This window comes from Petromyzon marinus, chromosome 33 (assembly GCF_048934315.1).
Source record: "Petromyzon marinus isolate PM22_M1 ecotype Great Lakes invasive population chromosome 33, UKy_Petmar_22M1.pri1.0, whole genome shotgun sequence".
Lineage (NCBI taxonomy): Eukaryota > Metazoa > Chordata > Hyperoartia > Petromyzontiformes > Petromyzontidae > Petromyzon > Petromyzon marinus.
This window is the reverse complement of record NC_133699.1, coordinates 2,813,742-3,046,362: the sequence shown is the minus strand read 5'-3', so window position 1 is coordinate 3,046,362 and position 232,621 is coordinate 2,813,742. Positions and strand designations below refer to the sequence as shown.

The 232,621-nt window shown below is 44.1% G+C and overlaps 4 protein-coding genes and 1 long non-coding RNA gene across 17 annotated transcripts; 2 read left to right on the top strand and 3 right to left on the bottom strand.

The window, feature by feature from the left end:
* Positions 1 to 19,326: 19,326 nt before the first annotated feature.
* LOC116948317 (uncharacterized) lies at positions 19,327 to 26,686 on the bottom strand. 2 transcript variants are annotated; one of them, XR_012945867.1, is made up of 4 exons: positions 25,680 to 26,686; positions 23,478 to 23,492; positions 22,786 to 22,817; positions 19,327 to 21,476 (listed from the first exon to the last, which is right to left on the bottom strand). It is a non-coding gene; the product is annotated as an uncharacterized LOC116948317 (long non-coding RNA). The 2 variants fall into 2 exon arrangements; XR_004403791.2 differs by having other exon boundaries at positions 19,327 to 22,817.
* Positions 26,687 to 53,999: 27,313 nt separating this feature from the next.
* LOC116948316 (gremlin-2-like) lies at positions 54,000 to 62,108 on the top strand. The gene is made up of 2 exons (XM_032964868.2): positions 54,000 to 55,917; positions 59,310 to 62,108. The coding sequence occupies exons 1-2, from the start codon at positions 55,714 to 55,716 to the stop codon at positions 59,853 to 59,855; spliced, it is 750 nt and encodes a 249-aa protein (XP_032820759.1). The 5' UTR covers positions 54,000 to 55,713; the 3' UTR covers positions 59,856 to 62,108.
* A 619-nt stretch (positions 62,109 to 62,727) lies between these two features.
* LOC116948314 (uncharacterized) lies at positions 62,728 to 142,562 on the bottom strand. 6 transcript variants are annotated; one of them, XM_032964861.2, is made up of 21 exons: positions 142,284 to 142,557; positions 141,723 to 141,821; positions 129,677 to 132,049; positions 114,168 to 114,430; positions 105,939 to 106,071; positions 105,573 to 105,590; positions 99,232 to 99,293; positions 97,097 to 98,010; positions 94,963 to 95,110; positions 93,190 to 93,277; positions 91,394 to 91,455; positions 89,407 to 89,498; positions 86,980 to 87,109; positions 86,243 to 86,389; positions 80,797 to 80,856; positions 79,365 to 79,485; positions 74,306 to 74,398; positions 69,881 to 69,932; positions 69,081 to 69,230; positions 64,946 to 65,027; positions 62,728 to 63,624 (listed from the first exon to the last, which is right to left on the bottom strand). In XM_032964861.2, the coding sequence occupies exons 3-21, from the start codon at positions 131,745 to 131,747 to the stop codon at positions 63,589 to 63,591; spliced, it is 4,722 nt and encodes a 1,573-aa protein (XP_032820752.2). In that variant the 5' UTR covers positions 131,748 to 132,049; positions 141,723 to 141,821; positions 142,284 to 142,557; the 3' UTR covers positions 62,728 to 63,588. The 6 variants fall into 6 exon arrangements, 5 of the variants coding, with proteins under 5 accessions (XP_032820752.2, XP_032820754.2, XP_032820753.2 ...); XM_032964863.2 differs by lacking the exon at positions 142,284 to 142,557 and adding an exon at positions 142,164 to 142,237; XM_032964862.2 differs by lacking the exon at positions 142,284 to 142,557 and adding an exon at positions 141,996 to 142,154.
* A 4,228-nt stretch (positions 142,563 to 146,790) lies between these two features.
* Positions 146,791 to 180,461, top strand: TXNDC16 (thioredoxin domain containing 16). 7 transcript variants are annotated; one of them, XM_076071451.1, is made up of 21 exons: positions 146,791 to 146,866; positions 148,325 to 148,398; positions 149,622 to 149,773; positions 150,891 to 150,973; positions 151,089 to 151,162; positions 151,291 to 151,365; positions 151,788 to 151,909; positions 152,409 to 152,499; positions 153,224 to 153,380; positions 153,639 to 153,805; positions 153,944 to 154,004; positions 154,308 to 154,476; positions 154,992 to 155,141; positions 155,403 to 155,462; positions 155,906 to 156,092; positions 163,185 to 163,321; positions 164,833 to 164,920; positions 165,240 to 165,381; positions 167,018 to 167,184; positions 168,422 to 168,618; positions 172,054 to 180,461. In XM_076071451.1, the coding sequence occupies exons 2-21, from the start codon at positions 148,385 to 148,387 to the stop codon at positions 172,422 to 172,424; spliced, it is 2,664 nt and encodes an 887-aa protein (XP_075927566.1). In that variant the 5' UTR covers positions 146,791 to 146,866; positions 148,325 to 148,384; the 3' UTR covers positions 172,425 to 180,461. The 7 variants fall into 7 exon arrangements, 6 of the variants coding, with proteins under 6 accessions (XP_075927566.1, XP_075927567.1, XP_032820750.2 ...); XM_076071452.1 differs by lacking the exon at positions 146,791 to 146,866 and having other exon boundaries at positions 148,271 to 148,398; XM_032964859.2 differs by lacking the exons at positions 146,791 to 146,866; positions 148,325 to 148,398 and adding an exon at positions 148,515 to 148,668.
* A 29,045-nt stretch (positions 180,462 to 209,506) lies between these two features.
* Positions 209,507 to 221,281, bottom strand: LOC116948312 (prostaglandin E2 receptor EP2 subtype-like). The gene is made up of 2 exons (XM_032964858.2): positions 219,604 to 221,281; positions 209,507 to 214,823 (listed from the first exon to the last, which is right to left on the bottom strand). Exons 1-2 carry the CDS (start codon positions 220,609 to 220,611, stop codon positions 214,347 to 214,349), a joined length of 1,485 nt encoding a protein of 494 aa, XP_032820749.2. The 5' UTR covers positions 220,612 to 221,281; the 3' UTR covers positions 209,507 to 214,346.
* Positions 221,282 to 232,621: the final 11,340 nt, after the last annotated feature.

The following is a 232,621-nucleotide window of genomic DNA, read 5'->3' as shown; positions in this document are numbered from 1 at the left end:
CAGGAGAAGGCAGTACAGCAAGTGGGCACTAATTTTCATCTGTGTGTGTGTGTGGACAGAGGCGTTGGCCGCCGAAAAATTAGTGGGGTTATCTCTGGGTGCGCCTGTGTCATGAAACTTGTATGAACACTCGTTACATTGGCCGGATATATCTGCGTGAATTTTGCAGCTCAGTGCCCGCGGATTGTGCGACGTTGAGATATGCAGTTTGAACGATGCGACGCCCTTCAAAAAAGGCTTGTTATTATAATTGTCATCAAAGTTTCTCACGGGATACTGGATCGTGGCCGTGGCGGTTAAGGCACCTCGTGTATATATATGTATTGCACGATCAAATTGAGGCGACTGGAACATTGCAGGCATACTCGCACGCTTCCTATTAAGCAAGATCGCACGGGGCACGCCGCACGGATTAGTGGCAGCAATCTGCCCCTGGAGGGACACATCACTCCGCCCCACCCCAGCTCATTCCCTCCTGATCACATGTTCCAGGCTCATTATGACTTCGCGCACACGGCCTAATTTGCTTCCTCGCACACGATCACCGCACAAGCTCAGACCGACCGTCTTCTCTCAAGGCCTCCAGTCGACCTCCACTCAATGGGAGGTCGCCGCTTCCCCTGGCTGCCTCCTCTGGGATTCAACTCCGTCCACCTGGTGGGGCCACCTCGTGGACCCCCCTGCCCTTATCCGTCACCATTAAATGCGCATGTACGTTTGTTTGTGTGCCCAACGTGGTACACCATGCTTTATTTCGTTCACTGCCCCCTGTAATAATAGCTCATTTTACGCAAGCAAAGTGTCATTCACGGTCCTATTGTGCACAATCTTCTATCCGTAACCCATGCAACCTGCGCTGGATATGACCAGTTGACCACCCTCCCCAACCTCCGTTTGAAGGGACCTGTCCACACACTCCCTCGATCGCACAGTGCCACGAGATACATTTCTATTCGGCTGCCGAGCGAATCCACATTTGTACGATATGTGTTTAACGTGGTGCTTATTCTACACGTGGTGTGAGATTTTGGGGGGGGGGGGGGGGGTGTGCAAGGCGGGGGCTCCCTCTGAACGCAACGCGTCAACGCGGACGAGGCGTGCAGCTCGACGCACGTGCACCGGCTCCGGCACACCGTAATCACGTTCCATTGTCAACGCTCTTCAATTGTCAACGCTCGTCCCAAAGAACGCATAACGTCGTGAGATAATTATTGCAATTTGATGTCCACATCACAAACCCATCGACAGTACATTCTAACAGAACAAAACTCAGATTCAAACATGGTTTTGGCAGTCAACCCGCGTCAGTATTAATCACCACCATAGCCATCATTGGTCATGTTTGATTAACTGCTGGATGAAGGACTCCACAAGCTGCGTCGATCCGTCATGGCCCTGCACACAAGCTGATTTCATCACTCCATCTCCTCGGTTGGACTTGCTCTCAGACGCTGATGGCTAACATCAGTGGCGAGTGATATATGTCACCTCACACTCTCGAGCATGGCGCAGCATCATCAAACATCTCCCATGACCAACAAAGCCCCCTTCCCAACAGCGGGTTGACAAAACAGGTTCGAGTGATTTCCTACTCAAACGAGCATTGAGGCGGTGCTCATCGCGTGTCTACAAACCCGAGCCAGTGGTGGAAATTACAGATTCCTATGGGGGTGATAGGTTGATCCAGAAAAAAAAACAACCCAACACTCTTTTCTTCTCCGCAGTGGAACAAATTTTATCGACCCAAGGGACGATGGGCTGTCTCAACTCCCCAACCAGGGAATTCAACTCCTGACCGTCACATTGCGAGCACCGGGGGCGGACGCTTCCGCTGCATTGCATATCCTAGGAGAAACAGAGATACACGGCGAGTATATATATATACACACATTACTTTTAATACCATAAATACAACGCAATTGGCACGAGTGAGCTGCTATTCATCACGTTATGTCCCTTGCGGGGGGAGAGGGTGGCCTTATAACCATAATACAGCCGCAGTGCTGCCGAGTCAAATTGCGGAGATCAGTGCGGCCAAGAGGTGTCCAGCGATATCGACCGCGCGGATGGTTAATGTGCGACTCCATCCACACAATTTCTGACTCGGAACATGAGCCGGGCTGCTTAATGCGTCGCCACGCACCCCGGGAGTTATTTATTTATCCATCCACCCACCTCCTTATTTATTCTTCGCGGGGAAAGGGGAACATATTGACCCCCGCGCGACGAATGTGCAGCACGCGATGATGTATGTTAAGCTCCACGTTTTCCCGAATGTGTTTTTATTTCTTTGGTTACTTTGGCATGTCTATGGGACAATTCGGCCGGAGGCTTCAAGCAGCTTGTCCACGGCCCTTTCGAATGCACTGGGCAGGGGCCATTCATGGCAGATGCTCTAAATAACGATGCTGCCTCGGTGTAATAGTAATTACACCGGACTTGCAATAGAGAGGTTGCCAATTCAATTTGATGGCTTGTATGACATTGGAAATAATGGTGCACATTTCTTAAATATTCCCCCCCCCCCACCACCAGCCTCTGTCCACCCAGCAGCATAATTAGGTACACCACAGTTCGTCGTTCGGCTGGTCACGTGCAGTGGCGTGAAGTTGGGGTACTCCGGCATCTTCCAAGACGTGTGGCCAGTGTGGAAGAGCAGGCCAGATGCCCTCTAAAGGGGCCCTCTAGAGCTCCCGCGAGTGGAGGCCTTTACACCAGTAGCGCTTGCGCAAGCAATAGCTCTCAAGTTTCGAGATTACGACGTACATCGCATGTGACCCGCCCCTACTGGACATCTGTGAAATAGAGCTTCATAGCTCATTGAATATCTGCAGGATAAATACAGATTCTGATTCTGATACCCTCACAACAGCAGCAGCACAAATTCTCATGCATTTCACACGTGTAAGAAATTGGTCACTTGTTAAAGTAAAACCTCATCCGGCATGCAAGGATGCTCACGATAGACGTGTCAGAATCGTGCCCACGAATATATGAGAATCAATTATTTCTGAGCTATGCAAATTATTCAGGCTAATGGAGCTAATAAAAAAATACGTGAAAGAGACAGAGAAAGAAAAAAATAGTGACAGTAAAAATTAAGGGAGTAATAAAAAAAGAGAGAATTGTGAAGCTGAAACAATAAATGATCAAATCGCTGAAAAGACCAGTCACAGCCACACCAATTCAGCTCCCCCCCCACATCCCAACTAATGTTGGTCTCATGTCGTCATGAGTTCCGACAATCGGTCGATTGAGTTAAAAGTAAAGAAAATTGTAATCGGCTACTTTTTGTGGTCAATTACTCGGGCCCCTTTAAAAACGGAAGCTCCTGAAGGCAGGAAACCCCCTACAAGCCACGCCCATCGTGACCCGGCTGCGGACAATGTCGACATCACTAGGGCCTGCCCATCACCCTCAGTTCGACGACACAAGTGGGATGGGACACGAGCCTTTTTCCACTCAACTATTTTATGATTTATCAATTTGACAAAAAAAATTCTGAGCTGCAAGGTGATCATAAGGTGCCAGCACAGCAAGTGGTTTTGTAAAAACCCATCTGTGCAGAGCCTTGTGTTATCGGTCACTGCATCACACACTTGCAGATGCGCTTCTGCGGCCGTCTGGAACGCTCTTCCTTCCGATATTAGGAAGCCGCTGGGACCTATGCACTTTTAAATTTAGATTGAAAACTCATTTCTTTAGAACTGCTTTTTATGTTTAGTTTGTTGTCCTTCCCCCTGCACCTCCGATTAGCGCGGTTGGCTAAAGTAAGGTGCAAAAGAAGTTCAACATACATTCTTGATATAGTAATAGGTTTTACCCTTTTAACTGGCACAAAAACTGACACCTTTATTCAAGGTATCATGTTTGCAATAACCACAACACAAGCAGTCAAAATGCAAACAAAAGAGACAACTGATAATATGCACTGTCCTTGAATTTGATTGGTCCACTCCCGAGACGGCTTTTCTTAGAGCCTAGTCTCCACTGGTGTTGGACCAGATGACGCCAAAAGGCGTAAATACATACTTGACTTTGTGTGCGTGCATTTGCTATGGGTACACACTACGGTTTCCTCGCCACGTGCCAAACACTCAGTTATGGGATTGGCTAAACATCATAAATCAAGACCCTCCAAATAAGTGTCATGAGACATCCAGAGGCTTTCCAGGACTAATAATCTAAAATAATCATTAGTTTGGTGCGTATTACCGCTAATATGGATTTCATCGGTGGTGCAATGGTTTGCGCATTGTACTATGAACCCAGTGGTCTTAGTATGGTCAATGATATAACATTTACATTTACTTATTTATCCAAGAAAGCCACGCCGAGTCGTCATACTCATTTTCAGGACCGTCCTGCTACATTGGGTTTTTGTTTTGAGATGTTTTCAGCCAAGTCATGAGTGTTCATACAAGTAAGTGGAACCCAGAGGACCAGGAGAAAACCCCACGCCTTGCACCAGAGGACATCGAGATCCCCACACAGATGGCAACAGATGGAGATGAGTCCACTTGCCGTACTCCTTCCCCTTAGCGAGCCCGGGGATGGTACCTCCTCCAACGGCCACAGGAAGGGAATTCCATAACGTCTGTGTGTGATCCACCAACCCTTGCTGCCTCTGCAGTGCTGGATTGCAGGTCACGTGCAGAATAGCCACCACCGCCCGGCTATCCACCGGTGAACTGACAAAGGGCCGGGTTGTTCACCGTGCAGCAACCGATTTTAATTAAGAGAAGGGTAACAACTGTAATGAAGGTGGAAAAAGAGCGGCCGCAATCGTCGATAGCGTTGGCTGTGGACACATTGCCAGGAGCACAGCGAGGGAGAATGAAACTTGATAATTCGCTGATAAATATAGACGTCGCAGTGGCGTGCGCGGTACCCCATTTGAGATTAGACACGAATAGCTCTGTCGGAGTTTGCTCATCACATTCGCATCCGTATTATCGGATATCTCATTGCCCTAAAAAAGTCTCCCTATAATGTTTTCACGCACAACTGTATTGCGATTAAGTAACAATATGTTCGTGTTAAAATAAGTAAGTCTGTTAAATCAGCATATTAACGGGGATAACGCTGTGGTGTATTCGTGACAGCACAGCACCGAGTTGCAATGCAGAGGTTGCCGATGCGAGTCGATATCCCGGTGTGGTTCTCAGATCCTCTCTGCCTCTGTCTACCCAGCCAGCAGTACACACGTGTACAGCCTCCATAGTTAGCCTGTGTACCCAGCCAGTAGTACACACGTGTACAGCCACTACAGTGTCTACCCAGCCAGTAGTACACACGTGTACAGCCTCCACAGTTAGCCTGTGTACCCAGCCAGTAGTACACAAGGGGACAGCCACCACAGTTAGTCTGTCTACCCAGCCAGTAGTACACACGTGTACAGCCTCCACAGTTAGTCTGTGTACCCAGCCAGTAGTACACAAGGGGACAGCCACCACAGTTAGTCTGTCTACCCAGCCAATAGTACACACGTGTACAGCCTCCACAGTTAGTCTGTGTATGTACCCAGCCAGTAGTACACAAGGGGACAGCCACCACAGGTAGTCTGTCTACCCAGCCAGTAGTACACACGTGTACAGCCACCACAGTTAGTCTGTGTACCCAGCCAGTAGTACACACGTGTACAGCCACCACAGTTAGTCTGTGTACCCAGCCAGTAGTACACACGTGTACAGCCATTACAGTTAGTCTGTGTACCCAGCCAGCAGTACACACGTGTACAGCCACCACAGTTAGTCTGTGTACCCAGCCAGTAGTACACACGTGTACAGCCACCACAGTGTCTACCCAGCCAGTAGTACACACGTGTACAGCCACTACAGTTAGTCTGTCTACCCAGCCAGTAGTACACACGTGTACAGCCACTACAGTGTCTACCCACCCAGTAGTACACACGTGTACAGCCACTACAGTGTCTACCCAGCCAGCAGTACACACGTGTACAGCCACCACAGTCTGTGTACCCAGCCAGTAGTACACACGTGTACAGCCACTACAGTGTCTACCCAGCCAGCAGTACACACGTGTACAGCCACCTCTTCCAAGACGTGTGGCCAGTGTGTAAAAGTCGCCTAAATATCCTCTAAAGGGGCTCTCTAGAGCTCCCACTAGATGAGGCCTTTACACCAGCAGCGCATGAGCAAGCAATTGCAGGGCTGCACCTTTAACTTTAAGTCTCAATAACTACAAAGTCTTTGGAAATACTGTATATCTTTTTCAAACTGCACGTAATTGTCATTGTAAATTTGTTTAGACGCATATGTTCTTTATATGGGTATCCAAAGTGTCCTTAAATCGTTTCACAGCTTTACAAGTGCTGTACACAGCTAAATCTTAAATGCCCCAATTTATTCCCCTTCAAATTAATCTTTAAAAGCATTAGATTACTCGCCAAAAAACTCCATGAGCTCTGAGCATAGTGAATTCAGCATCGCTTTCCAAGGCAAACATTAATGTACGTGGCACCAGCTCGTCTGACGTGCACACCCAGTCCTTCCCTCCCCACGCTTCAGCCAACCCACGCTGACTACCAGCAAGGTGAAGTATGGTTATAACAAAAAAAATAAACCCATGATGACATGGCATGGGAAGGCCTTCATCCAATGCGTGGATTAACAACAGCAAGAATGCATGTTGTTGACAGAAAACGTAAACTATGCCTCGATCTCAATCAATGAAACATGTAACTAAACTATTTTACGAGAGTAGTAATTTAAATATAATGGGACCTCCTTTGTCACGCCTTTTGGCCTCCTCTGGTCTAACACCGTTTTGAGACGAGGCTCAAAAGAAAGCTGTCTCTGGTGTGGACCAATCAGTTTCAAAGACAATGCATAAATTTCGATTTAAAGCTTTCGTGACTGCAAGGATTCATCTTCTTTGGTTCTTTCGGTAAAGTCACGTAGAATGAGAATAAAATAATAAATTAATAAAATTAAATAACACAATAAAATTCTCACGACGTTTCGGCCACAACACTTGTGTTGTGAGAATTTTATTGTGTTATTTTATTTTATTAATTTATTATTTTATTCTCATTCTACGTGACTTTACCGAAAGAACCAAAGACAATGCATATATTATCAGAATACTTTTTTTTTCATTCTGACCACAAACATTGTGGTGGATGCAGACATGATTCCTTGTAAAAGGTTTCAGTTTGGTGTTTTAACATCTTCACACAGCTGTTTTGCCAGAAAAAAAGGTGAAAACCTATTCTCATAGTATTTAAATAGTCTATTTTTTTTTCCTCTCTCGATGCGGCACACATTGTATTCAAGCGAATCGATTTTACATGAGCACACGATGACACATACAGCGCACAGGGCGATTCATTATTCACGACGTAGAAAGGTTGTAAAAGTTTAAAAAACACTGAATGTCAAAGCCGGCCGAAGAAAAAGGCCCCCCCCCCCCACGTTAGCACGGTCACGGTTACCGGTACCGACAGCCCGGTCGCTTCGCCTGAGGCCCTCTGTTCATATCGCTCTGTGAGTTAAATGTCAAGTGTCAAGCCATTTGATATTTACTGCATGAAAAACACCAACCGAGTTTTGAGTACATTTCTCAGCAAATGGTAGGCGAATGAATCTTCTTCGTATATATATTAAATACATAATAATAATACAAAACCCAGAATGCTTGCTCTCGATCGCATAGCTCAGGGCGCCCATATGGGCACGTGTCACTTTGCGTGGGGCTGGCCACGCACGTGCCGTGTCACCAGGCGGATAGGAGGGCACCGCGCCGCCGCTCGCCTGCCACGAGGTTTGCTGTGGCCGTTCGCCAGCCGCCTACACGCACGCCACGAGTAGGCGGACGACAGAGACGAAAACCGCAAGCGGTTGTGACACGACTGTCGCTTCAACGACAGCCGTCCCCGACGGACGTGGCCTCGCACGTGGAATAAGCGTACGAGGTGTATGCGCGGTGTCGTCCACGGTGGCTAACATCCATTCATTAAAGCGTCGTAAAACGAGAACGCTCGGGCGAGAGCCGGATCGATAAACGATGCGAACGCACGGAGCCGTTTTGAAGACTTTACCGTGAATCTCATCCCTCCACCCAGTGCTGGATTACTACTGGGATAATCTGGCACTGTCGCGGTGTTTTCGTGACTGTGGTCGTGTCTAGGTGTGGGTGAGGCCCAGGTGTTTGCTCACATCTCGGCTGTGATTGCATTACACGCTTTTGTTAAGCGCTGTCGAAGATCACCGAAGCGTTTAGGTCTTTAACAGCAACAGAAAGTGTATCAGGGGGTACGTTGCCAAACATTTCAACTTGCACAGATTCAATAGCCGTCGAATTACAATTACGGGTATCCCTCGATTTACGAAACGGATGCGTTCTTAAAAAAACACACACACAAAACGAAATTTCGTAAATCGGAACGACTTTGCCCATTAATTTGATACTAAATGATAGGGATGTGTTTCACACAGTCATTCCAGCTCATCTCCTAGCCTAAATCACTGTTCACCTAAATCACTGTTCACCTAAATCACTGTTCACCTAAATCACTGTTCACCTAAATCACTGTTCACAATACAAAAATAGTAATAAAGAACACTATTTAAACGATTGAATAATCAATTCAAATATCTTTTCAGAGAACTCACCAACATACCTGCTGCATGTTGGAATGACCAGAAAGGTGACTTGGGGCTGTCGCTGTCGCACTGCAGGGACACCGTGACGCTTCACGGATGGATGACGACTCAGCCTCCCGGGAGCTGCTTTTTGATGATGTCATGGGGCGTTCCGTCGTGAAATTTTGTTAACCTGGAGATTCGATTTCGTTAATCGAAAAGTGTCCATAATTTGGCAATTGCTTGAACGCCAAATTTTACAAACCGAACGTTCGTAAATCGAGGGATGCCTTGATTTAACAATGGATGATGCATTAGAGACACATTGTATCAGGAATATTTGGGGTGGAGGAGTTATATAATTATTCCTGATCTCCGCTATTAGCCCAGTAACCTCGGGCACTGACAACATTTGTGGCAAGTGACATCTGAAGGGTCCTGGTACCCGTCATCACCTCTCCCGACTGACCAATACACACTGACCAGCATGGTGAAATATGGTCAATCCCACCACCTCCCCTCCATTCATGAATGATAAAGCTTATGGAGGCCTTCCTCTAGCGGTAGATTGACAAAAGGCTGAAATTTATTATTTAATATATCAAATACTTATAGGCCGATAATATTTTTATGACCATCATTATTTATTAACGCTGCCTTATAAATGGAAGGAAAATGCATGCATGCTAAGAAAATTATGTTCTGCTCAAAGGCCATTCTTGGAAACAGAGAAGTCAGAATTTTGTTGCCCATGACGTCACTCGCAACTGTTGTTAGCTGTGGCTGGGAATTGAACCCTAGTAGTCCAGGTTCATAGCGCAGCACGTTAACCATTGCGCCACGGCTCCTCCCAGAGCGGCGTCACGAGTCACGATTAAAACAAGCACGAGTTAAACGAGCGCGGACACAAGCAGAGATAGCACATCTTTTATGTTCCAATAACCAGACGCAGACAAGTAGATTTCACTTTGAGAGGTTCAATTTGCCAGCATGCTGCGATAATAAAACAAGGCAGCTCTAATCTTCATCAGCGCCCGTATCAGGTACAGCCTGTATGCGTTTCACGTGCACGCCATTGAGCACTATCACTCGAAGCACAAATTCGCTCCTATTCCTGGATTCACCGGCCGTTTGACAACACCGAGATGACTGACTAGTCTATACAAAACAAAAACAAAATCTAAATTGTAGGCATTTTATTCTTTTTTGTGCTCCACTGGACACACATGACATTCGCGGGCATTCGTGGAATTGTAGTGAAAAAAAAACATTTTTGGTTCGCATGTGGCAATAACATTGAAAGCTGCTGGAAATGCGTCATGCATAAAATATTAGGGAATCGGAAATATTGCGCGTGACAGCAGAATAACCCCCTCGGTGCTGCGGGTCTCGCACGAAATATATGGAAAATGTTTAATGCAATTATTTGGATATAAATGATTTAAGGGAGGGCAGGCAGGCAGGCAGCTGGGCAAAAATGTAAGCACAGTAGCCGTACAGAGCCGGAGAGTCTGACGTGAATTTAGAGGTGCAGACGCAAACGCTGCTGAAACGTGTTCAACTGGCACCGTTCACAATAACACATTCATCACGAGTATCATCATCATCAGCCACGGTCTATCGACTGCTGGATGAAGGCCTGCCTAAAACCATCACATTCTTCATGATCCAATACCGCTACCATCCATTTCACTGCTGCACATAATCAGATCCCATCGCTTAATCTCCACGGAGGTCAAAATCTTGGGCACGTCTCTGTCGGCTGCCATTCCATCACCAGTTCCATCCATCGGCCATCATCATCATCACATCTCTAGCTATGTGTCCTGCTGAAGTCCATTTCACTTTGATGAATTGTCAATATGATGCCTCTGATTTGTGTAATTTCCCTGGTCTGCTATTTTTTGTCTCAGTGTCTCATTTCACATGACGTGTATATATGTATGTATGTTGAACTTCTTTCGCACCGTACGTAGCCAACCGTGCTAATTGGGGGTGGGTTAGAGCAGAGCCAATGAGCCATATTGGGGGTGGAAGATTTCCAAAGAGAATGGGTGCAAACGCCTGCAGATATTATTGGCCGCCGCATCACTACTCTTCGGAAAAATAATGGCCATTTAAAAATATATAACTGGGGAAATTCCACATTTTTTTATTCACACGGGACTCATCTTGTACAACAAGCAAACCCATCCATGCCGCTACGACTTAGAGTGGAACAATTGCAAAATGTCTCAAAGTGGGCAGGGTTCGGGTGGGGGTGAGGGGTGAGGCCAACAATGACAGACGAATGCCAGACGAGTTTCTGCAAATACAGGGTGCTTCACATTTTGTGTTGAACAATTCTAAGAATTTGCAACAACACTACAATAAATGTGCCTCCGGGCTTTGGAGACCACCTGGAGAAGATTCCAGCCATGTGCTGACGATGATTGCGAAGAAATGGAGCCTCTTTGACTTGTTTAAGCTATTAACAAACATTTATTATCATGCTACAGTGTATTATTATCCGTTCTTTCGTCCATCAAAAACGATAGTCCCATATGAGTGTAGAGGTGTTAACTACTCACTGTTCGGTAACCTGCATTGCCACCAGGTATCAAAGGGGCAGTGCAGCGTTACCTCTGTGTACATAATGGTTGGGGTCAGACGAGGTGAAGTGGATCGTAGCCACAGTTTGGTAAGAACCAATCAGACAGTTCCACGTGGGAATGTGGGATTGGTTACACCTGGCCACAAACGGGTATGAGAAGGGTGACCGCGTAGAGTGTGGGGAGTTCTCTCCCTACACGAAGGCCGAAGCCTGGGCTGAAGACTAGCTAGGACCCTGGACCCAGTCTTCCAGCCCTTCTGAGAGCTAAGGCTCGGCGTATCCAGTGGTCAAGACCCGCCGGGCCAGTGGTGGGTCAGATAGCCTCCCCTAGGTCCCAGCTGGAGGACTCTAGGATAGCGGTAGACGTGTGAGTAAGTCCCACCAAGACAGGAGGCTGTACCTCCTTAGGTTAGCAAGAGACCTGTGTGTAGGTCCCGCTAAGTCCGGAGGCTGTACCTTCTTAGGGTATCGGGTGAGGGGACCGTATACCCCTCTGTGTGTTAAGGACTGTGTAAAGAGAAGTATTACAATAAACAGAGTGTGCCTCATAGGAAGTTTATTCGTCATTATAAACACTACACGAGTGTTAAACATTTTTGACGCACCCTGTACATGTGGGATCTCTCCTCCATTGAGCAGGGAGTAGAGAGCACTGTGGCAGCCCATTCAATATCAAATCGCGCGCACGTCTGGAGCCTCCAATCCAACGTTTTAGAGCAGGTTTTTGTTTATCAACACTTCGTGACAATGTGCAGAATGACAATTTGCATGCACAACAAGAAGACTGGTAGCGATGATGAATAAAGACGAGGATCATTAATAGACGAGAGAGTAATGTCAAGTTGTCATGCGCTGCACAGCATTCGCTCAGTCTCGCAAAGAGAGATAATGACGGGAAAGGCAGCCAGTCGACGAGCAGGGTGCCAAATTTCCCTCCAAGCTCTGCGGTCCTCTATATATAAAGGTGTTATAGAACAATTAATGAGCGTTTACAGCATAATAATGATGATGCTCTTGATAAAGATAACGATGTTGATGATTGTTATGATGATTATGTTGACAATGATGATGTGGATGCTGTTACTGTCGATGCGGTCACTGATATTGCTGCTGCCATCGCTGATAATAATGAAGAAGATTATGCAGAAGCGGAGAGGCTCTAGGGAATGCCCCATTGTGCTGTTTCCTAAGGCTCGTTTCGAAGAGTGTGTGGCGAGCGGAATGGACCTGGATTTGACAGAGAAACCCATAACAACAGACAGAAATACAATTTCAGGACAAATATGAAAAATAAATCACTGTAGGTTGCTCTCCTCATCTGAATGACAATTTGATACTAAACTGTTGATTCCTTAGGATAATTTCACTCGTGATTCCATTTAATACATACAGTATATATTTGTTTACACAGTAGTACTATAGTCACCCTACATCTGTTTAATGTTTCTGGGTGGGCTTAGCTTTGTAATTTGCGCTATTCAATTTGGACATAATCTTCCCCGAGCAGATTTGCACTACGGGGAATAATATTTGTTGCAATATTTATAATTCCTCACGTGATGCAGTTATCTTTTTTGTTCGTTTATTTGAATACTTTTTTGTTGTTGTGACCCGTGGTCATCTTTTGCAAATGCAACTACCTCTGGTCTCTTGAATTTTTAACCTGGTGAAAAAAAAATTAAGAAATAAATGAAACTTGCCGTAACTGCCTTCGCGGGCCTCTCGCAGCCACGTGGGATTGGGAATCTCATGAATCCTCAAGTAATCCACCGATCCCACGCCTCCAGATTGATGAGATAGCGAGCATCACACGCACGTGGCACGAGGCGCCCATTTAAGGCGGAAGAGAGGCGAGGAATAAGCTCTCATAACCACCTGCCACTCACGCGTGCTGTGACCAGTAATCAAACTTGAGTCACTGGGTCCTCCAGACCACACACGTACTTGCAAAAGCACACGTACGCAGATGCCTATGCACACACAAACAAACAAACTAAAAAAGATCCCCCACCCCGTGGTGTTAGTGAGCACCTATTAAGGCCGGCACAGCGTGTGAGTGGATTGTGGCCAGAACCACGCGCGGACGCCTTCATCTCCCCAGTGTCAATGCATACACACATACTCATGTTTAGGCTGAGTCAACCCCGTGGAGGCCCAAAACCGGTTCAGATATGTACTCTTCACCGATGTGGGACGTTGGCCCAGGAATCGAACTCGGAGAAAAATCCGGGTTCGTAGTGCAGTGTGCGGACCACAACGCTTACACGCTCCACCAACACGTATTGACGCGAGCGTTCACACACGGCCACACACACACACGTGCATAAGGGCAACGATTCCCTGTGGAGCCTCATAGGCTATTGACACAAGTCACGGGCTAGTGGTGGGGAGGAGGAGAGGTGGGGAGAGGGACTGGTGGTGGGAGTGGATGCGATATGAACAGGTTAACCTCGGCTCGGCCACGGCTAACGTTAGTCAGTATCAAGGCCGTAATTATAATATATATCGGGGGGACACACATCCTCCCAATATTCAAATATGCTCAAAATGTCCCCTCCAATATATTGCTATAAACAATATATTTTTAAAAATAATAATTGCTATGCTATGTAAATAAAAACAATAATGTGCTTAACCTTGGCCACAATATCTGGATTTTAGGCAGTAAATGGCAGGAAATTAGTTTTCACATTTTGATTTTTTTCTGGGGGAGGGACCCCTAGACCTCCTGAAAGATTTGGTCCTCACCAATGTTGACTCCATGGCTACGGCCTTGGTCAGTACAGACTGTCTGTATCATCTACATTTTAGCACTGCATTCATGTTCGATTTTCATAAGTAGCACAATCAAACACTGTCGTTATTTTTATTTCCATTAACAGCATATTCTTCATCATCATCACGATCTTCAACAACAACATCTTCGTCATCATCATCATTAAAATGGACCACAGAAGAGATTTTTGACAGGACTTCTGACAAATCCGTCAAGTGGTCTTTTTGTCCCTTGCACAGCATGGTGGGGGGGGGGATATTTTGTTTTGCACTCTGCAACCAATTTCTTGTCGTACGACACTCAAACCAATGGCTGTCTCCGCAGAATTCTCTTAATCTCTTTCATTCTCTCGACATGCAGTTATGTTTATTTTATATTGCGTTTGTTACGGGTGCACAGCCCATTGTCAATCCACTGCAGTCAACGATGTGTGGGTTCTTGGGAATTGTTGAACCACACTTCACGATTCCAGTCAGAGTGGGTTGGTGAACCTGCCATGTAGCATTAGACAGGTGGAGGTTAAAGTAAAATACAATAAATAAAACATTCCTTCGGACACCACTTTAAAATTGGACGTGTTGATCGATCAACTCTAATTAATTTCCAGCAAATGTGGAGAGCACGAGTTAAATTTACACCGGTTGGGGACAGCCGTGGTGTGTGCTGCGGAAGGCAATCTTCGTAGGGATTAGCAAAATAGGAGCGAGCATCATCTCCACGACATACACCACAAACCTGCTCAGAATAGTAAATTAATCCAACTCCCAAGCATCGCTAAGTCCATTAATGAACTATTCTTTAAAAGTGCCTGAATGTGAATCCTGATGAATGTCAGTTCCACTGAGAATTCTCAAAGTAATTTCACTCTGCATAATTTGACTTCCAATCACATTCAATATATCAAGGGTTTTTTATGCTTCTCTTGGAATGTATTAATGTATTTACCCACCCATGCAGACGAGCTCTGCAAGGAAATCTTTAATGCCATAGATGATGTATACCTTGTGGTGTCTGGGCAATCTAATCCTTGCATTCGATACACAAACATAACTTTGAAGTCAAGTGCATTGTGTTTAGCATTTGAAGGATTAACTTAAACTACAAATCCATAAGCCAAATTGATCTGACCTGTTCTTCAATATGTTTCGCACGTGAGATATAAAAGACACTGAATGGTGGATCATTCACATGGGCATATAATACTTGTGATATTGATATTGTTAGTACTGCCTGTGGCCAATTCACCACTGCCTACAACCAAATAATTAATAAATGTTCCCGATCCCGTAAGATCTCAGGGCTGAGATATACTTGCAGACATATACAAAGATCGCATGCACACAGAGCACCAGTACTTGTGCGAGACATAAAGCTTGTGTGCATGGACAAACATATACGCATAGATGACATATGCACATATAAATGGACACAGTATACAATTAAAACTATTTTTTATTAACACTTATCGCATATAATTGCAACCACATATTTGAAACACTGTACAAATGAAACTGGTAAAAAGGAGGCTTTTTTATTACATGCATAACTAACTGTACACGTTTTTTTTATTCAGTCAAATCATAAGCATAGAATATGAGGAAGGTCTTGAGGCTGGACTCTAAGACGAGTTTCAAACAAGACACCAAATCATATGAAAAGCATTCGGCCTTTACGTGCTGTGAAAAAAAAGTCGACAGCAGTTCCTGAAGTGCCTTGTGGTTCTCTTTTCTGAGATGCCAGCATTGATACCGAGACAACTGTAAACCGGCGTCGTCTTCATTAAGATTAATCAGCAACAGCATAATCACGAATGCTCACTGCTGCAAGTTCAGCAGCATCACAGATACCTGGTGATAGAGGAGTTCCAGATGATCAGAGCAACAGTGAAGGAGCAACCACTCACAAAGCAGAGGCTGACTTGGGGCTTCCACGGAAGAACTTGTTTGCTGGTGTGGGGAGCACGCATGCAAAGGGCTGCGGAGTGATATTGGAGGGGGAGAGGTGACAGGAGCCGAGTTCATGGATGATGTTGAAGATGGGGAGGACAAGCGCGTCGTTGTTCCAAGACTATATTTGAGCATTCGGGTGATGTGGTCTTGTTTACATGTCTGAGCAAGAAAAAGCTACCACTGTGGTTTAGAATATTTGGCTGCTATAAATGCCCACGTGATAAGCCACTTCGTTCAGCTATCAATCGTGGCCAGGTGGCTTCTGAAAAAGTTCTATATAGCTCAGTGTGCCTTATGTGGCAAAATAAAAAAAAATGTATACAGTGAGGGAAAAAAGTATTTGATCCCCTGCTGATTTTGTACGTTTGCCCATTGACAAAGAAATGATCAGTCTATAATTTTAATGGTAGGTTTATTTGAACAGTGAGAGACAGAATAACAACAAAAAAATCCAGAAAAACGCATGTCAAAAATGTTATAAATTGATTTGCATTTTAATGAGGGAAATAAGTATTTGACCCCCTCTCAATCAGAAAGATTTCTGGCTCCCAGGTGTCTCTTATACAGGTAACGAGCTGAGATTAGGAGCATACTTTTAAAGGGAGTGCTCCTAATCTCAGCTTGTTACCTGTATAAAAGACACCTGTTCACAGAAGCAACCAATAAATCAGATTCCAAACTCACCACCATGGCCAAGACCAAAGAGCTCTCCAAGGATGGCAGGGGCAAGATTGTAGACCTACACAAGGCTGGAATGGGCTACAAGACCATTGCCAAGTAGCTTGGTGAGAAGGTGACAACAGTTGGTGCGATTATTCGCAAATGAAAGAAACACAAAAGAACGATCAATCTCCCTCGGCCTGGGGCTCCATGCAAGATCTCACCTCGTGGAGTTGCAATGATCATGAGAACGGTGAGGAATCAGCCCAGAACTACACGGGAGGATCTTGTCAATGATCTCAAGGCAGCTGGGACGATAGTCACCAAGAAAACAATTGGTAACACACTACGCCGTTAAGGACTGAAATCCTGCAGCGCCTGCAAGGTCCCCCTGCTCAAGAAAGCACATATACATGCTCGTCTGAAGTTTGTCAATGAACATCTGAATGATTCAGAGAACAACTGGGTGAAAGTGTTGTGGTCAGATGAGACCAAAATGGAGCTCTTTGGCATCAACTGAACTCGCCGTGTTTGGAGGAGGAGAAATGCTGCCTATGACCCCAAGAACACCATCCCCACCGTCAAACATGGAGGTGGAAACATTATGCTTTGGGGGTGTTTTTCTGCTAAGGGGACAGGACAACTTCACCGCATCAAAGGGACAATGAACGGGGCCATGTACCGTCAAATCTTGGGTGAGAACCTCCTTCCCTCAGCCAGGGCATTGAAAATGGGTCGTGGATGGGTATTCCAGCATGACAATGACCCAAAATACACGGCCAAGGCAACAAAGGAGTGGCTCAAGAAGAAGCACATTGAGGTCCTGGAGTGGCCTAGCCAGTCTCCAGACCTTAATCCCATAGAAAATCTGTGGAGGGAGCTGAAGGTTCAAGTTGCCAAACGTCAGCCTCAAAACCTTAGTGACTTGGAGAAGATCTGCAAAGAGGAGTGGGACAAAATCCCTCCTGAGATGTGTGCAAACCTGGTGGCCAACTACAAGAAACGTCTGACCTCTGTGATTGCCAACAAGGGTTTTGCCACCAAGTACTAAGTCATGTTTTGCAGAGGGGTCAAATACTTATTTCCCTCATTAAAATGCAGATCAATTCATAACATTTTTGACATGCGTTTTTTCTGGATTTTGTTGTTGTTATTCTGTCCCTCACTGTTCAAATAAACCTACCATTAAAATTAAAGACTGATCATTTCTTTGTCAATGGGCAAACGTACAAAATCAGCAGGGGATCAAATACTTGTTTCCCTCACTGTATATAGTATCCGCCATTTGGAGATGAGAGATGTGGGGAGAGTGTGGAGGAGTAGTTGTAGTGGTCACCGTCGAGATGTGACGAAGGGCGTGGATGGGGATCACAGCGATCACTGTGCCGAGAGGTGTACAGATGAGAGGTGTGAGGTCCTGCAGAGTTGACATGAGAACCAGGATCAGTGATGACTCCAAGGTTACGCAACACTCCTTGCCAAGGAGATGCATCATCAAACTGGGGACAGCAATGAACGTGGACTTTTTGGCAAAGAGGGAAGAACTTCAATTTGACAACAATTATTTGGAGGAAATTATAACCATTCTAAGATGAGACGGCATGAAGCCAGGATACGAGAGGGGACAGTGAGGTGGAGGTCATGGAATCAGTGGAAGTGTGGAGCTGGGTAGCATCCAAGCCTCTTCAAGCCCAGTAAAACAACGTCCGCAACAATGGAGAAACTCCAACTGTGTTTTTCACAACACGAGCAAAGTTGTAAAACTTTTGCGACATTAGAAAACTCTTGCCATGACTCCCATCACAACCGCAGAATTCTAACGCCACTCTAGAGCACCACCTCCACAACCATAATCCTCCACGCACTCTCTCACCAGTCCTCTCACTCCACTCGAACTCTGGTCCATCCTCGCAGTGGTTTTTGGCTCGCCATCGTACAAAGATCCGCTTTTGCAGCCGCCTGGAATGCTCTTCCTTCTGATGTTCGGAAGCTGTGCACTTCTAAATCTAGATTGAAAACTCATTTCTTATTTTAGAACTGCTTTTTGTGTTTAGTTTTGTTGTCCTTTCCCCACACCTCCGATGAGCACAGTTGGCTACGTACGGTGCGAAATAAGTTCAACATACACACGTACATTACAAACGTCACCATCCCCACCCTCTCTCAGAAGGTTCCAATGTTTCCGGGTCTCCTCTTCCCAGATCTCCTAAAAAAACACTCAACCAATTCCTTGGTTTTTAGTAAATGTATCCCATTCAACCCTCCTGTCCATCCTGTCAAAATTCATCATTCATTTCTGATTACTCAGCCTGTCATTCAGATACCTCTCCAATGTGTTCTCAGTTGCATCGAGCTGTTGTTTAGCACGATGTCTGACGTTTCGCTCCAGATGCTAGGAGTTTCCTCAGCAACTTAGCAGAGCTCCCAGGGTGCAGCACAGTTCCTGAATAATCTCACACCACGTAGAGCGAGACGTCTGGCATCCCGAACAACCAGCAGCATAATCCGTCAACACGACAGAGCGACGCAGCAGCAACAACAGCCGACATTTGCCCCTAAGGGGATGGTGATGTCACCACCGTTGCTTGTGCCAGGCTAGGTGCATTTTTCGGCCACGTGAAGTGTTGAAGGCTCGCTGGCAGGAGGTCACGGGACAGACCCAGGCGCCATGCGGTTGAGTGGCCGAGATGACTGGCAACACAACCGTGAAAACCTACGCTTTGCTCTCATTCAGATGTTTGCTCAATTGTATTTAACATTTGTTTCCTAGATGATGCCTGCTGTTTACCATACTGATAAGATGCTTTTTTATTAAACAACCTTCACCACACATACAAGATATCCGAGTCATCCAGAACCAAACACACCAGAGACGTTACCTATTTGTACATAAGATTTGTGGTATGTATGTTTACCAAATATGAATGCAGCTTCGTCTACAAATCAAACTACTTTTCATTTACCTGTCTTTTTTACAAAATGTGTTGAGGTTTTCCACACTTCGACTCAAAGCAGAAGATCCCTGAGTTTGTTCTTCCACGAAGCTCATGTTCCAACATGAACCGCATCCACTACACACACCATGACAGTAGATGCGGACAGCCGATGCACATCACCGCGCTGATGCACTCCTCCGCTAGCTTCTGAAGCAGTTGTCTCGCTTGACCACCTGAATGTTAAATCACAGTTGTTGCTCTGCATCTACATGAGCAGCCGTACGACAAGAATACGAAGGAGACGTCGGTACCTTCAAGCAATTGAAGTGACGCTCGACATGAATGCTGGAGATGAATTTCACCACGTGGTATGTATGTTGAACTTATTTTGCAACGTGCTCATGAGACGTGCGTGGCAAGGACAATAAACTAAAGACAAAAAGCAGTTCTAAAGACATGAGAGCTATGAGGGAGAGACATTGAGAAGAGCAAAGGGCCCAGCATGAAAGTTTGTGGGACACCGTAGCACAGGGGGTTTCTGAGAAGAAGAAGAAGAAGAGGAAGAAGAAGAAGAAGAAGAAGAGGAAGAAGAAGAAGACGAAGAAGAAGAAGAAGAACGTCGGAGGAGACCATAAGCGGCAAGAGCAGAGCCGGCGACGCTTACTGCCCTGAAGCATCACCTCGTTTAAAGGAGAGGGCAATTCAACAACGAGAGGGGGCACGGCGCAGGCGATGTTTCACAGACTTTAAACTATTTAGCGGAGGGGGTGGGGACTGAGCTTTTATCAGGGGGGGGGGGGGCATGGCCCCTTGCAGCCTTCCTGCCGCTCAGGGGCAAGATGCCTGCGTAGGATGGAGATGTTTAAGGAGGGTACCGTATCGTGGTCGTTGGTGTCCAAAGCAGTGGGAGTGGTCACGGAGATCTAGGACGGAGAGAGATCCACGGTCAAAGTGAGGAGTGGCGTGCCACAGAGAAGTTTCATATTCAGAAAGATACGTCAACAAACATTTGCAGATGCAGCACGTTCATTGCATCAGGCATGTCAAGTCATGCAAAATTCTGTAAAATATACACAGGATTGTATAAATCCATGTAAAATTATGATGAAAGAGGGCAATTATGGCCTTAGGGCAGACATTTGAAAGGCTCTGGTGTATGCACTGTTGTGTATCCTCTAGCTCGGCCATGATCGGCATGATTAACCTCATGTTGTAAATTGGCAAGGGACACCCATTTATCAATTATCATACAAGCACTGACTTAATGGCTTCATTTCAGCCTTTGACTTCTTGGAATTTCACCCCACGTGGGGTCTGCCTTCTTGGTCCTCCTCTTCCACTCATTCCTGTCCTGGGTCATCATCTCCAAATCCACTCCACAGTCCTTCACATCTTGGCTTACCGCTTGAAACCACCTCTCTCAAGGCATGCCTCCTGCCTCTCGATCTCTGCCCTGGCGCGTCCATGTCCATCACCTCTCCACTTCCGATGTGGTTCTTTAGAACTGATTTTTGTGTGTGTAGTTTGTTGTCCTTCCCCGAACCTCCGATTTGCACGGTTAGCTACATACATCGGAGTCAACTTTTCCTCAGCCAGACTGAGACGGGCACCACTAACACCTAAGAACTTAAGTACCAGCCATTCGTCTGATTTGCTTCTTTTGTACTGTGGCATTAAACTTGTTTACGAAACAATAACAAACGTTAACGTCAACTTGTTAAAGACTGCATGTAATGCAAGGGGCCAAGATAGTAAGAACGTGTTCCTGATTTTTTTTATTAATCTTAAAAAGCGGACAAACGGGCCTATATAGATGCATGGTATGTATGCAGAACTTCTTTTCCACCGCACGTAGCCAACCGTGCTAATCGGAGGTTGCAGGGGAAGGGCAACTATTGGGCCTATATATGAAATGTCGGATGATCTGAAAAAATATATTCATAGATATGGATTGACCTGAAAATGTGACGTCAGAGAAAACAACATCACATTATGGCAACATCTCTGCTTTACCCACCAAGAGCAGTGTCAAGTGGCACTGGGTGGCATCATTTCTTGTTAAGTTATTTAATTACGTAAACAATCCAGATATCTGAAGATATCCTAAAACTGTCCTTAGAAATACAAAATCTGAAACATTTAAATCCGAAACTCTTCCCTATAACATAGCATAGCGATCACAATCTAGAATAACAATTATACACTCTTTGCCTCGTTTACAAGATGCAATATGATTCAAGCATCACACGAGAACAATTACATTAACATACATTCACAAGCTGGAGTTTGCCAATACATTTTTATGATGAGGAATAAAAATTAAGCAAGGTCGGCACAGCACATTTCATTTTGCTTCGATGATAAATCAAACGCAACTGACAGATGCTCCCTCGAGAAGCTCATACCACTCACAGGAGCACACTCTCTTAATAGAGTGTTGGCCCCAGAGTGATTATATCTAAAGCACCCTTCAATTATCTCTGTTTCGGTAGCCTTCTGATTAGCCACGCTCTCCAAATAAAATCATAGTCCCTTTGTCAATCCACTGCTGGATGAAAGCATCCCCATATCTTGTCAACGAGGGTTGTTTAACCATATAGTATCACACTGGGCAGTGCATTTTGGTGAATAGATGCTCAGGACTGGTTCAGATACTGTATCACTTGCCAGTGATGAGTGCCCCTGGCTGGGAATTAAACTCAGATCGCCTGGGTTCATAATGCAGTGAGCTTTGTAACAGTGCCCAATGTGTATGCTTTAACATATTATAAAGTGGATATCCATGTTTATTTTTCGGTTTATAGCTACTAACGAGCGTCCAAATGTCAGAGTTGCAAAATAATATTGCACTGCATTATTTACCACGGCCGTGGCTTCACACACAATGGATTATGCGTGTGTAATCATAATCATCAGGCACGGTCAAACGTTGATGGATGAAGTCCTACCCCCCGAGGAGGCCGCAATCTCTGTCCCGTGATTCTGCGATGTAATAATCCACGTAGTGGCTCCCCGCAAGCCGATTTCATCGCTCTATCTCTCGGCGGTTGACGTAACGTTTGAATTTGGTGTTCAACCCCGGCGTATGATCTCCAATCCACGTATCTCAGTGTAATCCCAAGCGTGCATCTCTCTCAGTGCATCTTTGCACACTTTTCAATCGCAGCGTGGCACAGTGGTGACCACTCGTGCCTCGCACCAGAAATGCCCTGAGTTTGATTCTCTACACGAGCGCCTTTTTCCGTGGAGTTTGTACGTTTCTCACCCTGTTCTGCGTGGGCTTCCACCGAGTTCTTCCTAAAGTAAAACAAAACACACACACACAATGTAACTGGTATTGGCCAAACATATCATTCCTCCAAAAAATAACGACAAAATTACTCAATTGGGATGACAACATCGGAGCAGCAACATCACCCACTCATGAAAAGTACAAAACAATTGACAGGACCCTCGTGAACAAGAGACTCGGTGAGGTTTTTCTTGGGTAAGTGTACAAATAATAATAATTAACATACCAATTCTCCCGCAGGAAAAAAAAAAACATTTAATCGGTATGTACGACCTGTGATGATACGTAGCTTAGAAACGTGGCCAGTAACAAACATTAAAAAAAAAATATTGGCGAAATCTATATTTTTAAATAAATTTGTTTGTAAAAACAAAAGTACCTGCGAGGGGAAGGCATAAACCATACAACAAAAATCCACGTGCTCTGACCTTAATCGGATTTGTTGGGAACAAACTGAACCCAAAGAAAGCCGCGGTACAATCGGTGTCCCATTGAAAATGCAGCCCCACAAAAGGCACCTTTGACCTTATTGCGACTAGCTCGGACCATGATGAATGCCTGGGATTTGGCATATCGATCCTCATTTTACAAAAACCAATTAGGAGCTTTAAAAGAATTACCCGGGGGGAAGGGAGGGAGGGGGGGTGAAAAAAATCTCACCTGACCTTTGTTGAATGCTCCTTGATACCATCAGCAATGTGTGATGCAACAAAAACACACCCGCAGAGAAAGAGAAATAGAGAAATTAGGGGTGCTCAAACATTTACAGGTGGCCACTAGGTGCGTTTCATTGGAATTTTGCATCACAGGTACAGCAATGATAAGAACCCAGGTGGCAGTTGGCGATGTGCCACGCAGTAATTGTGATATTCTCCATTTACTCGCGCAGATTATGTTAAAGATCATTAATATATGGATTCATATATATATTGATTTATATATCAATGCATAATCTAAATGCCTTTACTTATCTGCACATAAAAAAAATGAATGGATATAAAAGGTAAAGGCGCGGCCCTGCAAGTGCTTGATTACGCCACTGCGAGCAGAAGGGTCTCCACTAGAGGGAGCTCTGCAGAGCCCCTCGAGAAAAGGTTTCGGCCTCCTCTTCTACGCTGCCCAGTCGTCTCAGAAGGGGTGGACACACCTAAACTTGACTCCACCACCCACAACCTGCCATCCACAAACGGGCGGTGCATCCATTTATACCGTGGGTGCCAACAGAGGCGGGTGCATTTAAGAACTTGCCCCACAGTTTCAACTGCCGCACAGGTTGATCAAACCTGTGACCTCTGGATTGCAAGTCAAGTGCGACCACCATTATATCACAGGAGCATTCCCACCCCCCCCCCCTCCCTGAATGGATGAACAATATGTATATACCGCATGCAGGGTGGCCCAAAAGTCAGGCATTTATTTTAACAAATGTTTAAAGCGACTTCCGTGAGTATTAATGCACGCACGAATTAATTATCTGAATTTAGGAATACAAAAAAACGGTTTCATCGGTGAACGTTCATGAATTACGTTTTGTCTCAATCTACTCAGGGTTCTTGGTTGAGTTTTGTACATGACGGATTTGAGGTGACCCCAGAGGAATAATTTATATATATTATTATTATTAATAATAATAGATACAATATTAACTTGAAGAATAAGCAATACAAATGTTTTACTGACAATGTAACAAAAAAATTAAATAACCCTATATGTCCTGTTTTTCGGGCCATTATTCTGTATAGCTTGATTAGGAGGTATAATAAATCTTGAGAAAAGCCCTTCTAAGCAAAACTATAATCTTTTCCCCATATTGAAAAAAAGGATCCGTTCCTGTGGTCTTATATATATTATGACATTTGCTATCATAACCTGGTAGACTGCTGAATGTACCAGTGAGAAAAGCTTATTTAAATACATTTAAAATCCCAAGTCAATTTGCTCTGATGAAATGCAATTCTTTCTATTGTTTGCTTATTGAAAAGAAAAAGGCAAAATAATTTAGGTTCAGTGAATAGATTAACTGTAATAGCTGGCAAAGACTGAAGAATTATAGTGTGTTCACTCAAACGTATTGAAATAAATTAAAATGTTACAAAGGGCTCATTGTAAAGTCTGATATGAAATTGGACAGGGTCAAATGTGGTCACTAAACAATAATTTTAATCAACAGAAGCTTGTTCAACTTCGTAGCAAATCATATTGCAGTACATCATATTTTTCTTCTACTGTTTGTATCGGAACTAGACACAAAATACAAATGACACTTGAAATGAATTGTTCAAAATCACATTCAATAGTTTGTAATAAAAAAAATTCAATCAATCGGTCCATTAAAATAATTCCGAGCGAGTTACCTGTTGTCTTGTTTATTTATGTAAACATTCGAAGACTCAATTCCATACTTGGCAAGAGAATATTATTGTGTTATTTTATTTTATCAATTTATTATTTTATTCTCATTCTACGTGACTTTACCGAAAGAACCAAAGAAGATAACTACATTGTTAAAGCAACGGTGTACTACAACCACTCATTCGGATCACACAGCAAAAATGTGCGTTTAAGCTTCAAATGTAGTTTGTTTAACCAGGTGAGGAACTCAAGAGACCAGGACGAGTCCCGTTTGCAAGAGTGGCCTGGGGCAGTAGTCTGCCAGTAGGGGGCTATGATTACTGCTGTGTGTATAATCCCAACTATGTAATTTGCAGGTCATTTTGTTTTTTTACATTGACAAATATGGCCTACTCCTGCGGCTGATGTCAAGAGATCTTGCACATCCACCGTGCATCAGACTGCGCGTATCGTTATGGTCACTACACCCCACATTAATAACCAGGGCGGTCGCTGGATTTGGAAAAAACACGTACCTCTCCAACAAGGGGCGAACGCTGTACGGCTGGGCCACGTCGCCACCATGAGCCGTGGACCCGGTTTGGGTGGTCTCTTCTCATTTACAATCACAACGTCTGCACAGCTGAACCCTTGCGCAAGAATGTTTTCGGCTGAAAGACAAAGAAAACGAAATTCCTGGAGAAAAATCTACACGAATTAAAAAAAGTATTGGGCCAGCAACCGACTTTCTGTACTGTTCCATGCATATACTCGGTGCACATGGCAAATAGGTGGCTCATTTCCATGTGATCCACCCACACTGCCTCCAATCGGTAGATTGGAGGTGGTGCCATCACGATACCTGGCCACAATGCCATTCCATTAGTGTTGAGTGTTTTTTGTGTTAGTTTCCAGAAATGTTAATGTGTTATCGGCATCATGTCACGAGACTATCACATATCTGTTTGAAACTCTTTCAGCTTCCAGTGCAATTCAATCAGGCCTCTTTATTCAGACGCACCTTGAATAGGCCCTGCAGAGAGTGTTCGTCGCATTTTTATCAGAGATAATTTTTTTCTTCACACAGCTGGAAAAAAGCCAGATTGACTGACAAATCAAATTCAGCGCGCGGCTTTTTGTAGCGCTATTGGTGACCAGGCTGAGACCATTAACTCGCTTTCCTTGAAAACCTGGATGAATAATGGTTGGCTGAAATTTGTAACTTTGACCATTACCTGTATATCGATAGTTCAATGTTAACGTGCCATTTTATTGAGGGACCGCTGCTGTGTGGCGTTATCTTGGTGTGGTCTGGGATTGTTTATTATCCTTTTTGCTGCATTTCTCAAGCTTGATAAATCGGATGTATATAATCATTATTTGATTTTATGTATACATATTTTTTGTATTTAGTGACTTACTTACCTTTTCCTATATGTTGCGCTCCTATGGGGTTGTATTGCATTCTTTGTTGCTGTAACTTGCTGGCCCACCCATGCTAGACATCTTGAAAAAAGAGCTTCACAGCTCATCGGATTCTTCCTGCAGGATAAATAAAGATTCTGATGATTATGCTGGGATTGAACCCTGGCAATAATCAGAGCCTCCCTTGTACTCTGAGCCCTCAGCCACCTCTCCATTTCTAATAATTATTGAAGCAACATAATCAAACATTCAATTATTTAATTATCCACAACTGTCCCGCGCAACACATTAAACAATGAAACACATAACAGCCTCAGGTTAATGATATAAAAATCACATGTCACTTTTCCATTCATGACATTACATTCCGTACAGATTTAGGATAATGGAAAAGTTGTGTTCGATATGCAGTGCACGTTATTACAAGATGGCGAATCTAATGCGAGCCACGTGCTTTGGTATCGCCCAGTATCTGCATCAAATGGTGAGCATGTTCATTGTTATTCTTTTAATTCGAGAATGAATCCGCCGATGCGTGAGAAGGATGTGCAAAGTGCAAGACTGTGACCAAGAATCACAGCGAAGTGGCAGCCAAGGAATGGGCACGGTGGCTGCCGAGGACACGCACAGGCGAGAGGTGGATTGTCGCACGCCACGTGGATTGTCGCACGCCACGTGGATTGTTGCACGCCACGTGGATTGTCGCACGCCACGTGGATTGTCGCACGCCACGTGGATTGTCGCACGCCACGTGGATTGTCGCACGCCACGCGGATTGTCGCACGCCACGTGGATTGTCGCACGCCACGTGGATTGTCGCACGCCACGTGGATTGTCGCACGCCACGTGGATTGTCGCACGCCACGCGGATTGTCGCACGCCACGTGGATTGTCGCACGCCACGTGGATTGTCGCACGCCACGTGGATTGTCGCACGCCACGCGGATTGTCGCACGCCACGTGGATTGTCGCACGCCACGTGGATTGTCGCACGCCACGTGGATTGTCGCACGCCAGGATCGTGAGGGATGGCGGCGGCTTTGGGAGGACTTCATCCAGCAGTGGATTGACCATGGCTGATGATATATATGTCGCATGTAATAAATTATGGAACGAGAAGTTGGTCCTTTCGAAGATGTAACATTCCGGGAATTGTTGCATTGTTTCCCCTGTGACCTCTTGCACATTCGGTTATCGACCAGCTTCTCTTTAAATTATATGGCAGCTTATTAAAAAAAAGTTAAAGTTCGTACAATACGCAGTTGCGAGAGTGATTCACAAGTGTTAAATTTTGTGTTTATTAATTCCCACTATTTTTTATCATGGAAATTACACTGGTTGCCAGTAGGGTTAAGTTTAAAATGTAATTGTTTCACACAAAGCAGTGAACATGTTAGTACCTGCTGCTCATGAGTGCAATCTGTTCAGGTCGTACAGGTTACCAAGAGATCTCCTCTCAAACAATGAGTTAAGCGAGTCTGATCACTTGTCATTGCGCGCTCTAATCAGTCCAGTCGAGTCCATTACGAATGCGTGCTGCTCACACATAGTAGCCAGCTCTTTGGAAGAACACTGCTTTAATACTGCTGGAAAACTGGCTCAGACTCAAGGATGGATACTGATCCTTTGCTGTCGGTAACTGGGCCCGGTGTGTCTGGGCCAGAGACCCCCGTGTCGCCGCAGGAGGTGTGACACGGTTAGAGCAGCAGCAGCAGGGTCACTCTGGACTGCTCATCATGGACGGCGTCGATCGGGGTCCATTGAGGCTCGTACTGCACACTGCTCAGTGAGATGGGACGGTGCAGATCGGTGAAGACTCTTTTAGACGAGTAGACATAGTTGATCAATTATCCCATATGCGATGAGTAGCCGATGTAACTCGTCCGCTATCGAGGTCGTGATGGGATCAAGTTGAGCCGTAGCATTCAACACCGACTGCAACGGATGTGTAGTGACACTACATCGCCTGGCGCCATCTACCAACAGAGAGAGGGGAATTGCGTGTGTAGTAGCCCTCTCTGCTAGCAGAGTACACGATGTTATGGAAGAGGTCTCTAGTGGAGCATGGTTCTGGGGGCTGGCAGAGTAGAGGGCATTTGAGGACATAGTCGCCCGATTGGCTGGCAAAGGCACGTGATAGGGCAAGGTGAGCATGTAGGCCAAAGGTGACAGTGGGGACACGTGTTGTAGGGCCCAGAGCCTTCTAGTGAGTTCCAGAAGTGGGTGTGACTGAGGGCGGAGCCAGGCAGGGGACATGTTGAAGGTGACCAAGAACCTTCTAGTAGGTTCCAGAAGGGGGCGTGTCCGAGGGCAGAGCGGGGCCATGCTGAGGGGCATAAAAGGGAGGTCCCGGGGTCACATTGGGCTGTCTGCTGGAATGGAACCCGCTGTGCTGCGTCTTCTCCTCGGTTTCCAATCTTCGTGCTCTCCATCATGGGTCAGGCGGTGTGCCGACTGACCTGACCCGTTTATATAGTTACCCCGTGGTGGTTACCGGTTATGTAGTTATCCTGTTGTGGTTACTGGTTATGTAGTTACCTCGTTATGGTCGTACAATAAACGTATTGCCTCCTGAATTGGTGTGTCTCTCAAGTGAACCCACTACAGATGCACTCAATGCTGGCACAGCCAAAGATACTGCTGCAATAGTCGGCGTGGCTGATGACAGATGCATGGACAAGCACCGTAGCTGTCTCGACAGTCAACGCACGACGGACGGCGCGCAGTTGTCCAAGCCGATAGAATCACCATCGAGCCAAACGCCTGATGTGAGCAGCGGTCAACGGCAAGTCGGTGGTGCCACGGTCAAGGAGGGTTGGTCGCACATTTGCCTGTGCTGCACTGAAAATTAGGAATGGATTGGCCCGTGCAACAATCAGCCCAGCACCTCCACATAGTTAACCCTCTTATGGGATTATGTCTGCAGCGGTGGACTGCAATGACATTGGCATTTCAGGCATGTGCACACGCCTCAAGGCTACCCCCTCCATAAGATGTCATCGATTCAATGCAACAACCGAGTGGTGGGCCATATGGCAACGATGGCAGCATCATGGGTAAATTAGAGCTTAGCTTTAAAGACGGTGACTGCGAGAATCTCAGTGTGCATTGTCATTTCTGCTTCTGACCTATTGGGTGAGCCGCAAGCATTCGACACTGGACACTGAGATTCTCTACCAGCCACCATCTTGGCCCATTATAATGTCCATTGTAATGGACCCGGAGATTCTACCAGAAACATTAGTTCAATGTTTCTACACAAATCACGAGACTAATTTTGTCATTCCATAAAACGCCACGAGACTTGGTTAAAGTGTTTTAGATATTAATAACATTTTTATTATTTTAGATAAAAGCTTGGTTATGAAAGGTAAAAAGTCAGAATAAGATTAAACGTGAAATATTTCATTATTATGATCATTGTTATCACCTCATTATGATCATCACAATCATAACCGTGGTCTGTGATCAAATTCACTGCTGGTTTACGGCTTCAACAAGCCTTTGACATTCCTCAGAATCCCTCAATGCAAAAATCATCCCAGAGCCTGCACATATTATAAGAGTCAAAATATATTCCTTTTGGCAATTTTCTCCATTACTGTGGCCATTATTATTGCCGTCTTCATCATAATCATCAACTTAACTGCCACTCATTGTGAGGTAAAAATTTGCTCTGCAGCCTTGAGGAAAACTTTCGTTTAATTCAAGAATAATTATGAAAATTTATGGTTTTCATATCACCATTAAATAAAGGCAAATTTTTACAAGAAAGGACTAACTTTCCGCACAGTTAAACTGCACGCCACGAATGATACATGTAAATTGCAGGAAATACTCATAACTTGAGTATAACCTCCTGTATCATCGCAATCATCATTCAACATTAACCATAGCCACTTCAACTTATATATAAAGAGAGATTTTCAACAGCCATGGGCAACACCATCATCACCATAGTGATCATTGCCAAGAGGGTATTATAGTCTATCATGCAGAGGCCCTACCTTCCACCCATTACTAAATAAAATACTCTTATTCCTCTTCACCAACATCAGTCATCATTTGCATGAATTAATTATAATTCATCATGTGCTGTTTTTTGTTTGTTACACAAGATAAACTAATAGAAATTGCACATGCCCAATTACGTGGCTGAAAACACATTTGTATTAAACAGAAGTGTGCAAACCTCCTTACATTAATCCGTCAAAGAAAGGCGCTGTAATTATTGTCCAAATCAGTGAGACACCATCACCTAAACTGTGTGCCTGCATAGGAGATATAATACACACAAATCTGTCTCATCTTGGTTATGCAGACACACACTCAATTTCGCCTTCCTCCTCCTCCCCTTCCCGTCACAAAAGCTCACCAGAAATTGCCTGCCCACATGCTCCTTCTCAGTATCCTGCCGCTTGCATACATGCAACACAGCGTGGGGTTTTATAGCCTTGTGCGTGCCTCTTTAAATGTCAAATTCACGCCCACACGGTGACGGGCCAGACTTCTTTTTTGTCCTTCCCCAAAACATTTTACACAGGAGCAGAGAGAATCACTAACTCAAGTCAAATATTGTTTTCCTTTTCCATAAAAGTATGTGATGATTTTATGGTCTTTTTTTAATAAGGGCCCTGTTATGAACAATTCTTCTACAATTTCACGTCTTTCAATTTTTTATGTATTTCCAACAGCAGCCCGCGGTGCTATATAACCATGGGCGAAAGCTCGCTGTTCAATGCAATTCTATGTGGAAGGTTCCAGCATACGCAGCGAGATTTCTGGACATGACGCCGAACAACACGACGGTAAGAACCCAAAAACACATCAGAGAGCTGTACAGCACAACGGCCAAAAAACCCACGCAACGCCATTCCGAATTTACATCTCCTGTGGATGTTTCATGAAAAATAAAAGCTACGAGGCTTGAATGGTTTTTTTATTAGTAACATTCATAATTTAATCTTTGTATTTTTCAACAATGTTTTTTTTTTTTGCGGTGAAATGCAAGCTATCCGTCAGGCTATGGCCTGGAGCAACACATCAAGCAACAGCCTTTAGCACGCCACGAATGATTAATGCATTTCACGCGGGAATGCGGCCATTTAAAAGTATTATAATTTTCCCAGCCTTATTAAACCAAATATTTCTCAAATAATACTCTAGACACCTTGCACATATGAACGTATATATGTGTATTAATATCAGAGCAAATGAGCGCTGGCCCATGTTAAACACGATTATAAATTCAAGTCTTTACGAAGAAGACAAAAGCACCGCGTCGAAGGGCTGCGTGGTAATGTCCTTACCAAGGACTTTAATGCATAATGTGTTTGTAATGAAGCTAGGTTAGAGGTTTGCCTCTCAGCCCGGCGTCCACGACGTCGGAATTGCCAAATTATACGTTTTCCTATGAATATATTTAACTATTATTTCAGTTCGGAAATATGTAATAGCTGTTACAGTTTTTGGATAATTTTTTTTAATCTGTTCCCTGTGTGCTAGCTATTCTCTTTATACCAATCAGCATTGCAATCCATTATGCATAATACTTTTTTTGCCCATATTAAAGGTATAAACATCTTCAAGACAGGTGTATGTTAAATATATAATTTAGTGATTACACTCATAATTAGCACTGCCTTTTAACATAAACATATGCAACAGGGACCAATTTTTGGGAAGAATTAAGATTTTTTAATCCACAATGTCAGCCTCTTATGTTGTCATGAAGTAGTGTTAATGATTCATGTGATATTTTTTATGGTATTCTTGTGCAGAACTCTTTTTAACGCAGTGATTTTAAGGCATGCATATAGTGTATGACAAAAATTCAAGATAAAATAACAACAAATTTCGGAAAAGTTGAATTAGAAAAAAAGTATAGATACAAAACACGTTGCAGCGCATGAACAACCGTTCTCAATAAGAAGATCATGCTACGGACTACACCTCATTCCAGCTCCAAGTTCCTCAAAATGGCTTAATGCATCAGCTATAAGTGCATAACGTCAATTGCGTTCTGCAAAAGAGCGTTTCAAGTACGCCGGCCATGAACAGCGTCTTTCCCTCGCTGCACATTTGTCATACGATTATGCCGCACAAGATTGATGAACAATTATCCCTTGTGAAGGCGGTAAAAAAAATGCACGCACATTGCCAGGGATTGGTGTCAAATTAATTTACCTGAGTCGTGCTTGTTTCACAAGCAGCCGGCCACGTCGCTGGGCATTCGCGCAGAATGAGTGAAGACACAAACGGGTGTTCCGCACAAACGAATGTAAATGTATACAACAACACAAAAAAAGCATAACACTCCCGAGGGAAAAGTAATCCATTCCGTTTTTGTGTAACGGCTATCGGCAGCATTTTAATGAGGTAGATTGGTCACCTCGTGGGAGACAGGCTCCTATTATTCACACAGACAACGTACACGCAAAAGTAAATAATTATACCCTTTTACCCATTCATTTATTTAGTGTTAAATAATGCTTTCTCCGGACACTGGGAAAGAAAATTTTAAAAAACAACTTGGATATGCCATTCAAATTGCACATTCGCACAAACCTTTACGAGTACATTGGAATGCTCAATGTGACTGCAATGTGTATAACAGTCCTGCGGCTACGGTCAAACGCAAACATGTCACATCTCAATGTCAGCATCGCACCTAGAATACAGAATTGGGGTTGCCAGTGAACATGGAAGAACAGCTATTGGAAGAGAGCCAACAGAACTCACAACAGCTTTGACAAATTTGCTTGCACAGTCTAGCAAGTACATTCGATCAAAATGTTCCTTTGTTACATCGCTTGGTGGAGCGAAGGCGCAGTTTGTTATGCCCATCGTCGTACGAACCCAGCGACATGAGTTCAATTCCGAGCCGCCGCCCCCTGCCGAACTTCAGCCCACGCTCACGAATAGGAAACCGTGGTAAACCATGATAAAACACACACACACAAATACACACACAAAAACACACAAACACACACAAAAACACAAACTCACGCACACAAAAACACACACAAACACAAAAACACACAAACATACATAAAACACACACAAAACACACAAACACAAACATACACACAACACACACACACAAAACAAACACAAACATACACACAAAAACACACACATAAACACACAAAAACACACGCAAAAATACACACAAAAACACACTAAAACACTTACGCATAAACACACAAAACACACGCAAAAACACACACACACAAACACACACACAAAAACACAAACATACACACAAAAACACTCACATAAACACACACATAAACACGCAAAAACACACAAAAACACTCACGCATAAACACACAAAACACACGCAAAAACACACACGCACAAATACACACACAAAAACACACACAAACACACACACAAAAACACACACAAACACACACACACACACAAAACATGCACACAAGAACACACACAAAAACAAACAAACATACACACAAAACACACGCAAAAACACACAAAAACACACAAACATACACACAAAAACACTCACACAAACACACACACATAAACACACACAAAAAAACACGCAAAAACACACACAAAACCACACAAACGTACACACAAACACACACACAAAAATACACACACACAAAAACACTCACACATAAACACACACAAAAACACTCACACATAAACACACACACATAAACACACAAAAACAAACACACACAAAAACACACCCACAAAAACACACATAAACACACACATAAACGCACACAAGCACACGCAAAAACAGTCACCAGTGGATTTACAAAAAGGTCATCAAAAGTATGACTAATTTACGAGATTAATTTCCACCTCTTATTAATGTCAGCAAAATTGAGTACCGATTGATGACAAGAAGGGCGCAAATGCTCTGCTTTCTCGGAGTAGCTGGGGCGAAGCACAGAAGTCAATATTCACACATTTCTCCCAGCAGACATGCTTGCCATCCACACATCCTTCCGAGCCTACAGCTCTCATTTGTGTGTGTGTGTACGCGCATGCGTTTGAGTGCATTATATTAAATACATATTTATTAGCTGCCGAGCCTGGAGCTAATCATTTTATCTTGAATGTGCTAAGACAAGCAAAAGGAATGAATCAATGATGGCAAGATTACGTTTGTTTTCTGGTTATAAACATTGGAATAATCAGATCTTCTTCCACACAGCGAGCGTATCGAGCCAAACCCAGCAGGCAAAATTAGCACGCGCGCATCGCATTTGCATCGTATGACGCGTTTCTCAGGTGTGCCACTAATTGCAATTCAGTTGTGAGCTGACTTCATCATTCATAGTTGATAGTTGTCCGTGTCGAAGCGAAGAATGTTTCTTCGAGCGGGGGCTGCGATGGCGTTGTGAAGTCGCCAGCGGTGTCGACCGTGCAGGCAGCCCCAAAAATATGATTTGCTTCGTTTATTCGGCAGAGACGTCAAGCAAAATATTCAGAAGGTTCCTCGAGTCTGTAAGAAGTTCCACGGAACCTTATTTTTTTTTTACGATTACGTAATTATCATGCTTATTTAGCCGGGAAAGCTTCGCTGAGTCTCAGGGCTCTTTTTGAGGAGCGTCCTGCCAAGTTTGCGTGGTTGGGCACGACTTTGCTGCTCGAGTCACTCGCAGGTTAATTTTTTTTCAGAATCGGGACGTTTGCCCAATACCAGGTACGTTGTATGGGGATTGTCTGAGCTTAGGGAGGAAACTGCACAGCCCAGATCAGGGGGAGAACTCCACACAGAAAGGCGCCTGAGTCGGTGAAAAAGACCCAGCCCCCCACCCCCCCTTCTTGCTGTGAGACACAAGTGGTACCATTGCATCACCTTGGCGCCCAGGGTTAGCTGTGAAATGTTTTGCATTCACAATGATTTTGAATTTTACGATACTGCGATAATTTTCATACCAGTTGCCCTCAACTTTGTCAAGTATCTAACATCTTTGTCGTCCTGTTTTTATCCTCATCTATATTTCACTAGCTTTACTACCACGGCTTCGCCCGGGACTTGGTTTCACCACGCCCGGCCGCCTTTGTCTCCCCCCCAGTGGCGATATTCACACACCACACCAGTTACTCGTTTGAGGCTGAGTCGACCTAGGGGAGGCCCAGGACCGGTTAAAATAATCGTCACCGGTGGTGGCCGTGAGCAGGAATCGAACTCGGGTCGCCGGGTTCATAGCGCAGCGCGCTAACCGCTACACTACAATGCGTTACGCTTCCACATGCGTGGGTCACGTGACAGATTTGACGTTACAGCTCACTTGCCGTGCAAAAAAATATCTGCATTATTGAGCTCCCCCCCCCCTCCAAAAAAAACCCCACAAAAGTGTATTTTTATAATTTTTGCATGGTGTACAGTCTGGAAAGTACCCACATGGCAAATTTCAAGTGTGTTGCATGTCGGGAAGTACGCTAAACATTTTGAACAGACACATATTCACAACTTTGCCTTTTATATATATGGAGACAAGCACATAGCACAACATACACAGCTCATGGATGTACAAATAAACATTACTTAAAAGTTCTTAAACTGCAGTCCACTCAACACAAGCCTGCCTTAAGTCTTCTCATCATTGCCGATTTTCAAACTATGATGCCTATGCATGGACGTTGAACTTCTTTCGCACCGAACGTAGCCAACCGTGCTAATCAGGATAGCAACGCACACGCTATCCGAAGCGATGACGTGCCATTAATTACTCCGGAAAACGCTTGACATAGCAATGATTTCATTGGTAATAAATATTTGTTTTCGAACTATAATTGCTATTGTCAACTTTAAGTACTATTATTATTTGAGAAATGTATTTTTTAAAGGAAATTAAATACTTAAGAGAAATGAAACGAGCGAAGATAACCAGGATAAAACAACTGGTCTATTTGTAACGCTGATGGGAAAGGCGTGAAGTCAATGCCATTTACCTAAGAAAGCCACACTGGATCTCACAACTCTTTTTTGGGAAGGCCCTGCGTTTTGGGGTGTTTCGCCAATCCATGAAGCACCTGAATAAAACCCCGCGGAAAATAAAACCCCGCGGAAAATAAAACCCCGCGGAAAATTAAACCCCGCGGAAAATTAAACCCGCGCAAAATAAAACCCTGCACTAAACTCAAAGCTCCGCACAGATGCAAGCGGCCCACAGACTCAATCCAAAGATGGGATCAAATGTATCCATGGACCACACTCCTTACTGTACTGCCACCTACTGGCACCTCGCAGCCCATACGCTTTAGCACAGTGCAGTGTTGGTATCCCGAGAGAGAGAGAGCGATGTTTAATTTGTTGTCCTTCCTCCGCACCTCCGATTATCACGGTTGGCGACGTACGGTGCGAAAGAAGTTCAACATACAGCACATACATACATTTTTTCTTGGTGTGAACACCGCGCAAAGCCAGTGGCGTAGCTGTCGCGCGTGCAGGTGGTGCAACTGCACCGGGACTCTCAGCTCAGAGGGGTCGCAGGTACTGGACTACGAAGAGGTGGGGGGAGGTGCAGGAGGGGGGGGGAGGTGCAGGAGGGGGGGGGGTGAAGGAGGAGGGGGGGTTCATTAATTGCACCAGGACCCGTGCCAACAACACTATGCTACACTACTGGTGCAGACACCACACCTCTACCCTTCTGCTCAACCAGAAGAGGTCAACTTGACGAAGGTGAATTTAAGCAGTCTACATATAATCCTCCATTACATCAATTTGCCACGTCTGCCGCGGAAAATGCGATAAAAGCCAGGCTGAACATTACGGAAGCTTGCACCGGTATGCAATTCCGTCCTCAGCTGATGACAACACCATCTAAGTGGGAGCACACATTGTAATTAATTCATTGCTGTCAAACAGCATTTTTGGCCCGATAGTAAATGGGAAATATATTCTCTACGCATTTCAAAGGGCTACAATAGATATTTTATTTCTGAAGGAAGAGGCATGCAAATGTGACTGACCTTCGTGGTATTTTGCAAATGTGTTGTTCATGGCATGGAAAATGACCTCAATAGTGACGCACAAAACAAATATTTGCCCCAGATACTTAAGGCATTTTCAATGGGTTTTTCATAATGATTTTGATTACATTGAATAGATTTTTGTTGCGTATTATTCCCAACAATATGTAACAGAAACATGCAGAGGTAATCTTCAGAGGGCATGTTTCTGTTATATCCTGTTCTTCTACCTTCACTAAATATATAGCACGTAATACACACAATGCAAAGGTAAGTGTGGCCTGCGAATTCCATGGACAGCAGGCTATTCGCTTCACAAGGGTGATGTATATAACAAATAAAGGTGCAGCCCTGCAATTTATTACTCACGCCACTGCCCTCACAAGGGGAGATCTAGAGAGGGCATTTTTGGCCTACTCTTTCCACACATCTTGGAAGAAGTGAGAGCCATCATCATCATCGTCACGATCCATTGGGCAGATAGCCCCGTAGTTGTCCACGGCAGCATTTCATCATTTGTTTCCACTTTCCTCTGTCCTGTACCAATATACTCAAGTAGTGGACATCTTTCTGCCACAAATCTACATTGTCAAACCATTCTCTGTTAGGTCTTCCTCTGTTTCCATTCTTTCATTTTCAAAAAAACACACTTTTAATTTCCCTGCTGTTGTCCATCCTATAATTGTGCCCATCCGACATATGTGTCCAAGAAATGAGAGTATCCACTCTTTACCACACCAAATTCTGCCGATCGACTAACAGTGGTGTATTCATTATACTGATGGGTGGACAGAGGTGGGAGTATTTGAGACACTCTCACCGTTGTTACAACTGGGAGATCGATCTTGCAACCTCTCTGGAGTGTCCAGTGTCCAGAATTTGGAGTTATTTGTCTGCTATACCTGTATGATGTAGCCTATCTAGAGAACAGATAGTGTGACTAGGCTGGTGCTTAGCTTGCTTGCCATTGAGCAGGTTAGACAGCATTGGTATTCTTATTCCTTCAGCCATCCAGCCATCGCAAAAGCACACTCTCGGACACTGAAAGTGAAATAGCCATTGAGTGAACTTTCAAATAACCCATATTCTTAGCTCTATCGGTAAATTCACGTTGATGGGAAACAATAAAATAATAAAATATATATAAAACAATAAAAATTCTCACGACGTTTCGACCATAACACAAACGGTCGTCATCAGGTGTGAAAAAAACAACGGCAAGAAATATTTGAAAGAAGTGTCGGTTAGCATTTATTTATTTATTTTAAACGGTGTACTTACTTATAAAAAACGTCAGCGCCACGCGCAGCGATTTGACAGTTTATTTAGAAGGACTAGTCCATCTATGTTCTGAAAAGAGGAGGGGGGAGACGAAAAATTAATGTATGCTGTCTGAAAGCCACCGTAAGCGTGAACAATCAATTAAGACCTGAAATAGTTTATCAAATCCTTCCAATGATTGCTAAGCCAGAATCCATCTTCTCGGTTGAAATTGTCTCTGTGCTTGTATATGTGGATAGCCTCATGAACGAATCTCTCATGGTAGCCAGATGGCTTACAAAGAACCTCTGTCTTGGAGAAGTCAATGTCATGTGAGCCTACTGAATTATAACAATGATCTGCCACGGCCGAGGTGTTGGTCCTACCGTGTTTAAGGTCTGCTTTGTGTTCACGAATGCGGTCCGAGACATGGTGTTTGGTTTCTCCAATGTAATTACTACCACAGAGGCAACTTAGTTTGTAGACACCAGGGTACTGTATGTCCGGAATCACATATTTTACAGACGGAACCAGATCACGGATTTTATGTAATGTGTTGAAACGGACCTGGATCTTGTGTTTATTCAAGATTTTGGAGATATTATTTGCGATCCCCGCAATGTAGGGTAAAGTGATGGTTTTGAAAGGCTCCTCAAGAGGGTCCTTCTTCATGGTTTGAGTGATAGCTTTGCGGATTGTATAGTCGGAGTAACCATTAGCCTTAAGAGCTTGGTGTACGTGCTTGAGTTCACTGCCTATGTGTTCCTGGTCGGATATGCATTGGGCTCTATGGTACAGAGTCTTGATGAGAGAATTATTCTGTGATGGATGGTGGTGGGAATCCGGTTTCAGATAAACATCCGTATGGATAGCTTTCCTGTAGACAGAGTGGCTCATTGAACCATCAGGTCTCTTTTTATTAGGACATTCAAAAAAGGTAGCTTGCCATCTTTTTCGACTTCCATGGTAAATCTGATGACTGTCTCGGACCGCATTCGTGAACACAAAGCAGACCTTAAACACGGTAGGACCAAAACCTCGGCCGTAGCAGATCATTGTTATAATTCAGTAAGCTCACATGACATTGACTTCTCCAAGACAGAGGTTCTTTGTAAGCCATCTGGCTACCATGAGAGATTCGTTCATGAGGCTATCCACATGTACAAGCACAGAGACAATTTCAACCGAGAAGATGGATTCTGGCTTAGCAATCATTGGAAGGATTTGATAAACCATTTCAGGTCTTAATTGATTATTCACGCTTACGGTGGATTTCAGACAGCATACATTAATTTTTCGTCTCCCCCCTCCTCTTTTCAAAACATAGATGGACTCGTCCTTCTAAACAAACTGTCAAATCGCTGCGCGTGGCGCTGACGGTTTTTTAAATAAATAAATGCACCGCTTAAAATAAATAAATAAATGCGGACCGACACTTCTTTCAAATGTTTCTTGCCGTTGGTTTTTCACACCTGATGACGACCGTTTGTGTTATGGTCGAAACGTCGTGAGAATTTTTTTTATTGTTTTATATATATTTTATTATTTTATTGTTTCCCTTCAACGTGACTTTACCGAAAGAGCTAAGAATATGAATTACTGCAGTCACGAAAGCTTTAAATCAAAATTTAAAATAACCGTTCAGTGTAGCCAACATTACAAGAGTAAAGATTTCCCACAACTTAAATGTCTCGGCATCTCACAACTTACCCTCCCAGCAACGCAATGCACTTGTCACCAACCGGAGTCACGATTCGAATTAAGCACGTGTATTTTTTCGTCTTCATTTTAGCCACCTATTGGAGACGTCTGTCGGAGGAACAAAACAGGAAAACACAGCAGTGTGAGCGTGTGTGTGAACGTGGGACAGCTGGTGAAGGTGGTCTGAAAGGGAGATGAAGATTAAGTAAAGAGGCGGATGAGAAGAGGTGACATTGCTTTTGGAGAGCTGAACTTACCAAAGAGCCTAAAGAACAACGTTTCCAAACATTGCATAGCACCTGCCACGACATGTGGCTAAGAAACAAGAACGGTAATGAAACATGAAAAACAAAACTAAACAGTGCACGAGAGAAGCGGGGAGAGATGATACGCGCTTGGAATTACATTGGGGGACAACGATAAACACGCGGATGAGAGAGCATACACGGGTCAAACACATCCAAACTATTAATAAGAGTGAGTTGGCTTGGGCAGGAGACGCTGCTGGCAGATATGATGGCGATTGTCAAGAAGAGTAATGGAGTGACAGCCAAGGAATGGAATGTGTTTCAGAGGATGCCTACCGCGGAGACAGAGTGATGAAATCGGCTCCTGCGCTGGGACCGGGTGGATGATTATACGGCAGGATCGGGAGAGGTTTCTGTGGCTTGGGGAGGTCTTCATCCAGCAGTGGATTGACCATGACTTGTCAGGATGTCGATTTTGGTTCACTCACATTTTTTTAAAGTAAACATTAGAATGTACTTTTCACGAATTGTAAACAGCTAATACACATGAATCGATGCATATGTCGTGAAGGTTAGACAATATATATAAGTGTAAAGTATGCATCGATGCATCTCTAAAGGGCCATACATTTCCTCTACATTCGTGAAGTCACGTTTACACTTGACACTCGGAGACATTTGGTCTCTGTACTGTTACTATGCTATTTTCAATGGACACCAACAAAAGAACATTCTCAGCACCGCGATGCATATGAATACAACAACGGTCTTGAATTTACAAATTGTGTTTTAATGGGAATACATGCAACATTATTCATTACCATTTAATTGTTATTGCCAGTTTTGTCTTGTACGCACAGACTTAGTGCTAATGGGAGTTGCGATGATTAAGGAGACTAATGTTTCAACCGTATTATAATGTGCATGCACATACACAAGGTATTTAATCGATCTGCACTAATTACAGAGCACCGTATAAAAAGGATGCATTTTAGCTTCGAGACAGAAGCTATGTCTGAAAATGTATCTCATAAATATTAGGAAATAAATGTGCATACTTGTACATATAAAAATAGCACGTTTGAAGGAAAGCTTTTTCGCTGACATGATAATATTACAAGCAACATGTAACCTTTTTTCACAATTATTTTTCTCACAATTGCTTGGACTGATGACACTGTGTAACAATTTGTTTTTTGTTCATGGGTATTAAGTGTTATTTTCTAATTTCTTATGCCTAGAAAGTACAGAAAATGGCTATTATTCCCCACAAACTTTTATTTTGTGACCAGGCCAGTGATTTACCTACAGTATTTTCCAGAACATTCCAAATATATTCAGTGCTAAGTAAACTTGGAGTAACTTCTAGAACATTCTAGAACTTTCCAGTAATATAAATAGTAGAATAAATACAGGGGCCTTAAGCCCACCAGTTCAATATTTGTATTATTTTATTGCTTCCCTTCTACGTGACTTTACCGAAAGAACCAATAATATGTACCCACCAGTTCAGTTTAGTTCCAGCCGCCTAAGTGGATACATATCTGCATTTTTCTGAGATGGCATCAAGAGGCTGCAAGCATCCGGCAGACGCATTTTGCGGCCAATTTATAAAGACAAGAGCGAAAAAGTACTCTGTAGAAGCATCTGCTAAGATGTGTGAGGCCTACAAGGAATATTTCTGCATGTCTGTCGGGGATCAAGACAAACCCTGGGCACCTCATTTCACCTGCGAGCAATGCAAAAAACTCTGGAAGGTAAGATGAACAATTGTTGCTCGGAATGTTATAAATTTTAAAAAAAATTAAGTTTTTAATTTTAAAATGTTTTACAATTTTCAATGTTATTGAAAAAATCAATCATTTCTGTAAAATGTTGTGATAATCTCTTACACATTAGTCATGGGTGAAATAAAGGTATTTTTGTAGGATGGTACAGAGGGGAAAAGAGAGCCATGAAGTTCGCTATCCCAATAATTTGGCGGGAACCCACTGACCACTCAAGCAACTGCTACTTCTGCATGGTGGACCCTTCCAAACGTTGGACTGGCAAGAATGCACCTGCTATCACGTATCCTGACCTTCCTTCATCCATCGCCCTGGTGCCACACTGCCATGAGCTCCCCGTACCCACTCCGCCAGAGAGAGAGCAGCCGTCTTTAGAAGAGAGCAGCAAGTCAGAGAGCGAGGAAGAAGTTGTAGATCCAGACGACAATTTCAGAGGTGGAGCTGAGGAGAGAAACCCATACTACCCACACCAAAAAGACCTCAACGACTTGATCAGAGATCTTGGTCTCACCAAGTCCAATGCCGAGCTTTTGATGTCTAGGCTCAAGCAGTGGAACTTGTTGGATGAAAGTGTGCAAGTCGCAGATCAGAGGAAGCGTCACCAACCTTTTTGCAGCTTCTTCACCCGTCAAGATGGGCTCTGCTTCTGCCACAATGTGACCAGTCTGTTCGAGGCAATTGGAATAGCCTGTAACCAGAATGAGTGGCGCCTCTTCATTGACAGCTCATCCAGGAGCCTCAAAGCCGTACTGCTCCATAATGGTAACAAGTACCCGTCTCTTCCCCTGGCTCGCTCGGTATACCTCAAAGAGGATTACAATGGCATCAAGACCTTGCTGGACACCTTTAAGTATGATGAGTATGGCTGGGAGGTCATCGGAGACTTCAAAATGGTAGCATTCATGATGGGTCTCCAATGCGGTTTTACCAAGTTTCCCTGCTATCTTTGCCTTTGGGACAGCAGGGACACCAAGGCGCACTACCACAGACGGGACTGGCCACAGCGGACCGAATCCTCTGTGGGGAGAAACAACGTCAAGTGGGAGTCACTGGTGGAACCCCGGAAGGTGCTGATGCCACCCACTGCACATCAAATTGGGCCTTATGAAACAATTTCTCAGAGCTGTAGATAAGGAGTCGGCGGCCTTGAAGCACCTTCAAGACTTCTTCCCTAAGCTGTCTGAGGCAAAGGTCAAAGCCGGTGTCTTCGTCGGGCCACAGATAAAGAAGATCCTGGAGTGCAATGAATTCCCCAAGAAGCTCACTCGTAAGGAGAACGCGGCTTGGAACAGCTTTGTCGCAGTGGTTCGTGACTTCCTGGGAAATCACAAGGTTGAAACACTATGTGGAGCTGGTTGAGACTCTGGTGAAGAACTACGGCACAATGGGCTGTAGGATGTCCCTCAAAGTCCATATCCTTGATGCTCATCTTGATAAATTCAATGAGATCATGGGAGCGTACTCGGAGGAGCAAGGGGAGCGCTTCCACCAGGATATACTGGACTTTGAATGCTGCTACCAAAGACAGTATAACGAGACCATGATGGGAGACTACATTTGCAGGCTGATTCGTGAAAGTGATTACAGTATAATCGTAAATCTAGAAAAACTACTCACTTCTAAATCTTTTGTAGTCATGTTTGTATTACTTTAGATAAATACTGTCTTAAGTTACGTAAAAAAAATTAACAGCCTTCCTAACTAACGGATTCAATATTTAAAAAAAACTTTTGATAATGGCGCGATGAAAATGTGGGGCAACTTTTATAGGGAAAGGTTCAATGCGTTGGGAGCAAAACTCGACACACTTGGGTTGGAAGGGAGAACGGTGAATTCAATTAAGAATGGCCTGCCACTGAAATTGCATCGGGTGTATCACACGGAAGAACAAAACGTTGAATGTATGTCCAATACAATATATAAATTGGATAAAGGCTAAGGAAACACGCCGCTAAAAGACAGCGTGAAAGAGTCGAAGTAAATAATTCAAAAGGCACATGTTTTGTCACAGATGGGACGCAACATGACAAGTGAACAATGATCAACTGCACAGGGGTGAGGCTGTGCGAGACAGCTGCTCCAGTTAATATTGCTTGTGTGGGCACTGCATGTGCAGTCGATAATTTAAAAAAAAAACCGCACACGTGGGCAGCAGGGAGCCTGGAATCGGAGTGTCATCTGGGTTCCGATATGCTGAAAACGCTCGGCACTCGCCATGTTTTTGCGCATCTTGCAAACGCACATATCCTATTTTCTCCCTCTTAAATGAACGTTCTAAACGTGTAGAGGACACACACGCAGGCACAGGGACAAGTGGTCAAACTGTGATGATGGCCGCTTGTGGAAAAATTACATGGCAAGAAGTTGACATATATTATATACTTCCACAGGCGCTGTAGAAAATCTGCACAGAAGGGTTGTGTCACTATTTTGAGATACGGTCCCATCTTCCTGTCAAAGAGCTGCTGTTTGCGAATTACTAATCATCAGCTTTCTTTTTAGCCAATCTCACGTTTACATCGTTTTTTGTTACAACCATCATTTTTGCACGATGGACTGTGGTATCACAGGACCACGAAAGATGTTGTCACAGTGGGGAGGACTTCATCCAGCTGTGGATAGCTCATGGCCGATGATGATGCTGCTTGCTTGCTGCTGCTGTATCGGCATTGAGCTGTATCAACGCCAAGATGCTTCATAACGTACATTACATCACAAGTGGAGCCTGGTCTTTGTTCTTGCAACGATTTTCATTTTACTCTTTGGTTCTATTCGGTAAAGTCACGTAGGTACAGAATAGAACCAAAGAGTATGGATCCTTGCAGTCACGAAAGCTTTAAATCTAGGATTTTCATTTTGTTATAGCCACACCTTTCTGTTATAGACTTGCGTCAATAAGAAAAGGTTAATTAAATTGCGGTGCCACGGGATCTCTGCAACAACAAGAAATACATCTTGAAGATTACATTTTTATTGCAACAATTAATTAGGCATGTATAAAAGCACTCGACTGTTATGTTACTGTTATGACATGTAAAAAAAAAGTACATTGATGAATTTTAATGCAATGTACTTTTGCGGTACACTTTTAAATAAAGTATGCAGTTTGTAAGCGGACCGTGAATGAGCACCAGCTTTTTTCACTAGTAATGCAATTGCAATAAAAAAAATGTACTACAGTCGGAGACATTCCATGTTTGTACATTAACTTTCCTGTGCAATAGCAGCTGGGGAATCTGTCAGGGTTTACAGGGTTAGCACGCTGGTGTGTAATCTAGAGTTGACAGTTGAAACAAGGGGCCGTCCATAAATGACGTCACGCGATTTTGGACGATTTTTGACCCCCCCACACCCCCCCTAGTCATACGGCGACACAAAAAGTCAGACCCCCTCCCTCAAATATGACGTCACAAAGCTCTGCCCCCCCCCCCAAAAATACTTCAAATCGCTTTAAACTATTGTCATTGTAGTGCGTATTTAATGTGGCGTTGCAGTCTGATGTTGTAGGAGAAAACATTTATTAAAAAGTCTATTTAATTAAGTAGAACGTGTTGTCTATATTTATTTAAAGTTGCGAATTTTGATGTGACGTCACATTTCTCAACCCCCCCCCCCTTCGTCATACATCGTCACAAATGTCTGACCCCCCCCCCCCCCCAGGTGCGTGACGTCATTTATGGACGGCCTCCAATGCGGTACGGTTATTAAATCCTGCACTCCCTCAGCCACACTGTGTCCACACGGCAGTGTACAATAAAATAGCGCAGTGAGGTCGATCGACAGGCCTTGTGCGGCGGGGTAGAGCGTGGGTAACGAGATGTCTCGCAAACGTGAAAGAGTCGGCCTAGATAGATATATAATCTATTTCTTGAAATGTTTCAACCAGATCTATAATAAAGGTTCGATTTAGCATTTTTTCCCTTCTAAATATGCATAGGCAGGCATAAGCCAGCGCGTGTAGCGAGTGGCAAACGGCAGTCATTTAGCCATGAAGATACAAAAACAAGCCTCTGTATGTGTTCGAACCTGGTGCCCTATGTGTGCACGAAAATAACAGAATAGCCATTAATGCATTCTGAAAAAACCCAAACGAATTTACGTGACCTCAAACGGGTGGAATAAACCTGCACACTAAGCCTATGTAAGCCTTCCACATAGGAATGGTTTCTTGGGATTAAGTGAGAATGCCCAAGGCTGGGAAAGCTAAAATAATTAAATAAGCCACCTGAACTATATAAGAATGAACGGCATTATAAGGTATTGGTGGCAAAAATATCAGACCCATCGCAAATGCTATAATTATGCAGTGACTGCGATATGCAACATTTATTATGATATCCAGTACTTTACAAATGTTTGGTAATATATGGATGCTCTTGTGAAGTGAGCGACTGATATCCCATAATTTAATTCCACAGCGCACTTTTGAGCTTGCTCGATCTTCGCTGCAGTCCAAACCAAGAAAATCAGTCCTTAAAAGTAAAACTACCACACGGTACCGCAAACACTCATCGAACTCGCCACACACACACGAAAGCATCCTGAATCTTATACACAGTCACATCTAACGCATTTCGAATTCACAAGATCCATAAAGAAAGTACCCCACTACGACCCATCGTGTCCACGATCAACTCCCCTACCTACAAGCTAGCCCGTTTTTTTATCGGATACTCTGCTTCCCTTCACTGACAAGACCACTTCAGCAGTACTTAACTCAACCCATTTGGTTTCTATGGTCAAGGACATTGTACTATCTCCTGACGATATCCTCGTCAGCTTTGATGTGGTCTCTCTGTTCACCAAGGTCCGAGTGCCTGACTCCATAACAATAATTGAAGATTTGGTCCAACATAGATTGAACCCTGATGTACCTGCGCTGGTTAGGCACTGCCTCACCAACACTTACTTTACCTGGAATGGTACCTTCTACAAACAAAATGAGGGTACCCCTATGGGTTCCCCCTTGTCACCAGTGATAGCCAATGTTTTCATGGAGAAATTTGAATCAGACGCCATCCAGACATCCACCCTTCGTCCTTCCCTGTGGAAGAGATATGTGGATGACACTTTCGACATTTGGCCACATGGCCTCCCAGCTTTGAACCATTTCCTAGACCACATCAATTTCAGACACCCATCCATCAAATTCACCATGGAAGTAGAGAAAGATGGCAAGCTGCCATTCTTGGATGTTCTGTTTGAGAGGAAGACTGATGGCTCTTTGGGACATTCTGTTTACAGGAAGTCCACCCACACAGATTCCTACTTGAAGCCTGATTCCCACCACCACCCGGCTCAAAATAATTATCTCATCAAAACATTATACCATAGGGCTTATTGCATTTCTGACCAACACCACCTGGCCAGTGAATTAAAACATGTACATCTGGCCCTCAAGATGAACGGATACTCTGACCGTACTATCCGCCAAGCTGTTTCTCCCACAATACAGAAACAACCACCTGATACTCCGATCAAAATCATCACACTGCCATACATAGCAGGCGTTACCAAAAAGATTTCCAAAACTCTAAACAAACACAAGATCCAGGTCCGGTTCAATACAGTACACAAAATCCGTGATCTGAATCCATCCGTAAAGGATGTCATTCCTGACTTACAGTACCCCGGTGTTTACAAATTTAGTTGTACCTGTGGTGACTGCTATATCAGGGAGACGAAACGACATTTCTGACCGAATTCGCGAGCACAAATCAGATTTGAAACACGGCAGAAGGAATTCTTCGGCCGTGGCTGATCATTGTTTCAACACAGCGGGTTCTCATGACATTGTCTTCTCTGATACCAAAGTACTTTGCAAGCCTCTCGGTTATTACCAAAGATTTGTCCATGAAGCCATCCAGATATACTAACATATATACAACTTCAACCGAGAGGATGGTTTTAAATTGAGTAACCATTGGAAAGATGTCATCAACCAAGTGAAACTTTAGCTGCCTTATAATTGTACAGCCATTTCCATTTCTGCCAGTGGGTTGTACTCGCTTGCTTTCAGTGCACCACCGCTTCCCCCAAACCCCCTGCAGCATAACAAAAGGCGGCTTAACTTAGCCCTCCCCCCCACCCACGTCACTTCCTGGCTCCTCCCCCCCCCCCTTAACCTGTATATACTCTCGGGTGTCTCAGAGCTCTTCACTTGATACAGCTATTTTGCTGTGACTGTTCCACCTGAAGAACGGAAGCTTGTGTTGCCTCCGAAACGTCGTGATTTCATTTAGTTGTTTTCATTTATTTTATTTTACCTACGTAACTTTACCGAAAAAAAACCAAAGAGAATACATTTCCCAATTGTTTGAACCAATTTTTTGTTCGCTCATCGGACCCTGTTCACTTATCCGACGCCGCTCCACACGCCACACGTTGTTTTCTCGTCTGTACGCGGCTGCGAACGCGTTTCGAATTCACTTGACACTCATGCCATCCAGCGGCTTTGCCCAGTATAACATAATTAACGCCTCTAGATTTAAAGCTTTCGTGACTGCAAGGATCCATACTCTTTGGTTCTATTCGGTAAAGTCACGTAGGTAAAAAAAATAAAACAACAAAAATCACGACGTTTCGGCCACAACGCAAGCGGCCTTCCTCGAGACAGCCTGATCCCTTCACCTGACGAAGGCCGCTTGTGTTGTGGCCGAAACGTCGTGATTTTTGTTGTTTTATTTTTTTACCTACGTGACTTTACCGAATAGAACCAAAGAGTATAATTAACACCCCCCACCCCCAACACTGCCTTCTCAGATAAAATAGGTTTCAAGCAATGCACCACCGCCAAAGCATCGAAATTATTTGCTCTACGCGCCTACAAGCGGCAAGGGAAATTCACACTGATGGACACAACGGCGCTACGATCCAATTATCGATACGCTACTAAAGTCACGAGGATTTTGGGTTTATACAGCAGCCAGAGTCGTTGTATCGCGAGGCCTCGCCACGTCTCCCGCCAATCTCCAGAGGCGAATTGACTCGAGAAAAACGCTCATCTGTACGATATATGGAGTCGTCGCTTCCCATCGTACAATGTTAGCATTCATTTAGCGAACAACCAGCGGGGTATCTATTGATGGACCGCCCCTGTACGTGCATACTATTCAAATACACAATATAATATTCTGTACTCTACAATGTGGCATAGTCTACATTCTATAACAATGTGAAGCCGTATTAATGTTTGACCCTGGCCGCTGCAAGTGAAGGAATTCCAGTTGGCCTCCAATGAATCGAAACGTGTTGGGTTCGCGGCTACGCGTTGACATTTTGGCGAACCCGAGTTCGCTTCGGAGGCAACAGGCAACAACAACAAAAACAATCACACGAGGGGGCATGTTACAGAACTCTTAACAGGGTCGTTCTCCTTCGCACGCATAGCGGCAAACATCAAGCGTGCTGTCCACGGATGGCCCCGACAGCTCCGTGAGATACACAGGGCGTGCGAAAGTCGTCATCTAGCAGTGGACTGACAAAGACACGTGGCTGAACGATGCCCGACAACACCCCATGCGTCCAATATCGAGCAAGCAATCATCGAGCTTAAGAGGCCATCCATTGAGTACGTACGCATGGAGGGGGAAGGGGGGTTAACCCAAATGCGTACGCTTACGTATGGGGGGTCTACTGACATTGTACTCATAGGAAACGGTGGGGGGAGGGGGGGTGTCAAGCCTCGATAATAATTTGTCTGCATTGGCCTTCAAATGAGTTAGAGAGTCCGGCGGTGGACTATCTGTTTGCTTAAACACGTTAATGTTATTAATCCTTAAATCTAGAATGGATTAAATATTGGCCGTCAAGTTTTGACAGATTTTTGCTACCTACTGAATGGATGGCCCCGAAGGAGGCATTTCTTGAGCAGAGCGTGTGAGAGAGATTCAGACTCATTTAGTGGGTGACCAGCGTCGGATAAGTGAACAGGGTTGGGATAAGTGGACATATTGAAAACTATCCATGATGCAGGTTTTGTTTGGTTAGATCGCCTAAATATATAAATGTGTCGTTAAAGCCGCCACCACCCGACACAGCCAATTAGTAAAGGTTTGTCACGTAGACAGAACGTGCCAAATCGATACTGGTACAGCACACCCGTGTGTTACGCGATCTAACCCCAAAACAGCTGTATTATGGATGATATTGGTCGCTAAAACCTACTACGTATTATATTGAAAATTAGTTACACCGTAAACATAAATAGGTTTAAACAATCTGGGCATACTTCAGAATATTATTGTACAAGAGATTCGGAATATTTGAGTGTGTGTGAGTGTCGGATAATTATTGAACAGGGTTGGATAAGTGAACATTTTGTAAACGTGTTACACCATGAACACAAAAATGTTATGTAACTCATAGACATTCGCGACTGACTAGCTTATGTAAAATCTGAAAATGTTCTAGAACGACTAGCAACCTGAAATGGTATACATACCTATAGTCGACGCATTGTTTATAACTACACAACTCTGAGAAGCTAGGTCAATCTACGTACGTAACTTTACCAAAAGACCCAATAATCTGAGAAGCAAGAGCTTGGGCCTGGAAGTTGCTTGGTCTCACTCATACGACAGGGTCAAGCCTGAAATTCCACATTAGCTATACTGAACATTGTTTTAACCTTCACGGCTGTCACCATCCCTGTCATAAGTGAATCAAGTAATTCGCCTCCCGTGGCGCATAAGCGGATAAACGGGCAAAATGCCGCTACAAATTGCTTGCTAATTTACCATACTGCTCACAACGTGATTGCTAAAACACAAAGACCCTTTGCAGCTCTCTGAATAAAGCACGCAACACGACCAGTCGTTCTACAGCAATATCCCATAATTGGATTTAAGGTCTATTGTTCGAAGCTATTATACATTTAATTCCGTCCAAGTGTGTTACTGACTGTGGCGTTCAATTTGAATCTCCGTGAGAGACTCACATACAGAGAGCGCCAGAGGGTCGTGCTTTCACTTAGCTTGGTTCTCCCCGAACTTCCGACGATCGAGTTCATGGATGGAGTTGGTTGAAAAAGAAGAAAAACATAGTATTGTGATAAAGGTCACTTGACATTTCACATCTGGTGCCTGGGCTAAATAATAATGGAATTTAATAATAGGGGTTTTCCCCTTTTTTCTGGCAGCAAAACTGAAACCTTCTTTTTACAAGGATTCATGTCTGCATTAACCACAATACCTGCAGTCAAAATGCAAACAAAAAACATACTATGATAATATATGCATTGTCCTTGAAACTGATTGGTCCACACCAAGGGACGGCTTTCTTTTGAGCCTCGACCCAATTGGTGTTCGACCAGTGAGCTATAAAGCTCTTTTTCACAGATGTCTAGTAAAGGCGGGTCAGAACGTTACAACAAACAATATAAACAACACGATAGGATATTCATATCCTTGATTCTTTCTGTAAAGTCACGTAGAAGAAAAATAATAAAATAATACAAATAAAACATCATTAAATAATAAAATTAATATTTCATTTTATTATGTTTTAATTTTAATCTTTTATTATTTCCCTTTTATGTGACTTTACCGAAAGACCGAGAATATGAATCCCTGCAGTCACGAAAGCTTTACATCGAAACACGATAGGAGTGCAAAGTATAGGAAAGGTAAACACATCACTTAAAATTATACAAATAAAAGTAAACGATTGGAAACCTCATTTGCCAGTAACAATATATGATAATTGGTTTTTTACCCTTTTATCTGGCAACAAAACTGACACCTTTTTTTTACAAGGAATCATGTTTACATTGACCACAATACCTGCGGTCGGAACGCAAACAAAAAATAACAACTCTGATAATGTATGCACTGTCCTTGAAATTGCAATCACATGCTTTCCGACCGCAGGTATTGTGGTCAATGTAAACACGACTCCTTGTAAAAAAAAGTGTCAGTTTTGTTGCCAGATAAAAGGGTAAAAAACCAATTATCATATTTTGTTACTGGCAAATGAGGTTTCCAATGGTGTAAATGCTTACCCCGAGCTCTCATACTCTGATGGTGCATTGTCTTTGAGTTGTGCGCCTTTTGGCGTCTTCTGGTCCAACACCATGTGAGACGAGGCTCTAAAGAAAGCTGTCTCGGGTGTGGACCAATCAATTTCAAGGACAGTGCATACATTATCAGAGTTGTTATTTTTTGTTTGCGTTCCGACCGCAGGTATTGTGGTCAATGTAAACATGACTCCTTGTAAAAAGGTGTCAGTTTTGTTGCCAGATAAAAGGGTAAAAAACCAATGATCATATTTTGTTACTGGCAAATGAGGTTTCCAATGGTGTAAATGCTTACCCCGAGCTCTCATACTCTGATTGTGCATTGTCTTTGAGTTGTGCGCCTTTTGGCGTCTTCTGGTCCAACTCCATGTGAGACGAGGCTCTAAAGAAAGCTGTCTCGGGTGTGGACCAATCAATGTCAAGGACAGTGCATACATTATTAGAGTTGTTATTTTGTGTTTGCGTTCCGACCCACCGCAGGTATTGTGGTCAATGTAAACATGATTCCTTGTAAAAAAAAGTGTCAGTTTTGTTGCCAGATAAAAGGGTAAAAAAACAATTATCAAAAGTAAACGATTTATGGTATTTTACCAGTTAAAGCACTCTGAGCTATGTAGCTTCTTTTTCAGAAGGGACCTGGCCTCAAATGATAGCGCAACAAAGTGGCTTATCACGTGGAAATGTATAGCTGCCAAGTGCTCTACAATACATGCACCGTGTATGATGTCCATTCGATTCATGTTCTCAAAGTCCCAGCGAAGGCTGACGTTTGGTATGGCCGAGGTCATGTTTATAACTAACACAAACTCAAAACACTTGTCAACGAAACCGCCTGTAAAATTACAATATGTATAATCGGCGGACGTTTCGGCTAATATGGCCCTTAAACATGTACACAATATTTATAAGTAGCGATGTAACGATTTACACCCTTACACGCAACGGTGAGCCTAGAGACCAACCTTGTTTTAAGTCTCGTGCTAAACGCTTCCCAATCTACTGTCCCTATCATCAATTAAGGAAGTAATTGTTCACCTTCCGTAGAGTGTGATGCTAAAAGCCGAGAAGCAGGCAATGATTATATTGCCGTGGTCAATGATCGTGGACAGAAAATCCTGAAAAGCCACCTTCCGAGACGACAAACAACTCACCCGGAGCCACAAGGGGGCGAACGGAGGTCAGGAACCCGCCCTTCAACTTTCTCCTCCGCTGTATTTGAGACGTGCTGCTGCATTAAGTCATTGCGGTCACTGGGGAGACACTGGAAGTGGCCATGAAGAGGCGACCACGACCTCTGGCCCATTGATATGATCACACCTCGCCATCGCTTCTTTCCTTCTGAACTTTAATTTTTTTTAATTTCTCCAAAATGTGATCTTTAATTCCTATTCCATGCTCGATCACACTCAAACCCGCAACATCTTATACTCATGGCCGATCCCATGCTGTAACCCGTGGTCATGGATACAGTGTAACTTGTGGTTGAGCATGAGGTCAACCACTCCGTATAGGTGTTATAGAATTGAGCACGGAATAGAGCACGATGTCGACCAGAATCACAATATGTATTTATACTGGAGGAATCCGATGAGCTGTAAAGCTCTTTTCCTACAGATGCCCAGTAATTCCTTATATGGACAAGCATACGCCCAGGATAACCATATTTGGCCATCACACACCTACTTCATCATAATGTAGCCCTCCATGTCCGTGTGTGTTAATTTCTACGTATGTGCATTTGCCAGTTTTTTTTTTCAACCAATAGCTCGTCATTCAATAAAGAACACTTAATAAACTTAAATGAATACAGGGATGGTGAAAATGTTGTCACATGAAAGGATTATTTCACAAAAAGTATTTTCCAGATTGTAAGAACATTTATACAACATTTTCTCAGTTATTTTTTTAATTTTATTTGGCTTTTAGATTTATGCTCGCATGCCGTTTATTTATCTTAGCTACAGTATGCCCAAATGACATACGAATGATACATTAGTTTCCTTCTTTTTTTAAATGTAAACTTCATGTGAAACTGATATATCGTTACCATCTTGCCAGGCCCGACTTGAAATAGAGATGTTTTTTTTAATTATCACTCTATTTTGTTGTTCTAAGTAAATAGCTGATTATGGCCGTGTTTTTCCAGATAATAAGATGCATTTTTCCCCATATGTCAAATCAGTATTGTGGGTGTTTGTTTTACCAGATTATAACTTTATTGACACTGGCACAAGTATGGGGTGCATCTTATTTTACGGAGCGTCTTATAATCCCGAGAATACGATTTTGATTAAACGTATAAGCAATTATCCGTTTTAAATTTAATTGCACATTAAAGTGCATATATATACCTACAAAACTATGTCCAAATATACTTGTCTAAATGTCAGGATTTTTTTATCCTATATCAGACCTTCAACAAAATGTTAAACCGTAATCATTCTTTTGTAAAAAAATAATTAAATTGTGCTATGCGGTCAATTTAGCAATTTGCCATACCCACGTGTAGAATTCAAATATTTCCAATTTAGCTCCTATGGCATTAATTTTCATAAAGCACGCTCCAAATATTTGCGCAATTACTTTGCACGCAATTATCCCATTTGAGAAGGCACATTTGGAACATCGATTGAAAAAGTGGAATTGGGTCAGGGCACGTCGTAAGAAGAGTTGATGATGGCCGATAATCAATAATAGTGACCGATTACCGGCCAAGAAATATAAAGCTGGCAAGGATCGAAACAACTTTGAAGACTTCATCAACCCAGGAGTTGGGGATGATGAAATCAGCACATGCGCAGGTCCCGTGTGGATCTTTACATCATCTTCATCCAGCAGTGGAACGAACATGGCTGATGTAGATTTTGATGGAGCACGTGGAATTTATTACTGTACAATGTTCAACACGCGTACTGTCTTCATTTATTTACTACATTTACATGTTTGGCAATTGAGCCTTTAAATTGCTGACCTGAGGATGATGGGTGGGTGAATCTTTTTGAATAATTAAACTCGATTTTATATTTTGCCACAGCCAATCGCCGGCAACCCCCGACGACCCCACGCGTGTTCGTGGCACGGAACTGTGCTGAGTATAAAGAGCGACTTGGGCTCGTACGCCGCCCCCCCCGCCCGCCCCAACTTCACGAGCTTCAAGGACTCTAAAAGGGGGGAGATGGGGGGTGAACAACAGAGGGTAGGGCGAGAGGCGGCGTCGCGGAGCTCTAATCAACGACTCTCATGGAATATTGCTCAGTGCAAAAAACCGAGCGCACGGGTTACGCAACTGACGACTCGCCCTCCCGTCGAGATGCCTCTCGTCGTTGTCACGGGCAGCACGCGGCCTCCGGCAGGAACGACACCGCGGTCTACGCTTCAGGTAACCGGCTAACGTCGGAGCTCAGATTTAAAGCGCACGCGGAGCTCAAAGCACGTGCGGGGGGCCCACGCATTTGTTGCTCGTGTGCGACGATTGTAGAACAAACCCGCCCGCGGTGTGGCGAGCAAATTCGGGTGAACGGCTGGCCCCCGTCAGGTGATCGACGGCAGACCGGGCACCCGCCGTACTGTGGTCAACATGAAATGCAACGCTGCTCGCTGGTTACTTGAGCTCAGTACTGGGGTTGTGTTGGCTACCGTGTACTTTTTTTTAAAGCCTCCGTTGTCAACGTAATCGGCATTTATCACCTTATTGTGCAACTCAAACAGCAGCATATTGGTCCAGCGTGCTGTGGGTTAGCTGAGGTCGTCACTGAAGCTTATGCGCTTTAAAATCTCGGGTGAAAACCCCACGTCTTTCGAACCGCTTGCTTGTGTTTAGTTTGTCCTCCGTCCCTCCGAGCCTCCGAGAAGCACTATCGGTCACTACGCACGGTGCCCAAAGAAGTTCAACTTAACAGCACAGACAAAGAGGGGTGTTTGGGACGCCCAATTCTCTGGGTGCGTTCCCCCCCCGCATGCGATAGCCATCGCCGTAACCGTTGCCACGAACCAAATCAATCTGGGTTACGTGAGACGGTCACATTTAGCGACGGTGGGATTTGGGCCAAACACCGACAAGACGACAACCATGACAATCCTTCCCGTGACACCTTCCAGCGTTACAGTACCATAACACTGGTGTGTGGCCGAACATGTGTGTTGGTATTCAATGGACATTAAATAACATGTTAATTTATGAAAATTGTGTGTTTTTTAGAACAGTCAACGAGATTAACGGACGCTGTTCACGCTTAAAACATTCCTGTGGGTTTATTCAATCCATCATGTTACGAAAACTGAACGCATTTGTGAATAACGCTGCCCTCAAGAGGAATATCTTTGTTATGAAGGGACATTGCCCGAAACGTCACGTATTGTTTTTTTCTCTATCTCTAAGGCAGTGTTATTGAAAAATGTGATATTTTATTATTTGCGGATCCAGTATCGCAACAAAAAATAATTTTCCGTGGAATGTCACTGCAGCGGAAACGTGATAGCTCATTTAATACACAAGCTTGAGGTGTGTGCCCTATCAGTGACAGATGAACAGGTTCGAATCAATGAGGACCTAAAGGGCGCGTCTAATGTGACAAGTTAAATGGAACATTGGCCGCAGGTTCAGTGCAGCGTTAACAGGAATAATATAGGGGATGGTTGTGACCTCCGTGATTTCTTATCGGGACATTCAATAGAACCGCTCTCAGCTGAGGTGCTTTCAGTCGCAATTACAATTCGCCGGGCTACTTGGCCCACAGATTCATACTAACACAATATGTGGGTACTATTGTCCATAATAACCAACGATAACTACTCAACCATAATCTCTCAACCGCTGAACCTAAACAGAAACTCCTAAGCTTAAGCCCTAACCCCTGATGTCCAAACACTAACCGTGAACGTTTGAGCGGTAACCATAGACCCCGCCCATAAACAGCGCATATAAAACTAAACTCACTTGACCCTGACGCCTGTGATCAGATGAAAATATGGTCAATGATTGAATAAACATCTGTGGGGACAGTAGCCACAATAAATAACACATGCATGGTTTGTGTTATAGGTGTAGGGCCGATGCATTTCTTGAGAAGTAATGCGTATTTTACGATTTTTATTTTACCAGGTAAGGTCCACTGAGCTGTATAGCTCTTTTTCAGAAGTGACCTGGCCACAAATGATAGCTCGACAAAGTGGCCTATCACGTGGACATTTATGGCAGCCAAAAACTGTTCACGCACGATTCAAAATGTGGAGGGAAACAGTGGAGAACCCGGACCAAAAATCCACGCGACCACGGGGAGAGAGACATGCAAACTCAAAACACACGGGCGTCAGATCTGTCGACCCAGCTGAAACGCCCAAATTTCACTTTTTGCATGTACTGCTCAATGTATAACGTGAGTGTATTAGTTACATAATTTGCATTCATAAGTCCTGTGTGCTCACTTCATACTCAAGATCCCAGTTTGAAATTGACCTGCAACTGTTTAATCATGCAGGCGTGAGTACTTGCATAGGCTTCCGCATTTTTCTTGCGAAAGATAATGTATCTATTCTTGGTTCTTTCGGTAAAGTCACGTAGAATGAGAATAAAACAATAAAACAAAATTAGACAATAAAATTCTCACGACGTTTCGGCCACAACACAAGTAGCCTTCTTCAGGTGAAGGAACAGAACTTGAGTGTCGTCCCGTAGGCCAGATTCCTTCCAAAATGACTCTTCATTGAAGCGCTGTCGTCCCGACAGTTCTGTTCCTTCACCTGAAGAAGGCTACTTGTGTTGTGGCCGAAACGTCGTGAGAATTTTATTGTCTTATTTTGTTTTATTCTCATTCTACGTGACTTTACCGAAAAAACCAAGAAGATGGATCCTTGCAGTCACGAAAGCTTTAAATCGAAAAAGAATGTATCTCGATATGCTTCCACAAGAAAACAATATCCAGCTGTTCTAGATTTAAAGCTTTCGTGACTGCTAGGATCCATACTCTTTGGTTCTATTGGGTAAAGTCACGTAGGTGAAAATAAAATAACAAAAAATCACGACGTTTCGGCCACAACACAAGCGGCCTTCATCAGGTGAAGCGCTGTCCTCCAGACAGTCTCGTCCCTTCACCTGATGAAGGCCGCTTGTGTTGTGGCCGAAACGTCGTGATTTTTTGTTATTTTATTTTCACCTACGTGACTTTACCCAATAGAACCAAAGAGTAATATCCAGCTGTTTACAAACAGCGTGTTTAAATACAGTTGTATCTAGACGCACTAAACAGTCCAAAATATTTTGCAATGACATCGGTGGCAAGTGCTATCTGAACAAGCACTGGTCACTCTTTCAATAACCAGCACTGTCCAGGGGCCTATCATCCAGCAAAGTGCTGCACATTCAACAGACAGATTGTGTGTTGTTTGGCAATGTGTGTGGATATTCCCACCTCTTCCAGGACAGACTGGCCAGTGAAGGAGTAGGCCAGATTCCTTCCAAAATGACTCTTCAGAGACCCCCCCCCCCCCACCCCTCGAGTGGAGGTGTTCCCACCAGCGGTGGTTGTGAGCAAGAAATTGCAGTGCAGCACCTTTTCCGAGCATTTTATTGCGTTGAATTGAATATAATAATGTACAATATATATACATTTCCTCTTAATGAATTTGAGCCAAATGCAGTAAATAATTGAAAACAAAGTGCGGAAATGCTGTAAACAGATGAAGTGCAGTGGTCAATTATTCACAAAGGGCTGTGAATTATTATTGAACATGTGAGATAATGCCACTTATGCTTTTGATCTTGCGTGCAAGCAGGTGGCCTCCAGGCACAGAGGGAGAACGGGCCTTTCCCTGCACGTCGCCACCATCCTGCTGCTGTCGCTGTGCTGTGCGCAATCGCTGACCCAGGGCCCCAAGCGGCAAGCGGCGGCTGCGGCCAGACCCCCGGGGGACCTGCCCTCGCCGCGCAAAGAGCGTCTCAACAGCTCGGCGGGACGCGCGCCCAAGGACGAGGTGCTGGCCTCCAGCCAGGACGCCCTCGTGGTGACGGAGCGCCGCTACCTCAAGAGCGACTGGTGCAAGACGCAGCCGCTGCGGCAGACCGTGAGCGAGGAGGGCTGCACGAGCCGCACGGTCATCAACCGCTTCTGCTACGGCCAGTGCAACTCGTTCTACATCCCGCGGGGTGCGGGAGGCCCCCTCGGCGTGCACGCCTTCCAGTCGTGCGCCTTCTGCAAGCCGCAGCAGGTCGGCACCTTCGCCGTGTCGCTGGACTGCCCTGGCCGCCAGCCGGCCGTGACGCGCAAGCTGGTGCCGCGCATCAAGCGGTGCCGCTGCATGTCCGTAAGCGTCGGAGACTGAGCGCTGTTGCGTTTCGTTTCGCCGCCGCCGCCGCCGCCGCTCGGCCCAGTCTTGCTTGCGAGGGATGCTGGGAGGAGGCGACGATGGACTTTCGTGGTTGTCGGGCAGCGGGAGTGGAGGCAGTGGAATGGCCAGTGTTACGTTTTCTTTAAAAAAATAGTCAGCCGTTTTTATTTCAGTTAATCATGGCTGTGAGCGGATGAAAATGACTGCGACCGCCCACCGAGATTTAAAGCGTGGCTGATTATTACGAGAATCTTAACGAATTCTGAATGAAAATAGAGTCTAAGATGATTTAGTTAAGTTCTTAGAGACAGCAGTGTACTGAGGAAGATCAAAATCAGTAATTTTCTATACCTTAAATGTATATACAAGATGTTACCCAGTTCACCGATTGGCTGACCTGATAGTATTAAGGGAAGGGGGTCAGATTGCTTGCCCCTTACATCAACATTTAGCAACTTAGGATAGACTAGGCTAAGATTATAATACAAAAAACTGACTAAACGAACACTAGTTTCGGCTGTGTTTTTTGATGTTCCAAAATTGCTTCATGTTCAGGTGAAAGTCACCCAGTTAAATATGAAACTTTTTTTCATTTTACCAGGTAAGGCCCACTGAGCTACAGCTCAACGAAGTGGCTTATCACGTGGACATTTAATGCAGCCAATAAACGCGCGTTAATTCTAAATACGGAGGGAATCACTGGAGGACCCGAGGTCATGTCACAGTCGGAATCAAACCCGCGACATGCTGTATACCAGGCGAGGTAATTAACATCTCATCACCATGGCGCCCCAGTTGTTGTTGTCTGGAGTAATAAAAAAGAGAAATGTTGCCCGCGCGTGCACGGTGGAAGAATTACCGACGGCCGCGTGTAAACAATGAACAAGCCTAGGCTATTTATCTCGCCTACTCCTGGGGTTTTTTTTTTAAAGTATGTTGCTACAATTAAAACACTTAAACCTGCAAAATATCGGATCAATAGTGCATCAAAGAGGGGCATGCGGTTGGAATAATAAACACGACCCTCTTGGGAGTGATCCCTTCTTTGGACCACTTCAGGTCCGTGCGATCGGCTCCACTCAACACGACTGCCGTTGAATACCCCTCCAGGACTTAATCATTTCCGATTGGTTTTCATCCGATGGGTAGCGTTCGAGACGTTTTGTCAAGCCAAGGGGTCTTAGTGTGTTGTGTGTCAAATGCTTAAAACTGATACGAAAGAGGTTGAATGATTGTTTCCGAGGTTCCTTGTGGTCACAGAGGTGGTTCTCAATCACAATATAACCCAAGGTTTTTTGCAAAATCAATAAGTAACTCAAATGTTCAGATTTTTTTTTAAGCAAAAGTGTGACATTGGCTATTTTCCGTGTTTTACCGAACACAGCAGTGAACTTTAATAAAACAAGTTTATGCAATTTCAAGATATTATTTCACGTAGAACTAACCTATTCTCCGGAACATTACGCACCCCCAACTTTTGCTGAAAAATACTGGGGGGGGGGAGGTGGGGGGAGGAAATCAATTATCTTTTAATACGTCACAATAGAAATTGCTTTAATTGTGCCATTATCGGATACATCTGATTTTGCACGGTAGATATGAAAAAAGTATATTATTAAGAAGAATAAGCAAAGCCTATTGTGTGTTAAGCAATGTGCATTGCATATTATGAGTCTTCATATGGCAATTGGGTTAAGTTCATTAATTTAAACCTGGGGGGAAAAAAATAGATCTGGCCCATGTTTCTGCAGTCCTCGCACAGGCGATGCCTTGCATGAAAAGCGAAATCCTTTTAAGCGTCCAGTGCAACAGCACTTTAGAGATTATTACACCACATGCATATTTAAAATTGGATTTAAAATCGTTTTTACGGCATTACGTTCAGGTAACTGGATACGTAAAATACTGTTGGTCATAAAGAGACTTTCGTAACGATGTGCATAGTTGTAAAGATAGCATCCGAGATTTACAGAGCTGAGGTTATTTACAATTACATGAGAAGATTTCGCCTGGGTTTAATTTTTTATATATATAAACTGTAGCATTTTGCCCACTTTCACTATCTTCAATAAAATAGCCAAACTCGAGGACTTTGGACCCAACATCGATAACTACTTTGAATAGTTATTTTGTTAAATATTGTCATAAAAATGCTTGGAAATATATTTTTGTATTTGTAAACTATAATCATACTTGCTTATTTGTGCATTGCAGTCATTTTTGTGAAATTAATAAAAGAAAGGTACGTGGGAAAAATGACGCTTTTTAAATGACGTGTTGTCTTTTATAAAAAAAAAATATTGAACTACAGCTTATCTTGATGAAGATTTCAAGATGTGCACGTGACGTGTGCGCTTGTTGGCACGTGGCGATTAAAGGGCTTCGGCCTGGATAAATGGCACATGAGCAATTTGCTTCACGGTATCATTAACCACGAGCAGCAACGAGCGATCCACTGCTGGATGAAGGCCTCCCCTCTAGCCATCGCCAGCTCTCCACGCCAATAAAACGAGCACCTAATACACGGGAGCCGATTTGACCGCTCCGTCTCCACAATGGTCGTCCGTGCTCTCAGACGCGTCACATTCCTTGGCTATCGCTCAGTCACAATCCTCGACTATCGGCCATCTCTCGCCACGTTTCGTGCCCACTCCCCAGTTTCTTTTCTTGCTGTCGACAGTTTAAAGTACGTCATTTAACCACCTTATTCTACTTTGGGAATGAAGCGGAGGATGCCCACTGCAACTTGAACCCCGGCTACCCGAGTTCAGATTCCTGGCCGCTGCTAACATCGGTGGCGATTTGTGTCTGAGCTGCGCCTGGACACCCCATTCAGCAACTCCCACTGACCAGCATGGTGAAAAAATATGGTCAAGTCACTCATTTATTTCTCAAATTTCCAGATAGCTGCGAGAGTAGTTCAGTAGGGTAAGTGTACAGTGTAGACTTAAAAACAAAAATACTGCAGAGTTCATAATGGCAATTATTCACGCAAAAAGGCCAATGTCTGATAAAATATGGCAAGCTATGCTATAACGGCACGTACACATACACACATTGGGGCAAAGAAATAAAATTGCAAGTACACATTTGATACATTCAAATTTGAGAGACAACTACTTCACCTATACATTGCTATTGTAGGTGTAAATTATGTACAATTATTTACAATGTGCAAACTATTGCTTTTCTTGATTTCTATTTTTTTGGGAATCCTAAGCTGGATAATCATTCTCTTCGAGTTAAGAGCCGAATGGCTCACAGGGCTATACCAAAATAAATAAACTGAAACTAAAACAAAAAGTGCATCCACCTCAATTTCATCCTCCACAAGTCACCTCTGCACAAAATGCATTTTTCCATTCTCTTGGCGATATTTGCTTCCATCACGTGGATTTTCCTTCATATATTTTTGCAATCACTCCAGCTTTCATCATATGACTGCAACACTGGCGGATGTGTGGCATTACAATTTGGAATGTTCGAATGCACACACACTGGGGTGACACAGTGATGGCAAACCACCGTATAGTGCCACCAGTTTATGGCCTTCCTGCTATACCTTTGTAAACAACGATGCGGTAAACGGTATCACGCAGACTTGCAGACAGTCTTCAGGGCCCACTTTTAAACTTCAGTGAAATACCATTGGCCACAAAATGTGCGTGGTGAATATGCAGGGGGCTTGACACTGGAAGTTTCCACGTCGGTCAACGTTTGCAGAGAACTAGGGTTTGGCCTCCTTCTGATGTAGTTTGGCTTTCTGCAAGGGAAAAAAAATACAAATGTAGACACGTGTCTCAGACGAGTCACAGGCAAAAAAATCGACACATTCGTCAATAATACTACGGCCTTCAAATGAAATAAATAAAAACCAATCCAAGGTGACGTTTCAGGAAATGGCGTTTCTATCATCGCGCATAACGAGTACGCAACTTTGACGCGTCAATATCTGCACCAGTGCCAACATAGCATCAGCAAATACATATTTTTGTTTCTCAGACGAGTAGCTGCTCGCCACAATTCAACATGTAACGAAGCTCTATTTGATAACAAGTGCTCCACAGCAGCGCATGATGGGTTTGCGTACAGGATTGCTTCTTGCATCGAGTGCGAGGCCTTTCTTTTATACGGAGCGTTCTTGCCGCGAACATCCCAGAGCATTTTTTTTCCAAGTTTTATTGCCGGCGACACCCAGAATGGTTGAAACCAGTCCAGAGTTTGCTTGGTTAAAAATGTTGCTTGGTAATATTGGTCTGGACTGATGGACGAAAATATATTATTTTATTCTAATGTAGAGACACGGGACAGTGTTCTGCCCATACTTATTTTACAACAAAGTAGAGGAACATAAATTTTGATTTGAAGCTTTCGTGGCTGCAGTGATTCATATTCTTGGTTCTTTCGGTAAAGTCACGTTGAAGGGAAACAATAAAACAATAAAATATATATAAAACAATAAAATTCTCACGACGTTTCGACTGTAACACAGTCATCACCTGAAACGTCGTGAGAAATGTATTGTTTTATATGTATTTTATTGTTTTATTGTTTCCCTTCAACGTGACTTTACCGAAAGAACCAAGAATATATAGAGGAACATAGTTTGAAAATTGAAAAAAACATTGCGTCGCATTTAAGGTCTTAAATCTTGTCATTGAACACTGCTGTGAATTATGAAGAAACTGTGTAAAACATTGAGGCATAGCTGGGTAAAATAATGAATTATGATGCAGTGTTAGTAGACACATTGGGATGATTAAAAAAATAAATTCGTGCTGCAAAAAACCCGAGCATCACAATTTTTACGACCAACAAAGTGATTCAAATCATTAAACATAACACATTCTCATACAATGAATTACAAACTGTTACATTGCAACTAAAAGGTAGTCAGTATTTGTCAGTCACCCGATGACACTACTGAACATATGCACACGACTACACATCATACACAATGATACATTAAAGCTCTCGACATTGCCTTAATGTGTTTGTACTCGTGTTTGCAATATTTCAGAAGACTTTTTTTTTATTACAGTTAGGTTCACAATTGCTGTGGTGAGCAGCTGGTATGACCTTACCAGTCCTGTTGATTTTTTGGCAGTAGTCGGTGCCTTCTTTTCTTCCATCTTCTGCTGGACATTCTGCTGTGCTTGTTTGAGTCTAAAATCAAAAACAAAACGACGCATATATGCACAGGCATGTTCTATTCCTGTCAGCTTAAAGTTAGCCGTAATTTAATTGTGATAGGAATGTCTGGAGTGCTGGGGCAGCAGTAGACACACTGCGCTATGAACCCCGCCACCTTAATTTGAATCTCATCAATGGCTAACTTTAGTGTCGAGTGATATCTGATACTGGTAATGGGGTCACAGCTACTTTGCCAATCCGCATTGACTAGTGTGGCGAAGTATAGTCAAACCCCAATGGCCTTCAACATTGAACTGACCAAGGGCTGTAAATTAGGCAAAGATGCAGCCCTGCAATTTTTGCTGACATCACTGCTGAAGAAAGGGCCTCTATTAAAGGGAGGTCTTGAGAGTATTTGGCCTACTCTTCCACGACTGCAATATGCTGTCAATATTTTGTATAAAAAAGCGTATATTTTAAACACACAAGAGTACATTAAAGAGTAATGATCCCGTTCGTACAATGTTATTTGGGGGGTGGTTGCCAAATAAGTATGGAAAGGTCTGTGTGCCTGGGTTTGCGTGCCACTGAAAGCCACGCTAATAGCCAACGTGCAGAGGCGATGCAAGCGAGGGAAAACTCACTCATGCCAACCGCCTCGTGGAGCAGCAAGTAAAAATAAATAGATGATGCGGGAAAGCAAAGTAAAATAAATTCCCCTCCATCATATTAAACCGAAAATTAATACATTAAAACTTATATAGTGTAAATTATAAACTATGACAGCACGTGTGTGTGTGAATTTTTTCAAAAGTGATCTACAGTGTGTATTTGCTTTTATTTATTTGGGCGAATGTGGAAAAAAATTGCGAGATTCTTCAGCAACGTGGAAACCCAAACGGAGAGTTTGCCTCTCCAAATTTGTAGGGGAACTTTTTAGGCAACCACAGCACTAGAATTGTACAGTGAGGCAAAAAAAGTATTTGATCCCCTGCTGATTTTGTACGTTTGCCCACTGACAAAGAAATGATCAGTCTATAATTTTAATGGTCGGTTTATTTGAACAGTGAGAGACAGAATAACAACAAAAAAATCCAGAAAAACGCATGTCAAAAATGTTATGAATTGATTTGCATTTTAATGAGGGAAATAAGTATTTGACCCCCTCTCAATCAGAAAGATTTCTGGCTCACAGGTGTCTTTTATACAGGTAATGAGCTGAGATTAGGAACACACTCTTAAAGGGAGTGCTCCTAATCTCAGCTTGTTACCTGTATAAAAGACACCTGTCCACAGAAGCAATTAATCAGATTCCAAACTGTCCACCATGGCCAAGACCAAAGAGCTCTCCAAGGATGTCAGGGGCAAGATTGTAGACCTACACAAGGCTGGAATGGGCTGCAAGACCATTGCCAAGCAGCTTGGTGAGAAGGTGACAACAGTTGGTGCGATTATTCGCAAATGGAAGAAACACAAAAGAACTGCCAATCCCCCTTGGCCTGGGGCTCCATGCAAGATCTCACCTCGTGGAGTTGCAATGATCATGAGAACGGTGAGGAATCAGCTCAGAACTACACAGGAGGATCTTGTCCATGATCTCAAGGCAGCTGGGACCATAGTCACCAAGAAAACAATTGGTAACATACTACGCCATGAAGTACTGAAATCCTGCAGCGCCCGCAAGGTCCCCCTGCTCAAGAAAGCACATATACATGCCCGTCTGAAGTTTGCCAATGAACATCTGAATGATTCAGGGGACAACTGGGTGAAAGTGTTGTGGTCAGATGAGACCAAAATGGAGCACTTTGGCATCAACTCAACTCGCCGTGTTTAGAGGAGGAGGAATGCTGCCTATGACCCCAAGAACGCCATCCCCACCGTCAAACATGGAGGTGGAAACATTATGCTTTGGGGGTGTTTTTCTGCTAAGGGGACAGGACAACTTCACCGCATCGAAGGGACGATGGACGGGGCCATGTACCATCAAATCTTGGGTGAGAACCTCCTTCCCTCAGCCAGGGCATTGAAAATAGGTCGTGGATGGGTTTTCCAGCATGACAATGACCCAAAACACACGGCCAAGGCAACACAGGAGTGGCTCAAGAAGAAGCACATTAAGGTCCTGGAGTGGCCTAGCCAGTCTCCAGACCTTAATTCCATAGAAAATCTGTGGAGGGAGCTGAAGGTTCGAGTTGCCAAACGTCAGCCTCGAAACCTTAATGACTTGGAGAAGATCTGCAAAAAGTGGGACAAAATCCCTCCTGAGATGTGTGCAAACCTGGTGGCCAACTACAAGAAACGTCTGACCTCTGTGATTGCCAACAAGGGTTTTGCCAGCAAGTACTAAGTCATGTTTTGCAGAGGGGTCAAATACTTATTTCCCTCATTAAAATGCAAATCAATTCATAAAAATGTTTACATGCGTTTTTCTGGAATTTTTTGTTGTTATTCTGTCTCTCACTGTTCAAATAAACATACCATTAAAATAATAGACTGATCATTTCTTTGTCAGTGGGCAAACGTACAAAATCAGCAGGGGATCAACTACTTTTTTCCCTCACTGTATTTCAGGCAGATTTTTATTTTACATATGTATAAAAAAATTAAAACGACTCAAATTAAATTTCCCCAACTTTGTATTGGACCGTACATTATTTTACACATACTTGCCCACCCTATTGATGGTTAAAGCGGTAGGCTGGTTATCTTTAAACCTTTTTCCTGTACACCGATTTTCCAAGTAAATCATTATCGCTTTATAACATTTCCAAACATAAATATCACGTCTTGGATGCAACACTTGTGCTGAAAGTCGGGAAGCAGTAAAAGGGTTAGCAAATCGTCAGCCTATGACTTTCAGATATGCTTCTGCGGCCGTCTGGAACGCTCTTCCTTCCGATATTCGGAAGCCACTAAAGCTACGCAATTTTAAATCTCGAATAAAAAGTCATTAATTTATAATTGCTTTTGTGTTGAGTTCGTCGTCCTTCCCCCGCACCTTCGATTATTACTGTTGGCTACGTACTGTGCAAAACAAGTTCAACATACATACATACATGGGCAAGCACGTGACACGCATGTATCTGAACTTCAGAAAGACTCCGAGTGTCTCAGCATGGCCATATACTTTCCAGGCCTCCCCTAATCAGCATTAGGGTAGAAGCATTAGTCGTCAGCGTAGGGGTTTTAATTTACATCATGTGATGACGGGAGTCGGTAATGTGACTAAGATTGGCACGAAATTAACAGCGGGAGTGGAAATCTCACGATGCGCGCATGTTAGCTCTAAAAGCGCAGAAGGTGGGTGACATTGCTGTGGCAATTTGTGCTGTTCATAGCACAACCTGAATACTTGCCTCACCTCCAAGCTCCAACGCGCCTTGTTAGCCGTCTCGTACGTAACTTATTAAATGTTACGTCAATCGCAGTGGCCGTCGCTGTTATTTTACATCTGCAATTGTTTTTAATTTTTTCCCACAAAGTTAGTTCCGTAAAGAAACGCTTAAAAACTCACGTGTGAACTAAGCAAAATGAACATTTTACAATGTTTATTACTTAAATTGAAGCGCTTTGGTATAGTAACACTGAAAGTGAACCACAAGAGTCAGTGTAATTAAAGGGGATGGGAATACATCTACAGTGGATGGCTAATGTCAGCAGCTGGCTCATCGGTAGAGCAAGCGGCTCGCCTTCTGGAGGTCACATCAATCCTTCCTGGGGTCATTAAAACGAGTACCACTTTGTGGTTGCCCTGTGGAAAAACCTGCCACCACCATATAAGTGCGTAATATGCATCACTGGCTCAGGACTGTAAAAATAGCAGATGACCAACACTTCAATGCTCATTTAAGCAATAACTTACTTTGAAATTCAGCAGACCGATGGCATGTTATATAAAGGTAGAGTGGATCATATCGACAGTACAAGCAAAAGCTAACAAATATCACATAGCGCCGCATGATTGTTTAACCATCAATCAGAGACAGGGCCAAGGGTGGCCAATGAGCTGTCAGCCACGGAAGCCACAGGGCCGTGTGGGACACTGCCTCGCCGTGCCATAGCATACTAGAAATATCAGGATCTTACAGCTCTGCAGCGATGAGCTTGCTGTCTTTCTTCCAGCAGTCCTTGAAGTGTGAGCAGAACTCGTGCCACAGCGAAAAGAAATGATTTGGAGAGACCTCCTTCTCTCCTGACCGGGGCTTTATACCAAAGAAGCGAGCCGTCTCGAGAAAACTGACCCGATAAACAATTGCAAACACACATCGCCATCATCATCATCATCGTTATCATCATCATTATCGTTATCATTCTCATCATTATCATCGTTATCATCATCATTATCATCGTTATCATCATCATCGTTATCATCATCATTATCATCGTCATCATCATTATCATCGTTATCATCATTATCATCGTCATCATCATCACTCACACAATCGCCTCCATCAACATAATAAAACACAGTACACACCGTCAAATATCCGACTTGCAGGGAACTGCTGTAGTATATAGGTGGATATGTGAAAAGGGCCAGATTTTTTAACGTATAGATAAGCATGAACGCATCCGCCAATGCCACACAGTGTGGGCAGTCAATTGGACAAGGGACAGTCGGATATGTGTCATTGTGCTGTACGATCGTTCTCATGAGCATTGCCTTGTAACCTTAAATTTTAGAGTTAAATATGCACAAAAATAATCGAGAAAACTATCAAATGCTACTTTTAGTAAAAGCTACGAAAAATAAAATAATTAACACTGCTGGCTTATTTTTCTGCAAAGTTAAAACATTTGCTTCGAGCCATTGAATATTTATTTTGGCGCCATAAAAAAGTTCATTAGATCATGCCTGGTCTTTCATCCTGTTCCTATGGGCTTACCTTGCGTGCGATTCTTCCAGAAACCTCTCCTCTGCATCTTGTTCAACTTTTGCTGAAAATACACAGACACGATAACACAAGGAGAACTCTTTATAATTAATGTTTATTGCGCCAACTCGAATAGCTCAGCTGAACTCTGGAAACAATATATTCCAGCAACAACACCAATGGTGCATTACAAATGTGGGGGGCTATTCATATTTACTTGAGCGCAAGGTTCATTTGTTTAGTCGATAACTGTGTTAATAAGTTGTCTGCTATTGGCATTTCTCACAGCAGGCTGCAAATGTGAAACACTATATCATTCATTTATGCATCAAACCAATGTTTGGCAATAGCCAAGTAACAAACACAAGTTCATATTTTTTTGTGTTGTTTACTAACTCAAATCACCAACAACTATCATGGACATATAATGTGAACGTTTACTATTTATTCAATTGATATTCGGTTGAATCTAGATGCAAGATAAATCAAAATAGTAATTGTTGTTGTAATGTATGCTACATTAAAAAAATAACGGAACAAGGCAGAACACATTAACAAATACATTGCAAATGAGATCATACAATTGAGACGCAGTGGATTCTTGAATAGAATTGTGACCTCAAATTGTGACACCTGGAAACCAGGCATGCACATTTAGAGCGCCGACAACAGCATTTCGATTTCTCAAAGTTCTGTACATCTTTGAAGTACAAGCACACAAGTAGTTCGCAATAATTTGTTGTGCGAATGGATCTAATTGTTGCTATTTAGCAAAGGCGAGGAATTGTACTCCTGCCAACACCGTTAAACTTTTTTTTTTGTTAGTCACCGTAAAAGGTTGGGAGTTTATTTTTCCCCCACGCGTATATATTTTTTGGCTCCAGAAGTCCTCGCGAGCGAGCTGGGATGCCTGACGCAGGGATGAATGTTGTCGCTGGCCAAGCCCACAGAAGCCGCGTCCAAAAACAACCGCGTAAAGACAAATCTGCTCGGTTCACTTGTTACAAAAAGCCACTGCCGTTATGAACCGTGATGTTTTCTGCTGGCACCGGCTTATGTTACACATTTTAAGTGAATAATTTCTGATTAATATCCATATATTTTGAACTGTTAAAAAGACTGAACAGAAATGTATTGCACTTTAGCGAAGTAAATCGCAAAGATTGTTTCAAACGTTAACGCAGTATACTGTGAGAAGGCTTAATTGGCTGAGGCTCAATGTAGGAAACATTCTGGCCTTCTTACAGACTGTTCAAAACGAAATCAAAGCAATCGTCAAATAAATTATAGGCAACATTTTTGCTACCTGAACCTTAACTCATCAGTCTGTTCAAGCTTTTGCACCTTAAAAAAACAAACTAAGTCTTAATAATTTCAGGATATATGCAAAGATGTGTTTTAAGGTGGCATCAAACACTCCTGACTTCTCGATTTGAACGGGAAAAGAATAATACGAAGGAGAAAAAAAAACAACGGTATAAATTTTCCAGTGAAAGAAGTTCTTTCTTGTTAAAAAATAAACAAGCAACTCATTAGACAAACAAATACGCTTGCAAGCAAAACTGCCAGTCATGACATCGCCGGGGTCTTTAAGGGGTTAAGCCCCCAGAAAGAGGGATAGTGTCCCTACACAAACCTCTCCCACTTGCACGGCAAGAAAAAGACCGCTTAAGTCTCGGTTTTTTCCCCCTCCGCCACTCTCTCACGCGTTTGCCATTCCGTTGGGAAGTCGGACAGGATGAACTATGTGTCACTTGGTGCCTCGGCAGGGTGCAGTAGCACACAGCAGGGGGGGTGGGGAGGGGAGAGGCAAGGAGGCCGCTGCTTGGCCGTAGCCCCCCTGACCTCTGCCCTTTCTCTCCGCCCTCTCGCTCCGCTGCGCCTTTCATCAGGCGCCTTGTGACTAATGCATTGGTCTCAGGCCGTGACTTTTCCCCGCGCGCAGGCAGGCAGGCAACTCGCCGGCCCTCTCTCCCGCTCAAATTGTGAGGCCACCTTTCATCTCGCGCGTGTTGTTTCTTCGCTACTGTTACAACGTCCACCTCCTCTCTGTCGCCGGCTCCAGCGCCGCACTCACAGCACGCCGGATGGGGGTCAGGCCATGTTGTTCTAGCAATTACATCGGCGACGCTCGAAAACTTTTCGGAAAGTTGCTCTCAATTGTAATTAAGATCAGCAATTGCACCCGTTATGTCACTACGCCGAAAATGCCACAGAAGATACAGCAATTAGTGAAATGTCACGCAGTCATGTTACTAGAATTTCAATGTAGAATTTACAGAGCTGTATATGCATGGATTAATGCCTCCACCCACACTGTTGTTGGTCATGGCGGTTGATTGACCATACTTCACCATGCTGTTCAGTGCCCAGGGCTCCTTCATAGATCACTCGCCACCGATGTTGGTCACGGCCGGGGAACAAACCCAAGTGGCTCGGCTCACCACGCAGTGGGCTAACCACTGTGCCACCACTGTCCCCAAAGCTGTGCTATTCCGCTGCAGATTATGAACAATCAGGATTGACAAAGTATCGAAGTTGGAGTTGCGAATCAATCACTCGTTACAAGAAAGCCTTGCAAGCTTTGGAAGCGGCTTTGCGAATGGGGCGATGTGTTCCTGCACACGCGATACACCAATATTCTGACACGTGAGCTCTTTACCTCCGCAAAGTTGCCTTCATCTCTACGCGACATCAACTGCTCACCTTACTAAGCTTTTTGGATCAATGCGGCTGAAAAAAAAAATCAATTTTGAGTGGCACTGACGGAACCCGCTGTGAAGCATTTAATAGGTTGTTTTTGTAAACAAGTCACCCGATATATTGTTTCAGCACTACCCTACGGGCAGCACCGGCCCACTGCAACTGGAGGAGGGCCTAGGGATTACTGATCTGAGGGCACGCGATGAGGCTTCACTTCGTCAGCCACCGCGACGACCCGCAGAGAGATACATTTCATCAACTGAAGACCTACACATATGTGAATAGATATTATTTCAATCGCCACGTATTGTATGAAGACAGGTTGCAGGCATAACGTTCTTGTTGTTGTAAAAGTAAACGTGGATTGGTGGACACTGCCGTGGTGTAAAGGTCAGCATACTAGACTCCAGAGGTCGCCGGTTCCATCTCCCGGCGTGGCGGTAGACAATCGGATGTTTGCTCAGTGTGGAAGAGTAGGCCAAACTTCCCTCCAAGGGGGCTCTCAAGAGCTCCTCTAGACCCCTCTTGTGTAGGCCCTGTTGCTAGCAGTGGAGTGAAAAATAAATTGCAGGACTGCACATTAACCCTTTCTATATCCATAAATCAAACATTTTATCGTAATAATTTCTACACGAAGCAATTTAATATTTCTGCAATTGATAACGCTTTTGTTGTTATTTTAATGAGACCATTATTGCTCAAAATTGCAATTGCTCTTGCTGGCAGTGTGTTAATTTTTAAGAGCAGATTAATTAAGTGGTATTTGGCTTGCTAACAAAGAACCCTTTATTGCAATTTGAGAATCGCACTTTGGTTCACAATTAGCCACTGTGACCCTACACTTGCACATCATGACTGTGAGATCAATTACAGTAATTAACTTAGCTGAGGCCAATTCACTGGCTAACCAGTGGAAGGTGTGATGATGTGTAATTCCTTTCCTGCTCTGCCCTTCATACTAAACCAAGGTCTAAGAGCCTGGGCTAAAAGCCAATGAGCTGGCGGACTCTAAGAGGGTTAAGCGAAGACACCATGCTGCGCTTCCACGGCCATTGGTAACCAGACCCGAGTAACGCTTGAACGTTCTTGTCTTAGCCCAGCAGAGCTCATTTCTTGCCTCAAAGTTTCATTTTCGCACGGCTCCATGGGCTCGGGACTGGACATCTGTGAAAAAGAGCTTCACAGCTCAACGGATTTGTCCAGGATGAAGAAATATTCTGATTCCGACTCCTCCTCCATCCCTCGCCACCTCTCCCTTTGCCCAGAGGTGGGCATGAGTAATTCATAATAAGGTTTAATAGGTGCTTGCGTTAACACATACTATCCAAAGCTAAAATATCTCCATATATAATTTTACCTATGCATCACTATTTTATGCAGATATTAAAATTTTTACTGGGGGTTTTTTCTTTCTTTCTTTACAAGTGCTATTTATCTTTTTAGCTAAATAAGGCACTTAGCAGCCTCCACGTAAAAGGTGCTTTAAGAGAGTACATTATTATTATTATCCGATGGCATTATAACTACTTCCGAAGAGCAGCTCCAATTACCGGCCCACTTGCAGGCTTCTGAAATCGAGCAAGCGGGCCTCCTCGGCCCAGTTCGGCCGACGTGGGAAATCCGGGCCGGCTCGCCTCGCAGCTACCGCAGGGAACGTGGCACGAGAATCCGAAACTCCGAGCGCGCGATGGGCCACCGGCCACCGTCATCCGTCGCCTTACGGCGGCCGCGCACCTTTCTCGACGAATTCTTCCATTTCGGACTTGAACGGCTCCAGATTTTCCTCGCTGGAAAGTCGGCAAACCTTCGCCATCTCAGTCTCGCACACTGCACGGGAGAGATGCGAGAAGGGGCCCCGGTGGTTAAGTCACAGACTGGTAAGGCAAGTAACGACACGTTGAGTGAGCAATCGGATGTAGATTTTTTTTTTTTGCTGACAATAAATGCGATAAATCACGCGCGAATGTTAAGCTTCTGTTACACGGAGCCTGATCAGAGCAAACGAGGAAGGCGGGACTCATCGGAGGCAGGCAATACAAACGAGACAGGACATGGGAAACGGAGGGTAAAATGAGACTGCACAAACGAGGCAGTACGAATGAATTTTGAAAAGACAAACGGAACATATGAGACCTGACAATTAATCAAATCACTTGGAGGGTGAACTGTCATTCGCTTACTAATCTAACAAGCATTGCAACTCGGTGGATAATAGAGCCATTAGGAATTTAAATTTGTTGACAAGTTTAAATAGTAAGTGCCAACACCAGGGGATTTCGTCAATGAAATTATATTGCTTGGTGTAAAAAATGTTGCACTTTTTGTGTTCATACCAGATGCTATTACCCACATTTACATAAGTGGTACCACGTTAAGTAACAAACTTAAAACACGCTTGGCTGACATAATCATTTGAGCCTTTCTCCAGACCTGTTTTCACACCATTTGAGGCCCGGATTTATTTTGCAAAAGGAAAATATGCGGCAAGCAAAACACAGGGTGCCCAGCACGGACACCTTTCAACGGGCAAACACTCACGCACACACATGGAGATTTCTTTAAAAGCTCGCAGACATTCAAAAATGCCACGTCGCACGCCACCGACCCCAATTCAATACATTCACCAAATTCTCTCCTGGACGACAAACACAACAACCCACGACACCTGAACGTGTCATCGTCTGCTCAGTTTACGCGCTGCAGAGAACAATAAGTTGTTATTTCACAGTCTCACGCCTCCTGCATTGTTTCCCATTACTGCACCTTTCCTTGCTTCAGGAGTGAAGGGAGGTGCGAAGGTGGTGCTCGATTTCAGGACAATAGGTGTCAGTAACACGTGTCCCAAGGCCTCCAAAAATAAAAGCAGAAAGTGGAAGAACTGAAGCGGGTTTTTATTTTGTTATGGGACATATATACCCATTTGCCAATCCACGGCTGGATTAGGGCCTAGCCACTCCACGCAGGCCATTGCGGTTATTTAATAATTCTTCACCACGCTGGTCAGTGCGGGTCGGTGAAGATGGGAGGACACATTGTCATGAGGGCATGTTACTGTACAACAATTCATTTTGCTGCATTGGTGACAATGTAACCCCCCCCCCCCCCGCCCAGCGACAGCAGACTATAAATGCATCTTGCGTGCACGGTGATCGCCAACGATCGAGGCTCAACTTGGATAGTGCTTGGAGATGATTGGGTGAATTTTGGGTAATTTGGCCATAGGGTGTGGGGGTTTATGGGTTTTTAATGTGTTTTTTATTAATGCAGCTTGTGCTGGAAAATGCAGACTCTAAATTACGACACTCACGTAATAAGAACTATTTTTTTATTTTACCAGGTATGGCCCACTGAGCTATATAGCTCTTTTTCAGAAGAAACCTGGCCTAAAATGATAGCTCAACGATGTGGCCTTATCACGTGGAAATTTATAGCAGCGAAATACTCTAAACGCGTGTTTCTAAATGTGGAGGGGGAAACCGGAGGACCCAGAGAAACATTCATGCGACCACGGGGAGAGAGACATGCAAACTCCAAATATACAACAAAAATCAGGGTAGGGATCGAACCCACGACCTCCTGTATACCAAGCGAGGTAATTCACATCTCTCCACCGTGGCGCCCATGCACCAAGGAAACCCTCTCTGAGTGCCACAGACACCTTTTTAGAAGGGTCGTGCATTTTGATGTTTGTTCAATTCCAATAATGGGTATTTTGCATGTGGGAACAACAGTATAATAAATGGGAGTAACCCCATTCATACGAGGTAACGGTCTCAAAGTTCCCCACAGACAGTTTCAAAAATCCATTGGCCACATTACCCAAGCCTACATTCATATATTCCCATCAGCCTCCCATTCAAATACCAAGTTCAAAGCGTGCTTAGCTCCAGAGATCAAACCAGATCAGGCGCAGAGTGATTTATGAGGTTCATTGGGTCGACTACAGCATTCATATAAAGGTGCGCACAAAAGGCCTTGAAGCATTGTAGGCCAAGTTTCCATGGTTGTCACCCATCACTACAGTTTACCCAAGATTATTCCGGCTTTAATTTGCAGCTCTGCGTGTGAAATATATCCTTCATGTCAAAACAAAGACAAAGATCCCCCGTATAGCCTGTAACAGACTTTTGGGGCAAGTGCTGTTCACGAGCACAGCACACGAACGGGCCAATACCACGCTTGGCTGCCTTTGTATCCCTATTAGTGATGTTTACACACCGCACCAGGTACTAGTTTGAGGCCGAGTCGACCTAGGGGAGGCCCAGGAACTGTTCAGATAATCGTCACTGGCGTTGGTCGTGAGCGGGAATCGGACTCGGTTTGCCTGATTCGTAGCACAGCGTAGCGCTAACCGCTACACCACCGCTCGCCCACACGCACACAGGTGAGCTCACGTCCAACCAGAACGTTCAAGAACGCCAACCGAAACAGACGGCAGCGTGTATTTTGACCCTCATTACGATGGTCTGTCTGTAATTCTCTTTGTTTTATTATTATTAGCTGTGCATTATTGGGAGGGGGGGGGGGGGTGCTTCCAGTGACGCAGTACGGTAGCAGGGGCTCCCACTGACACTTTTACACTTGGGGTCTCCCCGTTTATCACCGGCTGTAAATTGTTTTTATAGACGCGCTGATTACCAGCCAGCGCCAGACACCGCTTCCTGGGGTCCAACAACCAAGGACCCCCTCTGCACTGGGCTAAAGTTTCCTCTAATCCCAGCCCGCTCTCTCTTTCATCCCATTTATTGCCGAAAACAAATTATTTTTACAACCTACAGCGATCGAACGCCAGATTCACCTTGTAACCGAGAACCTCTCTCGCCGTCGACCCGTACGTCGCAACCGTTGCGGTAACGGCACGTACACCGTGCTAAAGGGGGCAGCAGTGTCCATCAATTGTGAGGTCCATATCCCAGTCCGGATAACACACCCCACCCCCCAACCCTCCCCCCCCCCCCGCTCCACTGACCATCTTTGTCTTCCCAATGTGATGCCTCAACATTTTCCCAGCCTCCCCGGGCTTTCCGTTACCCTGCCAGCTACGAGCAGGCCTACCGCCACCACGACCGCTCCTTAACACTCGCGCCTGTTCTCCCGTGACGAAAACTACACCGACACTTTCAATGACCCCATTGGTCGTCTCAAAACCAGTATCGTCTTATGTACAATTTTAGAATCTCCGTAAAAGCGTCTTTTCCAAGGCCCTTTTGCAAATTTCGATTTGATGCGATCTCAAGTGGAGCTGTTCGACAAGGAAAAAGCAGCAACAGCTTTTAATGCTTGCGTTCATATTGATATACGAAGGGCGTTTCAGTCGGTGCACCATTTTCTCCTTCATTGTTTCTCAACCGTAAAGGTTCTGAAGCAAGCACTTCATGTCTGTATGATTTTGGGAAGGGGCACAGCCACCTGTGAGTATTGTGGGGGTCCGGGCACCCCGCTAAATGTTTTGACATGGCTGAGAGGCACATTTTTGGGGGAAAAACTCACGGTATATTCTTGAGTCCAGGGAACAAACTCACGGTATATTATTGAGTCCAGGGGAACAACTCACGGTATATTATTGAGTCCAGGCTTTTTTCTCTCTTCCACAAGGTGATATAATCGCTAATCTTTATGCCGATAAAACATTGAATACACAGCAGGGCACACAAACAGTCGGACTCAGCACCGAGCCAGTAGCCAGTAGTGGCATAGATTTAATGTAATTGTAGTTAGAGAAGGACTCCTCTTATCCGCGATGATGTTGGGGGGGGAGGGGGGTGTGAACTTTGGGGATCCTATCTATAATCTACCTAAGAACCACCATGAACCAACCATTCACTTGTTGGGGATATTATCTATAATCTACCCAATAGCCACCAGGAACCAACCATTCCAGCGTCGGACAGCTCCCAACCTCCATAGTGTGGCCGTACCCCCCACCCCCCCCTTGCTTGCAGGTCCCGATGCCGCTCGAAGCCCGAAACGGTCCTCGTCATCATCGGCGCTTCGACAAAAACGCAGCGGACCCCTCCGTCAACCGCTGATGCGGCAAACTGCTGACGCGATGCAAACCTGGCCGTTTCGGCAACGCGTGGAGCTCGCGGCCACAACGTGGCGCTCGCAAGGTAAACGGGGCGCCAGGGTAAAGTCAGGGAATCGTTAGCCGCCTAGATATTTCTCCTTTGGTCACGATCCATCGAGCACGTCCGCTCGATTACATCGCCGTGCAGCGCCATTACCGCTTTCACGGGTTTCTTCAAAAACGAAAACACATTGTAGATATTCTTGGTTCTTTCGGTAAAGTCATGTAGAAGGGAAACAATAAAATAATAAAAATATAAAACATTGTAGATACCACACTTTCACTCTGTGCACGGTCAGAAAAAACATCATTTACATTTCTCTCACGGGTGCCGATCAAAATGTTTTTTTTACCTTAAGGTTATGAGTCAGCTTATGACAGAATCACCCACAATTCACCTGACCTCAGTAGACCTGGAAAGCTAAGCAGGTTCGAGTCTGGATAGCACTTGGATGGGTGACCACCTTGCATAGACCAGATGAGTAGGCCACTGTGGGTTATGTTGTCAGCACAGACCGGTGCAGAAAAATTCACTGTTGTACTGTACTGTCCTAGAACGTCTATGCTGTCCGCATTCACGAACCCGCATTGATCAGCATGTGGTCAAGTATGGTCAAACATCCCCCATCACCAGCATGGCATTGGCGAGAGCCTGACCCAGAAGCGGGCTGACAAACGTGGATGTACATGTACAAAGTTACCGAATTAGAAAATGTAAGCAGACACCTTGTAGATCTTTCCTCAATTTCCGCAGATCTTTTTGAAAATCATCAAACTTGAGCTGCGAGACTTGGAACAGATCCTGCGGCTCTGGCAAGGGGAACACACTGTGGTCCGTGCCAGCGTTCTGAGATAAGGAGACAAAAACAACCCAAAGCAGCATAAACAATTACAACTCTACGCAATTTTTTTTTTCAAATAAAATACATCAGCTGCATCATTTAAGATGCAAGCGCTGCTGCAGCATTTTAGGATTGTTCAAAACAGTGCGTCCACGTGAAAAATCACGATTCATAAGAAGGGATTGTATTGCCAGATGTGTAGCCGATAACATCTATCTTCCTCAGCTCTGAGTTAAGAGCTGTTAAGAGCCAGCAGAGCTTTCAAGCAGTGGTGCATTAGGTAGGCTAGTGTCAGAGCTTGGTGTGAGCAGATCAGTGGGTGAGCAGTGCTGATATTTAACGTGAGATAGTGGGCGTTGTATAATTGTTCATGCGCTTACCTTCGAGACAAGGGCAATCGGACGAGACACATTTGCGTGGACAGGTGACGGACTGATGCACAGAATGTATTACGGTGTGGTAGCGAAGATGCTGAAATAATACAATCATGGCACTACAGGATGGGATTTGGTGATAATGTCAACACAAGACAGATGGTGATACATAGGTGAGTTGAGAATGAATGATGATTATAATGATGGTGATAATATTTATTTTTGGTTTCATTATTTAGTTTTGTATGCATTATTTGTTGGTGAAGTATGACATCTCACGGTTTTGGCTTGCATACACTACTATGTAGTGCTCGTACATGAATTCAGCAATGTGCTACATTTCCATGTCACTGTACACCAGCATACTTTTTGTCAATTGAAGACACAAACACATTTATCTTAAAAAGAAGCAACCTAACGCAGACAAGTTGCATTTAAAACAACACAACAAATAACAAAGAAAGACGAGGCATGCAAGACAAGACAAATGGGACCGCCTTTATAGGCACACACGCACATAGCTCTACATATACAAGACGCGCATACACACGCGCGCACGCACGCACGCACGTAGAAGCATATCAGGGCGAGCAAGAAAGACAGAGGAGCATCCTACACAGACAGATAGGTAAACTCCCTAGGGAGGCAAGTGGCATACACGGCCCAGCCCAGCAATGACAAGCGACAAGCCTGCGCAACTAATTATCCGGCTCACTAAAAAGGGACCCACGCCACGTTCGAACAACATGTGGAGCCGATCAAGCGAGAGCCCAAAGAATGCAAACGAAGATGGTGACGACTTTGAAACTCGCGGGGGGCTTTGATGCCGCAAGCAGCGCTGCTTGTAACGTCGCCCGAGCGTGGGGGAGGTCCCCATCGCGTTGATTAATGCAGACAGGGGCGACCCCCGCCCAACCCACAACCACCACCACCATCCGCTACCTTGTCGATGTTCCTCAGATAAAACGTCACGATGTAGCTGACCAGGCTGATTCGATTGTCCTAATGGGAGAGGGGGGAAAAAAAAAAACAAGAGATCAGATGTACTCAATTATTCCGAGCTCTTGCCAAAGGTGAAGTGGGCAAAACAAAAAAATAATAGTAAAAGGCATGTGAATACATCACCGGTGAATGAAATAGCTCCGCGATGCGTTCTCAGGTTGCACGGCATGTTTGTTTGGCACGATTTAATGTTGTGGATTTATTTTGTGATTTATATACGTGCCGTGATGATTTTGCTTCGTTCAAACGATCGTTCCAACTTCACAATTGAAAGAGCTTGGTAACTGAAGAAGCTTCCCAGCACGTGGATCGAAACATCGGACATCGCGCCGCGCAACATTTGGCACAAACCCGTCGGCGTACCGGAGAGTTAAGCAGCGCAATGGTGACACCCCATGCAGTAGATGCGTGTGAAATATTCATTTGCTGTGGCCTTTTTTTTTAACTCTGGCTATAACGTTTGTCAATCGTGTCTCTCTCTCTTGCTCGCCAGTTTTACACAAGTATTTCCAGGAAAGCGCTTGCAGTCGAGATCCGAGCTCCTGGTAACAATGTGCCGATGCCGATGTAATCTCGGTGAAATGTCGCGTCCGTTTAAATGTTGGGAGTTTGCCCTCTAAAAACACCGGTGGTGCTGACAAAGCCGTAATAAACTTGGCACGTTTGATTCACGTGACACTTTTATTAATTGGGTTTGTCGGGTGGAGGAGGGTTTACGACAAACATTATTGAAGACCAAACCCAAAATAAACCAATTATGAATATAGCTTTTGTTGGTTTAGAAATCAGCTTGAAATGTTTAAAATAAGTATTTACTAAACCTGTGGAATAGTTAAATTGAGTTTTACGTAGAAAGCACGCTGTTTGATTGCAAGTAAAGCTAATGTTAATCTGCTGGTAAAGATAAAACATATTTTTTAAATATCTTTTTAAAAAATGACCAGTTATTTCTTGATTTGACCAGTTATTGGTTTATGATAGTTGTTTTCTGGCCAGTATATTTTATAAAGTACAATTGTTTTTGGTCTTTACAGAATTAACACATGCAAATACCATGGAGTCTCTAGTGGCGAAAGATTGGGGTCGCATTAATAAAACATGACATACATATGACAGCACACAAAGTGAACACGGTAATTCTGCATAGCCATTTGGAAACTTAAAAATAAAAAAACGTGCTGTAAATACCTTGAAGTAACCACAGCATCTGCTTTTAGTAAGAATTGTTGATGTATAAAATATCATAAATACATATTAAATTATTTTGCAAAATAAGAACCTAGTCTATTGCTCACCTATACGAATGAGTTGCCAAATGTTTATAAATCACAGCAACATAAATAAAGTTAAACAATTCTTCTTTACGAAAAAAACATTCAAGCCACTCAATAAACCGATGGATGAAGGCTTCATTACATCTTGTCAGTTATGAGGGTTTGTTTTGACCATACTTCATCACATTGATCAATGTGGGTTGGTGAATGGGGATGGTTTTGATATCACTTGCCATGTCAGTCGCCACAGTTGGGAATCGAACTCGGGTCGCTGGTTTCGTAGCACTGCGCTCTAACCGGGGTACTATCCTTATGCCCACAGCCTCTCCATTCCACCTTTCTTTCCACATAAGTGTCAATCCAAACCCAAGGAGGTCCCACGTGAGTTCCATCTGGTGACTCTGGGTGCCATGGTGGTGAAATGTTAACTGCCTCGCCTGGTATACAGGAGGTTGTGGGTTCGATCCCGACCCTGACGCCTGCTGTATATTTGGAGTTTGCATGTACTCCCCGTAGTCACGGGGATTTTTCTCCGGGTCCTCCGGTTTTTCCCTCCACATTTTGAAACATGCGTTTCGAGTATTTGGCGGCTATACATTTCCACACGGTAAGCCACTTCTCGTTGGGATATCATTTGATGCCAGGTTGCTTCTCAAAATGAGCTATATAACTCAATGGGCCTCATCTGGTAAAATAAAAAAAAATTGCTTAGTTTATAAATATTCGGTTGGTTTGAAAATATTAAGAAAAGACTGAAACCTCTGTACCATCTACAAAACTTCAAAAAAAATACTCCGACTGATTCCTGTTCGCTTTTTCACGTCCTCTGGTCCAACACCATTTGAGACTAGGCTCTTGAAGAAAGCTGTCTGGTGTGGACCAATCAGTTTCAAAGACAATGCATCATATACTATCAGACCATGTCTTTTTTTTTTTGCATGTTCACCACAAGTATATGTGGTTAATGCAGACATGATTCCTTGCAAAATATTTCTGTTTGGTCTTTTAACATCTAAACACAACTGTTTTATTGCCAGAAAGAGTAAAACCTATTCTTATGTTTTGATATTGGCAAGGGAGGTCCCATGATGATTCCTATTGAGCTCGCTTCTAGGTGCTTTTTGCATCTCGCATGGCCATGAGCAATAAGCCAGTCTCAGGATGGGAAAAAGTCAGCTGTAACGCAAACCGAGTAGTTAACGGAAAAGAAATGTCCATCAATTAGAATTAGAATCGTTATTCCAGGGTGCATAAAATACATCGTTTCCATCTATGAAGTTGGTTACCCCCACACGCCCCCGTACATATTTACTACTCGGAGGTCTAAGGTTAACCAACCAATTTCATTGTCCCATTACCTCCCGACAGTCATTCTGGTTTCACTTAGACCACATTTGTCAACGTTCGGCCATTTCTTATGGCGAGTATAAGCTTCGAGGCACACGCACAGAAAGAATAGATACCTGATGCTAAACACTCCACGTATACACTTGGCATGTCATTATTGATTTAAAATATGCTTAAGCACAGAGTCAAAACTTTGCGTGTAAATTGAATATCTACAATTAAATGCAAATTATATTCAAACGATGGGCTAATTGTGCCTTTTGGCTTCCTTGGGGGAACATAACCGCATATAAATGACAAAAAATAAAGATCACATAAATTGAGACTTTAAAAAATTATGCAAGTAAGAATATCCCTGGTTATTGAATAATCATCCTAAAAGAGAATCATCACCATTCTAAAACTACTGAGGGCCGAATTGTTTAATGTCTAACAAAAACAACAATCTAGAGCCCTTTGGTAATCCACTGCTGGTTGAATGCTTCCCCATGCGATCTCAGTTATGGAGGTTGTTTGTACATACTTCGCTATGCTGGTCAGTGTGAATTGGTGAAGGAGGTGCCCAGCATAAGTTCAGATATATCACTCTCCACTGATGTCAGCCATGGCCAATAACCTAACCTAGGTTACCAGGTTCATAGTGTAGTGCATGGATCACTGTCTCACTCTTCCTCCCCCATGTCTCCTTTATACCTGCAAGTATATCAGCATCATCATCATCATCATCATCCGTCTCTTCTATCAGCTCATCAGCAAAGATATGGCCGGATGAATTTCCACCATGGTATTCTTTCTTTATCCAGTATCACTGCTCGTCTCAATCTCATTCCTCATTCTTCTAGATCTCTTACCACTGCATCTACAGTGAGTGAAAAAAAGTATTTGATCTCCTGCTGATTTTGTACGTTTGCCCACTGACAAAGAAATGATCAGTCTATAATTTTATTGGTAGATTTATTTGAACAGTGAGAGACAGAATAACAACAAAAAAATCCAGAAAAACGCATGTCAAAAATGTTATAAATTGATTTGCATTTTAATGAGGGAAATAAGTATTTGACCCCCTCTCAATCAGAAAGATTTCGGGCTCCCAGGTGTCTTTGATACAGGTAATGAGCTGAAATTAGGAGCACACTCTTAAAGGGAGTGCTCCTAATCTCAGCTTGTTACCTGTATAAAAGACACCTATCCACAAAAGCAATCAATCAATCAGATTCGAAACTCTCCACCATGGCCAAGACCAAAGAGCTCTCCAAGAATGTCAGGGACAAGATTGTAGACCTACACAAGGCTGGAATGGGCTACAATACCATTGACAAGCAGCTTGGTGAGAAGGTGATAATAGTTGGTGCGATTATTCGCAAATGGAAGAAACACAAAAGAACTGTCAATCTCCCTCGGCCTGGGGCTCCATGCAAGATCTCACCTCGTGGAGTTGCAATGATCATGAGAACAGTGGGGAATCAGCCCAGAACTACATGGGAGGATCTTGTCAATGATCTCAAGGCAGCTGGGACCATAGTCATCAATAAAACAATTGGTAACACACTACACCGTGAAGGACTGAAATCCTGCAGCGCCCGCAAGGTCCCCCTGCTCAAGAAAGCACATATACATGCCCGTCTGAAGTTTGCCAATGAACATCTGAATGATTCAGAGGACAACTGGGTGAAAGTGTTGTGGTCAGATGAGACCAAAATCTAGCTCTTTGGCATCAACTCAACTCGCCGTGTTTGGAGGAGAAGGAATGCTGCCTATGACCCCAAGAACACCATCCCCACCGTCAAACATGGAGGTGGAAACATTATGCTTTTGGGGTGTTTTTCTGCTAAGGCGACAGGAAAACTTCACCACATCAAAGGGACGATGGACGGGGCCATGTACCGTCAAATCTTGGGTGAGAACCTCCTTCCCTCAGCCAGGGCATTGAAAATGGGTCGTGGATGGGTATTCCAGCATGACAATGACCCAAAACACACGGCCAAGGCAACAAAGGAGTGGCTCAAGAAGAAGCACATTAAGGTCCTGGAGTGGCCTAGCCAGTCTCCAGACCTTAATCCCATAGAAAATCTGTGGAGGGAGCTGAAGGTTTGAGTTGCATAACGTCAACCTCGAAACCTTAATGACTTGGAGAAGATCTGCAAAGAGGAGTGGGACAAAATCCCTCCTGAGATGTGTGCAAACCTGGTGGCCAACTACAAGAAACGTCTGACCTCTGTGATTGCTAACAAGGGTTTTGCCACCAAGTACTAAGTCATGTTTTGCAGAGGGGTCAAATACTTATTTCCCTCATCAAAATGCAAATAAATTTATAACATTTTTGACACGCGTTTTTCTGGATTTTTTGTTGTTATTCCGTCTCTTACTGTTCAAATAAACCTACCATTAAAATTATAGACTGATCATTTATTTGTCAGTGGTCAAACATACAAAATCAGCAGGGGGTCAAATACTTTTTTCCCTCACTGTATCTACCTGGTGTTCTGTCTCCCCCTACTCCTCTTTACTTCCACTCCTGTCTGCATCACCAACGACGGGATCCACTCCTGGTTCATTTTCGTAGCGTGTCCGAACACAAATGTCGTCTTCTCTCCTCGACTTTGTCCGCGAAGGTTGTTTTCACCTCCAACCGTTTCCTTATGTCATCATTTTTCAGTCTCTCTGCAGCCTCGATCCACTCTCGCGTACTTCACTCGTAGAGTGAGTAAATCCACCGATCCCTTGACCCTCGCGTGACAAGGGAGGAGAGGGGCAAAGGGGCGTACGCTGCTCTTGACGTCGCTGAGCTTGGGAAGGATCTCGAGGCCGAATCCGTCCGCCTGGCCCCGAGTGCGGTTTCCGCCGTTCATGTAGTTCCCCAGCGCCAGGATGAGACCCAGCACCTGCTGCACTCCCTCGCTGCTGCGCAGGCTCTGATGGGGGCGCCGCCGGCCGCACCAACAGCAGCAGCGAGGTCGAGTAGACGCAGAGGGAGGACGAGGCGCACACGCAAACGATGATCAATTAAGAGATCAGAGGGAGATGAAGCATGAGAGGGATACGCACGCCGTGGTGTTATGGTCCGAGGCAGTGAAAATGCCCAGCGTAAAAATTCGCGCCATCTGCTTCGCAGGAGACGGGGAAGGTGCCCCCCGGCTTATTATTGGGCCATTGTGTGCCGGCGTCATGGCCCAAAAATACCAAATTAAATTACCTGCAAATCACTCAATTATTATTACACGCAGCAGCAGCAGTAGCTTTAGTAATCATCGCCTCCCTCCCGCTACTGGCAGAGTAACGCCCCGCTGGCAGGCCGGTGCCGAGTCACCCTGTGCCACACGGGAACAGCTGCCACTGGGGGTGCCCTTTCAAACGTTTGAGATGAGAAGTGACGTTAAGTTGCTCATTGTGTGTAAAGCGCTCTGAGACGGCCCGGCATGAAGGGTGATGTATATAAAAAAACTAATTATAATTATGACGACGATGATGATGATGATGAGTAAGTGGTGAGGTGGTGTCGCACCTTGCACACGCGCTGCAGGATGAGCATCTTGCGGCGAATCGTGGTGATGCCCTCGGTGAACGTGGCCTGGAAGATGACGCAGAACACGCGTTCCGCGAAGCACGGGATCCGTGACAGCTCGTACAGGAACCTTGGCACACGAGCGCGCACACACACACACACAAAGAGCCACCATTACCAATGAAAAGTAAGAGGGCCCGGCGCCAGACTCCAGTCCCCATGGTCAGGGCTGAAATTGTTATAGAATGTTTTCTGGACTGCTGATTAGACTGGAGTAGGCCCGAGAGGTATCGTGTATTTAATAGCCAGAGCCCGAGTGAGAGGTAAACTGGATGTGGTGTGCTGCGTTTGGAAATATTTTACAAGCCGCTGAGCCGAACAGAAACAGCTGAAATTAAGCCGCACGTAAAGTCCCTGTTACCATTTAAAACTCGCCAGGGCTTCCAAAAAACCGGTCCTCACGGCACACCGCGGTCTTCTCCGTGAAAATGCAAAGTTCATTACATGCTGAATGCGCCTGAAGCTCACTAAACATGTGCCACGTGGCATAAGATATTCAAATAGCACTCTACATCACGCGAGGCATGTGCGAACACATACACACAAAAGAGCGCCATTTAATGCGAATTGGTGTCACGTGACTTGGGGGCAATTTCTGAGCACACGCAGCATGCAATGACTTCATTTGAATTTGAAAGGCGATTGCAGGTAGGTGAGGAACCGTAGACTCTACTCACTGTAGGGGGCTGAGGGCTGGAGTTTGGTATACTGGCAGTATAACGGTTGTGAATTTACTTAACATTTTTTTCTTTTTCTTTGGTTCTTTCGGTAAAGTCACATAGAATGAGAATAAAATAATAAATTGATAAAATAAAATAACACAATAATATTCTCACGACGTTTCGGCCACAACACAAGCGGCCTTCATCAGGTGAAGGGGGCGAGACTGTCTGGTAGGACAGCGTTTTTTATATACATCCAGCGCTGTCCTACCAGACAGTCTCGCCCCCTTCACCTGATGAAGGCCGCTTGTGTTGTGGCCGAAACGTCGTGAGAATATTATTGTGTTATTTTATTTTATCAATTTATTATTTTATTCTCATTCTACGTGACTTTACCGAAAGAACCAAAGAAGATGAATCATTGCAGTCACGAAAGCTTTAAATCGAAATTTTTTTCTTTTCTTTTTTAAATAATTATTAGGCTACAGGTTTTTGATTATTACAACTTTTGAGGTCAACCATCATGCATTGCTTAACTAAGACGCGTCATTTTGTTCCTTGCATTAAAAACGGGTGCGCTTGAAACACGTCCGCTTTTAATGTTAACGAAGTCAAATGCTCGTTGGCATTGCATCACCATTGTAGCATGCAAACCAACCCATCGAGAGTAACAAGAAAAAGGCAATCACGGAGGGCAGCCAACATTTACCACTGCCATTCGACAATCACTGTCAGCGTGAGAGGCAATGTGATGAGGGAGTCTGTGTTTCGCTGTAATGAGAGAGGCACATTGCCTCTCATCACAGCGAAAGACAGACGAGCAGAGTGAGACCGCCACCTTGTGGTTATCAACGCGAAATGCAACGTCGCTAAGCACACCGCCATTTAAACAGCGGAAACACGTGAAAATTAAACGTGGATATAGTACCGAGATCCCCAGGAGTGGGGTAGGATTTTTTTTTGTGACGCCATCGGTTGCTTTCAAAAGCAACGCTGGCTCGGGGTTTAATTGTTGTTATCGATAACAGCGATGTACGTTCAGTGAGTTGGGCCACCGGGAACAATAATTGACATTTGTAAGGCGTACATTTAGCGCCTTGGAGGTCAGTAACATGTTCTTATAGTCCACTCACATTGAGTGAAGTTTGGGACACCGGTGGGTGAATTTAGCGAACAAAAAATTGAGTCAAGTGGCAAAGAGAGGTTGGGTGGGTGAGCAACGTGGAGGGTAGCCGAGATGCTGTCGCTGTTTGCATGGCAATGTCCATGAGACAGCAAACAAGCTCAATGGGAGTTTAACAATTCACCACTTCTCCTCAATCAAATATTTTGTTGGCAGGAAGATTTCAGTTCAAGTTCAATGTATACATGTGTCAGCAATGTGGTCTTCAACCTATTCTATTATTTTCGGAAAAGTCTTGCTTATAAGAATATCTGAGAAAGATCTGCCCGGCTCACAGAATGACTGGAGCAATTCGACACATCATGCAAACGCCGTTATTTTCGTTGAAAATTTACAAACTCGACTCGTCATTCAACTTGAGTTCTGGGAGAAGCCAGGCCAACTCGGGCCCGCCAGAGTCGCGACTCAAGTTGGGCGTCCAATGGAAACAAAGCATTCGTGACAATTGCTGAGTACAATGATGAACTGCAGACGCGAACGTGAATGAAACACCGTGACGTAGGTCAACAACGTTGGGCTTACTGCTCGGGTTTGTCCAGTGGCTTGTGGTCGCTCTTGTCTTTGCTCGGCTTCACGTGCTTCTCTATTTTCTCAAGTTCTTCCTTCTGGGCTCTCTGCAAAAGCATTTCCGTATGAAAGCAACAAACAAGCACACGGCTAAGCAGCACCCTCTGGCGGACGGGAATGATGGACTTATTAAACCGCACGCTGTTCGGCATGGTGTTCCGATGATTTGCTCCGCATCGTGCAAGCTTCCTTTGGAGCCAAACAGCGTTGCTGGCATTCTACCGCGATGATCCAGAGCGTTGCAGACCGCTGCTGGTGTTACCGATTGGCTCGGCTCAACATCGGTGCCGGTCTATGCAAGCAACACCAGCGGCAAGCAGCAGCAGCAGCAGCAGCCAACGCTTAGTTTTTTTAGGGATAAATTCAGCAGCTCGATTGGGTGCCTGTAGGAACTCGTAGTGTATGCAGAGAAACGTCGGACATGACGCTGAACAACACATTGGAGAGCTACACAGCACAAGCGTGAAAACCTACGCAGCGATGCCGGAATGCTCTCCATGGAATGACTGCTGGTCTTTTTTGTCTTTTCCCCAAAAATGCTGTCCCATTTGTGATGTCAGTGTCATGAGGTAAGTGTCAATTGGATCTATCGCAAGGGCAGCGAAATCCTTCATGTTAGAGAACGGCCCACGGAAGTGGGTATCAACGAGAGCAACCTCTGAAACCTCCTTCAAGTGACCTCTGCTCCACACCACAGAGGACACCGCTCTGTCACTCTGCCACAGACAGCATCGTTCGCTGCATGACAATCAAACTGATATTTTCCATTCCCATAGTTGGAGATTAGCCAAATTCAGTGCGGAAGTAAACTTAATGAGACGTTTTTGTGCAGTCAGTGGTGACTGGACTGAGAGACCATCAACTCACGGCACTTTAGATTCCGGTTTAATGACAGCATTCACACTGAGGATCTCATTCGTGCCCCGACCTCTGGGCTAACCAACCACCTCAACAATACTGGCTCTAAACTAACGTGTAATTTCAAATACACGTATTCTTATAACATTATAATTGCAAATTAGTTGTATTATATCTCCATATATATAAAAGGCAAAGTTGTGATAATGTGTGTCTGTTCAAAATGTTTAGCGTACTTCCCGACATGCAACAAACTTGAAATTTGCCATGTGGGTACTTTCCAGACACCATGGGGGGAGGGGGAGCTCAATAATGCATGTATTTTTTTCACGGCAAGTGAGCTGTGACGTCAAATCTGTCACGTGGAAGCGTAACGCATTGTAGTGTAGTGCTTAGTGCGCTGCGCTATGAACCCGGCGACCCGAGTTCGATTCCCGCTCACGGCCACCACCGTTGACGATTATTTGAACCGGTCCTTGGCCTCCCCTAGGTCGACTCAGCCTCAAACAATTAACTGGTGTGGTGTGTGAACATCGCCACTGGGGAGACGTAGGCGGCCGGGCGTGGTGAATCCAAGTCCCGGGCGAAGCCGTGGTAGTAAAGCTAGTAGGGATATATGATGCAAATGTTTATTGAAAAAATGTATCATAATAATGTACATCTCTTTGTCGATACACTGTTGGATGATATCAACACCTTATAGTGTGTCAGTCACGAGGGTAGTGTGACCATACTTCATGATGCTCGTTAATGCAGGTTTGGTGAAGGGGAGATCAGAACTCGTTCAAATGATCACTTGCCACCGATTCTGGCTGTGGCCGGGAATTGAACTCAGAGCGTCGGATTGATTGCGAAGTGTGCCATTAACTTTTGTTTACGGACTATGTCAATGGGAATGAATACTAATGGAGACTTGGAAATGTACCTACATATGCGGAAAAATATATTTCTGTTCATTTTATCGTAATTGACTTTTTTTTATCAGGCGAAAAACACAGAGCATCCGTTGCTAAACTTATTCCATTAAAAGTTCCCCCCCCCCCCTCCAAGTAATCTGGCATGAAGCTTTGTGTGTGACACTCACATTTTCATAAAGCGCCTGCAGTGTCTCCAAATCGACCACGGAATTATCCAAGTATAAGACAGCTGTCAGAGACAACAAAACGCAAATGCTTCACATTAATTGCTCCAGAGTAAAGAGATAACGTTTATGTTTTCAGACATTAAAAGCACAGTGTTTACCAAGAGTTATTTGGAGGCGCACCGTAAAATCATTAACATGAAGACTATTTAATTATTCAGAAGTCGTTTAAAATTACTTGCATAACATGGGCTAATTTCAGATGCGAACTGTATGAGAAATTTACAAATAAATTGCATTTTTTTTCTTTCTCACAGGATTATATGCGATCGCTAACAAAAGCTTTAGGGGGTTGCCCTGCCACACTCCACAAATGAGTTATGTTGGACGTTGGACGTAACTCTGACAAAGGGCAATTTGCCAGAATCACTGCTCACAAATGCTGACCCTACACGGACTATAACAGAGAGCGTTTGGTGACAATAGCAGACAACCAGGGCGCGTTCTCTGTCAGCCGAAGGCCATGGCACATGGGGTGCTCTGACATGACAAAGCACGCTATTTACTATCAATTTGCGCATTATTTTCATCATATTTTATACGTATAAAACAATCGAGCATCTTACATACGTAGCAGCCGCGTACAGGATATAATTCAGGGAACAATACAGCACCCTATGAGACAGACGTACTAATAATTGTATTTATTTACTGAAGAATACCTCATTGAGTCTCAAGACTCTCTCTTAAGAGGGTTCTGCATTTGGTTGTTTGGTAAAATCTCTCAGTTGCTTTTCTTAAAAAATGTTTTATCCCAGTTGTGTCATCGGTGTAATATCTATGTTTCACCGCTATTCCTCGGGGTTCATGTGAATGCCTGAGGCTCAGTGTTGATGCCCGAGTCTCACAGAGAGAGTTTTGAGGGCAGCAACGCAATGTGGACCAGCTAGGGCATGTACAAGCCCTTGGTCAATCCACTACTGTGCGAGGGCCTCCCTGCACCGTGCCAGCCTTAAAATGTTATCTGACCATACTGCATCCCACTGGTTAGTGTGGGTCAGTGAAGTTGGGGATCAAAGACTTTGAAGTACAGTATCATGTACAGTACAACGATAATTATTTTTTGCCCTTTCCCCTCCTGTCCACCAAATAGCCAAATAGCCCCAGAGCCGATAACAGCCTGTCTCGCATGGTCGTCAGCCATCTATGCCACATGAAAGTGCCATCCTGCTTAGCTTCCGAGATGTGTCGGGATCAGACGCATTCTAAACTATAAACTGAAACAGTTTTTTTTTTATTTTACCAGGTAGGGCCCACGGAGCTTTATATCACTCTCCACTGGTGGCCAACACAAGTGGAGAGTGATATTTTTAAGTTATCTGGCCTTCCAGTTACTAACCTGCACTAACCATGGAGGTAATGTATGGTCAAACACTAAACTAAAACTAAACTATGTTTTAACATACAAGGCAAGGCCCACTGAGCTATGTAGCACTTTTTCAGAAGCGACCTGGCCACCAATGAGAACGCAACTAAGTGGCGTATCAAGTACAAATTAATCGCAGCCAAATACTTCAAACGCACGTTTCTAAATTTGGGAGGGAAAAACTGGAGGACCCGGTGAAAAATCTACGCGACCATGGGGAGAACATGCAACTCCAAATATACAGGCATCAGGGTCGGAATCGAACCCACGACCTCCTGTATACCAGGCGAGGTAGTTAACGTCTCGCCACCGATGATGCGATATAAGACGCACCATCCAGTGTGCGTGTCAAATGAAGTGAGAGATGGCACACCTTGCTGAATGTCCTTCATCTCCAGGTGGAGGCTGGACATGAGGATACCGACGGCTTGCGACCGCTTGCTGTCCAGTACCTTCACGACCTGTGTCAGGAAAATATGAGCACTGCAACAAAGCAGCCGTGGACAGCACCTGCATGCGCCCAACAGCACCTGCATGTGCCCAACAGCACCTGCATGCGCCCAACAGCAATCCACCGATTTCCTAGAGAACACTGTTATGGAAACAAAAATATCCATCCACAGCATAAAATAGATTGATGCCTTTTGTCACAGAAAATATAAAAGATAGAGACCGCCTCTGCCATTGCTTGCTCATGGCCATTCTAATGAATGGGTCTACACTCGGGGGGACACTAGAGAGCCCTTATTTCGGCGTGCTCTTCCACACTGACCAGACGCCTTGGAAGAGGCGGCAGTAAACCGCACCTTACACCCAGGACACCCGACCCCACCGATCGTGGTGCACCCATTTATTCTGATAGGTGGGCAGAGGCAAAGGCAATTTAAGAAACGTGCCCATAGTTTCAACCACTGCGCTGGGAGATCGACCCAACGACCTTCGGATCGCATGTCCAGTTACACCATGCCAGCATCCTATACCAAACAAAAATATTATATGTTCACAAAGAAGAGCCAACACTGGCTCTTTCCAATAACATCTGGCAGCCCAGCATTATGGATTTAACAGGCCACACTCTTGATGATAATTGTTGTTGCAAAACAATCATCCGGAAGGCCCCTCGCGGTTGATGGAGTAAAACAAATACTTTAGTTGTAGGCACAGGGCATGTGACTGATAATGGCCACCTTAGAGGACAGCGAACTAATGAACATAAGCGTCTAAGTTATCAATCAAATTCAAGGTCAATTCAGCACCTCATTCCTATGGAACCAGCAAACAGAGTATCATCTGTCATGTACCAATGCGTAAAGTAAAAGAAGGCAAGGCCTTTAAAAGCCTTCATTTTTATTTGCGTTCACTGCTCTATATGATGTTTCCTGCAGCGTTAAATGACATGGCGAGGCATAAGGCCTGGGATCGTGCTGTAACAAAAACATTATTTGAGGTGACATTATAAAGTTAAACGTCCTGTGGTTCCAGGCGTAAGATTAAACCCTGTATATAATTTACGTGACTCTTTTGAACTATATCCCAGGCAGTGGGAAGTAAACTTTGGTTTTCCAATAGAGAAACGCATCGCTACTAATCGGAATATGGAATTTCAACAGCTGGCTGAATGCTACAAAAATATACAGTAATGACTATAAATATATTTGTTCATCCAGTAAGGCCTCAAGTGTTGTTTGGCTAAATCCTTTAAGGAGAGTTTCGATTCACGTGCGAGGAGATCGGCGAATCCAGGGAAAAAACACGTCCATCAGTGGGTAACAATCAAAGCTCTGCATAGATATATTTAAAATACTTTGGGGGTACTAGCACCTACTGCCATTTCACAGCTAAAACCTACAACACAAAGTATTTCCAGATAATCTCCCATCCAAATAAGACACCAGGCTAAAACCTGCAGAGGTTACAATATATAGCAAGATCAAGTATATTCAGTGATCAGGCACATTCGGTGGTCAGGGTAAGTTGATCAATAAATGAGCGATTCCCTAGGCTAGAGAGAGTAGTATCGTGACACTTAAAGTTTTAATAGTCAACACAAGAGGCTGTGTGGAAGTGAGCGATGATGACAGTACTAATTAACACTGCAGAGACAGCACTTTCTTAATCTTCTTCATCGATCCGTTGGTGTACTCACCTGCTTGACTTTAGACTTCTTAATGAAAGTGTCCGCCAGTGGTTTCTTCTTCTCCTTGACGCTCTTCTTCGAGAAGAGCTCTTCAAACTCCTTGGGGTTGATCACCAGCTCCTCCAGGCTGTCCCAGAATGTATCGCTGCTATCGTCCCTTCACGATTCACAAACCAAAACGCACAAGAGCCCAGCTGTCACGCAAGAGCTCATGTGGAATACGCTCAAAACGAAATACTAAAATATACAACAGGCTACACTATATTCTTGGTTCTTTCGGTATAGTCACGTATAAGGGAAACAATAAAATAATAAAAATATAAAACAATAATATTCTCACGACGTTTCGACTGCAACACAAGCAATCATCATCAGGTGTGAAAACCACAGCAAGAAATTTTGAAAAAATAACCGGCACTTTTTTCAAAATTTCTTGCTGTGGTTTTCACACCTGATGATGATTGCTTGTGTTGCAGTCGAAACGTCGTGAGAATTTTATTGTTTTATATTTGTATTATCTTATTGTTTCCCTTATACGTTACTTTACCGAAAGAACCAAGAATATGAATCCCTGCAGTAACGAAAGCTTTAAATCAAAGGCTACACTATTTTGAAGGTAATACAAATATTGCCACAGGGGTGGAACCTGGTTTGTTAAAAAATAAAAAAAACAACCCACGAAAAGTGGTTCAGCCTCAATGCTCATTTTAGTAGGAGCTGCCTTGAGTCACTGTTGACCTCCAATGGTGGTGTAATCGCGTTTTCTTTTGAACCCATGTCAAAGGTCATAAGGCATAGATGGCTCATAATTTATACCAAAGGTACCGGGTTCCTTCTCGTTAGAATGGCTCCTTAATCGACGCTCCATGATGACATTTACTCAAGTGCTGTGACAGGTTCAGTTTCGTCAGAGTATTCAAGAATGTAAGCCCGTACATCTTAGAGAAGAAGTAGAAGGACCTTTTATAAATATATAATTTAAATATCTACTGTATCTACAGCCTTCAGTCAATTGTACAATCATCAACATTAGGGGTGCAAACTTGATTTGAAGCTTTCGTGACTGCAGGAATCCATACTTTTTGGTTCTTTCGTCATCAGGTGCTTCCCCACCTGATGACGGACGCTTGTGTTGCGCCCGAAACGTCATGATTCATTTTATTTCATACCTACGTGACTTTATCGAAAGAACCAAAGAGTATTGTGGGTGCAAATAATGTTCTGGGCATCTGAGTAATTCAACCACTCATTTTGACAAATAATACGAGTTAAAAAAAATTAACAGGAGTTAGAATACAACATAACTTGGAAGTCAAGACAAACACTGGACAATCTTGCATGATAACTAATGATGTATGCATTAACTTAGAGCGTTACTCTGAACAACTGTGCAGAAAGTCTGTCTGACGGAGGATGGGAAAAAAGAAGAAGTTTCTCATTGTTAATCTGTAAAAAATATATATTTTAAAAATGATTTCTTTCCAACAGAAATGAAAACTTATTACATTGGTCCCGTGGTGCCCATTACTGAACGCCCCCTCATGGGCCCCGAGGATCTAGCTGCAGTTTTTTTTTTCGGTACGGTCATGTGAACTCAAGCTGCGCTTAAAAAATTGTGCATTACGCAAACGTCGCTGTCATAAATAATATTCTCAATGCCCATAGAATGCCCGGTACACAGCTTTATCCGCAGCTCTGACCTCGCCTCTCCGCTGCCCGCCAGCAGAGCTGCACCGAGACAAACCTCGGAGGAAAATTGCTGCTTCGGTCTTCACGGTCATGCCGCTACGTAGCTCTCCGATGTGTTTTCGGATTGTTACCGCGCTTTGTTCGGCACAATGCCTGCTTCACTTTCTCTCTCAAGTAAGTAGCGTTGCTTGCTGCTGCTGCTGCTGGTGCTGCTGGTGGTGCTGATGTAGACTGGCCTACATTGATCTAAGCCAATCAGCAAACACCAGCAGCAGGCCTGCAACGTTACACAATTGAGCAAGAATCTTCCAGCAAGAGCAGCTGAACGTCCTCACCATGCCGGACAAATTGCAGACCAACCCGAAAACACATCTGAGAGCAATACAGCTCAGAGGATTACACACCCAACCACGTATTGCTTTACCGTGACGATTGTCCACCCATCAGTCGGTACCTCTTTACTTTGAGCTGAATGCGGGTCCAATAAAGTGGCTTCATGGGGCAGCTCGGCTCCACGGGCGGCTTCCTGCTCTGCTTGTCAACGATCGACGTCAGTGGGGCCAACGCGAGGCCTCCCCCGGGTAGCATCATCTGCGTGCTCAGACCGTGCCCTGGCGGCGCCGGCGGGGGCATTGGAGGAGCACCTGAGGCCCCCGGTAGAGGTGGAGGAGGGGGAGGACACATTGGGCCTCCTGGCAGAGGAGGCGGAGGAGGTGGACACATTGGGCCTCCAGGCAGAGGTGGTGGAGGAGGGATGAATGCTGATGCCCCTGGCAGAGGAGGTGGCGGGGGTGGCGGGGGTGGCGGGGGTGGCGGAGGAGGCGGAGGAGGAGGCGGAGGAGGCGGGCACACAAAACCTCCTGGAAGCGGAGGAGGAATAGGGATGTATCCTTCGGGAAGAGGTGGAAGCGGCGGTGGTGGAGGAGGTGGTGGAGGTGGTGGAGGTGGTGGAGGTGGAGGCACAGAAGAGTCTGGACCTCCTGGGAGGGGAGGAGGTAGAGGTATCAAGCTGCTCAGCTCTGCAGAGCCACCGGGCTGCAGTTGTGATGAAGGCACTTCTTTGGAAAAAATACCGCTCGGCGGAGAATGCCTCGGTTTCTCCGGCGACGTCTGCACTCCCTTGGCCTGCTGGTTGCGCTCCTCCAGGGCGAGCAGGAGGTTTAGTTTCTCAGTCTGGACCGCAGCATGCTGCAGCATGGTGGTGTACACATCGCCTTGCGTGTCCACCCCCGCCTCCCTCGTGTCGGCCGGCGGGCGCCCGCTCAGCTCGCTCAGCCTCTGCTGGAGTTCCGCGATGATCCTCTCCAGGTCCGAGACACGGCGCGCATGCTCGCCGCTCGTCTGAGTCACCGCCCGCTCGTTCTCGCCCTGAAAGGGTTCGGGCGTGCAGATCAAACCTCCACGATGAATCTGATACGCAAATTTAAAAAAGCTATGTTTTCAAATGTGCGGATTTTCTCATGGCCTTTCACGATGATTATAACTAATGTTTAAAAGTGCATCTGTAGGGATATTCAAATTATTCAAGTAATTTCTAAGCTGAAAGTGAACACTCCTTTGTATTATCAATAACATGTGGCGGGCTCGGAATGTTGGGGCCTCTGGAATAATGCAATGGCTTGATCAAAATCTATGAAAACTAGAGGCGTATGCTAGCAATTGACTTTAGCACAGCACACCATCAGAGGTGAATGACTTAGTTTGGTGACGATGGGGACCACGTATTTGTGAGTGTTTTGCGTGAAATGTAACGGATTTACAACTTGAGGGTGACTGCCTTATGAGTTGAACCACCCGATGGCAGAATTTCTGGGGGCCCAAATTCAAACATTTCTAGACTCGACTCAAATGTGCACCAAAGTTCAGCACTCCAGCCGTTCCGGAAAATAATTATAAATGTTCACCAGTGACTTGGTCACAGTTATCTATATATGTATTATATATAATATTGATTTGAAGCTTTTGTGACTGCAGGAATCCATACTCTTTGGTTCTTTCGGTAAAGTAACGTAGGTGACTTTACCTACGTGACTTTACCGAAAGAACCAAAGAGTATTATATTTTATTTCTGCTTATTAAAACTAAAACTTGGCGAACTGGGTCAGTCTGTCTGAGTGCACAACTCAAAGATTAATTTGTGCACGTACGGGAGGCCCCGTTGAACCGAAAATTGTCTCTGAAGAATGATATTACTCATGGAATCTAAACTAAAAAAAATAAACTTTTTTTTTACCAGGTAAGGCTCACTGAGCTATATAGCCCTTTTTCAGAAGAGAACTGGTCACAAATGACAGCTCAAGTATGTATGCATGTTTAACTTCTTTCGCACCGTAGTATGTAGGTGCTAATCGGACTGGCTTATGTGGAAACTTATAGCAGCCAAATACTTCAATGCATGATTCTAAATGTGGAGGGAAAAACCGAATGGCCCGGAGAAAAATCCAAGTGACCATGGGGAGAAACAGCAAAACTCCAAATATAAAGGCGTCAGGGTTGGGATAGAGCACACGACCTCCTGTTAACCACGCGAAGTAGTTAACATCGCATCCCCGTGAATCTGCTTCGCAAGATCCCCCGGTGTAGCAGTACCTGAAGCTTCTGTAGTTCTTCTTCATGCTGGTGCTGCACGCGGATGAGTGAAGCCTGGAGCTCTGTAGATGGGCAGATGGGCACAAGGCAGATGAACAAGGTCACCTTTGGGAAAGCACAGCACTGTCTCCGAAAGCTATTTTTTTTCTCTTAAAATAATACATAACACCTCCTACCCATATTTGTCTCTGCACACTTTCAAAATAAATATTGTTTACACAACCCATTGGTTGCACGGCCTTCTGGGTATGCATCTTATCAGTTTGCTTGTATTATTCAATGCAAGCAAAGTCTGGATGGGTTTTGAAATTCGGTGTTTCATAAGCGGGGTCAGGCTTGCTCGAACTGATGCTGGTGAGCTGGCCAATGTTAATAGACAAGGACTGTGATAAATAGGTCCTAATTTGATACATCATTATATAATACATAACACAATTTATTCATTAAGTGCCACTGTTACAAATGTTAATCATGACACAAATAACACCTCCTTCAGATTCACCAGGACTCTGATGCATGCAAAAAGATCTCCAAAATTCTAAACAAACACAAGATCCTGGTCCGGTTCAATACAGTACACAAAATCCATGACCTGATCCCTTCCGTGAAGGATGTCATTCCTAACTTACAGTACCCCGGGGTTTACAAATTGATCTGCACCTGTGGTGACTGCTATATCGGGGAGACGAAACGACATGTCTCTGACCGAATTCGCGAACACAAATCAGATTTGAAACACGGCAGAACGAATTATTCTGCCGTAGCTGATCACTGTTACAAAACTGTGGGTGATCACGATATAGTTTTCTCCGATACCAAGGTCCTCTGCAAACCCACGGGTTTTTATCAGAGATTTGTACACGAGGCAATTCAGATTTACAAACACAGACACAATTTCAACCGAGAAGATGGTTTCAAATTAAGTAACCATTGGAAAGATGTTCTAAATCGAACCAAACATTAATCTAATTTTCAATGGTGCAGTATATTTATTAAATTAGTGGCATCCCAAACTCTCACGGTGGTGTAATGTCATTTTATGCTAATTCCAAGCTTTCACAGTAGTACATTTTATGCTAATTCCTTTGTCAAGGCGTTTTCTGTTTACCCCCTCAGCTTAAAGGAGGCGACCTGCGCTTGACTTTCTTCACTCCAACGCTGTCCTCTGGACAGTTTGGTCCCTTCACCTGATGAAGGCCACTTGTGTTGTGGCCAAAACGTCGTGATTTTTTGTTGTTTTGTTTTTTATTATTTTTTACCTATGTGACTTTACCGAATAGAACCAAAGACTATGGTCCCAGCTGCAGTGAGATCATTGACAAGATCCTCCCGTGTAGTTCTGGGCTGATTCCTCACCGTTCTCATGATCATTGCAACTCCACGAGGTGAGATCTTGCATGGAGCCCCAGGCCGAGGGAGATTGACAGTTCTTTTGTGTTTCTTCCATTTGCGAATAATCGCACCAACTGTTGTCACCTTCTCACCAAGCTGCTTGGCAATGGTCTTGTAGCCCATTCCAGCCTTGTGTATGTCTACAATATTGTCCCTGACATCCTTGAAGAGCTCTTTGGTCTTGACAATGGTGGAGAGTTTGGAATATGATTGATTGCTTCTGTGGACAGGTGCCTTTTATACAGGTAACAAGCTGAGATTAGGAGCACTCCCTTTAAGAGTGTGCTCCTAATCTCAGCTCGTTAACTGTATAAAAGACACCTGGGAGCCAAAAATCTTTCCGATTGAGAGGGGGTCAAATACTCATTTCCCTCATTAAAATGCAAATCAATTTATAACACTTTCGACATGCGTTTTTCTAGATTTTTTTTGTTGTTATTCTGTCTCTCACTGTTTCAAATAAACCTACCATTAAAATTATAGACTGATAATTTCTTTGTCAGTGGGAAAACGTACAAAATCAGCAGGGGATCAAATACTTTATTCCCTCACTGTAAAACACAAAGGGATGCCCTTTTATATCCCCTGCAAAGAACACTTACCAAAGAGAAACGTTTTAATTCTCAGACGCGGAATAAGGGAAGCTACTTCTGGGTTCTTTCGGTAAAATCACGTAGAAGGGGAATAAAATAACAAAAATAATAACAGAATAAAATTCTCACGACGTTTTGGCCACAACACAAGTAGCCTTTCTCAGGTGAAGAAACAGGACTGTCCGGAAGACAGCGCTTGAGTGAACACTGCCAAGCATGGACGGCGTCTTTTAAGCAGTGTGGGAGGAACAGAGCGCCTTGACAAAGGAGTTAACATATAAATTAGCATGCAACTGGGGGATTAGCATGATGTTGAAAAAAATAATTTCTGATTCAACAGCATTAATTGATCAAACCAAACAGTTCTCATTGAAACCTTCTGCGGCCAGGCCACCAAGATTATATGGCCTTCCAAAGATACGTAAAGAAGATACACCTCTACGTACCATCGTCTCTACTATCAACTACCCCACCTACAAACTGGCTCGTTTTCTGTCTGAAATCCTACGGCCTTTTACTGGAAAAACCACCTCTGCGGTTCAAAACCCTACTCACCTGGTTTCGACAATCACGGGTATTTCCCTGTCCCCAGACGACCTGCTTGCCAGCTTTGATGTGGTTTCCTTATTTACCAAAGTTCCGGTACCTGATACCATCGCAATCATTGAAGAATTGGTTCATCAAGGACTGCATACTGATGTACCCCCCCTGGTGAGACACTGCTTAACCAACACATACTTCACCTGGAATGGAACTTTCTACAAACAAACTGAGGGCACCCCAATGGGCTCCCCCCTATCGCCGGGTGTAGTCAACGTTTTCATGGAAAATTTTGAGACTGACGCCATCCAGACTGCCACTCTATGCCCGACCTTATGGAAGAGGTACGTGGATGACACTTTTGTCATCTGGCCACATGACCAGCCTGCTCTAGACCAATTCCTCGACCACATCAATTCCATACACCCAGCCATAAGATTCACCATGGAAGTCGAAAAAGATGGCAAGCAATCCTTTTTGGATGTCCTAATTCAAAGGAAACCTGATGGTTCAATGAGCCACTGTCTACAGGAAAGCTACCCATACAGGTGCTTACTTAAAACCGGATTCCCACCACCATCCATCCCAGAAGAATTCCCTCATCAAGACTCTATACCATAGAGCCCAGTGCATTTCCGACCAGGAACACATTGCTAGTGAACTCAAGCACGTACACCAAGCTCTCAAGGCTAATGGTTACTCTGACTACACAATCCGCAAAGCTATCACTCCAACCATGAAGAAGGATCCTCTTGAGGAGTCATTCAAAACCATCACTTTACCCTACATTACGGGGATCACAAAAAGATCTCCAAAATCTTGAATGAACACAAGATCCAGGTCCGATTCAACACAGTACATAAAATCCGTGATCTGGTTCCGTCTGTAAAAGATCTGGTTCCAGACATACAGTACCCGGGCGTCTACAAACTAAGTTGCCTCTGTGGTAGCAGCTACATTGGAGAAACCAAACGACATATTTCGGACCGCATCCGTGAACACAAAGCAGACTTGAAACACGGTAGGACGAACACCTCAGCTGTGGCAGATCACTGTTGTAATTCAGTGGGCCAACATGACATTGACTTCTCCAAGACGGAGGTTCTCTGCAAGCCATCCGGCTACCATGAGAGATTCGTTCATGAGGCTATCCACATATACAAACACTGAGACAATTTCAACCGGGAAGATGGATTCTGGCTTAGTAACCATTGGAAAGACGTTATAAACCATTTCGGTTATTGATTGATTGTATTTTACGGTGACTTTGAGACCGCAGTCCATTCGTTGGCACTGCCTCTTAATACCGTTCACACGACGGTCAATGGTCAGGTTTATAGCATTTGTATAATAATAAATAGTATAACAGTGTAATGTTTAACATAATTCATAAGGCAATATATAGTATCGTAATTGCATAGTGAATATACAGCAGTGTGGTATACAGTAGGGTTAATAGAATAATACATAGTGTAATACTACAAGTCTAATATTTTATAGTCTAAAGTATAGGGTAGTGTATAGTAACGCATTGTATAATTGAAGGGTGGGATTGGTCTATGGATATGATATTATACCATGTAGTTTAGATTGGAAGGTATAATATTGTATTGTATAGTAGTCCAGTTTATAGCATAGTTGTAACGCAACACAGGACAGAGCAGCGCACCGTGGCTGTTTCCTCCTCTTCCCCCCCCTGCCTCCTCCGTTCCTAACATAGATGGACTCGTCCGTCTGAACACAAGCTTGTCCCTCATACTAACATGCTAATTTATATGTTAACTCCTTTGTCAAGGCGCTCTGTTCCTCCCACACTGCTTAAAAGACGCCGTCCATGCTTGGCAGTGTTCACTCAAGCGCTGTCTTCCGGACAGTCCTGTTTCTTCACCTGAGGAAGGCTACTTGTGTTGTGGCCGAAACGTCGTGAGAATTTTATTCTGTTATTATTATTTTAATTATTTTATTCCCATTCTACGTGACTTTACCGAAAGAACCCAGAAGATGAATCCCTGCATTCACGAAAGCTTTAAATCGAAATTTAAGGGAAGCTACGTCAAGAAAAACAACAACAAATTTAACTGTCGCTAGTGTGTGCAGTCATTGGTAACTGGGCTGACACCATCATCACGATTTTAATTACAAGTGGCCATCAGAAGTTGGCCCCAGCGGTACTAGCGCAGTGCTCTAATGCAGCATTAGCCTACTGAACTACTGAGGGAGACTTTCGTTTTGCCCAACTACCATCATTCCTTAAGCCAATTCATTACACCATGCCTCCGATAACATTGCCATCCCCACAGTGTTTCTGTCACTAATGTGAGCTAATAAACTGAGCCGTAGGTTTCATCAGCTGCCGTGCGTTAATTCACTCAGGAAACCCACGTGGCCACAAATTCCTGGCCCGTGAAATCGGTGCTCTGGCAGTGTTACTGCGCTGTGCTATAGACACACCGAACAGAGTTACATTCCTGGCCGTGGCCAACGCCAGTGGAGAGTGATATTTATAATTCCTCGGCCTTCCAGTCACAAACCTGCACTAACCATGGAGGCAAAGTATGGTCAAACACTAAACTAAGGCCCACTGAGCTATGTAGCTCTTTTTCAGCAACGACCTGGCCACAAATGATAGCTAAACAAAGTGATTCATCACGTGGAAATGTATAGCAGCCAAATACTCTAAATGCATGACGATTCTAAATGTGGAGGGAAAAACCGGAAGTCCTGAAAAAACAATCCACGCGCCCGAGGGGAGAGAGAGGAAGACGCAAACTCTAAATATACAGGTGTCTAGATCGGGATCAGGATCGAATCCACGACCTTATTTATACCTGGCGAGATAGTTAATATCTCGCCACCATGGCACCACAACAACTTGTATGACTGACATGACATGGGGAGGTCACCATCCAGCAGGGGATGGACAAGGTTGTAAATCAATATTATTGTAAGTGGTTGCATGCAGTCTCGTCAATTGCGTTCTATGGTTCACTCGTACTATATAATTGGACAGAAATTTAATAAATCGCCTTTCACATAAAAAAATAAGATAGCCATTGTCGCTCGGTTTATTGGAATTGCCGTTACGGCAGGCCAAAGGACATTAAGGCCAATTGGTCTTCCGATTATAGAAAATGTTCTTACAGTTGGTACATTATTATGCATTTCAAGCACTGCTACTGCCCATCACCGATTCATAGAAACGTAATGGTGAATATCCGCAATTTTACAAAAGCTTTTAAGAAACTTCCAGTTATGGAAGGCCAATAAGCTGAGAGATTGAAGACATTTTCAATTTTATTCTGAGAGTTGACATGGAACAAAGTGATTTATTGAACTTACTACCCAGCTGTATCCACTGCAGCACTTTGTGAGGTTGTATGCGGTCTGTCACGGGATGAATTATTTTAATGCCACGCCTCTCATGAATTCTCCGGATTGTACCACGTGTTGTTTGTTTAGTATGATGTCTGTCGTTTCATCCCACGTGCCGAGAGAGCTTCTTCTGGAACTGAGGAAGCCGAAGTTGAAAAATCTGCTTCAGTTCCTGAAGAAGTCCCTCAGCACTTGCAGCGAAACGTTGGACACCGTGCCGAACAATACGCGGCGCAACCCGAAAAACATCATCGGAGGGCTGTACGGCACAACCACACAAACCCACAAAATCGTATGCCTTGCGCGCTCTCACAGAATGGATCACGGATGCGCATTTTGTCAGAATGTCACCAAGTTTAATTTCAAAGTGCACCGATGGTTGATGCATTAGGACATTGCTTTTCGTATCACAGTTAAAAGTTACGATAAAATAATGTCACCTACGTTTAATGTCATCCACACCTGAAAACAACAAATAATTCAATTAGTCTCAAGGTTTAATTATTTTTCTTTATTATTTGTTTCTGTCAAACAGTGACTCTTAAAAGTATGGCAACATAATAAAACGATATTCTAGGGCGGCATAGGTGACTAAATAGTCATACTGAAATGTTAAACATTTCACGGTTGGAAAATTATAATTATGCACAGTCAATCCAGTAATTATTTAATTCTTAGAGCTGGAATGTAGCCAAACTAATTGCAGGGGGCTGCTAGTATTTGAACTCAGGGTCTCGGCAGTGACAGCTCATCACTCTGACCTCGAAGCGACCTAGCCACCTCCGAGCGAGCTGAATTCAAGCGTATTACCTGACAAGGAGCTGTCCAGCGTTGGGTGGCCCTCTGCGTCTTGAGGCAGTGCCGGCGGAGGCCACACGGCCTGTAGTCTCTTCCACGACGTTCTCTGCTGCCCCAGGGCTACCCACGTGTACTCCTGCTCCATCTGTGGATGCACACAAATACAAAGACAAAGATTCCCCCCGTGTAACCTTAAACAGACGTATGGGGGCAAGTGCCGTTAGCGAGCAGCGCCTATGAAGACCAGCATGGCACACGAGGGGGGGGTATGGATGGCCAGCACTATGCCTGACCGGCTTTGTCTCCCCAGTAGCGATGTTTGCACACCGCACCAGGTACTCATTTGAGGCGGATTCGACCTAGGGGAGTCTAGGGACCGATGCAGATAATAGTCACTGGTGTTGGCTATGAGCAGGAATTGAACACGGAATCCCAGGTTTGTAGTGCTATGCGCTAAACGCTACCCTACGTACGCACACATATTCACTCATGCCTCATGCAACACCAGTCACGCTCTGCTTATTTATTTGTGGTAACCATAAGAGCACTTCAATGCACTTCTCATCCTCTTTAGCTACAAGACTAGGAGCCAAATTACTTTCTTGACCGGTGGATGGGGACTGCGTATGTTTAATTGTTTAGCGTGATACTTAAAGTATTTTTTTAACTTTTATCCTAGAGATAAAATTATCAGCATCCATGGTGTGATTTTCGCGGGGGTCCAAAACGAAAATTTATGTTTTTTTAATTGTTATCGTTATAAGCAAAGACTCAACTATATGCATGCCTATCTTTTAGATCCAACCTTGACAACAATTACGATTTACAGCATGTACTCTGTGAGTCAAGGTTGTATTTTGTACATGTGTTAGATGTCCACCACCAAGCAGACATTTTCTTTATGCAATGAGGTATTTTGCTGTAGGTGGATAACAAACACCCAACAAAATTACCAAATAGTTTAAATGCTAAGCACTTGACTTATCTACAATATATTCGATCTCTTAGCTTAGATTATACAAAAAAAAACACACAAGCTCAGTGGCTGCTTGTACTGAAGCAAAAAAAAAGTGATAATGTGATGCAGGTCACTACTGCCAAGTAATACCCTACAACAAAGTTTCGATTTAAAGCTTTCGTGACTGCAATGATTCATCTTCTTTGGTTCTTTCGGTAAAGTCACGTAGAATGAGAATAAAATAATAAATTTATAAAATAAAATAACACAATAATATTCTCACGACGTTTCGGCCACAACACAAGCGGCCTTCATCAGGTGAACAACAACACAAGCGGCCTTCATCAGGTGAAGGCCGCTTGTGTTGTGGCCGAAACGTCGTGAGAATATTATTGTGTTATTTTATCAATTTATTATTTTATTCTCATTCTACGTGACTTTACCGAAAGAACCAAAGAAGATAAAACAAAGTTGAGAACAGGGACAATTTGTACTGAGATGTAATTATTCACCAGCATTCGCCTCCACTTGCTGGATCGGTGACTTGCAGCGCAGCCAAGGCTGGATTGAAAAACTCAAAGGTGATGTCTTTTTGTGTGGAGCGTCAAGGTCAGCGTCAAGGTCAGCACGGCGCGGGTCTCACAGAAGTCTGCTTCGCCGCTGCTCTCCAAGTTGAAGGCTCAGACAGCTAGGGGGCCGTCCATAAATGACGTCACGCGATTTTGGACGATTTTTTACCCCCCTTCGTCACACGGCGTCACAAAAAGTCAGACCCCCCCCCCTCAAATATGACGTCACAAAGCTCTGCCCCCCCCCCCAAAAAAAAATAAACATGCTTCAAATCGCTTTAAACAATTGTCACTGTAGTGCGTATTTAATGTGGCGCTGCACTCTGATGTCTATTTAATTAAGTAGAACGTGTTGTCTATATTTATTTAAAGTTGTGCATTTTGATGTGACGTCACATTTCTCAAACCCCCCCTCTCGTCACACATCGTCACAAATGTCTGACCCCCCCCCCCCCCCCAGGTGCGTGACGTCATTTACGGACGGCCCCGAGGCGGCGTGGTGGGCATTCCGTCCAAACAATCCCGCGAGCTCAAAACTATTTGAGATGAAGTAACTAACCACGGGTAATTATTCACCGAACACACGGCAGAGCCAGCCGCTCTGCAGGTTTTTCCCAGGGCTTTGCCCAACCCAACACAGGCAACGCTGCACTTGAACGTGCGCCTATTTTGGAAATCGCACTCGCTTCAATTAAGCCGTGGCTGGCGTGCAAGTGGCAGGTTTTGTGGCGTTGAATAATTGAATGGAGCCTGCACAAAAAAGAAATTGGGCCTACCCTCAGAGCTCGCGACCGGCTGCCAGCAGGTAATCATACCACTACACGTGTGCAGCGTGCATGAATAATTGACCTACTGTGGTCTGCATCATTTGGTACTCATTGCTTACTGGCATGTTTGACAGAATTCTTACGATGACCTTCATAAAATACCACTGTCCCTGATGTTTAATGAATTGTAACTGCGTGCGTATCGGAGATTAAAGGGGGTTTTTGATGCCTTGCGCATTTCATCTCCCGCGTTTAAAGGTTGAATACTGCCAGGTAAATTCTCCACTTTCAAGATGTCAAGCGTAAATAAATTAAACCTTGGACGTCCATGCCATGTTATTTCATATTTCCCAAATGACAAAACTGCACAGCGACTGCTATTGCGAAAAAACGTTTCTTTCCATCGCACACCGGCGACAGTGACAGTTCCAAAACCAAACAAAGACATTTATACCATCCAGTTCCGGCCCAAAACATCTAAGCAAATCCTCGAGTGCTCAACCATAAAGAGATGAAATAGAAAATCACATAAAACATGACAAGCACTTACATGTGCAACATGACACAGTCAGGGGTATATCAAAGCAAAAAACAGAACGTCTTTGGTTGTGGCTTTATCAAGTCCTCTATTCAACCTCCTTGTAACCTTATGCAGTTTTACTTCAGAAGCTGACGTATTAACCACATTGTTAATTATGCATTTCCCGTCTCGCCTACTTGTGAGTGAAGTTCAGGGAGAAGTGGATTAGAAAGCAACCCATCGAATTGGCTCCTCCATATTCCTTTGTGTAACTTTCCACCACTCTGCATCGCGTCGTTTCTATGCTCTCTGAAGCAGCCCCCCCCTCCCCCCTCGCTTGTAATGCATTAGAATGATTTCATCTTCGGCAAATGGTCTCGTCATGGATCATGAACGGTTGCCTAGCTTTGGTTATAGAATGTTGATCGCAATTTTTAAAAAAACTGTTTTTAAATAACATATTACTACACGAGCATTGGCTGGGAGGCCTGATAGGTACACACTGTATATGCATTAGCAAAACAATAATTTACTTTAAGTGAAAGATTGCTCCGTTCTGTAAAGAAGTTTAAGAATGTCTTACATATTAAGTGAGCGGGGTGGAGTGGTGGTGTCGCAGTGGAACCTACACTGCTGTATGAACTCAGTGACCAGAGTTTGATTTCAGACAGCGGTTAACATCAGGGGCGAACGATATTTGAACCAGTCCTGGGCCCCTGCCTTCACCCAACTGCACTAAATCATCGTGCTGAAGTATGGCCAAACAATCTCTAGAACTCGTACAACCACTTCATAAAGCACTCGATTGCCAAAGGGCTATAAATAATAATGATCATTATAACGTTTGCACATGTGAGACTAATATAAAGTGGAATAATGGATCCCTCCTTATCTGATTTACCGGGTGTCACAGTGGTTAGAGGTCATGACCCACGATGGCAGGGTTGAAAGTTCAAACTCCAAATGAGGGTCTGCTCAACGCATCACTCCCCAAGTCAGTGACACGAGAATCACTTTTGTGGAGAGACAATGGTGGCCCGTTGCATGGAAAAACTGTCCCCTGTCATGGAAATGTGGAATTTCCACCACTGGCTCAGGGTCAGGAAAAGAGCACATCAAACCATTGGTGGTCTGTGCAGATGTACAGTACTTCTATACTTTACTCATTAACTTGTTATATATGTATGCTACTTTTTACTTTTACTCCACTCATTTACTTGTTATAGGCAAGCCAGCTGATGTACCGAGTTTACAATTAACTTTCAATCCAATCAAAGTATGTTTATTTCAATAAAAGTAACTTGAAAGATCGATACAGTGGATACAAATGTATGTTTCTCCCCAAAAAAGTATTCTACTTGTGAATTGGATAGATATTTATATTCTCCTCCCTTCAGTTTATTTTTCTACAGATGAATTTAGCAAGTGAGATTTAAGTTGAAATAAGCTACACGTGCCAGATTCTATACAATCACAGACGGTAATGGTCAGGGTGCTACTTGAAAAACAATGCATCAATCAGAGCACAAGATACCAAAGGTGACTGTGAAAGAGAAACAATTCAATATTACACAAACAAATTACTTGTCACGATGAGCTGGCAGTGGCTCACAAACAAATCTAATTTTTATTTTTTTATTTAATAACACTGTGGCCTTAAAAAAAAAGAAAACACAGTAGGTGAATATTCTTAGTTTTTTCGGCAAAGTCACGTTGAAGAGAAACAACAAAATAACAAAATATATATAAAACAATAAAAAATTCTCACGACGTTTCGACCATAACTCAAACGGTCATCATCAGGTGTGTCGGTTTGCATAAATTTATTTTGAAAACGGCATATTTATTTATATATATAAAAATAACGTTTGCGTCACGCGCAACGATTGGCAGTTTGCCAGGACTAGTCCATCTATTTTTTGAAAAGAGGAGGGGGGAGACGAAATTTGTTTTTATGTATGCTGTCTGAAAGGCACTGTAAGCGTGAACAATCAATCAAGAACTGAAATGATTTATCAAATCTTTCCAATGATTGCTAAGATAGAATCCATCTTCTCGGTTGAAATTGTCTCTGTGTTTGTATATGTGGATAGCCTCATGAACGAATCTCTCATGGAAGCCAGATGGCTTACAAAGAACCTCCGTCTTGGAAAAGTCAATGGCATGTGAGCCTACTGAATTAGAACAATGATCTGCTACGGCCGAGGTGTTGGTCCTACCGTGTTTAAGGTCTGCTTTATGTTCACGAATGCGGTCCGAGATATGGCGTTTGGTTTCTCCAATGTAACTACTACCACAGAGGCAACTTAGTTTGTAGACACCAGGGTATTGTATGTCCGGAATCACATCTTTTACAGACGGAACCAGATCACGGATTTTATGTAATGTGTTGAAACGGACCTGGATCTTGTGTTTATTCAAGATTTTGGAGATCTTTTTTTTGTGATCCCAGCAATGTAGGGTAAAGTGATGGTTTTGAAAGGCTCCTCAAGAGGGTTCTTCTTCATGGTTTGAGTGATAGCTTTGCGGATTGTATAGTCGGAGTAACCATTAGCCCTAAGAGCCTGGTGTACGTGCTTGAGTTCACTGCTTATGTGTTCCTGGTCGGATATGCATTGGGCTCTATGATACAGAGTCTTGATGAGAGAATTCTTCTGTGATGGATGGTGGTGGGAATCCGGTTTCAGATAAGCATCCGTATGGGTAGCTTTCCTGTAGACAGAGTGGCTCATTGAACCATCAGGTCTCTTTTTAATTAGGACATCCAAAAAAGGTATCTTGCCATCTATTTCGACTTCCATGGTAAATCTGATGGCTGGGTGTATGGAATTGATGTGGTCGAAGAATTGGTCTAGAGCAGGCCGGCCATGTGGCCAGATGACAAAAGTGTCATCCACGTACCTCTTCCACAAGGTTGGGCGTAGAGTGGCAGTCTGGATGGCGTCAGTCTCAAATTTCTCCATGAAAATGTTAGCTATAACTGGAGAAAGGGGGGAGCCCATTGGGGTGCCCTCAGTTTGTTTGTAGAAAGTTCCATTCCAAGTGAAGTATGTATTGGTTAAACAGTGTCTCACCAGGGGGGGTACCTCAGCGTTTAGTCCTTGATGAACCAAGTCTTCAATGATTGCAATGGTGTCAGGTACAGGAACCTTGGTGAACAAGGAAACTACATCAAAACTGACAAGCAGGTCGTCTGGGGACAGGGAAATACCCTTGATTGTTGATACCAGGTGAGTAGAATTTTGTACCGCAGAGGTGGTCTTTCCAGTGAAAGGACGCAGGATTTCAGACAAAAAACGAGCTAGTTTGTAGGTGGGGGAGCTGATAGTAGAGACTATGGGACGAAGAGGTGTATCAACTTTATGTATTTTTGGTAAGCCGTATAATCTTGGTGGCCTGGCAGCAGAAGGTTTCAACGAAAACCGTTTAGATTGATCAATTAATGCGGTTGAATCAGAAATTATTTTGTTGGTTTGTGTGACGAGGCTGTTGGTGGGATCTCTTTTTATTTTTGTATAACTACCATCGTCGAGTAATTCTTTAATTTTGTTGTTGTATTCTATTTTATCCATAATAACAGTAGCATTGCCTTTGTCAGCTGAGAGAACTACAATATCATTCCTCTTTTTTAATTTATATAATTCAAAACGCTCATCTTTGCTGAGGTTGCTAGCTGGCATCTTAGCGTTTTTGAGGGTTGCAGCGATTTCAGATCTTGCTACGTCTGCAGCGATGTGACCCAGGCCCCTGAGAGCAACGTCTACTTGGGCAATTATATCATTAACTGGTATGTGTTTAGGTGTGACTGCAAAGTTTAGACCTTTAGCTAAAACGGATTTCAGACCATCGGAAATAGAACTGTTACTGCGATTAATTACGACTTTATTAACGTCTAACTTTTTGGTGTGTGGGTCCGGTCTTTTGTTGAAAAGGAGGTTAAATTTGGAAATCAGGTTTTCCTTACATTTGGTCGACATAGTAGCAGCTGAAGAGGCAGTCATATTGTCTACATGTTCCCAATCCGATGTGGACATTATTGCCGTCAATGATAAGTGTGATTTGTAGAGTGTCTTGTCTAACTGATCTAGTTCTGTGCGTATAAGTCTGATTTTTTCTGAGATAAGAGCTAAGCTAGTTTTGAAAAGAATTCGTTTCGCATTAGAAGAAGTTACAGTAGCAGAGGTGAGTGTAAATGCGATTGGTATTACCCCAGAGTCGCGGCATCTCTTCAGGAAGGTGAGAGACTCGATCAGCTGAGCTTTCTTATCCCGGAGTTTGTTGAAGGATCTTAAAGTTATGTGAAAACCCTCCCCGTAGAGGCGATTAAATTTTGATTTAAAGCTTTCGTGACTGCAGTAATCCATATTCTTAGTTTTTTCGGCAAAGTCACGTTGAAGAGAAACAACAAAATAACAAAATATATATAAAACAATAAAAAATTCTCACGACGTTTCGACCATAACTCAAACGGTCATCATCAGGTGTGTCGGTTTGCATAAATTTATTTTGAAAACGGCATATTTATTTATATATATAAAAATAACGTTTGCGTCACGCGCAACGATTGGCTGTTTGCCAGGACTAGTCCATCTATTTTTTGAAAAGAGGAGGGGGGAGACGAAATTTGTTTTTATGTATGCTGTCTGAAAGGCACTGTAAGCGTGAACAATCAATCAAGAACTGAAATGATTTATCAAATCTTTCCAATGATTGCTAAGATAGAATCCATCTTCTCGGTTGAAATTGTCTCTGTGTTTGTATATGTGGATAGCCTCATGAACGAATCTCTCATGGAAGCCAGATGGCTTACAAAGAACCTCCGTCTTGGAAAAGTCAATGGCATGTGAGCCTACTGAATTAGAACAATGATCTGCTACGGCCGAGGTGTTGGTTCTACCGTGTTTAAGGTCTGCTTTATGTTCACGAATGCGGTCCGAGATATGGGGTTTGGTTTCTCCAATGTAACTACTACCACAGAGGCAACTTAGTTTGTAGACACCAGGGTATTGTATGTCCGGAATCACAGTAGGTGAAGTTTTGGGAAATATTGCTCTGCGACAAAGCGAATACATTTTCCCTTCTTCAAAAGACATAGATGCATGTGCTATGAAGAAGAGCCATTGCACGAAACATCACCTCTTATATTTTTTTACCCCTTTTAAGCCACAGTGTTACTGATGAAAATCAGAAGTGATACTACTACAACACAGGTTTTGGCGGTGATGCTCTTAAACCCCCCCTGATACCCTGCTGTCGGCTTATACTGTGACATCATGGGAATAACACGCGATAAAACCCCAAAAAACCTGTTAGATAAATTGCATTTTGGGAAACATGACTGAAATAAGCCATGCTATCACCCCCCCCCCCCCCCCCCGCCTTAACATTGTTTCTCCCACTCCAGCGGAGCCATCCAGTTCATCTCACCCTGAATGTTGGCTTGTCGGCATGAGAGTCATCAGCCACAGCCAGGTGGTCCAAAGAGTCCCCGACAGCTCGAAGCAGCCCCACTTCCAGCAAGTGGCAGCAGAGGCCCACCGCGTCGCCGGGCATGGCCTCACTTTGGATGCCTGGCCCGCCTGGTCCGCCTGGACCAGCTGGGCCACCCAGCTCCGTGGAGCCCGTCACAGCGAAGGTGAGAGCCCCCTCTCCGAACGGGGCATGGGACAGCCAGTCCAGCAACGTTTTACCTGTATGCACACGCAAAAAACAAAGATCCCCCGCATATCCTTACAACAGACTGTTTGGGGGCAAATGCTGTTGGCGAGTAGTGCCTATGAAGGCCGGCAAGGCCGACGTTGTGTCTCCCCAGTGTTGGTGTTTACTCACCATACCAGGTATTCATTTGAGGCCGAGTCGACCCAGTGGAAATCCAGGAGCAGTTCAAATATACAGCACTGTTATTGGTCGTGAGTGGAAATGAAGCTCAAGTGAACAAGTTTGTAGTGCAGTATGCTAATCACTGCACTGCTATGCTCAAAACAGCAGAAACCACAGCCACCATTCTCACACAGTGGTGGTGACATCATCACGGCGCCAGTGCCAGGCCAGATGCACTTTGAGGCCGCGTGAAGCATCGAAGGCAGGCGGTTACGGGACACACCCAGGTACCATGGGTTGACTGAGATGACTGGCAGATGCACCGGCTCTACCCCCCTATGGTGCACGCAAAGACAAAGCTCCTGCAGTAACGCCTTAACGGAGTGTTGGGGCAATTGCTATTAGCGAGCACCTATTAAGCCGACGTGGCACGCGAGGTAGCCAGAACCACGCCCGGCCGCCTGTCTCCCAAGTGGCGATGTTTACACACCGCACCAGGTACTCATTTGAGGCTTAGTCGACCTAGGGGATGCCCAGGGCTGGTTTAGATAATCGTCACAGGTGTTGGCCGTGAGCAGGAATTGAACCCGGGTCGCCAGGTTCGTAGCGCGGCGTAGTGCTAACCGTTACACTGCGGTGCACACAGGCACACGCACGCACACACGTGCGTGCACACGCACACACACACACATGTGCACGCACACGCACACACGCGCACGCGCACACGCGCACGCACGCGCACACACACACACACACGTGCACACGCGCACGCGCACACACGTGCGCGCGCCCACACGTGCGCGCGCCCACACACATAAAGAACCCATGGCTTGAACAGTCGACTGGACAAAGCACAGCACGGGGCCCTGGTGTGTACACGTGCAAGCGACGTTCATGGCAAAGTAATGTGTGTACCCCCTGCTATCGACATGCGCGTGTCATACATGTTTGTGTGTGCGTGCGTTCAAGCAGAGTGTACGCCACTTCCGGTAACTCCTAGTTTGAATGTGCACATACAAATGATTTGACACAGACAAGTGTGTATAATAGAAAAACTGCTACCACCTCCGTGGAATTCACCTCATCCGTAGATAAAGTCAAATCATAGGATGAATCCAAGTTGCGGATTAAATAATTTTCTGCAGATCGATTCAGGAGCATGGGTAATGAAAAAGTGTAATCTTCTATTGTTATGACTTAAAGCAGACATACATAATTCAAGGCCTAATGTGTAGTTCGTGCCATAGTTAACATAAATACATGACGTATTCTCTCCAAACGTGTTTCCAGGTTGGAAAAGTTCTGAAGAATCTCCCAGCACGTGGAGGAAAACGTCGAACACCACGGGGGTACACCCCCAAAACGTCGAACAACACGGGGGTACACCCCCAAAACGTCGAACACCATGGGGGTACACCCTCAAAACGTCGAACAACACAGGGGGTACACCCCCAAAACGTCGAACAACACGGGGGTACACCCCCAAAACGTCGAACAACACAGGGGTAGACCCCCAAAACGTCGAACAACACGGGGGTACACCCCCAAAACGTCGAACACAGGGGTACACCCCCAAAACGTCGAACAACACGGGGGTACACCCCGAAAACGCATCACGAAAACCTCCATAATGTGCAGGATTCTAGATTTGAAGCTTTCGTGACTGCAAGGATCCATACTCTTTGGTTCTATTTGGTAAAGTCACGTAGGTGACTTTTTTGTTGTTTTACTTTTTACCTACGTGACTTTATCGAATAGAACCAAAGAGTAATATACAGGATACTTTATGAGCCGTTATACATGGCTAATTTGTTTGTGAATATCCTTTCATCAAAGTACACCTGATATTAGACGTGTTTTAGATTTGTTTTAAACCTTAAATGCTTGCATAGCCACATAATTGCATCTCTCTGACATCTGGAATCACGGGGGTGAACTTGATACATTTCTATATTCAGGAATGATATTATGGATTGTTTCTAAATAGCATGCAACATGAAACATCTTGGGCACCACTCAGGCCTTACAAATTATTTACGAATGCATCCTCTGGTGTATCCGAATGCGTGTTCTATTTATGTGATTACATATATACATAGCATGTATGGTGGAGTTGTAAGCACAGTGGTTATTTAGTGCACTGCTATATGTACCCAGTGAGATGACTTCGTTTCCCAGTCACGGCTAACATCCGTAGCGAGTGATGCGTGAACAGGTTCTGGATATCTCCTTCACCAACTTGCAATGACCAACGTGGAAAAAGTACTGCATGTGGGCCTTCATCTAGCAGTGGATTAAGGCGCGTAAATTCGTAATATTATAACGGTAAAAAAAAGGTTCAGTTGCTGACAAAGGGTGGCAAATTATTTCTGTTATTTATGACAGTATTATGAATAATGTGAACGTTGGTATATCCTATATATTGAAGTGAGTCGGCTGGGTCAGCTAGCCAGAATGTTTAAATTTGTCGACGATCTATGAGAGAACAGATCAATGCACAAAGTGCGGAGTGCATCAATAACCACATAGAAAAATAAATACATCTGAAAGACAGCTCTCAGTTATGAGGAGGGACGTTTTTTTACGGAGCAGCCAAACCTTTGAAACATCGACATTCCTCCTCAAGTTCTGCGGCACGGCATGTAACGATGACGAGATACCGAACAACGCTCGACTCAATAGACAACTTTGTCCATTGACGCGCATCATGCCTTCTCCCTCTGAAAGCCGTGAAAACCAATTATCGCTCCGCATGACGTTACTGCCACAGAATCGCACAACCTTGACTCCAATCCCACGCTCTCTCTCTCTCTCTTGGGCGTCAGCTGAGCGAGGCTCTCTGTGTCTCTTCGCGTGACTCACCCGGGTGCTGTCCTCCTCCCCCACCCCCCGTGGCTCGTGTGGACAAAAAACACCACGCGCTTTTGCCCGCGCATTTTACTGAAATTGCGTTCGCCGAGCGCCAACGCAAAGGCCCCAAGATGCAAAGCTCCCAGCAACAAACAGCGATATTGAAGGGTATAGTAGACAGAGAGCAAGTATAGTTCACAGTTGTAAGACGTGGAGAAAAGATGATGGGAGGAAGGGACCATTAACTCAAGATACTTATAAACGTGATCTAATAATGGGAAGCTTAAACTCAGATTCAAACCTACCACCTCATAGGTGGCAGCTCACCCCGGGGAATCCTCGAAGTGTTATTTCTTTACACAAAACTCCCGTAATTTTTTTTGCAATTAATGTACCCACATGTGCTTAAATGACACACAAAAACCAATAAAAATTGTTAATTAACGGGGTAAATGCAATTGGAATAAACGAATTACGACAAAACCTCCAATACGATGGGACCATGCAGAACGTGAACGGAAACATTTAAATCATATCTGGTTACATGAAACCTAAGTTAAAAATCTATTGTCCTTCCTGCTTTTAGAGACATCCTGTGGCTTATAGAGCACTATTGATTGCACACTGACGAACACAATTAATTGAGAAGGCTTCATCCCACTGTAGAAATGTGTAATTTAAAAACAAAAGCAGCAAACCACAACATTAAATAAATCACGTCATTTTTGCATATTCTTCAATAAATGCATTTTGTTGAATATATGCTGTTTTTATACAAGTATTGGCAGCACTTAATAAATAAATCTGATCATTTGCATTCAAACTTCATGCTGATTCATAAACATTGTCAACACCTCGTCTGGACATTTGAGGTCTTTGTGTAATTTGAGCTTTTCGTGTTGTTGATCATTAGCTCTGTCAAGATTCTAAGCAGATTTGATTCATTTTCACAATTTCAGGAGTAGTTATTAGGAGTAAAGAATGTGTTATTTTGTGTCTAATTCTGCCGTCTCAATGGTATTCGTGGGTTTGTGTGTGTGTGTTCTATTTTTAGAGTTTGTTTTATTATTCCATAAAAGACGGGCATATCTTTCGATTTAAAGATTTCGTGACTGCAAGGATTCATCTTCTTTGGTTCTTTCGGTAAAGTCACGTAGAATGAGAATAAAATAATAAATTGATAAAATAAAATAACACAATAATATTCTCACGACGTTTCGGCCACAACACAAGCAGCCTTCATCAGGTGAAGGGACGAGACTGAAGGCCGCTTGTGTTGTGGCCGAAACGTCGTGAGAATATTATTGTGTTATTTTATTTTATCAATTTATTATTTTATTCTCATTCTACGTGACTTTACCGAAAGAACCAAAGAAGACGGGCATATCGTTGCCACATAACGTGCCCAAATTGTAAATGATAAATTCTAATATGCACAAATGTTACGCATCATTTGCATGACATTATATTTGATGATAGTTCATTACACGTCACCTTTAAAGTGAAATTTAGTCAACTTCACGCATACATTCGTGCCCTTCGGACTGTTAAATTGTCTTAACCAAATGAGTGATTAAGTGTTTGTCAACAAATATTTTTGTTTAAGGCAACGAATACTACTACTACCTTCCCTAAGACCAAAAAGCGTGACATACTAGAACAAGACGATATTAACTCGTCTGATCGAAGATGCAGGCTAAGTTAATTTAGTAAGGCTATTAGAGGCTGAGGTGCACTTAGGAATATGCCACAATGGTCATTAGTTTTACTGCATATGTACATTACAAATATTACTAATTTCAACAATTAGCCGACCACGTAATATCCAGAAACTGAAAAAGTGCAAACCCATCACACCAAGATGAAACGAATAATAGTGGCCTAAATGTGAATGCTTTAGTCGATGAGACAAAGACTGACTAAAATATGAGATTCTGTGGAAATGTTCTACAGAACAATGCTCATGATGACAATGACGCTGCTACTGCTGTTGTCGTTTAAATACCTCTGGTGAAATATATGCTGCAACTTCAGCCCCTGCTGCGCTGCCATCAGCCAAGTGAGTGGAACATAAAATTGGTTGCAAACACTGTTCCGATTTGGGAAATGGATGATGTTCAATTAAAAAAAAACTGCCATGCCACACGTGACACAATGACATATCGTATCGGCTCGTTGAACACTCACGGCTCACAGTCGTGATGTTGCGAGGTCGAATGCTGGCGTATGGAGTTTATTCAGCCCATCATCCCTCTGGGGCGACAAAATGGCTATCACCTCCTGGGAAAGTCAACAGTGGTTGTCCTATTAATGTATTATTTTGAACTTATTTCGCAGCGAACGTAGCTAACCGTGCTAATCGGAGGTGCGGGGGAAGGACAACTAAGCACAAAAAAGCAGTTCTAAAGAAATTAGTTTTAAATCTAGATATAAAAATACATAGCTCCAGTGGGTTCATAATATCGGAAGAGAGTTCCAGACTGCCGCAGAAGCGCATCTGAAAGCGCGTGATGCGGTGAGCGTCCTTCATCGATTGATGAGCCCAAAGCCACTGCGAGGGTGACTGGAGTTCGCGTGATGTTTATGCTTCTTGACAAAATCAGCAAGGTATTGTGGTTCATTTGTGGCAAGCACTTTGTGTGTACTGAGTGCGACCTTATAAGAGCGACTTGCCCCTGCCATAGGAATGTGCAATTTCCACCACTGTCTCTGGGCTGAAAGCAGGAGAGGAGCACAGCCTCAATTCTGATTTGAGCAGCACGTAACTTTTTTTTTAAATGGAAGAAGGTGTATGCAGTTAAAAAAAGATAGAACAAAATACTTTTCTATAAAAACACGCAACAGAAAGTTACTTTTAGCAGCAATGATATTGTCGGACGAATAATTTTCCAATATCTTACGAATCGCAGAGATCATCTATGAATGGTTTGTTAATTACATGCATTGGCTACACTGATTCTCATTAACTGAATCCAAATGTGCTGCTTAAATGCGCTGACTTTTGAAAGTGTGCAGTTACGCACACTTTGGAGTGTTTGTTTGCAAAATAAAGCAATGCACTGAAAGTTATGTATTACCCTACTACTACCGCTGGAAAATAAATTATAATGAAAAAAAACCCCCGTCCGTTGGAGTTTTAATATCCACTGTTACATTCATAAGGGGGGGGGGGGGGATTTGACAGGTTTGAATATATAGACTAGCCTGCACACCTAATTCTGCATCCATACACAAGGCTATAAATATTATACTGCATACCTATCACGGCAGCCAAGTGAAAAACGTGCACAGCCGTAGATTAATAAAAAAAAAAACCTAACATGACAGAGCGCACAAAAAAACGTGCATTAACCCTGCAGCGCAGTTTTTTTGCTACAAGGACGGCATAACACTTGAAGGCGATGGTGGCGGTTAAACTGCCAAAACGATGTAAACCTCAATCGTGGCCACACCAGGCCTGGAGGGGCCAGCTCATGAGGAAGCTGAGGTCCTCTGCTCCGATCGCCATGGCCACACGCAGCCTCCATGCCTCCCGCAGAGCTCGCCAGCCGGGATTACAGGAAGAGTGGGCAGCGATGGTCGCGGGACTGTCTTGCGGGCCCACGTAAAATACACTCCGTGCAACAGCTGTCAGCTTTGCGCACGCATCCATGATGCCAATTCCGAAGCGCTTTCCAATTTATACGCACTGTATTGTAAATATACCAATAATTGTACAATACAGACAGGGCATTGAGCACCATCTTCCCGCAATGCGGATGATGTATTGTGTTATACAGTAAAAAATACAATTAACATACATGTCCCATAACATATGTACAGCAGTGTTATCATATACAGTAGAAGAAGGATATAGGCACACATGTAAAGTAAGCAATGCATCCTCAAATTACACTGGTGGTGGGAGGCCAAATGGAAGCTGGTGATATAATCTCACATGGATTTACGCTCACTGGGTCTGTTTATATCCTGCTTAAGCTGTATATATTAACACACAATATTACAAAAAATAATTGTTAACATTCACTTTTGGAGGCTCCCGCATTTGGGTATTTGGCCAATTTGATTCAGGAATGTTTGGTTTCATGTGTGAGGAATCTAGTGAACCTGGAGAAAAACGTATAAATAGGATGACACTCAAAGCTCTGCACAGATATATTCCAGAACCCATTGATGGACTGGCATGGTCTGGCCATCTAGCAATCCTAAGGCCTGATATTGACCCGGCAGTCTCCCATACAAGCACCAACCAGGATCCACCCAGCTTCGCTTCTGACACGTGATTAAATTGGGTGCATGTATGATAATTTTATTGTCCTGTACTTTTTCCCAAGGTAAGAGCCCACTGAGCTATGAGCTCTTCTTCAAAGGTGACCTCGCCACACATGATCATAGCTCATCGAAGTGGCTTATAAGATCACGTGGGCATTTCTTGCAGCCAATGTATCTCAACGCTTGTTTATAAATGCGGAGGGCAAAACTAGAAGACCCAGAGAGTAATCCACGAGAACACGGGTGGAACATGCAAACTCCAAATTCAAATATACATGCATCATCAGGATTTGGATGCAACCCACTATATCCTGCATCCCAAGCGAGGGCTATGTTGTTGTCAGCTTTCTATATATATGAATGGACTGTATACATGGAAGTGGCAAGATGGTCATCGTGTGGAGCCAGCATTGCTGAGATCCTGGATTTTCATCCGAGTTGCAGCCCACTAGTGATGAAAGCATGTTCTCAAGTCTAAGTGAGTTGATGCTCTCAGCCTGGCCATCAATGACTGCAAAAACAAACCACAACTTTAACATTGGGGGTTTTCACTTAATGTGGCCTAAATGCATTTCTGAGGATAAAAAAAAAATCAGCTTCACGTCATGGTACAAAAAAAACATCATAATGGGAAAATGTAACCCCTCCTGTGTCGAAAAAATAATGTCACACGGAAGGTTGGTTCAGCAAAAGTCCTATGAAAAAAATCACTTGGGCAGCTTATTGGTGAAATTTCCAAATGGATTCTTCATTGCATGGCATGACACCAATAGCACAATTGGAATAACATGATGGGGGGGGGGGATATGAAGAAATATTTTAAAGGAATATATATTGCAAAGCTGCGCAAAATATTAATTGTACTACTAGTACTAATTGTGATACTAATTGTAGTACTAGTAGTACTAATTGTAGTACTAGTAGTACTACAATTAGTAGTACTAATTGTAGTACTAGTAGTACTACTAGTAGTACTACTAATTGTAGTACTAGTAGTACAATTTACCAATAAATATAAATTCAAATAAGTGTCAGAAAAAATGTGTAACTCATTGGTTCAGGATTGTGACTCACAACCTTCGAACCAGTGTTGCAAGTCCTGCAGTTTGATTTAGCCATGAAAAACATTGAATTGGACATCCTTTAAACGTGTGTGATGAAATAAAATGTGTTTTTTATGAGCCATCTCTAGATACATTAATTCCATCCGCTTGTGCATATCAAAGGAAGACCATTATTGCACCGCACCCATCACACGCGATATCTGGCTGGAGTCCTGCGCCCGTATAAGAACATCAATGGAAAAAACAGGGACCGAATGATAATATCTGTCCCGAATTTGCATTTCTGGTAAAACAGTGTTGACTGTAACTGAAAACCATAAAGGGACTCGATGAACAGGATGTGCTTACTGTATATGGTAAATATGAAAAACTGCTATGAATGTGCCTTTGTTAATCTACATACTGCAGCATTAGTAGTAGAGTACTGGCGATTGCTTAAACATACTCATCAACTGTTGGCGAGCATAAACTGCACTATTGCAAATGTTTCAGCAGGCTTTTTTTTTCAGTATTTGGCTAATTTTCTCGAAATGTTCTATTCTATGTTGTATCTATAAAGCGCCTTTCATCAAGGAGCTTAACATTGTGCCGTCGACGTCATAGCATGAGATGGATTATCTATTGGGATTTCTGACAGAGCAGTGCAAACCTTTGTGTTGGAGAATGGCCCACGGAAGTGGATACTACAGAGCAACCTCTGAGATCCCTTCAAGGGGGACCTCTGGTCCACAAGATAGAGGACATAACTTTTCTCCCGCTATGCCACATGAGAGGAATGTTGTCGCATTGCAGTCAATCTGACATTTAAATTCTCAGAAGTATAATTTGGTAAAATTAAGTAGAGAACGACATTTTATTTAAATGGGTTTTCTTGTGCAGTCAAGTTCAATTCTCTATTATTAATTTTACCAGGTGAGAGACAAGGATAGTTTAATTTTAGCAAGAGTGACTTGGGGCATTATTCTGTCAGTACGGGGCGAGAACTGCCATGTATAATCCTAACTGAGTACAGATTTAGCTCGCTTTATGCAGGTTCCGTTTGTGCCATTTCACGTATATGCGGCGAACTTATTTCTACACAAAATGTGCTCTGCGGTTTGAATTCAATCATATGCGGCGATGCGGTCAGACGTGGGACAACGCTGTGTGTGTATTGTGTGTGTACCGTGTACTGTGTGTCTACCGTGTACTGTGTGTGTCTACCGTGTACTGCGTGTGTCTACCGTGTACTGCGTGTGTCTACCGTGTACTGTGTCTGCCGTGTACTGTGTGTGTCTACCGTGTACTGCGTGTGTCTACCGTGTACCGTGTACTGTGTCTACCGTGTACTGTGTATCTACCGTGTACTGCGTGTGTCTACCGTGTGTGTCTACCGTGTACTGTGTGTGTCTACCGTGTAATGTGTCTACCGTGTACTGTGTCTACCGTGTACTGCGTGTGTCTACCGTGTACTGTGTCTACCGTGTACTGTGTCTACCGTGTACTGTGTGTGTCTACCGTGTACTGTGTCTACCGTGTACTGCGTGTGTCTACCGTGTACTGTGTCTACCGTGTACTGTGTGTGTCTACCGTGTACTGTGTGTGTCTACCGTGTACTGCGTGTGTCTACCGTGTACTGTGTCTACCGTGTACTGTGTCTACCGTGTACTGCGTGTCTACAGTGTACTGCGTGTGTCTACCGTGTACTGCGTGTGTCTACCGTGTACTGTGTCTACCGTGTACTGTGTGTGTCTACCGTGTACTGTGTGTCTACCGTGTACTGCGTGTGTCTACCGTGTACTGTGTCTACCGTGTACTGTGTGTGTCGTGTACCGTGTACTGTGTGTCGTGTACTGTGTCTACCGTGTACTGCGTGTGTCTACCGTGTACTGCGTGTGTCTACCGTGTACTGTGTCTACCGTGTACTGTGTCTACCGTGTACTGTGTGTGTCTACCGTGTACTGTGTGTACCGTGTACTGTGTGTGTCTACCGTGTACTGTGTGTGTCTACCGTGTACTGTGTACCGTGTACTGTGTGTGTCTACCGTGTACTGTGTGTGTCTACCGTGTACTGTGTGTCTACCGTGTACTGTGTGTGTCTACCGTGTACTGTGTCTAGCGTGTACTGTGTGTGTCTACCGTCTACTGTGTGTGTCTACCGTGTACTGTGTCTACCGTGTACTGTGTGTGTCTACCGTGTACTGTGTGTGTCTACCGTGTACTGTGTCTACCGTGTACTGTGTGTGTCTACCGTGTACTGTGTCTACCGTGTACTGTGTCTACCGTGTACTGTGTGTCTACCGTGTACTGTGTGTACCGTGTACTGTGTCTACCGTGTACTGTGTGTGTCTACCGTGTACTGTGTGTGTCTACCGTGTACTGTGTGTGTCTACCGTGTACTGTGTCTACCGTGTACTGCGTGTGTCTACCGTGTACTGTGTGTGTCTACCGTGTACTGTGTGTGTCTACCGTGTACTGTGTGTGTCTACCGTGTACTGTGTCTACTCTGTGCGCACTACTCGGTAGGCTGCTGTCTCGTGCCTTTAGTTTCTTCAGTGCGCCATTTATTTTGGATGGCATCTACCGCACGAAGCGAGGGAAGCCTGCAAATTCCTTACAGCCATTGGTCAATGGGCTGAGATCATGAACTCACCACCCTTGAGAACACCAGTTTAAACAAAGGCAGCAGACTGATTATCAACCCCAGGGTCCCAGTGGTGCCAACTCAGCACTGTAACATGTGAGCCACTTTAGCAGCAGCAGCAGCCTTAAATATGATGAAGTTTGAATGCCATGTATTCCAGGGGAAGTTAAGAACACTACTTTTGAATGACAACACTATATTTATAATGTATATACAATTATTCTGAGCAGATTTAAGGAATGAGGTAGGTACTGTCGCAGCGGTTAGCGCACTTCGCAGCGAACCTGAGCAACCCGAGTTCGATTCCTGGCCATGGCTTACGACAGTGGCGAGTGATATCCGAACTGGGCGCGGGCTCGCCTTTCACGAGCAGGCACCGAAAAGTGTGGTGAGGTATGGTCAAACAACTCCAGTGATTGGTACAATGTGGGGAAGCCCTTCATCCAGCAGTGGATTTACAAACGGCTGTAAAACATAATCATGACCATGAACATCCAAGCACACTTCATTAACATTTGTAAAACAACGACCAAGTTTGTATAAAAGGACTTTTATAACATGAGTCGTTAAAAATATTAGCTGTGCTAACGGTTAAGTGTTATACAATATACTACATGCCCGTCTGAAGTTTGCCAATGAACATCTGAATGATTCAGAGGACAACTGGGTGAAAGTGTTGTGGTCAGATGAGACCAAAATGGAGCTCTTTGGCATCAACTCAACTCGCCGTGTTTGGAGGAGGAGGAATGCTGCCTATGACCCCAAGAACACCATCCCCACCGTCAAACATGGAGGTGGAAACATTATGCTTTGGGGGTGTTTTTCTGCTAAGGGGACAGGACAACTTCACCGCATCAAAGGGACGATGGACGGGGCCATGTACCGTCAAATCTTGGGTGAGAACCTCCTTCCCTCAGCCAGGGCATTGAAATTGGGTCGTGGATGGGTATTCCACCATGACAATGACTCAAAACACATGGCCAAGGCAACAAAGGAGTGGCTCAAGAAGAAGCACATTAAGGTCCTGGAGTGGCCTAGCCAGTCTCCAGACCTTAATCCCATAGAAAATCTATAGAGGGAGCTGAAGGTTCGAGTTGCCAAACGTTAGCCTCGAAACCTTAATGACTTGGAGAAGATCTGCAAAGAGGAGTGGGACAAAATCCCTCCTGAGATGTGTGCAAACCTGGTGGCCAACTACAAGAAACGTCTGACCTCTGTGATTGCCAACAAGGGTTTTGCCACCAAGTACTGAGTCATGTTTTGCAGAGGGGTCAAATACTTATTTCCCTCATTAAAATGCAAATCAATTTGTAACATTTGTGACATGCGTTTATCTGGATTTTGTTATTGTTATTCTGTCTCCCACTGTTCAAATAAACCTACATTAAAATTATAGACTGATAATTTCTTTGTCAGTGGGCAAACGTACAAAATCAGCAGGGGATCAAATACTTTTTTTCCCTCACTGCATGTAAAGTACAAACGTTTCAACGGTGACATTTTGCAAGCCGCTATCCTAGCACAGTCCCCATTCTGGCGTGACAGCCCACTCGCGGATTATAAAGAGCTTTAACATGTATAGTTGAGCAGCTTGAAGAATTTCTTCCCACCAAAAATGCACCAATTTCAGAGCACACCACCTGGTCTGCACTGATAACTAAAGCCCTAAGTAAATGGTGCGTGGCTCTGACTGTCTCCTTGGCGCATCCTCTACCTTGCAAATGCTATTCATGGGCTTCTGGAACCACGAACAAAGTTTTATATAAAGGATATCTGAGCCTCACCATCTTTTAAATGTCATTCATGGCTTCAATTATTTCCCCAAAAAATTGCCAAGTTGTTTTTCTTCCGATTTAAGGCAAACATGATATTACAGCGTGCGCTGAAGCTCCTCTTACTGAAAGCTGATTTTGTGGTCACAAGTGGAGGAGCCTATTACCGTATCCACATTCATCCATGCAAATAATGTATTTTATCCGCACAGCAAAAGCACAGATAAATGTGAATAGGTTGCATATTCCACCACTTATGGGTGACTTCCTATCCTCATTGTGGCACAGATAACAGGAAGAATTTAGTGCATTCAAGTGATTGCCACACATCAATCCAGGGCCGTGAGAAGTAGCGCATACTAGGGTTGTGGATGGCGTTTCTCTGTAATTATAGTAACACATTTTATTTTCATGGATTAATGATTTTTTTTTTAAATCGAGTGGGTGCTCATTGTAAAAAAGATTTTAATGATCATTTCTGCAAGGTCGGAAGAAGCGTGATAATAATATTAATTACAGATTCGTGGCTATGGCTCATTATTTTCCCCCGCACAATTGGCGTGCAGCAAAGTGAGGCAGGCACGATTGTAATGTGCAGTCCCAAATCTGAGAGAAGCGGTGGTTCAGTGGTTGAGTGCACTGCGCTCTGAAATCGGCCACCTGAGTTTAATTACCGGCCACGGCTAACATCAGTGGGGCAAGTGATATCTGCGATATCCTGAACCAGGTCCACACCTCTCCCTCACCAACCTACATTGACCAGCACGGTAAAGTATGGTCAAACAACCCCCACTATAAACAGTGTGGTAAGACCTTCGTCTAGCAGGACATTGACAAAGGACAGCGAGTTCAGAGTTCAGTGTCCCAAATCAAAAGGTTTTCATTGCTATATTGCTTTGATCACAGTGGTAGATGGTTAGGGGCACACACATTGATGAATGTTAACACGAATTGTGAGTTTGAGCCCCTCGTGAAATAAAAAACACATTTCGGATGGACATGCACTGGTACAATAGTTCAGGATGTGTAATGCAGAAGGGTTGTTTCGCAAACGTTGGTGGCATTGTGAAGGCCTCACATCATTATGTATGACCCTTGACCCCAACGCACTCTGCCTCACGCCTCACAACAACCACTTCCCCTCCCACATGAAAGAGCTTTCTTCCACAACCCTCTTGACAAATGAAACTTAATCTTATTACTGGTGGATAGTCAAGGCGGCCTTCCATCTTCTGCTTTAACAAAGACCACTGAAGCAGATGCTTATCTTGCCTCTTATACGTCACAGAAAAACAATAATCCATGACCTTACGTTACGTGATCGTAGAGAGATGTGTGAATTCATCTCGTAAAGCTTCAGAGAGACAAAAAGCCACCACCTTAAATTAGAGCATGTGATCATAGTGAACATGTGAATACATCTCGTGAGCGGAGAGAAACTGGCTGATGTGGGAATGCGTGATGTAACAAAAAATATATATTATTTTGGGTTTCCACCGAGCACTTGAAAGCAGTCCTGTACATAAAGTAAACCGACAACTAGCCCAGCACAAAGGGAAAAGGGCTGCCCTTTTCAATTTGTGACACGTCATTAAAGAGCCTTTAAACCCAGAGGGCCAGGGAGATGGGGAAAGTATGAAAAGAAATCCCTCACTGTGCCACCCACCAATTGTACCGAGTCAAGGATTTATGGCAGAAGCGTAAACAAAACGAAGATTTGCTTTACATTTCAACAAAGCATTGGATTAAATGCATTCTTGTAAGTACTTTAATGCCCACAAATTTACCACCTTTGTAATTCAAGCCTCACTGGTTGCCATTACGTGGTGTGCCTACTGCCGCTGTGTAAGGAAGCCCTGCCAGTCTCAGTTGGGGGGTTGTGAGAGAACAAAAATGTGCGTGTTTCTTTTATCCTCTCAACTTGCTCTCCTCTCACGCCTCTTTTTTTTCTCTCTGTGGAGTTCAGCTCAGAACCAACTTGCAGTGCTGACCACTGCAACAGGTCTCCCCTATTAATGTGCGCACAGTTAAATCGCATGAATGCGCCATACAATAAACACATTTATGCCAGGTTACCACAACACTGCCATTAATGTTAATAACAATAAATTATCTCGCAAGCTTCAGAAAGACAAAAAGCCACCACCTTAAATCACACGATAATAAATTACAGACATTCTCAATCGGCCAATGGCAAGGCGTCCCCATGCTGTGTCACTTAAGGAAGTTTTTTTTATTTTACCATACTCATCCACGGTGATCAGTGCGAGTTGACGAAGGTGGCACAGGGTAGGGCCACCATGTTTGTATGCCACATGCAAAAGTAAAAAAAAAATACACAACACGCCCCTCACCAACCCATTCAAGCCTCAACTGCGCACACCCCCCCCCCCCCCACCCACAACGCCACTTCAACGACTCATCTTTTACACACGAACTTTTCAGAAGCAGGCGCAAAAACAAAACAAACCGACACAACACAAGGGCAGGTTAACAATACCTCACGGACGGGGCACGACACCCCACTGTGCTCACCTGTGAAAACGGCGACGGTCGGCGACGAAGGCGTCCGGCCGTGGCCCGCTTCGGGAGAGCCGAGGAGACTCATGGAACCGGCCCTCCTTAGGCGTGGCTCTCCGCACGGCAGCCTCATCACCTCTTCCGTCCAGTCAGCCGAGCGGCTCATCGCCGCGGCATCCCAGGCCGAGACCAGCGGCTTGGTGGCCGCCGTCATCGCGTCCCTCCATCGGTGCCGATTCTCCCCGGGCCGCCCCTGGTCGCCCGTGGTCTCGGGCCCGGCCAGGCGCCGCTGCAGTAGCGGGCTGGGCGCCGGCGAGGGCACCGGCGAGGAGAGAGGCGAGCTGAGCTGGCGCGTGGTGGTGATGGCGTACGTGGTGTTGATGTGATGGTGGTGCTGGTGGTGGTGAGGAGATACGCGCAGAGTCGAGGTGGCGAGCGGCGTGCCGGGGTGCGGATGCGAGTTTTTGTCAGCGAGTAGCGTGGTCGCGCTGGTGCCGGCCTTAGACTCTCGGCGTGCCCAGGCCTGCTTCGTGTTGCTGCAGTCGCCTTCAAACACAGCAGCATCCAAGCTGGATTTTCTGTGATCCTCAAAAGCTCCCACCACATCCGTAGCACCAGCGTTAGCCAGCAATGATGCAGGTAAGGTGATATGGCCAACTTCTTGCTCTCCATCGAATTTAAACTTATTCCCTTCCACAATTCCACCATTCACAGCTTTAACAGATGGTAGATCACCGACCAAAGGTTGTACATCAGCCACCTCCGTACTTCTAAAATTGTTTCCCATTGCTTTTCCATCGGTTGACTGCAGTTCTGTAACTTCCAGCTGTGTAATGTGGTCTTGAGCTCCTTCACTCAACGGTTTTACTGTTTTCTCAAGTTTTACAGTATCCAAGGTGCCAGACGGCGGATGTGAAAAAGTCGTTCCACCTGCCGCCACATTGGAAGGACTTCTGCCAACAAGATTGTCATCGGATGCCTTGTTGTTGTCATGGCACACGTCATGGTCCGTCGAGCCTTCCAGCGATACATTGTTTGCATCACTGCGCTTTGAAGCTGCTTTGAGTTCACCTGGAATTAACTGCATTTTCATAGCGAGCTGTATATCAGCCAGCAGGTCATCCCCACCCATGAGGCCTTTGTCCAGTCCTTGGTCAAAGTCAGGTGCAGAGTGAAAGCTGTAAGCGTCTGTGTCAGATCCAGAGCTCAGCACGGTGCATTCTCTCTGTAGCGCTGCGACAGCCTTTGGCTCCGTCTTCTCCTTGTCCACCCTGGTGCCGGGAACGATATTACCGACCTGTGCACCGGCGTGCACCGCCTGCCTCCCGCCGCAGACGTCGCCGACGCTGGCCGTGAAATCGCCGCTGTCCTCGGTGTGCGTGGACGATTTCTCGTGCTCAGCTTCCAGGTCGGCCGCAGCAACAGCTTCAGTGCGGCCGTGGGCAGCGGCGGCAAAGACGGCAGCCGCCGATTTACGTTTGCGAATCCCGGAAAAAACGGAGGAGCCCGAGGAGGAGTCTCCCTTCGCTTTCTTCTTCTGCTCGCCCTTGCTGCGGCCGAGCTTACCCTTTTTGCCAGAGTCTTTGTAAGTGGACGCGGGCTTCCCAGAGGCCTCGCCCCTCGCAGCATCCTCGGCTAGTCCCCTCTCGCCGGCACCCTCGGCAACGCTCCCCTTCCTCAGCTTGCCATCCTGATTGCCCATTTCCCTACGCTCACCGCCGCTGCCGCGGCACGCTCGCAGCCGGAGGGCCGCAGCGCCGACGACAATGTTCCCGCCTATCGAGTCGCCATCCCAGGCTGCCGATATCGCGCGCAATTGGCTCACGCTTTCCGGCAACAATAAAGGGGTGGCTCGGAGCCCAACGCCCGGCAGCGGTTCGTCTGAACGCAGGCAGCTCACGCGTAACGAGGCATCGCTCCCTCGGGCATGCTCAGACCCACCGGACCTGGCGCCCCAATCAGAGATCGCGTTTTTGTTCCCGATGCGAGCGCTGTGCTCCGGCGCCAGTGCGGACTGATACGACCGCGTCAGGCACACGTCCCGAAAGCGCGCGTGCAGCGACAGCACCGTGTGATATTTTGCCATGCCACTCCTCTACCTTGGTAATGCTGCAATTTTTTTCGTAATTTACATATGAACATTACACTTCGAGTGCGTGTCCACGTGAAATGTGGCCATTCATTCATCCATAGTCATATTCCTTTGTCCCCCCCCCACCCCACGCATCGGCTTAGGAGCAGCTGGTTATAAAAAAACACAAGGCAGCTGCCACAGCGGAGCTTGTGGGAGGGCGGCCGGAGCAGAATGCTAATTGCAGAGGCCGGCACTGCGGCGGTGTTGTCTAGAACGACGGCGGTGAGAGCTCTCCAAAGGCAACGGACCACCATCTGTGGAGAATGCACAGGGCCAGCATGGATTAAAAAAACAAAAACCCTCCACGCCACCTATGCCCCAAGGAAGGAACACAACTGTGCAGGCGACCGCCCGCGCTGTTTGCGTTGGTTTAACCCCACGCTTGAGTCGAGTTTTTATTTTATTTTTCTTCCGACAGAAGACGGCGCGAATGTATGGCAGCGAACACTGACGCCTGACCATACAAGCGCTCCATTGCCCCCTCCCCGTGACTCCCCCCTCCACCCCAACTCAAACACTCACTCCCCCCCACCCACCCATATTGCCCCGCAGGGCCATCTGCCACACGGAGCATTTTCATCAACCCTCTAATTGATTTACATTACATTGTGTGCATTGCAGCGTATTGCACTACACGTACGCTATACGTACGAGAAGTGAGCACGCACGGCACACGCACTACGCTCGCGATGTGCGCACAGATCGCCAGGAAATGCGCCCGATCTCGACAGATCCCAAAAAGCTGGGAAGAACCGAGCCCGGACGCTGCTCAGAAGGGTTGACCACCATGTGCAAAAAATAAGTGTAACAGGCGTTGTGGGTGGTGGAGGGAAGTGCAGCAACATCAATAGTTCAGAGCTCCCGCCACCATCACCAACGTTCGCTGACCGGAAGGATGAAGTATGGTCAAATGGCCATCATGGCTAACAAAGCATGGGCAGGCCCTTGTTTAGCAGCGTATGAACAAAAACTGGCTGTACGAGGGCATATGTATGTTGAACTTCTTTCGCACCATACGTAGACAACCGTGATAGACAAATTTACATTTTTATTGAAGCAGAAACTATTCAATTGTTAACACAAGGTTAGCATTTTTTTATATCATTATTAAAACTTTGCTAAGCATTGAGGACGCCACCACAAAGCTAATGTTGGACTTGGCGTTAAAGTTCAAGATCTTTAAACCATAATGTGACATTTTCTAACTTTAAAATACCATACACAAAATTCCTGTAGTATTTCACATGTACATGTACTGCAAAACACTCAATACATTAGAATGTATTTTGGAATAATCATACAGTAATAATTCACTAGTCATATGTCAATTTAATAACTGGCTGTTAGAAAACACATCAAGTATTTTCTCACGACGCTCCATGGTGTAAAATGCAGTCTCCACCTGACTCAATATCTCTCTGGCCTCTGTTTATGAGCTCTGAAGAGCCATTGCTCCAAATGTCACCAATTATTATTTTTTTGTTGACTAATGTGTTGAGTAGTACTTTAATATCTCTTTGTCAATAATGCTGGATGTGTATCCTATCCATGTGCCTTATCTGGCAGAAAGGTTGTGTTACCATCCTTTATCAAAATGGTCAGTACAGATTGATGAATTGGGGGGGGGGGGCAGGACTGACTCGGATTTCGCTTACCAGGGATGTGGTCAGGAAGTGAACTCGGCAAGCCAGATTCACAGTGCACCGCGCTACCCACTGCGCTACTGCTCCCACCTCAGAATTCTTCAGGTTTTTTTAGCTCACTGATTCTCTTTCCGGGTTTGGGCATGACACGTGGCTAGAAGGGATCATGGCCAATGGTTGAGACTGGCAACGGAGGGACAGCAAAAGGAGGGGACACGCCTGGGAGTATGTCCACCACGGAAATGGGACGATGAAACTCGGCTCATGTGTGATAGATGGATCTATAAACATCACTTGGCGCCGAGGATTATTGGCGCCTTGGCGAGTCTTTCATCTAGCAGTGGATAGACTGTGATTACGAGGATGATGAATGAACACTTGAGCATGTAACCATTGAGTTTATAATCATTGTATGTCAAACGGATATCATGCTCGAGTTGACCAGTTAGCTGTGCACAGCGTAGGGGACGCAAGGATCGTGCCCCGACAAACAGGGCTGCCGAAAGATTTTTGGAGGCCTGGGGCAAAATGCCAGATGAGGCCCCATCTAAGGCCCCCCGCCTCAGCCCTTTCTGAGCCCCCTCTTTATGCCGGAGTGAAACAGCCCCACCTGCAACCCGTCTCCCCTCTCTCTCCCGACCACCACCCCTCCCCCTGGTGAAGGCTGAACTGCTGCCAACGAGAAGCAGCCACAGCTAAAGCTTGTCAGGTTGAGCCAACTGCTGAAGTCAAGAGGCTGTAATCTTCCACTTTATACATATAAGCGTGTTACAATGTAACACAATTCGTTGATTCATACATTCTAAAATGAGGCAGAATAAGCGAAAGAATATTATACGTACGAGATCTTCAAAATGAGATAGTCAGAATGTATCATTGAATCAAATTGTGACCCCCAAATTATGACAATCCATAGAATAGCAGAAGGTTTGGGGTGGGAGTAGGAATAAAGCAATGCATACACACCCAATACGGCGTGAAATACGTTCAACCAGTCGCCGTGCAGTTACCGAGTGTGCAGGTGATCCAACTGCACCATGGCTACAAAACAGGAGGGACATTGGACAGGGGCCCCATTTTATTGATTGATGCAGAGCCCATGGCAACCACAGCTTAATTTTTTGCCAACAACAGCCGTGTTATTACAGTTACTGGATTAAATGCACCGTTGATGTATTCATGGTGAACTTTCACCGCACCGTACGTAGACAACCGTGCTGATTGGAGGTGTGGGAAATGTGGTAATGTGGTGTGCAATTTATTTCCTGCCACGTAAATTCCAGACACTTAATAACACCACCGTATCTGTTCTAGCTAGTTTGAAAAATAATTAATTTAGAAGTTTTTGTGTGTGTTTAGTTTGCTGTCCTTTGCCGCACCTCCAATCCGCACGGTTGGCTATGTATGGTGCAAATGAAGATCGACGTACATACCTAAAAAATAATGTAACGATTTAACTCAGCTTGGACTGAATATCTCCCCTACACTACAGTACTGCATTGAAAAAAAACAATAGAAACCGATCCTTAGCCACACTGGCCATGGCGGTGAAATATGGTCACACAACCCCCATGACGGACATAACATGCAGATGCCTTCACCAACAGTGGATTGACCAAGGACCTGTACATTACTAATTTATATAGTTGTTATTTTCCTTAAGAACCTGACCATGAAAAAACCCACCCGGATGAAACACCTATTTCCGTAACCATTGTTTGCACACGCACACACTTTTCTAACCACCGATGTCAATCAATTATTGGAGCCCACGTGAATAATCGTATAAAGTAGCCCACATTTTTCAATTAGGCTAAAAGCTTCTGGGGGAAGGAGTGGTGCAGTGATTGGCGCACTGTGCGAGAACCCGGCAAGCTACGTTTTTATTCATGGCCACAGCCAAAATCAGTGGAGAATTATATCTGAACTGGCTCCAGAGCAGCCCATCCCCTTACCAACCCACACTGACCAACATAGAATGTATGTTCAAACAACACCCACTCATGACTGACATGAAGTGGTGAGGTCTGTATCCAGCAGTGGATTGAGAAAGGGCTGTAATTCATCTTCGAAAAACGCTTCAATAGGTAACATTTTGATCAAACAACATTAAATTAAACATTCACGAACAGTGCAGTAAACTGGCTGGATCGTATCACCAAAAAACAATTATGGCAAATGGCTATCATTTTTTGGACATTCTATTCCATGTAATTTCATGACCAAGTCAAGGATATGCATATCAAAGAGAGACGCTTGTTGGTTACTTATTTCCAAGCCTACCCCCACATCGCATCAACACAAGTCAACAAAAGTCAATCGGCTTATACCGTGGCGGTCGGAGGCGGGCGGCTGCTATAAATCTGCTTTCCACCTGTCGATCCAATAACACCTTGCCTTCTTAATCAAAGCAGTAATTATTAATGATATGAGATAAACAACCCATAGCCCAATGCCATGTATGAAACCCACTCAGGTGCCCATCATACTTAACCTAACAACTTTCAGAAATAGCAGTGATTGTTAAGCTCACAAACCATGCATGAGACGACACTGAGATTTAAGATTGAATTAAGCATGCCATTTTGGTTGGTTCTGTAGTAATCGACCGATACATAGTGCAAACGCACAGTTATTCATTTACACAGGACTTGAATTACATGTATATTATTCTTGAAATATTTAGATCTTACGTAACGTCACAATGTACATGGGTACCGTTCACCGAACAATCAGCAAGGCACAAAACTGCGCAACAACATGAGCATTTATCCTCAAAACACATGCGCGCTGGGCGAAGCTTTTACGTATACACACTCTCCCTTATTTAAGTGTCCACACCCTTTCATAAGCAGAGCTCTGCCTGAAGCTTGGACTCCGGCTACCTGCTGTGGAAACGTTTTGAACGTTGGGCCTCTGCCTCCTCCGTCACCGCCACGCAACTGAGGCTGTCAGGGGAGAGGGATAATAAGCTCCCTCTGTGCAACTTGTTACGCCTTTAAAACATCCCTCCCCTTCAACCAAAAAACCCCCTCCAAAAATCATAGCATTGGCTTCATTCCCTAAATTCACTTTGAAAAGGAAGCGACAATAGCTGTTATTCTCGTGCGCACACGGCTTCAGGATCTTTCATATACGCATTACGACTCTTTTTGTTATTTTTTTTTAATATACACTTTGGCAAGAGCCCGGTACAAGGCACAAACTGTAACAAACGCGGTGGGGTGGGGGGGTAGAGACATTGTGCAGACAGAAGCCCGAAGTCAGTGCTATGCATTGCGACTCTAAAACGAGAAATCAAATGCTTTGATATTTCATAATGTGACGAAGCACCACGTTGAATCCAGTACTGCACATTACAGTGTCTTAAAACGATCCGGGTCTTGGCGGCTTAAACCTGACGCTAATGTGAAGTAATCCTCTGGAATCCCCCCCTTCCGCATGGCACCACCAACATGGTGGTTCGGATTAAGTTTTATACTTTTGGCAAATGCGTCAATTCCGTGGATCACGATGACTAGAACCCAGCCAAGCACTGCTTGGAATTTACTACCCAGAAGTTTAACCTCAGAGACATCTCAAACATTGCCTCTATATGATGCCCACCCTACCTCACGTGGGACAATTCACAAAAGGCGATTGACCGTCAACTGGTCACGGGTGAAATCTTTGTTTAAGACTCTGGGATTTGGCACTGCCCTCTGCTGGTCCACAGTGCATTGGGAAGAGGAGAGGGCACGTGGATAAATTGGCTCGAGCCCTGAATGCTCCTCTCATCCGCAGCGAAAGGAATTTGCCGTTAGGCCCAAGAGCACTCATGAAATTACCCTTTTCATAAGCACTGCTCGGGATGAAAAGAAAGCAAACCTTTTAATAACTCAAGAGCGAATTAAAAAGTCAATAAGGGCTGCAACGGCTCCTTTTTTTTTGCTACATTGCAGCACTAAATTACATTTTCATACAGAAATAATGATATTAATAAATAAGAAAACTAATTATTTTAAGATCTTTGTCAATCACTTTCTGGATGAAAGCCCTGCGAAGTCTTATTGGTCGTGGGGATTGTTTGACCACATTGTACCGTGCTGGTCAGTGTGGGTGAGTGAAGTAAGGGGAGGTGAGAGGGGAGGAGGGGCTGCCTGTGGGGGGGGAGGGGGGGGGCTGCTCAGAACTGGTTCAAATATCACCGGGACACTGCTGTTAACTAGAGCCAGGAATCAAACTCGGGGTGCAGGATTCAGAGTGCATTGCGCTAACCAGGTCCAGAGATTCGTCGCACCCTCTGCCCACCTCAGAGCTGCGGGGGACCGAGGGCCAATTGTTTGCAAGGACTTTTCATGGATTGGCTTTTGGATTTTACTGCCGGTTGCCACCAGACGCCAACCTTTATCCTGGCTTGGGACAGACAGAAACACATTTCTGGCGGAGACTATGCTGTTCTCTTGAGCTTGCACATGGTTGAGCGAGTGGACTTTAAATTTGACACATTGTGCCATTGCTCCACTGTATTCAACAATTACCCTTTGTTGTTTTGGGTTCGTCACCATAAATAAATTACAAAAGTAGGATGACGAATAAATGCCAAAATTAAAATAACATCTTCACACTGCTGCCACCTGCAATGGATAGACATCCTAATGCTTAACAAACGCCTGCCTGAATATGTTGGTCTGAAACCTGCTGTGAATCAATTATGCTGTGGAGCGTTACTATAGTGTGCCGATTGACATAAATCAGCATCTTGCGATGCAGCTGCATGATGAGACTGCAGTGCTACATATATGCAAATTTGATTATAATTGTATAATTATAATGCAGGCTTTTGAAGAGTTCGTGACTTGCAAACATTGTGTGCAATGTAAAATCCAATATTTTAACTTAAAAGTATATTTTGTAACAGTGGTGAGGCAGGTCAAGACACAGTACAACTATGCATTCTCATGGATGTATATTGAACTTTCTTTCGCACCATACGTGGACAGCCATACATAAAAAAACATGCCATCTGCTACACAGTGGACAAGCTTTGATGTTGCCTAAAATTATGTGGGTTTTCACCAGGTACTCCAATTTCCCCTCGTGTGCCAGGCCCTCATTAAAGTGATCAAACATCCCTGTGCAGAGCCCTCCTGAAAAACAAATCTTGAGATTCAGACGTTCCTGGGTACAGCACATTCTTTATTTTTACCTATTCGTGTGACTTTGTCAACTATGTCCATGTGGCTGCATATCTAAGAGCTGCATATTTATTTCAAGTCATCTATCGTGCAAGAATATTTGTAGAAACGAAAAATAAAATCCGAGAATCACCTAAAGCGTGAAGCCTACCCGGATTCTTTTTTCAACTGAACATTTTATTTGAGAGGGATATGTCCAAGCTAAACGAACAAAAATAACTTTACAGTATTTGTGATTAGGGCTTATAATCATATAGTTTAACCAACTGAATGTTAAAAGGTAAAGGAGCAGCCCTGTTTATACTTGCTCAGTACACTGCTGATGTAAGGACCTCCACTAGTAGAGGGAGCTTGAGATGTCGCCTCTACACTGGTCCAACATCTTGAAAGAGGTGGGAATACCCACACTTTACCCCACCAGGTGTGATCTGCCCACTAGCTAACTGTGACTGCACCTGTTTATACTGCTGGGTTGACAGAGGCAGGGAGGGGGGTTCAGTTAAACTTGTACCATGTGGATTGGGAGACCAGTGTGGTAACCACTACAACAGTATTAACACCATAGCGGAATCCTTGAAAATAACTTAATGTGTGCCTATCAAAACGTAGCACTAAATCTGTACCAAGTGGTCAGGCACACACGACTTATGCCAGACGTGGTTTTCAACAACTCATTTCAACAGGAGTGATAACGTACTTCATACATTGAATCAAAACATTACTGTACATAAAAAAACTACCACAATACTAGAACATAATTGTGATTTTTAAAACCCCATCTATCATGATATGGTTCACTCTTAGTCCCTTGCATCTGTTTAATAACCATTATTAGGGTTAGCTAATCATATTGGTATTGACAGTAATTTGTCTTTTCCAGAATCTGATTCATAAAACATATACATATTGCATTTCAACGTAGAAAACCCTTTCCTATTCCAGTTTGGTCACATGGTTTGTGGGATAACAAAACATCCATTATCTCCCAAATTAACTTCACAAAAATGTACGTACACGTGACAGGAAGCAAATCGGTCTGTAATTCTTTAAGTGATTTTGTCTCCTTTTATTTGATAAGAATGAATGAGATTCATTTGTTCAATATTTAGGGAACATATCTGATTATTTTGTTACAACAGCTGGTCCTGCGTCTATTATGAAGTCGACCATGATCGTAGCTGGTCTAAAAGCTTCCAGCTTGGGGAATTCATCAGCAGCCATGATCAATCCACTGCTAGATGAAGGCCTCCAAAAAGCCATAACCATCTCTCACGCTCTTAGTCCACCTAGCACCTACATAGGAGCTGATTTTATCGCTCCATCTCCTCTGTGGACTTTATTTTAGAAGGCTTGTGAAATTACAGAATATAATTTTAGCTCACGGAACCCATGGAGGATGCAAGACAAGCCAAGCTGATGAGCTGAAGAAGCGGCCTATTCTCATTGCCGGGAGGCGAACAGACTCGCACATCTCTCTTGATGCAACGTGACAGTGTTTAGGTTCAACAGAACAACTCACCCACCACCCTTCAACACGCACCATGCACCCAGTCGTCAATTAAGGCCAAAGCTGCTAACACAGGCCACCCACAGCATTAGCCTAACAAAGCAAGCGATTGCATGTGGGCAAATTATATTGAATACGTGTAAACAAACGTAGTTGTAATTTTTGTGAATTCTCACTATTGTAATTAATAATCCCATACATTGCATACTATAGCCAAGTTTTGCAATGCTGCTATGACTGATGTAACTTGCATGTGTTAATTGATCAAATGCCCATTTGCCTATGACCAAATAGCCCTGAATATGCCCGTTAGATCTCAGAAATAAAGTTGAGCCTGGTTAGTGCTTGGGATGGGAGGCAGCCTGGGAATACAGTACCAAGTGTTGTTGTAGGCTTGAGCAGTCAATTGACCAGTAGAGGAATGGATCATTGAATCCAACTGTGCGGATCTGTGTTATCCGCTCAAATGCATGTTTTCTCACGGTACTCACACTGGTTTCCTTCTACAGGAAGGTAGACCCTCATGATTTAAATTGACCAAATATCGCAATGTAACAGGAGCATCATGAATAATGGTCTTGAAACCCAGGATTTCCTGAGTACGGCACTATAAATAAACGGGCATTAATACGCATGCAATCTAGATGAGCATGTAATTGTGGGTTAGGATAACGTATCCCTGCAGCAAATAATAATAATACGTTATGTTACTGGGCGAGAACTGGCTGCAACTGTGTGTCACGCTTGCATATGCAGTCTGACGCGCAATCAACTTTCATTACAATCATCTCTGCACTAATTATCGTCATTACCCGTGCGCTCGGAGCAGCTATTGTTTTGCGGCGTGCATAATTTTAAACCGGCCCAAAAGACAATCGTATATATGTGGATTATAATATAATCTACATATTGTGAGATGTGCACAACCGCGAGTATTTTGTACGTGCAATGTCTGCCTGAATTAAGTCAAATACAAAAGATTGCATAAGTAACAGACCAATATCACAACCACTTTGTCAATCCACTGCTGGATGAGGGGGCCCCTCTCTCTGCTTCGACCGTGGGGAGTTGTTTTTCGCATACTTCACGTTGCTCAGTGCAAGAGTCGTGATGTTGAGAGAAGGAAAGGTACAGGTTCAGGTAGAACTCGCCACTGATGTTAGCCGGGAATCGAATTCAGGTGGCCGGGTTAGCAGCAAAGTGCGCTAGCCACCTCGATTATATTATTATACGATACTTTAATCATAAGCAAGCATCACAATGTGAATACACCAGTATTCATTGTTAACATTCGTGTGGTTTACACTTTATAAAGGTGGAACACTCCATCTTAAACGCGGTACTCTCAATGAATTCACTCTGGCTACGCGCTACAACACCACACACACTTACCTATCCCAAACTTTAGTTCACAGCTTCTTCAAACCGTATGAATCAGTTATACTTACTTGCATTTCAATGGACATCGCGTTTATACGACAGTATACATATTGACTTTTGCGCCCATGCATTTGCACCGATTATAATTATTCAACCTCGTCGATCAAACAAAACATCGGAATCGTTCATCATCACTGCTATGTGGTAATTATCGCATTACCTGTTAGGCGCCGGTCTTGTGTGATTTTTTCTGAGAAGCTCCACTCGCTCCAGCCCACATCGGTTGTTCATCCTCCATGGTATTCCCTTTGTGAGCCATCTAGAACAAGCATCCCCCCCCCCCCAACGTGTTATGATGTCAATATGAACACACGCGCTCTCAAAGATACACTTTGCTAGTATAACAACAACATAACACACTAATCACCATTACTTGTTTTATATGTATATACACCACACTGCGTTTCTTCTGTCCCGTGAAGAATTCATTCACCATTCCTTGGCGCTCATTTTCCCTGCATGTTATGAAACCCACGTGTCTGCAGCGATAGCGCAGCCAGCAGCCCCACGACACACCGTGAACCCGGAAAATCCGAGTTCGACTCCCGGCTACAGCCCCGGGCTAACCGGAGCAGGCGTCTGACATTCACCAACCACGCACTGAAAGAGCGCAGTTGAGGTGTGGCAAAACAACAGCAGCCGCGAACTGCAAGGCTTGGGGGGGAGGGGGGAGGCTCTTCATCCAGCAGTGGATTGGTAATGAACAAGAACTGAAACTCACGGTCGTATATTCTCCCGGCCTGCCTGCTCGCTCTCCGCGTGCCTCTCTGGCCGCCTGCCTCGCTTACATCCCCGCATGCGCAGCCAGCTCCACACCCCCTCCTCCCACTCACACGTGGGCAGACGTCTTCATTCAAGCTGCGTGGTGGCGTGAGTGACGAAATATATGCTCGTGCTTTATGTAATAAATACGCAACGGCGATCGGAGGAGTTTCGCGTTTGTCAAGTTTACAGTAACGATGCCCTTTGGGGCCGTCCATAAATGACGTCACGCGATTTTGGACGATTTTTCACCCCCCCCCCCCTCGTCACACGGCGTCACAAAAAGTCAGACCCCCCCCCCTCAAATATGACGTCACAAAGCTCTGCCCCCCCCCCCAAATATATAAAACATGCTTCAAATCGCTTTAAACTATTGTCATTGTAGCGCGTATTTAATGTGCCGCTGCAATCTGATGTTGTAGGAGAAAACATTTATCAAAAAGTCTATTTAATTCAGTAGAACGTGTTGTCTATATTCATTTAAAGTTGCGCATTTTGATGTGACGTCACATTTCTCACCCCCCCCCCCTCTCTCGTCACACATCGTCACAAAGGTCTGACCCCCCCCCCACCCAGGTGCATGACGTCATTTATGGACGGCCCCTTTATACACCTTACTCGTGATGTAATGATCAGCGACGGGTGCAATACACACGTCGATGGTCGGGTTCGATGTTATTGGCGCGACAGCTGAAACGATGAAGTTTCTTAAACTCCACCCGAGCTCCGTCCAGATAATTGCAGTCAGTCGATCAGCAGCAGATCGCGTGTGGTAGGGTAAAGTATGGGTACTCCCACCTCTCATGGGACGTCTGACCAGCGTGGAAGAGTAGGCCAAATACAGGAGCTCGCTTGGATCTATCACCCGTGAAGGCTCTACCTGCAGCAGTGGCGGAATGGTTAGCACACTGGCATTCGAATCCGGCTTCCCATCCACGGCGAACAATCGAGACGATTTATATATTGAATGAACTGGTCATATCTACCTCTTTACCAGCCATTTGAACTGACCAGCGTGGCGAAACAACCCCCATGACCGACACGGTGTGGAAGAAAGCGTTCATCCAACAGTGGAGAGAACACATTGGATATACAGTACAACAAATGGTATTCTCACACAGCTCCCCATTCAAAATACATGCGAGGCTCCAGCCCTGATTGGCTTCCGAGAACGGATGAGATTGGGCACAGTTCGGGTGATCTGGACAGAATGTTCTGTCCCGATGGATTTGTATAAATCACTCCACTTAAAGAATAAAACAAAACTCGTTCTCATACAATGTTTTTAAATTAATTTATTCATATAATTGATTGAAGACTTGTAAATGTCCATCTTATTTGGTTCTTTCGGTAAAGTCACGTAGAATGAGAATAAAATAATAAAATAAAAAATAAAATTCTCACGACGTTTCGGCCACAACACAAGTGGCCTTCTTCAGGTGAAAGGAACAAACCTGTCGGGACGACAGAGCTTCAATGAACGCTGCTAAGATTCGCAGCGTCTTTTAAGCTGGTTGACAGAAGTGAGGCACCTTGACAAAGGGGTTTACATATCAAACAGGAGAATTTAGCATTGAAACAGTTGTGGGATTGGCTTGTGACTGGTCACAGAAATAGCTATGTTAAATGAAGAATATATTGAGTACATTTATTATCTTCTTTGGTTCTTTCGGTAAAGTCACGTAGAATGAGAATAAAATAAAAAATTGATAAAATAACACAATAATATTCTCACGACGTTTCGGCCACAACACAAGCGGCCTTCACCTGATGAAGGCCGCTTGTGTTGTTGTTCACCTGATGAAGGTCGCTTGTGTTGTGGCCGAAACGTCGTGAGAATATTATTGTGTTATTTTATTTTATCAATTTATTATTTTATTCTCATTCCACGTGACTTTACCGAAAGAACCAAAGAAGATGAATCCTTGCAGTCACGAAAGCTTTAAATCGAAATTTACATTTATTATATTGATGTAATTTAGACTTAGGTTTTTTCACATCGGTTTACTGTATGATAGTTGAGTTGTTGCAGCCCCTTTGGCGTCCATGTACGAGGTGCCTCTGTGGGTGTGTAGGCTTTGACTTTAACATAGCTATTTCTATGACCAGTCACAAGCTAATCCCTCAGTTATTTCAATGCTAAATTATCCTGTTTGATTTATACTAGGTGCCTCTGTGGATGTGTAGGCTTTGACTTTAACATAGCTATTTTTGTGACCAGTCACAAGCTAATCCCTCAACTGTTTCAATGCTAAATTATCCTGTTTGATATGTAAACCCCTTTGTCAAGGTGCCTCACTTCTCTCAACCAGCTTAAAAGACGCTGCGAATCTTAGCAGCGTTCATTGTAGCTCTGTCGTCCCGACAGGTTTGTTCCTTTCACCTGAAGAAGGCCACTTGTGTTGTGGCCGAAACGTCGTGAGAATGTAATTGTTTTCTTTTATTATTTTATTCTCATTCTACGTGACTTTACCGAAAGAACCAAAGAAGACGAATCCTTGCAGTCACGAAAGCTTTAAATCGAAACTTGTAAATGTGTATTTAGATCTTGGGATACATTTTTAAGCACCTGTCATTTTTATTGTCTACATTTTATAAATATAATTTGTATTTTAATCAAACATTACTTGATAAATAATAAGGCGGCCTTTTGTCAATCCACTGCTTCACGAGGATGTCCCTAAACAGTTGGTTGTGAGGAGTTATTTGACCATACTTCACCACTCCTCAATTGGTGAAGAGGAACAGCATTTAATATAGCAAAAAAAAGTGTAACGTATGTAGAGAAAAAAGAGTATACAGAAAAGATAAGTTGTTATTACCCAGGTCTCTCGTGAAAAGAGTTCGCCTGATAACTTTAATATAAATTGTCTTATGGTTCTTATTGTTTGACTTGCATCCCACTGGGATTTTTGCACACAGCGTTGATATACGGTGTTTTTTTCTGGAAGACTTTGCTGTTTTTTCCTGGATTTTTATGTTGCGCGGAGTCACTTTAAGATTTTCTTTGTTCATGTTTTTGTTTGTTGCGGTTGCACCCGAGTCAAGAGCCGCATGGCTCACAGGGCTATACTTAATCAATTAAACTGAAAAGGCTGATTTGAATGCCAATACGATCTCATCGAGTTGTGAATAGGCGATTGATGATGTTGATAATGTGTTCATGAAGATTTAAGGTCTCGCAACTTAGAATAGTAACGCTCTGCTAAATGTGTCAATTAAAGATTCACTGCTTTGTAAAATATGCAACTTGAATGTTGTTAATCTTGCCTAAATATACGAGCAACTTGCATTGTTGTTTTATGTGATCATAACACTAAAGTTATGAAATCAAAGACGTATGCTACATGATATAACAAAAAACAAAGTGCTCTTATGAACAAAATATTCCTTTAACCATTTATAATTAAGAATGTAATCAGAGACACAATTTTCGTTTGTTCTGGTCGTGAGTTCAAACTCGATACTGATACCTGTTGTATTTTTGGAGCTTGCATGTTCTCCCTGTGGTCGCGTGGATTTTTGGACCTAATTAACACCAGTTGCGAGTGATAGCTAAACCGGCCCTCTCTATTCAGCGTGGTAAAGTATGGCCATAGAACTGATGCGATGTAGGGAGGAGGCCTTCACCCAACAGTGGATGGACTGTATGGATTACTTAGTGTCCTTTTCAAGACAGACAAGGCTGGATTAAGCCATCATTCTACTGCCTCTTGTCTCATGTTCGGGGAGCATTGCATACATTCTCATAACAAGGGCGCTCTTCGTGTCCTTTTGTGGCCACTCAGCTGACAATTTACATGGTCTGCCGGGTGTGTAATAGCAGCCTTTTGTTAATAATGCTTGTATAATGTGCATGCTTTTTCATGATTCATGATCGCACAGTGGCACTTTGCGTAACAGCATATTTTTTGCAGCTTTCAGTCCAACACACCACTTCTGCATGTGTTTTTTATGTATCGTAAATATATACAACACAGTACTTGTGTTAATTTTACAATTTCGACTTTGTTCATTGCTCGCATTTAATAAATACGAATAAGAATGTGCAGCCCTTTGCCAGTCCCTTGTTGGATAAAAGCCTCTCCATTGCTGTCGGGCTTGGGGATGTTTCACTGTGCAGTACTTCACCACGATGGCCAATATTGGTGTTGATGATATAAATTCGCCACTGATGCTAGCCGTTGCCAGGAACTGAACTCAAATCGCAGGTTCATAGCGCAGTCCGCTAACCAGTGCTCCAGCTCTTATAATACCGAAACACAAGAATGTATAACAATGTTAATTGTTCGGATGACATTTGTCGGAGTTTTTCACGCTGGTGATCTATGACCCGAAATGACAGCACTTAAGATATGTTACTGCTGCTTCTCGTGGTGGTGATCGTCGTGGTGATCGTGGCAGTGGTGATCGTGGCAGTGATGATCTTGTTAAACGAGCTGGGCTAAACACCTACGGTGACCGCACTTTTCAGAATGTGGGCCCTGTCGAGTGGAACAACTCCCAACAGGACAAACGCCTCGAGTTCAACCACCGCTTCAAGTGAGACCTTAACGTTCAACCTAATCTCCACAGCGCGTCGATGAGACGGCAATGCACATTAGAGATGATTTTGGCATGCTTTTGCGTTTCTTAAATGCCATTTACATTAAAAAAAGCTCAACACATTATTCAAGAGCACTGCCCGAAACGAAAATGTGTACACAGTACTGGATAACAAGCAGAGTTTTGGGTGATGATCATTCTTCATACGTCTACTTAGAAGCAGGTGGGGCACCATACACATTTTCAGCCCAAATAAACAAGCAACGCTTATCTTCTAGATACATATGTCATGTCCATGAGCTGTCTGACAGGAACATGCAGTTTCGTTTATGAGGACAAATTAATTCAAGTTGTACTGATTCAAGTAGTTGTGATATGTTAATCCAACAACGTGACTTCAAATAAGTAAAAGTCAGTTTATCTCTACGTGGAAGTATTGTTCAGTCCATCAGCGTTATGAGCCTTCCGTATGGACCATTGTTTTTGAGCTATGTTTGTTTAAGCAGGGGGCAAGTCCCCCTGCTTAAACAATGATGATTTGCATCAGCAAAATCATGTCCGTTTAACAGCTGTTACCGTATAATGTTTTAAGTCTTTGTTTTATGAATAGAGCTTCAAATGTGTGTCAAACACCCCAAGACAATAATTTAAGGGAAATGTTTATGCAAGATAACCCTGGGTTTACATTTTAAGTTGAACCAACGTTTGCAGCTGGTCGGGTGGTGGCTCAGGGCTCGGGGCAGAGCCAAAACCGGCTTCTAGTCTCTCTGCCCGGTCAACGATGACATTATGGAGCTAAAACGTAGCTAAAATTCCACCTCTGGAAATGAAATAGCTACGTATAGGTTGCACTGACATGTCACGAACATGCCTGCAAGCACTGCACGTTGTAAATGTAAAAGTGATGATGTCAGAAGTAGTTATGTGATGCACGCTTCCGCAGAATAGGTTCTTCTTCGGTATTCTTCTCGTGGTGTGATGTTGACAGCACAAATGAAATGCATTTGGGACAAAAGTGAAATGTTAACATTTGACGTGTAAAATAATGTACTGTATATCAGTATACGCATAGGTTTCGTGTTGATAGTACAACAACAACAAAAACTTAATTCTGAACTTCCTCATTCCTCCCAGCTGATAATAACCGTATTCTTTAGATAAGATGCAGTTTGCCCGGAGTTTTAAAAAGGCAGGCCTCTTAAAATCCGGCAGATGGTGAGTGTGATAGATGGAGTTTGTGTCACTACATTCAGATTGGGCGTATGTTGTGTTTTTGTATTTCTCTGAACCTTACTCATTAGGTAGTTTCGGGTTATTGCGCTCGGGATAAGTGTTCCACATATTTTACTTTCCGGAGTGCCTTGGAATCCTCAAGTCCGAAGTAAACAACACAAAACGCTGCTTATCAAATTATCTCAAAAATGATGTTTCTGGTTTAACATGTTTTTCTTGTAGACGTGTCTGACAAAACCAACAAGGAACTATTATTTCCTACAACCTCCCAAGAAAGCCTACATGCTGCCTCTTATGTGAGTACTGCGACACTTGTTAGTAATTCTACTACATCACAATTACATTTAATTGGATTTAATGCCACCCTTCAAGAGGCTGAGCAGCCTAATTAGCAAGGGACCGCGGCCATGTGCGTACATTTGACAGGGAAGGGTTATTTAAGCCGTCAAGTGAGCGCGGCCCCTCAAAGGCAACCCATGTTCCGCGTTTATAACGCTTTGCAGGATAAACACGTTATAAATATTCCCAAACCGCAGCCAACAGCTTGAAAAAAAAAACAACCGAAGGTATCGCGATGACACGCACTGGCCTACACTAAATATCAAATCGGCGTTGTAAGTTTTAAAAAGGCGTGTTTTGTGCGTGTGTCGGCCACCCGGCGGTGAACGTCCCGGCGGCCGAGGCACCCGCGTCTTTCCCGGACGGAGAGGCTAGGACAGGGCGTAGGCTTCGGCCTACAACCGCGTACTGCGCACGCGTAACGGAGTGGCCACGATCGTAATCATCATCGCGTGCAGCCAGCTGCTTGCATGCCGTTGTCTTGTGATCGCCTCCATAGGCTCTGGTGCTGCCAATACACGTAATTATTTTCCAACGTGTACTTACAAAAGGCCATGTGCCGTGCATGAACAGCAACACGCGTTTGGGTTGGACACCGGAGTTGAGCGTTGAGGTTCTTCAAAGTTTTGCGTTGTGCTAGAATGGTGTTTAATAATAAAAGGTTCGTGTTTAGGATTGGGACTAAGGTTTTGAGACATGGTTAATCATTCGGGTCATAGCTGGGGTTAAGGATGATGGGGTTTTTTTGCGCACAGTAATATAACGTTCACGTTATAAAATAACACCAGTATTTAAATGTTTCATGTTCACTTATTGTACAGTATTGCATGATTGTATACGTCTGCAGCGCATTCGATATGCTTAAAGGTTACATATATGCACTGGCAGTGATAACTTTTTTTGACTATAAAATGCACGTCGATTTGGCATTAAGAACAATGTTTTTATATTGTTTTTTTTACGGTAAAATCACTTAGAAAAAATAATAACAATAAAATAATAAAAAATAAAGTGAATAAAAACGTTGTTTGTATTTAATGTTCTCGATTGACATTTCGGTTATTTCATTACGTTATTTTGAAGCGCATTTTTACGAACGTGCAAGTCTGCATGCGGGATTGCTAGGCAAGTCTTCCGTTTAAAGTGACGAAAGTCTCAAGTTCACGAATGTCGTTTACAGGTGGCGCTACACAGTCATGCTGCAGCTGCCTCTGCTGCTGCTACTGCAGCAGTCTGGGCTGTCGCTCTGCACAGTCCCGACTCTCAAATCCACCGACATGAACACCGTGGTCAATTCTCCATATTCTTCCCTAATTTATTTTAAACAGAAAAGTAAGCCCGGTTAGCTTTGTAGATTTAACTCCTCCCCCACCCCCTAACTGCTTCCATGTGCTTAGCCATGCACGTGCATTCATTGAGATGTGGACCATCGGGAATGGACATTTATTGACAATCCGTGCATGGGTTGAGTATGAACATATCACTGTGAACGTTATTTAAATGTGTTTATTTGATATAGTGCTTTCGCTATGTAATGTATTATCTTCCAGGATGTGTGGCCAGTGTGAAGGTGTGTGGGCCAATACTCCACCAGGGGCTGTCAATCTCCCATCTCTAGTGGAGGCCCTGCAACCAGCAGTGTTGGGATATTTCGAGTAATTATTTCTGGCAAAGACTTTATTTAATTGCAGCTGTATGAGTTGTTTTAGGCATTTAAGTATTCAACTCCCCCACCCCAAGTGATTTGTTGAATTGTTTTCTTGTATTTTTTTTTACTGCATTCTGATATTAGTGTTTTTGGTCGTTTTGTTGTCTTTGTACAATTGTATTCTGCTCCATTAGCCTAAATAAAACATTTCTGGAATACCCTTGCCGCTTATCTGCAGCTTGGTCCCCCCCCCCCCTTCTTTCCCCGTCTGTATTTCCCTATTACACCAAAACCCAGAGCATAATTGCACCTGTACCTAACATTCTGGCACCTCTCTCCGCACGTTTGCAACTGTTTTTTTTTTAATTTACGTGTTTATGTCACTGTTAGACTAAAATATAGAGCTTGTACCTAACTCTGGCGCCACTCGCTCTCACATTTGCATATTTTAAAATGCGCGTGTGTTTAGTTTATGACCGTCAAACACCTCGTTGGTTGTGCAATATTCCTTAATGACCCCGAACTCGTTCTCTGCAATGTTTATGTTTTTGTTTTGTTGTTGTTGTTGTGCTCAAGCACCAGATATTTCCCTTGTGAGATAGCCGGGGGGAAACTAGCTCAACGCGTTCATACGTGTTGCAAGTAAAATAAACTTAAAATAGCATGTTCGTATCGTTTTCATAAACTAAATAATTTAGTCTCACATGCACGACTTAGTGCATGGATCATGAGTGTGAAAATTAACGTAAATTGGTTAATAGATGAGGATTTTTAAGCTTGTTTCTTCATGCTCTACCACAGGTACCATCCAAGTGAAACATTTTTTGAAGAATCTGGATAACGCTTCTGAACTGCTTAAGCAGTATGCGATTTCAGTGTGGCAGGTATTTACATTAAACGCACAGATAACAGGCGTACCATATTAAAGCATTATATGAAAAAAGTTATGTTTTATCACTGTGTTTCTCTTTTTGTGTTACACTGTATAATATTTTTCAGGTTGACTGCCAAGAAAACCACGTGGAGCGCTTTTGTGAGAAAGACAATATTATCAACAAAGCCTATCTCTTTCAGTAAGTGTCCAGTCTCTCTTGACATCATATTATTTTATGGGCCACAGCTGTGGTGGACAGAAAGTATTTCTATCGCTTTGGAATGTTATCCTCTTACGTCAACATACGCTGTGTAATCTCTATTGCAGGCTGAACAAACTACCTCAGCCCCTTTACCTCGATACTCTATTTGATGTCGACTCTATAATGGCCAACACTCTGCAGTAAGTATCGTTGTGACCCACTCTAAAATGCGGGAATTGGCCGAGCAGCATTTGTTTTGTTTATCTTAAAACAACGTGTACACTCGTGTGGAGGGTAAATGTTGCATGTGCAAAAAAAAACCTCCAGATACTGGGATGTGTTTTTAAAGGGGGTTTAATGTGGGGTAATAAAACATTTATAGTAAGTTACAGGATATATATACAAATGGCTGAAGATTATATTTTGTTATGCACTTATACTTTCGTTATGCATCTTTAAGTAAAAATGCCATACAGTATATATGTGTTATAGTATGTGATTCAATCATTATTCTAAGTAAAAAATATATCTTCCTGAGTTATTTAAGAAAGGAATAGTATACTAACTTGTCAAGTGTCATTGTTATTTTGGTGTACGAACCATACCTGTTAAACTTCCCCAGCTTGCTTTTGATGGAGGAGGTGAGATTTGTCCAAGATAAGCAAGGGCTGCAAATCCTCAAGGACACAGAAAAGGGCCGTAGAGATGTTGTGTTTGCTTATCTCCGTGCTACTGGTCTTCCAGGTATGAATGCCTTGAGAAAAAAGTGCAAATCACTTTTCTTTTTGCGTGGTCAGTGTGGATCGATAAATCCACTAAACTAACTGCACGTGACTTGTAACTCTAGTTTTTCATTTCCTGTCTACGATTGAATATAACTTCTGTAAAAACTCCATTAGAGTATGCATAAACAGGTATATACAGTTTGATCTTTTTAAAGACACAACTACAATTTTCAAAAGAAAGAGAAAAATACATTTGAATTGAAATCGTCTACATGTCTCCCACCAATGTCAACGTATTAAATCTTTTAGAATTATCCGAATGCACTTCATCCAACATATCTGGAGCAATTGCACTTCATCCAACATATCTGGAGTAATTTATTTACAGCATTCAATTATGCGTATACTGAGGTCATTGGAAATAAATGAGTTGTCTATATATGGATCCCCTTGTACTTTTTTTGAAATTTTTACAGGATTACTACTAACCTATCCGAGTGATGTGGTTTTACTTTCAGAACACAGAATATTCATAGAAATGGCATTTGTTTATGGAAACAAATTCATCTTTGCCTTCTCAACAGACCAAAACATTCTAAAGGACCTTGGGTGAGCACTATTAATAGTTTTGGGAAAATAAACTGAGAGTTTGTACCTAAATCTTGATTACAGTAATTAAGGGAAAGTTTATCAAGTTTCTGTTTTAATTAACCGATGCATACAATTTCAATATTATTTGAAAAAAAAACAGCTTTTTCCATCACTTAGTGGAAAGGAAGAGCTCAGCATTTCAGCCTACTGGCTTTCATTTCCTTAAGATTACTTGGCAAAAATAGCTTTCCGATGTGTTTTCCGGTTGTATCACATGTTTTTCGCTATTATGTACAGTAAAGCCTTGGATTGCGAGTAACTCGGGCTGCGAGTGTTTTGCAATACGAGCAAAAATGTTAAATAAATTATGCTCGCAATCCAAGGTTTTACTGTATAATGTTTTTCTCAACATGCTGGGAGCTTCTTCAGTTTATTAGTTCCCAAAGGAGCTTCCAGCATGTTGAGAAAAACACCGGACGTAATATATAACACCAAAAAACATGCTGTACAACCCAAAAACACATCGGAGAGCTATGCAGCACAATCGAAAAAACCTAGTAAGCCAAAATGTCAAGGTCTATTTTTCCTCTGGGACAGTATGAATTATATTATCCATCTACCTGTTATTTCACGTAATGGATATATTTGTTTATTAACTGGTCACAGTTTCCTTGGTTTATTTTTACATTCCACAGATGCTGGTGTGCATTACGAATTGTTTTGTTCCTTTGCTGTCATACAGAGTGTTAGAGAGCTCCTTCTCCCCACACCTATGGCTCATCAACTGTGGGGATTTGTCACTGAGCGATGGCCAGCCATGCCCCGAGACCGCCTTCCGGCAGCCTTTCACCTTGCCTTACTTGCATCGTTTCTTTAAGCTCGCTTCAGGGCCATCTTATGTGAGTAACATTTGGAAAGAATAATTTATTAACACAGATGGTAAGTAGTTGTAGTCCATTGCTGATTGGTTGCACAAAAGTACCTTTATATTAACCCAATGGTAAATGTATACTCTACTACTTACAACTGTAAAAAATATGCAGCAGTAGTGTGGCGTTTACCACACTGCATTATGCTAACCACCAAGCCACTGTCCCATGCACTTGTAGCTATTTGTAAATATATTTATTTTTTGTTAACTCTAGTTTCGTTTTCAGGTTGAAACAACAGAGGATCCTGCACATGTGCAGACAATTTTTTCGGAGCTGCACATCCCAGAGGTGTTTTTGTTTTCACGGAGAGAGACGTACCAATATGACAAAATCACCGCGCGCACCTTGTCCCATCGCCTGCTGGGCTCAGCCGGTGTCGTCCTTGTCCGCTGGTAATGTTATCTTTACAACAAAGCCAGAGGACAATACCGTATGCTGCCTAGTCTTCCTGCTGAATGCATTAGACAGATGCAACGCACCGTGCTATTAGTAATGTTTTGTGTTATGTTGTATTGTGTCATGTGCTGCAGTGAGGAACACGGAGTTGCATTTCCAACTGATTTCAATGTCGCCTACAGAGGTGCAAATCCAGTAAGTTTGACTGAAATCTGCATAAAAAACATGCTCTTGAAAGCTGTTCTGTCGGCATAGCCGTGGTTAGCGCTGCTCATTTCTGCCTGAGGATGCCTCCAACGTGGGAGGAGAAACGTCACGAAGGAGAAAGCAGCGGTTTCTATGGCTATCCCAAAATAACATTTTACGAGTGTTTCTCATACATCAAGCCGTGAAAACCTACATCAGTACATCTACATAAAGCACATGATTTTCAACATGTAACTAAAAAGTGAATGGCCAAGCATGTTTTTTTTTTCAAGAATGCATTTCTGGTTACAGAGCACAAAGGTGGAGCATCTGTTGATGCAGTCTTTTGAGGCGGTGATCACCCGTGTGGAGCGGGAGGAGACGCATGGCTCCGAGCAGGAGCCAGATCACAGTGGTTATGGTCAGCCCCAAGAAGAAGATGATTATGACCCCTCTTCCTCAGACTTTATGCCACTTTGGGGTAACAACTCTTCAGTTTCGTTCATGTTCATATCTCAGCGGTTGACACTGCAATCAAATGCACTGACATCACTGTAAATAAACAGCTGCAAAGTGCATAAATGTATTTATATTGCTTGTATGCTTTATATATACTTCGTGCAATGTAGTATATTGTTTCATATTGAACTGGACTGATAATTGTTGTGGCTGGATTTTACAATAGTTATGAACAGTCAATTAAATATGATTACAATTATCCGGACTGCATATCTCAATAATTCGTGTAATTTATTGTTATCTTCTTCGGGATAGTTTTGTCGTGTGTTTCTTTATTAATTGAATCAATTATTAATCGGAAAATTGTGCGTATGCGTAAAAGTATAGGCTGTGAAAAACCGATGTGTAAACTTGAATTGTGTGACATAGGTTCTCCCCGCAAATTAGTTCATAAATTGTCACAGAAATTGCTCTGTTCATGTGTGCAAGTATTCAAATGTATGTGCCGGTTTTTGTCTGTATGGTCTTACCTCGCAGCCATGCAGGATGATGAAGTTGTAATGGCTGTAGAAAAAATAAAAAATAAGAAGCTCAACCTGGAAGAGTCAGTCCCTGCACTCACAGACGTCGGCTACCAAAGGGTCTTATCGCAGCCAAACATGGATCTAGTCATCTTCTATCTTGGCTGTACGTTTATAAAAATGAAAAATATGTATTCAATGCAGGGTAACCAGTCTTAACGCTGCGTAAGAACTTGTGCAAAATGATTACAACTGTTACTTTATGTACACAGTTTATGTATTGTTATTTGTAAAATACCTTGCTGATTTAAAAGAAAATTGCTTATTAACGCATGTATTACAAGAACATAAGTGGTTATGACGTTGACATTTTTCACATTGCAGCTTTTGCTGTTGAATAAATGCAGCTTGTGTTTTCATCCACAAGGGGATGCTGTCTCTAAAGCTTTTTTATGGACCTTTGCAGAAGTTGCCAAAAAGATATCAGGTATGTGACTTTTAAGGAGTTTAACTGGTGATCAGCTTTTGGCTCGTTTAGAATTCACTTTTTATTTTGCGATATAGATCATAATTTACATCCTCAAAATATGGTTATCTAAGCTAGTGAATGTCAATTTATTTCTTGGCAAAATGTTTGATGGATTGATAAAGCAGACGCTAATGGTTTAGTATTTAAATTCATAATGCATTTTACAACACACCAGATGTTTACTGTCATGAAATCCGGTCCACCTAACAGTAAGTTTGACTTAAAAAATTCCACTCTCCGTGCACTTACAACTTGAAAGTCTGCCTGCGTGCCCTATCCAAGACAAATATTTAAACACAATTTCCATCCAATAAACGCCTTATTGCGGATGTGAGAGCAACCTTAATGGCATTTGCTGCACGAGTCCCAGCCCTAAGAAGTCTGACATTTTGTGCACACAGCAGCCTTCAGCGGTGTTGGCAGACGAGTCTCCCCGTGGCGCGTGGACTGTGCCGAGTGGACGGATGTTTGCCAGCATGCCAACGTGAGCCGCCTCCCCGCGGTGTTGCTCTTTTCATCACTGGTTCAGAGGCCAACCGCCTACCCCGGAACCTTGTCGAGGGATGCGCTTCTCAGCTGGGTGGCGATGTGAGTAATTTGCTCTCTCGTTATCCCTCGCCGTGACTCTCTCCTGAAAGAATCCATGGGCCCGAATCCCATATTGGCGGAAAGCTTTTTCACCCATTGTGTTTTGAAAACACACCAATTTCTTTTTACAATATGCGACGTTTGTTATTGAATGTTGGGTGATAAAAGGCTCTTCACTTATAGGAAATTTTACCCCATGCATGTGTCAACTTCCCTTGGGGCATTCAAAACATCGAGTGTTAATTTATTTTGTATTCTGGTCTCAGTAATGCTCATCTCCAAATACCTGTTTAGTTTGTTGCCCTTCCCCCGCAACTACAATGAGCACAGTTGGCTACGTGCAGTGCGAAATAATTTTTAACATAGATAACGTATTGTTCATATAAATATGCATTCAAGTAAATATACCATGATGGTGAGGTGGCGAGTGCACTGTGCTATGAACCCAGCAACTTGAGTTTGATCCCATGCCATGGCTAACATGGCAGTGGAATAATAGCTCAACCAGTCCTGGCTATCTGCATTCACCGTTTCGGCGTGGCCAAGTATGGCCAAACAATCCCCATTACGTATTTGGCTTTGCAATGTCTTCAGCAGTGGGATTGACAAAGGTCTATTAAATAAACTTACCCATGTAGAAGGGAAACAATAAAATGATAAAAATATAAAACAATTAAATTCTCACGACGTTTCGACTGCAACACAAGCAATCATCATCAGGTGTGAAAACCACAGCAAGAAAATTTGAAAAAACGTAAAAAAAACGCCACTTTTTTCAGATTTTCCTGCTGTGGTTTTCACACCTGATGATGATTGCTTGTGTTGCAGTCAAAATGTGGTGAGAATTTTATTGTTTTATATTTTTATTATTGTTTCCCTTCTACTTTACTTTACCGAAAGAACCAAGAATATGAATCCCTGCAGTCACGAAAGCTTTAAATCAAAATTTACCCATGTAATTTGCATGATCTTGTCAGTGTTTATACACTCTCTGCCTGAATAATGAGCACACGTATTTTTATTTAATTTCGCTCACTTTCACTCCATCTTTAACAGTAGCATTTGCTTGCTTTTTTTTCAATCCTTGTGCGTTCAACATAACAGGAAATTGTGGTTTTAGCCACAGCAACCATGTAATTATGAATCTTATCTCAAGTGACCGAACACCCACAGGGTGCGATTACTGTTATTCTGGCATTCGTGCGTCTAATATTACTCACTTCTCACGTTAAAAGTTACGTCCTACTTGTAAAAAATACGTACGGTATGAATAACCAATTTTAGAAATGGATAATTTTGTTTGGCTTTATATTCTTGGTTCTTTCGGTAAAGTCACGTAGAAGGGAAACAATAAAATAATATAACCAAGAATATTAATCCCTGCAGTCACGAAAGCTTTAAATCAAAATTTGTTTCGCTTGCCAATATTTCTGTATACAAGACAGTTGTAAGTCAAATTTATACAATGTTTGCATCGGTTTCCAAAAGCAATATTAGTTGTCGATTTGAGCATATGCAATATTCCTATAGTTGGTAAGTGAAATATTCTTAGTTTTTTCGGTAAAGTCACGTTGAAGAGAAACAAAAAAATAATAAAATATATATAAAACAATAAAAAAATTCTCACGACGTTTCGACCATAACTCAAACGGTCGTCTTCAGGTGTGTTGGTTCGCATAAATTTATTTTTAAACGGCGCATTTATTTATTTATAAAAAAAACGTTAGCGCCACGCGCAACGATTTGGCAGTTTACCCAGGACTAGTCCATCTATATTCTGAAAAGAGGAGGGGGGAGACGAATTTTTTTTATATATATAATGTATGCTGTCTGAAAGCCACTGTAAGCGTGAACAATCAATTTCGTCTCCCCCCTCCTCTTTTCAGAATATAGATGGACTAGTCCTGGGTAAATTGCCAAATCGTTGCGCGTGGCGCTAACGTTTTTTATAAATAAATAAATGCGCCGTTTAAAAATAAATTTATGCGAACCAACACACCTGAAGACGACCGTTTGAGTTATGGTCGAAACGTCGTGAGAATTTTTTTATTGTTTTATATATATTATTCTTTTGTTGTTTCTCTTCAACGTGACTTTACCGAACAAACTAAGAATATGAATTACTGCAGTCACGAAAGCTTTAAATCAAAATTTAAGTGAAATATTGTTTCTGAAATTTAGTCCATTTAAAATACAACATCGGACTATCTCTTGAATGTATGTGTAAATGTCACTTAAGGACACCATAAGTAAATGATTATTGAAACAACGTTGGACACACAAGCAGGCAGGAGAATGCAGGGGATTGGCAGATAACTTGAAGAGAGATATTTGGTGTGAAAGAGAAAGGAGGGAGATGGTTGTTTCATTTAAAATTTATTTTATTTGTTACACGGATGATCTTGTTTATCCAGTTGTCTGGCTATTTTACAAGCAGCAACAATAACAAAGACAAAAACACCATTATTGCAGAGAACGCGTACAGGGTCCTTAAGGGATACACAACTAATAATCGAGGTATTTAATGGCCATAACTGAAACACTTGCGAATATTAAAAAAAACGGTGCAAATACAGTGAGGGAAAAAAGTATTTGATCCCCTGCTGATTTTGTACGTTTGCCCACTGACAAAGAAATGATCGGTCTATAATTTTAATGGTAGCTTTATTTGAACAGTGAGAGACAGAATAACAACAAAAAAATCCAGAAAAACGCATGTCAAAAATGTTATAACTTGATTTGCATTTTTATGAGGGAAATAAGTATTTGACCCCTCTGCAAAACATGACTTAGTACTTGGTGGCAAAACCCTTGTTGGCAATCACAGAGGTCAGACGTTTCTTGTAGTTGGCCACCAGGTTTGCACACATCTCAGGAGGGATTTTGTCCCCCTCCTCTTTGCAGATCTTCTCCAAGTCATTAAGGTTTCGAGGCTTACGTTTGGCAACTCAAACCTTCAGCTCCCTCCACATATTTTCTATGGGATTAAGGTCTGGAGACTGGCTAGGCCACTCCAGGACCTTAATGTGCTTCTTCTTGAGCCACTCCTTTGTTGCCTTGGCCGTGTGTTTTGGGTCATTTTCATGCTGGAATACCCATCCACGACCCATTTTCAATGCCCTGGCTGAGGGAAGGAGGTTCTCACCCAAGATTTGACGGTACATGGCCCCGTCCATCGTCCCTTTGATGCGGTGAAGTTGTCCTGTCCCCTTAGCAAAAAAACACCCCCAAAGCATAATGTTTCCACCTCCATGTTTGACGGTGGGGATGGTGTTCTTGGGGTCATAGGCAGCATTCCTCCTCCAAACACGGCGAGTTGAGTTGATGCCAAAGAGCTCCATTATGGTCTCATCTGACCACAACACTTTCACCCAGTTGTCCTCTGAATCATTCAGATGTTCATTGGCAAACTTCAGACGGCCATGTGTATGTGTTTTCTTGAGCAGGGGGACCTTGCGGGCGCTGCAGGATTTCAGTCCTTCATGGCATAGTGTGTTTCCAATCGTTTTCTTGGTGACTATGGTCCCAGCTGCCATGAGATCATTGACAAGATCGTCCCGTGTAGTTCTGGGCTGATTCCTCACCGTTCTCATGATCATTGCAACTCCACGAGGTGAGATCTTGCATGGAGCCCTACGCCAAGGAAGATTGACAGTTATTTTGTGTTCCTTCCATTTGCAAATGATCGCACCAACTCTTGTTACCTTCTCACCAAGCTGCTTGGCAATGGTCTTGTAGCCCATTCCAGCCTTGTGTTGGTCTACAATCTTGTCCCTGACATCTTTGGAGAGCTCTTTGGTCTTGGCCATGGTGGAGAGTTTGGAATCTGATTGATTGATTGCTTCTGTGGACAGGTGTCTTTTATACAGGTAACAAGCTGAGATTAGGAGCACTCCCTTTAAGAGCGTGCTCCTAATCTCAGCTCGTTACCTGTATAAAAGACACCTGCGAGCCAGAAATCTTTCTGATTGAGAGGGGGTCAAATACTTATTTCCCTCATTAAAATGCAAATCAATTTATAAAAAATTTTGACATGCGTTTTTCTAGATTGTTTTGTTGTTATTCTGTCTCTCACTTTTCAAATAAACCTACCATTAAAATTATAGACTGATCATTTCTTTGTCAGTGGGCAAACGTACAAAATCAGCAGGGGATCAAATACTTTTTTCCCTCACTGTATGAGAGCAAGAGGTGCCAGAAAAGGTTAGGTACAATGGCAAGTAGCGCTCTATATTTTATTATAACAGTGACAAACACGCGTGAATATTTTCCCCCGTGAATATTTTCTCATATTGTATGTATGTTCAAAGAAGTTGAACATAGTAATAGTCGAGGAAAGAGACTGAAAAGATTGATGGAAAGGAGGAGGAGATTAGAGGAACCTTCTGGAAGGTTCCAGAAAGATGTAAAGGGGGTGTATCGTATGCTTGGGGCCTGGCTTGTAGACGGCTTCCCGTGAGTGCACGTGTGTTGGGGTGCAATTGATTGTTAATAAAAGCCGAGACCCGAAGATTGTATGTATGTTGAACTTATTTTGCACCGTACGTAGCCAACCGTGCTAATCGGAGGTGCGGGGTAAGGACAAGAACAGATTGCCTCCTGTGGGGACTCCCTTTCATGTGTACTAAATATTTACACGTTGCATGTAATCAATATTCATAAATATACCAGGGTTGTAAAATAAATACTAATATGTAGAATAAACACTGGGGCTATATAATAATATGGAGGAGCAAGGGAGGACTTTATCGAAAGAACCAAAGTATGGATCCCTGCAGTCACGAAAACTTCAAATCTAGATTAACACTGATAATGTATGCATTGTCCTTGAAACTGATTGGTCCACACCAGAGACGGCTTTCTTTTGAGCCTTGAGCCTCATCTCAATTGGTGCTTGACCAGGGGACGCCAAAAGGCGTACAGCTCAAAGACAATGCACTATCAAAGTAATGAGGGCTTGGGGTAAGCATCTACATCATTAGACCACCTTTGCCAGTCCCAAGATATAATAATGGGGGTTTTTCCCCTTTTTTCTGGCAACAAAACTGAAACCTTTTTACGAGGAATCATGTGTGCATTGACCACAATACTTGTCAAATTTATGACATAAAAGAGATACGATTAAAAAAACTTTAGAATCTTGCGACAATCGATGGGTGTATTGTGAGCATAATTTATGTTAATGACTGCAGAGTAAGACTTTTATTCTGACTACTCAGCATTTTCTCGTGAGATTAACCATTTAAAACACAACAGAGGAATGCAACGCCACATGTTAAAAGAACAGTCGACAGAAGCAGGTATTATGGAACTCGATTTGAGATCCCTTGAAATGATCTCGTCCACACGAGGGAGCAGCACTTTGCCACCTTTCCCTGCTCCAGGGTAATGCTTGTACGGGACGATCAAACCAATATTTTTAAAAACTCAGATGTTGAATTTTGCTAAATTAATTACAAAACCACATTTTAAATGTTGTATTTGTGCCGCCATTAGTGACTAGGCTGAAACCATCAACTATTTACTCTCGAGAATCCAATGTAATATTTTCAGCCACCCGATAACCTTTTGTGTTTGTTTCACCTTACTAAACCAACAGTACCTTAAATTCGGTGCCATTTTCATTTAGGCTGTTGACAGCACTTCAGGCATATTACAAATCTTGATTAAGCTATATTAGTAATGGCTGGAATATTCCAAAATGTTTCGAGCTCGAGCAACTATCCTCTCTAAGTTAAATCAATTATATGGCGATACTGCATTAGCGGTGGTGCACAAGCACAAATAACAAAAACGCAACACATGAATCAATAACACTACCCTAAAATAATACTATATACATTTATACCCGTCTAAAGAGTTGATATTTCTGGCAATGTCCTTTCTTCATAGCAGAGAGATCTCTTGCCTCAGACAGTATATGTATTTTTTTTTACTTTTAGGGCAGTGCTGTCAGAGCCATCATAAATTACATATAGTACGGGTTTTTCTGCATTGTATATACACAGCACAAATGCCTGAATAAACTCGTGTAGTTTGCCAACACAAAAAACAGCATTAGTCATGTAATCTGCAGCAGCTCGCCCCAAGCCCCAATTCTCCCACAAACCCCTGTACGTATGATGTAGATGTCAGTGTCTACACACTTTCCCGAAGCACGTTTACATTTGATAATGTGCACAACACACACATGCACTGTCTGATGTATGTGAGAAAGTCTCAACAATAATGTCGGGAATTTTTTTGTTACGTCTTTGCAATCCCTATATGCTCTTCAATGGTTTTGCAGCACCAATTAAATCTGCTGGCCCTCGGGTTGTAAGTATGCCAGCCATAAGCCTGTGCCAGTATATTTATGTCACTGGCAGCTGGGGGTGTGTTTTTGGAGGCTACAAATACAGGAAAATTACACTTTGTCCTGAGAGTGTTTTATCACTGTCAAGCTCAATGTTAAGGGTCATTACCATCCACAGCAAATATTTTATCGGTAACTACATTGATACAGGGGGTTACTTTTTAATCAGCGGGATAACAATTAACATTTTGTAGTCATGACAAAAACATTTATTTGATTAATATTTGACAATTGCTTGCACTTGCTCAAGTGATTAAGAAAGTTTACACGAATAAGGTGTTACTCAGATACAGCAACCCTTTGATGATTACACATTAAATATATCCTCGGTGTGAGCATTATAAAGTGCATAATTACAATTCAGTGAGAAATGAGGTCTGAAACAAATGGCATCACCCAGACAAATACAATAACTGGATAGATTAATTATGCCTTGATTATTACTGTACTCGTCTTTAGGCTTCATTAAACATATTTGTCATCCATATCCAAGGCCTCTTACATTACACCTTCCATTTAGAAACCAAACAAACACATGAAATTAACTAAAGCTGTTTGCTTAACAAGATTTAACCGTTGCTCTGAGTGAGTATTAAATATCATTTGTACTAATTTCACATCGGGTGTCTTATCGCCCTTCCCTGTCATTTTGTACATGCGAGTGTGTGCGCTCTTACACCGTTTGATATTTGCAATGTACCTAAAATGCCCGTAAATGTGTTTGTTCATTGTGACAGGATTAGAGTAGACAGCCCACTACCGTTGCACTCGGTGGAAGAAGCGATGGCTTTCTTGCGAGGGGATCTGCCCAGCTGTGCTGCCGACCTTTGCAATGCCTCTGTCCTTGCACTGCTCACGGTCAACATGCCTGCTGGTGAGCCATGCCTAGAGCACTTGATTTATTACAACCTCAGGCCAACGTAACAACTTAAAAGCATTTTCTATGCAGAGTAACTGTTTGTTTTTGGAGTTCCTTCAAATATTTGTTCAGTGACTCAATTTGGAGTTTTCACCTATTGAAGCTTCTAAAACACAACCATCTGATCCTGTAGCTGCAGGTTTGGGTTTCATCTTCTAGATTTAAATAAATTTAATTCTTTTTAGTATTTTTGATTGTGGGTGGCTTTGAGGTTATTTTTCCTGTTCACACAATCAATGTCCCCAGTAATGTTCTAAGATAACATGAAATGCGAACAGGGTGTGCTAACTCGTATAAGGTAAGTGGTCTAATGTCACTGCAAAAATAGGCCATTGTATGCTGGTGTCTCGTCAACATTTCAAACAATTCCAGAATCTAAAAGAGTTCCCAACTCACAATCAAATGCTTGTGAATTACAATCACGGTTGGGGAGCTGCTCAGCCTATTATCCCTTTGTGATCCATAAAATGAGCATCACAAGAAACACATCACACCGCAGTGGTGGTCCACTAGAGAAGGCTGGCTCCTGCCATTGAAATATGGAATGTTTCACTGCTAACATAGGATTACCAAAGTAAATGACTACTGCCCAAAGCCTAAATTTCGTTTTAAAGCTTTCGTGACTGCAGGGATTTCATATTCTTGGTTCTTTCGGTAAAGTCACGTAGAAGGGAAATAATAAAATAATAAAAAATTCACTTTTTCTTTTTTGCCCAAAGCCTGTTTAAGCCTAGGTCACTTTCACTCGACTAAATACTTTATATGGGGGTTAGCTGTAGTGCAGTGGTTCACACACAGTACTATGGACCCAGTGACCCGAATAAAATCAGATCATCAATACATTTGGTATTCGCGTCGTTATAGCACTAGGCTATTACGGAGGTACTCTATTTCACAGATGATTACAGTCTGCAGTAGTTTCACAGCAGGAGATAATGTTGCTACGTGGCTTTACCCAATTAGGTATTTTTGCAAGTAATCTCCAAATTTTGCTCATTTGGACCATGAAGCTGGCAGACATGGACTACTTTACTTCATTAATGTCCCCGGTTCTTTAATGTCCACTGCTAAGCAGATGGCGGGTATTTTTCATTAATACACTCGCCATATTAACCAGCACCAGAACCCAAAACCACATAGCCATGTGCCATGTCACCACCGCCTTGAATTTGATTGCCCGACATGGCTAATGTACGATATCTGAACAGTTCTTGGTTCTCCCACAATTTACTAAACCTGCACTGGCCTGCCTGGTAAAAATATGGTCAAACAACCCCCATGACTGGCACACCTTGGGGAGGCCTCCTCCAGTTGTGGATTGAAAAAGTACTGTAAATAAAAAGCTTTATAGGGTTAAATGCCCCTGCTTTGATATGAGAGGAAATCACACTGATCCAAACTGCTGCGAATCAATACACGGTGAATGATGATGTATTGAAAAAGTGCTTTTTTATTTAATGTTGCAGAGATCACAGCCTTTGTTGAAGCCAGTAAGGCCTTGAGAGGAGAAGTTCTGATGGGATTGTGCATCACCGATCGTGTGGCCTTGGATGTGTAAGTCACACCTGCCACCTTGGCTCAGTTCCATTCTGGAGGTGAAATCAGTTTAAAACTCGCGTGGCTGGCAGTGGATGGCCTTATAAACACCATTAGTGATCTAAAAAGCCACATAATGAAAGTGGTCAAAGTAGTGCATACAGTGAAGTAATGTTTTGTTATGTTTGCGTGGATATTTCCCAGTTCGTATATATTTTTTTCACCGTTTTTCCTCTGCTCCAAATTTAAACATCAGCATTCTAAAAAACGAGTGTTGTGTCTGTGTTGTATAATGGTGTGATGGCTTTCCTTTTTTGTCAATGTTTTTACTTGTTAGGTCCACTCAACTTGGCAGTTCCATTCCTTCCATAATTGTCTTCAAACGAGGGGAGCCTTCTTTAAAGACAGTTGTGTTCCCACGGCCGATCAGCGCAGATGTCACTGTGAAAACTATCCGCGACTCCAGCCAGCCTGCATTTGTATGCCGCTCTTGTAAATTACGCAGATTCAAACATACATATCAATAATGAGCCTCCCATATTATTTCCCACCCTATCTTGCAATCCCTTCTATTTGAAAGTATTATTTACACACCAGTATCTTGGCATTCCAAACATTTGGTTTCGTTTAAAAATGCCTCCTTTATCTTTAATATCAATGCGGATGTGTATTTTGTACTGGAAATGTACTACGGAGCAGTGTTACATAACATGTTTCCATGCGTTGGGGGTGGTAGTATCGTGGTGTGCGTGCCTTGTTCTATGTTCCCAGTGGTACAGGTCTAATTTCCTGCTGTCCACACCTTTGGCAGTGGATATATGGAAATGCCCTGAACCTACCCAAGGTTTACCCAGATTAAAGTAAATTGGTGTGGTGTGTCAACATCAACATCATGAAAATGGTGGTAGCATGCATGAGGCTGGCCACATCCTCCCACAGTATGCCTTACCATTATTCCATACCACTATATGCAGTTGACAATAACCGATTAAATAATTATTGCCAACAGCACTCACGTTGACAGTATTGAAATTTACCTATATACTATTTTGCATCTTTATATATGTACATTAGTTTTTTTTTTCCTTTTTGAGACTGAACAGTGCATGTAATGAGTTTTCAAATTTAAATGCATTTTCGTTTATGAACTCATGTTTCAAGTTTGCGCAAACGTTTGTGTCACGATATCTCTAAAACTGTTATTCGTTTTAATTATATGAAATGCACTGTTTCCTTTAAACTTGAATTGACAAAACTGTCCAATTTAAATGTTCATTTTATCATTCACATGAGTATAATTTTCTCACCAGTAATGTTTTTTTCATGTCAACGTTCAGCATCATCTTGCCCGTTTTCATGTAGGTTCCAATGGCATTTTGTAGAATATTTTCACGAAGCACATTCTTATCAATTGTATAGCACCTTGTTTGGCCACCAAAAGTAATTTGTGTTTGTCATGCATTTACATATCAACATGCAAATTTACAATTGAAAGTGTCAGTTGTGTCCTGTACGCTTCATTGCAATGTGCAAACAGCTAAATGCCCGTTTCAGAAAAAAAAAACACCCAACGAGTTTGGTTCAGTTACGCACCACTAACAACTCAGCATGCCTCGTGGCTCGTGGTGGTTCCGCTGATTAGGAGAACAAAGTGAAGTCGCTGTATTAAAGGTAATTGTCTTATAGATATCATCTCTGACTTTGTTTTTAACCGCCACGCTAATGTATTCATAAATAGAATGAGCACATGTCACAAGGAAAACGCCCATAATAAAAAATTAACTTGAAACCAAATCAAGTCACCTATATTTGTATCTTCCATACAACATTTATTAGCCATATTTCATTATTTAAGAAAACAAACTAGAGCTCATGTTACCCCACTTTAGTACCATGAACGTTTACTCATCATCACCCTTTTACCATGATTAATCCACTGCTGGATGAAGATCTTCCCTTTCTGTCGCTGTCCCACGTGATACCACAGCTTTTAAAATTGAAGGATGAGATCGTCCCTCAATTTTCACGTCTGTTGTCCTCTCGGGAGCGTTTTCCACTTTGGCACGTACAAACGCGTTACATTTTAACTCGCGACATTTAACGCTTGTCCTGCAGGCAGAGCTGAGCGTGTCGCTGCTACCGGAGCTGCTGCGTGTCGGCCGGCCTCTCTTAATCCTGTTTGTTGGAGGCCGCAATGGAGCCTCCGTGTCAGCCATGCGCACACTGGAAGCCGCAGCTCGAAGCGGGGCTCTGGCTTACAGCACGGCTTGCTGGATGGACATGTAATGCCTACACACATCTGGCCCATTGCACAATCATTCCACGCTCCCGTCAACCTGACCAATCTTGAGCCGAGAAGATGTTGTTTTTTTTGTCACAGTTACTGAGCATAGACCTTGCGGTCTGCAAAAAACACTTTCACTGTTATAGGTGTACATAGACAACAGTTCATACGTTTCTTGAATTGAACAAGCTTCGATTAATTTGGTAATCGAGATGATGGAAGGGGAGATCCAAAGTCCAGCAGTGTGAGGGAAGATGCATAAAGAGAAGTGTAGAGTGAATCGTTTTTGACAAAACCACGTTGTTTAACTTGGATTTTTTTCTTCTAATTTTAGTTGCATTTCCCAGGACAATTGAGGCATTTCAGCAATATAATGAACACGTTACCGGACATGTTACCGGAAGAGTGTCATCGCCTTTAGGAAAATAGGGCTACACTGCATGCATCTGGCACACTCGTGAGCATTCCTAAACATTGTGCACAGCTACTTGGAAAATAAATTGTGGAATCATCTTGTTGCAGGTTTGAATAGAGTGATTCTATTCAGGATATCCACCAGTGTCTCATTTAATTAGCCTCCTATAAAGTCAACTTCTAAGGCTTGGAACTTACTTCCCAGTGAACTGCATGCTGGGAAAAATTAAAATCTTTCGAAAACTTGCAAAATGTTATCTTTTAAACCAGACATATATTTAATGTGGTGCGCTACTGGTCAATATTGTAATCGGCACGATATAGGTAACGTTCGTACTTTCGTGCTTGTGTGGGTGGAGCGGTGGCACAGTGATGAGCATTCTGAATTATGAGCCGGGGGAACCTGAGTTTAATTCCTGGCGATGGCTCAAACATGCGTGGAAGTTTAATGTCTCAATCATTCCCTTCATCAACGCACACTGAACAGCATGGTGAAGTATGATCTAAACAACCCTCATGGACGACATGGTGTGGGGAGGCTGTCATCCAGTCGTGTATTGACGAAGGTTTGCACATGATTATTGTACCTTGTCTGGTCTCCACACATGAGTGGAGTTTGGGGGGGGGCGCACGGGATAGGCAGCCCCCCCTAAACTAGTCACCTTTTATTTTCAGTAGTTTACAATTAAGATTAAACATTAATTATATCCACCCTCGATTCCTAATGTGAGGGACAAAGCGAACCCCTGCCAAACTCTGCCTATGTCTCCACATGTAAAACAAACAACATGTTATGTGCTTGTTATATCTCTTGTATGCAGTGTGGACAACCCAGTGGGCTCGGAGATACTGGAGACATACTTGCCGAGGACAGCCAACCCACCGGAGCTGGTGTTGGTGAACCCACACAGGGGCGCAGGACAGGTCTACGCGTTTCCCAAATCTGACAAGCCACTCACCGCCTCTGCCATCTCTATGTGGCTTTCGAGTATCCGGCTTGGAAACCTACAGCCGACAGGTTTGGACAAAAAATATCAGCGATGTATCGTGAACACCAAGTGTTGTCTCGAGTGGAATGTTGTCATTGTCTGAAAAGTCAGCTGTCGTCTTAGGGTCGTTTTTGGTATGGATCTGAAGGAGCACCATGATGTTATCTGAGAACCTAATGATACCACTATGACTATTTGTCTTTCAGGATATTAACGCTGCATGTGTCAGAAGCTTTCACATCGTTTTTTTGTGCCATTCTTATAGCGAAAGGCTATCGCAAAGACGCAGTGTTTCGCAGATGGGTATAGTCTGTCAGTAGGGGGTGATGTTGGGCGCTGCGGTAGAAAGATGTTAACTCGCTCGCCAAGTATGCAGAATCTCATGCATGGGTTCGTTCCAGACCCTGACGCCTGTGAGTTTGGAGTTCTTCCTGTGGTCGCATGGATTTTTCTCTGGGTCCTCCGGTTTTTCCATCCACATTTAGATTCATTCTTTTAGCGTATTTGGCTGTTATAATTTCCACTTGATAAGCCGCTTCGCTGAGCTATCATTTAGATCGCTTCTGAAAAAAATGCTGTATAACTCAGTGGACCTTTTCTGTTAAAATAAAAACAGTTTAGTGTGGTTTTACCTAATTAAGTCATTGAGTAATTTTTCACGTGGCTAATTTGGACGGTGATGCTGGTACACATCACGGGATCTTAAATGTCCACTGTGAAGCAGTTGGCCCATATTTGTAGTTATTATATCAACAGTATTAACCAAGGTGGCCACTGCTCTAACATCACAAACCCCTGCAACAAGTGTAAAACGTGCAGTGTGAATATACAAATATGAATTGCATGTTTGTGGCTGCAATGAGTAAATAGGTTAATTTAAGCGAGGGGAAAGTTCCACTTAGCACGTGGTAAAACTGTCAGTCATCCTTTTTGACTTCTTAAAATAACTTCAGTCTAAGCTCACACAGCACATGTGCAATACATCCGAGTATATGACTCAGTAATGGGAAAACCATACTCCTTTGTATTTTGCTGCATTTCCGCCAGTAGTCTAGGCATTTCAGGAAACTGAATGCAAAATTAGTGGCCGGGGGAATTATTCTCAAGAGGAATGATGAATATATTTTGCGGTAAAAAAAGCGAAGGGAAAATAGTACTAATTGCACTGATTCACAGTCAGTAAAATTACCCTCCATGTATCGCAGCAAGCCGTCTGAGTTGTACACCCACATGTTTTCACTTCGTGGTGGAATGAGACACTTTTTTTGAAGGTGCTTTGATTTCTGGACAACACTTTTCTCCCCGCATCGCCACGCATGTGTAGCTCCTTTTCAAACCGCACACGTTTAAAATTCCATTTATGCAGAATGTTACTCACCCGTTTATAGAATCTCTGTCCTTTGCATATATTTTTTTTCCCGCAGCATGGGAGCATGCAAAAGTATAAAGTTATCGTGATCGGGGAATGTTTTACCTCCCTGCCCTTCCCTCATTAAACTAGCGTTTGCGAATCCCTTGTACTGGCACTTTACCAATATGGCCTGAGGTGTTATTACAAGTACTTGTCCAATATGGCCTGAGGTGTTGAGGACCACTGTTAGTACAAGTACTTGTCCAAAAGGCAGAAACTGGTGAAGTGAAACTTACAAAAACTTGAACTATTGCATTGCTATAAAATTTCAACAAAACACTTTATGTTAAGATTCATCCAGTTTATAACTCAAAACAACAAAATCGTAGTTTTGTACTGTAATCCTTCGATTATTGTTTCAAAATCAAAATTGTTATCCTGCTCAAATGAGATTTGAGGCAGCCCACGCCTGTTTATAACCCTAAGCCAGTTGTAAAACTTCTACATTAATATGGCGAGTCCATCCATAAGACGACCACTGTTACCTTCTCGACACGATGCATTGAGTCGACCCCAACCAGGATTTGGACTTGCAACCTTCTGATTACGAGCTGCTCGCCATACTGTTGAGCCACATTGCTGGATATATGATTGTTTATAATGTAATGAGTGGCTTTTTTATATTAGCGGAAGTCATATTGGACCATTATCTTGATGTTTTCATTTGGCAAGGAAAAGTAGCAGAAGAATGTTCTCGTAGTTTGAGAATAAATAAATAATTACAACATTCTGGCAAGGAGTTGTTTCCACCCATACTCAGTGTGCTGCCTTTAGCACCACCGTCACGAAGGCTGTTTGCACAGCATTTGACAGAATTTCAAAGTAAACAATGAAAGCCTCTTTTATTCCTCAACTGATGGCACATTTCACGACACAATTTATTTTAAAGAGCCTTCTATTTCTCCAATAGATTCTTTGTGGGGGGGAAAAAAAACCACTTCGTTTTCTTGTCACTTTAACTGTAGCCACCTCTGATTTGCGTTAGCGACGGGCTGCACACATTTTGTGTGTGTTATAAATGAAACTTTTTTATTATTGGACGAACAAAGCATGACAATTTTTATGCCAAATACTTTTAGATGCTCGGTGCCATGTTCTTACATTGTGTTGCTTCTGTGTGACTACGTGAGTAAGCAGTAACAGCATGTAAAAATGTGAATGAACTAAGGGTTCATTCCATGGAAGACAGGTTGTATTCTGTGGTTCGGTTCACTGACCTGGTCTTCTCAAGTCTCCATAATAAGAGTGGCTGATAAAACGCACTGTGAATGCAGCGATCAACATCCACTCTCCGGTAGCTGTTTATGCGAATAGCCTCTCTGCAGCATCAATTTGATAAACCCTTGGTAGATTACAGTACGATCTAACTCTGAATGGATCTCTGAGCCAAAGTGTATTTGATTTTTGAAAGTGTATTTCTAGACTGTTGTTCAGGTCTCTTAACAGTGCTTTATGTTTACATACAGCACTTTTCTCGGCTTGTGTTCTCGAAGTTTCGTGTCAATTCATGGAGTGGGTTTCCTTTCATTTTGCATGGCTTCACATATCAACAGTAAACGACATTTTGAGCAGTGCCATTAAAACAAAAACGTTGCTCATTTCCATTAAATTTGTATCCAAATCCGCAGACAGCAGTGGTTTACTATGGACCATTTAGTAAACCACTGTGGCCTGTGCTCCTTCAACGGAGGAGGAGGAGGAACAGAAAAACGACACAAATTATTCTGAAGTCCTCTCGTGACTATTGGACCTCGACCTTGGCATTTAACTCCTGAACATATTGCTTTAGCCAAGAGGAGAATATAATGAATGCTTTCATTTTAATATCAAAACACAGAACATTGAGTTTCATAACAATACGCAGATGTTGAGATTTGGAAAGGCAATAAAACAAACTAAAGTCTTTCAAGCTGTATCTAACAAGACCAAAACATCCGGCAAAGTTATTTTACAAGCACATTGCTCAAATACAGCAATGCAATAAATATATCATTGTGGCTGGTTGCAGACTGACGTATTTAATTCCACCAACCCACCCTATTTTTTTCCCCAGCTGTTCTGCCAGACAAGACATGGCCTCCGTCACGCCAAAATCTGGACTTTCTGGCCATCATGGATGCCGAATCACCGGGGTTCGCCGAGAACCGTCAGCCGAATGGAGCGGACACCGACGACAGAGATGCAGGAGACAGTGAAGAAGATTACGATGACAACGATGGCACTGAGCATAGTGGGCAGGAGGAGTGGAGTGAAAGGGATTTGAATCACAGGGTGTCGTCTGCTTACAATGGGAGGGAGGAAGGATTCCTACCAGGACGTGCACCGCAAAGCGCTGGCAGCGGTCATTTTGCCCCTACTGAGAAAATGCACCAAACCCGGCCACCCCCGCAAAGCCAGCCTCATGACAGACATGTCGAGCTATGAGTGAGAGCGGCACTTTTATTTTCCCCACCCCGCTCTTAATCCAAAAATATATTATACAGCTGCCCGTGTGTTGGTATGTCCTTTCTTATCGTCGTGCATGCTGTGTATCTGACGTTTTTTGGATAACGTTGGGTGTTGCCTTGCCCCGCGCTCTTTGCGGGGGAGGGTACTCCATGCCAATCAAAGTGCAGCTGTTTTGTTCCATGTGAAAAAAAGCTCACCTTTTAGCCCATCCGGCTCTGTTAAGCTTCACTTGTCAAAATCAATATCCCACCATTTGTCCAAAAGTATTATCCGATACATCCTTTGACCCAGCTCCCACACACATACACTGGTCATTCGTTACTGTCTCTGGATTGTGGGAGTGCCATTCACCAGATCTTTAGATAGTGTTTCCCCCCCTCGTGTGCGTGAGGTTTTTTTTCTCTCCATGTGCTCTGGTTTCCTCCTACACATATATAAACACTCGTAAATTGGCTTCAAACTCAATTAAAAACTACAAACCCAGTGCTGGACCATCCTGAAAAAAGAGTCCTATGACTCAGTGTGGCTTTCCCCTAAAAACAACAATTATCCCAAAATAAGTGCATTAAAGCTTTGTTGTGGACATACTGAAATATGTTGGACATTGTATACATATGAAAGTGATCATGAAATCCTGGAAAAATTTTAATGTTTATCAATTAGTTGTGCCATGTTCCAAATTGTTCTCATAACTTCAGGCGAACTAGAGCATATTTAATAGACGTTTCCCAATTTTTCCTATTCGCGAAATGAATCTGGACAACCATAAACGAATAGCACTATGACATAAAAACAACTTCATGTATATTATGATTTATGAGCAACTGTTGAACAAAATTAAGATACTATTTCATTTTTATCCCACTGGGTTTCCACACCTTTAGAAAAAAAAAACTGGTTTAGTTTATATAAGTTCATCGTCAAAGTACGTGGTGTAAAGAATGTGGAACTAAAGAAAAGTATATATTTTTTCATCTTACAAAGTCGGGGTTTTGTAAGTCGGGTTTAATATTTGGCCACTGCCAGGGAAGAATACATCCCAGATATGGGTTTTTTCCTCTCTCCAAAAGAGCATGCTTGTGTACTCTGACCACCATTTGGCGATGATCCTTTATATTTTTGAACGGCAAGCAATGTCATCTTCACCCTATTTCCCACTTGTCATCGCATCAATAAAATACTACTGCCATTCATCGCAGAGGAGAACAGATTTTCATCTCTAGCCTGAGCGGGTGATTACGTACTTGGAACGGTTGTCCCGACAATAGGTCTCTGAATCAACGCTACAAATGTAAATAGCTTATCGCTATCGCACGTCTGGGCTTTGCTGTTTTACAATTTTGGTATTTTACAAATTCGAAATCGTGCGTTACTCGGCAACAAAACGTTACAATTTTATAAACTATACGTTTATAGAACAATGTGTTTTTTGGGATTTGGATTGTAAATATTTCAAATCTGTGGAATTTTGTTCTGGTTTTGTCGAACATAGCAATGCGAACATTTAAAGTTGTGATAATCCATGTGGTTTGTGTTCTTCGTTGCAGCACTAATTACACGTGACACTGTTCGCGTGTGTTTGCACCCCTAAAAGCATTAAAAAAAATCGCGGTTTTATGTCATCCCCTTTTTGGTTGTAACATTTTCTGTATGCCAAATGCCTTTTCGGGGGCAATGCCCCTTGAGCATTGGAAACATACGTGTATGTAACCGCAGCTACATACTTCAACTAAATAGATTTTTAAGTGATTTTCTTGTCCTTTTAGACATTTTTATTCCTGTTTTTAGTTTTTTCCTGTCGGGAAAAAACCACAGATTTTTGGGACCTGCGAGAGATATACAGTATGTACAGTATACTCTTATACAAGCGCACAACTTTATCTGTGATGAACGCTGCACTTTCCGTCGTTTTCATGCAGGGGGCGCTGTAAACTTACGCGCTCACTGCATGAACGACGGAGGCGCAGGGACAGACGTTCGATTACGTTGGAATCGATCTGCAGACGGCGGTCTTCTCGCACGGCCAGCAGCTCTATGTCGCCTTATCTCGATCCCGCAGTCCCAAACAGGTGAAAGTCCGCATCGAACCGAACCCCCAGCAAGGCCATCTACTTAACGACGAGAGAAAATTCACACGAAATGTCGTTTCCAGTGAAGCCTTCCAGGTGTAAAATGATATGAGCTTTTAATGAAGAAATACAATTATCTAATTCAAAACATAATACAATTCTAAGATGTTTAATTTAAAAAACTTCAAAACGGAGCATCGGGTGCTTGCGTGAATGCGTCGTTCGTGTGCATTTTTTTTCGTGACTTTCCTGGCCGAAGGCCATAAATGGTTGTGGGGGGTGCCACAGCCGCCCTCGAACAACCCCGAGGATATAATATATTCCTGTAGCGACCATAGGCTCCACCCCTACATTTGGTGTTGAAGCTAAGGCTGTCCTATCTAGCTAAGCACATCTTTTATTTTTTTACCAAAAATGATTTTTTTGCATCCAGGTCTACACTTTAAAATGTAGGCGATGGCAGTTTATAAGTAAATTAATAATTAAAGGACAATGTCCGGTCTTGCCGACGCCAAGTCCAGTAACCACAATAACTATGGCCTCATCGACAGACCTGTATCGTGTATGTGCACACTATGTGTGTGCGTGCATATGGATGGAACTCAAGAGCACGTGTCACAACAGCCTTTATGGCTACACGGGGACACTGTCTTTGTGCTCTGTGTGTATATTATGAATGTAGATTGTGTATATACCGTACGTGTAATGTGTGTAGTATAGTAATGATTGCAGTCATTTTCTAATCCACTGATGGATGAAAGCCTACCATTGTTGTGGCGGGTTGGCAATACTTCAAGATGATCAGTGAGAGTTGGTGCCATGACAGATCAGATATTGCTCTTCCTGTTAGCTGTGGCCAAGAAGTTAAACTCTTGAATGGGTCACTGCAGTTGCTTGTAACACCAGACCATATTTCAAATCAAACAAACTAAAGCAACTGATCGAAGAACACAACAGTCGGATCAATGTCCCAATCTGCGCCGATAGGCTGCCTTGTTTTAAAACACAAACATAGTATATAATTCAGTCATGCAGTGTGTTTCTAATTGTTAGGTTCAGAGTTTGTGGAAAATTAAATGGCAATGAATCAAACAATAGGGAAAAGATGATTGAAGCTTAACATGGTATAATTTCTTGCTTGGCTAACACTGGTATTTTAACATGTAATTGCTATTTGCTTGACTAAGAGTGGTATTTTGACATGTGGCAACTCTTTTTTTGGCCGACACAGAAGTGTTGTAAGATGTGTGATGCTTGCATGGTTAATACAGTTGTATGTTATATATCCAATTACTGCTTGCGTGTTAGCTATATAGATGAAGTGCCAATGCAATGGTTTTGAGATTTTAACTGTCTCGCCAAGTATACCGGAGGTTGTGGGTTCGATCCCAACCCCGACGCCTGTATATTTGGAGTTGACATGTCTCTCTCCCTGTGGTTCTCCGTGTCCTCCGCTTTTTCCCTCCACATTTAGAAACATGCATTTACATTATTTGGCTGCTATACGTGTCTACGTGATAAGCCAATTCGTTGAGATATCATTTTCGGTCAGGTCTTTTATGGAAAAATAGTTACAGCGAGGGAAAAAAGTATTTCATCCCCTGCTGATTTTGTACGTTTGCCCACTGACAAATGATCAGTCTATAATTTTAATGGTAGGTTTATTTGAACAGTGAGAGACAGAATAACAACAAAATCCAGAAAAATGCATGTCAAAAATGTTATAAATTGATTTGCATTTTAATGAAGGAAATAAGTATTTGACCCCTCTGCAAAACATGACTTAGTACTTGGTGGCAAACCCTTGTTGGCAATTACAGAGGTCAGACGTTTCTTGTAGTTGACCACCAGGTTTGCACATATCTCAGGAGGGATTTTGTCCCACTCCTCTTTGCAGATCTTCTCCAAGTCATTAAGGGTTCGAGGCTGACGTTTGGCAACTCGAACCTTCAGCTCCCTCCACAGATTTTCTATGGGATTAAGGTCTGGAGACTGGCTAGGCCACTCCAGGACCTTAATGTGCTTCTTCTTGAGCCACTCCTTTGTTGCCTTGGCCGTGTGTTTTGGGTCATTGTCATGCTGGAATACCCATCCACGACCCATTTTCAATGCCCTGGCTGAGGGAAGGAGGTTCTCACCCAAGATTTGACGGTACATGGCCCCGTCCATCGTCCCTTTGATGCGGTGAAGTTGTCCTGTCCCCTTAGCAGAAAAGCACCCCCAAAGCTTAATGTTTCCACCTCTATGTTTGACGGTGGGGATAGTGTTCTTGGGGTCATAGGCAGCATTCCTCCTCCAAACACGGCGAGTTCAGTTGATGCCAAAGAGCTCCATTTTGGTCTCATCTGACCACAACACTTTCACCCAGTTGTCCTCTGAATCATTCAGATGTTCATTGGAAACTTCAGACGGGCATGTATATGTGCTTTCTTGAGCAGGGGGACCTTGCGGGCGCTGCAGGATTTCAGTCCTTCAAGGCGTAGTGTGTTACCAATTGTTTTCTTGGTGACTATGGTCCCAGCTGCCTTGAGATCATTGACAAGATCCTCCCGTGTAGTTCTGGGCTGATTCCTCACCGTTCTCATGATCATTGCAACTCCACGAGGTGAGGTCTTGCATGGAGCCCCAGGCAGAGGGAGATTGACAGTTATTTTGTTATTTTGTGTTTCTTCCATTTGCGAATAATCGCACCAACTGTTGTCACCTCACCAAGCTGCTTGGCAATGGTCTTGTAGCCCATTCCAGCCTTGTGTAGGTCTACAATCTTGTCCCTGACATCCTTGGAGAGCTCTTTGGTCTTGGCCATGGTGGAGAGTTTGAAATCTGATTGATTGATTGCTTCTGTGGACAGGTGTCTTTTATACAGGTAACAAGCTGCGATTAGGAGCATACTATTAAAGGGAGTGTTCCTAATTCTAGATTTAAAGCTTTCGTGACTGCAAGGATCCATACTCTTTGGTTCTATTCGGTAAAGTCACGTAGGTAAAAAATAAAACAAAAATTACGACGTTTCGGCCACAACACAAGCGGCCTTCATCAGGTGAAGGGATCAGGCTGTCTCGAGGACAGCGCTGGAGTGAAACACAGCCACGCTCAGACCGCGACCTTTAAGCTGTGTAAGCAACCATTGGAAAGATGTTCTAAATCGAACCAAACATTAAACTAATTTCAATGGTACAGTATATTTTTTCAAGTAGTGGTACCCCAAACTTTCGCAGCTCTTACATTCCCTTTTCACACCATCAATAGGCAAACCCCCCCCCCCCCGCCAACCGGCATGTGCACCCGCATGTACACCACCTCTATGCTAAGTCGGCCAATCAAATGCAAATTGTTATGCTAATTCCTTTGTCAAGGCACCTTGTTTCCTCGCACACAGCTTAAAGGTCGCGGTCTGAGCGTGGCTGTGTTTCACTCCAGCGCTGTCCTCAAGACAACCTGATCCCTTCACCTGATGAAGGCCGCTTGTGTTGTGGCCGAAACGTCGTGATTTTTGTTTTATTTTTTACCTACGTGACTTTACCGAATAGAACCAAAGAGTATAGTGCTCCTAATCTCAGCTCGTTACCTGTATAAAAGACACCTGGCAGCCAGAAATCTTTCTGATTGAGAGGGGGTCAAATACTTATTTTCCTCATTAAAATGCAAATCAATTTATAACATTTTTGACATGCGTTTTTCTGGAATTTTTTTGCTATTCTGTCTCTCACTGTTCAAATAAACCTACCATTAAAATTATAGACTGATCATTTCTTTGTCAGTGGGCAAACGTACAAAATCAGCAGGGGATCAAATACTTTTTTCCCCTCATTGTATATGGCTCAGTGGGCCTTACCTGGTAAAATAAAAAAAAGTTTAGTTTCTAGAATGCATGCCTTTGCGTAGGGACATTACTAAGCGGATCTGAGTGAACTTCTTAAAAAAATGCCGATGCCCCCTCAATTCCCACGGATTCTTAACTTTAATCAGTCATCTTAAGGATAATTCTGTATACAGAAAGCCAAATCCCCAATTGCATCGTAATTGTGGGAAATATTTAAAGGTTTGTTTTACTCAGTTGACTTGTTTCAATTATCTGAGGCTTCATCATCACAGATGCATTTAACTGTCACCTTGTGAAAACATCCCAATATTTATGGCAACACCCAGATTCTGAATTATAACAGGTCCTATGGAGGGAGAAACAAGACTCATAGGGAGGGCACAGCAGTCAGAATTATTTTACTATAATTTCGTTTAACATTTTCGTTGGAAAAACACAAATGGAAAACTGGATGAATGATAAAAAAAGGGCTTGGCTTACAACCCATGCTGCTGGTAAACCTACAGATTGCAATCTGTTGTTGGGTCATGCCCAAAACATTGTTTTAAAATAACTGAACCCACCCACAGACATTTCCACCATATGTTTTAAATAGCAGCAGATGGGCATTATTTAAACAAAAAAAATTCATATGATTTTTTAGTATGTATAAAATGATACTCATTAGTTTTTTCGGTAAAGTCACGGTAAAGTCACGGATGTAGAAAATTATATTATTTTAATAAAACCAAAGAGTATAGTCATTTATGCAGTCACGAAATCTTCAATTCTATATTATGAATAAAATGATTTGAAAATATAATTGTTACAAAAGCAACTGCTAGTTTTATCTGTTAACAGAGTACTTGATAAAAAATAATAGTTTGCGAAAATATTACATTGTCTACCCCGCTAGATGCAACGTAAATTGGGGGAAATTACCATTTTTAAAGTGTTACAGAGTCGAGAGGTGTGGAATCCTACTCGTCAGAGTTGGAAACCGACCTCAGAACCACCATGCTCATGTCCGACTTACAGGACTCACCCTCCCACACCACCACAACTGGCATTCCAAATGAAGGCATCCACCCGGGCATTTCATTTTACACGACACAGAATAAGTGCAACCACTTGTCGGGAAAAGTCTTCCGTCTAAACGTAAACAGTGCCATCCCCGCCTGTGGCCGCTCTTGGCTGGGTTTCAACCACAATTCACGACCGCCGAATCGTTTATCTGAACAGTGCAGCTTGGGAGGGAATGGCCATGAGCTAGACAAGCGACCTTACATCACGAACACCAACAATTGTATATTGGCGTGCGTGTGCGGAAGTGTGCGAGCGGCTGCCGAGTTGGCTGTTACACAACCTGACGAGCCCTGCGCCCCCAGGTTCGATTCGCGGCTTCGGCTACGGCTGACTCACCTGTGGCGAGTGGTATCAGAAGCGGTTCTGGGCCTCCCCTAGATCAACTTGGCCTTAAGCGAGTAACAACAATGCGGAGGCGTGGCGTGGTGCTGACCACGCCACCCGTTTGTGCACCTCCGATTTGCACGGTTGGCTACGTACGGTGGGAAAGAAGTTCAACATACAGTACATACGTACAAACCTTCACAGGCGCTCGCAAACAGCGCTTGCCCCGACAGCCTATGATGGCCACACGGGGAATGTTTGGCTCTGTGTGATCCATGTTCCGAACAAATATCTCAAAATGTGGAGGCTCTCCTTCCACGTTGGAATGAACATTGTATCGTGTGTGCGAGATTACACCAGCTGCTATGTAAAAAAAAAATGAAGATACTGCATTGACTGCTTTGCTATCACGATGTAATATCATTGTACCAAGCTTGTACAGACATATGTATCTACGTACACATGTATTATGTGGGTCTGCAAAAATGCACAAGGACAAATGCATTGCTTCCACAGTCCTTTTTAAAATGACGGGAAAAAATCACAAGGTTACAATCTAAAAAATGTGTTCCTCTTAAAAAGGTACAATGCCATGTATTACTACTGATTGTCTTGTCAATGAAGATTCATGATTATCTTCACAATCTGTATCTAATTATATAATATGTTGTATTTTCATAACACTGTAACGGGTGTCAACTGGTACAGAATAAATAAATTATTTCATTCTCATGTGTGAGTGTGCGTTATTTTAGCTTCAGTGGTTTCACTGCGACCTTTTAGCCCTTGGCTCCACTGCTGAGCTGGAGTTTTTTTTTGCCACCACAGTAAAAGATATATATTTATCTAGATTTGCAACAACAAAAATTAACACCGTCGCAAAAAAATATATTTTTGTTATTCGCGACATGATGACCAACAGGGTGCAAAATAATAATAATCCTCAGCTTTACAAAGTGGAACAGCTGGAGTTCTTACCATGTGTGGCCAAGACAATGAATGAGAAGCCGTGTACTATCATCAAGCGTGGCGTAAACAAATGGAGAGACACAGACAATCGATTGAAGCTGGAAGAATCCGTTGAGCTTTGAAGCTCTTTGTTTCCACAGGTGTCCGGGTCGAGGTTGGTTGGCAGCGGTGAAAGTTTTGAGAGGTAGTTACCTCGCTATTCACATCAATCAAATCATGAACGCAAACAATCGCAAAAGAATAATACGGAGAGAAAAAATAACAGCAAGAGTCAAAAATTACACAGAGGATAAATTACACTCGCAAATTCGCAGTTGTCAAAATCGTAGTTGCAACTCGCACTTGCAAATGTGTCTGCAGTTGACCTCGGGTAAGAGTTGAAGAGCATTTCTTGGTAGCAAATGCACCGAAATGAGAGAGGAGCACGCAAGGGGATTCCACAACGTGGGTGCTGCAACAGCAAGAACCTTTGTGACCAAGTCCGTCTCTTGTTCGAGGGACAGTCAACAAGCAATTTGACGTCCGTCAAAGATGTTTTAAAATGTCCCCAGTGGCGTTTTGAAAGAGTCGGCCTCATACAGTTTCAGTTTATTTATTAGGTTATAGCCCTGTGGGCCATTCGGCTCTTTAATCGGGTGCAACCGCAAAAAAAACAACAACATGAACAAGTGACATCTTAAAGTGACTACGCGCAACAGAAAAATCCAGGAATAAAACATCAAAGTCTTCCAGAAAAAGCACCGTATATCAATGGTGTGTGCAAAACAATGACAACCATAAGATAATTTTGATTAAAGTTATCAGTCTAATTCTGTACTACAACAAACAAATATGGCTAAACCAAAACGTTTTCGAAATCACCAAAATAAAGCTATAAAAACTATGTAACAGTGATCATAGGAACTGTGATTCAAATTTAACAATAAACACTGCAGATGTGCCACGAACAGTATTCAAGATGAATAAAAACCCAACGAGGATCTCTTCCGAAATCAAGCAAAATAACATTTGAGTTAAGGTACAAGTCACACAATGATGGGTCTTGCGTGGCACATCCGTTGTAAATCCAATGACAGAGGGATGTACTGGGCTGAGTTCAGCATCGTATTTGGGGCTGAGTAAAAACTCGCCCCCACTGAAGAGGGCATCGCAATACTTCACAGTATACATTTGACGAAGGTAGTCCTACCCATGAAATCAAGACGCATACAAATATTTAAAAAAAAATGGGAGGACATACTCAAGGAAAAGGGAAAAAATGAGTCTTGCAGAGTTTTCCTGAACTGTTTGGTGCTCTGAGCCAATCTGAGGGCCGGCTTCCCGTTCCACATCTTCGGTGCCACACTCGAGAAGGCCCTGCTTCTTCCGCCCAGCGTACAATGACAAATTATCTGTTGAACGAACAGCGCCTGGACAGGGGAGCGCAACGTATATATGTATGTTTAACATCTTTCACACCGTACATAGCCAACCGTGCTAATCAAGAGGTGCGGGGGGAGGACAACCAACTAAACACAGAAAGGATGATGTGTTGAGGATGAAGTTAAGGCATTGGAGGATTTGGAGAGCGTGATGATAGGCAGAGTTCGGGTTTAATGATAGGCAGAGGATGGGTCAAGGGGAAAAGACAAAATTTAATAACTGCACAGTAAACCAATTTGTATGCAATTTTTAAATAATACCGCAAGTATCCGAAGACCTACATTAAAATCCTGCTATTTTTATGGAAATAATATTCAACCAACACATTTCAAACAATTTCCATGCAAAGTGTATGACATTAAAATTAGGCACGAGTGATACACTTATTGCACAGGTGACCACTGCCCAGTTCACTTCAGGAGGTGTGGAATGCTACTCGTCAGAGTTGGAAACCATCCTCAGAACCACCATGCTCCTCATGTCCGACTTATAGGACTCATCTGCAGCCAACTGCAACGCGTGGACTTATTCTCCTCCAACAGTCCCTCGGGCCGAGGATGACTTCCTTCCACTGTGGTTCTGCGTGTTCTTAGATGACCGAAGAGCACAACGTGAGACCCACAGGAGTTTTGCCACCGGTGGGGTAGCAGGTGCTGGTTGGGTGGGTGGATTGAGCTGCAGCGCATTCCTTTCGCTGAAACTGTTTGGCCTCCTGATATGCTTGCCAGTGAGACTCAAAATGCACAATGCCAACCCGAATGCTTCTCCTGCAGCTAGTGCAATATTGAGCTCGGGACTCCCACGAATTGATGCCTGTGTCACGTATTTTTTTTTTCAAATGAGGCTTTAATGACGTCCTTGAACCTTTTCTTCTGTCCTCCTGAGGACCCTCTTACCATGGTGGAGTTCAGAGTAAACGATTTGCTTTGGAAATCTAGAATCTTAACGCGTGGACTCACCACAGAGCGACTAGCGGGCAGCAGAGCAGCCACATCAAGGCAGAATATAAGTTGATAAAAGCCACCGCAGGGGAATGGGCACGGTCATTGAACTCCATTGCTGGAGCTGGAGGCCTGGGAAGCAAATGCGCTTCAGGCCCCATACGTTTTACGTATTCTCCGGCTCCGCTCCCCGGAGACTACAGCGCAAAACCCAGCAGCAGCAGCAGCGGTACCACACAATACCATGCAGTATGGTATTGTGTGGTACTGTATTGTATCATGCAGAGAAGGAATGTGCTCAAGAGGATATATCCACCGCAGAGATGGAATGATGAAATCAGCTCGTGTGTACGTGCGAGATGAATTGCCACATCGCAGGGCCGTGAGAAATGGCGATGGCTTGGGAAGGCCTTCATCCATCAGTGGTTTGATCATGGCTGATGATTTATTGAAATGCAGCATTATGCTTTATATACAGTAATTATGGTGTGGATTTATATATAAAGTTAGCTTTATTTATATAAGAATAATTGATGGCCTTACTATCTGCGGCATATTTAGACATGTATATATAATATACTCGGGCAGTCGGGGGAAAAAAATCACCGTGCGCATTCCAACAAGCATAACTGGCACGGGCGGAGTCTCAAAGCAATCCATTTATGTTCTAAACGTGTATATATTATATTCTTGCTTCTTTCGGTAAAGTCAAGTAGAAGGGAAACAATAAAATAATAAAATTATAAAACAATAAAAATTTCACGACGTTTCGACTGCAACACAAGCAATCATCATCAGGTGTGAAAACCACAGCAAGAAAATTTGAAAAAAGTGGCGGTTTTTTAACCTCTATATATTATCTTCCGTGGTCAAATTGGAAATGTTGGAAATGTAGAAGACTTGGCGTGAAACCTAATCATCCTGGCAACACATGTTCACTGCTATTTCCTTTCAAAATGTTGCTGGTACATTGGTGTTCTGAGAAGTGGTATTATTTTGTGTACCAACACGTTTTATACTACTTGTTATCTTATTATTGGGTCTTTCGGTAAAGTCACCTATCTACGTGACTTTACCGAAAGACCCAAGAATATGAATTCCTGCGGTCACGAAAGCTTTAAGTCAACTTGTTATCTTATAAATGGTAAATTAAACATTTCACTATTACACAATGACATTTATTTGATGTCGCTGATAAGCACGTTCTCTTGTAACAAAAATGTGTTTAAGAATGTTTTTTTTAATTTTCATAATTGTGAAAGATTACACAATGTGAATTTTCCCATTGGTCATAAAAAAAACTCTTCTGACCACGTGCACACGACCAAAACGATAATCTGTACAACGTCCTGAATACAAAATTGAGTAAAAATGGTTTGTATATATGTATACTTTTGTTTTCTATCATGACTCCCTCTTTTGTTATATCAAACTGAAACATCACATCCTGAATGGGCATTAACAATGAGTAACTAACGCTCGTTATCACATTCCGTCTGGGTGCACTTAATTGAATAAACAGGCGTGATTGTTCGCATTAGGCAAGTCTAAACAATGTGCCACAGAGTGCAACGTTGCGAGTATGACGTGTTTACAGATATGCCATTATTTCGTATAATTTCTGCAGGCTTATCTAGCCAATTATCCGCAACCCATGCCAATAGTTCCATTTAAAAAAAAAAGAATCCGTGGAAAAAAGGGCGTCTGGGTATTAAGGGAGCCGTTGCGTCCAGAGGGGGGGACAAATATGTTTGATAGAAATGTGAGGAATCACACAAAGGATGCTGGATAGTATAGAGGTGGAAGTGTTAAAAGTTTATTGGTACACGTACAACACATGCATGTTGTTGCGGAGTCATTTTATAAAGCATGCCCACGGATGGGGCGAGTGACAAATTATGTTTTACCACGAAAATGAATGCATCCAAGTGGCTTTTGCAAGCAACTGGTAAGAGAATACTTTAAGGAATGAAGACCTGGAATTATGGCTGAAAACTAAAAATAAATCAGGCCACATGTCCATGGAAATGGATTTCAGGGGACAGAAGGTTATGGTATTAGAAATGTAAGGCTTTTAAGCAGCAGTGGATAGAAAATGACCACGGATGGTGCCAAAGCCGATAACAGTGATTTATTACACTAGACCAGACCCATCAGATCAAAGTTAAAAAAGGAACAGGGTAATCTTTCATTGTTTACTGTTGAAGATGCAGGGCTTTCTTTAAAAAAAAACATACTCAGCAACCACCAATAACGAACGGGACGTTTCACATCCTTCGTGTGTTCCCGTTACACATTCTGATTGTGCCCTCTTTTTTGCTGATGTTTTATATTTTAAATGGATCTCCCATTTGCGTGTACAGTACTATTTTAAGGCGGCAAGCACATAAGGTGTTGCTCCTTTTTCGGAATTTCTACAAACTGTATAACATGTTGAATTTCCACATATTTCAATTCAAGTGCAATAAATGAAGGACACGTTTCTTCATCTGGTCAAAGGTTAGAGCGTTGGCAGTGGGTGCGCTTTCCTGTTTTGAAGGGCTACAATTGTTAAAACAAACGTTGGCTCAATCGAAAGGCTTTTGTGCGAGCCGCCCAACTCAGAAATGAGGATGTTGAAATCCCAACTTGCAAGCTCATAAGTTTCTCGCTTGAGATATATTTGTTCCTTTTTTTCCCCCACAGCTGAGTGCTAAATAATCCCTTCTGAATTAATTAAATTTCCCTTAAAGCCTTGCCCACAAACGCTGATCTTCAAGTTTTCCCTTATGGTTCATGGGCTCTGGTGACACTTCTGACATGTGGCGAGCACACTGGACTTGATTTGCAAAGATCGCCGGCTCCCGGCAACGGCAGTTGAAAATATGGGCAAAAGGTTTCGTTAAAATGTCCTCCTCTGACCTCTGTTTACCCAAGGTACCACCGCAAGCTTGTAGATCTGCAATTGACACGTGGTGGGCTCAAGTATGAGTACTCACACCTCTTCCATGATTCATGACCAGCATGGAGAAATAAGGCCAAAAAACCGTCTAGATGTGGGATCTCTACAACTCCATCTTAGCGGAGGGCCTTCTACCAGCAAAAGTGTGAATAATTTGCAGGCATGCACCTTTATCTTGTCTTCCCATGGCCCCAGTGCCCAGTGTTGCGTTAAACTCGCCCTCCCAGCTGCCCAGTGACTTAGAAATTATGACAGCAGACCAAGTTTTGCAGGACAAAACCCAATCTTCCAAACATACGAGATTTTATCCGGCACCTCTCTAATCTCCACTTAACATCCACTCGTTGGGGGCTGTTTACACAATTCCAGATGGCTGTGCGGGGTAATTTACAACACATCTGTATGTTCCAGCGATGGTGAAGGCTGCATTAGGTTAACGCTAAATCAGCTGCAGGCAACCGTAATTTAATAGTGGGAAATGTAAACTCGCCACCCTCACTAAAGTGCGAACCGTTTGGGAGGTCTGCGCGAATGTGTCGTGGCCCGCCATTCACTGCACATTGCGTGAGCAAATTCAACAGTTGGAGTTTCACAGCTTTTCTTTGAAGGTCAGACACATGCCCGCCTGATTGTGCAATTGCGTGGGTGCTGCGAGCCTCTCCTCGCCGTTTGTTCAGGTGAGGTGGATGTACAATAGAGAACACCCCGTCCTTTCTCTTCTTTCTTGCTGTCACTCAATGGGCAGGGTGTTCCCTCTCGGCCATTGCTTGGAACTTCCTCCTTCCGATTGGCTTCACCCAAAATTATATCCCTCACTTTTAAATGTGACACGTCCATATAGGCAAAGGTGCAGTCCCACAACCGCTTTTTCATGTCACTGCTGGTGGAAGGTCCTCTATTTGAGGGAACCCAAGAGAGCCCCATCCAGTGCAGTATTTCCCAACGTGGACCACTGCTGTCCGCAACACCATTTGCGGTGCTCCACGGAACTGGTGCAGCAGGTGGAAGGAGTTGGAGTAATTTTTTATGTTTAAAACGAAGTTATTGGCGAATGGTGTTCCTCGGAAACATTTTGAGCGTTGACAGTGGCCTGCGAGACCCATAAAGGGGTTGGAAACTGCCCTTTGTGAGTGTTTGACCTCTTTACTGCACAATTGACTGTGGTCTACCCATTTTTTTACACTGCTGGGTGGACAGAGGCGGAGAGATTTAAGAAACTTGCGAAATAACCAGTGTGCTAACAGGTCCAGTGTGCTAACCATTATACCCGGCAATATCCATATCTCCACATAACTGTTAAGAAACAGACAGTGGGCTTGGGTAGAACATGTCCCCGGAAGGGATAGTGGCTCGGGAGGCAAGACTAGCGAACGAGTGGCAGCCATGGATGGGGCATGCCCAAGAGGTAGTCCACTGCAGAGATGATGCGTTGAGATCTGCTCGTGCGCATGAGCCAGGTGGATTGTTGCATCGCGCGACCATCAAGAGATGGCGACAAACCTTCATCCAGCAGTGGAGAGATCATGGCTGATGATAACCAGGGTGATTGATGAACCTCTAATTATTTGTCGAGTTCAGGCAATAAGAGTGGACACAAATATCTTGATGAAAGAACCGTAATAATGTTTGGGCCTTCAATAGCGTACGCATCGAATACCTCCATTTTCAAGCAGTAGTCAAGATACGGGGGTGTTACGGGAAGTGAAAGTTTCGACTTGTGTGCAGTGTGGCAGAACGGGGACTAAGGTGGACGATTGGGCATGTGTGGATGATGACAGGGGGGGTTAATGTAAGCGGTGTACTGTGGTGAATGTGGTGCATGTGTAGTGTCAGTGATTCGGAGACAAGGTTTGTAGGAGGCACCTTCTTTATTATCAACATTTACGGTCTCGCCCAAACACTCTCCACAGTCGCTTTGCCTCGCCTGTACATAACACTAGCCGTCTAACACTGACGGCGCTGACTGAGATAGCCAACAGCTTCCTGCAACGCAATATCTAGCGAAGACGACAGCGAAGACGAGACGAGTCCACTCCCAGAACCGGCAGTTTGTCATAGTTCATAGTTGCATTTATTTGGTATAAGCCCTGTGAGCCATTCGGCTCTTGAATCGAGTGCAACCGCAACAAACAAAAAAAACAAAAACATGAACAAGAAAACATCTTAAAGTGACTTTGTGTGACTGTGCAAACAGAACATCCAGGAAAAAACATCAAAATATTCCTGAAATAGCACCGTACACCAACGCTGTGTGGCAGCTGCAGGGCAATGTGGCGGGGAGCATAACTCCAGCGAAAGCCATTATCGTTTTGTACTTCTATGATAACCACACAGACGCTTCAGGCCTTCACCAACACACACTGGACCAGCGTGGTGAAGTTAAGTCAGATATCAGAATATGTATTTATAGTGGAGGACGTTACAACAACAAACAGTTACAAAAACACGATAGTCGTGCAAAGTACACGAAAGGTAAACAAATTACCCAAACACAAACAAATTAAACTAAACCAGGACCGTTTCAGATGATCGTCACTGATCTGGCCATGAGCAGGAATCGAACTCGGCACACGCTGGGTCCGTATCGCGGCGAGCTATCTGCTTCACCCCCACGATTGTATCGACTGTTCACACACACACACACCAACTAACCAACCCATCGATCTGCCACAGTATTCTTCTTTGCATTGACAAGCTTCATGCGATGATTTACAAACCGTCTGCGATAGTTGCACAAAATGCACATTTTATCAACAACTAAACGATGGGCACCGCAGGTGTCGCTGGCTCACACAGCAGGGCGAGAGAGCTCGGGCATAACGCGCGATAGGCGAAAGCAGACCACTTTTGTTGAAAGTTTTACAACGTTGGCTGTGGCCGTGCCTGAACCTGAGTTTTGTGTACGCCCCCTTCAATGAAGGTCACGCAACGCCACGGGGGTTTGTGGGTCAAGGGATATCTAAATCAGCCGCACGTGGTTCAGTGGCGATATTAAAATACCATTATCAAGACAATCTGTAAAATGAGCATCAATATTTAGTGGTTTTTTTTCTCTCTTCTGGATTAATCATTTCATGCTAATGGCTACTTAGAATCGAGGCAAAGCTACGCCACAAACTGGCCAGTATTGTATTTCTCCACTTGAAAATACGCTGTAAGTTATTAAACGCTACAGTTCCACATGCTGTCAAACAGATGACTGATCATGACTCAAATTCCAATTTAGCCGCAGTGACATTGTGAAATGTCTCCCTGTCAGGTACGTGTGCGTCAGTGCCCAGACTGCCCAAATCCATCACCACAGAAGGCCGGTTTATCCTCAAAACAAGTTCATCGCTAAACGATGAAAACGTAATCATAATATTTTTATTATAGCGGTAATGATGATAGATTTGCTTGACACAACTAGATATGTGGTGGAGTGGTGGTGCAGTGGCTAGCGCACTGAGCTCCAAACGTGGCCACCACAGTTTGATCACTGGCCATGGCTGACATCAACTGGCAAGGCCTAGGTGACTCCCACTGACCAGTGTGGTGAAGTATGATTAAACAACCCAAATGACGACATGATGTGCAGAGGCCTTCATCGAGTTGTGGATTCATGAAGGGCTGTACAAATATTAACTCGGCAAGGAGGAGTTCAACTAATGCGATTAGATGAATTGTTAAGATTTGTGCTCAGATTTAAGTTCAAAGAAAGTGACATGACTTGAACGATGGATGTCCTGCCAAAAGTGATATCACCATGAAAGCAAGTAACACCGCTAAATCGTGTCAGCGATCCGAAAGTAGGAAAACAAAATTTCGGAAATTTTATTTTGAAAAAAATTACAAAATGTTAAAATCCGAAACTCATCCGGATACTGTACCAATATGTAAACTGTCACGAACACGGCTCTGTGAATACATTATAGCTCCGTGAATCGCTGGGCTGACAGCTTGGCAGTGGCCCACTCTTAGCAGCAAGCAGCAGCTGGTGTACTTTAATAATTCATGTCCTCGAGCCGAGCTTGTTAAGGTGTGCAGGAGACGAGACACTGGCCGCTCCAGTAACCGCACAAAACATTACCTTACCTCTGTGAACCTCACAACGTAGCCATGCCTTGCAGTGTCACCCATCAACACAGGTGGCTGTGTTGATGGTCATCCACCGCTCGCTCAACAAAGTGCACATTAACATTGGCTTAGGGCCATGGACATTTTTCCACTTCCTCAATGTTTTGACAGAAAGAGCTGAGAGAGAATGAGAAGGGAAATACGGGGTTGGTTCCCCACGAATGAATGACAGACTACGCACTAGTCAAAGTTTAAACAGGGTTCATCCGTGACAGACAGCGTTGCGTTATATCCCGTCGAGTAAATAGATTTCAGTTCACAGACACCGCTTTGAATACATAAATAACGGACGTCACATTTTGCTCCAAACCTACGAAAGAATGTTAATATATGACCTTTCTACTGTACTCTACCCATCATTTAACTTGGATAGACTTCTTGCAAAGACAAACGCATTCTATACATGTAGGTTTACAAAAAAAAAAGCCCGTAATGTAAGTTACAATATAATCAGCATATCATGAGTTGGTGTAACTGCATATTTGTGATTGCATCTTTTTTTACTGAATTCAGCCGACTGTGGTATAACGTACACTCATGAATCAATGCTAACTTACATGCACTTTGTCAACGTGACAGTCGCGACGACTGTCTGACCGAACTCTACCAACGCTGGTCAATGAGGGTTGGTCATCAGGGAGGAGCGGGATTCCAGGACTGGTTCAGATATCACTCAGCACTGACATTGATTGGCCGTAACTGGGAATCGAACTCAGCTGGCCGGGTTCACTGTGTACCAAACATGGAAGTGATATTCATTTGCCACAAAAAGACGCACATTTTATTTCCCCTTAACACATAGTCGAATGTTTGCGCAACAGCTGCTGTCAGTCACTTATTTTGCCCACAGCTGCCAGCACAGCTGTATCTGTTATGAACAGCTACTTATTATATACTTGCATGTACGCTCAGTCTCTCTTCCTGCAAGTGTGCAGGGGGGGGGGGATGGGAAAAACTAGAGGCTGTATCCGTGCCAGAGACTGGTCACTGAGGGCGACGCTATTTATTTTAATACAAGGCATTATTCATCTCAACGGTAGAATCGTCCGTTTCCAAGCCACTAGTTCCCCCCCCCCACCCTTCCATGGCTCTCGGAAGCCCAATTCCTCTCGGGAAGACTGTCGCGAGCAGTCTCACTCATCGCACACGCTAGGGGTGGCGGAATTGTGGCCCATCCCCATAACTAACGTCAGCCGCGTCCTTCGCAGCCTTGCCAGGTGTAGTTTATCGACTTGTCGCTTTCATTCCTTTTTTGTTTTTCCCACAGTCGTGTCCAAGTTCCCACCGCGTCGTCAGCTCAGCTGTACGTACGTACACACACACACACAACCACGTCTCTCTGCTATTTATCGCTTATGACCAACTCTTTACTGAATACGATCAGATCACTGAACCTCGGCAACGTTGAGCCTGGCTAGTGCAGTAACTGGATAGAAGACTGGCCAAATAAGCCAGATTGAAAGCCCATTTATTAAAGAGCTGTTTTTTGTGTGTGTTTAGTTTGGTGTCCTTCCCCCGTACCTCCGATTCGCACGGTTTGATACGTACGGTGCGAAAGAAGCTCAACATACATACGTACATAGGTGTGAGCTGTAAGGTTGCCTGGAAGATGACAATACAACAAAGGGTTATTTGACATTTGTGCAAATGTTTAGTGTTTTCTCTGAGTGCTATATTTTCCTCCATCACGAAGCCAAACACCCATGAATGGAATTGGCCAACCATACCAATGGCGACATGAAGGAGATGCACTTGGAGGCGTGAAGTTGGCCTGTTGGTTGGGTCCTAAAATCCAAACCTAGTTCGTAAAAAAAGTTTTCCGAGAGTTACAATGAAAAGCCATTGCCAATGTGTTCGGTGTATTTATTATTTATTACTATGAAGCGTGCATTTTCAACTACTTTGACAGTTAACTTACGGGTGATATTCACCAAAGGTTGTTGCACAGGCAAAAGCCTAATTAAAATAAAATTATAAAATCTGACATTTCAAAGCAACACAGAATACGCTACTTTACCTATCTACCATAATGTCGCCTCTCTCATTCGAGATGTTAACTTATTCTGCGTAATGGCATCTTCAGGGGCATAATCAGCTGGCTGACAATCTTTCCTTCTTCGTCGCAGCCAATTATTGTTCCCATTGTGTTATATATATAAACCTCATTATTCATTGTATTGTAATATTCTGGATAATCGTCATCATGAATCACGATGTATCCACAGATGGAGGAAATCCTCCCCATGCCGATTGACATTCCTTGCGGTCCTGCGATGCAAACGATCCATCTCCTTCCTCTGCATTACTTGACCTCATCGCTCCATCTCTGCTTTGGACGGGCTCTTGGGCACGCTCTTGGGCACGTTCCCTTCTTTGGCTGACCACTTAATCATTAGTCGAGGCCACCAGCCATCATAGTTCCTTCTCGGGACATGTTCTGATCAAGTCCATTTCCTTTATTCGAGTCAATATGATGTCTCCGAATTTAGTTCTCTAATCCACGTGTTAATCTTCCTGTCTCTAAGTTTAATTATAAGAACGCACTTCTCCACAATTCTCATACTTTTCCGCTTTTGTAAAAAATAATTGTTTCATAAAAGGAAATAAGTACTGTACATAATGAAGGATTTTTTAAAATATAAAACATATAAATGTATTTCCCAGAACACTCCATGACAGGACATGTTTATATTCTTGGTTCTTTCGGTAAAGTCGTGAGAATTTTATTGTTTTATATTTTTATTATTTTATTGTTTCCCTTCTACGTGACTTTACCGAAAGAACCAAGAACATTAATCCCTGCAGTCACGAAAGTTTTAAATATTGACGACCCTTTGTCAAGCCACTGCTTGATGAAGAGTTCCCTAAGCTGTGTCAGTGAGAGGCATCGTTTGGCCATACTTCACCACGCTGGTCATTGTGGGTTGGGGAATGAGGTGACGAAAGAGAAGGACAATGATCGGCTCGGATATCACTCGCAACTTATGTTAGCCGTAGCACAGAATGAGAGTCGGGTAGCTGGATTCATAGTGCAGTGCCATTATCGCTGCACATTGCTCTACCTCCGGTTTTTTCAATGACATCCTGGATGACCGGCGGTACTTGTTGCAGACACGTAACTCTGTTGGTGACCCCCATGAGGTTGAATCTGGTCCAGATTTGTGCGCTTAAACGAATGCAACTGGCGAATATAGGCCTGTAATGCGAGTAGGCAGATTAACTAAAACAAAATACGTGGAGATACACAGCGCATGTCAAAGTATGTACAGTATACATATTTTAAAGATGACCGTTCACATTACAAGAGGAAGCCCCATCAACGTACTACCTGGGACAACACGGATAAGTGTACATCACATGCGGATTATAAACGCTGTTTATAAACTGGATCGTGCGTTTGTCCAGCTTAAGTAACGTTGCACCAGCAAATCGCATTAATATTTCACGCTGGAGTCTGTGCATTTTAAAGAGTTATTTCGGTGCGTCCGACTGCAAATTACGTTCGGCATGTGGTTAAAAAATGTGCAGACCTGGCGCTGCGTGAGCACAACCTGCCCGGCACGCATCGCTACGACACGAGCATCACAACAACGGCATTAATGGTCACGCATTCTTTGCTGTTGTTCTCTGTTATCTCGTGTATGTTTTTGTGTACGAATACAGGAATACAAATAACAATTATAATACGGTGATAGTACGCGTCAATGCTTTTTCAAGCCCCTCCTGGATGAAGGCCTCACCCATGCCGTTGAGGTCCTATTTGTTTGACCATACTTCAGTATGCTGGTCAATGCAGGTTGGTGAAGCGGAGCCCAGGACCGGTTTAGACATGACTGGTCACTGGTGTTGTTAGCCGTGGTCGAGAAGCGAACTCGGGTCACTGTGTCCATAGCACGGTGAGATAACCACTTGCTCCCGGCGTATTCATCTAATTAAATGAGTACAATAAAAGAGGATTTTAACTAAGCAATGTAAATTCTAATGGTCTTTTGGAATATATAGAAAGCGAACAACAGACATAGTGGGTCAATGAGTAAGTAGAAAAATGCAACAGTGTAAATATTTTGATTTAAAGCTTTCGTGACCGAAAAAACTAAGAATATAGTGTAAATATTATTTAGGCTCACAAAAATTACAGGCCAAATTTGAGTGGTTTTACTCAAAGGTTAGGACCATACCAAACGTTGCAATGCGTGTACGTCTCCTGCTAAACACAAAAATATATATACTTTCCCTACCATGCATGAAGCAAATAATTCACCTTCCGTGGAGGTAATTTTGCAGCCGATAGGGAGCAGTAAAAGTCCTCCAGTGGTTATGAGCATGTGTACAACGTATATGTGATTTTTATATATTCCACTTGTCCAAGTTGACAATTTTGTTAAGTCTACAAATCACGCATTCATGATCACAGTTTATATTTTAAAACATTATTTACAGCCCATTGTCTACTCCATTGTAGACTGAAAATACATTTCACATAGTGGAAATCGATGCAGTCATCGAAGCTCAGAAACAACGGCATTGATAAAATATATTTAGAAACAAAAGCCATTCACAAAAATATGGAACAACAGAGAACGCTAGAAGAAAGCAGAAAAATACAAATTGGGGAGACGAGCAAGGAGACATGCATTCAACCAAAGTTATTCACAGCAACATTGAAAGATGTTCTCCGAAAATTGGATTGTGGACGTGGTGGCTGAAATCATTGGCAAGTGATATCTGAACCAGTGTCTCCCCCCAACCCCCTCTGCCCACTCCACCAATCTTTCTCGAACAGGGATGGTGAGGTATGGTTAAACAAACACCATGCCCACCGACATGGCATTGGGAGGTCTTGATCCAGCAGTGGACTGACAAAAGGGCTGTGATATCTTTTAGTGATTAAGCATTCATTGAATTTGACTTGAGAAAGTATCCCTAATGTGTATTCAATATACAAATTTCCCGTATCCTACAATATATAGCGTGTCGTAAATAATGCACATTCCCTGTTAAAATAAAAATGATGGCATATAGTGATTTACAAGACCATGTATATTAGATGAGCAGCTTTAAAGAATCGCAAGGTGTGCTGCAGGCAGATGAAAACCCAACATAGGACACTTTCTTTTGGCTAATGTGACGCGATTTGTAATTTAAGAGCCTGATTGTGTAATCTTACTCAAAATTGAAATATTTAATGATATGTTATGAACAAAAAAAAGCTTCAAAGTAAACTTCATATTAATTTAACAACAATGTGGATTATGTTTTGGACGTAATTTAATTATGCACTTTCCAGCACAACTCCAGGATAAAAAATAAATAATACCGTGCAGACCTTTGTCAATCCACTGCTGACTGAACGCCTCCGCACTCCACATCGGTCATGGGGGCGGAGGGCAGGGCAGGAGGGGTGGAGCATTCTTCCTCATCCTGTGGTCAGTCTCGATGGGGTGCAGGACGGAAGGGGACCAGGATAAGCCACTGATGGTTGCCGTGAGCAGGAGTCGACCTCGGGTGGCCTCAGTCGCGGTGTGCAAACCAAAAAGCAGCCCTTGTGTTGTTATCAATCCGCTGCCTGCGTGTCACGATATAGAGGCATCATCACATTGCCTGTGTTAAGAATCAACATTATCGTGTGTCCGATTCAAGCCAGCGATGTAAACACGCGTATGCTGTTACAGCTAGGCTCATGGGATGGACTAAACAATAATGTCTTCGTGTACAAGTATACGGGGGAAACGAAACAAGCACAGAAACAGAAAGATATAGTCGCTGTATCATTGCAATTAATCCTGAACCCTCAGTCACAACAATTCACCGAATCACCACAGGCTGGTATTGTGACGCCCTCTGTGAGACAACTTGCGCGTGTTAAAATGTATAAAATTGTTTATCTTACATTTCACAGTGTAAAGCCACTCTCACCCCCAATACTTACGGTAATTTGCACATGCGCTAAATGCACAAAAAATGCTATGGTTAACCCTTTCCTAGCATGCTCCATTGTGCGTGCACCACACAGATTATTCACACGGGGGAACGGGCCAACCCACCAGTGGCCACTTACTCACATGCCAACCAGCGCTATGATTCACTCCCGCCGAGGCTAAAAGCCCCAGCGAACTTGCCCCCTGCGTGACCTCTGTGAACACAGTTCGACTGCTGCTACTGACACATGTACGACGCGGTGGTATGACCTGTCTCAAAAGTCTACTGTGCGCAGTGGTCACCCCCTCTCAAATGTATTCGTTTGACTATTCATGCTTCCTTTATTTAAGTTTAACAAGTAGGCTTTTGCGACCAAATATGATCCATAATGCAGGTTGTTGTTTTTTTTGGGTTAGATTGCTTTAACATATAAATGTGTCGTTAAACCTGCCACCAATCGACTCAGCCAATTCCTGGATGTAACCCTGCCACTGGTGCCCATTTTTGACAGGAATTGGAAGCTAAGCAGGTTGGAGCCTGCGCCGTACTTGTGTGTAGTTATTGTCTGGGAATTACAGTATAGTACAGTCAAGGATATGTATGTTGAACTTATTTCGCACCGTACGTAATCAATCGTGCTAATCGGAGGCTGCAAGGTAGCCAGAAAGTTTACAGTTAATGAATCACGTAGGCTTTCGCGACAAATGTTCATCATACAAGTTTTGGGGGTTTTTGCACAATGACATCTTCTTGCTATCTTTAATACCGGAAGCAGGAAGACTTCTTTACAATTCTGACAAATCTCCTGATGTAGCTGGTTGTACTCACCAGCGAAAAAGTCATCCTCAATTGTAAATCTTGTGGGTTTACTCGCCATCACACCGATGTGCTGAATAGCTAATTGACACGTTTTGTTCACGTAACAAACCTGACGAATTGGCCGTGTCGGGTGGTGGTGGGTGAATGACACATTGACATTTACGCGATCTAACCCAAAAACTTTTATTATGAAGGAGTTTACAGTAATATCAGTGGGATTCAATCTGTGTGGAACTTTGAGTGCTATCTCCTCCTTTGACTGCGTTCTTCCCGTGTATTCTGGCTTCTTCCCACATTAAACCAAACTCGCTTGGATGAAATTGACCAAACATCCAAAGGCACAACCAGGGCCGTACTACCCTGGGCAATATCCAGGAATTTAAGACTTTTGGCTGCGTGGTGACCAGGAGATGTCAGAAATATATTCTCTGTACTGTACAGTAGTTCTGTGGCTTCTCTATGTGCCGTGAAAAGGGGGAAATTTCCCAAAACGTTACTCATAATTTCCAGTTTATATTAGTGGCCGTGTTATTGATGAGTTTGTTGACCGTTTTTGTGATTTGGGCCTTTTTAGTATGACCATTTAATTTGTTTTATTGCTACAGACATCTGAGTGTTTGCACATAAAACTCTTTTTTTATTTGACCAGGTACGACCCACTGAGCTATATACAGTAGCTCTTTTTTCAGAAACAACCTGGTCACAACTAAAAGCAAGAGAAATTGGCTTACCATGTGGAAATTTATAGCAGCCAAATACTCTAACCGCATATGTTTCTAAATGTGGAGGCAAAAAACCGGAGGACCCGCAGAAAAAAACAATGTGACAACGGGAAGATCATGCAAACTCCAAATAAACAGCAGGCGTCAGAGTCGGGATCAAACCCACGAATTTTTGCATACTAGGCAAGCGAGTTAACATCTTGCCACCGCGGCTCGTGTTATCGTCTTGGGTCACTTTGGTGTCATCTAACATTAAGCCAAAAACCCCAAAATGGAAGCGGCCCTGAGCGTAACTGGGCCCGCCTCATAAAGAGTATTGCGTTCATTGATTAATAGGAAGTACTATTATTATCCTAACCGACAGTGTTGCAAAAATTGTGTTCATTTTTTTGTCCATAGTTTTGTAACACACAGACAAGGCAAATATCTCCCGTCTAGCCTTAACAGACGTTTGGGGCAAATACTGTTAACGAGCACCCATTAAGGCCGGCACAGCACACGAGGGAGTGAGTGGCCAGCACTACGCCCGGACGCCTTTATCTCCCTCCGCACCAGGTATTCACGTGAGGCTGAGTCGACCTAGGGGAAGCCCATGATAGATTCAAATAATCGTCACTTAGTGTTGGCCGTGAGCCGTGAGAGGGAATCAAATTGGGGTCGCTGGGTTTCGTGTCGAAGCGCGCTAACCACTGCGCCACCGCCTCCCCACAGAGACACGGACACGCGCGCACGCACGCGCCGTGAAGTCACTGCAGACGCAGGGCTAAGGAGGGGGCATCCAGTCGCAGCAGTGAGGCAATGGGGAGTTCGCTGTACGTAAATTTGGTCGTAACGCGGAGAGGAAGTGGAGTGACTCATCCATGCGTGTTAAGAAGCCAGGAGGGCGTCCACTGTGCAAGGGGGGGGGGGGGGGAGGTCCTCTGAGGAGTTCTCTTAGCAGAAACCATCAGCCCAGGAAATGCATAACCACGAAAACACACACACACAGAAAACACACACACACAGAAAACACACACACACACAGATTACACACACACAGAAAACACACACACAGATTACACACACACAGATTACACACACACAGATTACACACACACAGAAAACACACACACAGAAAACATACACACACAGATTACACACACACACAGAAAACACACACAGATTACACACACAGAAAACACACACAGATTACACACACAGATTACACACACAGAAAACACACACACACACAGATTACACACACACAGAAAACACACACAGAATACACACACAGAAAACACACACACAGATTACACACACACAGAAAACACACACACAGATTACACACACAGAAAACACACACACAGATTACACACACACAGAAAACACACACACAGATTACACACACAGATTACACACACACACAGATTACACACACAGAAAAACACACACACACACAGATTACACACACACAGAAAACATACACACACAGATTACACACACAGAAAACACACACAGATTACACACACAGAAAACACACACACACAGATTACACACACACAGAAAACATACACACACAGATTACACACACAGAAAACACACACAGATTACACACACAGAAAACACACACACACAGATTACACACACACAGAAAACATACACACACAGATTACACACACACAGAAAACATACACACACAGATTACACACACACAGAAAACACACACAGATTACACACACACAGAAAACATACACACACACATTACACACACACAGAAAACATACACACACAGATTACACACACACAGAAAACATACACACACCGACGACGAGAATGATGTACGTTTCCCGGAATTTGGAATCGAAAATATCAAGCCACGAATATGAATATGCACGGCAAATCGTATAGAAAAGAGGCTACCATAAATAGTTTAAAGGGACAGTGCAGTAATTTCCGTCTGCTCTTACCTATACGTTTATAAAAACGTTTTGTAAATGCACTATATAATATACTGGGTTACCCATGTGTGTGCGTGTATATACCCCACTCTAATAAGTGGGAAACGTCACCAAGAAAGCTATATTGTATGTCAAAGCCTCTGCGTGTTTGTCCCACAAATCTCAATACAGATTGTCAATCCCTTAACTCTCTCCTCTGTGAGAAATGAAGCCAACGATACGCGCGTCGCAAAGCCGTGTATCGGGTCAGCACATTCCCTCAATACAAAAAAAAAGATAACAAAAAATAGAGAAATGAAGCCAACGCAATTTCACAACATGCAAATCAGCTGTTGACAAGGGCATGAAGGCGATGACAGATCAGTGGCGTGTCCATAAATGGATCACCCTGTACATAGACTGTGCACGCACGTCTATATTTTATCTACAGATATATGTACGTGTATTTCTATGATGGCCTGCAAGGGGACCTTATCCCAAAACCAAGCTCATATATGCGTTCATCAAACCACCCTGGGCGGAGCAGGCCTCTGCAGCTAGGCCTAAGCCTGATTGGTGCTTTGCTCGGCCACTGCCAGTGCATATCAGGCGTTTGCTTCTATTTACAGTCTTTTCTATTTTATTTACCAGGTAAAGCCCACCGAGGTTTTTTATGTTCAGATGCGACCTGGCCTCGCGCGAGAGCTCATGAAAGTGGCTAGAACATCGTCTGTGGGCGGTTTACAGGATTAACCAAATAATCTCAATGCGTGTTTTCTAAATGTGGAGGGTAAAACCGGAGCAACATGAACAAAATAAATCCACACGACCACCACGGGGTGAGAGAGAGAGAACAAGCACACTCCAAACATGCAGGCACCGTCAGGGTTGCTATGCAAACCGTGACCTCGTGCGTACCAGGCAAGGGAGATTGAGATTATGATCTCTCCACTGTGGGGTGTGTAGAGGCATGAGGCTGCGTGCTTGAGATGTGGCGAGGATTGGCAAGGGTATGACAAGTACAGCAATGGGTTGAGTCCTCGTTGACATTTTGGATACGTTTCTGTACAACACATTCATGATAGCATTTAATGGTCAAATATAAATATACTTATAATATTAATTTACAGCCCATTGTTAATTAATTGTAATTCTGTGACATGGCATTTGGCTCGGTGGAAATTGATGCAATCAACCAAGTTCTCGCGAAGGATTTAATGAAAGTGTATTGTAAAAGTCTTGGCTAACATCAGTGGTGAGTGATACCTGAACAGGTGGTGTGCCTTCCACCGCAACCCTTCCTCCCACTCTGGGTTGAATGTATTTGTTGAGCTTTAAGCACTGTAACCTTATACGAGGAGAGGGGTTTTCTCTGGCTGCTCTACCTGTTTACTCATAAGCAAAACTCACTCATTATTGTAGATGGCCAAACACTCCATTACAGTAGCATCCTGACAAAAAATCGCACAGCTGTCAACGCCGTATCAGTGCCCTACCCTATTACAGACCAATTCAGACCTTGTTGGTAACCCCGTGCCCTTATAAATCTCAGCGTTCATCCTACAAAGTCCCATCACAAGAGAGAAACACAAAGAGTCTAAAAAACATTTGCCCGTATTGAAACGACTGTATGCCCTATTGACCTGAAAACTCAATTTCCCTGCACAAGAATACGGGTAAATCGTATGGGTTGACAGGTATGAAATCATGAGATTCGGGTGGGCTTTCCAGGTAAATATTTGACGTTGTTATTTATAGCAGTATATCGGTACGTATTTTATATAGCTAAAGCGCCCAAGTGGATACCTATACCAGAGATGGAGAGATTAAATTTGCCCCTTCGCAGCAGTGGGTTGGACTGCGGAATAATTAGACCACGTTAGGATCGCGACGTCGTAGGTAGTCCGTCATCCAGCAGGGGATAAATCATGGCTGATGATATTCCATTTCATGAGAAAAGTATTTTAATGCCAGCAACGCTGTGGTTATATTTGCAGCTGGCGCTGTCTGTTACTCTTGCAACGATTATGAACTCGCTGCCTGTACTCTGATGAAGTAGCATCCATCCGACAGAGGCGGAGACTAAGGAATTAACTTCGTTGCATAATGTCCTATGTAACGGCAACAATGTCAGGTGCATCCAGTCGAGTCTTCCTGTTTCCACCACCCCCGAGATTGTTTCACCAATGTATGGGCACTGCCACAGTGTTAGAAGGCACAATTTGCCAGGTTGATGACCTACATACTGGACATCGGTGACTCCTGGACACCTGTGAAAAATGAGCTTCTTATCTAATCGGATTCCTCCAGTCGAAATATTATTATTCTGACTTACTTTAGTGCTAGGGTTGCCACCTCTTAGATACAAAAAAAACGGGACATGCCATCATAAGAAAAGTATCTCACAATGCCGGCAAGATGGGAAAGCTACGTGCGGCGCTTAAAATCGGCCGGAGTAGTCCGGAACGCCGTTCCAAGATTTATTTTTACATGCTACATCCATATGATGCTGCAGAATAACATAAGTAAAAGTAGTGGCCCAATGTCTATAATTAATCCCTGCTTCAGGCGAAAATACCGAGTGCATAATTTATCCCCGACTATTATGCAACTGCATTGTCATAAGCGGAGCCATATGAGACAAAGTGACAAAGAACACGGGGAAACTTAAATGTCCAGGGAGCAGCAAAGCCACAGCAGCATCCTCCACAAACAACACGATCCTGGCAAAATCCTGGGAATCCAAGGCAGGTAGAAATCATATTCAGTGCATAGGTTTTGCGGAATTTATGAAAGTACAATATGTATGTTGAACTTCTTTCGCACCGTACGTAGCCAACCGTGCTAATCGGAGGTGCGTGGGGGAAGGACAGCAGACTAAACACAAAAAGCAATTGTGCAAATATAACCATAAAATTAAATCAGGGAAGAAAAGTGGAGAGAGGTTGTTGTTACGTGTAGCTAATGCGAACATCCCTCAATATACGGAACAAATACTGTCGCGCAAAGTTGTCCACAAACAAACATTTCCGTATATCGAGTTGCTGTATAACGAGGAATTAGTCAAAACTGTCCACCGGTCGTCCAGAAGTCTTGTGAGGGTGGGTCACAAGACATCTGGACCACCACCCTGTACAAGTCGGGCTATCTCAGGATTGAGCATTGCGTACTGAAGGCCCCCGGGTCTTTCTCTCACAAGCGACAGCATCGCTGGGACTTGGTGCCACCATTGCATCGGTACTAGGGCTGAACGATTAATCGATTTCAAATCGAAATTTAAAAAATGCGATTAGCAAATTGCAAAGGCTGCGATTTTTTGCTATTTGAAAAGTCCTTTCTTATTGGAATTGTTCAATTTTTTAAATATTATAACTTTATTTATTTAACTTAACAATTCTTCTATGTTTGATTGTTCTATTAAAAAATTGTTTTAAATAAATACATGTTGGAAGCAATCCATATATTTTAAGTTCTGATCCTTGCATTTGAATATATAGAGCAGTTCATATTTTGATGGTATCATGTGGTAATGCTCCATCACGTGTTTTAAATATATTTCACAGTGAATATTGAACTGAAGCTTGACTTAAAAGATTTCATCGTAAATCGCAATCGCAATATCTGTCAGAAAAATCGCAATTAGATATTTTCCCCAAATCGTTCAGTCCAAATCGGTACATACGTTAGCAACGACGTTGTATGACAATCAAAAAGGCGAAATGTGGAGTGACGCACTTGGCAGGTAGAGTGATTTCAGAATAGAAAGGAACACTTTGTGCAGTTAAATTCCACCCCCTCCACCACCCGACACACACCTTTTGTCAGTGCCCCGAAGTGATTGTGACAGTCTCACCACGGATGTCATTTGTTGGAAATAGTGCACAGGATACACATTTACCATGCGCTGTCCTGGATGATTATCGGTTACATTTTAAATAATGTACAGTGTGTGTGTGTATGTGTATACTGGATACAGATCTTGATCGATCCATAGAGAGAGACAGTACGTTTTTATTCCATCAACTCTTTGGCCTTCAAGACTTTTGTTATATCCAGAAGCATTTACTGAGGCCGGGTTTAAACCGTTATCGCCAACATCAGACCTTTCAAAAGGAATGTTGATGTCCTTGGCTCTCGATTGACTGCCGATGAAAATCAGACGACCGCCAGCAGGCCCTTACAATAAAAGCCGCTCATGAGCAAGCCTGCTCGCTCTAGTTTGCCTTGGTCTTCTCACAGGTGGAACCTGACACTGCTGATGAGACCCAGAAGATAAAAGCCAATCCAGCGTTTACCTGCTTAGACAAATCGATCCTGTGGACGCACTGTAAAAAAATACTTTCTGGAAGCCCCCATAGTCTAACAGAATAAATATATACATTAAATGTGTTTAGAGTACACATTTGGCTCCGATAAATTTTCACGCGATAAGCCACTTCGTTGAGCTATCATTTGTGGCTGCTCAATAAAATATCTATATAGCTCGGTGGGGCTTACCTGATAAAATAGTTTATATATACGGTACTGTATGATACACGTGTGGTTAGACAGACGGAAATCTTCAATTATGTATGGAAATACGATCGTTCTGCATGAGTTGTGAACAAATGCCGTACTTTTCGTGCACTAATGTGAAGAGAAGTGACAGGCGGAGGCAGCTGAAACCGCTTTGTACCGGCAAGCGCCACGTGGACTGGAGCACCCGAGCCTGTGACACGGGGCGCCACGGTGGCTATGAGATGTTAACTCCCTCGCCTGGTATACAGGAGGCCGTGGGATCGATCCTGACCCCCGACCCCTGACGCCTGCTGTACGTTTGGAGTTCGCGTTTCTCTCACTCTCTCCTCGTGGCCGCGTGGATTTTGTTTGTCCTCCGGGGTTTTCTCCGCACGTTTATTGGCATGCGTTTAGAGTACTTGGCTGCAATCAATGCGTTTTAAAACATTCCACATTGTAGGCCAATCCGTTGAGCTACCATTTGGGGTTTGGTCGCTTTTAAAAAAAAATCTAAATAGCTCAGTGAGCCTTACCTGGTGAAATAAAAAAAACGTTATTCGTTTAATAACTATTCTTGGTTCTTTCGGTAAAGTCACGTAGAAGGGAAACAATAAAATTCTCACGACGTTTCGACTGCAACACAAGCAATCATCATCAGGTGTGAAAACCACAGCAATAATTGTTTTTATTATTTTATTGTTTCCCTTCTACGTGACTTTACCGAAAGAACCAAGAATATGAATCCCTGCAGTCACGAAAGCTTTAAATCAAAGTTTAATCATCTCTGTACGCTCATGAGCCAGAGGAAATAAGTACACATCCCCGTGTACGGAGGTTGGGGCGGGGGGGGGAGAGATGAACAATTGCAAAGCAGCCCCAAAAGCACCGGGGCCGGTTTTGAAATCTCGGTTTACTTGTCCGTGTACATTCGCCTCCACACGACACCAGGAGCGGTGGCGCAGCGGTTAGCGCCACGCTGCGCTACGAACCCGGTGACCCGAGTTCGATTCCCGCTCACGGCCAACACCGGTGATGAGTATCTGAGGCGCCTCCCCCCCCCCCCAGGTCGACTCAGCCACAAACGAGTACATCGCCACTGGGGAGACAAAGGCGGTCGGGCGTGGTGTCTGGCCACCCACTCCCTCGCGTGCCGTGCCGGCCTTCATAGGCGCGACTCGCTAACAGCACTTGCCCCAACATTATGTAAAGGCTATCCGGGTGGGGGGGGGTCTTTGTCTTTGTTACACAATGACACGCATTTGCTCCACACTGTTGCTTTGTGATGCCGAGTCCGCCCGTGGCTTCACGTCGGATCACGGCACGTGTTTGTCGTCGTCGTTATCCTTTGCTAGCGAGATGCCCCCCCCCCCCACACACACATTACCTAACGCGCTATCTATGGGACCCTTTTTACGTGCCAGCCTCGACGCTTTGTAGGAGGTGTCTATTTGGTGTTGGAACATCTTAACACCTCCTGTATTATTGCCGGAAAAGGGTTGAAGCCGACCTAACGGGCTATCCTACCCACACGCTTTGAAAAAAAAAGAGGATAATCACCACCCCCACCATTAGTCCGAGCTTATACAGGACAGCACTTGAACCTTGTGGCGGTACCTCGGGGCACCATAGCTCTCGCATAATGTCCGTGACGCAGTCATTTTTAGTCTGATGCGGCAATGGACTCATCTCGACGAGCTGTACTCACGATGATGTACCACCACGGTGCGTGCGAGCGTTCAGGGTTTCAGCGCAACCATCGTCCTCGCTGCGTTTCGACTTCGCGGAGTTGCACCGATGTCGGATTGATTGGTTACCCCAGTCGCGGAGTTAAGTACAACCCCGGAAAAAATTGTGTCCCAGAAGTTAAAAAAATAATTGCCTCGGCCCATTTAGTATTATTTGGTACCCCCATAAGGATCACATTGGAACGTGTGTTATGTGAGAGCCAATGGCTACGTGCACCTGGTTTGCATCAGTGATTGGTTCACTCAGCAAGGTTGAACCAGCAGAAGATCGTGCACACAATCCATTGTTGTGCTCCCAGGTCTTCTATGCCTCCCGGCCTGAAACCAACCGGCAATGACCGGCGTGGTGAAGTATGGTCAAATAATCTCCACGACTTGCGCAGCGTGCAGAGGCCCTCATCATCCACCGGTGGTGGATCGACAAAGAGATGTGTACAATGTTTCTGTTCATGCTAAAGGGCAACATGACCCACAAGCGGGTGTTGGCGGGGGTGGTGGTGTCACCATGCCCATCAGTCTCAATTTGCCTTCCCACTGCTAATGACATGCAGTACTGCACTCGGTGCTATTGAGCTGAGGGGAGGCCAAGAGCATGCACAGTTGCCTGGGGTATTGTGTATCAAGGCCAATAATTGAACAACTCTAAATGAAATTGAAACAAAAAAAAACATCCTAATTTTAAACCTCCTGACTCAAGACCCCTAAAGAAGCGTTGAGACTCACGCTTTCTTTAAGACGGAATGATAATGTCCTTTACTTACCCAGGAAAGTCTCACGGAGTCTAAGGATTCTTTTTTCGGAGAGGGAGGGGGGGTTCTGCTTTGTGATGTTCAACGATTCAAATTCATATTGTTTGGCGAGTGTACATGAAGAAAACACACCCGTACATACTAGGGGGTTACAGTCAACGCTGTGTGAAGATGGGTTCAATAATTTGTTGCTCTATGTACTACCTTCTCCTGGCCACCTCCCAATCCAAATTAATTGCATTATTTTGTATTTACCTTTCAATGTTGCTCACCAATTTTATTGCAATTGTAGTATCGGCGTCATGTCACGTGGCGAAGACCATTCGGATCGCTTGCAGAGCAGAGCAACCCTTCATGTGTCAGAGCGGCCGAAGGGAGTGGACACCACGGAGTTTATACCGACAAACGAACCTTTGTTCCACACAGCAAGGGGGCAGCCCTTTTCCATCCACTCCGCCATTGAGAGTCATTTTCACAGCAAGACGGTAAAAATTCAACAAATTTATTGGGATGTATTTTTGTTCGTGTGTGTGTGTGCATTCATCGGTGGCTGGGCTGAGATCATGAACTCGCCACACGTTGAGAGTTGAAAACGCCGTTTAAGCCCAAACATGTGCCTGGATTCGATCCACGGTAATCTTCCCAGAAGCCCACCGACTGCTCTGACGTCTGTGCCACCTTGGGAATTATTACGACTGAATCCAGGAAACTGAGTCATTTGTTTAATGCTAAGCCACCTCTGGACCATAATAGGGGTTTTCCCTTTTTTTCTGGCAACAACACTGAAACCTTTTTACAAGAATTCATGTCTGCATTAACCACAATACCTGCAGTCAAAATGCAAACAAAAAAGATACTATGATAATATTTGCATTGTCCGTAGAACTGATTGGTCCACACCAAGGGACGGCTTTCTTTTGAGCCTCGACCCAATTGGTGCTCGACCAGATGACGCCAAAAGGCGTACAGCTCAAAGACAATGCACTATCAAAGTAATGAGGGCTCGGGGTGAGCACATATATTATCATAGTATGTTTTTTGTTTCCATTTTGACTGCAGGTATTGTGGTTAATGCAGACATGAATTCTTGTAAAAAGGTTTCAGTTTTGTTGCCAGAAAAAAGTGTAAAAACCCTATTATTACATTTTGGTACTGGCAAAGGAGGTCTAATGATGTAGATTCTGACCCGAGCCTTCATTACTTTGATAGTGCATTGTCTTTGAGCTGTGTGACGCCTCTGGACCACTTTACCACCCACTACCAATCACGGCAACCTGTGGGCAGGAGCCCCATCAAGGGGAGAGGGCTACAGGAACATTGAGCACATCAATGTCGCCTTCCGGGTAAAGCTACCCACGAGAGATCGCCGCCAACACCATCAATACCGTATAAGTGCACTCCTGTGGGAAGCGTGGGCCCTCGGTGACGTTGTCCGCTGTTTACATTCTGGGGTGAAGAAGGCGATGACGGACAGATTCCCTTCGTTGCAAGTAATTGGCCGTGTAAGTCACGCCGTTTCCTGACGTAATGATATGATTCCTTTCAAACTCTGTTTAGGTTACGTGTCTTTGAACATGATTTACACGTTTGTGTGCCGAGGTATTGCCGTATTTCTTCAGAAAGTAAAACAATTGCTATTTTAGCAAGAAGACAATGTTCATCTTCGTGAAATGAGAATAATTCAATGGGAGCAGATGAGTCGGAGTCTCAAGACTATTTTGCAAGAGGGTCCTGCTTGTGATATTTTACCGCTTCCTCTTGAAGCACTTTCGCTTGTGGAGAAAGAAGAAAACAAATCAACACAAAGCGTGCCTGGAGAAGACACGAAAACGAGGAGTATAAAACTCGACATCAACATCGACAATAGGTCCGGAACCTACCTGCTGTACTGCGGCGTGAATCACGAACCCCACCTCCACATTGCTGGATTCTACATTTGCGCGTGTGCCACCACTGTACTACGTAGCTTATGAAAATGTCATAATGCAAGCCACCTTTCGTTGTGACCAGTGAACGGGCCTGAGCATCAATGGAGACAATGTTTTGTGCTTTATGCATTATTCATCACGATGACCACACACGCACCACCTGGGAGTGATGGATGGAAGGCGCACTGAAGATGAATGCACAAGTTGCCAGGTGGCTCAGAGGTCAGATATACTGAACCGGCACCGCTGATATCTTGGAGTCGAATCTGGGTAGCCACCCGTCATCTAAAAACTGGGTCCGCTTGTGTGGCAAGTTAATGGTCTCGGCCTGGTTACTACTGACTGCACACAACAAAAACCCATCATATAAAATATGGTTCATTGTTTTGGTGGGTGGGTGGGGATATTCCTGTACAGAGAATTAAAAATATTGGTTTTACTCCCGTTCTATAATTAATGTATCTTTGCAGGATGCATTTGTACGTGCAGCGTCTCTTGTGTGGCTAAGAAGATCTTGGAAGTAGTTCATTGACACATTTCCCCCCCCCACACACAAGACAGACTTGGGTTCTTACGTTATCGGACAATTAAGCAGTCATTAATTGTCCAACGAACACAGAGCTTGGGGAATTGGTGGTGGTGGCTCACCGAACTGATGCCTTCCCCGATCGTCTGCGACTCCCAGTCGTCCTCTCCCCACGAGATCGAGCGAACGCTGTGCGCGCGTTATCAGTTGAAACGTGTTATTCTTCAGGGCACATGCAGCACACACGCATACACACCCTGTAATTTGATGTCCCGCAGTTTGGTTAAACAATGCGGTGCATCCGAAAACTGTGTCCCGTTGCCTAGATCATTTATTGCAGTATCTTTGTGGGTCCCGTGCGTTGTATGCTGCCTTACGGAGACTCAAGTTTCAGCATTCAGAGACATTTTTTTTAATTATCTCCAGTGGAAAGTAAATAAAGCAATCGTAGGCATGGATCATGAGAACAAGGACAGCTGGTTTTCAGTTCAGGTAACACGCGTGTGATGTCGTAGGTTCACGAGTGTACACTATTTGCATTTAAGAATGATACCGTTGAACACGACATTTCACGTACCCGCATGTGAAACAGGTAAGTATGCTCTTTTATTGCATTCATTGCAAAACATAGTTCCACAGGTGTCAAGCATGAAAGTACAATATCAGGAAACGCATAATCGTGAACAACATGCGTAATAAATAATTGTCTTTCAAGTCATAAATATTTAACATTCTTTAAAAAAACACTGGTTCAAACGTTGACGCACTTATACACAACACGTGCTGCCTGTAAAACTCGACTATCACTATCGATGTTTATATATTTTTTTCAAATGGTGAGGTGCTGTTAAAGTTTGTTTAAAACACACACAAGTAAAGCGTTTCGAAACACGTATTTGTTCAGTGGTAGTTTGAAATGACGAAGCCGTGCTCGTCTGGGAAGTGTCCCAAACTGCAGTCGAGCGTTGTACTGTCGCCCCTTTAAAAAAATAAAAACGGGATTGTACATTTGATACGGTGAAATGTGTCACAGCCGGACTTGAGTCGGCCAATAATTTTGGGTACGTCGGAAGGCAACCCAAAATAAATAATAAATGTAGAATTTAAAAAAAAAGCTTTGTAGGAGATGGCTTTCGTATGCTGACTCGCAATTCAAACGCTGCATACTTATCCATTGAGCCTGTTCCCGTGGATGCCACGTGTTCTTCTAGGCTCTCTCATGAATGTAATTTTTTGGTATTGATTTATTTCACCAATAATAACATTTTCAAGCCCATCAGAAAACCTCTTCAACCTAACAGATCTAGCAAAACCTCAGCCTTCTACCATACAATCTGGAGTTTTGTTTGTTTTTAAATTGTAAATATTCAATAGCAATTTTTTCAGTAAGTATTAAGTAATTGAGAATTCATGAAATATTGTAGGTGTTATTTCCATGTAAACGTCATTAAAATTTAGTACATATGCATTCCTTAATTATTCGTGGCACAGTACAACTCTTAATGGAAAGGCTCACCCCCAAGTTAACCAGCTTCAGTATGGAGAATTCAAACGATGTCAGGTGTGGCCCAGAGTCATGAATGTCACAGTAAATTTCACAATGTTTACACACAAGTTGAGCACCCGTGAGCTACTGCTTTTGAAACAAAGAGTAGGCACTCCTTCATATATTGCGTACATCGGGTAGATTCTCGAGTAAGATTGTCACGCACACTGCTCAGTGGATATTCGGCCCCAGCGTCTGACTAATATAATAACACATTGTACAATTGTCACGGCTGATATCATCACCATGGTCACAGTCACAAAATACTACATTCTCCAGCGACACATTTCAGAAGTGCTGCAGTGTGCTAAATGTTGATTAAGTTCACCGATTTTATACTTGCCCAACCTTCGGGGTAGTCGGTTGAACAAATCTAAAATCGGTGAATCAGTTTAACAGTGGTTAGCGCACTGTGCTATGAGTCCAGCAAACTAAGTTCGATTACCGGCCACGGCTAACATCAGTGGCGAATTGACATCTGAACCAGTCCTGAGCCACCCCATTCACCTGCTCGCATTGTCCAGCATAGTGAAGTATGGTCAAATAACCCCCGTGGCCTCCGCGGCGTGTGGAAGTGCTCGCCCGGCAGGGGATTGACAAAGGGCCACAAATTATTATCTACTATTTCACCCTTCTAGATGTAATTATTACAGCTATCACTGCAGTACACATCTCTCGTTTTAAGAGATGGTGCCATTGCTTACTCATTACCCTGCACTCGCACAACATCTTATTTCATGGTTGGGCAACCCTGGGCTCCGAGGATCACGTGTGGTGAACATTCGCATGTTTTATCCAAGTAGTAGACGCGTGCAATGAATATTATCCCAATTGAAGCATCGCGTGAACGGCTGAGGAAAGTAATCGGGCTTTCGCAGGGTGCATCGCTCGAGGGGACAATGTGCCGTGGACGACGCTGGTGATTAAAGTTAAAGAGCACACACACCGAGCGGACAACCGCTACAGAGTGGAGGCAAAAGATAAATTTTCGGGAGTGACGTCGATTTTGACATCGCAGGATGGACAGGGATGGAAACGGCGTGAGGTCATCATACAGCAGTGGATAGACAATGGCTGATGATGTTGATGATGATAAACTAAACAAACTCTTTTTTTTTCATTTTACCAGGTAAGGCCCACTGAGTGGTTAAGTGGCTTATCACGTGGCAATTTAGAGCAGCCACAATCTCTAAAACGCAACGTTTCTAAATGTGGAGGGGAAAACCGAAGGACCCAGAGAAAAACTCCACGCGGCCACAGGGAGAGAGACACGCAAATTCCAAATATACAGCAGGCGTCAGGGTCGGGATCGAACCCACGACGTCCTTCATACCAGGCGAGGGAGTTAACATCTTGCCACCCTGGCACCCCCGATGATGATGATGATAATGAAGCTAGTACAGAATATCAATTGATGTGGGAAAATAATATTTCCTTCAGTGGTCGTGTATGGGGAAGCTAATTAGAATATGAATGTGTCACTCCACGTAGAGAAATGTTAACCGCCCACCTTATCTGGTGGCATTTGAATAGCGTATCAACTCCTTGAAGAAATCTACGGTGATGGCCACGGCTGCAAGCAAGAAGTATTGACAACACTTTTATCAGTTTCTGTAAGTCATCGCATTTGGCACGTTATCTTGACAAACACAATCGAGGGCGCGGTGCAACCACGCCAATCATCTCACTTGCATGCATTTCGCGCTGTCGCCAATGTCCTCAAGGCATTTGTTCCGCTGGCGTCGCAGAAGATTGAGCCATTCACGCGGACTGAAGGTAGCCCTCGGAGGGACGAGGTCACTGTGGAAGTTCCGAACTTGTAATTTTACAGGCCGCCTCTGCGGATGCGCAATTACATAGATTTGAGTTTATCACGGTCACACAGCGTGTGGGTCTGTCTTTTGAAAATGAGCAAAACTATTTACTTGCCAGGAAATGGATACTGCTGCTGCATGCGGCAGGAAGAATAAATTAGATGCATTTGAACATGCGACAGGCCATTTACACCTGCCTGCAGCACCATGGGTGACAAACCATCGCTTTCCTCAAATAACTGTTGCTTTTGAGGCAACTGGCTGCTGCAAGTGCAATGTTTGACCATCCCCGGGTATCTCTTCTTTAACAGACCACCGAGAGAAAGCAGGCCTCTGGCACGACCGCACCACGACACGTGTAAACATTCTGCAGGCCCCAGCTGCTGCAAGAGGGATGGGGGTAGCGGCAGGGGCGTTCGGAGTTTCGCTCAAAAAGTGACCGGCCACTCGCTTTACCCCAAACCACACCGGCCGTGGCCAGCCAAGCGTGAACCATGGCGAGGTGCAACATCGCGCGAACGACAAATCCGGTCCGGCAAGAGCACGCAAGTGGCATCTCAGCTCGGGGCACCGTGGCAACTGATCTGTGTGCGCGCTTAAGGGCTAGGGTGGGGGGGGGGCATAACTTGTAATGACACAAAATCAAAACTTTGTTAGTCTTCCTTTATAGAGGAAAAAAAAGTAACTAAATAAAAGTGTCTGCACGTTAATCATAGCAGGCTCGAGAACACTTTCGGGATTAGTGGTGGCTTCAAAGTGTAAACTACAGGATTGGCCACACACGTGGAGCTGTATACCACAGCGTCGGTTACACGACAGCGTCTGGTCTCCTGGAAAGGCACACGCATGTCACAAACGCAACGCCTTTCTCGTTGGAGTGTCTGCAATTTGATTTGGCACCAGACGTGGACAGATAGTGATGCGCTCTGGAAACCCTTATCGCCACATGTGTACACAAGCCAGCCAAGCAGTCACTCTGGAGCCCAGAAACCATCAATATTGCAACCATTGCATCCGAATCCATATGGGCGTCGAGCAACTCATATCGTGTGCGCAATTTAGCGCAGAACACGGGCGCCAATGTGAGCGCAAGAATGCGTGTCGATGCACACGCCAAACATCTGCGGGCACTGATGGCATCGTCCGTCACTGCGCGTTCATTGATGTGCACGCAACAAACTCCACTCGCTAAGTCGCGAGACTAACTGCGGGCTCCATATTCAGGTTCATTTTATGCGAGCCAGCCCCGAACGATGATTGATGACAACGCTGTAAAGTGATGACAATGTCCGTGACAGTGGTAACGGCGGTAATGGTGTGGGGGTAGGTCCTGACGCAAAGTCCGTGGCATAATGACGCTCGCTGCGAAGGACACTCATAACTCTGCATGTACGTGCGTGTGTATGTACGTGCATGCAAGCATTAAAGTGCATTTTTTTTGTAAATGTGTTCTTAGTTCAGATCAGTTTACATATTTACATATTTCAGTGTTCACCACTCCAAACAGATTAACACATGTCCTGCTCATGCCGAATACCTTCTCTTGATTACAAAAGGGCCACACGGTGATATATATCCATAAATAAGGGCAGCGCACTGTATGAGGTAGCATTACCCAGGGCCTAATTTTAGCTGGATCTGTCCAGGTGAGCTACACCACACCAGTGTATCTCCAACCGTGGCCGAGGCTACCAGGAAGAGGCCTACTCCTGTCTACCAGCGACGCGGAACATCTTCAGTGAGACTTCAAGCACTGGCATTACTTGGGCCTGTATTTCAGAGGTCACCAGTCGAGTTCGATCTGTGGATCCACCTCTGTCTGTATAAATGGGTTCACCACAGTCGATAAGCAATGCCATGTTTGGTGGAATATCGTGCGAGTGATCTCACGTCTTGCAAAGGGGGGGTCTGTCCAGCATGGAAGAGCACGCCAGAATACCCACCAGAGGGGCTCTCTTGAACTCCATCCAGTGGAGACACTTCCCCCGGCAGTGGTTGGGAGCAAGTGATGACATTTTTGTTGTTCTTTTGTCGTCGTCGTTAACCGTCACGTCTCTGCCTCTCGTCGACTCCTAGACAGCAGCAACAGTTCGCTGAACTTCCCGTCCGGCAACTCCAGGTCCAGGGAACTGCGGACGGAGTCCAGAGCACCGGGCTCGCCGCCACGGCCGAGGATCTCGGCCAGCCGTCCCGCCATCATGGGCGACGCGTCGGCGGAGCGGATGAGCTGCGCGAGCTGGAAGGAGGAGAGCGAGGCGGACTCGGAAGATCCACCGCCGCCGCCCTTGCCCTTGCCCAGATGGCGCAGCAAACCGGAGCCGCGAGAGTCGCCGCTGGCACGGTGGGGGAGAAGCGCGGCGCGGAGACGCGCGGGCACCGAGAGGAGGCGCTCGAGCACGGAGCGACGCACGATGATGAAGATCCACGGGTCGAGGATGGGGTTGAAGGAGGCGAAGCGTAGGCCGGCCAGGTCGCGCTTGAAGTCGGTGTTAGTGGGCCAGATGGCATTGATTAGAGTGGAGACCTTCGTGCGGAGGCAAGGGAGAGGGGAAGAGAGAGAACAACATCTCGATGGGGTTCACGAATCACCTGCTGCTTGCGACATGGTCGCTTCTGGTAACGATTTAGAACAATCCTGCCGCAGGGTCTTGTTAGTGAGCCAGAAATACCGCATTGCTTTACATTACTCTGCACGTGTGTGTGTAGCCCTTTGCTGTTCCACTGCTGTGCGATGGCCTCTCCATGCCGCGTGGGCCGTGGGGGTTCTTTGGCCGTACTTCACACGTTGGTTGATGCTGGCTGTTGAAGGTGGGGAGCATAGACGTGGAAGCGTAGAGGTACCGTTGCAGGTGTTGCCCACCTAAGTAGCTTCATATTTATACGAATGGGGTATAGCGCTTGCTTCCTCAGCCGTATCTGAATTTGTTCTGGCCAGTCCCTTCACAAACCTTCTTTGACCAAAGTGGCGAGTATGACCCAAATACCCTGATGATAAACAGAGTGTAGGAGGGCTTTTATCCAAGTCTGCATTGACAAAAGTGCTCTGTGCATTTATTAGTATTTTATTCATCCACTGCATTTTGGATTATCTCACATCTCACTATAATTGTTTTGCACATAACGTGTAATGGGTTGGTTCTATGAGTGTATGCTACGGTCGTTAAATCCTAGATTATCACGAGAACACGAATAAAATAAAACGAGATCTGCAATTTTATTAAATATATCGCTTTGGGAACTGTGAAATCTAAATATGTGTACTTTTTTTAAATAAGCGAAAACATTTCACACAAACGGCCAGCAGATCCGTAGGACCCATCATACAAATGATGAAATATGCACAATTAAATGGCCTATTAAATCCCATTACACTCATGCCAACGCACGCGAAAATAGATCCTGTGGCTGGACATAAAAAATGTGTGAATTTACACAATCTGTCAAATTGTAGAAGCAAAACAAACAAACAAAAACACGTGTTAGAGGGGGACTCAATGAAACTGCGACCATATGTTAAGCATTATTCATCCTACCTGAGAGTGGGAGTCCACGAGAAAAAAATATAGTTAGAGCCATGCCAACTACAACAGCCTCATAGTCTCAAAGCTCGTGTGAAGCTCCTAAGTTAAACATAATAATAGCATACAGCCCTCTGTCAATCCCTTGCTGAATAAAAAAACCTTCCCACGCTCTTTTGGTCATGGAGGTTATTTAACCATACTTTAAACTAAAACTAAACTATTTTTTTTTTATTTATGCCCACTGATCTATCTAGCTCTTTTTTGCAGAAGCGACCTGGCCACAAATGATAGCTCAACGAAGTTGGCTCATCGTGTGGCACGTTAGAGCAGCCACGTAATCTAAACGCGTGTTTCTAAGTAGCGGAGGGAAACACAGGAGGACCCGGAAAAACAATCCACACCACCACGGGAAAACATCGCGCCACCGTGGCGTCAACGACTGCAAAGTGCAAGTTGGTGAAGGGGAGAGAAGATTTTCGAGATATCACTCGCCACTAATGTTAGCCACGGTTGGGAATCGAACTCGTGTTTACCGGGCTCACAAGCGCAAGGCGCTACTCCCACCAAAATTTCAATTGCGTTTTGAGACAAAAGTCACCGGTAGCTCGTTACAAAGTGTACCGGTCAACAGCAATGGAGCTTGTGTTGGCCAAGGTGAAAATCTATTGAATTCAAAGAACAAACAGATCAATTGAACTCGACGTGAGCCGCGACAAACTAAAATAAAAGTTTGGTTTATTTTGGAGAAAACAAAAGCTCCACAACACGTTTTGCCTATTATACTTTAGCCAAAGAGCACCGGTATTTGAACAAAAGGCTGTCATTATAATTGCTAATAATAACAATCTTGATGTTGATTATGCATGGCCCCTAATGGGGTATAATTGCCGGCATCACCCTTCCGGGCGTGATGTAGACCAAGTCCAAGATCAAGTGATTATTATAGCCAGTGCAATGAATATGATAACATTATCCAGAGACTTCTGCAATACTCTGCTGGTTAAATAAATGATACGAAAGACATACAAAAAGCATTATCCGTCCCGTTTCGTTTTGGAAAAGGCCCAGTTTTCATATCATCTAAGGCAAACTTACAGAGTTTGTGATTGCCAAAAAGTAAAATCTGAACTGATATTTGCACACACAGCTGGTACATGCGGGGGGGGGGGGGGGGTACTCTAACGGCCGTCTGTTTTGCACAATCGAGTGAGGCCCCGTTTTGAAAGTTTTTAAATACAAGAGGAAAATAATAACACAACGGGAAATATAAGTTTACCGCATCATAAACAAATTACGAAAATAGAAAAGCAAACACAACAGAAGCAAATGACACTTTAAAATAACAGATATAACATACAGAAGTACACAATTAATGGCGCAGAGCAATTATCAAAAACATTCTCAGTTAACATTTCCAAGAAATGCATCTATTTGAACACAAGCTGACTGCATGAAATACCCAACTCTTCCGAATCTGCAAAGTGTTCATTTAATAATTTTCCTCCAACTCCTTATCCCGTTCCTCCATCTTCTAAACATCGTTCCTCCAGTTCCGAAACCTCATTCCTTGGCCGCACGGAACAGAATACCCGCGGTTAGACTCCAGCAACAGGTGGCAAAAAGCCACAGGGCGATTCGGTGGAGTTCGCTGGAATTCTGCCATCGCCGACGTTGACGCCACGAAATCTGAAATGTGTCCCAGACACAAGGCCAGAGGAGCGGTAGCCAGGGCTACGCTCGTGTTTGCGGCCAAAACTAAAAAGGAGGCACAGCCGCAGGTGTTGATAACTCAAGTATGCACTTGCCAAAAATCCGACGGAAAGTCCAACGCCGCATGCCTGCAGTCTGCACCGTGCCGTGGCATACATAAATGTCGCTGACACATGACAGATGCCGTGCAGACACACGACGAGTACGGGAACTGTAAACAGTGTGCAATTGCGTCAACGTGCTTTAAACAGAATTTGCTTTACGATCACTCGCCACGGAATGAGAATTGCTCGGTTAGAATTGCTCGGGGGGGGGGGGGGGGGGGGGGATGCGTGACATGAGCAGGCACACTGCGTTACGCTTCCGCATGCGGGTGACATGACAGATGTGACGTCACAGCTCACTTGCCGTGCAAAAGATATCCATTATTGCGCCCCCCCCCCCCAAAAAAAAAATGTACAAAGGTCTATTTTAAAAAAAAATTGTGCATGGTGTACAGTCTGGAAAGTACCCACATGCAAAATTTCAAGTTTGTTGCATGTCAGGAAGTATGCTAAACATTTTGAACAGCCACACATAATCACAAATTTCCCTTTTATATATATGGAGATAATTTGCCGTGCTCTCGTCAATCCACTGTTGGGTCCCGCGCCTCCCCATGCCGTGTCAGTCATCGGGGTTATTTGGCCATACTTCACTACGCTGGTCGGTGCTGCTTGCTAAACGAGTGGCTCCAATTGACCCAGGTCTTTGCGCCAGTTAGCTAACCGCTGCGCCCCAAATAAATATTTTTTTTTGTTGGGTCAGATGACGGAAATATATAAATGTGTCGTTAAAACCCGGCACCACTCGACACAGCCAACTGGTAAGGGTTGTCACGTAAGCAGAACGTGCCAATTCGTCACTAGCACAGCGGCGCAGTGGCTCTCCAGCAGCACCGATGTGTTGGAGAGCCAAGCCAGTGCGCCCCTCGCTCCACCTCAGCGTGCCTCGGGAGGAAGAAAGGGAAAAAAAAAACCTCCCCCGACCACGTTCAACGAATGCACGGTGAGTTGAACTTTGCGAGCAACTGGAACTTAGTTAGGTGTACAAGATTGATTTGTTCACGTTGTGAAAAACGTGGCGAAATACACACCGCAAAAGGGTACTATCCAGGCCCCAAGCGAAATGCGGTCAAAAAGTTGGAACATTAATGGTCCCTATTTTTGGAGATATAATTTGGTGACGCTGCGTTGGCAGTGGGGCAATAGCACAATTATTCATTAAAAAAAACTCAAAAAATGTGTCAATAACACCGGCGTATGAAGAAAAAAATATGATAAACGATGTTTCGGGTAATGCCCCTTCTTCATGCACATTAAAAGGCCCAATATCCCAATACGTTGCCTATTGTACATCCTACTTTTAGAGGAGCTTTCATGTAGCCCTGTATCGTGCATGTAGTGATGGAGTTGTGAATGCGTTAAGCACGATCCGATGACACTGTCCTAACTTCTCAAATACGCTAAACGTCCCCAATGCAGGACTCCAGTGAAAAAGGCGTCTTAAGACTCAAGGAACACTTTGACTTGTAAACAAAGTGCGTTGCTTACTCGAAACAAAGTTGTTACGAAGTATATTTTATACTCTCCGTGAAATTGCCCCCAACATCCTTCCGATAATAGGAAGCCACTGGAGCAATGCACTTTTTTAAATCTTTGTTGAAAACTCATTTAAAGAGCTTTTGTGTTTAGTCTGTTGTCCTTCCACCGCACATCGGTTGAGCACAGTTGGCTACGAACGTCGCGAAAGTAGTTCAGCGCACAAACATAGGACCCTCCTAAACATGGGCCTTGAGACGCATGGGATACTCTGAATGGTAAACCGAATTGTTATTTTAAATAACCAACATCGCTACGCAGTACGTATGTGTGAACACTTGTCGTGCAATTAGCCCAACATGCCAAACAAAAACTTCTCAATGCGTTAGGGACCAATCCTGCAAAATAGGAATCTCGAGACTCAGTGATGCTTTTTGTTGTTGCTCCTGGCTCATCAAAGATCGGTCATCTCCAGTCCCATTCGTATACGTACGGTTAGAGGCAGCGAGCACACGAGAAAGATGATGGTCATGAACACCAGCAGAACCAGGTTGTCCACCTCCACTCCGCGCGGCCTGTGGATGCGCTGCAACCTCTGCACGGAGATCTTCCTGCGGAGCGAGGCGAGGGGACTCTCTCGACCCGGCTGGGACGACGACGACGGCGGCGGCAGAGGAGAAGGAGGAGCAAGAGGCGGTGGAAGGGCGGCAAGCGGCGCCGAAACTCGCGCCGAGACGCGCCGGGAGTTGGGCACCGCGTCCCTCAGCGTGAGCCTCCTCCTCATGCGGAAGAGCGCGACCCCCGCGCCCACGTTGCACGCCACCACGGCGCCGATGAGCAGCGACGTGGCCGCGGCGTACACGAAGCCGTAGGCGCGCTCGAGCCTCGCGTCCACGTAGCACCACGTGCACGGCCGGTACATGCGCGCGCGCACCACCCCGGCGGCCAGCGGCAGCGCGGACAGCGCCGCGCTCACCACGAGCACAAGCGCGAGCGCGACGCGCACCCACGTCTGGCTCACGCGCCTCTGGTACACGTACGGGTGCGCGAGGGACAGCCAGCGCTCCACGGCCATGGTGCACAGGATGCCCATGGTGGCGAAGCCGAAGAAGAGCATGCAGAAGGTGAAGTAGACGCAGAGCGGGTTGCCGCCCAGCTGCTCGATCGTCTTCTGCGCGCCGTACGCGGCCAACACGAGCGGGCTGGAGAGGCAGGTGCTCAGCAGGTCCGTGACCGTGAGCGCGCACACGAGCGCGTAGAAGACGGTCTGCTTGCTGTCGCGGCGCGAGCACGCCAGGACGGTGACCGCCAGCGCGTTGCCCAGCACGCCGACGGCGAACATGAGGGCGGCGGGGAGGGCCGCTGACACCTCTGGGACCGCGTCGCACGAGCTCGCGTTCGACGTCGCGGCCGTGGTGGTGGTGGTGCTGTTGCTGCTGCTGGTGCTGCTGGTGGTGCTGCTGCTGGTGCTGATGCCGTTCATCTCCGCGGAGAGGGCCATGGAGGAGGCACCGCTGCTGCGTGCGCCGCTCAGCCGTGCCGGGCGTGTGCATTGTTGTTGTTGTAGCGCAGCGCGGACATTCTTCTTGTGGTCCGCTCTGTCTTATCGGTCTGTCCGGCTATCACAAAGCGCCGCGCCGAGAAAAGGTGGGGAGGATGGAGGAGGGGGTGGGACGTAACGCAAAGTTTATCTCACGAGAAAAGCTGTCTCCTCGATCAACTTCCTTGCGTCCTTCGCCCACTCTTCAATGTGTCTCCTCCGTCTCGCCGCAACGCGTTCGCGACTAATTGCGCAATCGGCGCGGCGGCCGCTCGAAGTCGGAGTCGGCTGCTTCTTTGTCTTGAATGACCTCGCCTAGTGCTGCACGCGCAGCGCGTGTCTCCGAGCGTGCGTTGTTTTTGTTTCAAGTGTCTCTGAGCGTGCGTTGTCTTTGTTTCAAGTGTCTCTGAGCGTGCGTTGTGTTTGTTTCAAGTGTCTCTCAGCGTGCGTTGTGTTTGTGCGCGCGCGTGCAATTTACCAACCCCTGGAGGAGGTTCCAGCGTCCAGGACTCGATGAGCCTCTCCCCCACGTTGCCCGGTGTCGTCAGTTTGAGTAAGAAGGACCCAAAAAAGTAACGTGCTTGTCAAATGAAAGTGTCCGTCGTTGTGCAGCTCACTGCCTATACACCCTTAGGCCCCCCCCTCCCAGCCACCTCCTCCTCCCATTAACACACCCCCACACCCACGCGTTGCTCAATGTGACGTGGATACTCGAGAGCAAGGCAGGGAGTAGGGCACGGCGAGAGAGGAAGACGGGGGGGGGGGACAAGTTGGAAAGAAGCCGCCGCCCAAAGTAAAGAAGAACAACTGCATTTTGAGATGTTGTGTATTGCCTCCGGGCGTCATAAGTAAGCTCCGTCAGTGCTTTCGTCGTGTGTGTCTGTGTTGTCCGTGTGAGTTGTGTTTCTAAGACAACTTGGCACCTGTTTCGCCGAGTTCACTCTCACGCACGCACGCGCGCCTGTCATTACAATAGCATCGTCACCTGCGTGCCTATCGGGCAACTGCGCGATGAGCATCGGCAAGAGCGCACGGCGCAGCAAACGCAATCATTGAAGTCATTATTACACAGTGACGAATTCGTTGCTACGCGGGTTTACGATAAATATAGAAGCGAGCGAATTTTCGCCGTTGTATTTGCTGGTGTGAAGGTGTGTAAGCTGATCGTTGCAAGGATTGTGTTTTTGTTTATATATACTTGTTTTAGGATGGAAGTGGAACACTTGTGTCAACATTGCCACAGCTGGATGGAGGCTTTTTCCCCCACACGCCGGGTCGGTAGTTGGTGGGGTTGTTTTGACCATACTTCACCACGCTGGGCGCTGTGGGTCGTTCGTTTTAGGGGACGCCTAGGACCTGTTCAGGTATCACTGGGCCACTGATGGTAGCCATGGCCGGCAGACAAATTAATGGATTTTATTTTTCTCTTGATATTTGCTCTATATAATGGGTACATGTGGACCCCTGACAGCCGTTAGAGGAGACTACATTCGCCACGCATATGTGGGATGGACAACAGCAGGGAAATTAAACGGGTGCTGTTCGCAAAAAAATTGGAAGGAACTGGAAAGAGAGGAAGACCTCACAGAGAGAAAGATGTGGCCACAACTTAAGCATATTAGCACTACAAGTTAGAGACAAACTGTGAACGACGAAGTGTGTAGTGGCGATGATGATGGTGATGGTGAAATTCGCCACAATGTAAAACATCAATAGCTGATCGAATCGCGCGACAGTGGAATCATCGCAGGAGTGGGCACGGGGTTCTTGGGTACACACCGAGTTCTGGTTGAGCCCTCTAGCCCTACTCGGAACAACAACAGAATCTACCCCACTCAGCCACCATCGCATGTCTGCATGTGTATTTAAAATAAACTGTTATCGCATCACATACCGTATGTATTATGCATCTTGAACTTCTTTTACACCGTACGTGGCCAACAAACTGAACACAAAAAGCAGTTCTGAAGAAATTAGTTTGTCATAGGTACTTTAAAAGTGCATGGCTTCCGGTGTCTTCCTAATATCGGAAGGAAGAGCGTTCCAGACGGCCGCAGAAGCGCGTGTAAAAACACGCGATGCAATGGCCGTCTTTGTTTGATAGTCAGCCAAAATCCGCTGCCAGGATGACCGGAGTTTTCCTGATGCCTTATGCTCCCTGACGAGATCAGAAAGGCAGTATGGTTTATTTGTGGCAAGCACTTTGCGTGCAATGAGTGCGACATTATAATTTAAAATGCACACATTGTGGGTTTCCTCTATATCGACTGCACAACTGATGATGACTTGCATTTGAAGGCTGGAATTGAGTAGACGATGATTTACTTAAAGATACAGTGATACCCATACATTACCTGTAGATAAAAATGTGTATTTCAAAGCCTCGACGTGTCTCTCACCAATCTCAACAGTACGCTCATTAAATATTTTAACAACTCTCCCGTGTGAGATAAGTACCCACCGCCTTCACAATATTCAATTAGCTGTTGAGAATAAATTAATGGAACAGGGGTATCTATAAATGGATTGTCACGTACAATATACAAACGGGTTGGCTCAGATGAAGCCACACAATGTGTGGCTGCACTGAGCCTCGATATTCCTGTTTTTCAGGAATGGTCCCCCTTGCCTTGAGAAGTTATTTTTTTGGCATATTGGGGCAATTGCATGATACGCGCTTACACACACGTACTGCGTAGCGATGTTGGTTATTACATATGACGCAGTTTTCGAGAGTATCCAATGAGTCTCAAGGCCCCTTTTCAGGAGGGTCATATCTATATATGCTGCGCCGTACGTCGCCAACCGTTGCTCATAGGAGGTGCCTTGGTTCTTGCTGTGACACATTTTAATACACGGACTGTGCCCAGCTTCATAGACGACACAGGCTGCATTCGAGTCAACATATTTGGAGTGGCGAGCCACGGCCAATTCGTCATTTGCTTCGATCCACAGCTCTGCTGGCCCCCATGCGATTCGGTGGCTTGAAACTCATTAGTTACACGCATTGTTGAATAATGCCCACAGAAAAAAAAAACACTACGAGTTATATGTATATATAGAGAGAGTTTAGAGAGAGTGTAAATGCAACTGCATCTCCCCACGCTGTACAAGCTCTGCGAGACGCCCATGCATTAGCTAGACCCTCTTCCTTCCGATATTAGGAAGCCAATGGAGCTATGCACTTTTAATTCTAAATTCAAAACTCATTTCTTGAGAACTGCTTTTTGTGTGTTTCGTGTTGTTGTCCTTCCCCCGCAGCCTACGATTAGCGCGGTTGGCTACGTTCAGCGTACACACACGTACATACACACAGACACACAGATACACACACGTACACACACACAGACACACGTAGACACACACAGACACACACACGTACACCACACAGACACACACACGTACACACACAGACACACACAAACACACACACGTACACCACACAGACACACACACACCCACGTACATACACGCAGACACACACAGATACACACAGACATACGTACACACACAGACACACGTACACACAGACACACACACGTACACACACGTACACACAGACACACGTAGACACACGTAGACACACATAGACGGTCATCAGCATCCTCATCACGTGTCCACGCACCGTGCTCTACGTACTTGGCAACGTGAGTTGGATTCCTGGCCACGGCTAACATCGGTGTGACATCTGAATCGGTATTGTCCCCACCCCCGCCTGGCCCCCCACCTTCCTTCACCTTGATCATTGATCCGCGTGCTCAATATGGTCACCCCCCCCCCTCCCCCACACACACTTGCAGGTCGATAACAACCTAATTTTTCAAAAGTTGACTGATCGCGCGTTATTTTTAGAATGCGTTTATAGCAAAGCCCGGATAACGCTCTGCTTGGATTGGTGTCCGCCAAGTGCACGGATGGTTGTTATCGGCGGCTGTGGGGCTCCGTTTCGTGATGACCAGCAGAGGGCATTCGGACCAAAATAACACCCGTTGTACCGTACTTCTATGCTCCCGTGCCTCGTTCCTCGCCATGAACTCAACAGCTTCGCACACACTGGTCAAATAAACACTGCGAGCCTCGTCCAGCAGTGGATCGCTGACATAGTCGCTTCGGCAGGTTCCGCGAGCTCGTATTGGTACGTGTTCACTTCAGTTGCATCCAAATTGTGCAAGAGGTGTCACGTCACGAGACAAAAGAGAGATGTGAAACTCTTGTAGGGCAGGGAACAAACCCCCTGTGTTGGAGAATGGCCCACGCAAGCAGATATGACAGAGCTACATCTAAGGTCACTCAAAGCGAATTCTGATCCACACACGGTAGAGGACAGGTATCTTCCCACCTGCGCTGCCTATTACAGTAATGCCCTTGGCATGACGGTCAAACCGATATTTAATTCTCAGAGCAATCATGGATACGCGCATTGAGAACATCACACGAACTCCACTTGAAAACCCCAGTTTAATCACAGGCCACTGCCTAGATGTGCACCCAGGTACACAACGCTGCGAGCTCAATGATCTTGCCTCTGAATCACCCAGCCACCTCATAACGGTGATTGAAATGGCTCCCGAACAGATGTTCCCGTTTGAAATTGAATTTTGTAAAATGCCCTCGGAGCCTCTTGTTTTCCACATGAGGCCGGCAGAGTGGCCACAGCGCCAGACAATATACAGACCCCGAGGCTCGTTTTGTTCAACAACACAATACGTGCTCGTACGTTTACATGCAGCATGTGTACAGGTGTAAGAAATGCGCTCGGCAGCGGAATACAATAACGAAGTCAATTCGTACACTAAACGCGACTGCATCTCAATATGCTGTGCAGAACCATGTGGCATCTGTTTTTTTCTTCCGAGAGAGGCAGTCGGGTCACGGGCAGAGGAGAGCAGGGAAAGATCACGAGGCCCGGGGCTTAAATAGGGTGGCAGGAAGTCGACAGCACGGATAGCTGCGGGAAGGTAGCTTCAGAAAAGCTTCAGCAGAAGATAGTGAGCAAGCTCCCGCTGAGCAAAGGTCGACTGGAGGCTTCGACAGGTAAGCCGAGCTTGCTGCAGCAGAGAACACGTGGAGGGAAGTGGAGGGTGATGACAGGGGAGATGTATGCAGGTGGGGTGGAGGGGGGGATTGATGGAGATTCTTGAAGACTGTGAGCGCGATATTGAAATTGATCCGGGATTGGATTGGGAGCCGGTGGAGGGATTGGAGTATTGAATTGATGCGATCTCGTTTATGGATGCGGGTGAGAATTTTGGCAGCGGTACTTAAAACCATCTGCAGTTTGGAGGTGCGGAATGTGGGGAGATGATGGGTTTGGGGAGTTGCGCTCATCGAGTCGGGTTGTGACGGTGGCATGGTGGAAGATCTTAGTGGTAAGATGGAGAAGAAACAGCGTTGGATACAGGAGATGTTGTGCAGGTGGACGTAGGAGCTCCTCCAGAGTTGAGATGTGTATGTTGAATTCCGTTCGCACTGTACGTAGCCAGCCGTGCTAATCGGAGGTGGGGGGGAAGGACAGAAAACTGAACACACAAAAAACTGTTCTCACAAAATGAGATATCAATCTTGATGATTTAAAAGCGCACAGCCCCAGTGGCTTCCTAATATTAGAAGGAAGAACGTCCCAGATGGCCGCAGAAGCGCATCTGAAAGCGTGTGATTTTGTGACCTCTTTGTTCGACTGCCAGCTCAAAAGCGTCTGTGGGGATGACCGGAGTTCCTGTGATGGTTCATGTTCCTTGACGAGATCAGCGAAGGTATTGTGGTTCATTTGTGGAAAGCACTTTGTGTGCAATGAGTGCGACCTTATAAGTTGAGACGTGGGAAGAGAATTAGAGCTCCGGATAAATGACAGCTCCCAAGGTTTCACACGCCCCTTTGTCAATGTAACACATTTGAGAGGTGCACACGCTAACTGCAGAGTTTGCCAAGGGTGGCCGTGTTTTGCTGATACGGAGAACCGGCAACATTTATTTGGTGGAAGTTAGAACCAATCCAATGTGAGACCACATCGAGGCAGCACATGGGAGTTGCCACTGAGGTTGGTTTCATGGAGCCAATGGCAATGAAGAGGTGGGTGTTATCAGCATCGAAATCATGGTCGACATCACAACTGGAGATGGCTTTGCCAAGTCGTAGGGGGTATAATGAGAAGAGCAGGAGGCTGAGGATAGAGTCTTGTCTTCCCTCTGCGCTTACCATCACGGGTCACTGTCCAAATCACTCAACCACTTGATTGCCGTGACACCGAGGTCAATCAACCTTTCCATTCTACATTATCGCCGCCGTGTAGCGCAGCCCTCGACGGTGTGGATGGCCGTTTGTTGTGCCGCTTCGCAATCACACGTGCATGTGGCGCGCACACCAAATGGTGCCGAATCAGCGTGGCAAATGGACCGTAGCGAGACAAAAGGGTCTTGTGGGACACCATCGTGTGGGTTTTTTTCTTCTCCCTTAGAGGAATATACAGTCTGTGAATCGGAAAGTACGAGAGAAATTAAATGTTGCGAGAGGTAAGAAATGAACCAGGAGAGAAGTGCGCCTGAGATGCTAGCGTCGTTCTGGATACACTCAAGGATGATGGAGTGGTCTGTGATGTCAAGAGCAGCAGAGGGGTCACTGCGTTCCACAGTGTGGTGAAGATAGTTTACCCGCCTGTAGCAGAGCAGTTTCAAAAGAATGGCTTTGACAGAAACCAGACAACTGAGTTGTGGAGACCACGGAGGGAGAGGAATTTGGGAAGATGGTATAAGATAAGCTGTTGTTTGACTTTTCCAAAGAAAAGGATATTTGGCATAGGATGGGCATTTGCAGGATGTTGGGGTTCAGTGTGGATATTTTCAGGATGGGAGTGACCGCTGTGGTCTCGAGAGATAAGGAAGCAGAGCAGCATTAAATGGAGGCATTGATGAAGCTGGTGAAGTACGGGGCTGGGATGAGTAGGCAGTGAGGGAGGAGTTTGATAGACGAAGGATGCCAAGAAACTCTGGGCTCAATTCCAGATGATGGACGTACAAATTCCCAACACTTCACTTTTTCCCCCATAGTAAAGCAATGTAACGTGTTTTGTAGGTATGTATGTTGAATTTATTTTGCACCGTACATAGCCAACCACGCTCATCGAAGGTGCGGGGGAAGTACAACAGCAGTTCTAAAGAAATTCGTTTTCAATCTATATTTAAAAGCGCATAGCTCCAGTGGTTTCCCAATATCGGAAGGAAGAGCGTTCCAGACGGCCGCATCTGAAAGCGCGCGATGCGGTGACCTTCTTTTGTTGAGACGGTTAACCAAAAGCCGCTGCTGCGAGGATGACCAGATTTCGCGGGGTGATTGTTTATGATCCCCTTTTTTTTCGTGGTTCACACCGCATGAAATTAACAGAGCTATGCACGGGTGCCTTTGACCACGCGGAGCAATCGCGCGTTCCAAGTTAATTAGAGCGTAAACAAGTGAGAGGCACTTGCCCTCTCCCCACGGTGCCCAGGCTAGCACCTCTCCAACCCCACAAAGCCTGCCATTACTTGCATTGTCTGATTGTTCATCGCCACTCCAAACAAAAGAGGAGCGATCAAATAGTGCCCCGCCGAATTCCAATTTCGAACATCAAACAGTTTAATGCGTCCTCGATTGAGACAAAATCACGTTGTGTGCAATTACCCAGTGTTTGGACAAAATAATGGGACACGGCTCGTGGAGAGATGACCAAACACACACTTTCGGTTCGAGTCCTGTCTCAATTTTTTTTCTTTCCTGCGAACCATAAAGATGTTGTCGGTGCAGACAAATAGCACCCAACAGCGGGACCCACAGTGGCCGATGCAAAAAGTTGGCCGCGATCCCTCCGTTTACATCAACTCCCCATGGCAATCTCGCGTTGTTGAGACTTAATCCTTTTGAACCTCCCCTCTTCGCTGCAACTCCTTGCGCTCAGACAAATAAAATCAATAAACGTAGCCAGAGAGAAGCCTCCCCGTCCATAAATCCGGAGGAAGAAAAAAAAACCTGAAAGCTCTCGGTGAATACGGCGCCACGTGACGAAGTCACTCGCGGCAGCGCGGATCGCGCGTGCGTTTTTATATTTTGTTGGTGGAGCCAGCACGCTCGTACGGCGTTGTATAAAGTGGCGCAGCTGGCCGAATCTCTGCTGGACATTTGTTGGGGCGGGGAAAAAATATCTGTAGAGCTCATCGGATTCCTCCAGTAGGAATAAATATTCTGATTCCGTTGACAGGGTGACTCTGTCCTGGAATGGTGCGGTCACTCTTCTCGTCTTGCGCATCTGCTCCCGTACCACACGCAGTCAAAGCATTCAAAATAGTAATAATTATAAATTGGCTGAATACGTATAAGGCAGGACTAGTAATTAAAATATATATGTCCTGTAGAACCGTAATGGAGTTTTTTTATTGCGTTAATATTTCAAGTTATCTTATTACATAAATAAGCTATAAATTGCAAGTGCGTCGTTGCCATTTGTTACGTTCGAGTGCAAATTCAGCCTCGGAATGTTGTTGGCAGGTACCGTGCGTGTGTGGCAATGCCAATCAGACAACGAGCCAAGGCTAACATCCCCAAAGCCAGCGGAGAAGTCATCTAATGAGTAGGCTACCCACACCATTACCGACATCGCGTTGAGTGTATGCGTGCTGGGCTCCCGGCCAGGACACGATTCTCCACGTGCCTCGTAACCACTCGTGCTGCGTGGCTCAATTAAACTCAGCGATACTCCTGTCATGTCGACGAGCTTCAGCGCAGTTAAGACTGCTGTGGCTATTCGTTAATGGAGCCTTGGTGAACGGGGCTGCCTAGAGGGACTTGATCCCAAGTCATGCCATGCCGTACATTAAGACATGGGCAGTCTGTGCGCTGAGCTGGCACCGCTGACGTCCTGGGGTTGAATGCAGGCATGTGATTAAAACCACATTTCAAGCGTGGTGAGTTGATGGTCTCAGCCCGGTCACCAATGACTGCACACACACACACACAAAGACACCATTAGATTTGGGTCTGCGCTTAATTTGGATACATTCCAGTTCTGAAATTAAAACATCGGTTTCACTGTCATGCAACAGTCACGCGAGGGTGGATGGGAAAGCGCTGCTCTCTGATGTGTGGGCCAGAGGTCACTTGAATGGATCTCAGAGGTAGATCTGTAATATCCGCTTCTGTGAGTCGTTCCCGAACAGGAAGAGTTTCACCGCCGCTCAGCGAGAGATCCGAACGGATTCTCGTCTCGTGACACGACGCCTATATAAACCATTCGCATTGGAATGGGGGGGGGAATGACAAAAAAATGCAACAATAAATGTAAACAATTCACGATAGGTACCCGTAGACCAAGCAGCGAGCAAATTATGTTCGATCTTTTGTGGCCACAAATATTGCCCCCGCCCCACCCACCATCTCCCTTGCAGGGTCTGTTGATTTATGTAAAATTCCATTCTTTTTTGTGAAAAAAATAAACATTCTCCCAATATCACCATATTTAGGCGCTACTGTGGCTCGGCCTGTTTTGTGTGGCTTCTTGTCTCAATGTTTTCATGAGGCCAGTATAGATTTAATTGTTTGTATGTTATGGATATTAGGTGATTATAAAACTCGGCTTAATTTCAACCGGGTGTATCCTGATGGAAATCATATTCCCGCACGCTGGACACCACATCAAGTACGTCTGATTAGCGCTGTTAGTTACGTACATAGCTATGTACAAGTATAAGACATCTCGCTATGGCTGTGGCTACTATTAGTCAAGTGCCTACTTCCAGTCTACCAGCGACTCAGAAAATATGAATTGAGAAATGAATCCCTGATTTAAACTACACGCTATTAATGATGATAGTGATTATGAGTGTCAGTAACCCTTACACGTACACTACTTTGTTCCGTACATACTTATAGAATACATTTAGTATGGCGCCAAAATGTTTTTATATGTTGAGGGTACTTTAAAAACTAATACTTTCGTATGAGCTGCCAGCCTTAGAATTGCATCGCATGATTGGTATGGCTTATTGAAAATAGAAAGGCCACCTGATCCACAGCTTAACATTGGAGACGTAAATACGTCAATAAAGAACTCGCTGCATGGCATCTCTTTCGTAATAGCAATCACTGGAGCATGACCCGCATGTTATTTTTTACGTTTTTTCTTTCTTTCTTCAAATTAATTAAGCTTCAAACTTGCGTTGGACAGTCCAGTAAACACGTCAGAGGAATGTGCTACAGGAGAAGACGCATTCACTACCGTGGAGGTGATTGCGGTTGTACAATTCCTCTCCACGTACTGATAGTTCCTCTCCACGTACTGATAACTTCTTCGCGAACTGAACTCAAGGAACCGCAGAAGCTCCCAGGACGTGGAGAGAGACGAAAAACGCCGTGCCAAGGAACAATACCACGCGGTACACCCAGAACCACATCGGGGGAGCTGTGAGAGCTTTTTTTTTAAAATTGCGCATTTAAGCATGCACTTAATCCGATGTAACGGGCTGATGATTGGTGTTCCAACTTCCCTAAGGCTCTCAATTTGGCACCTCCAGTCCAGAGTCTTGCTCAATCACACTTAGCTGCCCATCGCAATTTCAGACCCCACCCCCGTGCCGCGCGCGCCACCTCTCACCCTCCCCCCACCACCACCACAATCTTATTCAAATTGTACTATCGGCATCGCACCATCAGAAGATGGAGATATACATGTCGTAACTTTCGCAGCCAGCATTGCACACAACCCTGTATGAGACGAATGGCCAGGACCGGGACGAGACAAAAGGTATTTAGGGGCTCACTTTTTAGAGAAAACGTTTTTTTTGCCCTACACGGGTGTGTCCGCCGCATATCAATGTATTCTCCTTCTGAAATCAATTCTACAGGATACCTCTGTCCACGCTATATACACTCTGCAAATAATGTTTGTCGGGTATGTTTTGTTGAACAGAGCAGGAATAATCGAAATTAAGTAGTGAGCCACGATTAAAATCACGTTTTTGGGGGCGGTTGCAGTCATTTCTGACTGGCGTGCAACCATTAACTCGCTACACTTGAGAACCAGGTATATTCTATTAACTATATAGCTCTTTTTCAGAAGCGACCTGGCAACAAATGATCGCTCAACGAAGTGGCTTATCACGTGCAAATGTATTACAGCCAAATACTTTAAACGCACGTTTCTAAATGTGAAAGGATACCCCGGAGGACCCAGAGGTAGATCCACGCGACCAGCAAACTCCAAATATACAGCAGCAGCAGCAGGCGTCAGGGTCGGGATCGAACCCACGACCTCCTGCATACCGGGTGAGGGAGTTAACATCTCACCACAGTCGCCGGCTGAAAGGTTGACCCGAACCCAGGATTTCTGCCGTGCCCGCTAAGTCCTGACACCTGAGTGAACTCAACTCGATATCACATTTGACGTCGTGCAGAGTGAACGCACCTCTGACATCTTGTTCTGCTCTCGTCAATAACAATGTTCATTTTGTACAGACAAAAAACAATCTATGATTAAGGTCACGTTCTGGTTAAAATTCAAGGGGAAAAAAAATGTGTGCGTGTGTGTATATATATACATTAACAGTGACAACGTTTCGGGAAATTGCAAATGTCCTACAAGCGAATAGCTCTTGTCAAATCTCAAAAGCAGAGCACAGTTGAACCTGGTTAGTACTCGGATGGGAGACTGACTGCCTGTGAATGTCAGGTGCTGTAGATTTGAGCTGAGGTGGCTGTGACGCGTCGTCATCGTACAACAATGTAATCTTGAATTTGTCTGTGCAGATGTACGAGCGTGATCTCCTTGTGCGCTTGGTAGGGAATTCTATCGGCAGGCGAGATGGATTGGTTACAATTCAGGACGGTGATGGATCGCGACTGCTTGGCAGAACACCCATCCAACAGTGGATTGATCCTGGCTGATGGTGACAATGCCTTTATTCATCTCTTCTCTCCAACATCGGCCACACACGCAGCCACTCTTTAATGG

Coding starts and splice junctions, on each gene's coding strand:
- LOC116948316 (XM_032964868.2), top strand. CDS start 55,714: ATGGGGGGTGAACAACAGAGGGTAGGGCGAGAGGCGGCGTCGCGGAGC. Junction 55,918..59,309: donor CACCGCGGTCTACGCTTCAG/GTAACCGGCTAA, acceptor GCGTGCAAGCAG/GTGGCCTCCAGGCACAGAGG.
- LOC116948314 (XM_032964861.2), bottom strand. CDS start 131,747: ATGGCAAAATATCACACGGTGCTGTCGCTGCACGCGCGCTTTCGGGAC. Junction 95,111..97,096: donor ATTCAGCTCAAAGTAAAGAG/GTACCGACTGAT, acceptor TGAATCGTGAAG/GGACGATAGCAGCGATACAT. Junction 93,278..94,962: donor AGAAGTCTAAAGTCAAGCAG/GTGAGTACACCA, acceptor TTCCTGACACAG/GTCGTGAAGGTACTGGACAG.
- TXNDC16 (XM_076071448.1), top strand. CDS start 148,912: ATGCCGTTGTCTTGTGATCGCCTCCATAGGCTCTGGTGCTGCCAATAC. Junction 149,774..150,890: donor AATTTATTTTAAACAGAAAA/GTAAGCCCGGTT, acceptor GCTCTACCACAG/GTACCATCCAAGTGAAACAT. Junction 150,974..151,088: donor ATGCGATTTCAGTGTGGCAG/GTATTTACATTA, acceptor AATATTTTTCAG/GTTGACTGCCAAGAAAACCA.
- LOC116948312 (XM_032964858.2), bottom strand. CDS start 220,611: ATGGCCCTCTCCGCGGAGATGAACGGCATCAGCACCAGCAGCAGCACC. Junction 214,824..219,603: donor TGTGCTCGCTGCCTCTAACC/GTACGTATACGA, acceptor CTCCGCACGAAG/GTCTCCACTCTAATCAATGC.